The sequence below is a fragment of the Aristolochia californica genome, unplaced genomic scaffold (assembly GCF_029961685.1).
Source record: "Aristolochia californica isolate CCGP_79_NKW_82.1479 unplaced genomic scaffold, dmAriCali1.0.hap1 SCAF_7, whole genome shotgun sequence".
Lineage (NCBI taxonomy): Eukaryota > Viridiplantae > Streptophyta > Magnoliopsida > Piperales > Aristolochiaceae > Aristolochia > Aristolochia californica.
This window is the reverse complement of record NW_027182268.1, coordinates 37,799,031-38,078,947: the sequence shown is the minus strand read 5'-3', so window position 1 is coordinate 38,078,947 and position 279,917 is coordinate 37,799,031. Positions and strand designations below refer to the sequence as shown.

The window sequence follows — 279,917 nt, the reverse complement described above, 5'->3', positions numbered from 1 at the left end:
ATATCGATACTCAATTCTCTTAGACTTGGAACTGCATATCCTTATGATATTTCAGCAGTTCATTACTGGTGGTCATTTTTTCCTTTCTGTCATTCAACCGACACATGCAATGGAAGCTTGCTTTCCGCCGGGATGTCTTCTTGTCTTGGGGCCTGACAGGCAGATGAATTGACCGCCGGCTTAGAGGTCCGTTTGGAACTCTTGAAGCAAGTCATATCCTTTTGAACTTTCCCGATTTGGGGACTAGGACGGATCGTATACAGTTCCATGCACGTACTGAAGCTATTAATTAGGACCCAAGAGAGTCGTGGGACGTCTTGAGTAAGGGACTCCAGACGGTCTTTGCTACTTAATTGCCAAGTTCGTTCAACGGGTTTCTGCACCTGACGTGGGGATGATTGAGGGTCCGGACTGCGGACTGACAGGACCACCTGCGGAACGGAGAGGTTACGGCCAATCAGTCGCTGCCTTCTGTTGTAACTCGCAAGAATTTAAAACGCAATCGCAGACAATTATGCTTCACTATTTCTTTGAGTCTCGAGACTTAGGCGGAGGAAAATTGACGGACCAAATCTGAGAGAAGCAATCGGAACTTTTATAACAGAAGGAAATGTGCACGGCAAAGTGCGAGGAAAGGGACAAAGATTTGAGAGTAATGGAGCAAGGAATTATTGAAACTCATAGGATTAAATGTTTATATCAAAAATTTTAATTTATAGTTATGAACAGTAGAATTTTAGTGTGAGCTTAATTAAATGGATTTGTCTGAGAGTTGATATTATAAAATATAAGAATGATGAATAATATGGTCGTGATTATTATTAAACAAGTGTAAACTATTTATAGAATTATATAGAGAGATCGTAGGTGATCAGGACTTTACAATTTGGGTCTATCTCTAATTCTATCATTATCTTTATATCTATCACTATGTTTATCTCTATCTCTATCAGATATTAGTATTACTCAATCTAAGTGAGTGATAATTACATTAATGATTATATCATTTTTAATAAATTATATAATAAACCATAAAGATGCGTCTCTTTTTCGGTGTTTTGTGGTGGAAAAAACAGGACCACTTTCTTAGTATGATAAGAATGGGGATTTTTGTCCCGTAAGCGCTCATCTATTTTAAATTAATAAAAAAACATTTTTAAAAAAATTTAAAAGGAAAAGGAGGTGGGTCTGTCTTCTTCCCCGGTGCTCTTTTTTTTTTTTGGAAATACTCTTTTTCAATGTTGTTGTTGATATTTAATTACTTGTATATTTTTTAGTACCACTCATTTGTATCATTTTTCATATGCTTAATGATTTAATTGGAAAGATTGACTTCTAACAATAATTAGTTCAAATTAGATGTGAAGGACTTAATTGAGCCCATCCACTATCCCTATGTATGCTCATCGCATCCATGAGAAGGCCCAAACTCGAGACGTCCATTTAGAATCTGCACCCAAGGCTTTGTACTACTTTAGAGAATGCAAGGGCATTATTGGAACATAATTAAAAAATAACCGCCTCATTGGGTTCATAACCTTCGGTTGGCTCTCTCATCTCTTTAAGCATTTTTACTCGCCGACGAACAAGATTCAACTGCTGTCTGCAGCTGTTTGCAGAAGCAAAGCGGCACACTCTCTATCCGGATTTCACTTAATACCGTCCTCCGATCTCAGCATCCACTCACAGTCTTTTCGGATCTGCTACCATCATCTTCTTCAACCGCTGATTTTTGCTCCGACCTCTGCATTTTGGATCTCCGCAATAGGTAACACGTAGCCTTCTGTTCCGTTAGATTCGTTCTTTTCTTTTTTCTTTCCGGAGAAAGAAATGTATTTCTAATTTCTTGTCTTCGAAAACGGAAAGCCACTTCTTGAGATCCTTCTTTATAAACTATTTTTCATAGGGCTCGTGTTGCGTTCAGTGTCACTGGATGTGTGAAACGGAGAGAATCTCTCTCCTCAAAGTTTTTTAACTGGATAGGTTCTTATAAATTTAGTTTGATGAGAATTAGGACATCTTTTTTTTTTTTTTCATATGAAATATAGACCGATTGTTTTTAAGAGTAAGGTGGTTGTATCATAAACTACCTCTGCAATTTTATAACCTGCTCTTTTACTAATCGATAATGTCTGTACAAGTGCGCTTGCGTATGAAGCTCTTTTAGAATACAGCAAGATCGGCTTTGCTGCTTTTCATTTGAAAGTACAAGATTTGCATTATCTCTCTCTCAACTTCCACGTAATTGTTCAGCATACCATTCAGAAACCTGAACGTTTTTTATTTTCTGTCAAAAAACACATGCTCTGGCATTTTTGCAGTATGTTGTTGATTTGACAGAGAATTTTATTCTGGAGTATTCTTCTCAGGAGAGTGGAGACCTATTATTTTAAAGACAGGCGGAAGTAATTTCATTGTCAGAGTTTTAAAAATGACTGTGTCCAGTGTTCTTAAGAAATTTTCTTGGTCAAATTAGACTCTGCAGAAGGCATCAAGAAATATTCCTTAGTAATTGAAAGCATGAAACTTTCGCAGATCCGATTCTTAGGCGGTGGTAATTTCAGTCCTGATGCTACCCTTAAAAGTGCTGGTTGAGAAAGGAAGTAGCATACCACTTTTGTTTTATCTCTCTTTTTTGCTTATTCTCTTTCGAAGTTACATGATTCATTCAGTTCTTCGCGCCAAGTGATTATTTGGTTCCATAGACCTCTGTTGTTGTCAATCTTTGCAAAAACTGCATTAGTTTCTCTGTTGTATGGTCCTCATTTTTAAGTTTGGGATCGAAGTAACTGACACAAGACTCTGTATCTAGTTGATCGACGAAAATTTCAGGGCAGGTTTAGCTTAGCGATTGTTGTGATATAAACTACCAATTGACGTGGCTTCAGTTTCCCGCCGATTGAAGGTTTAGTATTTCGAAAATGGTTCACCGATCTGAGCCATATACAGCAACATGGCGGTGATCCTTAAGTTTTGTTTTTACTTTCTGAGATCTCCTGATCGTGCAGGGAAAAGCAGTTCGCAAAACGTTGTGGTTTTCTTTCTTTTTTAATCTTATGAGGTGCTGATTTTATATATTTCCTCCACCAGGGCACTTGGAGAGAATGATCTTTGGTCAGTACTCTAGCCGGAATCAACGAGCAAAAGGTTTGAAAGTTAAGCATGTCTTTAAGATTGCTTTGCTTTTGGCTTTTTGTGTCTGGCTGATCTACCAAATCAGGAACTCGCATGAAAAGAGGAAGACTGATGTTGAAGGAATCCAAAACACCCTCAACGGAGGTGATGGAAACTTGGATTTTGGTCGCAAAATGAAATTCGAATTTACTGATGGGATGAGAAACAATTCAGATGACAGAAATTCAGACCAAATTATAGGAAATGAGGGGGCTGAAGATGATGAATTGCATCAGAAAACTGAAGAAAAGACAGAAGAGGAAAACCTGAATAGGGAACATGAAGAATCGCAGGGAATTGGCGTACATCCTGGAAAGGGAACTCTCGGCAATGAACAATATACTCAAGAAGAATCACAGAACAATGAAGAAAAGAACATCGATGATGTTGGAAAAAAGGAGGACGATACTCCGCAGGAGGAAAGACAGAATGATGTGGAAGACAGTTCAAATAATCAAATGAAGGATACTGAAGAAGATGCGAAGGAATCGAGAACTCGAGAGCCAAATCTACACATTCCTGAAGGAGAAAAAGAATTTGAATCCCAAGAGGAAGGTAGCGAAGAGAGAAAAAGGGAGCAGGATTCTCCACAGAAGAAAGAATTGCAGAGCAACGAAAAATACAATTCTAAAGACGGTAGCGAGGAAGAAGCTCCACAGGAAAATGAACAGGATAGCAACGAAGAAGATATTTCTGATAATAAATTTGCAACCGCTGAAGAGGGTGAAAGGGAGCTAGAAAATCAACAAGCAGAAGTCACGAGTGACCAAGAAGAAGATTCTGATGTCAGGATACTAAACGAAGAGGGTAAAAACGAGCAAGAAACTATAAACGAAACGATTGTGAACTGGGAAGAAGAGAAACCTGAAAGTGACAAAACGAAGGATCTAAACAAAAATACAAGTGAAGCAAAAGACAGGAGAATGGAGGAAAACTGGTACGAGTCAACCGAAACGAAAAGTCAAACAAACTGCCCAATCCGAGACATCATTATCAATAATGGGGGTAACTTTTCTGTACTACTCAACGAGTCAAGAGGTGAAACACAAGTGAGTAATTCAAAGGTAGAGAATATTTCGCGTTCCGATAATCAAGCTGAACCTGATGAAAGCACGACGTTTCGAGAAGAGGAAATTTCTAATCGGTCTCTGGCCGATACATCAACTCACAATCAGGCACTCGATGAAGCTGTTGGGAACCAAGAAGTAAATGAAACGGCTATTGATGAAACAACTGCTGCAACCCACCTTGACTCGAATTCCGACCCAAGGGTTGATGGAGAAGTCACTCTCAAATCAGCAGTCCAGACCTCCGCTGAGAGCAACACGGACATTCTCGAAGGGCAGGTTTCAATAGGCAGGATGTTTCCGGTTATGAAACTCAATGAGAAGTCAGAGGTCGGCAACAACGAAGGCGGATCAAGGTACGACTCTGTTTTCCTGGCCTAGATGAGACATCAGCGAAAGAAGACAGATAGGTTCCTCGAAAAAAGAACAACACCAACATTTCAGCGCTGCAGACAGCTTCAGTACAGGCTTACAGCCGTGGATAGGAATTTGTTTAATGTTTTGAAAGCCTCCCGGCTCAACTGTATGTGTAATATCCATCTTGTTTTCCGATTTGAAGTCACACTTGTATTTGTTCGAAAGATTTGGGGCACTATGCTGGCACTTACTTGATGGTCCATTTGGAATAAAAGAAACCACAAAATCTTTGATATGAGACCCTCCACTCCAGCATCTCTTGTAAATCAGGTGTGGGTTCCGGTGTCTTTCTTTCTTTCGGTACATATTCCATTGTCATCACTTCCATGCAAAGCGATTTTGAACGGATAATCTTTGCAGTGTTAATTGGCATTGCACTCGTAAATTGCGATGATTATGACCGTCCCGTTTGTTAGTAGACTATATGCGGTAAATGATGCAAACAGTGAAAAGATTCACGGTCCGATTGATGTTATAAAAATCTATGCGGTAAAGTGAGTATGGTTCAATCCTGTTTCAGGGCCAGTTGAAGCAGAGATCATCATCATCTTTTGAATAAAAATTTAAATAAAAGAACGAATTGAGGAGGACGAAGCATATTCAACTCCCACACCCTTTTCGTTGCTGACAACAGAGGGGATCCCTCACTTTCGATACTATCTAGTAGCAGAGGGGGAGGAGCCCCCGGGCCCTTGTAAACAGTTGGTGAAAAGGAACTGTGCCGAATAATAGTCCTAATATAATGAATAGCGGAAGAAGAGTAAAGTAATGTTTTGAAGGGATTCAGTAACGAGGAGGTAGGAGTGCCTAACCTACCTAAGTAAATCCCCGTGTTGTGTTCTCTTACTTTTGATTCCTTGTTGTTTACAGTATTTTGAGCTATGCTGCTCCACTCTGATGCATACCTAATAATTTGGTTGAAAATCTGACATAAAACTTTTGCAACGTTGCATTACTGCCCTACTTTTAAATACGGAACCGAAGCTAAAAAAGCACACACACTTGAGCAACAAAACAACGTTCTCAACTGCATGCCTCATCTTCTTAATGCGAGGTGACCAGAAACTTCCCGTATACTCTCTCTCTCTTCTGATTCCATCAAGAAGAGAAAAACTGGTATACAGCCAATTGAGCCGTAAAAAGGATAACAAAAACTTGCAAACGATAACGATATTGCATGTTATAAATGTGCCAGTTCTACTGTAGCTATCACTAAATTCTTTCACGTCTGAGCACTGTCCGACTCATTGCCGGAATCTTTATTTGTAGGAGTATTCTTATAACCGGCCATCTCTTCCTTGTACCGCTTCTGATCATCCCGAGCTTTTTGCTCATGGGGCTCCTTCTCCTCCGCTGAAAGATCAACAAGTATCACAATGTATTACAAATAGACAACAACCAAACACCGAATATAAGAACATTGGAAATACCTGTCATCTTCTTCCACTTCTCTCCCAGAGCTCTACCCACGTCTGTAAATGACAGTCCGGGATTATCTTTCTTTAGAGGCTGCAAAACACAAACATGGTGGTGGGTCAAGACTAATCCAAGTTCACCAAATCAAAGAGATAAAACGGCCACAACTAAAGAACAGGAACATCTAGCCCTCAAAGATAAAATGTCAACATGAAAGCCATGATACTAGGCATTACTACGTAAGTCTGCATGGGTATTTATTCCACAAGAACCACAGAACTGTAGAAAAACTTACATCTCTCTCGGATTGAGAGAAAAACATAAAACCAGACATCGCCCTCTTTGGTGCATTAGGATCTTTTTTCCTCTTTTGTTTTCTCTTCTTAGAACTCTCCTCATCCCCATCCTTGGCTTTCCTCTTTGAGGCAGGCTTGGAGGTAGCGCCTTCTTTCTTGCCTTCCTTCTTTGCAGGTTTCTGAATCACAGAGACCGTGTGTCAAAGTTAATAAGACATTCTCAGCATAAATCATGTGTCTTTCAGCATGTGAAATGAAAAGAGTACAGATTTTTAAAAGTGAAGAGACTTGATACAGTGAGAACAGGTGAAGCCTGCTTACTTCTTTGTAGTCTTTGCTCTCACTAGCATCTGACTCTTCTTCTCCTGAATCATCTGTTGGAGAGCCTCCATCATCCTTGTCCAAAACAAAATCTTCATCCTGCAAACAACCATATATCACAACGTCAAGCATCCTAGTCCAATCAGCAAATCAATCATACAAGATCAAAGTAAAGTACCTCTTCATCACTTTCATCACCACCAGCTGCATTTCTAATACGCTCAAGATGTGGGTCAACAGCATCATCATCATCATTATTGAGAACAGCTGCAACACCATCTGTAGTTTGCATTTCTCCAAGGTTCATGATTTTCAGACCCTTCCCACTGGAAAACATAATATAAAAAATTATGGAAGCGTGTTGCAACTAACATAACAGAAATACCTTTTGGACTATCTTCTAACAAGGCAACAGAACCCACTGTATTCTAATGCAATCTCAGCCATGCAATACGACAAGATCCTCACAAAAAACAAAAAGGTCACATAAACCTACCTAATGAAGTCAAAAAGGTTATGATACTCATTCCTCTGGATGTTCCGGAACAAATGCTCTTGCTCATTCTTCAATTTTACAAGCAGATCGAAATAGTGATATTGCGAACTGGAGGCTCCAGTTCCATGTCTCTCAAACTCAACATATTCAATCTAGGCATGAAATATAATACATATAAAAAAAATTAATGCCATATTAGATTAGTCAAGTAACAAGACACCATAAGGAACCGATATAATTCAATGGTAAACAGAAAGGCATGCCAATTTTTCTCAATTGATTTGTTACCTCATCATGGAGAATGAGTGTAGGGGGTTTAGGCAAAAAGAAGAAGCCTTTTTCCAGGGGATAGAGGACTCCATCTTCAGCTTTTAATGAAGATTTTACAGCATATCCATGTTGGCAACTTCTGAATTTTCCAGGTCGAGTGACTTTAGCTCCAGACAGACCACGCAGTATTCCAGTAAAGACTTCATGAATTAACCCCTGAAGATGAAACCCACTTAGTTGGTTAAATAAATGTCCATCAATGAGTCCAAAAAAAAATAAAAAAGGTCCATCAAACTGCAACTAAAGCCTCACACAAGAGACCTTTCCCCACCCCCAATGCAGAGTGATTGAGGCAAAGGCCCAACAATCCACATAACCTTATTTCTAATCAATCAGTGCCTGAAGGAGCACCAAAGTAATGCAGGATACACTCATATTTACTGACTAACAAAATCACAGTGAAGAGATTGACATTGTGCCACTGATATTGCCTCCTCCTATCAAAATCTCTTAAACCTAATTAATAAGACTCATATGTGATAAATGTGCTTGATACACCTTCAATGAAAAGCTTTTCAAGAAGGAATATTGTGTAGAATATATAAAAGTACGGAAATACTTTTTATAGCTAGTTTAGAAGTTCTAAGTTAAAAATTAGATAGCTCAGCCATAGGAACTAAGTCGGTGATTGATGCAGGATACACTCATATCCACTGACTAACAGAACCACAGTGAAGTGATTGACATTGCGCCACACTGATACTGCCCTCCTCCTATCAAAATCTCTTAAGCCTAATTAATAAGACCCACAGGTGATAAACGTGCTTGACACAACTTCGATGAAAAACTTTTCAAGAATAGAATAAATAAAAGTATGGAAATTCTTTTTATAGCTAGTTTAAAAGTCCTAGTTGAAAATTAGAAAGTTCAGTCATAGGAACAGAGCCGGTAAGCTATTTGAATTAGCATGCTTATAGCTCAATTCATAACAGGGAACTCAGTTCTCAGAGCTGCCTGTAAGCATGAGGGCGAAGACGAACGTTGTAACTCATGGGGGTGAAGACAACCATTGTAGCTCAGACTTAATAAAAATTACTTTTTTGCAGAATTCATTCACAATATAACTCTAGAATTAAGACTGAAATATATCCGAAGTTTCAGTTCAAAAATGGAAATTATAAAAGTACAGTTGTTACAATTTGAAGTATAGTTTTTGAGAAGTCAATGCAATTTATCTCTGAATACTAAAAGTGAGTCAACTCTTTTTATTTTCTTATATCATGTCTCACTTGTAATTGTGAGGACATGTAGGGGATATTCCACTGGTCAATCAAAGATCAAACAAAGATACAAAATGATAGCTGACCCAATAAACCACAATGGAAACAATTAAATCATAGTACATGTGTACCTGGCACACGAAAAAATGCCTAAAACCACAAAAGTGTACAATTAAAACTGCTTACATAGTGCGGCTGGAACAGGTACTGAGAAAGATTCATATTGTTGAAGAGCAAATAAGAAAATTTTTTACATGACTCTCACAAAAAGAAGTCTCATAGAGAAGAATTAATGTGGTGGATTCTTACCAGAGTCTCACAGGATGAGGTCTCACAGAAGAATCTCAGTTAAAGGTGTTTTAGTTATGTTAGTCTTCAATTTATGTTCAATTGTTCTAGGGCTTATCTTTAAGCTTTTGATTTTGGGTGTAACTGGGACAAAGGTAGTTTAATTGTAATTGGATTCTACTTGTTACCTCTATTATAAATAAAGGCATATGTACTCAAATTACAAGTTAAGGAAGTTTTTCCCTTTTCTAGAAATTCAACAAAGTATCAGAACTGGTTATGTGAGTTGAGTCGGTCAACCCACAGAGATAATGTGAATTTTTTTCTGATTTATTATCTCTAGTTCGTATTTTACCTTTTTCTTTCTTTCCTATCCAAGTACCCGCTGTTTTCTTGACATTCACACCTCCATATTGAGTTTTTCATATTGCAAATTATATATTGACGAAAAAATCTTCTAGTCTACTTTTCAAAGCAAAAAGAAATTTGGCAATTAGAGTTTTCTACAAAGAGAAATTGATATTTGAAACAGCAAAGGTCAGACTGTAAGAGAGGTTTGAGCAGCAGCAGAAAGATTCACTTTTCGAGCCATTTTAAGCCATAGGAAGACTTTATATGTCAAAAGAAATATTTGTAAGTCTATTTTCTACCTTATCAAACCAATTCTCAATCTAAGTTTTCTAGAGGGAGATATTAATTTCGCAAGGGTCACCGATCATGTCGGTCAAAGAAGAAAGAGTACTCAGTTCAACCAGATTGCAGAGTCCGAAATCTATCAGATTCTTTCTCTCAAAAGAAGTATATTTTATGAAGAAAAATTATACTTGGATGAAAGGTATCGAAGTCTAGTTTTAGAAGGAGAAAATTTCATGTCAATCTGATTTATATTTAAGGAGATATTCGCATTGGAGTCGATAAGGGTCAAACTACATAACGAAGAAAAACAAAAGGTCATAAAAGATTCAAGAACGAATCTTTTTATGTCAAATTAGATATCAAATCAAAGCTCTTTGAGTCTAGTTTCTTTAGCAACAAACCGTTTGTGATTCTGAGCAATATTTTAGGTGGTATCGATATCAGAAGTGCCAAAGGTCAGTTCTACCGAAAATCTCTATGTTTTTCTTATTTTCTCTCTTATTATCTCTCCATGCATTGACATGAATTGAGTTTTTTTTGTCTTAAAATCCGATTTTTTAAGCCAAATTTCTCTTCTAATAAGAGAGTTTTGCTCAGACTTGATCACTCCATGATGTGCTTATTCAAGGTATGCAATATCTTACTTCCATGTTGTTTTCAAATTTTGCTTTTTTGTTACTTGGTTGTATATCTTCCGCATAGTTAACTCCGAAAAATTATGGTCACCTAGAAGTTCTGCTATTATAGTTTCCCCTAGTTTTTTTTAAAAAAAGGTAGCTTTGGAAGTATGAGTGTTGCATGGTCACCTCCTCCCGGTTTATTTTTCTCTAGTATTTCTTCAATTTATCTTCTTGTGTTTCATTACTTCAGAGCAATGCCTAGACCCACTACCTGAAAAGTATAGGAGTGTGCCCAACTTCCAACTTGAGTCAAGTCTTTTATTCTTTACCAAATAGGTGATTTGTGTTTGAGTTACCCTTAAAAAGTGAGTAGTCCTCTTTGTTAAGCCCTAAAGTTGGGTTGTTTTTCCGCCTTTAAAATTGAGCACAATGTGTTTCAGACTATGACCATTTTGACTGGTGTATGGGGCTTTGTTGTACGGCTAGAAGTGGTTTTCTTCTCCCACTTTGTGTTTTGTTGTATAGAGCTATTTATCCTTTTTTCTCCCTAACTTGAGGAGGGAAAGTAGAAAAAGAAGTACAAGAAAGATGTATTTTGTTCCACAAGTTGTCGTAATTTTTATGTGACCAAAATATTCAAGAAATGGGGAAAACAAATAACGAAGATTTAAAATTTATGAAAACGTTTTAGCCAATGAAGATTGAAAACCAAGATTAAAGACCAAGAATCATTTTCATTGCAAGCTGAAGTTATAAACTCCAACTTGAAGGGCAGTGTTGAAGAGCAAATATGAAAGAGTCTTACATAACTCTCACAGAGCCAAAATTAATATGGCGGAGTCTTACAAGAGTCTCACAGGAGAAGGTCTCATGGAAGATTCTCAGTTAAAAGTGTTTTAATTATGTTAGTCTTCTATTTATATTCAGTTATTCAATTGTTCTAGGACTTATCTTTAAGTATTTGACTTTGGGTGTAACTGAGACAAGAGTAGTTTAATTATAATTGAATTCCACTTGTTTCCTCTATTATAAATAGATGCTTGTGTACTCAAATTACAACAAATTAATTAAGTTCTTCTCTTTTCCAGAAATTCAACACATACGGACATTGCTGTTCAGCATTTGAACTGAATTTTACCCAATTACCTACTATCCAGCTCTTCCCATTAATGCAAAATTTTATTCATGTAAGATTTTGAAAAATGACAATCAATTACTGCTTTATCACTTATTATACAAAAAGGACATAGGTAAGACTAGTTTCTTACATAATACCTATACCCATTTAAGGATACAGATACAAGGGGTAAATATATAATCTGCGCATCATCAAATAAATACTTCGAGAAACCCTCTCATTACTTTCTAATCTAGCTGCTAAAATAAAGATCACTTTCTATGCAGCCCTTTTACTCTCCAATGAAGGCTTGTGCAGAAGCTCAAACTCTAACTTACAAAAGAAAGTTGTTCCATTCTAGAAGAAATTTGTCTTCAAAACGATAAGAACCATATTGAAGAACAGAACTCCAAACAATCTATCCTTATTTGATTAGCAGTAAAATTGATCCCAATACCCGGTTAATCCTCAAATCAAGGAATTTTTTTGTTTTCTTTATTCTGGATTCTATTTACTATATTATCAGTTATTTATCAGATTTTTTTTCTTTTTTGACGCAGGATGTAAAAACAATTATCAGTTATTTATCAGTTATCTAACACTTTTCAAAAAAATAATAAACAGGTAACAAACAAATGATTTGTCCATGGACACAAAACCATCAATTCCTTTTATTACAAATTTACATCCCTAATCAGAATGGCTTATGACTTTCAATGCAGTACCTTCACCAATATTGGTATCTGAGCCAACCATTCACTTACCAGTATTGCAGACCCATAATAGAATAATGGCCACTTTTAGGATCATAAACTGTAAGAACCACATAACACAAATGATGGTCATGGAGAGGTCACACACCAAATACATGAACCCAACTCATAAGCCTAACAGTAAAAGGCCTAATTTAATGCCTATTCATATGTCCAATGTGGAGCCCACATCCCATGCTCAAATAAGCATACACAACCTCACATGCTCCACAATAATTTAGAATACGTATGGGCCTATGTTGTCCAACTAGAAAATGAATAGGCCCATATTGAACTAGTAGGCACATACATCCACACACTCGTGTGCCTACCCTCCACCCCCCTCCCCTCAACCACACATTCAAATACTTTCAATCCAGCAGAAAATAGTCGACATTTGTAAGAAGAATGAATGCATATGCGTCAGGATAGGCATTTTACTCATATAGTTGCTCCAGCCATATCAAATAATGCAATCAACATATCAAATCCCTCAGAAAAACATGTTATAATTAATAAACTGTAAACAGATACTAACTACAGATCAAAAGGTGAGGAAATGATTTGCTTAGTACCTTGTATGATGCTTCTAACTTGTCTTTGTATTTGGTATTCAAGAGGTCCTCATTCATTGTCAGAGAAGTTTCAACGACAAAATCTGTTTCAAACTTCACGACCAAAAGAAAGGAAAATAAAGCACTATTAGTTCCGAAGTAAATTACCAAAAGAACAATTAGTGCAGTGAACTAGACCACAATACCTGCAAAACGATATGGGGGTACAAAGTTTGGCCCTTGCGAATAGGTGGGTCAAGAGTCACAACAACAAAAGTATGTGGTTGATTGGACTGTACAAATTGCAACAGAAATGAAACAAAATGATGTGACAACCCAACAAAAATAACATAACTATAGGAACAAAAACCAAATATCACAGAAAGTGAGATAGGTATGAAATAATACAGCAAAGTAAAACTAGTATAACTAGGTATCAGAGAATCCTGCCAAACTAGTATTCAATAAATGTTGATAAGCTCTTAAATCAGGACTAATGCAGTACCTTAGGAAGTACAAAAAGGCGAACAATGCTGGTATATTGAATTTTAAAATCATTAGCCTGTCCTTGAAGCCTCAAGAATGACGAATGGAGTTCAACAGTGTACCGCCCTCTGCAAAAGTAAAGGTCAACATTAGATATACAAACTATTAGCTAATTACAACCAAACTTGAGGGCACAGCAGGATTATCAGACAAACCTAGGAGTAAGAATTGCAATGCCCTCAAACAAAGCAACAGCATCTTCACCAGATGCACCAACATCAGCCATAGACATGATTTTGTCTCGGAACACCTGTCATAATGCAAAGGAGGTAAAAAATTTGGATCATGAATAAATAAATAAAAACTCCATAAGAAGATATTACAACAAACCAAACAAAGTCAGCACACTTTTCACCTGAGCAGGAGGGTGATTTTCATCACCAACAAACTGTGTATTTGAATTAGGTACATGGAAACTTATCTCCATCAATGAATCTTTCTGTTAACATGAAATAGAAACTGTTAGAACAACAAAAAATTCAGGAAGGTAAATTGTTTGAAAGTCATTTACTTCAGATGACCACTTGCTTCATTATACTCTTAAAGTGCAACAGAAAGCCACCAAGATCAATTAGTCCTACATGTTCTTAAAATGCCTAAGATACATGCTTATTTGCAAACATATCATGAGATCCCATTTGCCAATGAGTATACATATACAAACATGCACAATTGTGAATGTGTCCATGTCTGCATGCCTGTGCATGCGGACACATACATGCAAACACATTAATAGCACTTGTGCATATTATGTGATTTTTCAGGATTTTGATCATAAAAATCCCTTTCCACTTCTGTTTCACGTACAACTAAGTTCTATGACTTGCACAAATGGTTGCCCAAGAAACAAAGGGTTAAGATACCAACCTCATTAGCCCCCCTTGTGTCATCAACATGGAACTCCAGTGATACATCATTTTTTCCTTGAAGCTGAGTTTGGGCAACATCAGCTAATGACACTTCAAATGCGTGCTTTGAACCCACTAAAAAAGTCAGTAAATTGCCTGCAAAAAATGTTGCACAAGGTTTTGGAAGAGAAAAAACAAGTCAAGAATGGGAAATCAAGATTGCTGAAATGAATCTGCACTGAAATGGACGAAGATGCATATATTACAACATAAAAGTGGAAGAGAAGAAGTACAACTTTAATTTGCAAAGGAAGTACTAAACACAAGAGCAGTCCACAAGCATCCATTAGCAATTAAGAGGCACAATCCAAGTGGAAGGAAAATGATCATTTATAAGTTTGTGCAACATAAACCAAAAAAGTCCACCTAAAAATGGTTGGAAAATATTATAGAGTGGAGTTCTGATGCTATGCAACTGTCTATGATGATCTACGAGGAAAAAAAAAAGATAGCAAGGTACAGATAGTCACTGACCACTTAAATCAACTTCACCCCAACTCAGGCCACTGATAGAGAGTTGTTTCTCCTCTGGTGTTATTCCGATAGTGCTTTGAATAAAAGCTGTCAGATTACTGACATCCTGATAAAGAAGTTAGCATAGGGTCCTTACAAAGTATTAAAGGACAATAGCATATGATAGATAATAACATATTCCAACTAACATAGAAACTCAAGGTAAACGAAACCAGCAAGCAAGAATATGGAAAGTCACTATTGACTTATTTGAAGGTTCAATACAAGATTTTCAATAGTTAGGATACTCAGGAAGCCATCAGATAAATGAAGCTGCCAAACTCTTCCTTGCCATGATTCGTCCCATAATTGTCATGATGTAACATTCCTCAGCACTATTTTTTCCTTGATTGGCTTATGGTAGTTAACACTCGTTTCAAGCCTTAGTGAAAAAATTAAACAAAAATGAACTCTAAATCTTTGTACCCTTCTTCATTTTGTTTATGAAGTTCCCGCAACAAGAATAAAAAACTGAGAAGAAAGTCTTGCAATCAGTCGTTTAAAACACCATATGGCCCACACAGATATTTCTAGCTAATTACAAACACCCTTCAAAGCTGGAACTGTTCACATTTTTTTTGTCTAAAGTGACAGAGCAACTTAAAATAGCACTAGAATGACACTCACGTAATTTAAAGTTTAAAAACTTCCAGAAAAATTTAAAGACGATTTTCCCTGCAAGAAATAGAACTGCCCATCTCAAATAATACCCATATGCTCATTTCGGTCTGTTGCATCCAAACAGCTATCAATACATATATTTTTCCCGGTTCTCAGCATGAAAAGGAGTGAGAACATAACTTTCCCAAAAGAAGCAGCATACCTGTTCACGGAAACCAGTGAATTTGTAGTATAAGCCGTCCTTGCCCTTTACACTGACCTCAAAGGTTCTAGGTATCTTCATCCATGAAACAGCAAGGATGTTTGCCTTTTCAAGGTTCAGAACCCTTGCTTCTCCCTGACCTCCGATTTTCTTCCACCTGATCCCGGCCGAATGGACCGTAAGCTGTCCTGGGTTCTGCGTTTTGTGAAATGAACCATCAGAAATTTTTGTCATTCCCAAAATCTTCCTACGTCTTTAAATATGCTACCCTTATAAACAAAGTAGCAATAACTATACCACAAAATTCGAAACCCTAGGAAATTTCTCAATCCACACATTCAATCGCTTGGAAGGCCAATAAATGGACACCAGTAAACACGAAAAATAAAACACAAAACAGTAAGAAAAAACTACGGGAATTATAACTCACCGTACCACCCCGGCCTCCCAGGAGAATGTTGTTGAAGACAAGCCCATCCGCCATTTTCACGAGAACAGCCAATTCTCGAAGTGTTCTTAGCCCGGGAAGCGAACGGATTTTCTTTTTAAAGTGCGCACTGCGCATGTACACAGATTGGAAGATGGACGGGCCGGGGCGGGTTTTAGTATAAAACCCAACTCCGACCGCAATCATAATCAGAATAACACCAGTCCCGACCGGCCTGTTTAATCGGATTCAATCAAAAGCGGTCCCCATCTTCTTACCGCAATCATATTTGCCTCGATCTTGCATAGATTTGGCCCGGATAATTGAGATCTCCATCCTTACTTTTAAGTGGGTTGGATCCATTTAACCTATCATCTTTAGAGGGGAATGCCCCCTCACTCCCCTTATTAGACATAAAAACAAGGGAGGTCTAAGTGTAACATATTTATTGTATTCATATCTCTGTGTATTAACTGCAAAAAAGATAATGCGAACGAAGGAAGCACTGCCAGAGTGACAGATTCGGAAAATCACGATATCTATTATTTATAGGTCTCACTGCACCTCACCGTGTCTCACTCTTCTCACTCTGCTTACTCCTCTTCTTCACTTGCTACCTGTACCCCCTTTCAAGTTTCTAACCATGGCTTTGAAACTTGGCCAGTACATACCACATTTTGGCCGACATCTCGTATCACGGCTATCTAATCCACACTTTTCTGTTAGGTTTCTGTCAATGTTTCTTTATGGGGGAGTTAATACACAATTTGAAATAAAATGAATTGATTCAACTTCAACTCATGTTTGGGTGTTAGTATAGATGAGTTCAAGTGGCTAGAAAACAGATTCAAGTGTTAGTGCCCCCAAATGAAAAATATGATATAAAAAAAAAAATGAGTAACCTTTTTATAATATACTTAAATAGAACATATACCTAAATATATAATTAACAAAAATAAACGTGGTTACTACATTTATAAGTGATTTAACGTGTAGTATTATAATATATTAATATCCTAATTAACAAAAATTATATTATATTACTTAATGATTATAATTTATTTAAAATTAAAACAATAATTACGTGTGACTATAATAAATTATACAAAAGTAAGAAAAAAATTAAAAAATAACACAAGAGAATATAATAAATAAACCTAATGGTTTAATTAATTATAACAATTGGATAATTAAACCAATTAATGATTACAGTTTATTATAAATTAATATACTAATTACGCGTGACTAGAATAAATTATTTAAAATAAATACAAAAGTTAAAAATAACATAAGTGAATATAATAAATAAATAAATTATTTTTTAATAACATAAGATATAGTTTAACATTAAAACTCACTATTTTAATAAAAAATAAAAAATACATAATAAATTAATTAATTAATTAATTTATCAATAACATAATATATATTTTACATATTATTAAATAATAATATATTAGCAACAAAATAAAAAACTAATGGTTTAATTACTTGGATAATTAAACCAATTATGACGATGGTTTAATTTTTCTTAATGAAAAATTAAACATCGTCTTCATCTTCCTCGACAACGGGCCAGTGGGCAATGGTGACAGAGGCGACGCTCCGATGGTACGCCGAGAGGGAGAAAATAGGGAGGCCAAAGGGCTATGCGACAGAGGTTTGGCCCCCCGTGCTCTGCGACGGAGGTCGAGAGGGAGAGGAGAGGGAGGACGACCGACAGGGGTGGGGGAAGAGGGAGGAGAAAAAAAAACACTTTGCCGAACGATCGCGGAGGGAGCAGAGATCTCCGGGAGACAAAGGCCGAGGAGAGGGAGAGCAGAATAGCGGGGGGGGGGGGGGGGGGGGGGGCAAGAAGCAACGCACGTCGCACGTGGAAAGCTTATGATTTGTAAAATAGGTAGGAAACAGTTTTCCCTCGTGTTGACCTAAGCGAATAAAATGGTGTAATCTCACTTCAATTCAAGTCTCTCTACATTACTATTTAATTACAAAATTACCCCTCACTTAACAGCTTGAAAACAAATCAAAAACATATTTGAAAAAATAGTTAATATATGAGAAAAAGTCGAAAATTTGGTTGAGGGCGTTTTGGTAATCGGATATTCTCAATGTCCTTATAGAAGGAAAGGTTTGTCACCGCTCTCCCTGCCCTGCCCTGCTTCTGCAATTCACTCCCATCTCTCTCTCTACAATCCTCCCCTGAAATTCTCTGCCTCTCTGCTCACTAATGGCTGCTGAAGATACGTGGGAGGGAAAGGCTAGCGCCAAGGTAGAAGGCGTCTCTCCGGACAAAGTTTGGGCGGCCATAGACGATTACGCCCACTTTTACAAATACTTCCCAAGCCTCGACACCACGACCATCGAATCCGGAGAGCCGGGTAAACTCGGTTGCGTCAGGCTCTGCAGTGGGGATCCCCTCCCCGGCTCCCAGGAACGCGCCTTCACCAACGAGAAATTGGTGGCGTATAACCCGGTGGAACGCACTCTGAGCTACGAGGTCCTCGAGAACAATATCGGGTTCAAGGATTACGTGGCGACCCTGAAGGTGTTACCGGAGGAGGATGGAAGCACCATCGAGTGGTCCTTCACTAGTTCGCCCATGCCGCCCCCCGGATGGTCTGTGGAGAAGATCACCGGTTACATTTCCTTCTGTGCCAACTACATGGCAGGGAAGATCGTCGAAGAAGCTAAAGCTTAACATGTCTCGTTTCTTGCTTGTGTGTTTTCGTGTGAAAGTGCTTGCGGTTACGTTTGTCGAGGTTGCCTTAATGCTACTACGAGGGTCTGTTATGTTTTCTAGATCCCTGAAATAAGATATTTCTAGTATCAATAGTTCATTGTGTTCTTTCTCCATGGTCGATTGTCTCATGATCTCATCTATTAATTATTGAATTTCGTCCATCATATCCTTACATCTTCATCTACGGCTAGGTCGTAGAACTGAAATGGAAGTAATCAGAGAATAAATAGGATATAATCTGAGTATAAATTGTGAAAAGAACTGTATCAGATATACAGAGCATAACGGCCTCATAGATCAGATCGAGATATACAGGGCACAACAGGCTCATAGTATTACGCCAAATTTGCATTTTACAGTCCGGAGCAATCGTTACAGAGCAGCAAAAGTAGACTTTAACGACAGTATTGTCCTTTTATTCAGTAGCCGAAGGCCACAATTGCAGTTGGATAGCTTTCGTGGTGATAACGCAAATAATTATGGCGACTGCAACTTGCTCTGGTAATAGTTCTAGAAGTTATGACTGGGTACTCGCTAGTGGCTCCGATTCAAAGTCTGGAGACCCCAGGCGTGCCCTCGCGTAGGGGTGGAGGAGAGCTTGAACCTGTTTATGTTCGAGTCGAACTTGATTTAAATATTTTGAGTTGAGCTTTGAACCGAGCCTCGTCTCGAGCCTAAAATTGTTATCGAACTCGAACCCAATGAGTTCGAGCCGAGCTTCGAGTCTCAACATATATTTAAAATTTTTTAAAAAATATATTGAATAAAATGTATATAAAATTATGCATACATTTTACATAAAATTGGGCATAACTTATATATATAATATGTGTATAAGATTGGGCATAACCTCTACTTAAAATTGAGCATAATCTCTATATATAATATTTGTATAAAATTCGGCATGACCTCTACTTAAAATTGGACATAATCAATATACATAATACCTGCATAAACACTCCATAAAATTGTCTATATATTCTATAAACACTTCATGAAATTGTTTATACACTCCATAAAATAATCTAAACACTCCATACACTATATAACATTATAAATAAACTCCATACAATAATCAAACACAACAAAATTAAATAAAATATCACTATCAATTTACAATCACCCAAATAAAAATTATAAATCCTTTAAATAAAATCCTATTACTATTACAGACTTACTAGAAAATTACAAGAAATATTTTAAGTTTTTCTTAGGAAAGTTAAATGGACCTCTTATTGCCTTTTCTAAGGAAATAAATAAAAATTAATAATGAATCTAATATATTATTATACTTATTGATAAATTTTTAATCACATCAAATGTCAAACACAAAATTGCTATGAAAATTGCCTCATGCTCAAAGTATTATATCATCAACTGTCAAATACTTATTCAAAATTTTTCTATATGGTTTTCTAACCCATATTGGCAAGAAAATCTTACTTAGAAAATTATATGATTTTTTAAAAATAATTTATAATTAGAAAAATATTTTAAAAAATAAGGCACTAATGGTCCCTATATTTCTATTAAAAATGTTTTTTCAACATTTATTGAAAAAACCACTAATAGTCTCTAGAAACGTATTTCTACTAAAAGTTCTTTTCAATTTATTTAAGAGCCATGAGGAAGGGACAAAGAGTTTTTTTTTTCCTTATTTATGATCTCGCACGTAGGGGTGGCTTTGAATAAATTATATATAAAATTATGCATACATTTTTAAAAAATATAATGATAGGGGAGGTTCAGGATTGAATTTCAATAATGGATTAAAATGCACCAATATTAATATTTTTTACTCCAATTGTTGTCTAGCTTGTTTTGTAATTTTTGAATCTGGCCATAATTTATTATGGCCTCCTTAGTGCCCCTAGATAAAAATTTATATTCTAGGAAAAACTAAAAATATTTTTCCTATGATACATATTCCCAAAAAACTTTTAAATAAAATCTTATTACTATTAGTGACTTATTAGAAAATTACATGAAATATTTTAAAATTTTCTTAGGAAAGTTAAATGGACCTTTTATTGTCTCTTATAGGGAAATAAATAAAATTAATAATCAATCTAATATATTATTATACTTATCGATAAATTTTTAATTAAATAAAATATCAAACACAAAATTGCAATGAAAATTGCTTCATGCTAAAATTATTACAGCATCAACTGTTAAATACTTATTCAAAAATTTTCTATACAGTTTTCTACCCCATCTTGGTATGAAAAATCTTACATAGAAAACTATATGATTTTTAATAAAAAAATTTAATTAGAATTTTTTTTTTTAAAAATGAGACACTAATAGTTTATAGAAAATTATTTCTATAAAATTTATTTTTAATTTTTTCCACAAGAATTTTTTTTTTTTTTTTATGAGCTCGCATGTGCGAGTTCATCTTCTCGCGAGGGAGGGGGGAGATTATTTCTCCCCTGTTTTGGTTTTCCGCCGAGACGACGTGGAGGGAAGGGGGTTACGATGCCGGGGAGGACCTATCGTTGGGGATGACGGCCACGACGGAGGCGGCGAGCAGCTGCAACGGCGGTAGAGGCGGCGACAACAACCGATGGGAGGGGTCGACGGTGACGAAGGGGGAGGAAAATTTTTTTCCCCCCCTCGCTCTCGCTCCCGCTCCCCCGCTCGCTCGCGATCCCGTTACTGATCCATACCGATCCGACTCACTTCGAGCCGGCTCGCGAGCTAACGAACCAAACCTAGCTTCGGTCGAGCTCGGCTGGTTTACCTAAACGAGCCGATTTCTGTGCTCGAACTCGATCCAGCTCGGCTCGAACTCGATAAACGAAGAATCGAACCGAGCCGGCTCGGTTCAAAGCCACCCTTACCCTCGAGAAGCCAATCGACAATCATCGATGTCTTTCTGGAGAGTTCAGAGGAGTCGCACCGGGAGGACGACAGTGGAATCTACGTACCATCGGGGCGGGCCCTGTGCCGAACTCGAGTTTGCGGAATACCAGTGGACTCTGCCTGTGATCTCATGAGCTCCGAGGCGAGGCCTCAGTTTACTTTTTACTCACCGGCCGAAAAACCACTCGAAATATGATAGGTCTGAGCCTCTCTGAAGATTTCTGCTCTCCTCGTGAAGGATGATAGATCGTATCAATGGCAGATTCTTCTACTTGGAATACCTTAAAACCTAGGAGGCATGGGTTATTTGATTCTTTCCCTTTTTTTCTTTTTCTTGGGTTGTCTCCTTATTTGACTGGAGTCTGTCGCATTAGTTAATAGATTTGAACTACTTTGTGAAAGGCTCAACGGCCATTAATGGACATGTCTGAGCTTCAACTAACATTAACCAGATGCTTGAGATTGTTTAATTTATGAGAATCCGACTTAAAATACCATATCATATTATTTTAAGCTGGTCAACTCTGAACGCACAGGCCATTTGTTTGGTAATTTCATGTAAAGCCGAAAATCAGCTATATTTGATTGCTGGTGCGCCTTTTCTCCCCAGGAGAAACTTTGCTTGAAAATGGCGCAGACGGCAGAGGCACCCAAGTGGGTAGGCAAGGCCAGTGCAAAGGTTCCCGGCGTCTTAGCTGACACAGTTTGGGCACTCCTGCAAGACTTTGGGGCCTTATACAAATGGATCCCAAACCTGGATTCCAGCGATATTATAGAAGGAGAATTAGGGCAACTCGGCTGTGTCAGGCTTAACGCTGGTCCGCCCATCCCTGGCAGCGAGGTTGGCAGCCATTCCAAGGAAAAGTTGATAGCCATGGATCCTGTCCAACGCAGTTTAAGCTATCAGGTTCTTGATAACAACATCGGCTTCAACTATTATGTTGGAACGATCACGGTCTCGCCGGACGGTGATGATGCCTGCACAATCGACTGGTCTTTCGAGGCGGAGCCGATGCTGGCTTGGACCCATGAACAGATTGTGGAGTATGTGGGACTTGAGGTGGAAACCATGGCGAAGAGGATGGCGGAAGCACTCAAAGCCGAATAAGTGACTTTTTCTTTTCATCGTCTCTTCCCAATTCTCATGTGATCCTCTACTGTTGTTCTTAGTTCTTAATTCCAAATTCTGCTGCCTTTCTTCCATGTTTTTGCTTTGATGGGTGAAATCTTTCTTTCCATCTCTGTCTTGGACTCTTACCAATTCCGGATTGCAAGTATCGAAGGGAACGAAATGAATTATTCTCATAATCGAAATTCCTGAGAAAAAGAGGAACATCTTTTAGCGTTTTAAGGAAAGTTGCGTGAGTTTGTGCATCGTCTTTCCCGAATCATTCCAACCAAAGAGGCAGGGAATTTTTTCTTTTTTAAAAGTTCCTCATCAAAAGCTAATTACACGGACCCAGAAAATGCTAAAATTACTGTTATTTTTCAAAAATTGCAAATCACTCATTTTAAAATTTACTAATTTTATTTTTATTTTCCACATATATAAGAAATCTATATATCCAAATAAAAGAACAAAAACTTATTTTTTTATTCTTTTTTCTCTTTAACCTATTTTGGTTGCGGCACGATGATTCTGACAATGCCTCTTGGCTTGCGTAACGGATGGGCCCACTCGTCACTGCCTCCAAATGTGGTGTGGAAATTGGGAATTTTACATTACTGCTCTCTACTTTTCAAATCCATTTCTGCCTTTTGACTTTTAAGAGATTCCCTCCGGCCTCTCCAGATTGCTCCACTCTCACGTGAACCTGCCGAGAAAATTGTTTCACGTTGAAGAAAGTCAGCAGCCACTACGCTAAGTGGGAAGGTAGGACCGTTTTTATGATAAACGGTTTTCTCATTAATCGTGGTCTCAACTCCTGGCAGTTGCAACTTCTTTGGTAATACGAAGCCACGAACAACCTTGATAGGAGGTTTGCTTCACATTGTATTTTTGGTCCCCTGTCTCGTCACTCAAGCACCTTCAATTGAGTCATCGCCATGAGTGTTGAGAGATCGGAAGTGCCAAACAGAGAACAAAGAGAAGGAATTTGAAGCGTATGAAAGGAAGTATGATTTAACTTCCGTTTAAATTAAATGATAAATTTCATGTTCTAAAAAATTCGTGTTTAGGCTTACAGTTGGTATCAGAGCAGACCTCTGATCCAATGTTTCTATTCCGAGAGTCTCTGTGATTGTTTTTAGTGTCTGTTTTAAACAAATTATGCGCTCACTACTTGTGGCAATCGGGGTTCTCACATCGGAGAAAGACGTAGCATCGACGCCGGCGACCATTTCGCACGGTTTGCCAGCGTCGACATTGTATAAAAACAACTAGTGCTGACAGTCTCTTTCCGCTCTCAGAGTGGGACTGTCGACGGCTCTCTCGCGATGCCTTAGAACGCCAACGCCGGCGGAACTCTGACGAACCTTCTTTCCGCGCGTGGGTGGAGGTTGAGGTTGAAGACGACCTCCAGCGCGCAAAAACATGTTAATTAAATTCATAAGGTATTTTTGTAAATACCATCGAGTTGGCTCGGGATGAGTCTTCTGCAACTCACCGTCCCAGCTCGGCAACCGTGACTTAGGTCGGGTTGATTCGGTGAAAGAGAGAAAAAAAAAAAATCGGGTCGACTGGGACGTGTTGGCTCGCCGTTCTTGGACCGAGCCAACTCGGTACTTATAATTCATTTGCGCCAGCGGGATTCGAACCCGCGCACTCGCAAATTCATTTGCGCCAGTGACCATTAGGCCAGTGGCCGTCGACTGTTATGTTTATTGGAAGTTTTACATTTATTTCCTATTACAATTTTTATGTATTTTTTTGGTATATATTTAAATGCATGAAATTAAAGATGCATAATATTATCGTTTTTAATTCTGCATATGTTATGAGAATATTTTGTGCATAATGATAACAGGTTAGTGTAAGTTAAAATTATGCCATTCATGCTATTCTCATACATTTATGAGATTTAATGTCTAGTGATCTATATAATTTTTTATTAATTAGAGAGTAGCCAAAACATCTTTAATTTAATAAAAATTATATATTATGATTAGGATCACATAAAGAAATATTAGTCATTAATTGTAACTAATTTTACTTGATATAATAAATTTTATTCCACATGAATTTTATATATTTGAGTTTATTAGTTAGGATAAAATATCAAGTTATTCATAAATAATTTGATAGTTTTATTATATAGAAAAAGTAGAAATTAATTGTAATTAATTATACTTAATATAATAAAGTTTATCCCACAAGAATTTTTATTATATTTGAGTATATTAATTAGGATAAAATATCAAATTATTCATAATTTACCTACAAGAATTATGAATTAATAAATAATTTGATAGTTTTGTCATCAAGTTTACTCATAAAGAATATTGAATTTGCTTGAATTAAAAAATATTTAGCCCACAAGCAATGTTTTTATGTCAATTGATTTGATTTTTAAGCATGATTTACATTGGCAAAGCATAATATTTTATTCAGGCCTCAGTTTTAACATTAACATGTAATTTGTAATTTTATGTACTCTGATATTCGTTGTGATATCCTTGATCTTAAGGGAGATAACTATAAGGTCTGGAAAGAGAGAATACTTCATTTATGGTGGATGGATAGAGATTATGCTATTAGGAAAGACGAACCATCGGTAATTATTGATACCAGCACTGCAACTGAAATTACACTTTATGAACGATGGGAGCGATCTAATCGCCTCAGTGTAATTTTCATTAAGACTAAAATTGCGGCTAGTCTTCGTGGTTCTGTTGAGTAGTATGAAAATGTTAAAGACTTGCTGAAAGCCATTGATGCTCAATTTGTCACTACAGATAAGGCATTAACAAACACCTTAATCATGAAGTTCTCATCCCTAAAGCACACTAGTATGAGAGGTGTGTGTGAGCACATCATGCAAATGACGGATATTACGGCTCAATTAAAAAATCTAGAGGTTGATATGTCAGAATCTTTTGTGGTGCATTACATCCTGAATTCCTTTCCGCACCAATATGGACCCTTCAAAATCTCGTACAATACACATAAAGATAAATGGTCAGTTAATGAACTTTTGACCATGTGTGTTCAAGAGGAAGGGAGACTGGTGATGGAACAAGGAGAAAGTGTCATGCTGGCAACACATGGAAAGGGCAAGTATCAAGCCAAACAAAAAGGGAAGGGTAAAATACCCCCCCAAGTTGGTATTAAGAAAGATTCCAAGTGTCTCTTCTGTAAAAAGAAGGGACACAAGAAGAAGGAATGCACCAAGTTTCAGAAATGGCTTGTTGACAAAGGTATACCAACTTCATTTGTTTGTTATGAATTTAATATGGTCAATGTCAATAATTACACTTGGTGGATTGATTCTGGATTAACAATCCACATCTCGCATTCCTTGCAGGGTTTGTAAAACCTAAGGAAACTAGTGGACATTTTCTCAGGAGATCAGATGAGCTCACATGTGGAAGCTATAGGAACTTGCTATTTAACTTTAAGTAGTGGCTTTGTTTTAAAATTAGAAAAGAACTTTTATGTTCCAAGTTTCTCAAGAAACTTGATTTCAGTTTCAAGGCTTGTACCTTATGGATATTCTTTTAACTTTTCAGACTCATCTTTTAGTTTATATTATAAGTTTGATTGTGTTGGGAATGGTACATTGTCTGATGGTCTTTATTGCATTAATTTACAAAACAATGCCACTTACGGTTCAATGCATGTTCACACTGGTAATAAAAGAGGTGTTATTAATGAGGATTCCTCTATATTATGCTACCAGAGATTAGGTCATATCTCCATAAATAGAATTAAAATATTAGTGAATGAAGGAGTACTTAATACTCTGGATTTTACTGATTTTGAGACTTGTGTAGACTGCATTAAGGGAAAACAGACTAACAAGTCAAAGAAAGGTGCCAATAGGAGTTTAACCATATTAGAGATCATACATACTGATATATGTAGTCCAGACATGGACTCACATGGTCAGAAACACTTCATCTCTTTTATAGATGATTCCTCACGATACATGTATCTCTACATGCTTTATAACAAGAATAAAGCATTAGTTGCCTTTAAGATCTTTAAGGCTGAAGTACAGACACAATGCGGTGAGCAAATTAAAATCGTGAGACCAGATAGAGGTGGAGAATACTATGGTAGATACACAGAAAATGGACAAGCACCTGGCCCATTTGCAAAGTTTCTTTAAGAACATGAGATTGTTGCCCAATATACCATGCCTGGTTCTCCGGACCAAAATGGTGTATTAGAAAGAAGAAACAAAACATTATTAGGCATGGTGCGGAGTATGCTTAGCAACTCCAATCTTCCTAGATCTTTGTGACCTAAAGCACTTAAGATGGTAGTGTATATATTAAACCGAGTTCCAACCAAGGCTGTTCCAAAAGCGCCATTTGAATTATGGAAATATTGGAAACCGAGTTTGTGACATATGCGCGTTTGGGGATGCCCGTTTGAAGTGAGAATATATAATCCACAAGAGAAGAAGTTGGACCCAAGGACCATTAGTAGGTATTTCATTGGATATGCTGAAAGGTCCAAATGTTCCGGATTTTATTGTCCATCTCACAACACTAGGATTGTGGAATCAAGAAATGCAATATTTCTTGAAAGTGACTTGATTAGTGGGAGGAATCCAACTCGGAACATAGTTTTTGAGAAGGATCATTTAGAATATCAACCTTCCACCTCAAGTGATAGATTGGTTATTGTTTACTGCACCCCTCAAGTACAAACTGGAGTTGAACAACCAATCATTGAAGTTCTACAAAATGCTGACAACATTCTGGTTGATCAGGTACTTCAAGAGTTGCCAAACACTTTTGAACAACTAGTTGAACCACATACTTCTCAGGAAAATGATGGTTCAACATTAAGAAGATCTACTAGACTCAGGAGATCAACAATTCCCGATGATTATATTGTGTATCTGCAAGAATCTGACATTGGAACCGCAAATGATCCCATGTATTTTTCAGAAGCTATGAGTTGCAAAGAATCAGAATTATGGTACAATGCCATGAAGGAAGAGATAAATTCTATGAAGAGTAACGGAGTCTAGGATCTTGTTGAGTTACCTAGTGGATTTAAAGTCATTGGATGTAAATGGGTCTTTAAAACAAAGAAAGACTCATTAGGCAACATTGAGTGATATAAGGCAAAACTCGTTGCTAAGGGATTCACTTAGAAAGAAGGAATCGATTACAAGGAAACTTTTTTTCCTGTATCTAAGAAAGATTCCTTGCGCATTATTTTGGCATTAGTAGGACATTTTGACTTAGAGTTGCAACAAATGGATGTGAAAACGACATTTCTCAATGGAGATCTAGAGGAGGAGGTTTACATGAAACAACCTGAAGAATTCCCCTCTAGTGATGGTGACTAATTGGTTTGCAAGCTAAAAAAGTCAATATATGGATTAATACAAGCATCCCGCCAATGGTATTTGAAATTCCATAATGTAATTTATTCATTCGGGTTTGTAGAAAACATTATGGATCAAAGTATAAACCAAAAGGTCAGTCGGAGTAAAATTTGTGTTCGTGTTCTATATGTGGACGACATTTTGCTAGCAACCAATGATAAGGGTATTCTACATGAGGTGAAACAATTTCTCTCTAACAATTTTGATATGAAGGATATGGGTGAGGCATCTTATGTCATTAGCATTAAGATTCATAAAAACAGATTTTGAGGTATCTTAGGTCTGCCTCAGGAAACCTGCATTAATACAGTGTTAGAGAGATTTCATATGAAGAGTTGTTCACCAAGCATAGCTCCCATTGTGAAGGGTGATAGGTTCAGTTTGAACCAATGCCCGAAAAACGACCTTGAAAGGGAACAAATGAAGGACATTCCATATGCTTCTATTGTCGGAAGCCTAATGTATGTTCAAGTCTGCACAAGACCTGATATTGCATTTGCTGTTGGAATATTGGGGCGATATCAGAGTAATCCCGGGTTAGACCACTGGAGAACAGCAAAGAAAGTAATGAGGTACCTTCAAGGAACCAAAGACTATATGCTGATGTATAGGTAGACGGACAATCTAGAAGTCATTGGTTACTCAGATTCTAATTTTGCTGGCGGTATTGATTCCTGCAAATCAACATCAAGATACATTTTCTGGATGGCCAGTGGAGCAATATCATGGAGGAGTGCCAAACAGACTTTGATCGCCACGTCGACTATGGAAGCCAAATTAGTTTCCTGTTTTGAAGCTACTTCACATGGTGTATGGCTTAAAAGTTTAATTTCTGGGCTTAGAATTATGGATTCTATCTCTAGGCCATTAAGCATATATTGCGATAATTCAGCTGCTGTTTTTATAGCAAAAAACAACAAAAGTGGAAGTCGAAGTAAACACATCGACATAAAGTATTTAGCCATAAGAGAACGTGTTAATGAAAACAAAGTGGTCATTGAGCACGTCAGCACTGACTTAATGATCGCAGATCCTTTGACTAAGGGCATGCTACCGTTTAAATTCAAGGATCATGTTGTGAATATGGAACTTGGTTCCATTATGTAAATTTTTCATTGTATGAACAATGTTATTTCAGTGAAATTCTTAATTAATGTGATGTTTTTCTCATATTTATGTGCATTTTAATTTTGAGAAAATTCATCATTGTTGGACCACGAGTAAACATAGGGTTTATTCATAAAGTATAAATAATACATGAAAGATAATACTCGTCATTAGAGGACTTATCGCCATGATTAATGTATTTATTACTTAAATTCAGATTATCGATGGGTTTAAGATTATATTAGAAGTTTGAACCAAGTGGGAGAATGTTAACCATTTGGATGAGAAACGGTTTTCTCATTAATCGTGGTTTCAACTTCTGGCAATTGCACCTCCCTTGGTAACACGAAGCCATGAACAACCTTGATGGGAGATATAATTTAGCTTCCATTTAAATTAAATGATGAATTTTATGTTGTTAGAAATTCATGTTTAGACTTACATTGCCTAGCTGAGAAGCCGTTTATGCAGAAAAAAACGTCGTCGCTGCTCTGAGGATTTCATCACCTCTCACAAATGGATCTTCAACGTCAACACGTGCTACCTAGTCGAAGGCGAGCGGAGCAAACCCGGATGCGTGGGGTACTGTTCCGGGTCCGGCGTTTCCTTGGCCAATGGCTCCACCGTAGCCTGGGTCAAGGAGAAGCTGACAGCTATTGATCCCGTCCAACGTACTCTCAGCTACGAGATCGTCGATAATAACATCGGATTTGGAGAGTACGCGGCGACTTTGAAGGTTTTCCCGGATGTGAACGAGGGCTGTACTGTTGAGTGGTCCTATGTGTGTGATCCTGTTGGAGCTTTTTCAGATGAGCAGCTCAAGTCCTATATTGACTTGTGCGTTCACACCATGGGCGAGAGGATGGAAGCGGAGCTGCAAGCTACAGAGTAATTTCTTTGTTCAATCTCCCTCGTTTGTTTTCTCGGTTTCTATAAATAATGAAGTTTTAGTTCCTAAATCAGTCGATAATGGTTCAGGAAAATTCATTCAAGGATTTATACAAGCATATCAAAGAGATAAAACGGCCACAACTACAGAAACTTCAGGACCATCTAGCGGTCAAAGATAAATGTCAACATGAAAGCCCCGATACTAGGCATTACTTAAGTCTGCATGGGTATTTATTCCACAAGAACCACAGATCTGTAGAAAAACTTACATCTCTCTCGGATTGAGAGAAAAACATAAAACCAGACATCGCCCTCTTTGGTGCATTAGGATATTTTTTCCTCTTTTGTTTTCTCTTCTTAGAACTCTCCTCATCCCCGTCCTTGGCTTTCCTCTTTGAGGCAGGCTTGAAGGCAGCACCTTCTTTCTGGCCTTCCTTCTTTGCAGGTTTCTGAATCACAGAGACCATGTGTCAAAGTTAATAAGACATTCTCGAAATTGTGCAGTCTAGTGGATTTTGATGCACGATGCCTCCGCATGGTTGTTGATCATCGTTATCTTCATCCGAATTTTCACCTGCTAATCGGACCTCATCACCTCCTCCACCAACCTTATCATCCGAATCATCATCTTCCAATTCAAACATATCATTGTAATCCTTTTTACATATATAATTTTGTAATATGCAACAAGTTATTACAATTTTCATCTGGATCTTATAAGAAAACGGATGAGCGACTTTCAACATTTGGAATCAAGCTTTTAAAGCACCAAAACTTCATTCAATAGTATTCTTTAAATATGAGTGCCTTCGATTGAGTAGATCTTTATCATTTCTAGGAAGGTTGTCTCCAAATTCTTGTAGATGATAACGAGTTCCTCGATATAGACCAAAAAATCCTAGCATATTTGCATAACCAGCATCGACTAGATAATATTTACCTACAATACAAAATATTTTTCACATAAGATAATTGAAGATAAAATAGAACAAAATTACTACATAAAAATATATTATTTACCTTCAGGTACACAGATTCTATTTAGATGACTTGGAATAGAGTTCTAGTAATACGGAAAACATATAAAATATTTAACAGTAAATCATAATTTACTAACCTTGATATAGTCTTGCCATACAGAATGACATGCAGTAACTTGATGTGTGGTTGTATCCCAACCGAACCTATTAGTGTTGAGACAACTCGTTACTGTTTGGTAAGTTTTCTTCCATGATTTTGTTCGATTCTTGAGCTGCTCAACAGTTTTTTTATGGGTTGCATTTTCATAGAACCTATTGACACAATCCAAATACACTTCATGCTTCCAAACCCCATTGGGCATCTTGTTCCCCATATTGACTTGCTCAACTAAGAGATCGAGCATTTTGTTGTCATCATCGAAGTTCCAAATGTCATATGATCGAGGGGTTTGTGGTCTTCTTCCAGCCATTTAAAATCTAAATCCGAGATGGTCAACATGGAAATTTTTTTTATCAGACAACCATTACCCGTCGTAGTAACTAGGGACACACAGAAACACAACCAATAAATAACAAAATACCATGTGGTAGACATTTATAACTCCAAAATCTCATCACCACATGGCAAATGCATTCCATAGCACTTCAAACATATTCAACAACATTCTAAAACATTTCAAAATCAATCCAACTAATTTCATTGTAGATTACCAGAACAATGCAAACAGTAACTCATCGAGTCCAAATTCACCCAACACCCCTGGTAGAGCCCCATATGGCTTCGCAATCACTAAACCCAGACTAAACCCCCTAAACCCTAAACCCTAACCGAGTACCCTAACAAATTAAAATAAGCCCCAAACCTTAAAACCCCTAAAAGCCCCAAACATTAAACCTTAAGCACTTAAAACACTATCACCCCAAAAATCGATAACCCTATTTAAAGAAAAAAAACATAAACCCTAATTCCAGACCTAAAGACTATACCTTAAAACCCTAAAAGTCCTAAACCCCAACTCTAATACCGAAATTAAACCCTATCAACACGAATTTGAACCCTAAATCCCATAAACCCTAACCCTAGATCCCACAATTAGGCCACAATTAAGATAAATTACGCACAAAAATTAAAATTAACTCAAATACAACACTAAATTAGTTGAAAAAAAAATTAGGGCTTCGGCTTACCTTCTGAAATTTGGGGAAAACCACTGCCGAATGGGGAAATGTAAGCCCGATGGAAGAAATCGATGCCTAACTATCGAAAATCGAAGAAGATCGAAGGAAATCGAAGGATATTGAAACTGAAATAAGTTAAATCAAAGGAAATCGGGGGAAGAGGAAAGAGAAAAGCGAGAACGAGAAGGGAGAGGGAGGCCTAGAGGGAAAAGAGAAAGGGAGACGAGAGAGCGAGAAGGAAGAGAAAGGCCCAAAGAGAAAGAGACGAGAGAGAGAGATGGGGCGAAAATGAGAGATGACAAGAGAAAGTAGAGGGAGCAGAGAACGAAGACAAGAGCCAACAGAGGGATCAGAGAGAGCGAAAATGAGAGAAGAAGGTCGGGCAAAAAATTCAGGAGACGAAGGCCAAGCGAGAGAAGAGGAAATGAGAAGGATTTTCTGTTTCGGGAGGGAAAGAAGCGACACCGTCACGTGGTAAGTGAATGATTAGAAAAAAAGGACAATCAATTTTTGGTCATTTTTGCTAGACGAGATGAATCATGTTATATCGGTTCAATTCAAATAATTTTATACTAAAACCTTATTTGTGTTGACCTAAGTAATGCCGGGAGAGGAATTCATTCACTTCCTTGCTGACTTACCCTCTTAACCGCAAAAAACTGCCTGACAGATTGGGAAAATCACGATATCTATTATTTCTAGGTATCGCTGCCCTCAACGTGTCGCATTCTTCTCTCTCCGCGTCCTCCTCTTCTTCACTTGCTACCTGTACCTCCTTTCAAGTTTCAACCATGGCTCTGAAACTTGGCCGGTACGTACCACATCTTGGCCGACATCTCGTATCACGGCCATCTAATCCCCACGTTTCTGTCGGTTTCTGCCAATGTCTCTCTATAGTATCTTTCGATTCCTTTCGGATTCGCCAGCTACCCGTGAGGACGCCGAAACCCATTTTCAGAAACTAGTTACACCGTCCCATAGTCTCTCCAACTCTGCACAATCTTCGGTGGAGGATGATGCGAAGCAGCCGGCCAAGTGGGAAGGCAAGGCTGCCGGAAAGGTGAACGGAGTTTCTGCCGACAAAGTATGGTCGCTGATAGAAGACTACGGGCAACGTGCACAAATGGTTCCCAACTATCGTGGAAGGCGAGCCGGGTAAACTTGGTTGCGTCAGGCGCTGCTCTGGGCCCCCTGCCCCCGGTAGCGACACCCCCCACCTTCACCAACGAAAAGTTGGTAGAGTTTGATCCCGCTAAACGGACTTTGAGCTATCGGGTCCTTGATAACAATATCGGGGTTCGATGACTTTGTGGCGACATGGAAAGTTGTGCCGGATTCCGACGGTGGAAGTACCATCGACTGGTCTTTTGTGTCGGCTCCGATACCTTATTGGGATCCGGAAAAGATTAAGGGGTATATCGGTTACAGCGTGCAAGGCATGGCGAGAGCTATGGAAGAAGCTCTTAGCCCCAAAAATTAATTTCCTTTCTTTTTTCCCGGTCACTGTATCATTTCCCCCGTTTTGTTGTCTGCTTTAGCCTTTGAAGGCGTGCTTTTTCTTCCTTCCGAACTGTGTTACTTAATTCTGAAGATCGCTTGTAATCTGCTTGAGTTTAATGAAAGAATCCTGCCCCTCTTTGTCGAAAGACATTTTCCTCTAGTTTCTCAATTAACTTCCAAAAGCAAAAGGGAAAAAATGCATTTCAGTAATGGCGGACGGTGGAAAAGAGTGGTTGGACGTAAGAAAGATGAAAAATGGATAGGGACAAGAAGGGCACCAATGACAGAGGGTCGATGCGGATTTGGAGTAACGACGGTCTTCTGGGTTACAGAGTCGTTGACCCGGACCTGAGACGCTTTCCTCTCGCAATTTTGAATTCGGGATCTGAAATCCGGGGTCAAACACGGCTGCTTATGATTCGTCTAGAGTAAAAAAATGTAGAAAAGTCCGGAGGCCCAAGAGGGTTGTGCGCTCGACTCTTAATGGCGGGGCCGCCTTGTCCTGTCGTCTTCAATCGCAACTCTCTCGATTCTCGGGTAAATGGAACTCCGACCTGAAATGGTGGAAGAGGCTTTGTCAGTTCTCACATCAAGTCTCCTTTCTAGAAGCACAGTATAAACTATAAAGTGAACGAGCTGTTCGTAACTTCTCTTCGGCCGTCTGAAAGAGATTTGATTCGCACATCTTTGGGAGGCAGGATTGACCGTGACTCCACCGGAAATCTTCACATTTGCAGAGCGTATAGAAGTATCTTCGCCTCGTTGCCCGTGATAGAGAGTTGAGATAACTGACGAAAATTACCCCTCACAGCTTGAAAACAAGTCAAAGATATATTTGAAAAAATAGTTAATATATAAAAAGATATTCTGAATGTTCTTATATAAGGAAAGGTCTGTCACCGCTCTCCCTGCCCTGCCCTGCTTCTGCAATTCACTCCCATCTCTCTCTACAATCCTCCCCTGAAATTCTCTGCCTCTCTGCTCACTAATGGCTGCTGAAGATACGTGGGAGGGAAAGGCTAGCGCCAAGGTAGAAGGCGTCTCTCCGGACAAAGTTTGGGCGGCCATAGACGATTACGCCCACTTTTACAAATACTTCCCAAGCCTCGACACCACGACCATCGAATCCGGAGAGCCGGGTAAACTCGGTTGCGTCAGGCTCTGCAGTGGGGATCCCCTCCCCGGCTCCCAGGAACGCGCCTTCACCAACGAGAAATTGGTGGCGTATAACCCGGTGGAACGCACTCTGAGCTACGAGGTCCTCGAGAACAATATCGGGTTCAAGGATTACGTGGCGACCCTGAAGGTGTTACCGGAGGAGGATGGAAGCACAATCGAGTGGTCCTTCACTAGTTCGCCCATGCCGCCCCCCGGATGGTCTGTGGAGAAGATCACCGGTTACATTTCCTTCTGTGCCAACTACATGGCAGGGAAGATCGTCGAAGAAGCTAAAGCTTAACATGTCTCGTTTCTTGCTTGTGTGTTTTCGTGTGAAAGTGCTTGCGGTTACGTTTGTCGATTGCCTTAATGCGTCTGTTATGTTTTCTAGATCCTTGAAATAAGATATTTCTAGTATCAATAGTTCATTGTGTTCTTTCTCCATGGTCGATTGTCTCATGATCTCATCTATTAATTATTGAATTTCGTTCGTCATATCCTTACATCTTCATCTACGGCTAGGTCGTAGAACTGAAATGGAAGTAATCAGAGAATAAATAGGATATAATTTGAGTATAAATTGTGAAAAGAACTGTATCAGATATACAGAGCTTAACGGCCTCATAGAATTACCCTATCAGATCGAGATATACAGGGCACAACAGGCTCATAGTATTACGCCAAATTTGCATTTTACAGTCCGGAGCAATCGTTACAGAGCAGCAAAAGTAGATTTTAACGACAGTATTGACCTTTTATTCAGTAGCCGAAGCCATCCAGTTCTAAGGGCCACAATTGCAGTTGGATAGCTTTCGTGGTGATAAAGCAAATAATTATGGCGACTGCAACTTGGCTCTGATAATAGTTCTAGAAGTTATGACGGGGTACTCGCCAGTGGCTCCAATTCAAAGTCGGGAGACCCAAGGCGTGCCCCTCAAGAAGTCAATCGACAATCATCGATGTCTTGCTAGAGAAGTCAGATGAGTCGCACGAGGAGGACGACAATGGCCGTCCACATTTCAGTGGAATCTACGTACCATCGGGGCGGGACCTGTGCCGAACTCGAGTTTGCGGAATACCAGTGGACTCTGCCTGTGATCTCATGAGCTCCGAGGCGAGGCCTCGGTTTACTTTGTTACTCACCGACCGGACCACCACTCGAAATATGATAGATCAGAGCCTCTCTGAGATTTCTGCTCTCCTCGTGAAGGATGATAGATCGTATCAATGGCAGATTCTTCTACTTGGAATACCTTAAAACCTAGGAGGCATGGGTTATTTGATTCTTTCCCTTTTTTTCTTTTTCTTGGGTTGTCTCCTTATTTGACTGGAGTCTGTCCCATTAGTTAATAGATTTGAACTACTTTGTGAAAGGCTCAACGGCCATTAATGGACATGTCTGAGCTTCAACTAACATTAACCAGATGCTTGAGATTGTTTAATTTATGAGAATCCGACTTAAAATACCATATCATATTATTTTAAGTTGGTCAACTCTTAACGCACAGGCCATTTGTTTGGTAATTTCATGTACGGCCGAAAAGCAGCTATATTTGATTGCTGGTGCGCCTTTCTTCCCCGGGAGAAATTTTGCTTGAAAATGGCGCAGACGGCAGAGGCACCCAAGTGGGTAGGCAAGGCCAGTGCAAAGGTTCCCGGCGTCTTAGCTGACACAGTTTGGGCACTCCTGCAAGACTTTGGGGCCTTATACAAATGGATCCCAAACCTGGATTCCAGCGAGATTATAGAAGGAGAATTAGGGCAACTCGGCTGTGTCAGGCTTAACGCTGGTCCGCCCATCCCTGGCAGCGAGGTTGGCAGCCATTCCAAGGAAAAGTTGATAGCCATGGATCCTGTCCAACGCAGTTTAAGCTATCAGGTTCTTGATAACAACATCGGCTTCAACTATTATGTTGGAACGATCACGGTCTCGCCGGACGGTGATGATGCCTGCACAATCGACTGGTCTTTCGAGGCGGAGCCGATGCTGGCTTGGACCCATGAACAGATTGTGGAGTATGTGGGACTTGAGGTGGAAACCATGGCTAAGAGGATGGCGGAAGCACTCAAAGCCGAATAAGTGACTTTTTCTTTTCATCGTCTCTTCCCAATTCTCATGTGATCCTCTACTGTTGTTCTTAGTTCTTAATTCCAAATTCTGCTGCCTTTCTTCCATGTTTTTGCTTTGATGGGTGAAATCTTTCTTTCCATCTCTGTCTTGGACTCTTACCAATTCCGGATTGCAAATATCGAAGGGAACGAAATGAATTATTCTCATAATCGAAATTCCTGAGAAAAAGAGGAACATCTTTTAGCTTTTTAAGGAAAGTTGCGTGAGTTTGTGCATCGTCTTTCCCGAATCATTCCAACCAAAGAGGCAGGGAAATTTTTCTTTTTTAAAAGTTCCTCATCAAAAGCTAATTACACGGCCCCAGAAAATGCTAAAATTACTGTTATTTTTCAAAAATTGCAAATCACTCATTTTAAAATTTACTAATTTTTATTTTCCACATATATAAGAAAACTATATATCCAAATAAAAGAACAAAAACTTATTTTTTTATTCTTTTTTCTCTTTAACCTATTTTGGTTGCGACACGATGATTCTGACAATGCCTCGTGGCTTGCGTAACGGATGGGCCCACTCGTCACTGCCTCTAAATGTGGTTGGGAAATTGGGTATTTTACATTACTGCTCTCTACTTTTCAAATCTATTTCCGCCTTCTGAATTTTCAGAGATTCCTTCCAGCCTCTCCAGATTGCTCCACTCTCAGAGACGTGAACCTGCGGAGAAAATTGTTTCATGGAGAAGGGAGAGCAGCAGCCACAGCGCAAGTGGGAAGGCAGGACCATCGCCCAGCTGAGAAGCGTTTCTGCAGAAAAAGCGTGGTCGCTGCTCGAGGATTTCATCACCTCTCACAAATGGATCCTCAACGTCGACACGTGCTACCTAGTCGAAGGCGAGCGGAGCAAACCCGGATGCGTGAGGTACTGTGCCGGGTCCGGCGTTTCCTCGGCCGATGGCTCCACCGTAGCCTGGGCTAAGGAGAAGCTGACCGCAATTGATCCCGTCCAACGCACTCTCAGCTACGAGATCGTCGATAATAACATCGGATTTGGAGAGTACGCGGCGACTTTGAAGGTTTCCCCGGATGTCAACGAGGGCTGTACCGTTGAGTGGTCCTTCGTGTGTGATCCTGTTGGAGCTTTTTCAGAAGAGCAGTTCAAGTCCTATATTGACTTGTGCGTGCACACCATGGGCGAGAGGATGGAAGCGGAGTTGCTAGCTACAGAGTAATTTCTTTGTTCAATCTCCCTCGTTTGTTTTCTCGGTTTCTATCGAAATAATGAAGTTTTAGTTCCTAAATCAGTCGATAATGGTTCAGGAAAATTCATTCAACGATTAGGTTGGACGAATTTACTTGTTAATCCCATTAAATCAGCCATAACCGGATGTTAAAATGTAGCTGCGCTTTCAGAAACTTGAATTTTACTTTCGTTTTCAGCATTCATATTCACCCGTTGAAGTTAATTTAAAAAGGGGAATTGCAATCACCCGTAATCCTGTATATAAAAGCTGAAACATGTGAAAGAGTTGACAGGTGATGTGCACCCCGAGTTTCAATTAGAGGGGGTTAGTGGATTACAATGAACAACACTACATGTGGAAGAGTTGACAGGTGATGTACACCCCGAGTTTCGAGGGGGTTAGTGGATTACAATAAATAATAAGTGAGTGGAATGTAAAGTATTTATTTGTGTTAGTGTGTGCAATGGAAATTACAGTGTAAAGTACTTGTTTGTATTAGTGTGTGTAATGGAAAGTGTAGTATAAAGTACTTGTTTGTGTTACTGTGTGCAATAGAAAGTGTCGAGGGAAAGTATTTGTTGTTTGTATTAATGTACATAATGGAAAGTGTGGTGTAAAGTACATATAAATTATTTATTAAATAAAATATTTTGATATATTTTACTATTAGAAAATTAAATTAATATTAGTTAATAAATAAAATATATTAAATATAATAATTAAATATATGTTTACTTTTATATTATTAAAATTGTAATCAAATTTTAATTTTTTAATATTTAAATATAAAATAATTATACAAATATCGTAATAATAAAAATAAAAATAATACAAATATAACACACTCACCTTTTTAATATAAAAAATTATATATATTCGTATATAAGTACAAAAAAAAATATATAGTGGCATTAAAACATAATTTCTCAAATATTTATTTCAACAATATTTTTATTATGACTATTAAATCACTAATTTAATATAGTAATTATAAAATAAATATATTAAATAAATATACTCTTAAGCTAGGAAAAATTAAACCATCATCTTCTTCACAGCGTAGTCATTTTCCTTAGTTACGAGAGTTTATGGCAGTGGACCAGAGGGCAACGGCGGCGAGCCAACAGGAAATGACGACAGAGGCAGCATTCCAACGGTACGCCGAGAGGGAGAAGAGAGGGAGGTCGAGAGGCTCTGCAGCAGAGGCTCGACGACAGAGGTCAAAAGGGAGACGAGAGGGAGGCCGAGAGAGAAGATAAGTAGAAGACGCCGAGCGAGCGAGAGAAATTTTTTTTTCTCCGAAACCTCGTTTAGCTTCTTTCCCTACAACCCTAGCCCGAGATGTAATTGAGTGATGGTAAGTGAATTCAGAATTCAACACCTCTGAATTCGCTTACCATCACTTTATGCCTAAAATGGGAAGAAACAAAAAATGGGGAGAAACAAAATTATCTATATTTCACTTTCCCATGTCACTTGAGAAATGAACCAAAGAACACAATTTATTACTCTCCCTACACGCCTTTTATTTTATAATTCTCAAAAAGCAGCCGGGAAGGAGTTATTTTGGTTGCCAGTCCTCCATAGCAAGCATGCCCTGCCTCTTTCTTTGCAATCCTTCAGGCCTTCGTGTCGATTTTCTTCCTCGACTAGGCCCTTTGAGGTACCTAGGATCCACTTAAAGTATAACCTATTGTTCATTACTTGGGTTTTAGCTCCTGTAACGACTGAGTGCCCCTACCTGTATCGACTATTATATTCAAGACTTCTCGGGCATCAACTGATAAAACAACTTTACAGACATCAAACTTACAGTACTTGCATAAGCAGCAAACTTTAATATCAGTTCAACTGTGATAAAACAGCCATTTTAGGCCGAGATTACGCTAGCACTCTTGTATGACATGAGCTAATCACCAACTCTAGTGACTGTTTACAAGTTTTGGCTATGTAATAGTTTCTTCTCCATCCAGTTAATAATGTCCTCAGCGATCTCTTCACGTTCAGGTTCAAAAAGAAGATCATGCAGGAATCCCTCACAGAGTTTAATGTCTTTGAACTCGGATGCAGCTTCGTTGTACAGATCCTGGGAAGCCAATGGATCCGTCACCTTATCCGCGGTTCCATGGAGAACAAAGAACGGGATAGTAACAGAGTTCATGTTTCGCATCAGGTAGGAGGATATGCGAAGGATCTCATAGCCTGTTCTGGCTCTGATGGGACCCGTATAGACCAATGGATCAGTGTATTTTGCGATCAATGCTGCAGGATCCCTTGATACTGGAATACCTTTTTTATTGGCACCCTTCATTTGGACCTTTGGAGCTAGAATAGATACAAAGGGAGCCAATGCCTGAATGCGAAAAAGTAAAATTCTATCTCACTAGACTGAAGAATGATTCATCACATAAACAGGGGAAAACAAAAAGAAAATTACCCCAACTATCGGGTGTGCTGGCTTCACACGTAAAGCTGGAGATGTCAGGATAATTCCCTCAACCAGTTTCTCAATGTGATTGTATGAAGCTGCCTGTAAGATATACCATCACAACCACTATCACAACCTGGAACACAAATTTCATCGAAAATTGCAGTTTCCAGAAAATTACCTTCAAAACCACAGCCCCACCAGTTGAATGGCCAAAAAGAAAACATGGAACACCAGGGTTTTCAGATTTAGTTTTCTCTAAAAGAATACCCTGCAAGATTTTGTAAAAATATAAGAATGGGAGCAACAAATTATATAATTTTCGTTTTAGTTAAATCAGGAATAACCTACAGCGTCTGCAACGACTTGGTCGAGGGAAGGCACATATCCATGTAATCCATCACTTCCACCATGACCTAGAAAAGATGAAAAGATTTAGTTCATAAAAGAGTTTAGTTCATATTTTACCATAAAAATAAATTTAGTGATAACATGTCAGGTTTCTTGACTTGTTATAAAAGACTCGGCTCTGAAACAAATAGGTATGTTACTAACAAACAGCAGAGTCAATTACACAGGTTGAACTTTATCATGAGAGAAAGGCATAAAATGCTCTGCATGCAATCAAGATGACCACGAAAGGAAGAACTTTAGTGCATCAGAGGTCATGGTGCACCAATTCTAGCATCATGATTCACCTTTTGTACCAAGGACTGGTTGAAACTACAACAGGGCTTATTTTGACCTGCACATTCTACAAACTGAAACAACAGAGCTGTTGCTTCTGCTGGTGGGTCCACCATATAATCAATTTTGATTGTGACCTAAAATTATATGAACAATCAAAATCATGGCACTACTCGAAGTAAAATTGCTACTCCTCGATATTACTGGCACATGTAGTATATGTCTAATGTATTAACCCCAACAGAAATTCTGACTGAGTTGACATGAAGAAGGGGGCTCAACAGCACAGATAAGCAAACCAGATTTAAACAGCACTGGAAGTTAGCCACCATTAAGCACAAAGCTTACCTACCAATCCAATCCATCGCATATACTCCAAAGTTGCAAACAGTCAGTTGCTGGGCAAATTGAGTATATCTTCCACTGAAATATATAATAGAGAGATTCATCATAGCATGTCTAACAACTATAACAAGGCGAGGATATCTTACCTAGAATTTCGACGAAAGTTTCAACACTTTTAGTGCCAATTAAATTCCATGGTATCAACGAAGAGAAAGAAAAGGAAATGTATATACAGGAGTCAGTATAACCACAGCCGTAGTGCTACCTATGCTCGTTAAGCCCATGTATAATGATCAAAATACCCCTGAAAAAATAGCAAACTCTTTAGTCATCAGAACTTGACAATTAAATTAGAAAAGAAGTAACAACTCTCAACATGATAATGGTATGTTAACAATCAATCTTCTATTGTGATCAGCTTATATAGATAAAAGTTACATTTCCTCTTTCTCTCTAATAGTAAGGCATTGAATCAATTGGCATGATGAAAATCATGACTGTAACTTTCTCATACATGAAGTTCTTCAAAAAACAAGTTGATAATTACTATTTCTTTTTAAACTTTGAAACATCTTATATCTTATAAACATAAACAAGGATTTCAGAATGCATCCAACTTCATAATTGCAACGATGTAATTACTTTCTCATCACATGAGACTAGGGGTAGAAACACAGGCACCAAAATAAACCACTAAAACCTTTCTTTGTTCCTGCATGCACCCATTCCACAAAACATGACCAACCTTCAACTATCTATCTTGACATTCAATATTATGCTTCCAAGATTCTCTGCTAATCTCTTCATTTGTTAAGGAGTTTCTTTATTACTTGTTTACGATCTGGCTTGAACCCAATACCACAAATTAAAAACACCAAAATGCGAGCATTTGGCCTTAGTCATGGGCAGAACTAGCATCTTTTTTTTTCCTTTCCTTCCACTAACTTCACTTTCTGACTTTATTTGGTGCACATTCTCTATTTTATTTTCTTTTATTTTTGTGAATGCCTACAGTGAACATGCTTATTGAATTAATATCGGTGTCCTTGAGGTCTCTTCTCTCCAGCTTTCACAACAGAGTAATAGTGTGAATACCTAACAGTGAACATACAAATGCCTATCACTTTTGTCCCCAACTTCCTTAGATTCTCATATTTCTTTCTGAATGCCTAACAGTGAGAATATATAGAAAAAGTAATAGAGTTACTTCGCCATACTCATTTTTGATTGTCTTGGAGATTCTATCCAAAGGGAGAAGGTGGAATTCCACTTGAAGCCCCACAAGCCAGAACAGGGTATCGTCCAATTTTGTCTACTGATGACTGGCTTGAAAACAGTTTTCGGTTTTCACATTTGAAATAAATTACTTTTTATTTTGAATGAATCAGGACATTTCATGATTTGAGTGTTTAGATCCTAGTCAATATTTATATTTATGGTCGAAACACCACTTACATATAACAATTCAGAAACTTTTATTCGTTAATTTTGTGACACAGTTTTATTTTTGAGAAACTACGAACAGAATTCCCGTCCGGGAATGCTCACCTTGCTGTGAAAGAAACTATTAAAGAAAAACTCCGTGACATGCAAGGAAGTAAACTTCTCCTCTCCCAGTCAGAAAAGAGAGAGGAGGATGCAATAAATGGTTAAGGCAGTTCCTCATTTAGAACAGGACCTTAAAAAGTAAAACCTCCTAAAGATCACATAAACAAACACCAATTTGGATAAGAAAGAAACACAAATCAAAATGAAAATTCGAGACCTTACTTCATCTGATCGGAAACAGGAAGCCATGATCGAGAAAAGAGAGCATTCCTACGCGAGCCGTAGAAAAGCGATGTACTCCAGCGGCAGGCGATCCCAAAGTCTGCATCCGGTACCATGGTGAGGCCCTCGGCAAGAGCGCGGCGCCTCGTGGCATCATCCTCAGCTCTCCTGAAAACGGTTCTCCGCCTGGTAGCTGCAGCCTTTGACGGAGAGGAGAGAGCAGAGGGCGACGAAGAGGGAGAGGAAGACGCGTGACGGTTGCGGCGGAGGACGAGAAGGAACCAGAGGAAGAGGGAGTGGAGAAAGAGGAGAACACGGTGCACGAACTGGCGGGAGAGTAGGGACCTACGGATGTTGCGGAAGACAGGAATGATACGAGCGCTCGCCCCGGAGGTGAATTCGTCGACGGGAACGTTCTCCATGGCGGAGCGAGAACGACCAAATGGGTATTGGTGGGAAATGGGAGGGTATACTTATAGGATACAGGCGGAGTCCTCCTGGAAATACACGGGGAGCCAAATTGATCCGCGGGAACTTACGAGGCGGTTGCCTCAGCTCGGCTCTTCTTTTGTTTTTCTCTTCCATTTCCCATTCTTCTTTTTTTTTTTTTTTACCATTTATTCTTTTAAACAAACGCGTGATTCTGTTATTCTTTAAATAACAATTATTATTGAAACAAAGGTGGAGCCTCCACTTCATGAGAGAGCTGTCGGAGTTGGCTCAACCTCACCTAAATTTGCTCCGTTTCCTAAAGAGCACAAGCGGTTAGAGCATCGTCGTTCCGGGGAAGGTCGTCGCTCCCAGACAAAAAGAACTACTACTCACCCATAGAAGAAAAAGGGGTCTCATGCCCTCTGAATAATTCAAATTTCGCTTTGCTCATCTTCTTTCCCATAAACGTACCCTTTTTTCCCTCTGCCTTCATCAAATCAACTTGCTTTATCTGAATGTCGTCCAAAGAGAATAAAAAGGATTCCCGGTGTTACGTCAAACTGCCGGGTAGACCACGGCAAGGATCGTTTTGGGGTTCCGTCACGTCTTGGAAAATATATCATTTGTACTTTTCTACATAGTCGTGCATGGTAGATAGATCGAAGGCAGCCTGATAACGAAAGTGCACTAGAGCACTTGAAAGAAGCAGGAGACTCCATTATTGGCCTTCCCGGTGTTAATGGAAAAGTTTCCCTTGTTGGTCCATTTCTTTATTTCATCTTTTCGTCTCTTTTTCAGGATTAAGATGTCCCCTTCTCCTTAATTCCCTATTTTTTTAGTAGCATGGGTTTATGCTCTATAATACGGGAATCCTGGTTCCGGAATGGTGCATTTTGTACGTACTGACAATTAATAAGCTCTGGCTAAGGGCCGGAGTTTGGCTGGAGTCGATTCCTTGAGCCAATGATAATAAACCAGGCTTCGGCGACGAGGAGGTCGAAAAAGTCATGATCGTTCCTCTGCATCACCGTCTGGCACAAGCGACAAGCCACTCATCTCGATAGAATAGAATATAATTCCAGCCTCGCAGCTTTAGAACCCGAAGGCGACGCTTCTGCTCACTCTCGGTTTCCTCCCTTTATAATAAAATAAGTTCGCTATTGAAGATTTATTAATTGTGAATGATCGAGAGAGCCGGAAGTCTTCTCTGAGATCTCTACCTCCAAGTCGCAGAGAAAAATATTATCATTTACATGGAAAGTAAACAAGGTCTTCGTCTATACGTTATAAGAAGTACAAGATGGGTCAAACCGCCCAAATAATTGATTTGAAAATCGAGATGTATCCTGCGTCCATGACTGTTTCACAAATTTCTTCCGTTGGACGTTGGACGAGGAAAGACGTTGCAGAGACTATGGCTGCTATTTTTTTGTATAAGAAATCGAATAATAGAAAGCTGCGGTCGAATCTTGGTGTCCAAATTACGGAGAACCCTCCACTTTGCTGCAGTGGAAAATCTATTTGTATGATTGGATTAGCAGGTTTAAACTCAAGGTTAAACTCAAGGTTGCAAAGTGAGCTTCGTGTCTGTCTGGTTACCAATAGCCGCAACCAAAAACCTGAACAATTTACAGGCGGCTGGTTATGCTAAATGAAAGAGGTCTTTGAAGGGAACACAGCATCTCGCGCGTTATTCACTTATAATGTCGGATAACGTAGTTGCACAATTATTGGACAAAAAAAAAATTGAAGCCCAAGTGGGAAAAGTGCTGCCGTTTATGATTTTATTCCCAATTCTGATTTTGGTTCCTCTTTTAAGTTTTATACTTATAGTGTCGCTTTGACTTCTTTTAGAGTTGGGCCTAGGGGTGGCAGAATTGAGCCGGTTCGCGGGTAACTCAAGCCCAGTTTAGCATCAACTTGATTTGGTTCAATTTTAGATTCAAGATCGGTTGGGTTTTCAATTCGTTTAAGTAAACAAGGCAAACTCGAACTCACTCTGGTTCAGTTTACAAGTTCGCGAGCTGACTCATTTATTTAAATCAGTTGGAGTGCAGGAGCCAAGTTTGAGACTGCTCGTTTCTGAATCTCATTTCTTGCCCTTTGGTTCCAGCAGCACAGAGAAGCCAGGAAAAACATCGCGAAGAGGCATTTTTTACCATCTTTTGTTGGCAATTTTCTGCTCCATTTAAGTGTCATTTCTTGCGAATTCCCACCTCCTCCGTCACGGCTCTCTTCTTCTCCCTTTCGAGAACTACTTTTGCTCTTCTTCCCCATTTCGGTTATTTTTGTGTTGGATAATAGTCGCTTGGTCGAGATTCCATTGAATCTCACTTCCCTTCCCTGAGTTTGCTGTAACTGTTCCTTCTTCTTCGTTGGTGAAGTTTTTTTATCTTCTTTGAGTTAAACTTGTATTATTTGATTAAAAATAATAATATTTATTATTAAATTTATGACATTTATTAGTGTTAGTTGTTTGGTTATTCTTTTAATGCATAATTAATAATTATTAACTAGTAGTTAGTTGTTTAATATATATTTTGATTCTTTTGATGATGTTTGATAATGACAGGCTAGAGAAAATTATTAGTAATTAAGCTAGTACTTAATAATTAAATATCAATCAAGTAATAAATATAATAAATTACAAATTATTAAATAAGTTACTAAATTATTTCAAAAAATTAGAGACAACCAAAGAGAGACTTTTTTTTTTGGGAGAATCTCTTTAAAAGAATATCCAATTTTATGTAGGGTCAATGCCCAATTTTAAGTAAAATTTATGCATAATTTTATATATAATTTATTTGACATATATTTTATGCAAAATTTTAAATGTGGGTTGAGCTCTAACAGGCTCGAACTTGGTTAAAATTATTGGGTTTGAACTCGAACTCTGGTTAAAATTATTAAGCTCAAGTTCAAGTCTAATTTGTGGCTCAAACTCAAGTTTAAAGTATTTAAATCTAGTTCAGTTTAATCATATGCAAGTTTGAGCTCTATACCACCCCTAGTTGAGCCCATCAAATTTCATAGCTCGATAGCTTAGAGCGCTGAACTCTTGATCATATGCAAGTTTGACCTCGATACCACCCCTAGTTGAGCCCATCAAATTTCATAACTCGATAGCTTAGAGCGCTGAACTCTTGATCATATGCAAGTTCGAGCTCGATACCACCCCTGGTTTAGCCCATCTAATTTCATAGCTCGATAGCTTAGAGCACTGAGCTTTGGAGACTAAACTGTGGGCTGGTCAGCGATAATGATGGTGTATGGTATATGAATGGCTTATCGTTATATTGCTAAAGCTACACCACTGCCACGGTGAAGCTCCGAGCTCACCCTTCTACTCCCGAATGGTACGAGCAACGGGTTAGTCCCTTCCCTCAAAATAGTAGTTAATTCAATGTACTACTGTTTCTGAAAACACTAATTGGTCTCAGTAATTTCAAGTCCCTGATAAGTCCAGAGGCTGGCCTGCTCGGGTTTATCAATTAACACATTTGCTAATACAAACACTGTAGAACGGTGGAAGTGAAAGCTCCGTCGTGACGAATCTTGATCACAATTTGCCTCTAATATACATTGATCGGTTATAGTCCTTAACGCTTCACCTCAACGTAGCAGATCAAAACGGACCATTGACGGGGACTTTTCGATCTAATGTCCATGACATCTGTGACTGAAACGAAAGGGAAGTACCACTTAGCTCTCGTGATTTCTCCATCCGCTTCTTTTCCTCATTATCTTCGCTGCTACTTGATTCGGATGCTCGTGATGCTGATGTTCTTGCGGTATCCTTCCATGGAGACGAAACGAACATCTTTCTTCTTCATCCTTTGCTTTAGCATCTCCTCGAGCTGACAATCCATGGATGACAAACTACTGCCCGTGAGTCCTCGTCCTGCTGCATTACATTTTTACTATTTTAAGTCAGGTGGCTGCTTTATCATGGATGCTTCTCACTGGACACATTTTCTGTATCCGATCACTGTGACTGATAATATTTTCCTTCCTTTTCACTTTACGTGAAAAGTCTAGGGCTTTCATGAGATCTCTTTTCGAGGTTTCGATGGTAGACACGAGATTCACCGTGGTTCACAACAGTGAGCTCCTTTTGATTCTAAGAATCTGAAGTGAATTATATAAATTAGCCACAGGGTGCCAACCTTCGAAGGCATCCGTTTCAGCAGCTCTAAGTCCAACTCCCAGTATTTCAATCGACTTCGGTTTCAGAATCTTAATCTCCAGACTGTTTTAAGCGCTTTTCCAAGTCGATGACCATGGCCCCAAATGGAGAGACACTCGTCAGTTCCCATGCGAGGGACAGCTTCTGTAAGCCTCGAAAGCTTTCGATGGAAGGACTTCAGAGAACAATGTCCGATCTCTCTTTTGAGCTCAGCAAAGAAGCCATAGACGTCAAGCTGCCGCCTATTTCCGAGGTGGAGGAAGCCAAGTGCGAGTGCTGCGGCATGTCCGAGGAATGCACTCCTGAGTACATTCATCGCGTGCGCGACAAATTCTTCGGGAGATGGATATGTGGGCTCTGCTCAGAGGCCGTGAAAGAAGAGAACGAGAAGGGAGGGGCGAAGGAAGAAGCCTTGAAAGTGCATATGAGTGCGTGCGTGAGGTTTAATAGGATTGGCAGAGCATACCCTGTTCTCGACCAGGCAGATGCCATGAGGGAGATGCTAAAGAAGAGCAACAGAGGCAAGTCTATTAGTCCCAGGGACTTGGGGGGATCTAAGAAGTCCACTATAACCAGAAGCTCGAGCTGCATTCCTGCCATCACCAAGGAGATGGCTGATTATGCTAAACTTCGTTGAATTCAACATGGCAATTGCAAGAACACTTTGCTCGAGTGACTCTACCCTTTACTCTTTGCAATTACTCCATTAAATCTCTCTCTCTCCCTCTCTCCCTCTCTGTCACTCTGCTATTTATCACCTTTTTGTTGATTTGTCGATTTCATCCTCACTTTTATTGGATGGTTTCAGCACTCTTAACACCTAGGCATCTTTTCCTCGCACTTACTGTCTTCCTCAGGTTCTGCGTCATGAGCTTCAGCTTCTGTTCGCAGCTGTCAGGGTATTTTGGTTTCTTTGCTGACCAGCTTTTCACGACGAGCTCCTCTCTCTCACAAACTCCGTCCGCATATATTCGTCTTCCTTCCTGACTCAAGTTGCAGTGGTTGGTGGACGCTGGGAAGAATTTAACTTGCTGTGCGTTTATGAAGATCGGTTACGTAGGACATAATCCATAGTGTTTTTTCTTTAACTGGCCTAACCGTGGAACTCTTTCCATTAGTATCTGAGAGTTTTATAATTGCGCAAGAAGTGATTGGTTTGATGCCAGTGCAGTTTGTAAAGATTTCTTCTGTGAGTACGTGCATTAAGCGTTCTGTGGGAGCTTTTGGCAAGTGTAAATTACTCAAGGCATGTAAAATTTCTAGTGGATGAGTGTCATCTGGTGAAATATATATTGCCCGTTTTCTTTTCTTTTTCCCTTTCAAGCCCTAATACCAGACAATACTCAAGAACTCATCAACCTTCCGGGCGTCACAAGGTTAAAAAAAAGGGAATTTTATTAAATTACCTATTTTTAAATAAATATTAATAAAAATACCCAACTTTGAAAGTAATTGCACCCGTGAACAATCGAAGGTAACATGTCAGCTTTGATCGTTTATATGGCACCACGTCAACATATCATATCAGCATAAAAGGAATTAATACTGTTTCACTTAACACATCATCACATCATCAAACATGTGTACAACTTGTCATCGTGATACATCATCATGCACGCGTTAGCATACATTATTTCTCCCTTTTTCCTTTTATTATTGATTTAAATTCTTTTATAATTTTATAAATAAATAAAAATATTAATTTGTGGTTTTAAAAATTTTACGAGAAGTGCTAATGCGGCACATGATGACGTGTGATGACTTGTCATACACATGTATGATGATGTGATGACATGTCAGTTGACATGGTGATTCTTCTTTATGTTATTGATGTGGCATGATGACATGGTAATACATAAGCAATCAAAGGTGCCGTGTGGTCTTGGACTGTACACATGGACAATTAATTGGTCAAAGTTGGAAATAGTTTTCTCATAAAGTTATATATATATTGATTTATTTAAAAGGGAAAAAATAAACGTCAATGTTTACTCTATGAATTCTTAAATTCGCTGGTGCAAAACCCTTGGGCAGGAAAAATCCTGCCTAATCCAAAATCTGCACTAACGAGTTCAGAATTTGCTGGTGCTTGTCTTCCTGTTTCTTTTTACATGGAATATTTGCAACTCCGAATTATGAAATTCGCTGCTACATCCATTTAATATAAAAAAGGAATAATTTTAGTGGTAAAATTTGAAATTTGTTGATGTATTGATACTTTATACCAAGAAATTGGTAAATTCACTGGCACAGATGTTTCCCAAGAGCTAAAAATTTTCCGGAGAAAACATCCGATTACCGATTTTTAAAATTTGCTATGATAGGTAGAAATCTACCATCGAATTTGAAATCGCTGGTATGGTTATTATTTGTTCCAGTGAATTGTGAAATTCGTTGGGTATATACATATATATATATATAGAGTGAGAGAGAGAAAGAGAGAGAGAAAGAGAGAGTGAGAGAGAGAGAGATTTGACATTGAATTTAAATTAATTGGCAGAGATATTTGTTTGTAAAGCTATTTTTTAGTTTTTTTATGATAAATATTTTTAAAAATGTAAAAAATAAAAAAATATATAATATTTTTAACATAATATATATATTATAAAAGTTCCTATAATTGTACAAAATTGTATTATGTTATTTTGATACAATTCTATGTGCTACATAAAATAAAATTATATTTTTATAACATTATTTTAAAAAAATTATATTCATATTTAAATGTTTAAAAAAATTCTACCAAATTTTTTTCTTTAAAATAAGTTTATTTTTAAATAAAATATTATAATTTTATATATTTTAATACTATATTGTACTTTATATTATTTTTATATTATAATTATATCATATTATTCGCAAGATGGGGACATTTTATAAAATTCAATCAATCACAAATTCAAACAAGATTTATTGCCAAGGTTGACCATATTTGTTATCTTCCATTATGGAAATCTTGTATTAGAACTTATTTTATTGGACAATAACAAATCTTGTAACTCCAAGCAAAAGAAAGTCTAATCGATTCAAGCCGACTTTTTGCGTGTAGGATTTAACCGAGTTGATCAAATAATTTGTATTGCCTAAATTCAAGCCAATTCATTATATTCAAACACATAATTTTGTTATTATTATTCTTTTAGTTATTAGAAAAAAATATTTAAAATTCAAGATTTATGGGAAATCTTGTAACTTCTAGCCAAGGGCACTAACGTGTCCTTAGAGTTACATAATGTGACAAAGTGTATTTTGACGACTGAACCATCATCTAGTATAGGAAATAGTATTCATGAAGTATTTTGACTCTGGCTTAAAAGCTTCACACCATCACGAGGTGCTGAAACTCTTGCTAGTGGTTGAAAATTACGTTAGATAGAGTGGTTATCATAGAATGGTCCCTCTCTAGTTTTCCCACGGATAACAAGCCTTGTCTAGATCTTACCTTATCTATGAGTATTCTAATGCTAATCCACTCCCTCTCTTCCACTTGACTCTTTTTTCCTTTTACAGTTGAACTTAAGAATGATCTTTCCGCCCGCTTAAGAAAAATAAGAATTTGATCACTATCTCATTTTCAGTAACTAGAATAATAATGATCAAATTTTTATTTTCTTTTCTTTATAGGGGTTCCAACGAGGCCCTAAATGAGCCTAAGAGTCCCATGTATCCATTTCTGTGGAACCGTATTTGTATCGCTCGGGCCAATTCTTGTATAAGGACCTGTTGCACCCCTCACTAATACCTCGAGGTTTTAGCGTAACTGGTTCCAACATGGTATAAACCTTGATAAGGTTACTCGTGAACGGGCACAAGTGGCTTCTTTTACGACGCAACATTCTATACATCTATCTCACTTGTCTCGGCATGTCCCTTCATGGCTATGGCGCAATTTATACATTTATGGCGAAGTAAGCCTTTCCATCCACTTAGTAGGGGACCTATACTTATGTTAAGTCTCAACTGAAAGGCCCCTAAAAAAGGTATCTACAGTGCCTAGCTCACCCTTTCCTTCTACCTCTGGTTTTCCTTCTTCGTCTCAAAGCTATAAAAAGGAGACTCGCCGGTTTCTACTTCTGCAACCATGTCGCTTAGCGCAGTCACTCAAAGCCAGTCTCATAAGGTAAGGCCTTCCTTCTCTTTTCCTTCTTCTTCTTATTCTTTTTTATTTCTTTTCCACTTTTTGTCTTCCTGGCTTACTATTGAGTAACAGTTCGTCTGCCCTTTTTTTGTTTTTTGAATCGTTCGAACTCGCAGAAAGGCCAATCTTTGAGAAGGGTGGTTTCCGATGCCGCGCAAGAAATTGGTAAAAACAGCAGGGAGTTCAATCTCCTTCAAGTTGAAGAAAGTGAAAGTGTAGAATGCGAATGCTGTGGACTCCGTGAGGAATGCACTCCCGATTATGTCGGGCATGTGAAGGAATGCTACTGCGGGAAGTGGGTCTGCGGGCTTTGCTCTGAAGCCGTGAAAGAACAACTGAATAAAGACCCTGAGAAGGCACTGGAGGAAGCCATTAACACCCATATGGCCTTCTCCAAGAAGTTTAACGCAACTACCCGGCTCAATCCCACGCTTTCACTTGCCAAATCAATGATCCATGCTATTAAGATAAGCTTTCGTCACGGAGCCTCTGTGAAGTTGCCTGCACCGAAAATTGCTCGAAGCAGTAGCTGCATGCCTAGGATTGACACAGAAATCGAATCAGACAGGGAAAATAACAGAATATTACAGTGAAAGAACTCGCAAGTTTCGCCACAGACGACCAACCTGCACAACTGCCATAACACTGTTATTAGTGATATCTAATGAAATATTTGTTTCTGTTTTTGTTGATCTGCAACGATTATGATCTCCACATACAGATGTCATATACTTAAGAGGCGGATGTAAATATGGCTATTTAGTGAACAGGATCTCCTCTCGGGCAAGGATACTCATATTATTTTTCTGGAGATCGAATTAGAACCACCAGAACGGACAACCGAATGGCGAAAGGGAGAGTTTTGCGGACGAATCAGCAGCGGATAGGTAGGTTCTCGCTGCTTTCAATCGGCAAGAGGAACAAATTACGGGGGTTCTTGTCATTTTCCATGTCGATCAAACGTACTAATTTTTATCAACGATGGCGTCTCTATAGAAATTTTCGTCTTCACTGTCATTTCCCTTCACACTGAATATGAACATTACGCTGTAACCCAAATCTTTAAGAGCTCCTTGTCATAACGGAATCTATATAAGATGTATTAGAGTCCTAAACAAAGTAGAATTGCCAAAATTAGAGAAACTAAAGTTTACGTTTAATCTAATTAGGAGATTTATAGTTCTGTTCATATAAAACAATCTCAATTGGTGTGCTAGTATCTGTAAGGGAAACAAACTCTTCCTTAGAAGAACACAATCAAGGACTAGGCACCCCACATGAAGGAGAATTTTCTCCTTCTAAGCATTGTAGTTATCACCACTCATATAAGGGATTTTAGATTTTTTTTTAAAATTATTGAAGATGGAACAATTACGTGTAATAAATAAACAAAAAAATCATAAATTATCACACAAAAATTGAGACACATCAAATTATAAATATATGGTACACTTTACCATTGCAAGTTATATAAAAAAAACATGAATTAGCGTAGCATTAAAAATTTCCTGTAGCCAAAGATTTTAACACATAATTTGGTTCATAATCGAACTTTTATGATGAAACTAGAAAACAATCATATTTCTCGATACGTGTGGACTAATCTAGAAATAAAATAAATTTCCATTCCATTTTAGTTAAATATGAAAATACCAAGATATCCCTGTGAGGTGAGATAATTGCACCAACATATTTAATTACAATTTGATGTCATTTATTCTCTTATGAGATCTATATATTCAACAACAAAACTTATTGTATGCATTTTTCATGAATAAAGATGTTGTGTCTACTCAATTACATGTATACAAATAACATGATATCAAATTTATAATTTGTTGAAGAACATATATGGAGGAGTCTTACATGACTCTAATAGTAAGAAGTTTCATAAAGTTAGAATTAATATGGTGGAGTTCTACATGAATCTCATAGGAAGAGGTCTCATAGAAGTGTCTCAGTTAAAAGTGTTTTAGTTATGTTAGTATTATATTTATGTTCAATTAATCAATTGTTCAATAATTTATCTTTTAGTGTTTAAATTTGGGTGTAAATGAGATAAGTATACTTTAATTGTAATTGGATTCTACTTGTTTCATCTGTTATAAATAGATGTTCATTGTACTCAAATTATAACAAGTTAGTCAAGTATTTCTCTTCTTCATAAATTCAACACAGTATCAGAGCGGGTTCAGTGAGTTGACTCGACCAATCCACAAAGATAATGTGATTATTTTCTGATCTATCATCTCTAGTAGTTTAGGATCGTATTTTATCATTTTTCTTCCTTTTTGTCCTAATACCTTTTTTTTATTAGTATTTTTACGTCCGTACTTAAAATTTTATATTAAAACTTATATATTTATGGAAAAATATTCAATTCTACTTTTTAACACAAAAAAGAATTTTGGCAATCCGAGTTTTCTACAAAGAGAAATCTGTATTTGAAGCACCAAAGGTTAGACTTCAAGAGAGGTTTATGCAGCAGTAGAAAGCTTAAACTTTTGAGGTGCTTTATACCATCAACAACGGGACTTTATGTGGATAATTAAAAGTCAAAAGATATATACGTAAGTCTATTTTATTACCTATTAAACCAATTTTCAATATGAGTTTTCTAGAGGGAGATATTAATATCGTAAAAGTTAATGGTCATGCTAGCTAAAGAAGAAAAAACACTCGGTTGGCCATATTAAAAAGTCCGAAATCTATAAGATTCTTTCTCTAAAAAGAATTAAATTTTATAAATTAAAAATATACTTAAATGAAAGGTATTAAATTCTAGTTTTAGAAGGAGAAAATTTCATGTCAATTTGATCTATATGTAAGAAGAAATTCACATTGGAGTTGGCAACCATCAAACTACATAAAGAAGAAAATAAATAGGTCGTAATAAATTCAAGAACAAAGCATTTTATGTCAAATTAGGTATCGAGTTAAAGATATTTGAGTCTAGTTTCTTAAGAAATAAACGGTTTGTGATTCTAATCTATATTGTTGGATATTTTGATATCAAAAGTACTAAAAGGTCAGTTATGCTGAAAATCAATTTTTTTCTATATTTTATCCTATTATCTCTCCATGCATTGGCGTGAACTGAGTTTACTTTTCTCTTAGACTTCTACTTTTTAGCCAAAATTTTCAGCATATATTTCTCATTCATAAATATATGTGTCACATATAGTTCTCATTCAAACGAGAATGTTGCATTGTGTTACAAGAAAGGTAATACTTATTCTAAATGACACACCGTCATGATTCATGCAAATTAAATTCTTTTGTTTGGATATAAAAATATTATATCCAAGGAAATATTTTTAAGGATGTATCAATATTGAATCATACATATTAAGTATTGAATAAGTCAAATAGAAGAATGTTAAATACGTTCATTTTTTACAAGGACAATGGACAATTATAGCTATTCATCAACTATTATCACCTTTTTTTATGGGAAAGAGTCATAGAGAAGTTGTAAGTGAATTTTTCATGGTGAAGAAAAAGAGAATCTATGGTCTAGACTAGACAAGCGTTTTGGAAGTTATTGGAATCTGACTGCCATGGCTGGAAATTACTCATATCTTGGGTTTCCATTTTCAATTTTCTGAAATTCATGACATGTCCAGATTTTCTGCTTTCAGAAATACCATTAGAAAACAAGAACCCATAGTTTCTCAAACAGGTACTTCCTCCCATCAAAGGAGTAACTGCTAGACAGTTAACCATATGTTCCATGATAATTGAACCTAGAGAGGACTACTTCAAAGATTTTAATATTTAACTTCTAAATTTAAAATCTAACACCCAGGACTATTTTCTCTAAAGAAATTTCTCCTCAAAGCCAGCAACTGGTATTCCAATAACATTACCACAACGCCAAAACATGCTAAAAGGCGACAGAATTGCACAGAGAATGTTGCTACTGTTTCAACTCGAATGTTTGCCACCATGTGGAACTGTGGAGAGAGCCATAGTGACGGTGGGGTTTGGGGGAGCATTCAACCGATAGAATATTATGCCAGGTGACGAAAGGCCAAAAACTGTAAATGAGGTCCAGGAATGAAGATCGGAAGCTGTGGCCACATTGCATCATTTCCATCTGTCCTTAGCGTCATCCTGACCTCAGTAAATCAAGTACGCCCAACAAGCTTGAAAGATGGAAAAGTGTGAAAGGTACCGACACTCAAGTTCAGATAGAGGAAGGTAAGAAGCACTTAGTTTTGGGTGCTCGATGACCAATAACTCCAGAAAACAGTAGTTGAACTTGAATAATCAGCTTATAGGTAAGATGCATGAGGCCTTATGACGATAATGTTGCACAACGGGATACAAGATGTCTATAGAGGAAGGAAAAAGAATAAAAAAGGCCTTAAACTTGGTGAACAATGAGGAATTCGTTGGCATGGTAAGAAGTATGTTATACTGTTGGCTTTAGTAGGGGTTATGAACACTTCACATACAGCCACAACAACTCACATTGATTGAACTAATCCAATTTCTCAACCAAAAACTGTCCAGCTATGGGCAAGTTGTGGAGAGTGGAAGGGGCTTTCTAATGCTAGGAGAAGAAACACCAGCAAGTCGTTCTTGAGTCTAGCCAATTGGAAGAAGTACAGGGGTTGAAAGTAAACATTAGTAGGAAAGGGAGCTTTCGGAGTTGAAGAGGGGGTTGTCCAAAGCTAATTGGATTGTGCTTGAGTTAGATGGCATAAATTTGATTGAGCAATTTGAGGTCTGAGTAAGAGAAATCATTGACAAGGGATGAGCGAGATCATACAGAGGGAGAGAAAATTCTTAGTTTGAAGGAGAGAAAACACAAACAAGGGAGAAAGAGAGAAAAAGAGACATACCAGCAAGACCGATGAAAAATTGTTTGGCAAAAGAAGCTGATGAAGGGAGGAAGTAAAGTTTGACAGTGAATTAGGGCATGGTTGTTGAGAGCAAGAGGGTACCAGATAAAATTTCTCTCCTCATTCTCTTTCTTTTCTTTTCTCTCCGGATTCCACCATTCAATTAGATAAAACATATAGTTAAGACATAAGAAGGTACCAAGAGAGTGGAATAATCAGATCACACAAGAGGAATTAGAATAGGGAAGGTGGATTAATAAAGGGCAAAAGCGAATGTAGAGGAGAGTTTATCCAGGACCAAAAGGGTGGTTGAAAAGCCCTAGAAAATGGGGGATGATGCGCAGAAGCATGCTCGGTGCGATAAAAGACTCGACACACTGTATATTGCTTCGAGAAAGAGAGAGTGGACCCCAAAAAAGGGCGCACGAGCAGTAACGTAAAGACATACTACTTTTCTTTTCCTTTTCTTCATTCCTCTTTGCCGGACCTGCGCCCTCGTTTCTGCTTTCAACCTTTAATAAGAAAATAACAATGATAAGCCTCCGCAGCCCCAAGTAACGCGCCCTCTCTTCTTCAGACTCTCTTCCTGCTCTTTGTTTCCCTCTCCGAATGCCCTCCACCTGTTTCTCATTTTAACCCAGAAGACCGACTCTCTGCGTTGAAAACTTGGAACTTCAACTCACTCCCACGACTGCAGCGCACAAACAGGATTACTTTAATAAATTCCCGAACGAGTGGACTCTGACTCATTACTCAATTGAAGAGAAGAAACCCAGATCCCTCTCCAGTTGCGGCATTTTTTTGAGATGGAAACGAGTGTACCATGAGAGTGCTGCTGGATTCAATTCGGTCCACCAACGCTTCTGGGGCACTTCCGTAAATTCAACCGTTTCAGGAACTGAGCTTTTCAAAGCCAGTCAAAAAAGAATTTTTTTTCTGGTGAAAAACCGACCAAACCAGTAGCTCTTCAGCATTTGTTGCCTTTCCCTTTTAGCCGTTTCCTGACCCTCGGTCCCGTTCAAACTTCGAAACGAGTCGATGGTGCAATTTCGTAAATTTGTCTCAAATTACGGTCAATTACTGTATGGAAGGCAGGACGGCAGGCGCTTCTCCGTCCTCCCACCTCTTACTGGCGCACTACTACTTAAGACTAAGGTCCTTAGACCTCGCCTTCACTTCTCCTTCTTCCTGACCTCTCTCAGAGTGGTTTTTCTCCAATCAAAGGTTTTTTGATTGTTGGGTATGTTTTCTGGAGTGGAGGTGATGCGGTTTCCCTCTGAAATCATAGAGCTTTTACCTAAAGTTTTAACTTCAATCTGGTAAGGAAGATTGAAAGACCAGCTTCTACTCTCCGGCTGCTTGTGGCTGGTTTAACAGAGAAGAGATCGAGGAACAAGCAAGTCGGAGGAATTTTTTCTTCAGGTAGGAAGTCTGAGTTATTGTTTCATTCTTTTATTTTGTTGTCTTTTTCTCTTCTCTTATAATTCTTAGTGATTTTTTTTTGTCCTTTCAAGTTTTTGTAGAAGCGCTTCGATTTGTTTATTCCAATTCTGTTTTGTTCAGAGTGAAGATTTGCATCAACAAGACGGTGTCCAAAGTGAATCCCGGGGAAAACGACGTCCTGTTCATTGCAGTGTTTGATCGCTTTCCTGAACGTACGTTAGCTTACTGCAAGTCCTTGCTAATGGCGAAAAGAGAAGCTTGGTGGTGTTTTCTTCTTTCGGTTATCTTTCTTTTCCAGTCTTCAGCAGCCAGAGCAGCAGAACTCGAGATACTGATATCATTCAAAGCTGCTATACATGATCCACTTCACCAGCTCTCCAGCTGGAACGCATCTGCCTCTTTCTGTGATTGGAACGGTGTCACTTGCAACAGTAATTCTCAAGTCACCGTAATAGAACTCTCCGGCAGAAACCTCTCTGGCGGCCTCTCTCCCGACCTTTTTCATCTTCCATTTGTAAGAACCATCAATCTCTCGAGCAACTCTCTCTCTGGAGAAATTCCGGTACAAATTTTTTCTTCTTCGCTGCAGCACCTCAATCTTAGCAATAATAACTTTTCCGGTCCTGTATCTCTGCCTCGAAGGCCCTTGTCGAACATCGAGACTCTAGATGTCTCCAATAACATTCTCTCCGGCGAAATCCCAACCGAAATCAGATTTTTCTCCGGCTTGAAATCTCTTGATTTTGGAGGAAACGGCTTGTCGGGAAAAATTCCGAAGTCGATCAGCGAGCTTAGAAACCTCCAGGAATTAACTTTGGCTTCAAACGAGCTCGTGGGTGAAATTCCGCCCGAAATAGGTCAAATGACTAGCCTAAGGTGGATATATTTGGGCTATAACAATCTTTCAGGGGAGATTCCGACGGAAATAGGAAACTTGTCATCTCTCCATCATCTTGATCTTGTCTACAATAACCTCACTGGAGAAATTCCTTCCTCTTTTGGAAATCTCACGGAGCTCCGTTACCTGTTTCTCTATCAAAATAGGCTGTCTGGCTGGATCCCTCCTTCAATTTTTAATCTCCGTAATCTCGTTTCTCTTGATTTAAGTGACAATTTGCTCTCCGGAGGAATCCCTGAAAGCTTAATAAACCTCCGAAGCCTCGAGATACTTCACCTCTTCTCCAACAATCTCACCGGCAGAATCCCGGAGTCTGTATCTCACCTACCTCATCTCAAAGTTCTCCAGCTCTGGTCCAACAGATTGTCTGGCCAGATCCCTAGCACTCTCGGCGAAAAGAATAACCTCACTGCTCTCGATCTTTCGACGAACAATCTCTCTGGGGAAATTCCGGACAGTTTGTGCAACTCCAGCCAACTTTTTAAGCTCATTCTCTTCTCCAACTCCCTATCAGGAAAATTACCAGAGAGCTTGAGTCGTTGTAAAAGTCTGGCACGAGTGCGTCTCCAGAATAACCACCTCTCGGGCCAATTACCTTCTGAGCTCACGAAACTTCCACTTGTTTATTATCTGGATATCTCGGGAAACGAACTCTCCGGTGTCATAGATGACAGAAAATGGGCGATGCCTTCTCTTCAGATGCTGAATTTGGCAAGAAACAACTTCGTCGGGAGTTTGCCACCCAGTTTCGGAAGTGAAGAGCTTGAGAGCCTGGGCCTATCAGGAAACCAGTTTTCAGGGGGTATCCCGGCGAGCTTTGGAGGTTTTTCTAAGCTGGTGCAATTAAATTTGGCCAAGAACCAGCTCTCGGGTTCCATTCCGCGAGAGATATCATCCTGCGAGAAGCTCGTGAGTTTGGACGTGAGCAATAACCAACTCTCAGGGCATCTTCCCGCATCTCTATCCCTAATGCCTGTCCTCAGCGAGTTGGATTTATCGCATAACCGATTCTCTGGAGAACTACCACAAGATTTGGGAAAAATCGATTCGCTGGTTTCAGTTAATATCTCATATAACAATCTGCATGGTCCTTTGCCTCTGACCCCTGCCTTTCTCGCCGTTAATTCGAGCGCCGTAGTTGGCAACGACGGCCTGTGCGGTGGAGGTACTTCCAGCGGTTTATCGACATGCAAAACTACAAAGAGGCACGTTGAGTGGTTTTTCGTTTCCATATTGGTGGTGCTTCTGCTGCTTTTCGCATTATCTGTCTTCTTCTTCTTCTTCGTTCGACAAGGAAAGGATTTTCAGACTAAGAAAGTCGACAACGAGGAAGGAGTGTGGGATTTGCAGCTTTTTGACAGAAAGATTTTCAACGTAGTCACCGTGGAAGACATTCTGCTGTCGTTGAGAGAAGAAAACGTTGTCGACAAAGACCTCCACGGCGTTTCATATAGAGGAACTTCGGCCGTTGAGGGTAAACCGTTTGCAGTGAAGAAATTATTCGAGATTCCGTCCCCTTCCACGACTTTCTGGACGGAAACGATAGGCTTGGCAAAGATTCGTCATCCCAACGTCGTGAAAACGCTCGGAATCTGCCATTCTGAGACAGATGGATTTGTCCTGTATGAATTCATCGAAGGGAGGCGTTTCGAAGATGTGGTAACGGAACTGAGCTGGGAGAGGCGTAGAAAAATAGCCACGGGGATTGCAAGGGCACTTTCCTTTCTGCACCATCGTTGCTGCCCAGCCATTATACGGGGAAACCTTTCCGCAGAAAATGTGGTAATCGACGGAAAGGGCGAAGCCCGCCTGAAACTGAACCTTCCGGGCAATCTCGCAGGTGATTACAAGGCTTTCCTCTCCTCCGGCTACGGCTCCCCAGGTACAAAATACCCACTCTAGAATTGATCAAATTTACCGTGATAACCTCGACTATTATCAGTAAATAAGTAGGAATTGCAGACCAAAGAGCTCTCTAGTTTATTGGTTTTTAACTTTTAACTGATTGCGACCATGTGAAATTTTCTTTATAATTATAAGTTCTAAAAGGGGGTTCCGGAAAATTATGTCTGTTTTGTACTTGGACCGTAATCTGACTCAAGACTCTGACAACCTTCATATATTATTATCTGTCAAATGACTAAAACGACCCTGACGTCAGATTTTGGGCTTGCAGAAATACAGGAGGGCCAAGAATTCACAGAGAAGAGCGACGTCTACGCCCTGGGAGTGCTGATGATCGAACTGGTGACGGGGAAACACCCGAGGGACCCGGAGGGTGGCCCACAATCCACCATCGTGGAGTGGTCCCGCTACTGCTACTCCGACTGTCACCTCGAGACTTGGGTGGATCCTTCCCTAAGAAGCCATGTATCTGAAGCAGAGAAGGAGATCGTCCAGACCATGAATCTCGCCGTCCAGTGCACTGCCCTCGATCCCATCGCCAGACCAACCGCCTCCGACGTTCTCAAAGTCCTACAATCCTCCCGGAAGCCCAACTCCGTCTTCTCCCGGCTTAAGAACCTGTATCTCTATTATTAAATTCTCTCTTATCTGTGGGTTTTCTCATAATCACAAGCCGCCGTGTTTATTACTAGGTCCTTTCTGTTACCCCGATTATCTTCCAAAGTTTTGTTTGATATATACTTTACAAGGGAGTGTAAAATGTAGATAAACTAAAATGTCATATGTGCATGAGTTCAATGTTGTTTTTATTCAGATCTGGGTATTCGATCATTTCTCCTTGGACACGACCTAAAATTTCATCGTCTTCATCATTTGGTTGGCCCAAGTTGGGCGGCGAATCTCATCTTCGGACAATAATGCTGCTCAGAAGAATAATGAATGGTTGAATCATGCACAAATTAAGACCAATCTGTACGCATGCTCGTAGACAATATCACCGATGATCGCAGCTTACAACGATAGTACAAGCTATGACAGTTTGATTCAACAGTCATGTCACCACCCATCTCAGAAAACGTTCGTGTCTTTCAGTTTTTGTCGCAATGCCGTAGAACTGTTAAAAGGGCATCTTGCAATACCGAAAGAGACGATTCCTTTCAACGGAGACCTGAGAAAATACCTTCCGTTGAGGCGCCATCATTTCATCCTAGTTGGTTGCAGGTTTTTCTTTTTGTTGTTTCAGACTGCCAGCTTTTACCTTGAATGACATGACCGATAAGGGTCCCAAATCTGCCGCCTATTGAGGACAGTCTGCGTAACTACACTACACTAAGAGACAGATTCAAAATGAAAGTGAATCAGGGTCGAGTTCTGAGGCATGATTTGGTAGCTGAAGCCCCGAGACTATTTTTTCGTAGATATCGTGGAAGCAGCCCTCGTATCTTCGAGCAGGACTGGATCAGCTCGAGTCTTCAAAATGGTTCTCTCTGTACATTATCTCTCCCTCCCCCACTGAGCTCTTTGAAATGAGCAGTAGGAAAAGGGATAGACGGATATAGTAGAGAGACGCAGAGATGCTTGAAGAAACGCGCATCTCTTTCTTGCCACTGTGCATGCTTAGTGCAGTCGATGAGGGTCAAAAAGAAGAGAATTTCTACAAATCGACTATTTCCAACCAAGTAAAGACACAAGCTTTCTCGTGACCCACCTCTCCTTCTAAGCCGATATAATGATGTCTGCTCCCTTTTCATCTATTCGTTCATCGCAATGATGCCAGTGACAAGAAGCCACTCTTTTTCTCTCACCCGCAACCCTTCTCTCTTTTGCATGCATAGGAAGATTCCATTCCCCAATGAGGCAGAGCAAATCGCTGGTTGACCCCTCAAAAGAGAGGCTGAACCAGCTAAGTTTTGCTGGCAAAGGCGGTTTCCCCTCGGAAACCTCACTCTGGGCTTCAATCATGGTTCTCGGAGACCATGCAGGAGGAGCCATTATTCATTTTTAAACCCTGCCTTCCTTTCTACCAAAAGATCCTCCTCTTTTCCGTTGGTGAGGATTTGCTTCCAACAGGTTAAAAGTTGCGAGATCTCTCTTTACTGACCCTTTCCCCTTCGTTGACACCCCCCCTACAGCCCCCCCTACAGTGTATGCTTCTCTCGCCTGAGACCAGACCCGTTTTCTCGCCTGGTTTGATAAACTAAAAATGGTCACACACTCGTGCGCCCCACGACATTCGACACCAACCCACTCGCACACAATCCGAGGGAGTGCATAAATATGTCTTTTGTGTGATTGACCGTGGCGTCTGCTCGTTTTATGAAGTCAAGGATGCCCTCCCGACGGCCTTGATCCTTCCTTCCTATCGGTTTTTAAGGATGATTTGCTGCTTATGTAACTCTAACATCAGCAAGAAGTTGCCAACGAGTTCTAGTGCTTCAGGCTTAATATCTGTCTTTTACAAAACAGAACTCTGATCTGGTGAATTGCTGCATTATATACTCTGGATTGTCTGGTTCTTAAGGTGTTCGACAAAATTCCGCAACGAGTGGTCCAGGATGCTTTTGAAAAAGAGGCCTCGACAGGCGACATGCTTTTAACTGTAGAATCGACCCAACTGTATCTTATAGTGATCGAGTGGTGCACGTTCGACAGACAAGAAAGAGATCCCTGGCGCATTATGAGATATCTATAGTTGCAGGAAGCAACCAAACACAAAATTGAAGATACATAAGGTTGAAGGGAGGACGAATTGGACTGACCACTCTGGCTGCAAAGGTAATACTAACGGAAAAAAGAAATCTGGTCTATCCTTATTTCATGGAAGCTTTTATAACTTTTTTGTAGTTAGGTCCCTTTCTTCTTCTCCAGTTCTTCTTTATGACCGTAAGATTGTCATCATTCTTTAGTATCTTCTCGCCTTTGAGAACCGCAATGATTCAAGTCGGACCAACTCAGACTAAGATAACTCCGCAGCGTAACGTCCAAGTTACTTTCAGACTAAGAGCATCGCAGACAAAGCTCAACTCTTGATGTATGATTTAGAGACAAGATAACATGGCGTATGGGCAGTATATCCTCAGACATAAGAGGAACAGTGGTGGAGCCTACCGGGCTCTATAATGACTGCCATTGCTCATTTAAAGAGTGATTAGACACTATCCCAGTGAACATCAACAGTTAGTTCCTTATTGGAGAGCTGAGATTTGCCATCCACTCTCAGAATTTCAATCTTTTCGAAGGCAATGTCAGCCTTTTAATAGGATGAATCCAGCTAATGTTATAGTGGTTTTTTTTTTTTTTATCTACTTTCCCTGCTTCACCTTCTAAAGACAGAACAAGACAGCACTTAGCATCGTGACAAATTTTGCTAGCTTCAACTCCTTTATTCTTACTTTCTTGGGTCAACAGTTTGTGGTGTATCTCTTGTCATCTTTCCATTCAAATTCCTGAACAGAGGATGAATAGGATAAACAAACTGATAGAAATTCATGCAAATTTTTATGAGAGTGGTTAATTGGGGAGTTTTAGTTTCTAGGGATGTATGAATAACTGTAGGGAGCCATGGGTCTTGTATTAGCTAATAAGACATATTTTTTCAGCTGTGATTTCAGATTAGTAGGAATTAATTCTAATAGTATTTCTCATTTTTTTTTTTTTTTCAACATTATAGTATCAAAGCGGGTTTGATAAAAATTAGGCGATAAGGAGATTGATTGTACTCATCTTCTTTACATCATCTTCAAAGAATCTTATTTGCATTTTTTGTATTGAAGTTATAATTCGCATTGCCCATCACCTGTTTGTTGAAAATTCTCAGTCATCTTTGAAATGCTACCCAGGTATTGATTTTTGTATTTAGTAGTGAATGTTATAAACTTTGGAGTATTAAATTAGAAACTTTTTTTGTTTTAATCTTATAAGATTTATGAGACTTGGTTGAAAATGGTTATGTTGAACCTATTGAAAATAATAGATTGATAGATACACAAAATGAATTAAAAGAGAAGAGAAAGAAGGATGCAAAGGCATTGGTTGTCCTCCAACGAGCTAGGTAAAACGAAGCTTGGAGTATTTTCGAGGAGTATCTAGGTATAAAGAAGGTAATTTTTATTAAACTTCAAACTCTTAGAAGAGATTTTGAGACCTTTGTTGAATTTAGGAACCCAAGGTTAGAACCTCGAGCAAAATAAGAGTGGGAGAAAGAACGAAGGGAGAACAAAAGAAAAGGGAAGACTAAAGAGAAAAGTTGGGTAGATAAGAGAGAAGGGGAAAAAGATAAAGAAAACTTTTAGGCTAAAGGAAAGAGTCTTCCACTAATTGTGAGAAAAACTTGATACTTTGCCACTAGCTGACTTGGGTTTATAGTTTTTTAGAGGAATTTACAATGCTTACAAACCCTTGGAGCTACAAGCTTTACATGAAAAAAGACATAAGTAGACATGTTCACCTTGACTAATTACCCCCTTGTATCATCTTTATGGGATGACACTTATTTAAAATCACGTCACCCCTCTTGGACATGGGGGTCTTTCTCTATATATGTGTGGGCTTGGGCCCATCTTTTAATACTCCACCTCAAGTTGGGGGTGAGAAAACATCATAGATGCCCAACTTACCGTATATGGTGGACATGATTTTGTGAGTGACTGGAACTAGTGGTGGCATAGAACTGAGCCGGTTCGCGAGTTGCTCGAGTTCGGCTCGGTTCAATTCGGTTTATCTGGATCTCGACTACTCGACTCTAAACACAAACAAAAAATCCTTGCGACGGTCCCATCATATAAAAAATGAGAGAAACTAAAAAACACTCAATAGAACTTCAATATATCAACATAAAACAAATAATATACACAAGCAAAAGTAAAAGAAGTATAAAAAACCCATGTGGTGGATATTACCCCTCCAATAATGACACATTAATCCCTATATCATATAAAAATCCATGTGATGGATATTTATAACACCCAAATTTTCTCACCACATGGCAATAAAATTACTGTAGCACTTTAATAATTATCATGATAATAAAAAATTTAATCTTAAAATTTCGATATACAAATCCAAATAAATAATGAGTACCTTGAGCTAAAGCAATTCAATTGCGTGAAAGTTCAAGCATTTCAACTCTTCTGCCTTCAAAGTTGAAAAAACATAGACAAAACAAATCATTATTACTTACACATGTGAGAAACTAAATATTAGAACACAACCACTTTTTTATCACTCAAGTCTCCCTACCATCCTTCCCCAGACACACACACCACATCTCCAATGACATGTAATGAAGCAGACAAGGGGGAAAACTCGTACCACGACAATGTGCGACATTAGAGAGAGGAAGGAAAAGAAAAGAACTGGGAAAGAAGGAAAAGAAGAAAGGGCAAGAGGGACAAGAGAAGGGAGGAGAACTTCTCAAGCATGTGGCTCGAGGTAGGGCGGGAGGGAAGAGGGGATAGAATGAGAAGAAGGGGAAAAGGGAAAAAAAAAGAAGAAGAAACGGAAAAAAAAAAGATCATAATGAAAAACTGAAAAGTAAAAGTGTAATATTAAGTTTTAATTTTTTCAAAGAAATAAATAAATATAATAAATTAAAAAAATAGGAAGAGAAAAAAAGGAAGATAATAACAAAATTAGAAATTAAAATAACTTTTTAGTTAGTTACTTTATTGGTAAATAAGTCAATAATTTTTTTAAAATAAAAATTATGTCTCTAAATTTATATTTATTTCAAATTATTATTTTTACTCCTATTTTAACTTTTTATTTTAAATTTTTTTATTTAATTTTTGATATTTTCTAAAATTTAATTTAATTTATTTTTCACACTATTTACCTTTTTTATAATTTTTTATATTTTTAAAATTCAAATTCAATTGAAATCATATATTTTACTAAATTATAAATCTTAAGTTAAGAAACATATCTAGTGTTTTGACTAATTATTTTTGCTTAATCAATAACTTAACTACTATTACAGGTTTATTATTGTTCAATTATAATCAATTAATTTATTTAATTTTTATTTTTCTAATCGTATTTAAGCGTAGAAAAGATAAATCATATATGTAAAGCATTATAAATAAATATCAACATATAAAATTTATTTTTGTTTAACTTTAACATATTTTTTAAGATTTCTAAGTTATTTTCTTATTGATCTTAATGTTTTTAACACTATGGAGAAAAGATAATATTATACTTTTAAAATTTGAAGTTCAATCATCTTAGTGTTTGCTTAATATTGAGATTCTTACTCAATGATCATTTGCTTAAGAGTGCAAAATGTTTCTCTTATAGGGGAAAAACCGGTTGTAAATGGACAAACACAAAAATAAACCCACAAATTACATCTATTCATTTGTTTAATTTAACCAATTATCTCGACCTTGGTTTCATTGTAGTGATGCAATTAATAATTGGGTTAAGTTCAAGTTAAATTATCAAACTTGACTTCTTGTTCAACCTTATTGTGCCTTTTCATAAATGAAAAAATAACTAATAAAACTACTAATTAACCAATTAATGGAAGAATCAAGTAATTAGTTAATATTTAATTAAATAATTAATTATTAATCATTAAATAACAAATTTAATGTAAGTAATTATATTATTAATTTAATAACTAATTTAATAGTTGAAGCACTTAAGGATCCCTTGTGGACAGGTCGCATGGAAGAGTAGATGTAGCTATGCATGACCATAAAAGCTAGACTTGAAACCTTTGCCAAGTGGAAAAAAACTACTAGAATGCATATGATGTTTCTTTGTCAAACACAATCCAAATGATAGTGTTGCTCACCTCAAAGTCAGGTTGGTAACCAAAGGATACACTTGGCCGAACAAAACTACCTTATCTCTGGTAGCTAAATTGAATTCAGTAGGAGTTTGTATATCTATTGCTACAAATTTCCATTGGGTCATTCATTAATTAAATGTAAAATTTTTTTTCTTAATGATGATCTTCATAAACAAGTCTATCAACCACCTGGATTTGTGCTTGAGGGGGAGAAGCTATGTTGACTTAAGAAATTTATTTATGCGCTGAATTAATCTCACAAGCATGGTTTAAATTTTTTTTAGGAAGGTTACCCTTAGTTTGGCTTCAAAAGAACTGAGGTGGATCACTCAATATTTGTTAAACATATTGCTTGTGGTGTAGTTCTCTGTCTGAGACCTAAAAGTTGACCCTAAGGAAGAAGACAAGAAGCAAAGAAAAGAAGAAATAAGAAAAATAAAAAGTGGTACCACCCAAAAAATTAGAAATTGGCACCACCTCGTAAAAAAGAGAAGCGCAATGGCATAAAGGTAAAAATGGATTGGTCAAAGGAGTCAAACTTGCCACTTTTGAAGAAGATGGAATCTTGCTAGAATAAAAAGAATATTCTATGATTGATGTAACTTTTAAATTCCTAAAAACTCTCCAAGATTAATGTTGTTGAAGAACATAAATAAAAGTCTTACATGACTCTCATAGCAAGAAGTCTTATGGAGCCTGAATTAATGTGGTGGAGTCTTAATGGAGGAGGTCTCACAGGAAAGTCTTTATTTAAAGGTGTTTTAGTTATATTGCTCTTCTATTTATATTTAATTGTTTAAATGTGTTATGACTTATCTTTTTGTGTTTAATTGGAACAAGGATAGTTTAACTATAATTTGATTCTACTTGTTTTCTCTATTATAAATAATAACTTGTTGTATTCAGGTAAGAATCAAGTCAATGAATTGTTTCACTTTTCCAAATATTCAACAGATGTAATCTCTCATTCTCTTTGGAGTTTTCCAAAGAATGTGTTGGAAAAATAATAAATAAGGTGTTGGCTAAAGGAAAAATCAATCAATTTTTTTATTTTTCTTTTAAATCTCTCTTGTCTTTGTTTCCCCTCTCAATTTGTGCCCTAGCACTTCTTCTCTATTTTCCCCACTCTTCTTCTCTCTTTTTCATCTGGCACTCTCTCTATCTCCCTCTCTGCCTCTACTTTACTCCTCTCTTCTTCCATCCTCTCCTATTCCAACCCTCTTAACTTCTCTCTTGCAACTCCTCCTTGAACTTTTAAGAAAAGATAAGGACCCTCCGCAAGTGGGGTTCTTATTATTCTAATGGTTGTTTATATTGATAATATTAGAGACGACTAGTGACAAGAATGATATGCAACAAGTATAGGGACTGCACAAGGTGTTTTAGGGAAAAACTTGTGCTAACTTACATCCTAGGGATTGAGGTGTTAAAATCTCAACATAGCATTGCTTTATACCAAAACAAGTATGATTGGGTGAATACTCCAATGGATCAAAATGTGAAGTTGTGAGCTGAATCAAATAACGATATAAATGTAAAAAAAATTCAGTGGTTGGTTGATACGAATAATTTATCTCATTGTGCTAAGGCATGATACTTCCTTTGTTGTTATTGTCATAAATCAGTTTATGCATCAATCTCAACTCACATATTGGCAAGCTTTGGAGATAATTCTATGGTATCTCAAGAACAACCCCAAGTTAATGATTGTTACCCGATACTCCCTTTGTTCGGAGTGTTGTAAGTCAATTTATTCATCAATCTCAACTCACATATTGGCAATCTTTGGAGATAATTCTATTGTGTCTCAAGAACTCGAATCAATGACTGTTATATGAGTCCCATGAACATGACAATATTGAAAGAAAGTTTAAAATTTTCTCTACTTCTCTAAATTTCAAAACATCTATTGAGAAAGAAAGCGGCATGCATTGATAATGGAGGAGAATTTACTTATCATGAATTTAAATCCTTTTATCCTATTAACAGGATTTACAAACAATTAATAGCTACATCCCTCATCAAAAGGTAGTAGAAAAGAAAAACCCAAAAAACTATTGAAGTGGCAAGGTGTATGTTAAAGGCCAAACAACTTCCAATTTTTTATGGGTAGAAGCGATTGCAACTTCAACTTTTCTTTTAGATGGATCTTTTAAAAGCAATTCAAAATAAAACACCATACAAAGCTGTGTGGTAGAATACCAAAAGTCATTATAAATTTTTTGGTTATTTCGCATGTGAGTGTTGAAAATTGTCCAAAGCATGATGAAAAAGAGTATGAAATGCACTTTGGTTAGTTATAATAAATAAACCTAAGGTTCTCAGTTGTATAATCCTATCACCAAGAAGCCGATAGTGAGTAAGGTTGTTACTTTTATGAAAATGGGTAATTGAATTGACTTAAGAAAGAACAAGTGTCCTTAAAACTTGAAGATATGGTGAAGAAATCCAATTCCTCTTTTGTAATGCCAGCCTCAAGTTGTGGCTCTTTGTAATCTAGTTGAGGACATTTGGATAATCCACTTTGAAAGTTAAGAGCTCTTATAGAAACTTATACTTCGTGCGATTATGTTCTCTTGATTTCAAAACTTATATGCATTGAAGAAGCAAATACAAAAGAAGAAGGGCAACACTCAATGAAAGAAGAAATTGTAGCTCTTGAATAAAACCAAATAATCAGTGCACCAAATGGGAAGAAAGTAAGTTTGAAGTAGATCTTCAATACCAAGTACCATGAGACCATACAAAAGCACAATGCTAGGCTTGTCACTAAAGGGTATGTGCAAGAGGCAAGTATTGATTTTTATAAAACCAATTCACTAGTTGCAGCATTATAAATAGTTAGAATTGTTCTTGCTATTTGTTGAGTAAATGAATTGGTTTTGCACCAATTTGAAGTCAAGTCTGCATTTCCAAATGGATAATTGAGAGAAAATATGTTTATGGAACAACCACAAGGTTTTTTGGTGTATGGAAAGGAAGTGAAAGTTTATAAAGAAAAGAAAGAAATCTTTGTCTATTTTTTTTTTTTAAAAAAAAAAAACCTAGAGCTTGGTATAGCAGAATTGATGCCTACTTTCTCAAGGAAGGATTTCAACAATTTATAAGTAAATCAATTCTCTTAAAAAGGTTAAAAAAAAACTCAGAGCTTCTTATTGTGGGCTTATAAGTAGTTATTATATTTAATTAATTTTTGGCCTTTAAACTAAACATACAAAGTTTGTTTTTGTCTTCTTAGGAAGTTTAACATGGAGAGTTGTCAGGTGACAAGCATAGTAATGAATGCAAAAAAAAAAAAAAAAAAAACTCGATAATGGGACTGAGGAGGTTAATTTGAAACATTTTAGAAGTATGGTTAGAGTGTTTATGTATTTGACTCACACTCATCCTAATATAATGTTTGTTGTGAACTTCATATCTAGATTCATGCTTAAACCAAGAAAGCATCATACGAGAGCAATAACATTACCATGACATCAGTTGCATGTCAAATGATTTGGATTTAGAGGGTACTGACTAATTTACAACAAAAATAATCACAATCTACTATAGATTTTTGTGACAACATTTCTAGTTTCTACTATGTTACTGACAAGGAATCCAATTTTTCATGGGCGAATAAAATATATGAAAACCAGACACCTCTTCATTAGAGAATTTTTTTTAAGGACTTACCAACAACTTGTAGATGGTTTTATACTATCATGTAAAATGTTTTCTTTGTTAGACTACTACTTGGAGTAGATAAGTTTGCCTCAATGGGGTGTTAAAAATTGATGCAATGTTTTTAGGAGAGTAGGTTAGTTGATTGTTAGTGGTTTATCACTTATAGGGGTATTTATCATGTTTTGGAAAAAAAATTAGTGGTTCATGTAATTTTGTTGCCAACTTAACTTTATGTTTTAATTATTGAAGATGTTTGAGTAATTTTAAGGAGTAATGGGTCTCGTAATATCCTAAAAATAAGACATATATTTCAATTATAATTCCAACAATATTTCCTTCTAGACTAATGCCCAATTTAAAATGCATGGTTTTTTGTGTTTGTCTTTTAGGGCCTATTTGGAGCACAGAAAGTGGAGAGAAAAGAAAGGGAAACGAAGATAATGAGAAAGAAAATTGAAAAGAAAAGAAATTTATGTTCTCTTGTTTGGATGCCCATGAAAAATGAAAGAGAAAATGCATGAGAAATGCAGTTTCTCTTGTTTTTTTATACAAGAGGAAAATGAAAAGGAAAAGAAAATTAATAATATTTTTAAATTTTTTATAATTAAAATTTTCTCTCAAGTTTCTATTTCTTTTCTTTTCTCCCCAAATTTCATCATTTTGTGATTTTCTCTCTTATTTTCTTTTTTCTCAATAATTTTGAGTTGCCAAACAACAAAAAATACATTTATCTCATTTTCTTCTCTGTAGGTTCAAAACAGACCCTTAAAAGATTGATTACAAGAAGATGAAATAACCCCCAAGAATTGAAAGTCTTTGGATTTTGACTAAATCACTGCGCTTGGTGATCTGGTCAGAACTTATCCTTGTACTGCGCAGTCTCAGAACTCTCCCACCCTTAATCCCATTCCACGCATGGACAAGCATGGCCTTTTCTTACTGTGATCTACTCATCTTTTCCTGAAGCACAAGTTCCATTATTAAGATCCTTTCATCCATTTGATAGGATTTCGCTGAAAGTTTCAAGGCACGGAAAGAAAAACGTTACATCCAAATCCAACAAGTGTTCATAGAATTCACAGGGTTTTTCCCATTATCACTTCTCAGGACATTTTCAGAGGTGATACTGTTTGAACTTTAGATGAAACCCGAGGCTTATTACTGATTCTTGAACTCGCTTATCAGACTTGAGAAAGACAGAACCAAACGAAATACATATAGTACAGGCATTATTACACTAGCCATAGAAACCAAACCCCTTCCCTACTGATTGATAAAGATAAACGTTCTTCTTTTTGCTTTTGGAGCTGCTACAGCCTTTTGTGAAATTCTACAACATGAAGACCATTTGCGACTGGAAAATCTTTCAGTTCAGCAAACCCAGCTGCTTTTCCGAGGTACTGGAACTCTTCGATGGTTCTCTCCATTCCGCGAGGGCAACAGGCCATCATGATGAGATCTAGACCCAACACATGCAGGGATACCAAATCATTACGTATGTTAGTTGGAACAATAAGATCCACATTAATCACTCTGCCTTCATCCGGAAGGGCCTTCCAGCAGTTCTTCAGTATCTCCACGCATCGATCATCGTCCCAATTGTGAAGGATAGACTGCAATGTGAAAGTCACAGATTATGAGAGAGTGACTTTTGGTTTTTACCCTTTTCTTGTTCATGGATGCATAAAAAGAAAATTAATTAGAAAGCGGATCGATGCAATGTGCTTTTTTGGTTTCTTCAAAGGATTTTTTTACCAAAATAACTAATTTCAAAAAAAATATTTTGAGAAACCACGATGCCATGAACTTATTTTGAAAAATACCAAATTTTGACCAATCAACTATACATGTATACAATTAAAGGTGACACGTAAGCTTTGATTGCTTACGTGTCACACGTCATCTGCATTGCGTGAGTAGATGAACACATTGACTGCCACGTTATTAAATGATAAAAATTTGAATATTTTTTTTTTGCTTTTAATAATCAAATTTATGAATACACTTTTTATTACCTTATATCTAAAATAATAAAATAATAAATAATTAAAAAAATTAACTCTTACTTATTTAACAGCATTTATTACCAATTAAAATATTTATTAATTAAAAATAAATTTTATCGTTACTCTTTTTATTACTTTATATTTTAAAAAATAAAAAATAAAAATGTTTTCTAATTAATTAAAAAATTTACTAACATATTATCGATTTAAAATATTTAGAAATTTAAAGTATTTAGAAATAGAAAAAATCTTACTTTTACCCATGTATTATGGATTTAAAGTATTTATAAATTGAAAAAATCTTACTCTTAAGTCTTACCCATTTATTATCGATTTAAAATATTTATAAATTAAAAAAATTATACAAAAAAGTTACTTTAGAGTTTAAAAATATAATTTATTTGTATACTTTTTATCACCTTATATAAAAAATAATAAATTATTAAAAAATATATTAGTTAATTAAAAATCTTACAACACCTTTTATTATCGATTTAAAATATTTATTAACTGAAAAAATAAGAAAATTTTATTTGAGTTTAAAAAATAAATGTATCGGTATACTTTTTATTACGTTATATTTAAAATAATAAGTTATAAAAAAATCTTACTCTTACCTATTTTACACTTTTTTATTATCAATTTAAAAAATATTTTAATTAAAATTTTGAAAATTTTAGTTTTGAGTTTAAAAATCAAATTTATCCATATTTTTTTTCAAATTTATCGTTAGACTTTTTACCTTATATTTAAAATAATTAAAAATCAAATAAATATACTAATTAATCAAAAAATCTTACACTTACGTATTTAACACATTTTATTATTGATTTAAAATATTTTTTAATTCACTGGAGGGCGTCGAGGGCGTGGGCAAGGCCGAGTGGTGGGGAGTGATGGCAGCCAGCACTACGAGAGGGCGAGAGGAGAGGAGAGGAGGCCAAGGCCGAGCGACGGTGAGAGGGCGAGAGGAGAGGAGGCCAAGGCTGAGCGGCGACAAGAGGGCGAGAGGAGAAGACAGGAAAAAGATAAGCGGAGAGAGAGAGAGAGAGAGAGAACGAAAAAAATAAAAAGTGAGGGCTTACGTGGCACGAGATGACAGGGCAGATGATATAGCATCTTACCTGGAAGATGATGTGTCGGACTCACATTGTATTGATGACGTAGCAACTCGTAAGCAATCAAAGCTTATGTGTCACTTTTGATTGTACACATGTACAGTGGCCCAGTCAAAGTTCGAGTATTTTTCAAAATAAGTTAGCTTTATGCTTCGAAAGCAGCTGGATCTAACGGCAACAAATCGGTAAATCATAAGCCCAGGGAGTCTGGTACAGTGCCAAATCTGACAAACCCGTTGTGATCAACGCGTTGAGATTTGATAAGAACCTCAAAACTCGATATCATTTATAAGATGTGTGAGTATATTGACGAAGAAAAGACATGGGTGGAAACTAAACCTTCATAAAGATGGTTTCCGAGGTAGGTATACTCTCAAACATATTTCCTGCAACATTTTCCACACCTGAACAAAAACCCATGACACAAAAACTAGCCCGTGAGTGATGAGACAGGGAAAGTGATCCAGAAATTGATGAACAAGAGATGAACAACTTACCTGGGAATTGAGGCGCATTAGCAATCACATATGGCAGATCGAAGTTCCGGCTACGGATGTGTGGATACTTAGAAACAATTTCTGCAACAGCCGTCCCAGAACCCCCACCCACATCAACAATCTCTTTGACATCTTCGAATCCTTTATATTTATCAAAGATAACGTTGGCGGCCATGATGGAACCTTCTCTCATAACCTCATGGAACACCTTCTTGTACCTGGGATCCTTTCCCAAATACTCGAAGAGGCTCAAGCCGTGTGCCTTAACAAACGGCTCGCAGCTGGGATCCAGAACGGCATCTTCCAAATGGTAGAAGCAGTCTACATTCACCTTGTCCACCGACAGCAGTTGCGTGAGCGCCGTGGAAGTTCCCGGAGGTCCGGGTACCAGGTATTCTCCCAACTTTCCGAGACCATACATCATCTGAGGCTTCTGGCCTTCCCCGTCTCCAGCTCTGTGAGAGGTCCTGAGAATAGAGTTGGCGACAAGCATCCGGAGTACCCGCTCGAGTAATTTTGCCGTGCCGGGACTGCTATTGGGTATTTTGGAAGCGATGTCTGCCGGGGAGAGGTAGGCATCCGGGCCGGCCGCGGCGATTATCTCGAACACACCTAGGTTAATGGCAGCTCTGATTGCGAAAGGAACGCAAATTAAGCTGGACAGTGTCAAGGCGGCGTATCGCTCCTGATGTTCATCGCTCTCGCCCGTCTCCACGAGGTTGCTGATGTCGATCACTGACATTTTGTAGGGATAATCTCTGTGTCCCTTACTCAACAAGCAGTGAGTCCGTCTCAAGAGGAAGGAGAAAAAGCCAGTAGCATGTATGAGTCATGACCGTTGAAGGGTAAGAGAATGAAATATATATAGAGATCTGCGCCGGTTTCATTCTGTCTTACTCGATTTTTAATGTTTTTTTGCGGGGGTTTCTTAATTGGCTGAAGGAGACTCGTGTATGAATCATGATCGTTGAAGGGTAAGAGAATGAAATATATATCTAGGAGATCTGCGCCGGATTCATTCTGTCTTACTCGATTTGTAATGTTTTTTTGCGAGGGTTTCTTAATTGGCTGAAGGAGACTAGAACGGGTCTTGGTGCCAAGGGATGGGGCTGGGGAGGGCGATCGGTGCGTTAAGAGCTAAATAAATAATAATGTGATGCACTCATCACAGATCAGATCGCGTTGGCAAGTCGTTGGCACGAGACTGCTATGGTGTCTTACACGAGTGCAACACACAAGTGGATATTAGAAAATATTTAATCAGTACTGTTTATTTCTTTGCCCACGTACATTTTTCAACAACCTCGAAAAAATAAAAAATAAAAAAATATTTGTCAATTGCAACAGGTCGTTACCGCCTCACCGGTAAAGGTTCATGTTCACCAAGAACCTTCCAAAGGTTCATGGTCAGCTCACCTTCACTCACCTTTGTCAGCACATTAGCACGAATGCCATTATCCTCACCTACTCTGGATCAGAGTCCAACTAAAGTGCAAACCACCGCACCCATGGTGCCATCAACCAAAGGCACACTTACGGGACCCACAGGTACACACCCATTCTTCTCTCTAATATCAACCTTAAGGATAGAAAACTAATCTTTCCTTCCACCCTATTTCCCTTTCCCTTAACTCTGGACCTAACTCTTAGAAAAAAAAAAAAAAAAAACCGGAGGTAGGAAACCAACCCTGACCTTCTCTATTCTCTTTCCCTTGACCCTATTCTCACCCAAAAATGCTAATTCAAGGACCTCTAAAAAACCCGGAAAAAAAAAAAAAACACTAACCTTGACCATGCTTCATTTCCCTTCTTTTGACCTCATTCTTGCCTCTTAAGTTGGGGTCAAATTTTAAAAAACCCAACTCTCACACCTCAATCTTTGAACCTGAACCACAAAAATCTAAAATTGAAAAGATAACCCCGATTCGTTTTAACTTTTCCCTGACCCACCCATTTCCCTTTCCCTCTACTCCATTCTCACCCTATCTAATCGAGGTATGGTTTTCGAAAGGCTGACCCAAATAATGAACCTTGAACTTTGACCCGTAAACTTAGGTCCTATTAGTGCACCTCTCCTTTAAGTGAAAGTGAATTAGATTATACTATCACTTAACCCAGATGTATTAGTGTATGCACCAAGCGCCAAAAGTAAAGTTCATAAACGGGTTCATCCACTTGAATTCACCCATGAGTAAAGTAGGTGAATCAAGATTCCCTCCAAATGTCTGGTTCATATGCTTGAACTTGCACCTTGACTCGAGAAAGTGGATCTTGCTCTCCCATCTCCCACTCCCTCTCAATCATTATTAATTCGATTCATTATCAAACATTTTTGTTTAATTATATTTTTTTTATAATTAAATAAACTAATGATTTTTAATTTTGTGAAAATATATTATTTATTTATACTACATACAAATCTATATTATGTTATTAATAAAATATTATATTATATTTATTTATTTATTTACTATATTCATTCTTTTATTAATATTGATCTTAATGTTTTTAACACTATTGAGAAAAGATAATGTTATAATTTTCAAATTTTAATTAAAATTTGAAGTTCAATTACCTTAGTGTTTGCTTAATATTGATTGTTACTCAAAGATCACTTGCTTACGAATGCAAAGTGCTGTAAATGGACAAACACAAAAATAAACCCACAAATTACATCTATTCATTTGTTTAATTTAACTAATTAACTTGACCTTGATTTCATTGTAGTGATAAAATTAATAATTGGGTTAAGTTCCAAGTAAATTATCAAACTTGACTTCTTGTTCAACCTTATTGTGTCTTTTCATAAATGTAAAAATAACTAATTAAACTATAAATTAGCCAATTAATGGAAGAATCATTTAATTAGTTAATATCTAATTACACAATTAATTATTATTTGTTAAATAACAAATTTAATGTAATAATTAATTATATTATTAATTTAATAACTAATTGAATAGTTGAAGCACTTAAGGATCCCTTGTGGAGAGTTGGCATGGAAGAGTAGATGTAGCTATTCATGACCATAAAAGCTAGACTTGAAACCTTTGCAAGTGGAAAAAAACTACTAGAATGCATAAGATGTTTCTTTGTCAAACACAATCCAAATGATAGTGTTGCTCACCTCAAAGTCAGGTTGGTTACCAAAGGATAGACTTAATCGAACAAAACTACCTTATCTCTGGTAGCTAAATTGAATTCAGTAGGAGTTCGTATATCTATTAAATGTAAAATTTTTCCTTGATGACGATCTTCATAAACAAGTCTATCAACCACCTAGATTTGTGCTTGAGGGGGAGAGGGTATGTTGACTTAAGAAATTTATCTATGGGCAGAATTAATCTCCACAAGCATGGTTTATTTATTTTTAGCAAGGTTACCCTTAGTTTTGGCTTCAAAAGAACTGAGGTCGATCACTCAATATTTGTTAAACATATTGCTAGTGGTGTAGTTCTCTGACCGAGACCCAAAAGTTCACCCTAAGGAAGAAGACAAGAAGCAAAGAAATGCAGAAAAAAGAAAAATAAAAAGTGGCACCACCCAAAAAATTAGAAATTGGCGCCACATCGTAGAAAAGAGAAGCTCAATGGCATAAAGGTAAAAATGAACTGGTCAAAAGAGTCAAACTTGCCATTTTTGAAAAAGATGGAATCTTGCTAGAATAGAAAGAATTCCCTATGATTGATGTAACTTTTAAATTCCTAAAAACTTTCCTAGATTAATGTTGTTGAAGAACATGAATAAAAGTTTTACATGACTCTCATAACAAGAAGTCTTATAGAGTCTGAATTAATGTGGTGGAATCTTACAAGAGTCTCACAAGAGGAGGTCTCACAGAAAAGTCTTTATTTACAAGTGTTTTATTTATATTAGTCTTCTATTTATATTTAATTGTTTAAATATGTTATGACTTTATCTTTTTGTGAGGTATAATTGGAACAAGGATAGTTTGACTATAATCCGATTCTACGTGTTTTCTTTATTATAAATAAAAGCTTATTGTACTCAGGTAAATCAAGTCAATGAATTGTTTCTCTTTTCCAAATATTCAACAAATGTAATCTCTCAATCTCTTAGAAGTTTTCCAAAGAATGTTTTGGAAAAATAATAAATAGGTGCTAGCAGAAGGAAAAATCAGTCAAACCTTTTTTTTAAATCTCTCTTGTCTTTGTTTCCCTTCTCAATTTGTGACCTAGCACCTCTTCTCTATTTTCCCCACTCTTCTTCTCTCTTTTTCATCTGGCACTCTCTCTATCTCCTTCTCAGCTTCTACTTTACTCCTATCTTCTTCCATCCTCTCCTATTCCAACCCTCTTAACTTCTCTCTTTCAACTCCTCCTTGCACTTTTAAGAAAAGATAAGGACCCTCCACAAGTGGGGTTCTTATCATTCGAATGGTTGTTTATATTGATAATATTAGCGACGACTAATGACAAGAATGATATGCAACAAGTAGAGGGATTGCGCAAGGTGTTTTAGGGAAAAAACTTGGGCTTACTTAAAATACATCCTAGGGATTGAGGTGTTAAAATCTTAACATAGGATTGCTCTATACCAAAACAAGTATGTTTTGGATTTACTACACGAAACAAGTATGATTGGGTGAAGACACAGTACTCCAATGGATCAAAATGTGAAGTTGTGTGCTGAATCTGATAATGATATAAATGTAAAAAAAAATCAGTGGTTGGTTGATACAAATAATTTATCTCATTGTGATAAGGCATGATACTTCTTTTGTTGTTAGTGTCATAAATCAGTTTATGCATCAATTTCAACTCACATATTGGCAACCATTGGAGATAGTTCTATGGTATCTCAAGAAGAACCCAAGTTAATGACTATTACCCGATACTCCCTTTGTTAGTAGCATTGTAAGTCAATTTATTCATCAATCTCAACTCACATATTGGCAATCTTTGGAGATAATTCTTTTGTGTCTCAAGAAGAACTCAAATCAATGACGATTATATGAGTCCCTTGAACATGACAATATTGAAAGATTTGTATATACATAATGGCCAAAATCTTTAAGTAATAGGAAATCTACTTCAGGACATAGTACCATGGTGGGTTGCAATCTAGTGACTTAGTAGAACAAGAAATAGAGTGTGGTAGAAAAATCAAGTGCAAAGGCAAAATATTTGATTATGATCCAAGCAGCGAGTAAAATGCTATGACTAAAATAATTCTTAATGAAACTTATCTTTCCCATGACCACTCCTATGTAACTTAATTGTGATGACATGACAACTATAACAACTAATCCAATCTTTTATATAAAAACCCAACATATACAGATGTCAAGTCATTTTGTCTAAGAGAAATTGCAAGTAGGGATCATCAGCATGCATTACATCCTTTTTAAGAATCAATTGGCAAACATGCTTACTTAAACAATTGCAATTGGTCATCTATAAAATTCAATTTCCAAGCCAAGTATATTTGATGTTTATACCCTAGCTTGAGGGGGAGTATTAAGGTATAAGAAGAGTTATATGTAATCTTATTATTTCTAACTTTATGTAGCCTAAGTAGAGCAAAGACATTTTTGTTAATATTTTTAAGCCAATAAATATAAGGGATAGGAGGAGCTCATCCTCATCCTTGAGGGAGCTTCTTTCCTCTCATTCACTTTCAAGACTCGTCCCCTCTTACACTAGCTTTCTTCTTATTTCTCTTGCTTCTCTTCTACTTCTCTTCTTTTCTTCTCTACTCGGTCAACCAAGAAACTACATGGATTAAGGCCCTATAATTTTTTATATATATGAAGCAACTTTGATATTGTTTTCTAGTGAAAAAATCATTGAAAACTAGAGTACCTCTTGAGTTGGTTCATGCAGATCTTCGTGCTAATAATAAGTGTTTTCTACTATTTGTTGATGATTTTTGTAGAAAGACTTGGGGTGAATTTTGAAGCACAAGTCTAAAATTTTCTCCACTTTTCTAAATTTCAAAACATCTATTGAGAAAGAAAACGGCATGCATTGATAAAGGAGGAGAATTTACTTATCATGAATTTAAATCCTTTTATCCTATTAACAGGTTTTACAAGCAATTAATAGCTATATCCCTCATCAAAAGGTAGTAGAAGCGATCGCAAGGAGTATATTAAAGACCAAACAACTTCCAATTTTTGATGGGTAGAAGCGATCGCAACTTCAACTTTTCTTTTAGATGGATCTTTTACAAGCAGTTCAAAATAAAACACCATACAAAGTTGTGTGGTAGAATACCAAAAGTCATTATAAATTTTTTGGTTATTTCGCATGTGAGTGTTGAAAATTGTCCAAAGCATGATGAAAAAGAGTATGAAATGCACTTTGGTTAGTTATAATAAATAAATCTAAGGTTCTCAGTTGTATAATCCTATCTCCAAGAAGCCGATAATGAGTAAGGTTGTTACTTTGATGAAAATGGGTAATTGAATTGACTACGAAAGAACAAGTGTCCTTAAAACTTGAAGATATGGTGAAGAAATCCAATTCCTCTTTCGTAATGTCAGCCTCAAGTTGTGGCTCTTTGTAATCTAGTTCAAAACATTTGGATAGTCCACCTAGAAAGTTAAGAGCTCTTACAGAAACTTATACTTCATGCGATTATGCTCTTTTGATTTCAAAACCTACATGCATTGAAGAAGCAAATAAAAAAGAAGAATGGCAACACTCAATGAAAGAATAAAACCAAAGAATCAGTGTATGCACCAAATGGGAAGAAAGTAAGTTTGAAGTAGATCTTTAATACCAAATACCATGAGAGCATACAAAAGCACAATGCTAGGCTTGTCACTAAAGGGTATGTGCAAGAGGCAAGTATTGATTTTTATAAAACTAATTCACTAGTTGTAGCATTATCAGTAGATAGAATTGTTCTTGCTATTTGTTGAGCAAATGAATTGGTTTTGCATCAATTTGAAGTCAAGTCTGTATTTCCAAACTTACTTTATGTAAGTTTGGGTTGCCAAACAACAGAAAATACATTTTTCTCTCCTTTTCTTTTCTGTAGGTTCAAAACAGGCCCTTAGAGATTTGATTACACGAAGATGAAATAACCCCCAAAAGGACACCCATTAATGAATACGAGATAAGTTGACTGAAGGATTAGTGTTCGTGGAATCACCAGTAGTTCCCTCCGGTCTAATTTGACGACAAGAATTGAAAGTCTGGATTTTGACTAAATTACGCGCTTGGATATCTGGTCAGAACTTATCCTTGTACTGCGCAGTCTCAGAACTCATCCACCCTTTATCCCATTCCACGCATGGACTCTTAAGCATGGCCTTTTCTTACTGTGATCTACTCATCTTATCCTGAAGCACAAGTTCCAATATTAAGATCCTTTCATCCATTTGATAGGATTTCGCTGAAAGTTTCAAGGCAAAGGAAAGAAAACGTTACAATAAAATCCAAAAAGTGTTCATGAATTCACAGGGATTTTCCCATTATCACTTCTCAGGACATTTGAACTTTTAGATGAAACCCGAGGCCTATTACTGATTCTTGAATTCGCTTATCAGACTTGAGAAAGAACCAAACGACATACATAGTACAGGCAATTATTACACAAGCCATAGAAACCAAACCCCTCCCTACTGATGTCGTTCTTTTTTTTGCTTTTGGAGCTGCTACAACCTTTTGTGAAATTCTACAACATGAAGACCATTTGCGACTGGAAAATCTTTCAGTTCAGCAAATCCGGCTGCTTTTCCGAGGTGCTGGAACTCTTCGATGGTTCTCTCCATTCCGCGAGGGCAACAGGCCATCATGGTGAGATCTAGACCCAACACACGCAGGGATACCAAATCATTACCTATGTTAGTTGGAACAATAAGATCCACATTAATCACTCTGCCTCCATCCGGAAGGGCCTTCCAGCAGTTCTTCAGTATCTCCACGCATTGATCATCGTCCCAATCGTGAAGGATAGACTGCAATGTCATAGTCACAGATTATGAAAGAATGACTATTGGTTGTTACCCTTTTCATGGCGTTGGTAAAAATGAGTTGTTTTCTGTTCATGGATGCATAAAAAGAAAAATAATTAGAAAGCGGATTGATGCAATGTGCTTTTTTGGTTTCTTCAAATCAATGATTTCAAAAGATTTCTTTCCCCTCCCACACCTCAGAGCTCTTAGAGACATGAGCTCGCAGCTATCACAGGCCAAAATCAATTACTCTGGCTGAGGTAGCCCGAATTAGTTGCTTTTCATTCAAAATGAAGCTTTATGCTTCGAAAGCAGCTGGATTTAACGGCAACAAATCGGCAAATCATAAGCCCAGGGAGTCTGGTACAGTGCCAAATCTGACAAACCCGTTATAATCAACGCGTTGAGATTTGATAAGAACCTCAAAACTCGATATCATTTATAAGATGTTTCAGTCTATTGACGAAGAAAAGAGATGGGTGGAAACTAAACCTTCATAACGATGGTTTCCGAAGTAGGTATATTCTCAAACATATTTCCTGCGACATGTTCCACACCTGAACAAAAACCCATGACACAAAAACTAGCCTGTGAGTGATGAGACAGGGAAAGTGATCCAGAAATTGATGAACAAGAGATGAACAAGTTACCTGGGAATTGAGGCGCATTAGCAATCACATATGGCAGATCGAAGTTCCGGCCACGGATGTGTGGATACTTAGCAACAATTTCTGCAACAGCCGCCCCTGAACTCCCACCCACATCAACAATCTCTTTGACATCTTCGAATCCTTTATATTTATCAAAGATAACGTTGGCGGCCATGATGGAACCTCCTCTCATAGCCTCATGGAACACCTTCTTGTACCTGGGATCCTTTCCCAAATACTCGAAGAGGCTCAAGCCGTGTGCCTTAACAAACGGCTCGCAGGTGGGATCCAGAACGGCATCTTCCAAATGGTAGAAGCAGTCTACCATCACCTTGTCCACCGACAGCAGATGCGTGAGCGCCGTGGAAGTTCCCGGAGGTCCGGGCACCAGGTATTCTCCCAACTTTCCTAGACCATACAACATCTGAGGCTTCTGGCCTTCCCCGTCTCCAGCTCTGTGAGACGTCCTGAGAATAGAGTTGGCGACAAGCATCCGGAGTACCCGCTCGAGTAATTTAGCCGTGCTGGGACTGCTATTGGGTATTTTGGAAGCGATGTCTGCCGGGGAGAGGTAGGCATCCGGGCCGGCCGCGGCGATTATCTCGAACACACCTAGCTTAATGGCAGCTCTGATTGCGAAAGGAACACAAATTAAGCTCGACAGTGTCAAGGCGGCGTAGCGCTCCTGATGTTCATCGCCCTCGCCCATCTCCACGAGGTTGCTGATGTCGATGACTGACATTTTGTAGGGATGATCTCTTTACCTTACACAACAAGCAGGGTGTCCGTCTCAAAGGGAAGGAGAAAAAGCCAGTCGCATGTATGAGTCATGACCACTTGAAGGGTAAGAGAATGAAATATATAGGAGGACCTGCGCCGGATTCATTCTGTCTTAATTTTTTTTCGAGGGTTTCTCAATGGGCTGATGGACATAGTGATTAGATTCTAGAAAGGATCTGGTGCAAAGGGATGGTCTAACGGGCGATCGATGTAGTATGGCTAGTAAATAAGACTACGTGGGTCAACGGGCGATCGGTGCGTTAAGAGCTAGTAAGTAATACTGTGATGATGGGGGGTTGGTGAGATGAGTGGATCACATATCAGATCGCGTTAGTCAAGTCGTGGGCGCGAGACTGCTATGGTGTCTTACACGAGTGTAATACACAAGTGGATATTAGAAAATATAATCAGAACTGTTTATTTCTTTGCCCACGTTCGGAGCGCTATGAAATGAGGTTCAAACCCACGTGCATTTTCAACAAAAAGAGCTGCCTCGATGCCTCGAAAAAAGAAAAAATAAAAAAACATTTGTCGTGTGCAGCGGCACGTTACCGCCTCAGCGGTAAAGGTTCATGGTCAGCTCAAAGATGACCACTTCACATTGGATGACTCGGGGATTTTTTCCTACACAGGGGACATTCATCCTTCACCCACCTTTATCAGCTCATTAGCACGAATGCCATTCTCTTCACATACTCTGGAGCAGTGTCCAACTGAAGTGCAAATCACGGCACCCATTCTTCTCTCTAATATCGACCTCAGAAAAAACTCAAGGATAGAAAACTAATCTCTCCGTCCACCCTATTTCCCTTACCATGCCTCGTATCCATCACTCATAAGGTACAGTTCGTAGTGACTGTGAAGTCATATGGGGCTTTACCAGGGGTGTTCGGTGAATTTGGACATAATGTGTGTGTTTTTGCATTGTTTAGTGCATCTACAGTAGTGAAAATAGTTTGATTAATTTTGAAATATTTTAGAATGTTGTTTAAAATTTTTGAAGTGCTATAAAATTTTTTTCCATGTGGTGGGGAGATTCGGTTATTATACATATCCATGCTCTAGAGCTGGATATTGACAAAAAAATTGTGGATTGGGCCTTTGGCACAATGGCTTTCTAGTGTGAGGTTTTGGGCTCAAGTTTCACCTGGGATATTGGCAACACCGCTTGCAGTTTGGCATGTAGAAGAGTGAAGGATGGCAGAACTTCGTTGTTAAGAAATTACATCCATTGTACTTCGTTTTTTCGAGTACATCCATAGGGGAGGCCCCTTTGTCTAGAGCTTCTATTCGATTTATGAACTCATTGCTTAAGTTGTATCTTTTTTGGTCATTGGTATAAGTCCAATTATGATACAGATCATCCGGGGAACCTTTTTCTGTCGTGCATAAAGACATCTTTCTTTTTATTATTTTGCCAAAAGTGGATAAGCTAGGTGGATATGTAAAAGAAATTATTTGTTTTCTATCACCTGCACATGTGTGAAAAAAATATTGCGACATTTCATTTCTTACAGCATTTTCAAATCGATCGTTTTTTATATATCGTAATGGACGATTCCATCGTTTATAGTCGAAAAGGAGAGTTACAAGAGGTTTTTCAAACCAAAGGAGGTCTTGATCTTCCTCATCTTTAAGTATTTCTTTTTCATTCAATTGGATCCCTTTCGTTTCATCTAGTTTGTCTGAATCCTCCTTTTCTCCCGAATAAGGGGGGAAGTCTTCTTGGGCGGATCCCTCTTGTTCCCTTCTCTTCGGAAGTTGGTTCCATTTCTATATCTCTTTCTTCCTTACCTTCCTCCCCTTCCTCCCTTTCTAATGGTAAGGGTTCTTTCAGTTTTTTAGTGACAATAGGCGAGGGCATTTTGCCTAAATAGTAGACGGAGGTAATAAGTAAGAGAATACTAAAGGTTCGGGCCATAGAATTTGTTAATTCTGACACAAGATACTTATTAGATCTAATGTACTTATTGGATCTAATAACACTTTTTTGCCGTATCCATAATAATAGCAATCCAATCCATTTCATGAATAAAATGTGACCAATTAACCAACCAACAAAACTACTTGTTAAAAATAACATCTTGCTATTACATCGAAACAAATAAATGTTAACTAATCTGGCTAAAGTTGAACTTGGTAAAATAAAATGGTTAAATAATTGAAAAATGAGGTTATTCAAGAATAACCATTGAATCCAGAGATTGCGCATTGAATTTCTGGTCGTGAATCTATAATCGAAAAAGTGTTCGTGATTCTTACAGAAGAAATGAAACAAAAGGTACGGTACAACTAGGACGGTTATTATATGAGATCTACCCAAAGCTAGATGAAGGGGTGTATAATAGATTGATATGAACATCATAAGTTGCCCTATAATAAAACCAGTTATTGCTGATACCTTCTTCTCGGTTCCTTCTTCAATAAACTTCATTTTCAGAAGGAAGAGATAAGAGGGCTTTATAGAAAAATTGATCTGAAACCCATAAAGGAGTCCGACCGAAACGACCGAATTGATTATCTTCATGCATAAGGAAGATGGATTACCTAGCAGAAAAGATTTAAAAATCATCACAAACCTCCTTTCTTTTTTCTTTTCTATTGCAATTTCTCGATTATTATATGATGATTTCTTAACTTTCCGGTAGATAGACTAGAAATTACATCTCTTATGTCTATGTCAATAATACAATCTTCCTCGATTGAATGACAAAAATTTCTTGTTGGTTGATGGGGGCATGCTTTACAAGATGGCCACTTGGATTTATGATATTAAATGATACATGAAGTATGGGAACTCATGTGGGTTTAGAGCTAGTCATGACTAGGGGTGGCTTCAAACCGAGCATGCTCACGAGCGGCTCAAGCTCGGGTCGATTTTAGCACGGTTTGATTTGGTATACCTGGATCTTGAGCCGAGTTCGAGATCCGGGATCGGCTCGTTTAAATTAACGAGCAAAGCTCAACCGAATCAAGGTTCCACTCGAAAGCTCGCGAGCCGACTCGTTCCTCGTCTTCGTCCGGGCAGACCGCGCATTCAACCTCCTCCATTCTTGTCCCCTCAACCACCGGCAGTTGCAGCTGCACCAGCTCCGTCGGTGGCAACGGCGGTGACGCCGCCCTGCTCACTGTGTACCACAACGAACACAAGTACACAAAAAACACCACTCCGATGCCGGGTAAAAGCAGCAAGGTCGTTACGAATATCCGCAACAACATTTCTCCAATCTCCAGATCTAACTCTTCCCTCTCACATAGCCTCTCCAGCAGCCAAACTGCCAAAATTCGAGATCAAGATTCACGAGTCACAAGCAAGGCACTAGAACCTCCAACCGGTTGCCTTTTAAGCAGAGCCCGTAACCGCTCGGTATGGAGTGAAGCGGCTTCCGTAACGATGAACGTCGATTCGTTTTCTTGCCAGAGAAGGAAAAGATCATGTAAGACGCCATCATCGCTCTTTGGATCATACAAATAGTGTGAGTCACTTCATTCGTTTTTTGTAGCTCACTGACTCCACTCACCCCGACGAGATGCGGGTAAGTTCTGTTCCAGGTGGTTTTCAAGTGGGCCCAACCCTATTAATCTACGTGGCAAAGCACAAGTAACTCATTTCACTTTGAAGTCATATCATTTCATTTTCCCGCTCTTAACGAAGGTACAACTTGAACTCGGTTAAAATTATTAGGCTCGAGCTCTATTACAATTTTAGGCTCGAGATCGAGTTTGAAATATTTAAATCAAGTTCGGCTCAAACATAGGAAGGTTCGGGGTTAGCTCAATTCGATGTCACCCTTACGCCCAATTTTTAAGTAGAGGTTATGCCCAATTTTATGTAGAGGTCATGCCCAATTTTATGTAAATTGTATACATAATTTTATATATAATTTATTTAACATGTATTTTGTGAAAAATTTTAAATGTATGTTGGAGCTCGAACTCAAGACATTTATTTTTTGAAAAGTTTTAAATGAATGTTGAAGCTCGAGCTCGGCTCGATCTCGGTTAAAATTATTAGGCTCGAGCTCGATAAGAATTTTAGGCTCGAGGCTGGGTTGGGCTCAAACTCGAGTTCAAAATATTTAAATCAAGTTCGGCTCGAACATAGGCAAGTTCAGGTTAGGCTCGGCTCGATGCCGGTTCGTGACTCAAGAAATATCTTGGCAAGCACATTCTAGGTTTCTTATTTTGCTATTGAGAAAAGGAAATCTTCAAAGTATCTTATCACTGTGTAACTTTCCGGAACTGCCAGATCTTCCAGGAAATCTCCATATTTCAAAGACTTGTAGCATATGCAACTTATGTTAGAGCTAAGCTCACTTTTTGTATAATATTGTAGAGGCAAGTATTCTAAAATGGAAATTTCCTTCATCATTGTACATTCACGGATTGTAGCTGCCTTGTGAGTTTTTAATAGACTTAAATAAATCAATTATAAAGTTGGATGATATGCATGATACAAATCTTGAATATGCAAACAGATTATCAGTGCAAACGTTACGGGGAGGATGAACTATCTGAGGTGTCAAGGAAAAACTCAGATCACGAATCGAGGAGAACTTCTGATCAAGAAACTCTTCCTGTAAGAGCAGTGAACCTTATTTCTCGAGAATGTTTAACCTTTGTCATTAAAAACAAATGGAAGTTTATATCCCGGCTTTATGTTTTATTTGGCAACACAGGAGAAGAATCCACGTTTCCGTGAGTGGAGACACTGATGACGAAGATGATGATGATAGGAAGAGAGGCCACTAGCCAAATTTCAGGGTTTTTTGTACGTTTTTCCTTTTCTGTAACGCTTGTTGTTGCCTGTGACATTGATTCCTCTTTTGAACAAGCTGGATAGTCCCAAAGTAAGAAGATAAAAGTTGTTTCTGCATATGTATTTTGTGGGCATTCTATCTTCTGATTGACATTCAACCTCCTCTATCACCAACTCAGTTTCTGGAAATAACTCGCACGATTAAACAGATCCACCATCTCCCACGGAACGATAATAGTGATGACATAGAAAAACTGGTACCAGGATAGCCATGTCAAGTATCTTCTCCCCTCGCATGCAGCCTTCACGATCTCCCTTGCGCACCCTTCTACCCTTGCTATAGGTAACAGAACCACCGCTGCCTTCTCATCATTCAACACTTTAATTAGAGGCGATCGCTCGTAATGACAACCCATTAGTAATAATACATACTTTACCTAATTTGGGGTTTAATGATTATATTTTTCTCGTTGGGACACTAACATTGAAATTCAAGGTCAGGACAAAAAACCGTTAGTTAAAGAGGGACTGCGACTACCCCTTCCGTTGGAACCTCTCCCCGTCTCTTTCTCTCGCTGATCCTCTCTTTCTCTATCAGTCCCCAGATGGAATCTTGCCACAGACAACCTTCCTTCCGTGATCAGCACTACGTGTTTTTTTCTCGCACGATTCGACAGATATCAGGGTAAACCCTTCTTCCTAGGAATCGAAGGTATGAGGCTGAAATCGTTCTTCTTGGTTCCGAATTTCTTTCCCTTATAGTTTTATCTTTTTGTTTTCATGCTTATTTCCTTCCGCTGCAAATCTACTTCTCCGATTCCATAAGTATTCCATTCCTAATCGGTTTATCCTTCAAAATCACAGTAACAGGGGCGTCTCTTCGATCCCTTCGTTTCTCTGAAATTTTTACCATCTTTGTTCTTCTCATACTCAATGAGCTCATTTCTAGGTTTCGTGACTTCCGTTCGAATATAGAAGGTGAACTAAGAAGAACTCAAGCAGAGAAGAAGAGCAGCACTGACTTTTTGAAGTGCTTCCATATTTACAGCACATAATTTATATCTCGGTTCCATTGCAGACTTTGGTATGCTCTCAACCTGCCTATCCACAACCTATTCACCAAAACAGCCAATACTTCAGGAATCGGTTTGGACTTTCTGTTTGTATTATGTGGTCCAAAACAACCATTTGACACATATTATCATTGTTGCTTACTCCTTTGTCATTCTCAAAATTTGAAGGTGTTTTTTGTCTCTGTAAAGAAGGCATCAAACTGAGTGTTTGTTTTAAACACCCTTTTGCTTTGTAAACTATGGTGACACAATATACTATTGTTTGGGATCTTTGAGGCGGCTTTTAGATGCCAACCTTGACACTGATATCGTAATGGGTGGCCTCCTTAGAGAGAAAAAAGTCCAAAGCTATCTCTATGGCAGGCTATGGTATGGATATAGGTCTCTATCATCCTGCAAGTTACCTCGGCACTGATCAAGCTAAGATTGAAGACTGCTATGGGACTATGCCTGTTTTTTAGTTCCATGAGATAATGTGTTTCACATACAACTGTACATATGTGAAAGTGAAATTTTCCTTGCATGCTGATTTTTGTTTATGGGTGTCACCATCTCTAGGTTGTAGTGTTTTGATCAATTTGCAGTTGGTGCCCAAATTTGTTTAATTATTATATTTAATATATTTAATTATTCTATGGTTGTCACCTCTTGTTTTTTTTTCGGTGTTTTTGTTTCCTTACTTTCTTGAATACCGGTAATGCCTGTTTTTATTCTGACATACATTTTTGCAACAATAGCATAAAGAGGCAATTTTTTTATTACTATCTTTTTATTACATACAGTTCATTCTAGACTCCTATACAGATCCTCCCATCAGTTGTGTGATTTCAAACAAATTGTGAATTAAAGTTTTACTTTTTTTTATGTAGAACCAGTTTCTTATAAAAGTTCATGGTTGAAATGTTTAATTGTGAATTAGGGACGGAAAACTACCACCTAGCCAATACTACCCAATAGACCGATTTGTTAGGTGCGGAAAGCTACCGCCTACAAGAGTGGACGGAACCACTCTGACACCCACCCCCACCCATTCTTGACCGCTTCTCACGGGATTCGAACGCGGGACATGGCGTGCCCAGCTCTGATATCATGATAACGGCTAGCCAATACAACCCAACAAACCGATATGTTAGGTGCGGAAAGCTACCGCCTACAAGAGTGAACGGAACCACTCTGACAATTCCCCCTCCCTTTTTTTCTTCTCTCCCTCCCTTCTCCTTTCCTTTTTTCTCAAAAACAAATTATTCTTGATTCATTGTCTACTATTTATGAGTTTTAGATGGCTAGAAGGAGGAAAGGTAAAACATAAAGTTTTCAACCACTGTGTGAATATGTTTAATATGGACACAATGAACCCAAAGACGAATGAACAATTGAAAAAACGTATCAAATCGTGACAACGTGCCTCAACACTAGTAGCTTTGGGTGGGATCCAACAACGCAGAAAGTCATCGCAAGTAAGATAGTGCGGCAAGATTACATAAAGGTTTGTAAATGTAACAAAGAATATTATGTTTCTTGCATTATTAATCAGGATTTTAAGTTTTTTAAGCGATAACTTTTCATGTAGGAGCACAAAGAAGCCGATAAGTATAGGTGGGAAGGTTGTCTACTATATGAAAAATTGGATGTAATTTTTGGAAATTCTATTGCCATGAGGACAACAAGTCAAACAAGCGTTGAGTCAGAAGAAAATCTTCCTAAAACTGCACAAGGGTCAATGATTGAGGACATAGATGAAGATTATGTAATTAGGGAGATCCCAATACCTAACGGTATAGAGTCTCCAAGTGAGGCTCCTCCACGAAGCAAAGCACCAATAAATACTGGGGATAAAATTTATGTTACTCGTCATAGGAAGAGATCCGAACCATTTACGGACAATGCTAACATGGTCATTTATGTTATTAACAATATATTATCAACCCTTTCGAGGATCTTTAGTCTCATACATGCCGATGCATAACTTCCATGGTTTAAAGTTGTCGAGGCAATACCTAACTTGCCCAGAGAAGCCATATTTTGTGCCCCAAAGTTTATTGACACCAAATATAAGAAGGATATGTTTGTCAAGATGACACAAGAAAATCAGTATGACTGGCTAATGTGTAACTTCAATGCAATGTAATAAAATTTACACATAGATGTTGACAATTTTAACCTATATTTACGAGAAACGATTTGTATGAATGACGTTGATTTATGAGTATTTGTGGTAAACAATAAATGAGTATGTGGTTAACATGCGGAGTTGTAAAGTGTTGACGTGAATGTGTATGTGGTTAATATGTGGAGTGGTTAAGCGTTGACGTGAATGTGGGGTGTGTTTTTTGTATGACAAAATAGTTAAAATTATTTCTTGATATGATTTAATATTTGTGTTCAAGACGTAGAAGTTGAGATTTCTTTAATGGTACATGTTGTGTTAGCACGTTCAGACATAGATAATTGAATGTGTTTGAACCATGTTTTTATTATTGAACGTCTAGTGTAGCAGGTACCTATGGATAATCTACCAGATAGGGAAAACTATGTATTTGTATTGTAGCTTACACAGTTGTACTTTCCCTTGTCTGTTTATACTTAAATGATCATAATAGGCGAGTACAACGTTCTTTTTTACATGGGTGGTCCATGATATTTAAAGAAAGCATTAGAAAGATCGCCTATTAAATTTTGAAAAAGTGTATAAGATGAATGAAACTATTTTTCTAAAGTTGGTTGGAATCTTGAAAAATAGATGACTCTTACTTGATACAATGACAATATATATGGAAGAACAACTTGCATATTTTTGTGTTGGTTAGCAACAATCATACAGTGTTACCTCAGAGATGTTTAAAAGATCAAATTGGACCATTTGTATGTATTTTAATAAGGTGTTAGATGTTATTGTCAAACTACAATTTGATTACATCAAGCGAGTTTAAAGACATACCCATTCAAAGATTTTGAACAGTGATATCTATTATCGTTGCTTTAAGGCAAATATAAAATCGTTTGATGAATAATTTTCAGTTAATATCCAATATATGTTTGTATTAATGATTTTTTATTAGGATTGTATTGGTGTCATCGTTAGTACTCATATTAAAACACATATCTCGTTTGATCAACAAACAAGATCGTGTATTGAAGTCAACATTAACCAAACGAGAAAAACTTTGTGTTTCTGAAAGTGAATATCACTTCTCTCTCTAGTATATGTGTGTGTATATATATATATCTTATTATTTGGTAGATGTTGGATATGCAAATCTTCCAAGGTTTTTGGCTCTCTATCGATTAACTCGTTATCACTTGTAAGAATTTGGAGATAATACTCCAAAGATGAAAGAGAATTATTTAATCGAAGACACTCATCTTTATAGAATACTATCAAGCGTACATTGAGGCTTTAAAATATCATTTCAAGATATTAAAAGATGCTCCTCCTTTTGATTTTGTTGTCTAGGTAAAAATTATGAATACTTGTTGTACATTGCATAATTATATACGCATGGAGGTTGACATTGATTTATTGGAAGATGAAGAACATGATTCAAGTGATGATCCTGGAGGAGAACATTATAAAGATAACAATGCAAGTGAAAATGAAGACAATGATAGTGGTGATGATTTTGAAGATGATGTGGACACTCAAAGAACTACTCAGAGGGAGTCTGCAGTACAATGTGCAAGAGCATCGTATTTTCGAGATGTATTAGCAATTCAAACGTGGCAAAATTATTGATTATTATGCTTTAATGGCATTAAATATTTTTTTGGTTGTAATTTGTATGAATAAGTTTTTTATACTAAATAGATGATTGATTTATATTTGTGTTATTTTTATTTTTATTATTACGTTGTTCTACGTTGGATAATGAATAGTTTAAGAGTGAGAATTTAAACTCTTTTAATATAATAATTATATTAAATTTTTTAATATTATAAAAGTAAGTATTTGTGTAAATATTTTACTTTTATATAGTAAGTTAATAAATTAATATTATTTTGATATTACTAATAGACTAACTTTATATAATACAATATCTTTTTATATAACTATTTCATGTTTAGATATTACAAAATTACAACTTGATTACAATTTTAATAGTATAAAAGTAAGCCTTTTTTAGTTATTATAGTTAATATATATTTATTAATTAAATAATATTAATTTAATTTTCTAAAAATCAAATATATCAATATATTTTATTAATAAATAATATTTCTACACTTTCTATTGCACATACTAATGCAAACAAGTACTTTATATAATATACACTAACACAAACAAGTACTTTTCATTGCACTTTTTATTACGCACACTAACACAAAAAAATAATTCACTTTCCCCCGCACTTACAAAGTGCACTAACCCCCCCTTATTATTTATAAATTCGTCTTGTTTTTCTATCAAACTCTCTTATTGTCAATAATATTACACTATTTCAGTAACTACATAAAAGAACTATAGAAACCAACCCCTCCAGACGCCACTGGATACACCCCGAAAGATAGTCCAGAAGAAAAGTCTTTTTATTTTTCCGGCTGAAGTCGTTTATGGAATTCTATAACATGAAGAGCATTGGCGACAGGAAAACCTTTTACTTGAGCAAATCCAGCCGCTTTTCCAAGGTACTGGAACTCTTCAATGGTTCTCTCCCTTCCGTGAGGGCTACAGGCCATCATCAGGAGATCTACAGCCAGCACATGCAGGGACTTGGCACCATTTTCTATCTTGGTATTAACAACATAATCCACGTCGATGACCTTGCCTCCATCCGGAAGTGCCTTCCAGCAGTTCTTTAGTATCTCCACGCATTGGTCATCGTCCCAGTCGTGGAGGATAGTCTGCATAGTCAAAAATATTATAGATTATTAGTGTCTTTGGTGTTTCCCCTTCTCAGGGTGCAGGTATGAATGAGCCGTTTTCTCTTACTGATTGACAGAAGAAAAAAAAAAAATTAAAAACCATTTCAACGCAATCTGCTCTTTTGTTTTGTTCCACTTGACTAATTTCAAAGATTCCTTAAGCAGTTCATGCAACGCACCAAACCTGACATGCCTATCATCCTCATCCATGCATTCACTAGGAGCGAACACCAAGTCTCGAGAATGAAACCGAAAACCCAAGATTCGAAGCAATTAAGAATTAAGAAATCAAACCTTCATAAAGATGGTCTCAGAGCAGGGAACACTCTCGAACATGTTTCCTGCTACGTGCTCCACACCTGAACGGAAACGCATAAAAACGAAATCAATTTATTGAGGGAGTGATGAGGCCGCAGAAAGTGGTCCATAAATGATATATATTAGAAATGAATAAGTTACCGGGGATTTGAAGTGCATTAGCAATCACATAAGGCAGATCGAAATTCCGGCCGCGGATGTATGGGTACTTGCCTACAATTTCTGCGACGGCCGCCCCTGTACTCCCACCCACATCAAGTATCTCTTTGGCATCTTCAAATCCTTTATAGTTATCAAAGATGACGTTGGTGTCGATGACGGAACAGCTTCGCATAGACTCATGAAACACCTTATTGAAACGGAGATCCTCTCCCAAATACTCGAAGAGGCTCTTGCCGTGTGCCTTAACAAACGGCTCGCAGGTGGGATCCAGGACGGCGTCTTCCAAATGGTAGAAGCTGTCTACCATCACCTTGTCCACCGACGCCAGAAACGTGGGCACCACGGAAGTTCCCGGAGGTCCGGGCACCAGGTATTCTCCCAACTTTCCGAGGCCATACATCATCTGAGGCTTCTGGCCTTCCCCGTCTCCAGTTCTGTGAGACGTCCTGAGAATAGAGTTGGTGACAAGCATCCGGAGTACCCGCTCGAGTAATATTGCCGTGTCGGGATTGCTATTGGGTATATGGGAAGCGATGTCTGCCGGGGAAAGGTAGGCATCCGGGCCGGCCGCGGCTATTATCTCGAAGACACGTAGCTTAATAGCAGCTCTGATTGCGAAAGGAACGCAAATTAAGCTCGACAGAGTCAAGGCGGCGTAGCACTGCTGATGTTCGGCGCCCTCGCCCATCTCCACGAGGTTGGTGATGTCGATCACTGGCATTTTGTAGGGATAATCTCTTTCCCTTGCTCAAAAAGCTGTGAGTCGTCTCAAAGGGAAAGGAGGGAAAGCCAGTAGCATGTATTACCAGTAGAAGGGTAGAGTATGAAATATATAGGGAATTTTACCAAAATACCGATTAAAAATAACTTATTTATAATAATAACGAAAACCACAAAATATTTACAAAACTACCGAACTTTGACCGGTCCACTGTATATGTGGACAGTCAAAGGTGACACGTAAGCTTTGACTGCTTACGTGTCGCTTCCTCATCGGAGCGAAACTGTGGATGAACAGATAGGCTGCCACGTCATTAATTTTGGCACGTCATCTGCCACGTAATTTACCACATCAATATAAATTACTTTGTTTTTTCCCTGTCATCTGGCCACGTAAGCACCCGCCACGTCAGCCCTCACTTATGTTGTTAATTCTAATATCTTCCCCGATTTTCTCCTCTCCTCTCGTCTCGGCTCCACTCGTCGCTCCCCTGCCGCTCGCCTCTCCTACTGCCGCTCGCCTCCCCTGCTACCGCCGCCGCTCGGCCTCGCCCCTGCTTCCGCCGCTCGCCTGCTGCCGCTGCTCTGCCTCGGCCTCGCCCCTGCCGCCGCTCGCCTCCTGCCGTTGCTCTTCCTCTGCCTCGCCCCTGCCTCTGCCTCGGCCTCGCCCCTTCCGCCGCTCGCCTCCTACCGCTGCTCTTCCTCTGCCTCGCCCCTGCCTCTGCCTCGGCCTCGCCCCTGCCGCCGCTCGCCTCCCCGTCTCAGCCTTTTATCTCTCCTCTGTTCATCCTCTCGCCGCCGACGTTCTTCCCCTCTGTTCCCCTCCTCTCGCCGCCCATTCCCTCGAAAATCAGGGGGTGATTTTTTAGGGTTTTTGTTAATTGAATCGAATTATTGTATTTAATTATAATGTTGATTTGAATTTAGGTGTTTAATTACTGTATTGATTTTTTTGTGATTTACTGTTTAATTTCTGATTTTATGTTAATAAAAATTTTGCTAAATTAAAATTATTGTAAAATTTTGTAAGATTTTTTAATAAATAATATATATTTTTAATAATTTATTATTTTATAAATAAGGTAATAAAAAGTATACAAATAAAATATATTTTTAAACACTAAAACAACTTTTTTTATATATTTTTTAATTTATAAATATTTTAAATGGATAATATATGGTTAAGACTTAAGAGTAAATTTTTTTCTATTTATAAATATTTTAAATAGATAATATATGGGTAAGACTTAAAAAAATTATTTATAAATATTTTAAATCCATAGTAAATGGGTAAGAGTTAGATTATTTTTATTTATAAATATTTTAAATTTCTAAATATTATTATTTTGTAAATAAGGTGATAAAAATATACAAATAAATTATATTTTTAAACTCTAAAATAGTTTTTGTAAACTTTTTTAAATTTTTAAATATTTTAAATCGATAATATATGGGTAAGACTTAAGAGTAAGTTTTTTTAAATTTATAAATATTTTAAATTCATAATAAAAGGGAAAGAGTTAGATTTTTTCTATTTATAAATATTTAAAATTTTTAAATATTATTATTTTCTAAATAAGGTGATAAAAATATACAAATAAATTATATTTTTAAACTCTAAAATAGTTTTTTTGTATATTTTTTTAAATTTTTAAATATTTTAAATCGATAATATATGGGTAAGACTTAAGAGTAAGATTTTTTAAATTTATAAATATTTTAAATTCATAATAAAAGGGTAAGAGTTAGATTTTTTCTATTTATAAATATTTAAAATTTTTAAATATTATTATTTTCTAAATAAGGTGATAAAAATATACAAATAAATTATATTTTTAAACTCTAAAATAGTTTTTTTGTATATTTTTTTAAATTTTTAAATATTTTAAATCGATAATATATGGGTAAGACTTAAGAGTAAGATTTTTTAAATTTATAAATATTTTAAATTCATAATAAATGGGTAAGAGTTAGATTTTTTTTATTTATAAATATTTAAAATTTTTAAATATTATTATTTCGTAAATAAGGTGATAAAAATATACAAATAAATTGTATTTTTAAACTCTAAAATAATGTTTTTGTATTTTTTTAAATTTTTAAATATTTTAAATCTAATTAATTTACTTATTTTATTTTATTTTTTAAAATATGAAGAAATAAAAAGTGTAACGATACTTCTTTTAATTAATTAATATTTTAATTGTTATTAAATGGTGTTAAATAAGTAAGAGTTAATTTTTTAATTTTTTTTAAATTTTTTTAAATAAGTTTTAATTTAGATATAAGGTAATAAAAAGTGTATTTGATTTTTTAATTTTTTTTAAATTTATTCTAAATTTTATCATGTAATGATATGGTAGCTGACGTGTCAAAATTAATGACATGGCAGCCTATGTGTTCATCTACAGCATCACTCCGATGATGGAGCGACATGTAAGCAGTCAAAGCTTACGTGTCACCTTTGACTGTCCACATATATAGTGGACTGGTCAAAGTTCGGTAGTTTTGTAAATATTTTGTGGTCTTCGTTATTATTATAAATAAGTTATTTTTAATCGGTATTTTGGTAAAATTCCCAAATATATATAGGAGACCTCTGCCGGATTCATTCTGTCTAAAATCGATTTTAATTTTTTCGAGGGTTTCTAGAATGGGTGAATGGGAACCGGTCTTGGACTCGAATGGTTCTTCACACCCCCCCCCCCCCCCCCCCCCCCCCCCCCCCTTGGGCTGCAAAGTTAGAATGAAAATTTCAGCAGTTAGAAGGTGAGATTACAAATATTTTATATGAAGTTCTTGAAGGAAACGATAAACTAATTCAACATATTTGACTTTTTTATAAAAATTTAGATTAAAGTTCAGAAAATCGCACAGTTGTTATCACACGAGAGAAGACTTCGTTGTAAATAGTAACACATAGATAGACACACAGAAATCGTCATTGGCGACTGGCGAGACTGATATGGTCTAGCGCGAGTGCAATACAAAGTCCATACGAGAAGATAATATTTAATCACTACTGCTTCACCACACTGTTTATTATTTTGCATTTGCTTGTCTAAGTTCGGAGCAGTATGAAATGAGCTTCATCCCAAACCTGACTCTTGACCTAACTCTGGGAAAAAAATAAACGGGAGGTAGAAAACCAACCCTGACCCTCTCTATTTCTCTTTCCCATAACCCTATTCTCACCCAAAAATGCTAACTCAAAGACCTCTAAAAACCCAACTCTCACACCTCAACCTCTGAACCTGAACCACAAAAATCTGAAGTTGAAAATATAACCCCGACTCGTTTAACTTTTCCCTGACCCACCCATTTCCCTTTCCCTCTACTCCATTCTCACCCTATCTAATCGAGGTAGGCATCCGGGCCGGCCACGGCTATTATCTCGAACACACCTAGCTTAATAGCAGCTCTGATTGCGAAAGGAACGCAAATTACGCTCGACAGAGTCAAGGCGGCGTAGCACTGCTGATGTTCAGCGCCCTCGCCCATCTCCACGAGGTTGGTGATGTCGATCACTGGCATTTTGTAGGGATAATCTCTTTGCCTTGCTCAAAAAGGTGTGAGTGGTCTAAAAGGGAAAGGAGGGAAAGCCAGTAGCATGGATTACCAGTAGAAGGGTAAGAGTATGAAATATATATATATATATATATATAGGAGAGATCTCTGTCGGATTCATTCTGTCTAAAAACGATTTTTAATGTTTTTCGAGGGTTTCTTGAAGGATGAGAACTTTAAATGAACTTCTGTTTCACCACGAATTCAATGGTGAGCATTTGCATTCCTTTGTACTGATTTATAACAACAGTATTTACAAAGAATTCGGCCATCTGGTATTTCGCTGGGTGGTTCCGGTAATGGGAACCGGTCTTGGATTGGAATGGTTCTTTGGCCGCAGTTACGGGTGATCCCCCTGAGCTTTCGAATAGGAGTGAAGTTTAGAGCGAAAAAACATTCAATGGTGCTCATTTGCATTTATTTGTATTGATTTATTACAACAGCTGTTACAACGAATTCAGGTGGTTCCTGTAATGGAAACCGGTCTTGGACTCGAATGTTTCTTTGACCGCGAGTTGTTGACGCCAGATATGAATTCTTGACGTGATTGTTTTGATGAAGAAATAGGGTGGCGGCTAAAGGGCCCGTCGAGGAAATAAAGTTTTCTTTGGGTCGGCCCACAGACGAGTGAAGGAAGGGCGGGGTAGTCAATACTATTGGGATGATAAGTCGCATGAGTGAAGTCGTGGACGGATTTTCATCATTGGCGACTGGCCATATTAGAAGACAATATTTAATCAGTTCTGCTTCACCTCTCTGTTATTATTTTGCATTTGCTTGTCCACGTTCGGAACAGTATGAAATGGGTTTCAAACCCACGTGAAAGCTCGACCTCAAGGCATAAATATTAGCCCATGGCTCGATCTGTGTTGTTAAATAAGCAAGAAATGATCCGTGGAAGGTTGTGTGACCCAGAGGCACCCTATTCTTACATCTCCACCCTTGCCTTTTGGAAAGCATGTTACAACATGTTATAATAAATAATTTAATGTAATATTATAATTTTTTAATATCATAATTAATTAAATAAGATATTTCATTAATAAATTAAGTGAATGCGGTTTAGTCTAAATTAATGTAATAATTATGTGTTAAAATTAACTTTTACAATATTTAATTATAAAAAATAAATAACTTTAACAAAATGTATACTTTTGTAATGTCAGAAGTACTCGATCAAATGCTTACTTTAATAATTTTTTAATTATCACTCGTAAATCACTAATTTAATATGGTAATATTAGTAGTGGATATAATAAATAAATAAATTATTTTCATTAATGACATGAGATATATTTTAATATAGTATAAATTATTAATATAATTACGTAAAAATAAAATTAATAGTTTTATTACATATAAAAATAAAATTTTCTTTGAAAAATATTATTATTAGTTTAATTAACTATAAAGTCATAATAAAATAATTTACTGGAAATTATTAAACACAAAGTTTGAAAATGAAGTTCATGTAGATGAATAAAATGAATTTGAATCAAGGGGTCACATGACTCAGGACATGATCTTTATCTGCAAACTTCATCTTCAATTTCAATTTTGAATCAAGATAAAGATGAACTATAATTTTGAATCAAGATTTCCTCCAAAATCCTGGTTCATGTACTTGAACTTGCGCTTCAACTCGGGAAAGTGGATCTTGCCCTCCCATCTCCCTCTCCCTCTGAATCATTATTAATTCGGTTCATTATCAAACATTTTTTTAATTATTCTTTTTTACAATTAATTAAATTAATAATTTTTAATTTTTTGAAAATATATTATTTATTTATACTACATAAAAATCTATCTTATGTTATTAATAAAAAAATATATTATATTCATTATTTTTATTAATATATTAAATTAAATATTTAACAGTGGTAATTAAAATATTGTTAACATAAGCAATTGAACAGGTATTTGTGTTTAATTATTCAATTTTTATCATTAATTAAACTAATAATTTTAATTTTTGTGGAAATATATTATTAATTTATACTGCTAAAAATCTATCTTATGTTATTTATAAATATTATATTTATTTATTTATTATTTTTATTACTACATTAAATTAGTGATTTAAAAGTGGTAATTAAAATATTATTAAAGTAAGTAATTGATCAAGTATTTCTATTTAATGGTTCTATTTTATCATTAATTAACTAATAATTTTAAATTTTGAGGGAATAAATTATTATTTTATATCACATAAAAATCTATCTTTAAGTTAATAATAAAATATTTTATTTATTTATTTATTATATAAATTATTTTTATTACTATTTTAAATTAGTGATTTAAGAGTGGTAATTAACATATTTTTAAAGTAAGCAATTGTTATAGTATTTTTGTTTAATTATTCTATTTTTTATCATTAATAAAATTTATGATTTTTAATTTTATAGAAATGCATTATTAATTTATACTACTTAAAATACATCCTATGTTATTAATAAAATATTTTATTTATTTATTTATTATATTTATTATAGTTTTTTAACTTTTTATTTATCTATTTTTATAATTAATTAGTGTACCAGTTAATTCTCACAAGTAATTATTGTATTAATTTATACTAAACAGCAATCTATCTTAATTTATTAATAAAATATATTATTTAATTAATTAATATATTAATATATTTTAATACTACATTAAAACCATCCCATACTTGCTTTGTTTCCCTAATTAAAAATAAAAAAGTTGGTTTCATATTTGCAATTAACACAATTAATTAAAAATATAATAAACAAATTACGGGCATAAAAGAAATATTACAAAAGATATTAGTTTCCACAAGTAAAGTTAAAAGACTTTTTCCTGTTACTGTCAGTGAGATATATTTCACTTTACCTGGTAAAAGTGCACAAAAAACCGTTAGTGCACTCTTTTCAGTTAGGAGGCTGGAACCTACGCCTTTCTGCGACTACCCCTTCCGTTGGAAGCTGATCCTCTCTTTCTTTAGCAGTTCCCAGCTGGAATCTTGCCACAGACAACCTTCCTTCCGCAAGCAGCACTGTGTTTTTTTTCTCGCACGATTCGACATATATCAGGGTAAATCCTTCTTCCTCTGAATCGAAGGTATGAGGCTGAAATCGTTCATCTTGGTTCCAATTTCTTTCCCTTCAAATTTTATCTTTTTGTTTTCATGCTTATTTCCTTCTGCTGCAAATCTACTTCTCCCATTCCATAAGTATTCCATTCCTAATCGGTTTATCCTTCAAAATCACAGTAACAGGGGCGTCTCTTCGATCCTTTCGTTTCTCTGAAATTTTTACCATCGTTGTTCTTCTCATAATCAATGAGCTCATTTCTAGGTTTCGTGACTTCCGTTCGAATATAGAAGGTTTCTATGTTTCGTGACTTCCGTTCGAATATAGAAGGTGAACTAAGAAGAACTCAAGCAGAGAAGAAGAGCAGCACCGAGTTTTTGAAGTGATTCCATATTTACAGCACATAAATTATATCTCGGTTCCATTGCAGACTTTGGTATGCTCACTACCTGCATATCCACAACCTATTCACCAAAACCGCCATTACTTCAGGAATCGGTTTGGACTTTCTGTTTGTATTATGTGGTCCACAACAACCATTTGACACATCTTATCATTGTTGCTTATTCCTTTGTCATCCTCAACATTTGAAGGTGTTTTTTGTCTCTGTAAAGAAGGCATCAAACTGAGTGTTTTTAACACCCTTTTGCTTTGTAAACTTTGGTGTTCTCTTGTTTGGGATCTTTGAGGCGGCTTTTAAATGCCAACCTTGACACTGATATCGTAATGGGTGGCCTCCTGGGAGAGAAAAAAGTCCAAAGCTATCTCTGTGGCAGGCTATGGTATCGATATAGGTCTCTATCGTCCTGCAAGTTACCTCGGCACTGATCAAGCTAAAATTGAAGACGGCTATGGGACTAGGGGTGGCTTCGAACCGAGCCAGCTCGGTTCGATTCGTCGTTTATCGAACTCGAGCACCGAAATCGGCTCGTTTACCTTAACGAGCCGAGCTCGACCGAAGCTAGGTTCGGTTCGTCAGCTCGCGAGCCGGCTCGAAGTGAGTCAGATCGGTATGAATCGGTAACGGGATCGCGAGCGAGCGGGGGAGCGGGAGCGGGAGCGAGAGCGAGGGGGGGGAAATTTTTTCCTCCCCTCTCGTCACCGCCAACCCCTCCCATCGGTTGTTGTTGCCACCTCTACCGCCGTCGTCGCAGCTGCTCGCCGACCGCCTTTGTGACCGTCCGTTCGATTTCTTCCTCTCCTCGCCATCGCCTCTGTTTCCGTCGCCGCCGACTCCGTCGTGGCCGTCATCCTCGACGATAGGTCCTCCACGGTGCTGTAACCCCCTTCTCTCCGCGTCGTCTCGGCGGAAAACCAGAACAGGGGAGAAATAATTTCCTCCCTCCCTCGTGAGAAGATGATATCGCACATGCGATTTCGCATGTGCGAGATCATAAAATAAAAAAAATAAAAAATATCCTCTTGAAAAAATTAAAAATAAATTTTATAGAAATAATTTTCTATAAACTATTAGTGTCTCATGTTTTTTTAAACATTTTTTAATTGAAATTTTTTATTAAAAATCATATAATTTTCTAAGTAAGATTTTTCGTACCAAGATGGGGTACAAAACTGTATAGAAATTTTTTGAATAAGTATTTAACAGTTGATGCTGTAATACTTTTAGCATGAAGCAATTTTCATTGCAATTTTGTGTTTGATATTTTATTTAATTAACAATTTATCGATAAGTATAATAATATATTAGATTGATTATTAATTTTTATTTATCTCCCTAGAAGAGACAATAAAAGGTCCATTTAACTTTCCTAAGAAAATTTTAAAATATTTCCTATAATTATCTAATAAGTCACTAATAGTAATAAGATTTTATTTAAAGGTTTTTTTGGGAATATGTATCATAGGAAAAATATTTTTAGTTTTTCCTAGAATATAAATTTTTATCTAGGGGTACTAAGGAGGCCATAATAAATTATGGCCAGATTCAAAATTTACAAAACAAGCTAGACAACAATTAGAGTAAAAAATATTAATATTGGTGCATTGTAATCCATTATTGAAATTCAATCCTGAACCTCCCCTATCATTATATTTTTTAAAAATGTATGCATAATTTTATACATAATTTATTCAAAGCCACCCCTACGTGCGGGATCATAAACAAATAAAAAAAAACTCTTTGTCCCTTCCTCATGGCTCTTAAATAAATTGAAAATATATTTTAGTAGAAATACGTTTCTAGAGACTATTAGTGGTTTTTTCAATAAATGTTGAAAAGACATTTTTAATAGAAATATAGGGACCATTAGTGCCTCATGTTTTTCAAAATATTTTTCTAATTATAAATTCTTTTTAAAAAATCATATAATTTTCTAAGTAAGATTTTCTTGCCAAGATGGGTTAGAAAACCATATTGAAAAAATTTGAATAAGTATTTGACAGTCGATGATATAATACTTTGAGCATGAGGTAATTTTCATAGCAATTTTGTGTTTGACATTTTATGTGATTAAAAATTTATCGATAAGTATAATAATATATTAGATTAATTATTAATTATTATTTATTTCCTTAGAAAAGGCAGTAAGAGGTCCATTTAACTTTCCTAAGAAAAATTTAAAATATTTCTTGTAATTTTCTAGTAAGTCTGTAATAGTAATAGGATTTTATTTAAAGGATTTATAGTTTTTATTTGGGTGACTGTAAATTGATAGTGATATTTTATTTAATTTTGTTGTGTTTGATTATTGTATGGAGTTTATTTATAATGTTATGCAGTGTATGGAGTGTTTAGATTATTTTATGGAGTGTATAAACAATTTCATGAAGTGTTTATGGAATGTATAGACAATTTTATGGAGTGTTTATGGAGTGTTTATGCAAGTATTATGTATATTGATTATGCCCAATTTTAAGTAGAGGTCATGTCGAATTTTATACAAGTATTATATATATAGATTATGCTCAATTTTAAGTAGAGGTTATGCCCAATCTTATACACATATTATATATATAAGTTATGCCCAATTTTATGTAGAGGTCATGCCCAATTTTATGTAAAATGTATGCATAATTTTATATACATTTTATTCGATATATATTTTTTGAAAAGTTTTAAATGTATGTTGAGGCTCGAGCTCGGATCGAAGCTCGGCTCGAACTCATTGGGCTCAAGCTCGATAACAATTTTAGGCTCGAGACGAGGCTCGGCTCGAAGCTCGACTCGAAATATTTAAATCAAGCTCGACTCGAACATAAGCAGGTTCGGGCTCGGCTCGGCTCGATGCCACCCCTATATGGGACTATGCCTGCTTTTTAGTTCCATGAGATAATGTGTTTCACATACAGCTGTACATATGTGAAAGTGGAATTTTCCTTGCATGCTGATATTTTTTTATGGGTGTCACCTCTTTGATTTTCAGCATTAGAGGCCACACTGCCATCTCTAGGTTGTAGTGTTTTGATCAATTTGCAATTGGTGCCCAAATTTGTTAAATTATTATATTTAATATATTTAATTATTCTATGGGTGTCACCTCTTGTTTTCTTTTCGGTGTTTTTGTTTTCTTAACTTCTTGAATACTAGTAATGCATGTTTTTATTCTGTTGTGTGATTTCAAACAAATTGTGAATTAAAGTTTTACTTTTTTTATGTAGAACCAGTTTCTTGTAAAAGTTCATGGTTGAAATGTTTAATTGTGAATTAGGGGCGGAAAGCTACTGCCTAGCCAATACTATCCAAACCGATTTGTTAGGTGCGGAAAGCTACTCCCTACAAGAGTGAACGAAACCACTCTAACACCCACTCCGCCCATTCTTGACTGCTTCCCACGGGATTCGAACACGGGACGTGGCGTGCACAGCTCTGATACCATGACAACGGCTAGCCAATACAACCCAACAAACTGATCTGTTAGGTGCGAAAAGCTACCGCTTACAAGAGTGGACAGAACAACTCTGACAATTTCTCTTCCCTTCTCCTTTCCTTTTTTTCTCAAAAACAAATATTCTTGATTTATTGTCTACTTTTTATGAGCTTTAGATGGCTAGAAGGAGGAAAGGTAAAACATGAAGTTTTCAACCACTGTGTGAATATGTTTAATATGGACACAATGAACCAAAAAACGAATGAACATTGAAAAAACGTATCAAATCGTGACAACGTGCCTCAACACTAGTAACTTTGGGTGGAATCCAACAACGCAGAAAGTCATCGCAAGTAAGACAGTGTGGCAAGATCACATAAAGGTTTGTAAATGTAACATAAAATGTTATGTTTCTTGCATTATTAAACAGGATTTTAAGTTTTTTAAGCGATAATTTTTCATGTTGGAGCACAAAGAAGCCGATAAATATAGGTGGGAAGGTTGTCTACTATATGAAAAATTGGATGTAATTTTTGGAAATTCTATTGCTATGGGGACAACAAGTAAAACAAGCGTTGAGTCAGAAGAAAACCTTCCTAATACTGCAAAAGGGTCAATGGTTGAGGACATAGATGAAGATGATGTAATTAGGGAGATTCCAATACCTAACGGTATAGAATCTCCAAGTGAGGCTCCTCCGCGAAGTGAAGCACCAAGAAATACTGGGGATAAAATTTCCAATACTCGGCATAGGAAGAGATCCGAACCATTTGTAGACAATGCTAACATGGTCATTTATGCTATTAACAATATATTATCAACCCGTTCAAGGATCTTTAGTCTCATACACGCTGATGCACAACTTCCATGGTTTTAAGTTGTCGAGGCAATACCTAACTTGCCCAAAGAAGCCAAATTTTGTGCCCCAAAGTTTCTTGACACCAAATATAAGAATGGTATGTTTGTCAAGATGACACAACAAAATCAGTATGACTAGCTGATGTGTAACTTCAATGCAATTAATAGACTTTACACATAGATATTGACAATTTTAACCTATATTTACGATACCCGATTTTGTATGAATGACGTTGATTTATGAGTATTTGTGGTAAACAGTAAATGTGTATGTGGTTAACATGTGGAGTTGTAAAGTGTTGACGTGAATGTGTATGTGGTTAATATGTGGAGTGGTTAAGCGTTGTCGTGAATGTGGGGTGTGTTTTTTGTATGACAAAATGGTTAAAAATTATTTCTTGATACCATTTTAATATTTGTGTTCAAGACGTAGAAGTTGAGACTTCTTTAATGGTACATGTTGTGTTAACACGTTCAAACATAGATAATTGAATGTGTTTGACCCATGTTTTTATTATTGAATGTCTAGTATAGCAGGTACCCATGGATAATCTACCAGATAGGGAAAAATATGTATTTGTATTGTAGCTTACACAGTTGTACTCTCCCTTGTCTATTTATAATTAAATGGTCATAATAGGCGAGTACAACATTTTTTTTTTATATGGGTGGTCCATGATATTTAAAGAAGCAATAGGAAAATCGCCTATTAAATTTAAAAAGTGTATAAGATGAATCGAAATGTTTTTCTAAAGTTGGTTGGAATCTTGAAAAATAGATGACTCTTATTTGATACAATGACAATATATGTGGAAGAACAACTTGCATATTTTTGTGTTGGTTAGCAACAATCATACAGTGCTACCTCAGAGATGTTTAATAAATCAAATTGGACCATTTGTATGTATTTTAATAAGGTGTTAGATGCTATTGTCAAACTACAATTTGATTACATCAAACGACCTTAAAGACGTACACATTCAAAGATTTTGAACAATGATATCTATTATCGTTACTTTAAGGTAAATATAAAATTGTTTGATGAATAATTTTCAGTTAATATCCCATATATGTTTGTATTAATGATTTTTTATTAGGATTGTATTGGTGTCATCGTTAGTACTCATATTAAATCACATATCTCGTTTGATCAACGAGAAAAATTGTGTATTGAAGCCAACATTAACTAGAAGAGAAAAACTGTGTTCCTGAAAGTGAATGTCATTTCTCTTTCTAGTATATATATATATATATATATATATATATATATCTTATTATTTGGTAGATGTTGGATATGCAAATCTTTCAAGGTTTTTGGCTCTCTATTGAGGAACTCGTTATCACTTGTATGCATTTGGAGATAATACTCCGAAGATGAAAGTGAATTATTTAATCGAAGATACTCATCTTTATAGAATATTATCAAGCGTACATTGAGGCTTTAAAAACTTATTTCAAGATATTAAAAGATGCTCCTCCTTTTGATTTTGATGTCTAGGTAAAAGTTATGATTACTTGTTGTATATTGCATAATTATATACGCATAGAGGATTACATTGATTTACTGGAAGATGAAGAACATGATTCAAGTGATGATTCTGGTGGAGAACATTGTGAAGATAACAATGCAAGTGAAAATGAAGACAATGATAGTGGTGATGATTTTGAAGATGATGTTGACACTCAAAGAACTACTTAGAGGGAGTCTGCAGTACAATGTGCAAGAGCATCGTATTTTCGAGATGTATTAGCAATTCAAACGTGGCAAAATTATTGATTATTATGTATAGGTTTTTTATATTAAATAGATGATTGATTTATATTTGTGTTATTTTTATTTTTATTATTACGTTGTTGCATAATGAATAGTTTAAGAGTGAGAATTTAAACTCTTTTAATATAATAATTACATTAAATTTTTTAATATTATAAAAGTAAGTATTTGTGTAAATATTTTACTTTTATATATTAAGTTAATAAATTAATATTATTTTGATATTACTAATAGACTAACTTTATATAATACAATATATTTTTATATAACTATTTAATATTTAGATATTACAAAATTACAACTTGATTATAATTTTAATCGTATAAAAGTAAGCCTCTTTTAGTTATTATATTTAATATATATTTATTTATTAACTAATATTAATTTAATTTTCTAAAAATCAGATATATCAATATATTTTATTAATAAATAATCTTTCTACACTTTCCATTACACATACTAACACACACAAGTACTTTATATAATGCACACTAACACAAACACTGTCACTTTCCCCACCACTTACAAATAGTACAACCACCCAACAACCCCCCCCCCCCCCCCCCCCCCCAAGTCAAACTCTCTTATTCTCTATAATATTACACTATTTCAGTCAAGCTCTCTTCTTCTCAATAATATTACACTATTTCAGTAGCTACATAACAGAACTATAGAAACCAACCCCTCCTTCCGCCACTGGATACACTCCGAAAGATACTCCAGAAGAAAAGTCTTCTTTTTATTTTTCCGGCTGAAGTCGTTTATGGAATTCTATAACATGAAGCGCATTAGCAACAGGAAAACCTTTTACTTGAGCAAATCCAGCCGCTTTTCCAAGGTACTGGAACTCTTCAATGGTTCTCTCCCTTCCGTGAGGGCTACAGGCCATCATCAGGAGATCTACAGCCAGCACATGCAGGGACTTGGCACCATTTTCTATCTTGGTATTAACAACATAATCCACGTCGATGACCTTGCCTCCATCTGGAAGTGCCTTCCAGCAGTTCTTTAGTATCTCCACGCATCGGTCATCGTCCCAGTCGTGGAGGATAGTCTGCATAGTAAAAAATATTATAGATTATTAGTGTCTTTGGTGTCTTCTCAGGGTGCAGGTATGAATGAGCCGTTTTCTCTTACTGATTGACAGAAGAAGAAAAAAAGAAGAACCAGATCCACGCAATCTGCTCTTTTGTTTTGTTCCACTTGACTAATTTGAAAGATTCCTTACGCAGTTCATGCAACGCACCAAACCTGACATGCCCATCATCCTCATCCATGCATTCATTAGGAGCGAACACCAAGTCTCGAGAGTGAAACCGAAAACCCAAGATTCGAAGCAATTAAGAATTAAAAAATCGAACCTTCATAAAGATGGTCTCAGAGCAGGGAACACTCTCGAACATGTTTCCTGCTACGTGCTCCACACCTGAACGGAAACGCATAAAAACGAAATCAATTTAGTGAGGGAGTGATGAGGCCGCAGAAAGTGGTCCATAAATGATCTATATTAGAAATGAATAAGTTACCGGGGATTTGAAGTGCATTAGCAATCACATAAGGCAGATCGAAATTCCGGCCGCGGATGTATGGGTACTTGCCTACAATTTCTGCGACGGCCGCCCCTGTACTCCCACCCACATCAAGTATCTCTTTGGCATCTTCAAATCCTTTATAGTTATCAAAGATGACGTTGGTGTCGATGACGGAACAGCTTCGCATAGACTCATGAAACACCTTCTTGAAACGGAGATCCTCTCCCAAATACTCGAAGAGGCTCTTGCCGTGTGCCTTAACAAACGGCTCGCAGGTGGGATCCAGGAGGGCGTCTTCCAAATGGTAGAAGCTGTCTACCATCACCTTGTCCACCGACGCCAGAAACGTGGGCACCACGGAAGTTCCCGGAGGTCCGGGCACCAGGTATTCTCCCAACTTTCCGAGGCCATACATCATCTGAGGCTTCTGGCCTTCCCCGTCTCCAGTTCTGTGAGACGTCCTGAGAATAGAGTTGGTGACAAGCATCCGGAGTACCCGCTCGAGTAATATTGCCGTGCCGGGATTGCTATTGGGTATTTGGGAAGCGATGTCTGCCGGGGAAAGGTAGGCATCCGGGCCGGCCGCGGCTATTATCTCGAACACACGTAGCTTAATAGCAGCTCGGATTGCGAAAGGAACGCAAATTAAGCTCAACAGAGTCAAGGCGGCGTAGCACTGCTGATGTTCAGCGACCTCGCCCATCTCCACGAGGTTGATGATGTCGATCACTGGCATTTTGTAGGGATAATCTCTTTCCCTTGCCCAAAAAGGTGTGAGTCGTCTCAAAGGGAAAGGAGGGAAAGCCAGTAGCATGTATTACCAGTAGAAGGGTAGAGTATGAAATATATAAAGGAGACCTCTGCCGGATTCATTCTGTCTAAAATCGATTTTTAATGTTTTTCGAGGGTTTCTTGAATGGGTGAATGGGAACCGGTCTTGGACTCGAATGGTTCTTCCCCCCCCCCCGGGCTGCAAAGTTAGAATGAAAATTTCAGCAGTTAGAAGGTGAGATTACAAATATTTTATACGAAGTTCTCGAAGGAAAATGATAAACTAATTCAACATATTTGATTTTTTTATAAAAATTTAGATTAAAATTCAGAAAATCGCACAGTTGTTATCACATGTTTGACTTTTTTATAAAAAATTAGATTAAAGTTCAGAAAATCGCACAGTTGTTATCACATGAGAGAAGACTTCGTTGTAAATAGTAACACAAAGATAGACACGATATTCAAATTCACTGAACATGGTAACCTCAGGCTATTTTGACTGCGGTATCCCAATGTTCGGACGGGTTGCGATATCGATGACGATCTGATTATAGTAAAGGACACCTGCGATTTGTTGCTGCCAGATGTGCCTTCTTGACGTGATTTGTGAATAAAATAGGGTGGCGGCTAACCTGACTCTTGACCCAACTCTGGGAAAAAAAATAAACGGGAGGTAGAAAACCAACCTGACCCTCTCTATTTCTCTTTCCCTCGACCCTATTCTCACCCAAAAATGCTAACTCAAAGACCTCTAAAAACCCGGAAAAAAATAAACGGAAATCTAAAAGCTAACCTCGACCATGCTTCATTTCCCTTCTTTTGATCCCATTCTTGCCTCTTAAGTTGGAGTCAAATTATAAAAAACCCAACTCTCACACCTCAACCTCTGAACCTGAACCATAAAAATCAGAACTTGAAAATATAACCCCGACTCGTTTAACTTTTCCCTGACCCATCCATTTCCCTTTCCCTCTACTCCATTCTCACCCTATCTAATCGCGGTATGGTTTTCGAAAGGCTGACCCAAATAATGAACCTTGAACTTTGATCCCCAAACTTAGAGCCTGTTAGTGCGCCTCTCCGTAAGTGAAAGTGAATTAGATTGTACTGTCACTTAACCCGGATGTGTTAATGCATGCACCAAGTGCCAATTCAAGTAGATAAACGGGTTCATCTACTTGAACTCACCTATGAGTAAAGATCGTGTATTGAAGTCAGCATTAACCAAACGAGAAAAACTTTGTATTCTTGAAAGTAAATGTCACTTCTCTCTCTAGTCTATTTCAATTTATTATTATTATTATTATTACTTTATGATTTTTCTTATTATTTGGTAGATGTTGCATATGCAAATGTTCCAAGGTTTTTGGCTTCCTATCGAGGGACTCGTTATCACTTGCAAGAATTTGGAGATAATACTCCGAAGATGAAAGAGAATCATTTAATTGAAGATACTCATATTTACAGAATGCTATCGAGCGTACATCGGGGCATTAAAAGCTCATTTGAAGATATTAAAAGATTCTCCTCCTTTTGATTTTGATGCCTAGGTAAAAATTGTGATTGCTTGTTGTATATTGTATAATTATATAAGCATGGAGGATTACATGGATTTATTTGAAGATGAAGAACATTATTCAAGTGATGATTCAGGTGGAGAACATTGTGAAGATAATAATGTAAGTGAAAATGAAGACAATAATAGTGATGATGATTTTGAGGATGATGTGTATACTCAAAGAAGCACTCAGAGGGAGTTTGCAGTACAATGTGCAATAACATCGTATTTTTTAGATGTATTAGCAATTCAAACGTGGCAAAATTATTGACTATTATGATTTAATGGCATTAAATATATTTTTTGTTGTAATTTTTATGTACATTTGTAGGTTTTTTATATTAAATAGGTGATTGAGTTATATTTGTGTTATTTTTATTTTTATTTTTATTTTTACTTTGTTTACTTAGTATGCTGGATAATGAATAGTTTAAGAGTGAAAATTTAAACACTTTTAATATAATAATTGCATTAAGTTTTGTATAAATATTTTACTTTTATACATTAAGTTAATAAATTAATATTATTTTGATATTACTAATAGATTAACTTTATATAATACAATATCCTTTTAATATAATTATTTCATATTTAGGTATTACAAAATTACAACTTGATTACAATTTTAATAGTATAAAAGTAAATATTTTTTAATTATTATATTTAATATATATTTATTAATTAACTAATATTAATTTAATTTTCTAAAAGTTAGATATATCAATATATTTGATTAATAAATAATCTCTCCACACTTTCCATTGCACACATTAAAACAAACAAGTATTTTAAATTGCACTTTACATAGTACACACTAACACAAACAAGTACTTTTCATTGTACTTTTTATTACGCACACTGACACAAAAAAAATAATTCACTTTCACTTTCCCCGGCACTTACAAAGTGCACTAACCCCCCCTTATTATTTATAAATTCGTCTTATTTTTCTATCAAACTCTCTTCTTCTCAATAATATTACACTATTTCAGTAGCTACATAACAGAACTATAGAAACCAACCCCTCCTTCCGCCACTGGATACACTCCGAAAGATACTCCAGAAGAAAAGTCTTCTTTTTATTTTTCCGGCTGAAGTCGTTTATGGAATTCTATAACATGAAGCGCATTAGCAACAGGAAAACCTTTTACTTGAGCAAATCCAGCCGCTTTTCCAAGGTACTGGAACTCTTCAATGGTTCTCTCCCTTCCGTGAGGGCTACAGGCCATCATCAGGAGATCTACAGCCAGCACATGCAGGGACTTGGCACCATTTTCTATCTTGGTATTAACAACATAATCCACGTCGATGACCTTGCCTCCATCTGGAAGTGCCTTCCAGCAGTTCTTTAGTATCTCCACGCATCGGTCATCGTCCCAGTCGTGGAGGATAGTCTGCATAGTAAAAAATATTATAGATTATTAGTTTCTTTGGTGTCTTCTCAGGGTGCAGGTATGAATGAGCCGTTTTCTCTTACTTACTGACAGAAGAAAAAAAAAAGAAAGAACCAGATCCACGCAATCTGCTCTTTTGTTTTGTTCCACTTGACTACGCAGTTCATGCAACGCACCAAACCTGACATGCCTATCATCCTCATCCATGCATTCACTAGGAGCGAACACCAAGTCTCGAGAGTGAAACCGAAAACCCAAGATTCGAAGCAATTAAGAATTAAGAAATCAAACCTTCATAAAGATGGTCTCAGAGCAGGGAACACTCTTGAACATGTTTCCTGCTACATGCTCCACACCTGAACGGAAACGCATAAAAACGAAATCAATTTATTGAGGGAGTGATGAGGCCGCAGAAAGTGATCCATAAATGATATATATTAGAAATGAATAAGTTACCGGGGTATTGATGTGCATTAGCAATGACATAAGGCAGATCGAAATTCCGGCCGCGGATGTATGGGTACATGCCTACAATTTCCGCGACGGCCGCCCCTGTACTCCCACCCACATCAAGTATCTCTTTGGCATCTTCAAATCCTTTATAGTTATCAAAGATGACGTTGGTGTCGATGACGGAGCAGCTTCGCATAGACTCATGAAACACCTTCTTGAAACGGAGATCCTCTCCCAAATACTCGAAGAGGCTCTTGCCGTGTGCCTTAACAAACGGCTCGCAGGTGGGATCCAGGACGGCGTCTTCCAAATGGTAGAAGCTGTCTACCATCACCTTGTCCACCGACGCCAGAAACGTGGGCACCACGGAAGTTCCTGGAGGTCCGGGCACCAGGTATTCTCCCAACTTTCCGAGGCCATACATCATCTGAGGCTTCTGGCCTTCCCCGTCTCCAGTTCTGTGAGACGTCCTGAGAATAGAGTTGGTGACAAGTATCCGGAGTACACGCTCGAGTAATATTGCCGTGCCGGGATTGCTATTGGGTATTTGGGAAGCGATGTCTGCCGGGTAGAGGTAGGCATCCGGGCCGGCCGCGGCTATTATCTCGAACACACGTAGCTTAATAGCAGCTCTGATTGCGAAAGGAACGCAAATTAAGCTCGACAGAGTCAAGGCGGCGTAGCACTGCTGATGTTCAGCGCCCTCGCCCATCTCCACGAGGTTGGTGATGTCGATCATTGGCATTTTGTAGGGATAATCTCTTTGCCTTGCTCAAAAAGGTGTGAGTGGTCTAAAAGGGAAAGGAGGGAAAGCCAGTAGCATGTATTACCAGTAGAAGGGTAAGAGTATGAAATATATATAGGAGATCTCTGTCGGATTTATTCTGTCTAAAAACGATTTTTAATGTTTTTCGAGGGTTTCTTGAATGGGTAAAGGATGAGAACTTTAAATGAACTTCTTTTTCACCACGAATTCAATGGTGAGCATTTGCATTCCTTTGTATTGATTTATAACAACAGTTATTACAACGAATTCGGCCATCTGGTATTTCGCTGGGTGGTTCCGGTAATGGGAACCCGTCTTTGGCTGCAGTAACGGGTGATCCTTCGTGCCAGTTGAGCTTTCGAATAGGCGCGAAGTTAAGAGCGAAAAACACATTCAATGGTGCTCATTTGCATATATTTGTATTGATTTATTACAACAGTTGTTACAACGAATTCAGGTGGTTCCTGTAATGGAAACCGGTCTTGGACTCGAATGTTTCTTTGACCGCGAGTTGTTGACGCCAGATATGAGTTCTTGACGTGATTGATTTGATGACGAAATATGGTGGCGGCTAAAGGGCCCGTCGAGGAAGGGCGGGGTAGTCAATACTATTGGGATGATAAGTCGCATGAGTGAAGTCGTGGACGGATTTACCTGATTTTCATCATTGGCGGCTGGCCATATTATTGGAAAGTCATGATAAAATAATTTATTGGAAAAAAATGTTTCAAGATTAACCAAGTTACTTGTAAGATTCCACAACTCAAAATATAAAAGCAAACGTTTTGACAATGACATTTCGTGCATTTAGTACAAAAAAATCAAGTTAGTACATGTGAAAGACAATATACATATTTAAATTCAGTTAGATACAAAAATCAATGTGAGCTACTACGACATCTCAGTAATATGATGCTCTTGCTGATTCTAATGAATGCTCCCTCTAAGTACTTATTAGTTGGCTATCATCATCCACAAGATCATCATTATCATTGCTATCTTGATTATCACTTACAACAACGGCCTCATCACATGAATCCTCCTCTTCTATTTCAAATATATCTTTGTAATCCTTTGTACGTATATAATTATGTAAAATACAACAAGCAATTACAATTTGTATTGGGATCTCAAAAGTAAATGGAGGAGCGTCTTTCAATATTTGAAATTGAGTTTTTAAAGCCCCAAAAGTATGCTCAATAGTATTCTTCAAAGATGAGTGTCATCAGTTAAACAATTTATTTTTATCATTTCTAGGAGATTATCTCCAAATTATTGCAAACGATAACGAGTACCTCGATATGGAGCCCAAAAACCAAAAAGATTTACATTACCAACATCGACTAAATAATATTTACCTATAATAGAAGATATATTCGACACCAATTAATTGAAGATAATAATATATAACAAAATACTAAATAATATTTATCTTGTCGATTCAAAACTTAACTCATTTCCTTTTTCATTAATCTCGTTCTCTTAAAAAACCCAACCCTACCCCCAAACTCTCAACCTTGAAATCCCATCCAATAAAACCAACCATACCCCCCACCCCCTTTCCCTTTCCCTCAACCATAACTTTGCCCTGTTCGATTTGGGTAACTTATTCTAAAACCCAACTTTGACCCCAATCCCCAACCTCTGAATCCAATCCTAAAATAGCTTAGGTCAAAAAACCATCCTATCCCTGCTTTGTTTCCCTAATAAAAAAAACTAAAAAAGTTGGTTTCATTTTTTCTCCTGATTGCTCCATCATCTCCCCCAGCTTTCAAATATGTAGCAGATTTTTTATCCTCTCCCCATTTTTCTCTTCTAATGCTTCTTTCATGACTTTTTTCTCCTATCCTCAACTTTCAGTCTGAGAATTAGTCATAAGCATATGAAGTGTTATCTTGTTGTAACCCTCAAGGTCCAACCACTGCTACGGGAATCGCCCTTGCTTTCTTTTCCTTTGGCTACTAAGATGTTTCTGTTCGCCAGGTTATCTCTTGCATGCCCAAGGATTTATAAAATTCTTAAATATACAACTGTAACTAAAAGTATTATTTCAATTTTATCACTCTTCACTTTTCTCTCCCAAGTCTTTGTTCTTTCTCACAAGCTCTCTTCTTCTCTTTTATTACACGTTTTCAGTAGCTACATAACAAAGCTATAGACACCAACCCCCAGAAGAAAAGTCTTCTGTTTTTATTTTTCCGGCTGAAGTCGTTTATGGAATTCTATAACATGAAGATCATTAGCAACAGGAAAACCTTTTACTTGAGCAAATCCTGCCGCTTTTCCAAGGTACTGGTACTCTTCAATGGTTCTCTCCCTTCCGCGAGGGCAACAGGCCATCACGTGGAGATCTAGAGCCAGCACACGCAGGGATTTCACGCCATTTTCTATCTTGGTTGGAACAACAAGATCCACGTCAATGACCTTTCCTCCAACTGGAAGTGCCTTCCAGCAATTCTTTAGTATCTCTACGCATTGGTCATCGTCCCAGTCGTGGAGGATATACTGCGTTGTCACAAATATTATCGATTATTAGTGTCTTTGGTGTCTCACCCTTCTCTGTGACAGAAAAAAAGAAAAAACAGAAAGGTAGAACAGATTAAAAAGCAGATCAAGGCAGTCTGCTCTTTTGTTTTGTTCCACCCACTCATTTCAAAGATTCCTTCCGCAGCAAAAGATCCCTGCATGTGCTTTGAAATAAAAAATGGTCTCTAAATACTGCCATGAATAATACCTTTCTGACCCATTGGTGAATGAGTTGAAGATTTTTTCTGACCCAAAATCTGAGTCCAGTCAGTCAAGTCAGGTGATTCAGGAACGGATCAAAGGCGATTCACCCAAAACAAGAGGGATAAGTCTGACCCTTCTTCCGATCCAATCCCACGAAGTCCAAGTCCACCCGAAGGAAAACCTTAATTCTACTCAGAAGAACGATCACGATCCCTTGCCTCTCTCTATAACAGTAACGAAAAGGGGGAAGGAAAGGAAACCGCTGGGTTGATTTTAATAAATTTGCCACATATATTTTAATAATCTTCCTGGCTGTTACCAGAGGGCCAAGATCATTTTATTCTGCGGCCAGCCACCCCTTCTGTGTCAAAGGCTCTTTAGGGTGATTTTAAAGAGACATAAACCATGGAGTCCGAATGTGTGCAACGCACCGAACCTGGCATGTTTATCGTCCTGCTGCATGCATTCAATGATAGCGAACACCAACTCTCAAGAGTAGGGGTGGCATCGAGCCGAGCAAAGCTCGAACTTGCATATGTTCGAATATAGTTTGATCTGAATACTTTGAACTTGAACTTGAGCTCGAACTCAAAAAATTTAACTGAGTTTGAGTTCAAGCTCGAGTCGGGTTCGAACTCTAATCTATATTTAAGATTATAAAAATAAAAATAAATATAAAAATAAATAAAAAGAATATTATGATAAACTGAAAGCTATCAAAGAGGGATTCAAGACTTTACAATGGAGCATACTAATATATAATAACCAGTTTAATAAACCTAAAGAAAGAATAAATATGTCCATTAATAGTCATGGCAAAGAATAATATTAGATGTTGATGGACCCAAAAAGGTCGAATTATCCATCTGTCTTTGACGTTTGATATAAATAAGAACAACTATCAACCAATTAAAGAGGTAATTAACTAGAGTAATTAGCGTAAAGGGTATTTTTGTATAAAAAAAATACCCTCACGAACTAACAAGGCGAGCTTGAAAAAACTCAGTTTGGTTTGCCTTATTTCAAGTTTGAGTTCGACTCGAGCTTAAGTAAAAACTGAATCAAGACGAGCATGAATGGTTTGCAAGCGTTTGGCTTGGTACCACCATTACTGAAAACTGAAAAGGCAATTAAGAATTAAGAAATCAAACCTTCATAAAGATGGTTTCAGAGTAAGGCACACTCTCGAACATGTTTCCTGCTACATGCTCCACACCTGAAAGGCATAAAAACGAAATCAATTTATTGAGGGAGTGATGAGGCCGCAGAAAGTGATCCATTATTAGAAATGAATAAATTACCGGGGAATTTAAGTGCATTAGCAATCACATAAGGCAGATCGAAATTCCGGCCGCGGATGTATGGGTACTTGCCTACAATTTCCGCCACCGCCGCCCCTGTACCCCCACCCACATCAACGATCTCTTTGGCATCTTCAAATCCTTTATACTTATCAAAGATGACGTTGGTGGCGATGACGGAACCGCTTCTCATAGCCTCATGAAACACCTTGTTGAAACGGAGATCCTCTCCCAAATACTCGAAGAGGCTCTTTCCGTGTGCCTTAACAAACGGCTCGCAGTCGGGGTCCAGGATAGCATCTTCCAAATGGTAGAGGCAGTTTATTATCACCTTGTCCACCGCCAGCTGTTGCAATGGCGCTATGGAAGTCCCCGGAGGTCCAGCCACCAGGTATTCTCCCAGCTTTCCCAGGCCATACGTTACCTGAGGCTTCTGGCCCTCCCCATCTCCAGCTCTTCGTGTCGTCTTGAGAATAGAGTTGGTGACAAGCATCCGGAGTATCCGCTCAAGTGCCCTCGCCTTATTGGCATTGTTTGTGGGGATTTTGTCAGCGATCTCTGCCGGAGAAAGGTAGGCATCCGGGCCGGCCTCGGCAATGATCTCGAACACACCGAGCTTAATAGCAGCTCTGATTGCGAAGGGAACGCAAATTAAGCTCGACAATGCCAAGGCCGAGTAGCGCTGCAGATGATGTTCATCGCTCGCGTCCAACTCCTGGTGGCTGGTGATATCGATCACTGGTTGCATTTTCTTGGGTGAGATCTTTCAGTCTGCTGCTCTGAGTCGTCTCAGGCGATGTCGATCACTGGTTGAATGAGCTCCATCACTCTAAATTATGCCAAATATATAATCATTTGACTAAAGATGATAAAATGACGTTGTGTGGACTTTGGGTTCAACACTTCTTTATGAGCAAGAAACCGGACGGATGGGGTTGACTTTGGCGGCTACTTCATGAATGTTTCAATCTTCAAGGTTGGCGAGCGGCGAATCCGACAACGATTCTCAATAGTCACCTGGATGTAAAGTTAGTTGGAGATATTTGTTTGCAGTAGTTTGTCCTTCGTGCTGCTTTCACACCGGATTTTGTGATTTGGGATAGGGACCAACTCGGCATGCATCGAGGTGTTTCCGAGTTGACCCTAACATTTGAACTTGTTAACTCCGTTAAAAATAAATTTAAAAATAAATAAATAAATAAATCCAAAAAATGAAATATATTTATTATGATATATAATTAGATAAAAATTTACTCGCTCATATAACTTTCAACAAGGTTAGCATAATTCAAAAAAATATAAAATAACTAAAACAGATTAAAAATATTTTTTATTGTGATATATAATATTATCTACAATTAGCTAAAAATTGTAATAACTTGGAGGGTAACTCCGAGTAGAGTCAACTCACCCAAGTTGCTAGCTTGACCTGGCAAGTGGCAAGCCAATCGGGTGATGTTAAATGGGTCCATGACTCGTTTAAAAATAATCTGAAAAATTATTAATTAAAATATATAATAATATAAATAGTCACATACACTATCATTTCACAAGTAAATACATCATTGACGAAAATATCTAATGCAAATAGTTAATTACTAACCACATAAATAAATAAATTTAATTAATGAATAAATTATTAATTAAGTTTCGGGCTTAGGGTTTAGTTTTCAAAATATATTTTTTTAATTTAAAAATATTAAACCACATAAGGACATTAATAGTAGCCTTTATTCTCTATTAAGCACATTTTTCAAAACCATCTTAACCCTTGCATTCAAACTTAAAAGGATTAAATTAAGCTTGACCCTTCAAGCTTGAGCTCCATTAATAGTAGCCAAGTTTGACTCGATGCCACTCCTATTCACGGATGACGTGATGACATCTGCCATATCCAATTTTTTTTAGCCTTAAAGGATTACTTCATTAGAATCAACATATCCCTCTAGTAACACCGTAGAATAACTTTTAAGCAGTATTTCTCCCACCTCCCACCTAATTGTGTAAGTGGCTTTGCTACTCTAATGTTGTAGGTAAGCATATTTATGACATATTTATGACGATTAAGAAAGACCCACATATCTAAGAGTATTGGAATATGAGCCCAAACTAATAAGATATGGATCCATAGAAGATGGGCTCAAGCCCACACGACCAAGGAAGGCCCACATACCTAATAATGTTGATAGATGGGCCCAAACCCATAAGATATGGACCCACATAAGAGTTTCAGTTTAAAGGTGTTTTAGTCATATTAATATTCTATTTATTTTGGGTTATTTAATTAATGATAAGACTTCTCTTTTAAGTGTTAGAGTTTAGGTGTAATCGGGACAAAGATAATTTTATTATAATTGGATTCTATTACCTTCTTCTATTATAAATAGAGTTTCATATATTCTGATTATTATAACAAATCAATAAAATATTTTTCTTTTCCATAAATTTAACATATTATGCAAGTTCTAAAATTGATAAAATATTTGCATTAGGTTTTTATACATTGTGAACTTGTTTGCGTTACTATTCATTGAATTTAGGTTTCAAGTGGCTTTACTATGGTGATGGCAACCACTTTACACGAGACTTAAGTTATGAGTGGAAAAAATTGCAATCCATATATAAATACCGAGGATTAAATAGTTAATCTTTTTACTAAATCTATACATTGGGTATAATAAAAGAAATTATTTTTCGAGGTAGGTTTATTGAATGCCTATTCACCAAGATTAAGGGGGGTGAGGGGGAGGAGAAAATTGGCCCGGTCTGGGGTAGGGGAGGGGTTTGCCTCGCAATTCCCTCTTCTCTGCAACATGGACAGGGAGGCCCACAGAAGGCTGTCTTGCCTATTCAAAGGCCCGTAGCCTCTCACTAGACTAATTGGTGTAAATTTACCAGCCTAATTTAAAAATAAAAAAAATACTGTCCCGATTACTAACAGAAAAATATAACATTTTAATGAATATGATCCAGATATGCATTTTCAAATAAAATCATATATTTAAGATCCAATGAATCTTTAATCATCCCGTAACTATAATATGACAACAATTATCACCATACGTCTACTCCCTTCTTAACTTTTTAATATTTTTTTTAAAAGCAAACAAATATATACAGCAGCTTATCATGGAACGAGAAAACCCATAACTCAGTAGTCTACACCGCAGGAGCGAAAAATGAAATTTGCATGACCACCATGTGAAAAAAAACTGACCGCGAAGTAAAAACCACATAATAAGTACCTATTGAAAGTATGTTTTACACTGAAAATAGAAAATGTAAGCAGTATCAATTCCACGGTTCCCATTCCAAAAAAAAAAAAATATACTACTGCATGCTTCAGGTCCTAACTAACATGTAGTAATTACCCCGAAAATTTTCACAGAAACGACCAATTGATAAACGTGAAGGCAACACAGTGAGGGTTATCTTCCTCGTTCATCACCTTCCATGCCACAGCTCTCTCATACGAGATAGGCCTGCTCATGCTTGAAAGGCAGATTCCGCCTTGAAGACATGCGAAACCCTGTAAAGGATTCAAAACTGGATAAGTTAAAAAAATTGTATACAAGAGAAAAAAAAAAAAAGTTCAAAATAAATCCATCCCTTAAATTAGGGCACAGACATGTATATGTGCATTGCAAGTTCTGAGAGGAATTAAAATGGAAATTCAATAAAATGGAAAGAGTCCACAACAGCAAACCATGGGAAACAATCATGAAGCGCCGTTCTACATTTAACTCCTAAGAGGAAGAATCAAATGGACTAAAAAAACGAAACAAGAGGTAGAAGAGGGCTCTAAACCAAAACAACACCCTGGAAGTCTGATGAATTTCTATTCATTCACTCTAGGTGATCTCACGTGATTCCCAGAGAACCAAGCGATTTGGTTACAATGGAGTCCAAGTTGATCTCAGGTCCCTTCAGAACTATGACAACCACTTGAATCAAATATTGACGCCAAAAAATCAGCTACAATACAAGGCTTACCGGTGCTTCAATTAACAGTAGAAAAGCAGTTGTAGCCACAGCATTCGTTCCATTTCATCATGCTACTAACATAGTTTGGTCCAAGATCAGATACTGATATTAAATTCCAGCTGGTTGAAAAAACTTCAGCAGTACCTCTTAAGGAGTTATTCTCGAGAACAACTGAGAGTAGTTTATATTAACCATATTTCTCCTTTGCAAACACCTTTTTCACCTTCATCACCTTTCTAATCCGAACAATGACACTAAAATTCGGCTTCAGTGGCCAACAGACGACCTTAGGAAATTTAGACTAAATGTTCCACTTCACAACTAGTATGTCCACAATATCCTTGATAATTCAAGATCAAACTCTCTATCATGAATTACGTTACACCTTCCAAACTAGAGGTCAACTTCGTTGGGTTTCTGGTGGGTCACCCCATGAAGACAAAGACCCAGCCCTCTTTAAATTAAGAGAGGTAAAATAGGAACATGTTTTAACAGATAGGTTAAAGTGAAAGTAGAAAAAACTGAGAAAGTAAGCTTTCCCAGAGAAAAGAGGGTAGCAACATTAGAGAAGAGAAGAAAAGAAAATAAGTAAGAAAAGAGGATAAGTGAAGAAGAAAGTAGAAAAAAGGGGTTCCTACACTAGATTTCTTCAAGAAGAAGGTATTTTACACCATTTTTTACCATTTCAATGTAGGTTTCTCAATTTCAGTCAGTCAAGTTATATTTCGGGGTAGGATTAGTGTTCTATCTCTGGTTGCCTTTTCTCTCAGCCATTACGATAAGTTTTTTTGTAAGGTTTGAAGTGGGCATTTGAAGTAGCTTTGCATCAAGGGTGTGTGTATTTTCCCATTTCCATTTTAAATTCACATTTTCTCCTAAAAATTGTGAACCTCTAATTTGAAGTAAAAACTTAAAAAAGCCACTTTGTAATCTCTCTAATTTATAAAGTAGATTACTCCTAGATTTGCCCTGCAGTTTTTCCCTTACATTGAGGGGGATTTCATATAAAATTTGGTGTTTTTTATTGTTTCTAGGGGTGATTGTTATGGTCTGGCTTCATTAACTTCTTTACACTCGTTTAGAATTGCTCATTGGGTGTGGATCGTATTTGTAAGTTTGTGAGTTACTATTTATTAGTATCAATTCATACAGAGACAGAAACTTGCTTAGTTTTTCCCATCAAACTTGAAAAATATTTCATCCGGCTCACCAACATTCAAGGACTCATATTCTTACCTGTTGCATTATCTGCGGGAACTCTGTATAGAGAGCTTTGCGTCCATGATCATCAAATATTTTCTCAACAGTGATGTCTTGTAGGGCAACTAATGTAGTCTCAAGCATGTCTAGCCCTGCCTGATTTGCAAAGGTGAAGACTGGCAATGTCTACAAAAATAAAACCAAACTAAGATTAATGTCATTACAATATCAAACAAAGAAAGTTTGCATAGAATTGACAGAAGCATATCTTGTTAGCAATTGTCCATAACTGCATATTTAGATCACTAAATACATAAGAAAATGCCCCAATAAGTCTTGAGGTTCAATAAATTAAAAAATGGGATATAATTTTGGACTGTTTCCTAGAAAACAGTATCTTAAAATGTTACAATTTCCCTAAACTCTAAACAAACTGCACTACTTGACCAGATGAAAGTTTTGAATTCTTGCAAATATGCATTATTTTAGAATTGAGATCCCATGGGAGGGTACTATCATCATTTCTACCTAAAAGTTATTACTCTGTTAACAAAATCTTTGAAGGTGACCATAATTCAATAATGAAACTTTTAAAGTTCTAATCCCCTTCTGGAAAATGCCTAACTTGTGCTCGTTTGAAATTAATTGAAAATTGAAGCCCCTATTTGGGGGAAAATTTTTATTTATTACATTGCTGAGAAGGAGAAAAACATTATCAGCATGTATCACAACTCCATATGATAGATGGTATCTCCTATTTCCAGTTCTAAATTCACTTATAATAACAGTTAAGAGAAGTGCATAAAAACCTTCAAAGAGCAGCACATAATGGCGTCTGAATGATGCCAGAGTGTCTTGAGTACTGATTCACTGCCTTCACTGCTAGATTTGAGAAGCTCTGCACCCAAATAGCACCTGTGTAGAAATCAAAAGAACACAATTAAGAACCAAGGTGGACTTTTGAGAAACAAAAAAAAAAAAAAAAAATAGCATAATATCACTTAGCTGTGCAACTTATACAGACTTAAGAGTTTATTGGCAATATCTGCAACGAAAAATATGACTATGACAAAGAGAACAGATGATAACACAGAAAAAATCGGATAGGCTACACCCATTCCAGTCTCCAGCAAAAATCTACAGATCGAGGATCAATGCCTTACCTATCGTGTCAATACTGATCCCACATTAATTGGGAACATTTGAAGTCTTTCCTTCAAACATGACAAAATAAGCATTTTGTTAAGAGAAGCAAAAATTTCCATGATCTCAATGCAAACTTCAGCCTCATATAATGACACTAGAATCATCCTTGGCAGCAGTTGAAAACAGAGTAAACAAACATATACAGCAAATTCAGCTTTTTTTCCTTCTTTTTTTGTTTCTGAATATACAACATCATTATATCACAATTCAAAAGCACTCTATGTAATTTAACAATGTAATGAATTCTTTGGTTGATATTTGGCACCATGTGTGTCATAAGAGTCCCCAAAAACTAACCAATTCTACCAAGGGAAGTACATTTCAATCATTTGAAAGGAGATGAAGCATACCTATAGCTATTACAGATCCAACGAGCAAGTGTGAGTGCTTCAGGGGTGCCTGGTGGAGGCCTCAAACCACAATCAGAACTGAGGCGAGAAGGTGATAGAGCCAATGCAACCCTCTGGACTGATGATATGATACTACGTACATATTGCCGAGCCATCGAGGCCACATTTTCTTGCAAATGGCTCTCAAAAGCAAACTGAAAGGCTATGGTCATCACAGATCTCATGCTACCACCCCTGCTAGAATACTCACCAGAGACTCTGTTACCAGCTGGTCCCACCTCCAGAGTAGAAGCAAGATCCAAAGTGCGATTTGGACTGGAAGAGTCCTACATTAAGTTCAATCTCACATAATTAGAAAAATTAAGCATCTCCAAGAACAAAAAAATTGAATCACAGACATCTTTATTTCTATGAAACATCATTTCTACATGAGTTCAGAAATTACAACATGTTTCCATCCGAATATCCAAAGAAAGTACTAGGTTACATTGGCTAAAGCATACTAACCACCCCAGAGTCCAGAGGAATAATACGAAAACCAGATGGCAGCAATGGTGCATCATCAGCAAAAGATGCATCTATCGGGGCAAAAATAAGTTCAGCACAAGTGCCAACAGCATTCTCATCCACTCCGTTGCAAAGCTGTAAAGCCACATAAGAGTACAATGAATCAATCTGAAGAATAGTCATAAAGTACAATTCAAAAGTCCTCGTAACTTTCAGTCTTTGTCAGACTTTTATATCTTATTATGGTTTCAGGTGCATATGAATCAAGCAAATACAGTAGCATTACTTGTAAAAGAAACATGTCTCTCGTCATGATACTGTCTTCCTGACTATGTCCAATGTTCTCCAACTTGATCACCTCCAAGAACTACACAAAAATAAAAAATTAACAAAGTCAGCACAAAATTTAAATAATAAACAGAAAAACAACACAATTTCCACTACCCACAGAATCATCAATGATTACAGACAGTCACTATTTAGCAACCTCAGATTTAGCACAGTTAAATACCTCTTCATGCTCAACAGTATGAGCCAGTGGAAGAATGACCTGTCCGCCAAAGCCTCCCATACGTGAGCCAGGTAAACTGCATGGTCCAGCTTTTACAGCTGCAGCTGAGTATGCATCAATATTGCTGTCAGCCCATTCTGACCTATGCTCTCGCAGGAATCTCAGTAGGACTGCAGGAGGTACATTCTGCCAATATGAAAGCAGAACATGAGATTCACATCAGATGATAACAGGAAAAGCCAGAAAGAAATACGTCCACAAGTATAACAATACAATAGCTCAAAAATGATATCTACTTTATTGGCGTTATGAAAGGAAACCTTAAACAGAACCATAGAACCAGTTGTTTGACACGAATAACAATTTGACAAAAAGTAAAAGCCATCTTGCAACAAATAGATGCAATGCTGAAGCAGAAAAGCAATCAACAAGTTAATTGATAGTGCATATCAATATAATGCAAAACAAGCTGCCTGCAAGGTGTTACATAGTTTACACTGTCATGCAGAATTAAAGAATGGTACTCCCTGTCAAGGCTAATTAACTAACTTGTTAAGCATTGGGATAGTTGGCATTACCCATCACATCATACAATAAATGTACCAAAAAACCCACATCCACCATCTCAACACAGCTGACAAAACCAATAAGCAATTGCACTTTCTATTATCTTTAAGACATAACGTCAACTTTTGGACAAAAGTCAGATAATATTTTTTATTATGTTAAATTGAAAAAACGAAGGTATCCTCTGTTTTAAACTTTTCACCACATGAGTCCCACACAGCAACCTCCCCCCCCCCCAAAAAAAAAATGATTTTATCACCATATGACTACCCTAAATTGGAGAAATGTAAAGTACATGAACTGGCACACAATGACACTTCATAGGCATAGGAATTTGAAGCATCACATTGTGTAGAACTATAGGTATCTCAAGAAAATGACATGAATAAATTATAAGCTTGCAGTAGTCAAAGCTGAAAGCTTCATCTTCCTCACTTCTTCTCTTTCCTTATTGTTTATCTCGTATAAATACTTTCAATAGGATTTTACACCATATCAACATCTTACCTGTAAAAGCATGGACGCCTTTGCACATAGAACAGCATTTGTCATAGCAGGAAAGCCATTGGTGAAGGCAGCATTCATACCCATTGATTTGCCAGGAGATGAGTTTACCAGTATGCTCACATCATCCATCCCATCACTTCCCATAACAGACCAGCCTTCATCTATAAGCCCATTTACTGCTTCATTGAAACCTCTGTTTGCATTTGTTCATAAGCATCTTGACAACTCAAAAGGAAAACACCAATTGAACAACTTCGACAGTCAAAAACCAGAAAAGGCTCACCTGCTCATCCTCAAGCTAAGTGCACGTAGAGCAGCAGGTCGTCTACCCCAACCAGTGATAGTTGATGTAGAAACTTCTTGAGCAATTTGTCTCAACTGGCGTAAAGCCTGATGAAAAAAACAACAAACAACAGAATCACCTTAGTTTTACACTGGAATGGTTGCACAAAGTGTCTTAATTTTTTACTCTTAAACATTTCACATTAATTTCAGGATGCTAGTCTTATTAGTCTTGTCTACTAGCTAATATTCTTCACACCTACTTAACATCTTTGAGACATACAAGACATTGTCAAAGGCCTTATAATGACTAGGTCTTGTTCTCCTCAATCAGTGAACTGTTCAGTATGTCAACTGAATGATGGCAAGTCAATCTCATGCAGTGATTTAGTCCTTCCAATAACATTTCCTTCTAGTTTTAGCTTTTGACCCTTGGAATTTTTCTTTTGTCTTGTTTGTATTGTTTCCCATTTTCTTTCAATCAAATCACACATCATAAAAACAAATATACACATAGATAGATAATTGTTTTTCAGTGAGGAAGAAGTACCTTTAGAAAACTTAAATATTTTTTTACCTTTCTAATTTAGTGATGAGTGAAAATTTTCAGTGGCATCACACAGAATAGAATGTTACAATTAACTTCTCCAGAAAAATGGATTTAACATACCGCCATTGTTGTTTTCTGCGCAAGCACAGTTGATGATTCATAGAGTGGCCTCAGCACTTCTGGCACACTCCAAGGCTAATCCACAGTATGAAGAAAAACGAAATTCACAAGATAATTTAGATTCAATTTGAGCTGACTAAAATTCTAAAGAAGACAACCGATAGAAAATATTTACCTCCAAATCCATATGATCAACTATGTGTATGATAGATCCACCCCCTTCACAAGGTCTTATGAGGTATCCACTAGGTAGCACTTCAGCTCTCACAAAATGTTGTGTAGGGGGCATGGCTGGACCACCCTGAGTGCTGCTGAGGGATCTTTCACAGACCTATGATTTAAGATACAGCAGTCAGAAGTAGCACACTTGCATCCAGAGTAAAATAAACCAAAAAATAAAAGTTGTGCTGGACAAAAAGTATACATGAAAATAATTAGAAGGTGAAAAATCCATTTCCAATTTCCATGCTAAGAACATACCACAAGACTGCCATCTTCCAGAACTGAAGTGTACCGCAGTAACCAGAAGTCACGTGCTGGAGCCAGAGTGGTTGGAGCATAGAGCTAAAAATGAGCCAAAAACAGTTAGAATTGCAATCAAGCTAGCTCTTCCACAAGTTCTAGTAAACATAATTATACACAGCAACCAGTACCAACCTGCATATAGAGCAGCTCGATGGTTCCACCATTGCCAGTGGGAAGCACGTTTACAACATCCACTGACCGGCAATCACGGAACCATGATGGCCGATCTTTGAGGATCTCTGCAACCTGAAGAAAACCATTTACCAGAACTTTATTACAAATTGAGAAGCAAACAACATAATCAGGGACAAACCAAATAACTGACAGGAAGACTAACCTTTGTAGGTTCGAGACCAACAAGGCCACAAGCTCGTGCTGCCACTCCAGTGCAACCATGAGAAATAGCAACGATTCCAATGGAATCCGGACCAGGCTGAGAAAATAGTGGTTGAATAAGATTTAGGCTTGTCAGGAAAGCATGAAACAGTGAGACATGTTACATAGTAAAAAACGTTAACGGAAAAACACAAACTAAAGAAGACCGGATTAAAAAACATATCCATCAGAACTTGTGCTACATGTGGGTCACACAGGTAACTAGGTGGACTCAGACAAAGAAATAGTTCTGAGATTATGTTCTCTCATGGCACACGGTCAATGCATGACTTATAATAGAGCAAGGCAAGAAAATAAACATCAAACTGAAACACAGTACTCAGCTAGATCAAGAGAAAACTCGGTTACAAAGGCAAAAAAAATAAAATAAAAAAAAACAGTTGCTTATCACGAAGATGCAACTACATGTAAGGGATCCCAAGCGTCAGACCCAAAATAAGTCCAGTAAGTCCAGTTAAAGAACCCATCAATAAGAAATCATATTTTCCTGTCAGACAGCAGACCATTGGAATATAACCAGACATGATCAAAGAAAGTAGCAGTACATGAGAACTGAATTAGGCTATTACAATAAATTTAAAAGAAAGACTAGATAGAATGATAGTTTGAATTGTCTTTCTGCATAATAACTTCCTATTAATTACTTGTCAGAGAGATGTCAGACTGACCTTCATCCCAGGCATTTGGACCCACTCCACAGCAGTTCCAGTCGCCTTTGAAAGAAACTCTGTTAAAGTCTCCTCTGCAATGGACAAAAGTCTACAAAAGTAGAAACAGAATTGCCGAAGTTACTAAAAGAAAAGTACGAGATTTACACGTGCTAAAAAACACGAGAAATTGGAAAATAATAAATAAAAATACGTTTAAACAAAAATCGAGGTTCTTCCGACTTACCCAGCAGGGCTAGCATCCCTTGGTGGATGCTGAGGCGTCAAATGGTGTTGACCACTTGTCACCACCGACTCACAGCTTGTATCAGTTGTTGCAAGTGCTGTCTGCAAGCCATAGAAGAAAACCAAATCAATTACCGCAAACAAGAAATTCAGAAGAAAATGAGCACGGTTTAGACAACCGGAAAAATGAACGGCCGAGTTCCTTTACATTCTGTGTCTGCTGGCGAAAAAAGCCGTTCTCGTACACCAGCTGAGACACCTGCTTCTGCAACCTGTCATTCTCCTCCATTAGAAGCTTATTCATCGCCGTCAGCTTCCGATTAACAGCCTGAAGGCGGGAAGCCTCCTTCCTCTGCTTTTCTCTGCATCTGAAAAATTAATGAAAAGAGAAGCACTTCAGTATGAGGTAAATGAGAACATAATGCGTTTTTTATTTGGAAATACCTGCGGTTTTGAAACCAAACTTTTATCTGCCTGGGCTCGATATTGGAGAGAATAGGGCATTCCCTAATAAGCTGCTGCCGTCGAATAGAGCTGGGCTTGGGGCATTCGTGATAGAGCCTCTCCAAGGCTTCAACCTGTTCCGGCGTGTAACGAACATACTTTCCAGGGTCCAATCCTGATTTGACATCCTTGCATGAAGTTACAGCCATCATCCCTTGAAAATGGAAAGTAAGCTCAAATGCACCACAAGACTTTACGGTAGGAGAGGACCAACTTCCTTACACTGCTAACGGAAGCAGCTCCTGAGTATTTTAAGATTCAAAACTTCGCCTGGAACAGCTAAAATCTGTCTTCCTCCAACCAACAGCATCGACGTCAATAAGAGGATAACGGCTATCAGATGGCATCGACGTTTCTTTTATTAAACCTCCAAAAGCAACTGAAAGGAAGAAAACCGGCCGGTATCCTCAATTTTGACCCAGCTTTCCCTATTATTTCGAAAAAGGCGACAGCAGCAGACACAAGAACAATCAGCCCTTCGAGATCGGAGATGCAAGCACCCCAAGCAAATAAACTCTGTTTGCAGAAATGAATTTCTAATCTCCTCTTACTGAAACCGCAGAACCGCACTACTGAAACAGCTCAATCAAAAGAGTCGATTCCCTCTGTAATCCAAAAAAACGCAGAAAAGTGGCAGCTGTTGTTTCCCAGTTTTCAAGGCTACACCGAAGCAAAACAACAGGAAAAGCAAACAAAAGGAAGGATATATGAAAGCAGCGATATTTATCGAGATTTGAATCTATTCGTTTTTTCTTCTTTATCTTCTCCGACAAGGACAGCTCGGCGATCCTCCGCCTCCAGTTCCTTGACACCGTGAAAATGCCTGTCAGTTCACGGCCCGCCGGTAGAAATTTCTGAAGAGAGAAAACAGACCCGAACCGGCACGAAGAACAAGGAACGAAAATCACCAAAGACGAATAAAAGAACGACAATTCAACTAAAATCTTCGGTTGCCAGCCTCAAGATCAAGAAGAAGCCAGCACACAATCAACATTCATCCCTCCAAAGACTTCATCGTCGAAGTATCACGTTCCTAGCTCTGAGAAAATATTTTAGGTGTTTCGGTAAGAAAAAACGAGGTTTCTGTGATGGTGAGAACAAGAGCGGAAGAATCGATGAGAAAAACACATGGATTCGGTACCAAAGCAGAAAATGCCTGATTCAAGACGAGATTTGGCTCATGGCTATTTTCCACAACTAGAACACTCCATAATTTTTTTTCGCAGAACAAAACCGCCAAATTCTCCCGCAGATTCCCCGATCCAGACAAGAAACAACGACAATCACCAGTTTTTCTCTACCTCCTTTGTTTCAAGACACCCATAAACCCTCCCTCCCTCTGCTTCGCTCAGCTCAACTCACTGGATACTGATCGAAATTGCAGCAAAATTACTTCAATGTATATCCGAGCCCCACAAGACAAAAATACCCCTTGTCCGTCTCGGTATTACAGAGTTTTCACTGAAGAATTGTGGCCACTCCGCCTTCCACGCCGCCCTCGAAAGTTTCAACACAGAGGACCGATCCTTGACTGACATAATTAACCCTGGACCATTTGATAAAGCCCAGGGAGGTATATTTGTTGTGGACAGTATATCCGGATGGCATTTAATGGTAGCTCAAAGATGTGAAAGGTCTCGACCTCGAGCAATGAGACTGACAGTTTTCGTCCTTTTGAGGAATAATTGCCTCCTATGACGTGAAGTTTCTTTGGCATCAATCGTCAGAATCAAGGTTCAGTGAGATGGGCATTTAAGTCCAGGAGGATTAATCCGAAGGCATCGGCCAGCCGTCGACATTAGGGGCCTGTAAGTAATTTAAAAAAAAGTGGTGACTTTTTTGTAACTAAAAATAATTTCGGGGAGAATTAAGAAACAGAAAAGATGGCGTGGAGAGTTGCGTGGGTCAGAGGACAGAATCATGAAGGCATGGCATGCGCCTCGGTTTGTTGGTTTTCCTTTGGCATCACAGCTTCGTCACATCATCATCATCATCTCCGTCCGTCATGTAACATGCATTACGATTTACGATCACATACAGGATTAGGCATTTACGACAATTAAACAGCACGTAATTGTGAGATAAGAATCCCATAATTGGCTTAATTATTTGGTGGTATCGCTAAATACAAGGGGGCCCACGGGAGATACCTCAGATTAGAGACGGTTCAAGTACCGGAGGAACCGGAATGTCTTGGTATTCATTGTGTCTCTAGTCTGATTTTGGTATTCTTACGTCATCCTACTGTTCCTTTTATGAAAATGTTTATTTTTATAACTTTGCTGAAAAATATTCGGAATTACTTTGAATTTTCTTATAATAGCCGAAAAACAACAATTTCCTCGTATTTAGGATGAGAATATATAAGGAGAATGCTTCAGACGGCGTGCGGCGTCGGGGGGAGTCGGTCGCTCGGGGAAAGACTTCTCGCACCTTGGGCCACCGGCTGCGGCCATAAAGGCGTGGCGGCGGTCGCCACCACCCGCCCAATTTTCAAAACCGAGGAGAAAAGAGGAGTGATTCGATATTAATTAAAAACTTAAAAATAAAATAAAGCAAAAGAAGAGGAAGAAAAAGTAAAGGCGATAGGAGGCCCTGAAAAGTCGAAACGACATGCCACTCTTCTTACCTCGTCGCTGTCAGAAGTGTCCGAGAGCCAGAATAAAATTCTCCTCGTAAGTCGGGATCTCGTCGTCAACGCCCGTCGCCACCCACTACCCCTCTCGTTCCCTTCCGCGTGACACGAACCCATTTAAGCGTCCCGATGCTCGAGACCAAAATAACTACCCAAATTTCAAAAAACGCCCAACGTATCCCTGACTACCTCTTCTTCGATTGTAACGGACCAGCCAAAATTAAGAAGAAACGCTGTGTTTTTTCTCTGTAAATGACGTTTCAACAGCAAATGTCTAATTGTGCTTGTCGCGGTCAGATCTCACAGGACAAGTCGTTAAACGAGTCGGACCGCCCACATTTTACTTTTCTTTTTCTTTATATTAAAGTTACGGGTGCGAAAGTTGACTGGGGTTATTTTTTAAAGTTCAAACTTTAAGCAACCACACCCACTACCCCGGTAAATTTAAATAAATTTACCAGGTCGTGTTGTGGGACCTACCACTAAGATTCGGTCCAGTTACGGTCACCCCTCCCTCGACGATAAGACTGATGGTGTTTGGTAAAGGGCTGCTAAGACGGTCGAGAGAAACAAACTAGGCGGGTCCCACAATGGAGAATTACCCCTGACCTTTTCAACGTCATTCGGTACATAAAGTCCAGGCTGGGGCATTGCTCGTCGCGACGAACATAACAGCTATTTGGGATGTGATCGAAGAAGGGTAGTTTCGACATTTCAAACCGTCCACTCGGATAGGCGCCGCGTGTCGTGGAAATTTTCTCTGGTAACTCGTGTGAATTGGATACCATGTCATGTGATCGTGAGAGCCGGGGTAGACCATGCCATCGTACATGAGACATCTGCCATACGGTTCCGCAACGGGTACCGTATTCGTTACATACGATGTGGAAGAAGGCACACGCGAGACATGAGGAAATTAGTGGAGAGGTGTCAGTGGGGACAGGGGGTATTGTGATCGGACAGCAGGCGAAAAGTGGGCCCACACAAGCGGTGGGAAAGCGGAGGTTTCGCTGAGCTGGAGAATTAATCGGGTGGGCCCGTCGAAACGCAAAAAACGCTTTAAGAAAAATTTCCTATGGGCGGAATATTAGTGCGGCGGCACGGCTTTAACGTGCAGCCTCGCAATGAAAAGGTCAGACGTGGTCCGCCGCGTGCCCCGGGGTGGGGTGTGCAGGTTTGTGGAAGTTCACGCTGGCTTCACGGGGACCGTCCGCTTTGGATGTGATCGCAACCATCAGCTGTGCGATGCGATTTAAAGGTGGTTAGTCGCACCACACCGGCATATTCAATTCACGGGGAGGCAATGGAGCCGACGCGGACTTGTCCTTGTTTCTCATGGGAAAAGGATGAGGGTAAATGGGTAAGTGGGAACATGCGCGGGTTTTCTTACTTTTCGGCTAACGGATATATTTGTCTCCCTGAATAGGGGGAGCATTAAATTGAAATCAGTTCGAATTCAAAAAATTTAAATAAATTTGAGCTCGACCTCCCCCTAGTTTGAGTTTAATATATATTATAAATTAAAATATTTAAAATATAAATTAAATAATTATATTCTAATAATAAGCTTAATACCATTAAATATTCAAATTATCTTTAAAGTTAGATGTAAATAAGAGCAATCAGAAAACTAAACAAGAGCAATTAGGATAAATTATTTTTTTTTTTAAAATATATATTAACGAGACGGCCCACGAACTTATTCCGAGATTAAACTCGACTCGAATTCAAATAAAATCTAAACGATTTAGTTACAATTGATTGATAATATGTTATATAAAAATTAAAATAATTTTTAAAAAAGATTAAATACATTAATATTTAACTATATGAATACCATGTATGAAGCACTTAGACCAACAAGAGTAATATGAAAGCTGTTTAGTGACTCTCTAATTCATGGTAACTCTTCCAATTTCCAAAGTAGAAGACATGGCCATTAGGTCGGTGACACATGTGGCTGTTTGACTTTCGATCTTCTTTTTGGAATAATTCAATAAATTTTCCAAGCATTGCAAATTAGAGAAGACATGATCAATTGGGGGCCCACACATAATTAGCCCATACCAAAAGTGAGTGGCTAGCAGGAACGAACAGCATGAGTTGACAACTGACATGAAAACATTTGGAAGGATTAGGAAGCCATAGGTAGATAGAACGGCACTCGATGAATAAAAGGATTCCTTACTCTTTCCGCTATTTTAAACATGTCTAACGAGAAAATTGTTCAATCCTCTCCAAATTCGTTTTCGTCCTGTTAGATTTGGGACCAAATTTACTTCTTATTATCGTCTCCTTAATCAGGAAATAAGGGAAAAAATATATTTCTTACCTCCAATCAATGCGATCAAATTCCGAAAAAAGATAACCAAGGATGCCCTGGAACTGGAACTGTACATGCATGCTAGTTGGTAGGAATCTCTCTAAGTTGGAGATCAATCTCATGTAATTGTATGATGCATGAAGAAAAACAATTTATCCTATTTGAGTCTACTTCTTGTTTTTATGTTTTGGAATGTTTAATAAATTTATAAGAGCCAGACACCCGTAAAATGGCAATAGGTGACCTTATCGATATGTTCTATGAGTTTGACTCTGTCAACCCATTGAGATAATATATTCTTTTTCTTATTTGTCATCTCCATTAGTTTAATTTAGTTTTCTTCTTTCCCAATACCCATTTGTTTCTTTAGATTTTGAACTATCATATCATATTTTTCATTTTGAAAATTATATGCTAATAGAAAGGTATATGAGTCTAGTTTCCAACACAAAAATAATTTTAGCAATGGAAGTATTTTACAATGAGATATTGACATTCAAAGTAGCAAAGGTCACATAGCAAAAAAGATTTCAGCAATAGTAGAAAGTTTTGTTTTTTTAGACATTTTGTACAATAAAGATCGATAATTGATATCTCAAAATAAATACTTGTGAGTCTACTTTCTAACCCAATAAATCGTTTTTTCAATCTGATGTTTCCAAAGAGAGATCAAAGACAAAAAAGTTAATGGGTCATGCTAGCATGCGGAAGCCTGAATTTTAAGCTGATTTTCCTTTTCTTTTTGAATTGTTATTCTTATTTTGCCCAAGTTTCCTATTTGCTTTCAAACTCTAGTGCAAGTCTCTACCAACATAAATCTTTTTTACTAAAAATTCTTTTTTTCAAGGTTTCCTAATTAAATTTGGAGTCTATGCAATTTTTTGTTTCAGAAAACTTTCCATGCTTACAAACTGTTATATTTTGTTTGTTACACGTCACAGTCCTTTCATGTACTGTGATTTATTCCTAGTATATGTTAATGATTCTTGTGTAACTCTTTTGTCTCACGATAAATTTTTTAATGTTTGATTATATGTTTTGTCTCTCTCCCAGTTGACTCTCTTTTATTTTCTGTGGAACTCCTTTTCATGTTTGACTGACCTAGTATTCATCTACAATTCGAACTTTGTCTTGAGAAACTGTCTCATGTTTTGGGAGTTAAGTGTGTCAATCCTCTTTATTTGAATTCCTTAAGTTAATATTCTCAATTTATATGTGTTACTTCATTATGTCCTTAGTGACTTGTTTGCTACCCTTTGATGATGTGAGTAAACTTTTTTAACTTGAAAAGTGCATAAGAGGTTGCAAGTGACACCTTGTCTTTAACCTGGCTCTTCTTTTGTGAAATCCATTCAGCCTATTAGTTGATTTAAAAATAAATTTTGAGTTAGATCAAATGAATTTTAAGTTTGGTACAATTATGTTATAAATTATTAGTTATTTAATTGTTTATTTTTTATTTGAAAATATAAGTATGAGTTTTATTTAAATTATTGAGAATAAATTAAAATTAAAATATAATGTTTAAAATTAATTATAATTTTATATAATGTATTTTAAGTTAGATAACATGAATTTTAATTTTGATATAATTATTAATTTAAACATCCAATTAATTTATTTACTTAGTATAACTGAACAATGATAAGTAATTCTTATTTTTCAAATAATTTACTTAAAATTATAAAAAAATACAAGTTTGATTTTATAATTAATCATAAACTACATATAAATCATTATAATTAAATTTATATGATAAATAACAATGTGTGGATACATTAAATAAATTAATAAAATAACTTAAGTCACTAATTTATAATTAGTATTATTAACTAATTAGTAAAAAATAATTCACAATTGAAATAATAATCAATTGATTAATAAGTAGTTTAATAAAATAAACAACAATAATTATAGTAAACATTATTAAAACAAGATTGAAGGTCCCCTCCCTCTCTCCATTGGAGACCTTTCTTCATCAATCAAAGGAAAACACAAGAGGGGAGGTCATTCTCTTCTTGCCATAACCTTTTTGTTGTCGACACAAGACGGTGACCTCAAAAAGGAGACCACCTCTACAAGTTGTAGAGGACACTAGGAAGAAGAAGGGGGCAAGGATGGTTGTCCTTCTCCCATCATCACCTTCCCGACGACGACTTCCCCTGCCCCTTTCTGTTCACCATTGCAATTTGCAAAAGCCAGGAAGAAGAAGCCAAGAAGAAGAAGGGAGCAGGGGCAATTGTCTCTCTCTAGTAATCACCTTAGGGAAGGTGAAGCAAGCGAAGGACAACTTCCTTTGAATCCTTCCCTTCTTGTCAACTTCTAATGAACAAAAAAGGAGAAGAAGAAGAAGAAGAAGAAGAAGAAGGAAGAATACAAATAAACTATAATTAACTAAAACAACAGAAAGTTATGTTCCACCATGAAGGGTGAAATTTCGCATTTCATGGTTTGGTTAAAAAATGAGGTGGGATAGTTTATCAAGAAACAACAACCAAGGGAAGATTGGATGTTAAAGGAAGGTTATGAATAAAATTAATATGGATATGCAAGAGGACTTGCATGTGTGTGCTGAAAAGACATCACTTAGACAACTAGAGTAAATTTAATTAACTAAAAAAATCAACAATGAGAAGGAAGCAGGAAGGAAAGGTTAGTGGACTCATGTTGCATGCTTTTTAGTGGGAAATTGATGACGGGGTAGAAATTCCTTTGGCCTTCATAAGGTAATAAAACTTGTACTAACAAATAAGATTTTCAAAATCTAAAGTAAAATATTTTTTTTAAAAAAAATTAATTACAAAAAAACTTAAATCAATAATAAAAAAATAAGGTTGACGTGGCATGTCGCTAACTTGGCAACCTACATGGATAATGATGTGGCAATTGGATGATGTGGTAGATGTTCCCTGTGGTTGGTGATGTAGCGGCTAACATCGCACCAAGTGGCGGTCAATGCGAACATATCGCCTTGGACTTCACAATTGGGTTGTTGATCGGTCAAAGTATTTTGATAAATATTTTATTAAAATCTGTCATTGTAATAAAATTCCCTACGAACAATGCATGAACATAGTGAGTATACGAGAGTTGATGGCATGAACAACAATGTTTTCCAAATGACGTTAACGGGCTGCTTCAACTTACATAGAGAAGAGAAGAGTGCAGGAATTAGCACTACACGAGCCGCAAGACAAATTAGGTTGGCTTGCAACTACGACTACACTAGCTTGGCTTCTTCTGTCATTGTAGCATTGAAATTATATGGTATATTCTTCAGGATTTGGTTATGTGTTCATTAATTTGAAAATTTATTAAATTAATTATTTTTAACAAAATATTTATCAAAATAACCAACTCAAAAACTTAATTTTAAAAATACTTAACTTTGACCTATTAATAGCGAACTAAAAAGTCCAATGCCACACATCAATATTGATAGCCACGTTGCCATGTCAATTGCTAGCCAACCAAAGGTAACTAACATCATCTGCTCAGTGATGTGCTTCATTCTTCCTTTTCTCCTCTTTTTTCTTTTATTATTAATTTATAATTTTTTATTTGAAAAATATTTTAGGTTTTAATTTTTTTAAATTTATTTTTAAAATCTACAATAATTTTTTATACAATTTTTTTAAATTACAAAAAAACTTAAATCTGTAATAAAAATAAGCGATGATGATGTGGCATTTTGCTAATGTGGTAACCTATGTGGTGAATGACAAAGCGTTCTAGTGACATGGTAGATGATGTGGCAAATGAAAAAGCGATCAATATTGACATGTCCTGTTGGATTTTCCTGTTGATCAATCAAAATTGGGTATTTTTAAAATTAAGTTTTTGAGTTGATTATTTTAAAAAATATGTTATTAAAAATATTAAATTTAATAAAAATTTCCAAAGCATTGGTTAGGCAAAGAAAATGGATATGCAAGTCTACGAGATGATGGGTAGTAGCAACTAGCAAGAGTCTCTGCCCAAGTGGGTGGGAGGTGGCCAGCCCGAGAGTTGTAGAAGCCATCTACGTCAGTTGTGTTCCTCATAATCTCCCAAAACTATATTCTTTCAATCAAGGATGTTTTGGATTGGAACAAGTTCTCGGTGCAGGTGCCGATGGACAAAATTTTGGACATTTAAGGTTATTTCTTGGAAGAGAGACGAATGAATGAATATGTGAAGTTGCAAAGGTAACTAGCTCCTTGTTAATTGGATTCATCAGCGGTACCATGTAATAACCAAAGTTGCTATGACGGAGAATCTTAGAGCCTCAGTTGTGGATGTGAATTGCCAAGATATTATCTATATCCTCAACTAGAACATTGTTGGGGTAAATGATAAAGATAGAGATAAACATAGTGATAGATATAAAGAGATTAATGGAAATAAAGATAACTAGTGTTTAAATTAGATATAGACTCAGATTGTAGAGTCCTAATCACCTATAATCTCTATGTGTAATTTTATAAACAGTTAACACCTGATCAATAATAATCACGACAATATTATTCATCACTCATATATTCTATAGTAAACTCATTTGCTTGGATTTTCTTAACAATGTTGACATTTTAGTTACACCCAAAGTCTAACACTTAAAATTAAGTTCTAACATAATTAATCAATTTAAAATAAATAGAATACTAACAAACTAAAACACTTCTATTAAAAATCTTATATGCGAACTCCTCCAATTAGACTTATCTTATATTACATCATATTGATTCTAACTCTGTGAGAATTATGTAAGACTCTTTCATACTTGTTCTATCACATGTCCAAAAATATCCCTTCTTGCAGTAGGTTGAAGGACTTGTTGATGTCTTGACAAGGCAGGTTGTGTTTGGAGTTCATGTTGTATTGGTTCTCAATCCTTGTAGGCTCGGCCATTTCTGCCCTCCTTCCTTGCTGATTTCTCCCTCTTGTCAACTCAAGAATTCGATGTTTGCCAAGATGCAGTATGCTCCTTCCTATTTAAAAAAGAAAAGAAAATCATGAACAAAACTTAACCAGATCATAGTATCAGATTTAAATAAATAAAGAACACAAAATTAGACAAGCTTCTATTTGTGTCGTATGTCTTATTCAGTAGATACTTTAGACCATCCATATAGTCTCTCTTTATGAAGAGATTGAAACCAATTAATTTCTAACCAGTTTTCGTTTCGGTTAGTCTAACTGTAAAAACTTCTAAATTTATGAAAAGGAAAACAAAAAGGGAGATATGGGCGATGGGGGAGGTACATGAACCCATATAAAAGGGTATATCGACCAAGACAATTAATAGATACTAGCTTTTTAGGATACCGATACGTCGACCCCTTCATGCATTATCTGATTCATCCTTCTTCGTGTTGGGAGAAATATTAACAGTGAATTGGAATAACCAAATCAATTATCAAACAATGGAAATAATATTCTCCCACTTGGTGTGAATCTGTTGAGAAGTAATTTAATAAATAAAAACCACAAACACAAAGAGCCAAAAAAATTTAAGTGAAAAACCCTTCAAAGCAAAGGGAAAAACCACGGGACCTAATCCAGTTAAAACTTCCACTATCAACAATGATGTGTACACAAATATTCTCTCACTAGATAATACTAGAGGCATACAATCAACAATAATTTCAAGAAAAACATTTTTTTGGCAACCAAACAATGTGATAGAAAAAACTTCACCTAAGAGGACGAGATACAGTTCGCGGCTACAAATACTAGAAAACCTACTCTAAATCCAATCTCCAATGTTCAGATTGTAGAGCCTTGATTTGTAAGCATGTTTTGCAAAATTTTAGCTCAATTGAACCACATACAACACATACAACGCCAAATAGAACGTTTGTTGGAAACTGTACAACCTGCTTTGTTTTGACGGCCTCTTTTTCTTTTCCTTCTCTCACACGCTCTCTTCTTTTCTTATGACAGCAACACTTAGGTTTTAGTAAACCTAAAATAAGTTGGGCCTAAACCCTCTCTCCATGTGGGCTTAATGGACCCACATGGGTCATCCTCTGTCTAGGAGGGACCCCCCACACAACACTTCGTCTCCGATGTGCATTTAGGGGGGGGTTAGTGCACAATGTAAGGTGTAGTGAGAAATAAAATACAATGAAAAGTATTTTCCCTGGGGAAAGTGAGAGGGAATGTAAAGTACTTGTTTGTGTTAGTGTGCGCAATAGAAAGTGCAGTATAAAGTAATTGTTTGTGTTAGTGTGCGCAATAGAAAGTGCAGTGTAAAGTACATATAGATTATTTATTAAATAAAATATTTTGATATATCTGTCTATCAAAAAATTAAATTAATATTATTATATAAATAAAATATATTAAATATAATAATTAAACAAATGCTTACTTTTATATTATTAAAATTGTAATCAAATTTTAATTTTGTAATATCTAAATATAAAATAATTATACAAATATCGTACTATATAGCGTACTACACAAATATTGTAATAATAAAAAATAAAAATAATACAAATATAACTCAATCACCTTTTAATATAAAAAATTATATCTGTTCATACAAAAGTACAACATACAAAATATTTAGTGGCATTAAAACATAATAGTCAATAATTTTGCCACATCTGAATTACTAAAATATCTCGATAATATGATGCTCTTGAAGATTGTACTGCAGACTCCCTCAGAGAACGTGTGACTAAAATAAATTATTAAAAATATATAAAAAATAACATATGTAAATATAATAAATAAATAAATTATTTTTTAATAACATGAGATATTTTTTAACATTAAAAACCATTAATTTAATATAATAAATAAATATATATTTATCAATAACATAATATATTTTTATGTATTATTAATTAATAATATATTGTCACAAAATTTAAAACCATTGGTTTAAGTAATTATAGCAATGGGATAATTAAAGCAAAATAATTTATCAAATATTTATTTTAACAATATTTTAATTATGATTATTAAATCACTAATTTAATATAGTAATTATAAATAAATATATTAAATAATAAAAATAATTATTTTATAAATAAAAATAAAAATAATTATTTTATAAATAAAAATAAAAATTATTATTTTTACTACGGTTTAATTCTTCCTAAATTAATTTTTTCTAACTTAGGAAAAATTAAACCATCGTCTTCCTGCGTGCGTCGTCTTCCTCAGCGGCAGGAGACTACGATGACAGACCAACGGGTCGAAGGGCAACGGCGAGCCAACGGTACGTCGAGAGAGAGAAGAGAGGAGGTCGAGAGGCTCTACGGCAGAGGCTAGGCCTCCCATGCTCTATGACGGAGGTCGAGAGGGAGAGGAGAGGGAGGCCGAGAGAGAAGAGAAGCCGAAGGTCGCGAGAGATAATTTTTTTTTCTCCGAAACCTAGTTCGACAGAGGTTCCTCCCTGACAGCGAGATGTATGTGAACGATGGTAAGTGAAATCCGAGCTCGACCCCTCAGATTTCACTTACCATCGTTTTATGCCTGAAACGGGGAAAATCAAAATATAATTGTATTTCACCTTCTCCCGCACACTAACGGGTTTCGGCCCACTTTCCCCAATGTAAGTGAAATACACTTCACATACACTGCATACTAACAAGCCCTTAAGCTTTGAGAATCTCGTTCAAACATGACCGTTTAAATTGAAAAAAGAATCTTGTCTTTGATAGACATCCTATTCATCTTTCTTCTTCTATAGTTATGTGAACTGTGAAGGACGTATAAACTTTTTTTGTTATTTTCTTAAATAACTCAGAAAAATGAGTAGAATCATCTCTTGTTAGTCTTCATTCTATTCAATCTCTTGTGATATGTTCTATACTACAAAAATCTCAACAAGCTTCTACTGTACCAATTTGGTTTCTTCGTTCAGGTTCGGGCTTGCTGAAACCGCCTTTCCTTTCGACCCCAGAAACCGTTTCGATTCTCTCTAGGAACCAATCGATTGACTGAAGAGTTAACATCTCTTGAGAGTAACACTTGTACGCGCAGACATTTGAAACTTTGGACTCGTAAGATCAAAGAAAAAATTTGAGTTGGCGGACATCGGATTAATACTCGAATATCGATTTTTTTTTCTTCTTAACTCTCGTCACTCAAGCAAAAAGGTTCTCTGACCTCTAAACAATGATATCACGATTTTTCATCCCCTTAAAGCTATTCTTATTTCACAAACGTTTGAGATTCTCAAAGGTCTTGACCATCTCCGGCAGCGAAACAACCGCAATTCAGCCATTGCCGACCCAGCTCAAACTCTTCACTTTTAAATAGTTATAGAGCTCCTTCATTTAAACTTTGGCACGGAAAATCGTCCCTTCTGAGCCATCAAAAGTGGGACTAAGATTGCTTCATTAACCATTTCAATTGCAGATTACCAACCACTTTCTTAATTACGGTTCTGCGTGGTGAATCTTCCTTATCCGTTCCACTGGTGGCCATTGATCTTGCTCGCGCCATTAAATATCTTAAATCATTTCAGGGTAGATGATTCAGTGGGAATAGAATATAGGAGTTTTAAGCGCAGTATCAATCCTCTCTGGGTCGACCATGAAAGAGAAAATGCAGCAGTCAAACACCACCAAAAACGATGATTTGGATGGGATGTAGTCCTAATACCGACCAAAGTGGCACCCACCAGGGAAGGATCACTTGCAAGTTGCAGCTCAGTCAAACCTTTCATTGATCGTCCTCAGACCCCTCACCATTCACCCAACCCAACCACTTCAACTCGGTAACATGAAAAGAAAGATCAGCGTCAAACCCGACTAAACTGGGTATTTTAATCCAGTAGAAAATTAAAATTACCGAGTCAGAATTAGCTGAAACAACAAATCATAATGCTGTTACGGCTGCTTATTAACTTAATAGCCTCATAAATCGTATATATCGCATTATATAACGTATTTTCTTAGGTATTTTAAAATGCCAACTGTTACAAATTGCTTATAATATCAACGCTTTAAAAAACCGAAATATATCGGATTACATATGTGACGTTCGCCGATTGAACCCACTGGTCTCGGTCAGAGGTCAAATTACCGATTATTTCCGGTCAAATTTGCCGGATAGAGGACGCGATCACCTGGCTTGTATAATAATCGTTCCTCAAGGAAGCAGAAGCAGAGAAGAAAGTGTTGGGGCTGGAGATCGGAGATCGGACATGGCTCGGCTTCTCATAAGCGGCAGCTCGAGCGGTCAGCAGGCCGTGCCGATGGGTGTTGGCTTATTCGTGGCAGTGGTGGTTCTGGTTGCTCTATGCGCCAAAAAAGTGAGAAGGGTGTCACCGAAGTTGGTGACCCGCGAGCGCTCGTCCACGCCGGGTGGCACCAGAATCTCCCCGAAACTGCTTCTAACGACTCTCAGCAACAAGGCCATCCCGTTCCTGCAGATGAAGAAGAACGGGGGAGAGTTGGAAGCCGATGACGGCTTCGGCGAGGGGGGGTTGTGGCAGAGGGATATCTTGATGGGGGAGAAGTGTCAACCCTTGGATTTCTCGGGAGTTATCTTGTACGACAGTGACGGGAAGCAAGTGCCGGAGTTGCCACCCAGGTCACCGCGCACCACTCCTCTGCAGAGCAGCTTTTCTTTTCCGGTAGTCGTGGCGGATAAGGTCGGGAGTTAGAGCTTGCTAACTCCTCAACGTGTAAAGTAATCGTTTGCTTCTTCACTTTTAGTGTTGGATTACATTCTATATCAAGCTTTCCCCTGCCTGTATCTGTAAAACTAGATTACGAGGAGAAACTTCGTAGTTTCTTGTTTTCTGATAATTATTTGGATCGTAAGGAATTGCAAATTAAGTAGGAGAGCTGTTTCCACTTTTTGTCTATCTTCGGTCTTCGATTCTTCATCCTGTCATTCTGATACCAGAAGGGACGGAAGAACTTAAATAATTTATAGTTGGGATTAAATCATCGTGAGTAGACTGAATATGAACAACGACGCGAGTCAATTCTGATTTCAGACTTGTGAAGGCTGAAACGAATCTGTCCAGCCAGGTCGAATAAGGCAATGACGGGGCAGCCTTGTAGTGGAAGAGCTGATTCCCGAATCTGGGAAGCACGCGAGGAGCTTCATGCTGGCCAACAACGTAAACGTGTAGACGACTAAGCGATTGGCAACTGGGTGCGTAAATAAGGCGTTACGACCAAAATTCGTCACTAGTGTGACATGGGACAACTTGAGAGCAAAGTACTACCAAATGGAAGTATCACTTGCGGTAATTAATCTGCCGCTAAGAATTAAGCCTTCGTAGTGATAATAATTCATTAGATATTAGTGGAAGGAGACCGCGCAGGGGGTAGTGGAAACAGTTCCAGCCCAAGTACAAAATAGCCTGACCCATTAAAATCGTAAATAGGTTTATAGGTATCACACCGCCCAAGCTCGAAAGCATATCTGGTGAGTTGGAAAGTTGAGTCACATTTGACGCACTTCGAAACTGGTGACTTTGGACTTGGAAGTGCGGATCGTTAGGCTGACGACCGGTCGACAGGAAAATGGCTCTTCTTTGTCCACTCTGTTCTTACCCCTTTCCAGTTCTGAGACGAGACCGGAATCTTTTCCGTAGGACCCCTGATTTTGTGCAGAACGAGGGTGGAAGCTGGGGAAGAAATCAAGCCGCATTCATCTGTGCGGCATCGGATCGTCCGGAAAAGCCAACTAAGCTGATTACGTTTTTGGGCAAAGGAGGCTCTGGGAAGACCACTGCTGCGGTTCTCGCTTCTCAGGTCCTTTCTTATCCATTCTGGCTCTCCTTTATGTTGAATTGTTGATACTAATTTATCTGGAGGTAAGGTTCTCTAGCATGGAGGCTGTGATGTAGACTACTGTGGTTAATGTTCTATTTTAGTTCAGTAGAGCATCGATCCGATATTTACAAGCTGTTAATTAAGATTTGATTCATCCTGTTGCAAATTTCAAGATTCACTCAGAGTTAGTGCACCGAGAAAGTGGGAAAATAGAATAGGAGAAGAAAGTCAGAAAATCGCTAGAACGGAACGGATCTAAAAATGAACTTAAATTAACATTCCCATGACTGCAAATGCATTTAGCCAATATAAACTATTAAAGAATGTAGTTTGTACACATGTCTATGGCAATCGAAATGTGAATGTCATTAGGTACCATACTGACTCTCACGTGGTGCTAAATTTTGGTGGAATAAAATCTTGGCGATTGCGCAAATGGGACCATATAAGTGTTTTCTCAATTACTATGAGTTTGCATGTTGTTGCTTGCTCATTGCATATATCGGCTTCAATGTTTTTTCAGACACCTTGTTTCACTCTTTCTATATTTCTGTGATTTCTTTAATAGATGCTATAGTTCAGTGATTTCTTAATAGACGCTTCTACATGTAATTCATGGACTTGAAGTATATTATATATTAATGGTTACAGTTATAATTTTTTTTAAATTGTGCGAGTTTGATTTGGTATGAAGATGACAAGTTATAGCAGCTTTAACTTGCAATTTGGTCATTAACTGTTTTTAGTTTCTGGTACTCAGAATTTCTTGAGTACTGCTCAATCTTATCGATGATTGCTGCTACCAGCATGGTTGCTGCATATATCTACCATGCAAGGAGAACAGTTCCTGTTGTTAGTTTGATTACAATATTCAGTGGATTCATTCTTTTGTTTCTCAGTATTATGCAAAAGCAGGCCTGAACACATGCTTTGTATTGCATTCTCAAGACCTCACTGCTGAATACCTAATGGGTTGCAAAATTGGGACTTCTCCTACTGTATGTTCTAACAACCTTTCTGCTGTTAGATTGGAAACCTCTAAGGTGTCTCTTAATCCATATCTTTTAGTACATTAAACTTTGAGTTAACTTTTTCGTTGAACTTTAAATTGATGTGGAAAAGATTTTGGAAACTGCAGATGATTCTTGAACCTCTTGATCGGTTAAAAAGAGCAGATAACCATCTCAATTTGATTCAAGGGGTTTTACAAGGGGTAGGTATGTGATAGACCTTTCTGAAAATTTTCTTCTTTATGGAGCTGGAAAAAGTCAATATTATATCTTTCCTTTCTTCTAAGTTCTAAGGGAGCTATTTATGCATATTATCCCATATGATAGGTGGTGGGGGAGGAGCTCGGGGTGTTACCAGGGATGGATTCTATTTTTTCAGTAATGGAAATTGAGAAGCTCGTAGGATACATTGGAGGATCATATAAATCAAGTAACTACTCCCACAAGCACTTTGATGTAATTGTATATGATGGTATTAGTAATGAAGATACATTGCGGATGATGGGAGTATGTGGAGGAGCCAGGTAGTGCATTTATCTGCATTAGCTTGCCTATTTTTCAAGTGGATTCTTTCTTGATTGACAATTTGAAATGTAAATGTGAATAGGTTGTACTTGAAGTACCTTCGAAACATGGCTGAAAAGACAGATATTGGGCGCTTAACTGCTCCTTCAGTTATTAAACTAATAGATGAATCTTTACGATTGAATGGCGGATCTATTGCAAGTTATAAGTCAAGTACAGAACTATTGAGTGCTGCTGAACAGGCACTAGAGGTTTGCCTTCTTTAGAATTACTTATTTTTTCTTCTTCTGCAGTCAATGGTTTCATCAGTATCATACACTGAATTACTATTAATTTTCTGTGTAAACAAAGAAAGCATCAGCTGCATTTTCTGAACCTTCAAGGTTCAGCTGCTATCTTGTGATGGACCTGAAAAGTAGAATATCAGTCAACTCCTCATTACGTTATTGGGGTTGTGTAATCCAAGCTGGAGCACAAGTTTCTGGTGCATTTGGGTTCAGACCACAATCTTGTGCTGTTCCAGAGGAAGCAGCTAAAGAAATGTTTTCTCCTTTGCCGTTTGCTGTTGTCCCATATCTTCCAACAGAGTGCTCTATAGATTGGGAGGCAACCCTCAATGTTCTGAACAGAGACGCACAGGATCTCCTTTGTGGTGGAAACGGCAGTATTCAGTCATCTATTAAGTTTGATCATGCCAACAAAACAGTTACACTTTTCATGCCAGGCTTCGACAAGACTGACATCAAGCTATACCAAGTATGTCCACTATGCCCTCACTGTTACGTTCTTTCTCTTGGCTCTTGATTAATCTGATCTTTTCTAGGGATTTGAGAAAAACAAGAATGCATAAAAAGTGATGTTAACATGAAATAAATTTGTCTAATACAGCTAACCAGCCACTTTGGCCATTTTCCCAGAAAAACAGTCAATGTAAGAGCACATCAACACAAAGGGGACAACTTTGGTTGGATAAAAAAATCAGTTGTGCAATTTTAAAAATTATTACAATAACAAATAGTTTGCAATTGCAACCTCCTGGACTCAATGAGTTACTCACACCAGATGCTTCTTGCTGTCTACCTCGTTGGCTATTTTTCATTGTTCATAGCAGACTTACTACAAGTTACACAAACACTCCAGGCTACCTTGGCATGAACAAGACCATGCCTAGAAGTAGTTGCATGGCTTAGTATCCAGTCCTCAAGCCAACCAGTTACAGATCATGAATATGGTTACCACTATTACTAAGGAAATGTTACAATAAAGAAAGGTAGATCTTTTATTCGTTTCATTTTACCCTTTTTTCTCTTTTTTTTTCTTTCTCTAAGTTTATTTGATTGATGCTCAGACACACATGAGACTTGAACCAAAACTTACCATTTTGAAACCCCTCAAGTGACAATCGAGCCAAAGGCTAATCGACGTGAGATTTTATATCATTCTAGTAGCTGTCATTGACCATCTCTTTAGTGCATAAACAGTTACCAATCTGCTTTTATGAGTAGCAGATGCAAAACTGCCCATAACGGAATAAAAACTAACTGTTGTATCTTCTAAGTTTAGGCTATATAAGATGCACTCAAAAAGCATTTCTTGTCAATTTTATGATTCATCTCCTGCTTATGTCTTTTGTTGGCCTCTTTTCTGTTTTTCCACTCTCTTGAGATTAATTTGATTTGTTCCTCCTGCAGTATAGGGGAGGAGCTGAGTTGCTAGTGGAAGCTGGCGACCAGAGGCGTGTAATTCCTTTGCCTTTGGGAGTTCAAGGGAAGGTTGGAGGTGCCAAATTCATTGACAGGAATCTTGTAATTACACTACGGTAGGCCTAAGGTTATTCCCGCTAATACCCTGGTGAAATAATGAGAATTAGCGGGTGTTTCCCATTTGGATTTCGGTTACTGTCAGTAACAAAGACCAAGGTTAGCTACGCTTTTACCCCCCTGAAAAATAACTAAATTTTTGTCATTAACTTAGTTCCAATTTTTTTCTGTTTTTCTATATTTTTTAGTTTTAAAAACAAAAATACCATTATGAAGTTAATTATTTTAATTCATAATTATTGGACCCATTCTGTGCTCCACATATATGGAGCCTACTTCACTTCTTCAGAAACCGAACACTCAGTAATAGGAGCAAATAACAAGAAACGTTGAGCAGGTAAACGGCTTGGTACATTTTCCAGGTATTCCTGGGGCTCCAGACTAGGTAGAAGACCTTCGGTAACATTATACTTTCTTTAAGACCTTCTGTAACAATATACTTTCTTTAAGCTGATGAGTATTACAAATTTGAAATCAAAGATATATGTGATCTTCCTCATTTTACACAATATACCACGGATGAATTAAGCCAAAGGAGCAGGAGGAAAGAACTCAGCTTTGAGCTTTACTTTCCTCCCCTGTTTGATATGTTTGTACCCGACTCCTCAATTCTTCAAAGGCCTGCATGCTCTCTGCATCGAAACCTCCTGCAAACTGAAACAATTCCAAAGTGAATGGTTATATAACCTGCTTAATAGAATGATCATCATGTCTCTCTTCATGTCCACTAACAGGGCTTGCCATTTTGGCAGATAATTCAATCTTTAAGTAGATAAAATGCGGTAAAATCCAGTTTCTGCAAGGTCAACTGAGCAGCTTCCAAAGTAAAAAACCTTCCATCACTAATCTCATTCAGTAAGTAGAAACCAGATAATGGAATATGCTCCAGCAGGCTAGCAGCCTGACATTTCAATCATTCGAACTAAGAAGGCATAAGAAAGGGAACAGTGAAGACTGTTGCTTTACCTGATGAACACGGAAGGCAAAACGCACTCCTTGGAGGGCTAAAAACTCCCTATTTGGTTCTTTCTCAGGTCCACTTAGATTATCAAGTTCTGATGCCACCCTCTTCATGTATTTCCTCGCCAACTGGACTGATGAAAGCTTAATCTGCAGATTCAAGAGTGCTGTTTTAGTCCTAACAGTTGTTTGTGCACTAATCAATGGACAGAGCAGATACCCGAGTTCCACATAAATTATGGGAAATGCTAGATTAGTAATGGCACAGAAGTTTCGGTTGTTCCAGCCAAAAAACATCAAATGAAATATGTGGAAGACACGATTTTAATTCTTACTCTGTATATACCTCACACACATCACTATTTTTGCTGATTGCATGTGAACATCATTTCCAATGTCCAACTAAACTCAATTAACTGGTTTCGCTGTGGGCTCTCACTGAGTATTCCATACCCAGAGAATCCCTGACAAACCTTTTACAAAATCAAACTTCACACATTATTAAACTATATAGATCCTAGACATTTTAAAACTGCATACCTTGCCCACGACACCTGAGTCTGATAACCAGTCTACTGGAATTCCAAACTCCCTGTAACGCGATATAGCCATATCTCGAGTTCGTAAGAGAGCAAAAACACTTTGCTCCACCCTGTCAAATTGAAACACACACTCAATTTTGAATGAAAAGGCAGAAGAGAATCTGATTCTTCTTGAAATAAAATGACCAGTTGCATTGATGGGGACTCTGTCATTACTTAATACCCCAAGAGACTTCCACGAGTCCACTTACTTTTCAAGCAAAGAATACATCTTCTTCAAAGCAGCATCACAGGGAAGTTTGGGATCATCAACAAAAGATGAAACCCGTCTTTCCAACTTCATTAGATCCTGGTACTCAAAAGCAGCCTCCCTTAATGCATCAGCTTTCCCTTCAGGCCAGTCAAAGTGTTTAAGGACTGCTCGCTCATCAACCTGAACAAAATATAATGCACTCTCAAAGATGGTCAATAAGCTTAAGATCACTTTCGTACTTCGAACCCTCACAGCTTGTATCCCCCAATGACCAGAAGGATGATAGTTTCAAGCAGTTAAATAACTCCAATATGTTAGCAAATGTTTCCTACTTTAATAACTCGTTTTTTTTTTTCAAGTTTTGTTTACACTGATGGGGATCTTCAAATTTTCTTAAGAACTTAATTACAGAGCTTGATGCATGACAATACATGTTATATATCAGGACATCAGAAACTTGGAAATGCACAAGGTAGTAGCCTAATCTGAGAGGATCAAATTCGTAAGAGGATATGGCTTTAATATAACGTCCACTTAAATTAACAACCGAATGGATTTGAGACGAGTTTACAGCCGCTAGCATCAAAATTTATAGCATGGCAGGAATCATGGAATCATTAGTCCTTGCAAACTTGAAAAGAACTATAGCATACCAAGAAAGAGAGTTCCTCATCGAGCCAGTTCACAAATGACACTAGATCCTCTATATTGGTAAAAGAAGCTGCCCTAACTTCGGTGGCCAAAGACTGAACAAAATCTCCTTGTGTCTCCACATCAGCTTTAACCTGAATCAAAATTACTCAGGTCCACAGCTTCCTTCAAAAGAAAATGAGAAAATACAAGTAAATTGTAAGATTATATTCACTTACAGCAAGCAAGAAAGCTGATCGGTTTTCAATCTCCCCTATCATATTGCTCCTGGCTTCTACTGCACTAAAAGCAGAAGAAGCAACTGACATTGTTTCTTTCTTAGCTTCTCGCTTCATCAAACTTTGATAGAACTCAACCAGCTCAGGGGCTCGATGAACTTTGTCACCAGTGGTCGGGCCTTTTGGCAGACTTCCTGGTGGGGGTGGTGGACGAGGTGGGCCACCAGGTGGCGGCGGCGGCGGCGGTGGTGGTGCACCTGGTGGACGTGGAGACGGAACAGGTGGGACCCCACTTGGGGAATTGGTAAGTGCAGCAACAGGAGTGGGACCAGAACCACCTGTTGGCTTAGGAGGAGGCCTTGGAACTCTTGGAGCTCTTTTCTCGATGTCCACAAGTTTCATCTTGCTCACTACATGTGTTGTATCACCCTTGTCATCAGTAGTTTGGTCACTCGATTCACTGGCAACTGCACTAGAACGACCAACCTTCTCCTGTATTTGAGCGAGTTTGGGTGGTAAAGTAATTCCTCTTTCAGCTCTGGCCCTACTTCCTGAAAATGAACCAAAATTTGGGATTGAATTTGAACCATCACCAAACTTTTTAGCTCTTGCTTGCTCTGCTTTCTCTTTGATTGCCTTCTCTCTCTCCAAAGCCAATTTTTGACGATCCTTGTATGCTGGATATTTGTCATCTAGCACACCTTCAACCGACCTAGACATGACATGGAAAGATGTGGCAACAGAGTAAAGAGAGGCATCTGAACCACCGTGTGTTCTTATTTGTGAAAGATTTGGAGAATCTGGATCTTCAAGGTCTGTTTCCTTCTTACCAAATGTAGTGATAGCCACACCATCACCTGCATTTCTCAGCATCAAAGCCTCCAATGGTCCCCTCGACATGGATGCTCTACTGGCTCTATTTGGTGAACTTCCTCCAAAAGACCTCACTGGTGACAAAAGATTGCTAGAATCATCTTTCCCTTTCCCCCATCTTTTCAGTTTCTGTATAAGACTTGGTTTCTTACTGAAACTACTGTACCTGCTAGAGGAGCTATCCACGGAAGTATTGTCGAAGTCTTCACTCCCTGGTGAAGATGGGTGAGATGAAACACATTCAAGATCAGTGTCTCCTTGCCCTCTTTCAGAACCAGCATATTCTAACAACAGGTGTTTGGCCTTTTCTTGAGATCTTGGACTCAAACTCTTGCTCAGTTCTCGAGCTGAGATCTTGCCATGAGGGGCCTGATAATTCCGTAATTCATACCTCAAACACGCATTAACCCAGCGTAGGTATACCAATTCTTCCACTTCACTGAATCTGTTCATTTGTAATCCTTCAACTTGCTTGTATAGGTCTTCATTTGCATGTCTCAAGCTATTAAGTTCTTCCCTCACTTTGGCGACCCTTTCAGTCTGCAGCACAAAGAATCCATCAAATTGCAAAAAAACAGTTTTATCTTTGGGCCCATGACTTTGACTTAAAGAACATGATTACAATGAATGCAAAGTATATACAGATAATTCAAGTGGGTAAATGTGAGAATCATACTACTGACCATGAGACAAGTAAAAATAGCTCTGGTGAGTTTTGACAGATTTGCTAAATCAGGGTTCTGAGATGTAAGCTACAGATTTGACTATCCTAGAACAATGACTGAAACAATGAGGACGGAAAGAAATTTAATTAAATAAATCTTCTTAATGTTCAGAATCAACACATAGATGACTGTCACAGACAGAGACCATAGTTTTTATGGAAGAATACAAGAAAAAAGAAAAGTGTTTAATCCCTCAGGAAAGAAAAACCACATTGATCTGCATGGCAAAATCTAATAATAAATATCATTGAAGAAATAAACCCATAACATGGGAACTCTTACAGAACATTGTGATATACTGTCGTCCAAGAACTCAAAAAAAGAAGAAGCAAACAGTCAAAATCGTATCAATAAATCAAAGAACTCTCCTTGTTTGGTTGTTTAAAGGCTTGGAGTGTCTTAAAACAGCAGTATAAGAAGCTTAGGTTCTTCCAAGGGCACTTAAGCCAAAGTCTGATGGTTCAAGGTTTATGTCATTTCTTTGTACAGGAATTTTGATAATCAACATCAAAATGGCCAGCACTTAGAAGATTCATGACCCAAAAATTAAAGGATAGTTAGTACATATAACTTAGCATCATACATCAAATCCTTGTTCCAACTACTTCATATATGCTTAGTATGCATATATCTACATAGTATATAAACATATAATGACCAGAAAAAAACATGTTGGCCTTTACAGAAAACATGTGTATTAAAAAAAAAAAAACTATTAGAGGAAGGATCACCATAATAGCAACAATCAACACCATATAACCAAAGCAGTAACTTATAATATACAAAGTAAAATCGGCAAGAGCTTCTATTCGCTAGACAACATACGAAATTAAACATTGATTTATGCATATTTTTTCAGTAACTGATGATGATTGATGAGCCCACACATGTAGTTGTTTAGTATATAACTTTTTTCACCTCTGTCATATTGGAGAGGGCTGTTATTCTAGTCTCAGCTGCATCCAACTTCACAGTCAACTCCCGCTTCTCATGCTGCAGCTCCTTGTTCCTTCTCCTCAGCTCCACCACCTCCACCTCCAAGTCTTTAACAGCTTTCAGCTTCTTCTCAAGCTCAGTGTCTCTTTTTGAAGCTTCTACCTCTTTTGCCTGTAGACTAATCACTTGGTGTTTAAGCATCAATAACTGGCCTTTTGTCTGGTTCGCATCAAGTTGAATTTGCCTTTGTAGCTCTTTAATCTTGTTTTTTGCTACCTCAAGCTCCTTCCTAGAAGAAATCCCTTGTGCAATTTCCTCTTGCAACTTTTTTCTCTCCGCTTGTAAAGAGTTAATGGTGATCTTCAACATATCTATCTCGACCGTTTTAATCTTAAGCTGCCTCTGTAATTCCATTATGTCCGATTCCTGCTCTTTTAGACCATAGTATTCAAGTAATTCACCTTCATGCTTAACTTCTCTGTCTTCCAATTCTTTTACAAGATTCCGCAACCGTTCTAATTCACTTGAGTTGCCTTCCACCTCAACTTCATAAACTAAATTCTCCTTTTCAGATTGTGAATTGGTTTCGGAAACAAATGTTTCATCAGGTAATTGAATCTCCACCTCTCCTGATAGTAGTTTCTCAAATTCTGGTAAAATTGCATCCTCATCATCCAAAAGAGTGGAATTGTTCAAATTTGGATTTATAATGCCACTGATTCTTTTAACCTCTTCCTCTTCTTCTTCCTTCGCCTGCAAAGGATTAAATTCAGTTTCTGATTGAGATACTGGGAAAGGATAAAGGAAACATTCCTAAAGAGTATCTGCTTGCTTGCAATTTTTTAGAAATAAAACTAGAAGGCAGTGCGTACCTCTTCCTCCACTGGAACGTCTCTAGAATCTCCACACAGCTCCTCTTTGTCTCCCCCAACCAGACGTTGTGCAAAATCTTCTTCTCCATTTTCTGATAACACATGAATATCAACTGAGACTAAAGAGAGATGACAGATTTCAACATGAAAAAGAAAACGTTATAGAAGTTTAAATTAAGTTATATATTGCACTAAATAAGTCTAACAAAGGTGTAATAATTTAGCAAAAAAATGTCATAGCCAACAAATTCAAAATACATGAAATATTCTGAAATAAGTTTTTGCTCAAAGTTTAGAAGTTTGTACCTGTCGGCTTTTTGGAGTTGGGCCTGGGGCAGTTTACCTGCTTAACTGCATACGCTGCAATTGAAGCAGCAACTAGGAATCCCAATCTGACTAGCATGTAGATGTTAGAGAAAAGCCCTGTCCTTCATTAAATCTGAATCCTATTTCCGAAATGTCAAGTCATCATCCCTAGGTACAAGTGTTTGACGAGACACTTCCCTGCGATGAGCTACACTGAAGCTTCACAAATATACAAATCACTTATCAGAAAGAACCTCGACGAACCTGAACAAAACCCTTCACCCCATCATGAAGCCAACCGCATCTCTAAATTTATAAAACCCAAATACAACCAATGAAAAATCTCCTATATCTCCAACATAACGATAAGTATACGTCCAAGGCTTCCCCATGCTAGAACTCCAGCCCACCACCAAAACTAGTGGCTGACCCTCTTCTGCGAAATTTACTGTACCCTATCACAACCTCAAAGAAAAGCTCCAACAAACAGAACTTACACAGAGACAAAATACCCATGTAGCAAATCGGTAATAGACCCAGAAGTAATTTCGTTAGGCAGTCTCCGCTTCCGTCCCGTAGTTACTAGCATATTGCTACAGACCCTCTTGCAGTAGTTGTAACCAGAAAGCACGAAAGGGGAAGGTTCGAAAAGCGCAACCTGTCATTTAATTTGTAGCCATTTGTCGACTGGCTGGTATAAGCCAAAGCAAGTAATTAGGTGTTTCTATGTGCTTTTTTCCTTGACGCTTTTTTTCGTTTGGCATCTATTGCAATTCTCCTGTGACTGGACTAGAGAGGGTTTCATCTTTGGCAGCATCTACACAGCAGAGCTAAAGATAGCATTTGTTTTCTCCATTATAAGAAAACAAAAACCAATAGTTACTTAACACCCGATAAAACAAGGATATATCAGCACAGCGGAATCACTGGCTGAGGAATCTTTGGCATTCTCCGTAAAAGCCGCCTCGGGCTCCAGCGAAACATTCACGATTTCACGTCCTTACGTTTTGCCGCAGTAGCAGACAAAATTTTATCTGCAGCTTCGTGGTCTTTACATGTCGGGACAACAGACGTCATTCGGGTTTGCTGACTCCGTTGCTCTCCGTCTCCGAGGCACCTATCGTAGGTGCAAAGCGAAATCAACAGCTCGACCTTGCGTTACCTCACCGTCCAATGCTTATCAGAATATCGTCACCGTTCTGCGTTACCTCACCGTCCAATGCTTATCAGAATATCGTCACCGTTCTCTTGACAAATACTCTGTTTGGAAACAAAAATAATTACATCAGATTGTGTTTGGAAAGAAAGAAAAAAAAAAGAAAATACTCTGTTTGGAAACAAAAGTAATTATATCAGATTGTATTTGGAAAAAAAAAATTCTTATTCGGATATCTACGAAAAAAGAGAGAGAAAATGGTAAAAAAAATATAATTTTTCTTGTTTGGATACATATAGAAAATAAAAAGGAAAAAAATACTAATATTTTAAAATTTTGTTGATTAAGATTTTCTCTCGAAGTTTCTATTTTTTTTATTTTCTCCCTATGTTTTTCATTTTGTGAGAAATATTCATTAACTAAATATTTTCTTTTTTTCAAAGATTTCTTGTTGTCAAACAAAAGAAAATAACTTTCTCCTGTTCAAAGTTGACAACTTTATCATACCACTTATTCTTTTACTTGTAGTATAAAATAAATTTTCTTATCTATACTTGCTTATTCCTTTTAAGTAATGTCACGATTTTGTTATATTCACGATGATTTTGTTACGTAAATGAAAAAAATGAATTATTTTTATTGATAGTTTGTTAAATATTTAGTTGTTCTAATTATTATGCATTTGCTTGATAGTTTGTATTTACTTTGTTTGTCATATTGATTTGAGAACTATTTATCTTTATTTGAATATTTTATTTACTTAATTAATTTTATCATGCATTTGCTTGATAGTTTACATTTACTCAGTTTGCCATATTTGATTTGTGAATTTTCATCTTTTTTTTTTTTATCTTCTATTTATAATTGAGAAAGAGAAAGAATCTAAAACCAAAAACTAGATTTGAATTAACGTTCCTTTTTTATACTTTGTTTTTTATGGTGCGTTTAATTGAGTATTTAATACAATCATTAATTAATATAATATAGTTTTTTATTAATTAAGATATTAATATATTTTAATACTACATGTTAAATTACTATCAAGTGTAGTAACCATGTTTATTTTGGTTAATTATCTGTTTAGGTATATGTTCTATTTAAGTATATTATAAAAGGTTACTCATTTTCTTGTTTATATCATAATTTTCATTCAGGGGCACCAACACTGGAATCTGTTTTCCAGTGCATTTGAACTCGTCTACACTAACACCCAATGATGAGTTAAAGTTGAATCAATTCATTTAAGATGAATTGAATTCTTCACTTCATTTCAAGTTCATTGTGGACTAACCCCCCTCAGTGGTCTTGTCTAAGGAGTTTTTTATTAAGGTATGAGGTTTGAGAATTAGAGTTTAGGGTTTAGGGTTTTGGTAAACTTTAAATGAAACTCTCACTTTATCTTCTTAACTATCAAACTTAACTATCAAATGACACAAGACCATATCTTCCCTACTACTAGATACTTTGCTAAGGGTATGTACAAGCCAAGAAATCAATTATATCACAATCTATACAAAAAAAATTATACTTGCAATAATATCATCTTACAATTTATAGACAAACTGTAACACCAAGGCTTGGTGTTGAAGTGGTCTTGTTTTTTTAAAAGTGGATAAAAGTCTAAAATCCAAGACATTATATAAACTTGGGTTAATATAATATAATTACTCAAATAATACTAACATATTTATGTAATTGTCACATTCTTTTCCATGAGCTCAATTAAGTTTGTTTCACTTTGTATGGATCCACAAGAGTGTTTATATATTTTTAAATTTATCGATAGCATTTAATGAGTGGGGTGTAAGTAATTTTAGTGATACCATATAGGTACAAATGTATTATTTTTAAACCTATGAGAATACATTATTGTTAAGCACTTAGCCAATACTATCAAAAAAACTGGCCTGGTAGCATAGGTACTTAACCCAGGACCATAACAACACACCCTACCTTCGCGAGTCGACGACCACAACGGCTTAACACTTAGCGACGAGTCCCGAGTCAGGGTCCCATAATCCCTTATGGCCTAGCGTCCGGGGTTCGCGATCACCCAAGTCGGGACTCTCCTCGGGGATTTGAACTCGCGACGTGAGAGCCCACTCTAATACCAAATGTTAAGCACCTAGCTAATACTACCCAAAAGACCGACCTGTTAGGAGTGGAAGACATAGGTATTAACCCAGGACCATAACAATTATACTTAGGGGTACATAGGTAATTATTTTCTTATTTAAATTTTGATCGGTAAGTTCTAAATATGATCATATATGATATTTCCAAATACAAAGTTTTTCCATATAAAATCATATAATAAAGATCTAATAGACCTTTACCCTCTCTCTCCTCTCCCTAGATTTTTGTATATAACAGATTTTTCAATCATTTGTTCGTTTTTTCTCCTGAATTATGATAAATTTTATTAGAGTTTAGACAACTGGGTGAGAATTGGGGTAGCCCTAACGCTATAATATATACATAGATGAGATTTTAAGTTACTTATATTAAATTATTATTTTACCCCTTGGTTTAACTTATTGTATTTAAACTTAGGTCATACTTAAAAATGCGAGATATACAGGGTCACATCTAGAATTGGACCAACTTGGCCTTAACTAGTACGGTCCGCTAAATGGACAACCGGTCCAAATTTTAATTTCCGTGGCAAATCATGAATCGCTAATCGCGACTCCGCTGCATCCGTTGCTTGGCCATAAAGCTCTCTGCGGGCACCGATACTACGCAAGGTCCAGACCGACAAAAAGCCTAGTTAGTATTCCTCGTACTGCTCTTGGTGAAGGAGATGGAGGCCGCAAAATCGATTCATCACAGTGTTTCTGAGATTCAAAACGATGCTCTTCGGTTCGGATTACAAGGCGTAAAAAGCGAAATTGTCGCCTCTCACCCTCTTCGGTCTCTCCGTGAATTGGTAGCTTTCGACGATTAATTGTGTTTTTAAGATTTTTCCCGCTCCTTGTCGTCGGAGGTCTTTTATACATATGTTCTTTAATCTTTTTTTAGTACAATTTTTTTCCTTTTTCCTAGTATTACTTTTCCCACCACTTAATCCTAGTCTCTGTTTCTTTTATTCGTCTCTATTTTATTCTTTTCCATTTTTTAGCAAAGGAAGAGCGACGCAGTAACGGAGCGGAGGTTTCTTGAAGCCACTTATGGATCAGCTATGGCTTTAAGAATTGATCTGGACACGCAAATACTTTCAAGGTTTGTCTATCAATTGGATCTGATGATTTTGAAACATTATTGTTACATTACCTGAGTTGTTCAACTTCATAGATTTTATCTGTGTAGAAGATAAATGAGTAATTGTATTTGAAATGAATTTAGACGGCGTGAAAACAGTTATACGAACAAATTCGTCGAGTAGCACATTTTAGGTGGCAGACTCTATAATGGTTATCTAGGGATGAGTACAAATTTTCCTATTTGACAGTCTACTGGAGACTGCTTATGATACATGTCCTAAAACCGTTTGTCTTGACCTCTAACTAGTAGATCCTTTTTAAAATAAACGGCTTCTATTGTTTGCTTGCTAAGGAGTCACCCATCTCATAAATATCGGTGATCACATCTTAATGCATATTTGTGTCAGATAATGTGGGTAACTGCTTCAGGCATGTAACTCGGGGTCAAGTGATGGGATTACTATCTTACCCGTTTAGCATTGTCTTTCTTACTAACTGCTATATAAATGTGATTGTACTGGTGGTGTAGAGTGAAATAAATTAAGTAAAAAAAAAATATTTTACTTAGAAAGCAATTAGCACTTAATGATTTTTAAGAAATAAAAAACAGTTATCTTGTTTGATCCTGTGAATGTATCAACCACTGTTGCCGGTAAATTTATGATATTCAGAGTTGTGGCTCCTTCTCATGATCAGTAAGAGAATGTACAGGAAATACATGTATACCTTTGATTTAGGAGCTCTTACCACCGTTAGCTGATGTCTTCCAAAGTCATCAAGTGGAAGGGAGATTAGATTTTGGCTCCAGTTGGCTGATATTTCTATTTTACTGCCAACAAGGTATATCTATTGGTGTGTTAATACCTCTCTCGCTCTCTCTCATTCTCATTTTGACCAGAATGGTTTACTATATTGGGTAAGAAGAGATTCCAAAAGCATTATCTCTTGGGTTTCCAAGAAATCAGCCCCTCACTGGAGTTTAGGATCCCTATTTGCCACAATAATAGATATTACTGCTTTGAGAGTAATGGAGTGAAAGCAAGCTCTCCATGAAGAAAACTCTCTTCCGTATCATTTATCGAAAGGAGAGTTTTCTGAGGGAAAATTGCTGTTCGGAATTTCTCCCATTGTAAACTTAGGGGATTTTCACCCTTTTTTTTTAAACTACCCTTGTTTCTTATACTTCATCTCTTTGCCATTAATGAAAGCTTCTCACCATTTTCAAACAATAAAAAAAACGTAAGAAGCTTTGAGTAATGGAATTGTTGCAATTTCTTTATTGTGGGCACCAAGCCCTTGTTTGACTTGTGAGTGCTGCTTTATTACTCCTCCAAGCAGCGATTTCTGTCTTCTGCTGCTCCGAGTGCAAATTGCATACCAAATTTAGTTCTTATATGAATTTAGTTTTGTCTGCCTTCTACATTAGTAGGTTTCAGCATATGACCTGAATGTATCCCTCCTGTAGAAGTCAGGGTAAAGGTCCATTTTTGGTTCACCTTTTTTCAAAACTGCAATTGTTTATGTTGAATGATCTCTTTCCCCTACCTTGGGCTTGCCATATAAAATTAAGGGAGATTAATGAGGACGTAATATATGGGACAAATGTTGGATGCTTGGAATGCTATATGATCTGCATTGGCAAAAAGCTTGTGACAAGAATCTAAATATAGGTATTAGGATAGTGATACTTTATGGAACAGACAATTGGGAAATTAAGAAAAACCATGTGTGAAAGAAGAGAGGGATAGAGATGAAAATCCTGAGGAAGATGGATGATGGAAAATTAGATGACGAAAATTAGGAAAAAGAGTATGTAAGAAAACAGCTGAGACTAGCATTAAGGACAAGAAAATGAAGGATTCCCATTACAGATGGTTTAGGTGTTTTATGAAGACACAGCAGTAGTGCACATGTCAAAAAGAATGTATCAAATTTGGTTGATGCACGTGCAGGCAATAAAGAGAAGACTTTGAAGAAGACAACTTGGCAAAATACATAGCTGGTCAATAGTCTTTTTGATAACGATGATGATCTGTGTCATGGGGAAAAAACTAACATGTAATCCAGAGCAGAGAGGATTGAATTTAGTTAAAAAAAATCTCCTTTTATGGAAATAAATATTTTAGTATAGATCTATCTATTGAGTATTGTTCCCCTTGACTACGTCGCTAAATCTGATGTATGCAGACCCCTCTTTTAAAAAAAAATAAAAAATGAAAAGATCCCTCCTTCCTTATTATCCTCTAGTTGTATGCTCTTCTGTTGTGTCTCATATTCATCACTCTCTTTCTTGTTACTGGTTTTAGTCACATAGAGCTGAAGTATTGTTGGTAAAAAAAGACACACTGAAGATTATAGATGGATTTTTCTTCTTCTTCTCTGCCAAAAGAAAAACAAAGGATGAAACTCCAGTTCCAGGATCTTGTGTGAGACAGCAAGCTAGCTGAAAAAATTGCTGTGTTTGTGGAATTGAAAAGCAGGAAGGAAAGACAAAGATTGTTGAGTTTGAGTAAATATTGATGATCATTCATAGGGATTATTACACATAATATGATTTCTGTGATTTAATTTTTAGTAGGATTGTAAATGGAGTGAATTCAGATCGGAAGTAGCATAATCCAAATCCACTCTGTTACAAGTATTAGGTATTTGAAATTTCGGAAGCACCATCAAGAGAAGTGTGAAATGTTCAAAACCAAAGTGTGAGAAAGATAAGAGTTTAGAGACGTCTCTTCACTATTTATTTGCACTAATGTCCCTGCTCCCCTTGGACCATAGGGAACTACCTTTTGGGGAAAGCACTAAATGAACTCAAAAATATAACTTCTAACACTCCCCCCTCAAGGTGGAGCACATAGTGCTGACATTGAGATATACCAATTTGGTCTTCAAAATTTGCAACTTGTCATTGTCTTTTGGGTTTATATGTGCCTTCATCTCTTGAGCTTGCACTTATAGGACAGTTGTTGGACTTATGTTTGTCAGCATCAACACACTTATAGTCTCTCCCCCCTCAAGCTAGGGAGTGCATGCTAATGATCGCCAACTTGAACATAATAGAAAATACTTAATTTGTTCATCTTCCCCCTCAATAATAGCACACCAACTCAAGCTGTCGAATTGGACAAAAAATATGAAGTAGAACAAATATTGAAGAGAATATTATGGTCCTGGATCTGACACAAGGATTCTTTGGGAGGATCTGCAATCTGCCACGGGTTACGGGTCTTCCAAGCATTACCGTAGGGGTAGTAGGAAGACATGGGGAAGACGAAGATCAATGGAGGATGAAAGAATAAGTGGGTTTTTGAGGAAAACCCTAACCTTGGATCTCACCTCTTTACACTAGATTAACCTAATGCTTAATACTTCAATGCTTTTGTTTCTCATTACTCTTACCCCTTAAATAGGGTTCACTCGGATAGGGTTTACAATAAAATATTCTAAAAATACCCCTATGACCTAAAACTGAAATAAAATAAAATAAATTAAATAAAACAACTAAAATAATAATGTATTGCATGCATAACATTTAATGTTATTGCGTGCATAACAGAGAAGGACTCTCACAACCTTGACTAAAGGGTACATAAGAAAAAAGGTAAACTTATATGGGTGGCACAATTAGGAAAATTTGGAATCAACAAAAAACATAATACAATTTCGAACAGAAAATCATGATAACAATCACTAAATGGGATGTACTTGAATTAGATTGTGTGGAAACAATTTCAACTACATAGTTTTTCAAGTAAAGACAACCCCCATATGAGTCAATTAGATCTCAAATAGAGCTACCACCACCTAGTGGTAGCAGAAAGCCAAACTCTCAAGGACTACAGTAGAAAATCTATTGAAGAACAACAAAGTGTGGGAAACAATATGCAAAAGCAAATAGTATAGTGACCTTTGAAGCAGGATGGAATTTTGATGTGTGGGCAACAATGCCGCAGTCGGCAGTGGTGCCTAGGATGGAATTTCTCGTCACACTTGAAGTAGAGGCCCTGTGTGCGTCTGTCTTGCGCTTCTGCTTCTGATAGCTAGCGTACTGGGAATTTTGCCATGACGGGAGGGTCGGGGAGGCTGCTAGATTGGCCGCAGTGGCACTGCTGCAATCGCCGCCAATTGCTGCGTTTGGTTCAGCTCACCAAAAGGGCTGATCCAGGACGACGCAATGTCAATCGTCCCGATCCTGTGCCCTGGGCCCATCCCACTTAATAATCTTCACCCGAGCCAAAGCCGAGTTACGCATATCGATCGGTTGAGCCAGCTCCATGAGTTTGACGAGTGATGTCAACGGGTTGACTCGTAACTCGGGTCAATTTTTTGTTTTTAATCCTTTGACGAAGGCTCCCATCAAACCCTCATTGGAGACTTTGACCAGCGCTACCGAGAGTGACTCAAACCACTCCCAAAATTCTGCCACCAATCCTTCTTGCGAGAGCTCTAGTAGGATTTCGTGCAATGTCCCCATTTGCGACGACTTGAAACGGTGGATGAGGGCTGCCCTAAACTGCGCCCAGCTTGACATTGACGCTCTACATTCAGCCTTCCAAACAGATGACTGTTGCCTAAATCTGATCGTCCTCCTGAATGCCGTTGATGGAAAAGTATCTCTCTGCCTGGTTTACCCAGCCGTAGGGGTCTTCTCCTGTAAATACTGGTAAGTCTTGCTTTCTTCCCCTTCATTTTGTAACTTCCAAACCCAAAATATCTTTTTCTGGTGTTACTGAAGGCTCGCACCGACGTTTCTTCCACCGGCGATTTCCCTTTTGCTGCACCCAACATTCTCCCTCGGAGCTCCATGAGTAGCTCGTGAATTGCTCCCATATCAGTTCTCAATTCTTCCATTCCTTTTTTCAGTCCTGAAACCTCCTTCTCGGCAGACTCCATCCTTCCGTCCATCTTCGATTTCACTATGCCCAATTTTGCCCCTGTTCTAATACCAGTTGATCGAAAACCAAAGAAGAAAGAGTGATTACCTAAGACTTCAAGGGTCCCGACCTCCCAAATTCTAAATTCTTCTTTGTTGCCCTCCTCTCCTCCAAATCCTCTATTCCCTTATTCTCCCACGGTTGTCCGACCTCAACTAACAGTCCTAGGAAGGACAGTTGGCCTGTGTTGTTGCCTCCCCTTCTGTCTTTCCTCCAATCCTCACTTTTTCTCCTCAAATTTCTTTTTTGTGCCTGCCCCTTCTCTCATATATTCGGTAACTTAAGGTTCTATGACCCTCTTCCTATTTTATACCTCAATCAATAGTAAAAAAATTACAATAATGTCTTTGCTCCCCTTAAGCTCTAGGAATTTAGTTTTTACAGGAAAACATTTTCATAAAAAATTAAAAAATTAAAAAATAACTTCTAACAAGAAGAAAATCAGATATATGTTTCCGAGTCCAATAACCTAACTTGCATAACCTTTTTGTACTTTATATAGTTTTAAAACCTTTTTAATTAAAAAAAGAAAAAGTAACATGCAGGGTTGGGTCTATGCCTTAGTAGCCACTTGGAGGAGTTTCTAGTGTGAGGTCTAGTGTTTAAGTCTCACCTGGGTAAGGGGTTTGAACATTCAAACAAAAGGTAAAATGTCCTCTCTTTTGTTTGAAGAAAGGTAGTGCCATTTTTTCAAAAATAAAAAAATTGTTAACTTTGTGACCAATATGCATCATTGGATATACATCTAATGGCTTAAGTTTTAGATCGGATATTAAACCCTAGTCGTGTGTTTCCAGTTCCACTTGGTAGTGTCGATATATTATTGGTGATTAAGGTTTGTGGGAACTCCATTTCGGATAATTATCCAACTTTTGAGCTCATATTTGAATAGGATTCTAATATTTGGATCTGTTGTCGGGGCCCCCTTTTTCATCTTTCTCTGAGGCTTTAAATAGTTCTCCCCCTTGTGGACTTTAATTGTTCAAACTAAATGGATGTAAAGGACTATCATGCCTCGTAATTGAGATTTATTTATGTAGACTCTGGAGGATTACAATGCTTATATATATGGATGTAACTAAATATTTATGACAACCACTCGATCAATTCAGTTGGTTTTTTTTTAAATGTATTGAACCGATATTGGGTGGTTTTTTTAAAAGCATAACTGCCTGTTCTTCTGCTCTCTCTCTCTCTCTCTCTCTCTCTCTCTCTCATTATTAATCAATTATTTCATTAACTTTGCTTAAATATAATTTTTTGCATTACCGCTATCAGATTTCAGAGACCTCCTGGTGCTCTCCCATCCTCCAGGTTAGGTTTGGAGGCCCTTGACAGCAGTCTGGACTACTTTGGGTTTGAAGATTACTTAAATGGTATTTTTGATCTCTGTCAAATGTTCTTTGGTTGCATGAACTATAAATGTTACAAGAATTTTATGGCATGGACTACTTTGGGTTTGAAGATTACTTAAATGGTATTTTTGACCTCTGTCAAATGTTCTTTGGTTGCATGAACTATAAATGTTACAAGAATTTTATGGCATAGAGGGAGAACAGGTGAATCGGACATGCATATAGAGCAAGCATTCATGTTTAGTTTACCCTAATACTACAATATCCATTATTTAATCTGCCAACGAGAGCATTTACATAATGACCCATTGCCTGTCCTTTATCCTCCTTTTCTGAAATCCATACCACCATCTGCTAATGCTTTTATTATCTGCAGACCCACGGGATTCAGAGACTTTCAGACCGGTGGACATGCATCATGGAATGGAAGTTCGACTTGGTATCTCAAAGGGACCGGTTTGCCCTAGTTTCCTCTGAGCTAATTCTCTAGGACTCCCTGGTTAGAATATGCAACAATGAGAATTGCTATTATGTTTTCTTGAGCTTGGAATACTGTATGCATGATCTTTCTTGCGAATTTCTTTCAGTGCATTGATGATGCTTAATACCCTTTCCAGTTAGTCCTCCAAAAATGTGGTTTTAGTCCTGACATGAAGATACAATGCGCGGTTAAACTCCATAATTTGGATGCACTACTGGCTCTAGTATTTTCTTATTGAATCAATATTTTAGTTTAATGGGGATTTTTTTTTTTAATGTGTATGACAGTTTCATACTCATATGAGGTGACATCACATCTTATAACTATCACCATAGATGGATTGTTAATACAAGCACAAACCCATCCAAAAAGGAGGTCGAGAATAAGTAATGATTCTTCAGGTTCAACTGGCAACATTTTTGTGAAATAGCAGTTATACACATTTGAACGGATGATAGGGCCCGGATGACACAGCTTTGATTCCAACAATGGGTCTAGAGTCTGGTTGAATGAGCACGAATGGTCCAAAGTTTGGTGGGACCATGAACTTTCTGCAGTTGGAAATACATGGGAGGAGCCTCTAAGCTCCAATTTCGTTTCTGAAGTATGAAGAGCATTTCATAGATATCGCTTTCTTTTGTTTGTCCCACGAGGATAATGCAATTTGGAAAACACTCCAAGCGAGAACCACGTTAATTACCTGATTAAAAAAAGAAGATATCCAAAGATATCATCATTCGTGAACTCTACAATTGGTTGGATTTCCAAACAAATGCAGCCTTCCGGTATCCAATTCTGTAAGACAAGAAAACGCATCCTACAGGAATACTGAAGAACTTAATGGCACTTCCATCCACTTAAATGGCTCCCATAAAAGCTTCCCATTTCTTCTGTTGCACAAGAAAGACTGGCTTCTTGCAAGACGTATGATAAAAGCTATCCTCCCCACTTCCACCTCTGTGCAGCATTCTCAAAAATCTTTGCACGTGCTCGAATTTCCTTTGCTTCATCCTCTATCCATTCTCTGAAAAATCATTGTTTTAAGTACGTTCTACTTGTGAGATGAAGATGAAAGATCTATCGATAGCTGTGTATGTCTTAATGGCATCAAGATCCACTCCCTGATTTTAGGAATCTATAAAACTAAAATTCTATGGAACTTTTTGGAAGGAAATTGTGATAAGCAAATGTAAGTCCGCAGATTGCAAGGAAAAATTAAGAGAGCACTCACCTTAGAATTCGGAGAGCTTCTTTCTCAGCTCCCAATACAGCTTTGGCATCATCAAGGCCATCCTGTCTGGTCCGTAAGTCCTTTAGCAACTCTACCACACTTCGTTGCTCAGATTCCAGGTTAGCTTTCTCACACTTTAACCTTTCATACATCTCCTGTACCTCCTCTTTTGTTCTGACTAGAAGCTGCTGTCGACAGTGTAGAGCTGCCTGCTCACACAAAAAATCAGGTTGGCTCTTATCTTGATCAAGTTTCTCCTTTTCCAAATCATGAGCAGCTACTAGGTACTCTCTCTCCACCTTCAACTCGTGATCTTTCTCTTCGTTCAACTTTTCCTCCCAAAAACTTTGAATTTCACCTCTTTGGAGTATCTCAGATTTTATTAATTCTGTTTCAACCTGCTTTGCTAAGCTTTCAGCTTCAAGTCTAGATATTGCAGTTTGGATTAGATCCATCATCCTGCCACATGACAGAGCTACTGCTGTCTGAGCTTTGGTCACAGGTTTATATGGTTGAAGCCGCCTGGTGCGACCTGTAAATAGTGAACAATGAGGCCAGGCATGACAGTAAGTAGATGATCACCAGCATTTTTGTTATATAACATTAGTGAATGCATAATGTTTATAGAGAATCAGGAAGAATTTAAATTAAGAAATAGCTTTAGAAAACGAAGTAAAACTAATTAAGTAGTTTCTCCTTCACCTTTTGGTTTCTGTCCTTTTGATCATCTAGTTCTCATAAAAGAATCACAATTCTCAAGCAAATAAACAACCATTAAAGGATTTCTTCCCCAATTTTAGTTAGTTGCAAGTCAAGTTCGAAACTCCAAAATTTTAATTAGATAAAATACACTTATTCAGTTTCTAGAAAATGCAGAGTCAAGCAGAGTTTACCAAAGACTTTGTTGATTATACTCCTATCAGCAGTAAGCATGTCGACAAAGAGCTCGACAGGTACATCCATATTAAGTGCCCCCACATCAATAAACTCCACTTTCTTCGTTAACATCTGGACTGTAAACAAGTCAGGTCTTAAGAGCTATGAGAAACACAGAAGTTGGCACAAGTTCATGCACTTACTGTGTAAGTCTTAAAAAAAAAAAAACAAATGTCAAGCAATCTGTTTAATTTATTGCATACCTTTTGGCTCATTTCTGGTGAGCGTGGGTACTCTAACTGGACTTTCCAGTTTAGCAGATCCAACCGAGATATAAAACTAAAGATGATGTAATCAAGATCACATCAGAAAGGTTTTGGGATGTAAAACTAAAACACCAAATATGAGCAAAATCACCATAAAGACATATAGATAGAGGTAAGGTTAACGAAAGACAAGAGTGAGAGATATTACTTTTTTCATACCTTTCTGGGAAAAAATTAACCTTCTGTTGGTGGTCTAAGCAAGGACTGTTGGTTGTTAGCTTGCTAGTCAGAATGCCAGCTTCTGCAAGAGCTATTAAACCAATTTCTTGTACCATTAATTCAAACCTATTATTTTAAAGGACAAGTAATATTATGAAGCTGCTTTCAAAAGAAGCAGATCATACCTTGGATGCACCAGAAGTCTGGGTCTGTGACACTCACATCATCAAATGCCATAATAATGGAACCAGTAAGTAACATAGATGGTGCTAGATGGTGTTTTGAACTCCTAGATACACAACATGCAATCAAATTATAATGCTATTATAAAGATAAGTATTTAAAATCAAAATGCACCAAATACCTTTCCAGGAAGGAATTTGTTTTGACGAGCCATCTTGCATATTCCCTCCTTGTGCACAATTCATCCGGTTTGACATCATCCTCAATGACCTAGATAACATGATAAAAAAACACAAAAAAATAGTCATATTACTAAATCATATCGAAGGACAGGAAAATATTCTTTCTGCCAAAAAATGCATAAAAATAAACCTTACTTTTTAAGCAGGCACATATAGGAATTAGCAACAAACCTTCAATTTCTTGAGAACACAAAGAGCTTCTTGTTGATTGGTATCAGTAACAGCTGGAATAACCACACGAGCAGTCTTTGCTACAGGTTTTGCTGAACATGAGAGAAACATATCGAATGTTGTCAGGAATTCAAAATTGATTTGGAAGTGTATAACAAAATACACATATAGCTGACTCTTTAGCTAAGGAAGGGGTTACCTTCAATCTCTCATTATTAGGAGGCCCCCTCTTATCTAGGTAATGAAGATAAAATGCAAGCTTGTTTTATAGCGATAGTAATTAATCTTTGTTGTATCAAAGTCAATCTGTTCACTTTTCTAGATAATATTTTTCCTTGTTCACTAATAAATTGAGTAATTAAGCTCATGTTTCTATAATCAATTCGATCACCTGATCCAATTGGGGTCCAACGCCTACGAAAAGATTGTTTGGATTACGAAGGGCCGCTTGGATTTATCTATAGTTTATTTCTTATATCTAAAATCCTAGTTTATTTCTTCATTCATCTCGGATCCGACCAAAAGAGGATTTGATTTGTTTATTTTATAACAATATATGTTTATTTTTATAATTATAAATATTTATTAAAGCTTAAATATTAATTATAATTAAATTATTTAATTAAAATTTATTTATTTATTATTTATATTTTTTAGCTTCTTTCTGTTACTTGGAAAAGGGGCACTGATGTTCTGCTCAATCTATTTATTTATCTCCCCATGAATCTATATGCTTGTAACAATAAGGACAGAATTTTCTCAATTCCAATCGACTAGGTGTAGGGGGTAGGGGTGTCAATGAATCCGGATCTGGATCTGAAAGTTCGGATGATCAAAATTTAATTTTAATAGAATTGAATTAAGGCCCTGTTAGTGCCCTTTGTAAGTGAAATGTATTTCACTTACGCTGGGGAAAGTGGGCCGAAACGCGTTAGTGCGCACCGTAAGTGACGGGGGAAAGTGAAATACAACTGTATTTCGCTTCCCCCCGTTTCTGGCATAAAACGATGGTAAGTGAATTCAGAGGGGTCGAGCTCTGAATTCACTTACCATCGCTCAAATACATCTCAGGCTCGGGCTGTCGGGAAGGAACCTCTGTCGAACGAGGGTTTTGGAGAAAAAAAAATTTCTCCCTCGCTCGCTCGCGACCTTCGGCGATTTCAATTGCCCTGCGACCTTGTCTCCAACGCTCCTCTCATCGTCCCCAGCATCGACGACCTTCGACGACATCTCTCCCCTCTCTCTGCAACCTCTTCGACTCCTTCCTCGCTCGCGACCGTCGGCGATTTCAATCGCCCCCTCTGCAACCTCTCCCCGGTGCTTGATTCTCTTCCTCTCGCCGTCCCTAGCACCGACGACAGTCGCCGAACCAATCTCCCCTCTCTGCAACCTCTCCGGCTCGATTCGAGGTATTTATGAAATTATTTGCATCCGTTTTTTCTTTTTTTTTCTTATTTTTTTGTTTATCTTGAAGTGTTGGAGTTTTCTTTGAGACATCTCGCATCAGAAATATTTTGTGTTGGTTAACAATGTCATGCCCTGCATTCAGAAATATTTCGTGTTTGAGTGTCAGAGGAAGATCATCAAGCTTTTATGTATTTTAATTTATACCTATAGAATTGGTATTGAAGGTTCCGCTCAGCTTCTGGGTCTTTTTTTATTAAGGCGGGAAGGTTGTCCGCTCTATGAAAAATTGGCTATTGTGGTTGGAAACACTATGGTCGCGGGGAAAGCGAGTAACACAAGCATAGAGTCAGATGATAACCTATCAATTTTTGTAGAAGGGACAATGATTGAGGACATTGATGAAGATGATGCAATCAGGGAGATCCCAGCACCCAACATTACAAAGTCTCCAAGTGATGCTCCTCCGAAAAGCAAAGCACCAAGCAATGATGGGATAGAACTTCTTCTACTCGGCGTAGGAAGAGATCTGAACCATTAGTTGAAAATGCTAACAGGATCGTTGAGGCTATTAATAATATGTCATCAACCCTTCCGCAAATCTTTACTTTCGTATAACCTCCATGGCTCGAAGCACTCGAGGCATTACCTAACTTGCCCAGAGAAGTCAAATTTTTTGCCATGGAGTTGCTCGACACCAAAGCTAAGAAGGATATGTTTATGAAGATGAAACAGGAAGATCAGTATGACTGGTTGATGGCTAAATTCAAAACAATGTAATAGACTTATACAGATGTTGACAGTTTTAACCTATATTTAAGAGACACATTTGATTTTGTATGAATGACATTGATTATTGAGTATTTCTGGTCAATAGTGAATGTGTATTATTGAATGTGTTTGAACCATGTTTTTATTATTGAATGTTTAGTATTGCAGGTACCCATGGATAATCTACTAGATAGGGAGAAAATATGTATTTGTATTGCAGCTTATACAGTTGTACTTGTCCTTGTCCATTCATACTTAAGTGATTGTAATAGGCAAGTACAACGTTCTTATCATATGGGTGGTCCACGATATTTAAAGAAAGCATAGATCGCCTATTAAATTTCGAAAAGTGTATAGGATGAATCAAACTATTTTTCTCAAGTTGGCTGGAATCTTGAAAAGTAGATGACTTTTATTTGATACAAGGACAATATCTATGGAAGAACAGTTTGCATATTTTTGTATCATTGTTGGTCAACAACAATCTTACAGTGTCACCTCAGAAATGTTTGAAATATCAAATTGGACAATTAGTAAGTATTTTAACAAAGTGTTAAATGTTATTATCAGACTACAATCTGATTACATCAAGCGACCTTCAAGACGTACTCATTCAAAAATTTTGAACAATGATATCCATTATCCATATTTTTTGTGTTGTACTTTTGTATGAACAAATATATTTTTTTATATTAAAAAGGTGATTGAGTTATATTTGTATTATTGTTATTTTTATTATTACGATATTTGTGTAGTGCGATATTTGTATAATTATTTCATATTTAGATATTAAAAAATTAAAATTTGATTACAATTGTAATAATATAAAAGTAAGTATTTGTTTAATTATTATTTTTAATATATTTTATTTATTAACTAATATTAATTTAATTTTCTGATAGTCAGATATATCAAAATATTTTATTTAATAAATAATCTATATTCACTTTACACTACACTTTCCATTGTGCACACTAACACAAACAAGTACTTTACACTGCACTTTCCATTGCGCACACTAACACAAACAAGTACTTTACATTCCCTCTCACTTTCCCCAGGGAAAGTACTTTTCATTGTAATTCACTTTCCCTCCACACTTACATTGTGCACTAACCCCCCTAAGATATCACATTGATATTCAATTTAGTTTCAAATTGGAATGGAAAATCAAGGATCCGGGTCCAAAAAGGTTATGCATCCATACAGATTTCCCCTCCCCAAGGTTTAAATTTTGAATTTTAACCTTTTTTTTAAAATAATTTTAACCTTAACTTTTAATTAAACAGTATCTTAATATCTTTGTTAGTATAGCAGAGAATCTTCTGCCTACCGCCAGCTGTTACCCATTGTCCCTGGTTGTCCTTTCATCTTCTTTGGAAGCATGCAATTTCGCTCTGGACCTCTAGTAAGTCCTAGTTCCACTCTCTTCCTCTCTCTGGACTAGCTCTCTCAATGTCTCTCTCTCACAAATCCTCTATCTGACCCCTCTTTTTCTATCTTTCATCTTCTCTCGTTCCCATTCCATTTTCTCTCTTTCTCAGCCTCCTGGCCCCTTTTTCAGCCACTCTCTCTATCTTTCTTCTTTCCTTATTCTGTTTCCTCCCTCTCAACCCCTACGCTCTGTTAGAGACCGACGTTATAGAAGGCTTATCTGCTGTAACTAAGCCAATGAAGATGATCTTGTCCTGACTTTGAGGATCTGGAAGCCTCCGTTCTCTCTGCCAAATTCTTCACTCCCGCTTCCTGCCAACTCCCTCCCCTTTATTCAGTTATTCCCGTAACTAACTGTCCTTAGGACAATCCTGTTGCAGCTGCTGCTAGGTGAATCTGCCACACTGGGTGCTGAGCTGTATTTCCCCACTTCTACCTGATTTGCCCTTCTTTTTCTATTGTATACCCATAAAACTGGGGGCCTATCATCACCCCCCTGATTGACAGGCACCTTGTCCTCATGGTGGAAGGAAGGGAACTGGGTCAGAATGGTGGTGTAAGGTTCCCACGTGGCCTCAAATTCAGGGAGTCCTTTCCACTTGACAAGTACCTCATAGATGCCATATTGGAGTTGCTGGGTACTAAGGATATGAGCAGGTTGGACAAAGAGTACCATGTCATCTGTGAGGCATTAAGGCAAGGGGTGGCTCGAATGGGAGGATGAGCCGGCTTTTTGAGTTGGCTGACGAGGAAGACAGGGTGGATGCGAGCATATGATAGGAGATCAAGGCGGTAGGCCACTTCACCAATTTTGGCTAGAATTTAGAAGGGTCCATAGAAACGAAGGCTGAGTTTCGCCTTGGGTTTGCAGGCCAAGAAACAGAAGCAGTAGGGCTGCAATTTCAGATAGACAAGATCTCCTACTTGGAAGTGTATGTCCCTTGGTTTAGTGTCAGCTTGCATCTTCATTCTAGCCTGAGTCTTGTGTAAATTGGAGTTCCTCTAGGATGGCATCACGGTCCTGATGTTGTTAGTCAACTTCGTCTATCGGTGATGTGCCGAGGGAGTACCAAAGTAGTGTTGGTGGGTCCCGACCACATCAAGCTTGAAAATGTGTCATGCTCGTGGCGCAGTGGAAGGTGTTGTACCAGAATTCCACCCAAGCTTCCATTTAGGCCAATGTCGAGGGTGGCTGCTCACAAAACAGCAGAGGTATGTGGATAGACATCGGTTGACCACCTTGGTCTAGCCATCTGTCTGGGGGTGGTAAGTGGAGCTCAAGCATTGCTAGGTGCATGACTGCTTAAAGAGTTCTTTCGAAAAGGTGCTAATGAATATTCTGTCTCGATCTGAGATAATGGACCATGGAAACCCATGCAGACGTATGACTTCTAGGACAAGCAATGAAGCAACCTGGACAGCAGTATAGGGGTGACTGAGGAGGAGAAAATAGTTGTTCTTGGTCAACTGCTTCATGACTACAGGGCAGTGGGGAATACAAGCAGCGAACGATGGCTAGCACCATCGGGGAATACAAGCAGCGGACGATGGCAGCACCAGCGAGGAATACAAGTAGCGGACAATGGCAGCACCAAGCAGTTCTTATACATCAAGCACCCCATGACGATATGATAAGTCTGCTGGCTGTTGCTGTCAAGTAACAGCTCTTCCTAAATTTTGGGAAGCCCATCATCCTAATGGATCTCTTGTTCCAATTCTTCTAGTCCAGAGAAACAAACTAAAGACACGGCTGATACCTCCAAAGTTTCCTCCCTTTGTGAGAGTGCATCAACAACCTTGTTGTCGGTACCGAGTTTGTATATGATCTCGAAATCAAACACCATGAGTCGCTGGTCTATCAGGAAAAGTAAGCTCTTTTGGTAGGTGTGAATGATGAAGTGCCGACCAAGAAGGTAGAGCCTCCATTTTTGGACTGCGAAAATGACTGCCATCAGTTCCGGCTAGTAGACTGATTTGAGACGGGGTCTAGGTGAAAGGGCCTGACTCAAGAATGCCAAGGGGCACACCCTTCTTGCATGAGGACAACCCCAATACCCTTGCCCAAGGCGTTGGTCTCCAAGATAAATGGCTTGGAGAAGTCGGGTAGCGCAAGCATCGACATTGTGGTCACGGCCTGCTTCAACTCATCGAAAGCTATTTGGGCGGTATCGGTCCATTGGAAGGCATCTTTTTTTAGCAATTGAGTGAGAGGTTCAGCTATCTTGCATAGCCTTTAACGAACCGTCGATAGTATCTGGTGAGGCCTAAGAAGCCGCAGATGCCCTTCACGTCAAAAGGAGGTTGCTATTGGAGCATGTGATTTTGGAAGGATCAATCGAGACAACATCTGTCGAGATTAGATGCCCTAAGTAATTCAGTTGACGCTGGCCAAATGAGCACTTTTTGGAATTCACCACCAAGTGAATATCTCCCAATAATTGCAGCGTGATCTGCAAATGAGACAAGTGAGTGGTATGACCTAAATAAACTTACAGAGGTGGACTTGGCAGATCCGATTCATCAATGCTTGAAAGGTGGATGGAGCATTAGTGAGTCCAAATGGCATCACCAAAAACTCGTAATGTCCTTCATGTGTGCGGAATGACGTTTTGTGGGTGTCCTCCTTTACCCAAATCTGGTGGTAGCCTGACTTCAGGTCTAATTTGGTGAAAAATGCGGCTCCCCCCAACTCGTCCAAAAGTTCTTCAATGGTAGGAATAGGGAACTTGTCTGGAATGGTAATTTTGTTGAGGGCCCTATAGTCCACGCAGAATCGCCACCCCCCATCTTTTTTTTGCAACAACAACACCATGCTGGAGAAAGGACTACTGCTAGGTCAGATGATTCAGTCGACCAGCATGTCCCGTACAATCTTCTGGATTTCAATTTTCTGGTAGAAGGAGGAATTGAGTGGTCTACTGCCCGAGGTGGTGGTTCGCCTTCTTCAAAGGAATTGAGTGGTCTACTGCCCGAGGTGGTGGATCTAACACCTGTAGGAATTCTGTGAGGAGGGAACCTATATCGGGAGCAATCTCCTCAGCCTGGCTCTCTACTTCACTAGATAACCTGTAGAATTTCAGAAGAAAGCCTTGCCTTTGCCTAGTCAGAACCTTGGTCATGGCCTTCGTTGACAATTCAATTTTGGCAAGGGCGGGATCACCCTGAAATTGAATATTCTGCCCGTTTATCTCAAAAGTCATGGAAAGGTTCCTCCAATTCAGACAAACGTCGTCCAACAGGCTCAGTCAGGCTACCCTAAGAATCACATCTGCTGCTTCCATGGCAAAGAGGTGGAAATGTTGTTGAATAGTGATGCCTTGAATGACCAGATCAAGGTTGGGGCACATTCCTTTGCCCCTAATACAATATCAGTCAACGACGTGACTCCAGAGGGACAACTCCGCACGACCAAAAGTTGTAGGTCTCTGACAAGGGTGGTGCTGATAAAATTATGGGAAGCGCCACTGTCTATCAGAACCACGATGTTGTGTGACCCAATGGAGCCCTTCAATTTCAGGGTGCGGCTTGCCGTGACACCTCCGCGAAGCGCATTCAATGACAGTGACGAAATCGTGTGATAGGCTCTAATTCCTTAGCAGAGGTGTCTTCGTGGCCAGCCAGAGACTCCTCTTCATCATAGACAATCATGACATGCATTTGTCACATCCTGTAGCGATGTCCCAGCAAAAATTTCTCATCACACTGAAAACACATGTCCTTTTCCCGTTTTGCATGTGCTTCCACGTCTGAGAGTCGCTGGTAGGCGAAGTCCCTTCTTGTTGTTGCTGTTGATGGCCGTTCCGTCGGTGGTGGGGGACGCAACAGCGCAGCGGTCGGAGCAACAGGGAGACTCCTCCTTGGTTCGAAGCCAGGGATGATCCGAGACGAAGGCCCTTCGATCGAGCCCGAGATCCGCCCCATCCCCACCCATCCGGGCTCATGCCACTTAAGATCGCACGCAACCCTAGACCAAATTGCACTCGTCAATTTGGTGGGCGGCTTCCATCTGGGCGAGCAACAACTCGGGCGGGTTGACTCGGAGTTCAGCTCCAACATCGTCTCGAAGTTCATTGATAAAAGCTCCCATCAGTAGCTTGTCCATCGCATCCATGAGCAGAGTCAAGAGGAGCTCGAACTGCTCCCTATAGGCGGCAATGGAGTCGACCTGCCAAAATGCGAGGAGGAATTGATACAAGCCCCCTGCCTTCAACGGGTTGAAGTGACGGAGGAGCGCCGCCCAATATTGCACCTAGGTAAGCATCGGAGCTCGATTTTCAACCATTTGTGTTGGAAGACAAGGCCCAAGCCCACACGACCAAGGAAGACCCATGCAACCAAGAGATATAGAAGACGAGCTCAAGGCCCATAGGCCCACATACAAGATGGCAGGATGGTAAATAAAGGGTCGTCTCATAAAGATAGCATTGATGTAATTAAGTTAAAGTTCTAGGGTTAAAACCCTAAACCTTAAACCCTAAGTTCAGGGGTATTATTGTAATAAAGTAGTTGCATAAATCTATAAATAGAGCTTCAGGGGGAGGGTTAGAAAAAAGTTTATAACCCTTCTTCCTCTTGTTTTCTCCCAATGGGTTTCTATCCCTTTTTTCTCCATGAGCTAAATTCATGGAGTCCTGAAAATCAACATGGTATCAGGGCTTTGATTTTCAGTACTCCAACTAAGGGTTTTCAAAGTTCATTCTCGTCCGTTGTTAGAATTTTTTTTTCTTTATCTCTCTAATACTCGTACATTGTTTTTTTTGCTTCCTTTGATTAAATCGTATTGCCTTCCTTGCTCATATTACTACTTTTATTCCTTTGGTTGATTATTCTTTGTTATATGGATTATTCTATCTTCCTCTGATAACTCGTGATCCAAACAACTCTTGTTGCTTTGATCCAATTCATCATATCCTCCTCCTTCACGCTAGCAATCTACAAATTTCTTCCCATTGCTATTGATTGGTAGAGTGTCTGCCTTTGGGATTAGTCGTTGTCATCCCTTTGCTTCAGAATGAGAAAGCTGCTAGTGCTTCCATAAGTATAATGAGAAGATAGCAATTACAAGGAGCATAAGGGCGACAATAAATCTTGTTCCGCGTAAGCCTTGTTTGTGAAGGTGATGAGAGCGGCGAGATAGAGAGACGATGTGAAGGTTGTCAAAAGCGTCTGGTTGCCGACAGGAGAAGTCGGATGCAGGGAGACTGACAACCGCTCGTCGAAGGGGACGGGAGAGGCGAACCCTGGTGGTTTGGGCCGCGCGCAAAGAACCTTTCTTAACTTCACCAATTGTTTCTGCACCACCCGCCACAACCACTCTGTTGGAAGCTTGCACCAGAATTATTTCCGTTTTGGAGGAACTCTTTTGGGCCTTGCATTGCTGTTGGAAAGTTTCCTCCTGAAGAGCCGAGCTCTGTTTCAGCCGAGATATCCGCTGCTATTCCCTCCATTTCAGAAACTTGTTGTGTGGAAAGATGTCGTCTGAAGACGCTCTCTTGGTTTATAAAGTTCTGTATCTTTCTTCTCTAACTGGAAGCTGAAACTTTCTCGACTGCATCTCTAGTTTTCCGTCTCTTCGCGCAGGGAAGAAGGTATTGTTGCCTTAATCAAGTTTCCTAAGTTAAGAAACTTGAATTAAATCAGTGCCCTAGCTCGCTCCTATTCTGCCAACCCGGACCGGCCAAGTTATCAGCGCCGGTTCAGCGCTTGAGCTCTGTTTTGATCCAAACTGAGTCAACTCGGACCAACTCAGTCCGGATCAACCTGACTCGGGGCACATATTCTCTGCCTCGGTATACGTGCCCAAGTTTATACATATTTCGGCGCGACTCAGTAATTTTTTTCTAGCTGGATTATTATTTTTGAAGCATTGATAGATTATTCCTTGGTCAGTATATTATTTAAAACATATATGTGCATTGGATTATTTCATGAGTCAATTTTACAAAGATTATTTTGGGTCGTGTTAAATGGGCCCAAGCCCATTTCAGCTACTACTATTGTGTCTCTTTTGATAAGACATTATTATTGAAGAAAAGGTAGCCTCATATCATTATTTATTTGTTCCCGTAAAAAATATCAAAATTATTTGTGGTTGGGAGTCCCTGACGAAGGAACTTCATCCCCGTCAAAAATATCAAAATTATTTGTGGTTGGGAGTCCATGACGGAGGAACTTCATCCTCGTCAAAAAATATCAAAATTATTTGTGGTTGGAAGTCCATGACGGAGGAACTTCATCCCCGTCAAAAATATCAAAAATATTTGTGGTTGGGAGTCCATGACAGAGGAACTTCATCCCCGTAAAAAATATCAAAATTATTTGTGGTTGGGAGTCCATGACGGGGGAACTTCATTCCCGTCAAAAATATTTGTGGTTGGAAGTCCATGACGGAAGAACTTCATCCCCGTCAAAAATATAAAAAATATTTGTAGTTGGAAATCCATGACGGAGGAACTTATTATTACATTTATGTTACTTCCCCCCCCATTAATGTCATATATTACTCTACCACTTAAGAGTCGTTGTCCTATGGAGGAACACGGTGGTAGAAGTGGACACTTCAGAGCAATGCCGATAAACACACTACCTACAAAAGACGGAGTGTGCCCTACATCCAGAATGAGTTAAGACCGGAGTATGGAGCAATGTCTTAGCGGCGAGGAGTGATTTACTCTCACTGATATTATGCCAGTTGAGCCTCATGAACGAGAGCACCAACGTGATGGGGAGTGTTGGAAAATGAAGGCATATTGGAAGATGTGCCATTTTATACATCATTTGCAACAAGCTGGGAGTTCATGTTGTTCTCTCACCCCCAGCTTGAGGGGGAGTGTTGGAAGATAGAGCCCAAGCCCATAGATCAAGGAAGACCCATACGACCAAGAGATATAGAAGACGGGCTCAAGGCCCACATATCAAGGAGAAGGCCCATAGGCCCACATACAAGATGGCAAGATGGTAAATAAAGGGTCATCTCATAGAGATGCCATTGATGTAATTAAGTTAAAGTTCCAGGGTTAAAACCCTAAACCCTAAGTTCAGGTGTATTATTGTAATATAGTAGTTTCATAAATCTATAAATAGAGCTTCAGGGGGAGGGTTAGAAAAAAGTTCATAACCCTTCTTCCTCCTGTTTTCTCCCAATGGGTTTCTCACCCTTTTTCTATATGAGCTAAATTCATGGAGTCCTGAAAATCAACAATTTTGGAACCTGTTTAAGGCCTATCCTTCCAGGCAGATGATGGCTGAGGGTATTTTATCCTCCTCTTCGACAACATTGACGACAAAGCATTGATCATCCTCTTCAATCAGCCCGTAGGGGTTTTCACTGGAAAAAATCAGTAAGTCCAACCTCCTCCTCAGCTTCGTGCCGGTTTCTCCTCTCGGCTCTCCACCATACCAACATCCGCCCTAAGCCGCAGACGTTTCTCCAACCGGTGATTTTTCTTTGGTGCACATCCCTTCTCGGAGCTCCATCAGGAGCTCTCGTATCAACTTCATGTCGATTTTGAGTTCCTCCACTCCCACCTTCAATTTCGAAACCTCCTTTTCCCCTAAGTCTATTCAGCCTTCCATCTTCAATCTCACCATACCCTGGCCAACTTCGCTCTGATACCAGAATGTTAGAGACTGACGTTACATAAGGCTTACCTGTTGTAACCGAGCCGATGAAGATGATCCTATCCAGACTTCGAGGGTCGGGAAGCCTCTCTTCTCTCTGCCAATTTCTTCTCTCCTGCTTCCTGCCAGCTCCTTCCCCTTTATTCCCTTATTCCCGTAACTAAGGGACAGTCCTGTTGCTGCTGCTGTAGGTGGATCTGCCATGCTGGGTGCTGATCTGTCTTTCCCCACTTCCAACTGATTTGCCCTTTTTTTTTGGTTGTATACCTGTAAGACTGGGGGCCTATCACACTCACTTTCTCTGCCTCTCTTCTTCTCTTGACCGTCTTTCTTTCTTTTTTCTCGCACCTCTTTCTCAACCCCTCCAGCTACTTTCTCTTTCTCTTCTTCTCTCAGTAGTCTATCTCTCTTCTTTTTCCTATCGCCCTCTGCATTTTTTTCTCAACCTCTCTTCTTCTCTTGGTCATATTCATTCTTCTTTTTTTCCTTCTTTGAGGTTCTTTCCTTCTTCTTTTTTAATTTCAGCCATTTTCACTATATGATTTCAGATTCAGATGCTATCTGAATTTTAAAATTATACGACAAAAATGAATTTGGAATTATAACTTCTGATAGTTTTTTGGATATCCAAATATTTACAAACGGGTCTGATTTGGAAATTCAATATCTGGACCGATTCTGATCCATTTACAACCTTAGAAGGGGGAGGGTCAGCGGCCCCCTCCCTCTTCCTCCTCTGTCTATCGAGAAGAGAGGGAGGGAGCAATGGCCACCCATTGCCACTGTGACACAAGGGAAACTCGCCCTCTCTGCCGTTGGACAATGGCCATCAGTTGAGACGGCAGTGGCTCCTTCCCCATTTGGCCAGTCTCTGTCGAGACTCCTCTTGCTGCAGCACGACCCGACTGTCCAACCAGGTCGCCTGGTTTGGTGATTCAACCGGGAAACCCAGTCAGGTCAAGCGGGTTTCTTCCCCTATCTGGTTTTTAGGCATATAAGACCTAAACAAGGGACCAGGTCCAGTTGAACCTGTTTCAACCAGCTACTCTGAGTTTGTAACACCGGTGAAAATTTTCTTTTGCATTGAATAAAACAAGTGCTGAAAGACATCCACTGAAAAATTAAAATTGAAAATTGATCTCTTAACGGTTTGTTTGCAACAAAGTAAGATTCTACATATTCCATCAAGGCACTGTACAATTACTTCATGCAAAGTCAAAACATGATCATGAGCAGCAAGCCAGTAGAAAGGTTTATTACCATTTCAAAGGGAAACAATAGGACACATTTTTAAAACTGTGATACATAATCAAAACAACAGGGAACTAGCAAAACCTAGTAATTACTCGAGTGAATTTCCAGAGCCTCTGAGGTATCTGTCCAAAGTAGACAAACCATAGGACCATCTCCCATAGAGAATATCAATCATATTGGGGTTTCTATTCTTGAAACTTTGAGGTAATCATCCAAGCAAAATCATTATTTTGTTTGGAACTATATTTTTTCTTGTATCCTCAAACTCACCTGCATTTTTCCTAAAGAACTAGACTAAAGCACCAGGGACCTTGGTGAGGGAGGAGGAAGAGAGAATCTAAATAGTCACTACACTATTATAAGAAGAAGTGCAACTCCTGTGATGCCTAAGTGGAAAAATGTTCCATATCGCCAACAGGAGAGGTCTTGAAGCTGAATTCCAACAAGACAAACACCCAATCGGTTCACCAATCAAATGTTAAGAGAAATCCCACTTCTGCAGAATCCTCTCCAGAACTTCAGAACTATGTACTGCACAAGCAAATATTGGGAGTGACTATGGAGCTGATCTGTTGAAGATAAAATGTCCGGTTCAATTTTCAGCTGAATGACTAAAGAGCAATCAAAGGTACCCAGCTTCAATAGGCTTTGACTACTTGAATCTTTGCAATTCATGACCAGTCCCTGGTCTAAAAATTTGGAAATTCAACCCAGGAATCAGATATTTCACCAGACTCCTCAGTATGATTCTTTTTTGAATGTTATCACACACACACACGCACATTATACCTTGTTTCCCCAGCAAGATTTGAACCCAAGACCTCACTATTTTCCTCCCCACAATACTTGGCATGATTATGGTGATCAACATGCCAAAAGAACAAATTAAGCACATAATATCCACAGGGGAATGTGTGCAGAGCAAATACCTGGTACATGATCCAAGAATTCTTTTTCAGTTCTATCCTGCACAATATCAGGCTTACAGTCCAGGTTGGCGTCTGACGTGTCTGAAACTATGCTATGTTCAGCATCCGATACTGACCAAATGAAAAACCCTTTCAAATCATGTAGTGGAGCTAGGAATCGATACCTGAAACCTGCAAAACCCCAGACGTGTGGATTGTATTCTATGACTTCATAAAGGAGCAGCATTACACTTTACAAAATGCGGTTCTATGATCAGCAGAAACAAAGGAAACAGGAAAAATTAAAAGGACATCCAAAACATTTTTTAATATTCTTAAGATGGCTATGTTATTATGCTATACATGAAGATATTGGGCATGTCTGTCCATTAGAAATGGCTCGAAACTTGACCCTGTAAAAAAATATGTGAAAATCACAAAGATTAAGAAAATGAGTCCACGCAGCAATAAGGTGGCAACTAAGCACATTCCCAGTCGTTCCAACAAAGAAAATCTTTCCTTTTTTTATGTTATAGATGCATGCATAAAGTATGAAAAAATTAATTAATTAGAATCCAAGGCAAATAACATTACAATACTAGAAGTTTTCTTCGACCAATTCACCTGAAAGATTATACCCAGCTAACGCAGCAAGTAAAATCGCAACTGAAGCTCCTATTCCCACAAATAGAATTTTTGGCAAACCTATAAATAAAAAAGAAAAGGAAGAACAAGTAAATTTCTCTTAACAACTTACAACCTGAGCTTCAGATATTTCACAAAGTTGGCGTTTAATAAAATAATAACCTTTGTTTCTCTCAATTCCGGCTTCTTCAACCCCCGACCATCCCCCGTAAATATCATCGGAATTTCTATCAGAGGGTATCCAAGAGGCTCCAAGCTTTCTCTCTGCAATGGAACACCAAAGACCGAATCGCTTCCGACAGTTCGAGCGTTGAATACTAAATGCCGGATTGGGACATTTAATAGAAAAAATATCATAACAACGAAAACCACAATGATTGTCAGAAGAGAGAAGCGGAGAGAAATGTGACCGAGAAAACGCCATTCCTCTCAGTTTTAAACACCTCGGCAGCTAGAAATCATCTTCTGCATCAGTGGCTTTGAGCGAATTACGATTTTGAGAGAGTGAAACATCAAAGGAATGAAATGGGAATTTCATGTGAGAGTGAGGGAACCCCGCGAGTAGGCGAGCGAACAATTATGAAACGTTAGGAAGAAAAGGGAACTGCGAGAGGGGAGACGGGACGGAAAATTGTGTCTCACTCCGTCGCACGACAAAGAAAATTTGAGATTTCTGATTCTGAAAAAGAAAAATAAATTGGGATAATTCATAAACATTCATATTTATTTCTAGCAATTTTCTAATAAGGCTCTAAAGTCTAAAGTCTAAACATTTTGACTTCACTGCGAGCACAGCAAGAAAGATGCTTTTTTTTTAACAGCAAGATGCTAATCACCTAGAATCATTAGGTAAGATTAACTGAGACATCATTCACCAGGGACAAACAAGTTTCATCCACACCGTGTAGATCCAACTTGGGCAGTGACTACAGGGATGGACACTTTGTGTAAAACTTTTATCGATAGAGTGAGATAGTTGGAATTTTCACAGCTAGATGTTTGCTCGTTAGATCGGTACTCCATCTAGATTCAGATTTTTATATGCTTTGTTGTCTTTCAAATTTGGAGGATTAGGCAGCGATTCTCTACTCTGTACTAGTCTGTGCTGGGCTGCTGACAAATGATTTTCATCAACCACAGCTCCGTTTGATGCTGTTCTTTAACTCTGCCCTTTCCAAGTAGGAAATCTTCCCTCCTCCCACCCCCAAAACAAATTTATACCCAGATGTTTCCTCCTCAACTTACACTACTTAGCAAACTATCCTCGTCATTACTGCAAGGAGCAAAATATTTGCAGCCACTCTCAAAAGACCAAACTGAGAAAAAAATTCAGTTAAAAGAAAAAACTGGAGACAGATTTTTCTTTTTGAATCGAGTCATTGTTACATAACGAGCTTGGAAGATACTCAACTCAATGAGGCACTCATACCCCACTACCCTGCCACCTAAAAATACCAAAGGAAATGCACTTCTGTATGGGTTTTGTCTGCATAACTAGAGCAGGTTGATCATACAAAATAGTAAGACTATGGATGTCAGATAAGGGATGAAACTTTCATTCAGGATCCGGAGAACCACCAGGCACTAGCTGCAAAATGACAGAAAATAGACTGTAAGGACAGATTACAAATAGATAATACTCTTTTAGTATACTTGGATTTCTATAGCGAAAGCACTTTAGGTTAGGTTCCCTTCACAGCATTATGGATGTTTAATGGGAGCAATCCACTGACAGGTAACAAGGTGAAAGCAACTCAATAGTTGGATAAATAGCAACCCTTGATGAGAAAATAATAGATCTAAGACTACTTGGCCGCAGTGTCACGTACAAGTATCATAAAAGCTTAGTATAAACATGACCAAAAATAATAGAAAATGGATGAACATATGATAAATTTTAATCCCAAAACCCAGGCAGATCCCTGAACTATTTAAAGCAGAACATGAGAAGATAACCCGATTACTTACAATAGCAATGTTGTTTCCATTTAGTAAAATCTGGTCAAGCTTGGTAACACGACGCCCTTCAGCAGTGATTTCACTGAAATAGGAAAAAACACATACGATTTAAGCATTGCATACCATACTTAATCAGTTAGCAACAATAGCAAGACAGACGGTAGTGGAAGCTGCACAATTGGGGTTATATGGAAAGTGTATGTAGCTTTTGCTTTTTGAATAGAAAAACAATTCATAAAACATAAAAAAAAATTAAAAGAATAGATTTTGGCAATCAATCTTCAGTAAAACTGTATGGCCAATAGTAAAATTTCAACTTTTTTATTTTTGTATTTTTTCTAGTTTTGGTGGGTAAAACCAAAAGCTTAAACCTACAATCTCATTGTATGGAGCAAAGCCTTTAAAACATTGATCTGCATGCCGAAAGCCTGAATTTGGCCTTAAGATTTGGTGATGCAGTTGATAATAGCATGCAGTAAAGTTTGACTCTATATCAAAGGCTTGCGTAGATTACATTTGAACTACTAAGTATTATCCACCATAATTAATAAACTTAGTGAAGATCGCCTTGTTAAATTTCAAGAACAGAACAGGTTCCTGTGGAATTTTTTCAGTTAGTAGAAATCAAACAATATCTTAGAGGACAAGAAGGATCAGAAACACGAGGAACATCAGACGTTATGCACTAAAATATAGCCAATAACGGGATTCAGCCTTGCTAATCCATGCAATAATCATGCAACAGCTCAAAACTTTACTCAAACAGCCAAAATTATGGCTTCCACTCACTAGTCATTCTTACTTTAAAAAAAAAAAAAATGGAAATATCTTTTTTCATGAAGATTTAACCTCATATATGCAATTTGTTATTGAGTAGAACCCAAGCAAGATCCTACCCAACTCCACCTCCTTCCTTAAGAAGGTAAGCTGGGAATCAAACCTAAAAACTCAAGGTACGGAACAAGATTCTTACAATCGCCCTACAGGACCTAGAGGCTTCAGATTTTTTTTTCTCCAACTTAAATACTCTATTCTCCCAAAATTTTCTACCTCATTTAGTTCCAACACCTTTTAAGGAGGACAGTAAGAAAGTACAAATTGGAGTGGAATAATTTTCAGAAAGAAGATGAAAACACTTCCAAAACCATAATCATGCTCAAAATTAGTTGAACTAGAATAAGAGGAGAGAAGGAGAGAAAGCATTACTATTCAGTAACATCTTCAAGAACCATATTGACATAAACATCAAAACCTCTGAGCGTCCCGACGAGTTCTTTGTCTCCTTTCATTATAACCCATATTTTCGATCCTATGCATCGATCTATCAGCTCTGTGTAGGCGAGGAAAAGAAAAAACTTCATTGAGACAGAGAGAGGCAACATATAACAGTGAGTGAAAATAAAAGACAGAGAACAAGAGAGGACAAACCTGATGGAAGGAGTTGCGATGGGTTGTGAGACATTTTCTCTCCGGCTCACTAGTTTGTTCCCTCAGTAATCCACTAGGATAGGGTTTGTCCTTTTCTGCTAACTCTATATAGTTTCTACCTGCACGCTTCAAGTCCAAAGTGATCATTGGTTAAGGGCAGTGCAGAAAACAATACTCCTTTTTCACACAAAACGAAACCCAGTTATCTACTCAACCCCAAACCAAATGCCTTTTTGAGATGGAAAAAAAAACACACGCACAGCACACAGATAATGGACCTTATGTAAAGATACAGAGATGCCGCATAAATAATTCTAATATCGAAAAAATTTTAAGCTCTCTTGGAATACATGGATTATCGGACTTCAGAAGAAGCCGGGAAGGGGTTAAGAGAGAATGAAAATCGTTCGACGGAATGAAGGGTTTTAGAGAAAACACATCTCAAACAACACAAACAAAATGTGACAACGGAAAATAAAAATAAAGCTCGGCCGGTTAGAATCATTCACCTCCGACGTTAGGTCGCCGTCGAGCGAGTCGAGTACCTGCTCTGTGCTCAAAAACGTACCGCCTGTACTTGAAAGCCTAGGACCTGAGGAAGGGCAATTAAAACAAGCCGGACAGTGGCCCCGTCCCCAGCCACATCCATGCCGGGGTGAACCGAGATATTTAACGGTCCAAAAACCAGAATTATTTCACTAAGTTAGGTTCTATATGAAATTATGAATTATATAATGACACTAAAAGATATTTTTTATTTGTGAGTAATTTATAATAAATCATTTTTATATACCATTCTTGATGAAATAAAGGCATTTATATACCATATTTTAAAATGTGGCTTCATAATTGAAATCTCATTAATAATTAACACTTTATTCTTAATTCAACTTGACAAAAAATAAATTTACTAATGATAATAGTAATATAATTTTAAAAAATTTATATTTCCCTATTAAATGAGAGATGAATGGGGCTTAAGTCCAATTTAATATTTCTTTTATTAAAAAATATTTAATAATTTAAATATTATTATATTATATATAATAAATACAATATTGTCATTTTAAATATAATAAAGTAATTATATACTTCTAAATAATAATAAAAATATAGACAAATGTAGAAAAAAAAAAAAACTTTGGTCTTACCAGTTTTTTAGTGCAATTGAATCGAACATTTTTCCCTAAATAAATATATACTGCGGGAAAAGGGGAAGGAAGAGAAATCTACTACATATTAGTTAAAGAAGTTGTTCTCCCTGTATTATCTTGTAGACAAGGGAGGGGGAGGTACCCAATAATAAGGAAGGTGATAGAGGAAATTAATGGCATGTTAATATATTTGGAAAGCTATAATGGAATACTCTTAAGTGATCAAATTGCATTAGCAAGCATAAAATGTTAGGGTAGAATTCACTTTAGCCTAAGATAGTGAATCGCCTCGTCTATTCTTTAAATACTAAAATCTAAATTCCACCAATACCTCTCACAAGTGGAATCCACTTCCCATTAAATGATTTCCATATTTCGCTTCCTTTTCCCTCATTTTTCTTATCTCACATTTTTCCTTCATGACACTTTTTTCGTTTATATAGTGATCTACTTTCTAAATGCACTAACCCTCCAAGAGAGAAAAGTTCCTCTTCCTTCCCTCCATGCCAAAAAAGGGGACATTAGCATTTGCTTTTTATTTTTTATTAATCATTGCCCTTTGATTTAACACTTAGATAGCCTAGTTTATAATTAAAACATCTTGGAGTGATATTATCCCAAATAAGGCTTATAGTTTATTTTTAAAATAATAAAATAGTTTATAAATATGACTTTCTTAGGTGGCATTATCCCAAATAAGACCATCCTTGTGTTATAGTTTTCATTGTGACCAAATTTCAACTATATATCGCTAAATTTGGGAGTAATATTGGTACTTAAGATGTTTAACACAAAATATTAAATAAAATAGTAATTTTCAAATAGTGACCTCATATTTGCCATATGTTAAATAGGAATTCTCAGAGTTAAAATATTCCCATTATAATTATTTTTCCTCAATATAAATTATTAAGGGTATGTTTGGAATCCCTATAAAAGAAAAAAAAGTGATTTTTTTAAAACAACATGGAAAATCATTTTATCTCGTAGTTAAAAAAAATCTCTCAATTAATCAAAGAATTAAGAGAGAAAAGAAAAGAAATGAAAAACAAGGAAAAAAAATTATAGGGGTGATTTGGGATCTTGGACATTTCATCCGTTCCCCTTCTTATCCTCCTTAGTCGAGGTCCTTCCCTCTGACGACAAAAACCTTCCCTTCGACAAGCAAGAGAACGCTATTTCCTTCCCTTCGCTATGTTAATACACCAGGCGATCTACAAGTATCTACCTCTCTTTCTCTCCCTTTCTTTGGCCTCTCTCCTTTCTCGGTGGAACTTGGTGTTGGAGGGAATTGTAGCAGGTGTCTCATTTCTGGCCTAGTCAATGGGGGTCGATCAGTTCATGAACTTGTTATGGTCATATATTAAGTACTTATGTCTTCTGCTCCTAACAGGCCGGTATTTTGGGTAGTATTGGCTAGGTGCTTAACATTTGGTATCAGAGCAGGCGCTACGTCGCGAGTTTGAATCCCTGCGGCGTGAGTCCTGAGCAGAGGGGGCAACCTAGCAAAAACTAGAGTAGGCCATCGCTAGAGTGCGGCCACTGCTAGAGTGTGGTCATCATGGTTGTTGACTCGTGAAGGTGGGTGTGATGTTATGGTCCTGGATTAAGTACTTATGCCTTCCGCTCCTAACAAGTCGGTCTTTTGGATAGTATTGGCTAGGTGCCCAACATTTGGTATCAAAGCAGGTGCTACGTCGCGAGCTCGAATCCCTGCAGCGTGAGTCCTAAGCGGCGAGAATCCTAAGCGAAGGGGGCGACCTAGCAGAAACTAGAGTGGGTCGTCGCTAGAGTGGGCCGTCGCTAGAGTGTGGTCGCCAACCTAGCAAATACTATCCAAAAGACCGATTGTTAGGAGCGGAAGGCATAAGTACTTAACCCAGGACCATAATAAAACTCAACTCTGCTGGAAGAGTCATGGATGGCGGTGCGGGCGTGCGAAGGTGCAGAGACCATTCCTGATCCAGCAGGGCTAGCTAGTAAGGTGGTTGAGTCGGTGGGTGTAGAGTGGCCACAGAAGGGCCGTGCGAAGGAGTTGAGTGCAGCGATGTTGGGTGCCGTGGCTAGCAAAGGGAGTTCCATCAAGGAGTTGGGGATGGGTTGCTTAAGAATTGATTGGAACCAATCACTGATGCAAGGGTTGATTCTATCGTCGAATAAGAAACAAATTCACACCGATAAACTTGCGGAGTGATGACAGAATAAGAGCAAAAGCGTGTTTTTTTTTCTACAATCTTTGAATGTTTGTCAAAGTGTAGTTAGATCCTAATTCACATCTTAGGTTGGAAAGCGCAATAAACCTATTTTCTTTGTTGGAACTTGTACAATTGATAGCCATTGTATAGTTGACACCCATTTATCAATTATAAGTAATTTAGAAATTAACTTTATGAAGAAGTGACTTAATTAAATAATTGATGTTTAAGATAGATTTTATTGAGTAAATATTTCTTATTACATATGTTATTCCAATGAATGTGTTGATGGGTTTATTGAACAGATCTCTTCTTGTTACAAATGTTATTTTTATGAATGTGTTGATGATATTCTTATTACATGTTTATTATTTTCTTCTTATTACGGATACGTGTTAATGGGTTAGGTTTACAAGGACAGTCTAAGGATAGGTTAAGTTTAAGTTGGGTTTACAAGAGTATGGGGGACAAGGTTGCGAGGATAGCGATCGGGTTGGGATCAAGTTTGATGTTTCGAGTTTATTTGGATTTGGGTTTCGGGATCAAGGATTGAGGTCGTGTTCGGGTTTTGAGAAACCTAGCCTATGTCAAGTAGACTTGAGCTTTCAACTTGTAACATTTTTATGTTCAGTAATTACTTTTTTAGGTTTGATTGATGTATTTTATAATTAGAATCTCTAAATATTATTTAAGAATAATAAAAAATATTTATATTATAATAAAATATAAAATAACATTTTATAGATAATATTGATCTTAATTGATAAATAAGAGTTTATTAATAATATTTTAATAATAGGATTTCTATTTAGAAATATCAAACATGCCATATAATCTATAAACCAGTTAACTACATAAGAAAGTCATATTTAAAAATACAAAAAATAAAACCTGTCAGTACTCAGTAGTATGTAACAAAAAGTATTCTATGAGCTCGAATATCTACCGTTAATCTCGATCATTTGCATATTAGCCGTTTGTTTATGTGAGGCCCACGGATCAGAGTACCAAGTGGCCTTCTGACAGTGTTTTCTCTTTCCACTGTGCAGGCTCCCGCTGGCCAATGACGTTATCGATTTTCCTGTTTTCTTTCCGAATGAAAATTCAGACTCCACGTTAAGTTCCTTTGTAAAGCCGATTAAAAACCAGAAAGTGACAAAGGTTCCCCACCCGTCTTCTCTCCTCGGCGACGATCAGTCATCTCTGGCTCTCTGCAACCTCTGAAAACCCTAACTGTTTTCTTCTATGGCACTCAAATCCTTAGACCCTCCAAGTTATGGGCATTTCTGCAACTTCTCAAAGCCCTAATTATTTCTTTGAGGTTTGAGCTTCCAATGGATAACCATCGTCGTCCTCGGTTAAATTGCTCGGGGCTCTGACGTTTTGTTCACTTATGGACGCCCGTCGACCTTCTCGTGCTGTGATCGATCCCAAGGTCCGCCAGGTTGGCTTCTTCACGCCTAACGACCCACCGGAGCGTACCCAATCTGTGCCTGTCATAGGCTCCTCTCCACCTATATCCGACCATTCCCCTGCTGGAACTCTGTCACCTGTGATGATCCCTCCTCCTCGTCATGCTTCCGAGATTCTGTCTTCCTCCGTCGGGTTACTCACCGTCCATCCGATTCCAGTTCCTTCAGCTCGAAGGTCTATTATGGATAATATGGCGCTCGGCAGCTATAATCCAACCGACTCTGTCCTTCGGACTTCGCCGACGTTATCCTCTCCGTCTAGTAAAAACGGTGTGGATGGGGAGTTTTCGGAGGATTTGGCATCGCCTGGGCGGGCGCGAGGCAATCTAGGGAAGGTGGCAGCCTCTTCCTTTCCCAGTGCAGGAGTGGAAATCGCAGCGGCAATGAAAGGAACTAATTTTCCACCAGTGGCGCGTAATTTGACGACAGTTTCAGTTGTAAATATGCAGCCGGGAGTTTCAGGTAAGCGAGAGACTGTCAATTGTTTGTCTTTTCCGGTTGGATAAGAAAGATTTGCGTAGAAACTGAATAATATGGTATACTTTATCAGTTTGAAAGTGAATTAATTCTCTGGTTTTTGCTCCTATCTCTTAGCAAACCGAGATTCTTCATATCATGTCCCTCTGGTTGGCTTTAGTTGTTCCTAAATAGTTAAAAAGAAAATCATCAACTTATTTCTGGGGCGGAGTTTACTGGGCGGGATCGTGCTCAAGTCTAGTCTCTCTTGAAGTGTTTGACTATTTGGGTGGCCAATTTTTAGGTAGTGATAAGATAGTGAGTGGTGTTCTAGGACTCATATCACTAGTATTTTATCGGGCTCCGATAGTCTTCTCTTTTATCGATGTAAAAGCTTTCTAACTCTGTCTCATCTCTATTGACATAGAATGTTTTGTGTCAATCAAATTTGTTCCAGAAAAAGGTGGCGGAGCATGTCAAAATGACCTTGCTGCAGTGTCAAAGCCATTGAAAGAGAGGACCTCAAAAGCTGAGAGGCGTGCCCTTCAAGAGACTCAAAGGGCTCAGAAAGCTGCTGCAAAAGAGTCAGGTAAATTTTAATAACATTTTTTTCCTGAAAAAGCCTGAATCTTTTATAACATTTTTTCATTTTATTTTTTACATTATCAAAATGCCTCTCGTAGTTCTATATAGAATTCAGCATGATGTATGTGGACCTCTTAGATTGTAAGTGTGTGGCAGTAAGTTTGTATCCTTGTGTTATGTGGACCAAATAATTTACCTTTATACCATTCAAAAAAACAAAAAGACTTTCTCAAGTGACTGAGTGAAGATGTCTCATTTGCAAAGCATTTTTTGGTTTTGATTTTATTGAGAATTCATCAATAGAGATTTACTGTACCAAGATTTTTCTTCATTTTGGAGCTGCTCTCCTGAAGATTAGCCTATTATTGACTGTAATGATATTCTGTGGTAGTGCTTGATTAACGTAGATTGCATGAACTGCTATTGTATCGATCAAAGTGTTATGTCGTGCAAAAGTAGGGAAGGTCTGTCTGAACTATTCCTTATAAAGAAAATTTGATGAAAATGACTGATAATTTGGTTGATTAAATGAATGGCATTGATGGGTGTTCATTTTTCTTGACTTGCACTACAACTATGGTTTGACATCTAGATGATTAGCATGGGGAAGGATGGTGTTGAGAATGTGTGGCCAAACTAGGACAGGGAGTTAGAGCGAATATGACTGGGAATACTTGGGAGTAGTACCATTATATAAGCAAATAAGAAAGAGTCACTTTGGAGGATTGAAGCTTTGGGTACAGGCAACACATACCTTATAGTGCTTTAAGGAGGTCTTATTCTATGTAAAATTGATGGACGACCCAATTAAAGACCGACATGGACATTGATGGAATCGGTGAGCAATGACTGAAAGAAAAAGCTTGCCTGAAAATTGCATTTTGGAAAATCTTTAGGTATTAATATGCCTTCAATCAGATCACTTTTTTGATAATTATGAGATTGTTAGCTTCTTATCAATCAGCATTATGTTCAGGTGCTTATTTCTCTCTTTCAATAGAGGATATAACAATTTCACTTGGATTTATCAATTTAAGCAGGAAAACTATTCCTTAACATTATTAATTATTCTTTGATTCAGAGTTCATCCCATCCCATTTGAAAAAACAAATACTGTTTCAGGACAAAATCAAGTTATGTCTCCTTGCTTTCTAAGATTAGGCATCCCATCTTCTGAGACTTAAAATAAATGATAGAGTAAAGTGGAAGGGATTCATGTAGCTGTTTGCTAAAAAAGGGTTCATGTAGCTGAACTAAAAATAGTTGTAATAAGGACCTGAAGACATTGGAAAGGTATTATGAGGGTATTTTTGGCCACCATGTATATGCAGCCTGAACCAACTGCTTATGTCTGCTGTATTTTAAAGTCTTTTTCAGCTTTTTTTTGGTCTTTCTAAGTTTTCTTAATAGAGAATTTACTTATTTCAGCTTATTTAGCTGAAGAAATTTTTGTTGCTCTTGTTCAATTTGAATAGCTTTTATGTAGTGCTTCTATTCTTTCTTCTTCTTAATGTTCATTTTGTTTTTTCTAAACTTATCGATCTTCTAATCAAAGTTTAACCTAAGAGTGGATAAGGAAATTTAAACATAATTATCTAATTTTTTTTATAGAGAGAGGATGAATATACTTATTTTCATTTATTTGATTAATTTGTTCCTCGATTGATCAAAACGGGCTCTAAGGCCCGATATTGATCTGTTTAAATGGTCAATATGTTACTTTAAAAAACATTTTACTTTAGAAAAAAAGGTTGTTACGGAATTTTGCAGTTATTAATCTTAATCTAATATTGTGTTTTCTAGATTACTGCTCAGATAAGTTCTTTTAAGAAGGTCATGATTTGTGGTGGGGACACCAGTGTGCCACCTGTCACACGAGTCTACACTTGGAGATGTTGGGTCCCACCAAGACCCACCACCCCATATTTCGGATTAGTGGGCAGATTCTCGATGAATAAAGATTATTCTCCATTCTCCTCTTTCTCTACTCCCCTCTCTACTCTTCTCAATTCCTCTTATCTTTCTTCCCAAATTTCACCGTTTTAATCCTTAAAATCATGTCGTTCTGCATCAAATTGGTATCAAAGCCGAAAGATCCTATCAGCGAACAAATTCTCTGCATCAACACCTCAGAGCATCATTTCTTCAATTGAGGGACAGCACCGACTCAACCCTCGACACTTAAAACTCGCAACCCAACTTCCCTGCCTCCTCAATTTCCTCTATTTACTTCCCTGTCACCATCAAAAGAAGCAGAAAAAAAAAGAAGAGGGAAGAATTTTCGATCAAGCCCCTCACCTTCGTTGAGAATCCAGGTACACTCTCCAAACCCATCTCCTCTTTTCCTTTTCTCTTCCCGTTGCCGACGTCAACAGATCCCACCGGCAACCGCTCCACCACCCAGCTACCATCCGCGACGCCTAGGAGCCGCTGATGACACCTAGACTCGTTCCGAAGCTCGTCGCGCAAAGAAAACTCCTGCAGCAGCCGCTGAAGGGCTTTGCCACCACCGTCGCTAGCCAGCCGTAACCAAGCCTTTGAGGGCCATCCGTCGCCTTTGGCCATTGCTAGAGCTGATTTCCCCATCGGTCTTCCTTCCCTTCGACTATAACATTGAGCTTTTAATTAAACAAAAGCTTTGGGAAGAGAGAGAGAGTTATTATTTTGCAAGCTCCTCTTGCATACACATGCATTTAATCTATATATGGTAGATTATGTCAAACTTATTTGTAGATGATGGGCATCACAGTATTTTCCGTCGCACTTAATCTATGTATGGTACATAATGTCAAACTTATGTGAGCATGACGAGTGTCACTATATTTTTTCTCATTTCTTGACGAATGACCAGCCATTGTTCATCCATGTAGGTAGACTTTTGTCTGAGTGGTTAAAAATCTTGACAATGATTCATATTATGGCTTTACGTTACCTCTCTCCATAATGCATAGAACTACTGAGACATTTTTTAACTTGCGACCTTAATTTGCATTGTTGAAAGATAATTTCTGACTTTCTATTGTCATTGTTAAATAACTATAAGTAATAGCTTAATAAATAGGATAATTTATTGAAATGTTTGTCTCAGGCTGGTCTTGCTAGCTTGTTTATTAACCTGTAGTCTCTATGTGGTTCTGTCCTTTCTGGTAAAAGGAAATGAAAAGAAAATAATTGATAAATAAGCTAGAAAACAAATAAATAAAAATGGACTTATCTCACTCTATAGGTTACTGCATATTGGTGAATTATAAATGACCTCCTCTGACCTCTAGGCACTCTTACTATCTGCAGGTGAAAGTAAGAAGGGTGTGTCTGCCACAGTAAACAAGCAACAAAAGGCTGGAAAACCACCACCACAAAAGAAAGAGGGTGCTGCAGGTTCAGCTTCTGTTGCTGCATCTGAGAAGAAAGTGGTTGATAGGCTTCCAGAAAAGGACAGGAAGAAGGATGTTCCTCCCCCACGGATGCAGTTTGATGATATGCAACGAGTTGAGAAATCAAAAAGGCGTGCAGTAGTTAAGCAAACCGAAGCTAGAAACAGGGTTGAATTGTTTAGGCACCTACCTCAGTATGTGCATGGGACCCAGCTTCCGGAATTGGAATCAAAGTTTTTCCAACTTGATCAAATGCATCCTGCTGTTTATAAGGTATCTTTTTTCTTCTCCTATTTACTTTATGAGGTATCTTTTTGCTTGTCCTAGTTTACTTCCCTAATAATGTTGTAAGCAGAAGTCTATGGCATGCTTTTGAGTTTTGGTGGTTAGCAATTTTTGGGCCTGGGTGCTTGTTGACAATTTTTAACTCTTAATAATAATTAAGTACAGTATAACTGAAATTCTTCTTTGGTTGGCTGATGAAATGACTTTTGAAAAACTTTGGGGAATGTTAAAAGATCCCCTGTTTATTTTCATCTTAATCTGTTTGGACAGCTATGAAAATAATGAGAGGATTGTTTCATTGATTTGTGCAGCCCTAATCTACTGGCTTGATTTTGATCTGGATAGTTTTTTTCAGAAACTATGGAATTTTAAGAGTGATCAAATTCAGTTGGTGAAAATAGTCCCTCTTTTCTGTAAGTAGTTGACAGATGTTACCTGGTGGCTGTGTAACTTTGTTATAATGATTTCAGGTTGGACTACAGTACCTTGCTGGGGATATTTCTGGTGGTAATTCGCGTTGTATTGCAATGCTTCACGCATTTCAGGATGCCATCAAAGACTATTCAACTCCACCAGAGAAAGCTCTTATTCGAGATTTGACTGCTAAAATCGGCAGTTATATTTCATTTTTGATAGAGTGTCGACCCCTCTCAATCAGCATGGGAAATGCAATTAGATTTTTGAAGAACAGAATTGCCAAGTTACCTCTGACACTTACCGAATCAGAGGCAAAGGTCACTCTTCAATTAGACATTGATAGATTCATAAATGAGAAGATCATACTTGCGGACAAGGTTATAGTGAGGCATGCTGTCACTAAGATCCGTGATGGGGATGTACTCCTTACATATGGTTCTTCTTCTGTTGTCGAAATGATATTGGTTTATGCTCATGAGCTTGGAAATCAGTTTCGAGTAGTGGTTGTTGATTCTCGTCCGAAGCTTGAAGGACAGTCTTTGCTTCGGAGATTGGTGGCCAAGGGTGTAAGGTGTACTTATACCCATATAAATGCTGTTTCCTATGTCATGCATGAAGTAACCAGGGTCTTTTTGGGAGCTTCATCCGTGCTATCAAATGGAACAGTTTATTCAAGAGTAGGGACTGCGAGTGTGGCTATGGTTGCTCATGAATTTCGTGTACCTGTTTTAATTTGTTGTGAAGCATATAAGTTTCATGAAAGGGTACAGATTGATTCCATCTGCTCCAATGAACTCGGTATGTTCCATTGGCACAGCAGTTGTTTTCAGTATGTTGTTTCTAATAAATGTCTTTAACCTCTTTTGCCATTGTTTTGCAGGTGATTCAGATGCAATTTCGAAGGTTCATGGAAGGAGGGACTTGAACCATCTGAGTAATTGGGCTGAGCTTGAAAATTTGCAGCTTTTGAATCTTCTGTGAGTTGCCGGATTAATAGTTGGAAAGTCCAATTTGATTTTCTTCCATATATTCTTCAATGTTCCTTACATTTTCTTCTGACAATGTAAACAGCTACGATGCAACTCCATCAGATTATGTGTCAATGATTGTGACAGATTATGGAATGGTATGTCCTTCAGAGATTAAAAAATTTCACCGTGGTTCATACTTTTTTTTTTTTTCTGTGAGAATTGATCTGTTACATTTTGCCTTTGCAACAGGTCCCGCCAACAAGTGTTCCAGCGATAGTGCGGGAATACCGACGAGAGCACTTGTGGATATAAGTAAACCTAAAATATAGTTCTTCCATTTTCTTGCTCGGAGTGCAGAAGCTTTGTAGTGCATTCTCGATCTTAGTTGCCCTTGTACAAGAATCCAACGATCTGGCGGTTGAATACTGAGTTTCATCTTCTTCTTTTTTTCTTAATGCTTCACAAAGTAATGTTTTATTACTTATTTTGAATTTGCTACTGGTGCGGATTTTGATGTTATTACTCTGTGAAGAGTGCGATTGGTTCGCCTCTCCGGGCAGTTTTGTGGATTTCTTTTGTACTATTCTAGCTTGAATTTTTCTCTTACCTTTTACAAGTATTTAGATAGAAAAGTTCTGAAAAACTTCTTTTCTTCTCATGTGTTAAATTTTCTTTCACTCTGTTACTTGGGTTAATTAATTTTCTCCTTCAACAGGAAGGATTAGTATGGCCAGGTATAGGAAACTAGGGGAATTATATTATCTTCTTTAATAGGAAGAATTAGTATGGCCGTGTTTGTAAATTGTAATGTGAACGATTCTGCTGTGCCTGTTTTTGACAGCCCAAGCGGAACGGAACGGAAAGCAATCTGTCTTGTCAACGACAGATTGTGTCACCGTCTTCACTCGAGAAATTCATAGCGATTAGGAAGCTTAGCAACTAGTAAGACTGCGAGAGGCCGCCTTTTCTTCTATGTTTTCCTCGCAACTCGAACTACAGCTTGCAGGCTCTCGTTCGTCTTCCTTGCAATTCTGGGCTTCCTTTGCCACATTTATGTTTCTCCTTGCTTCTTGTCTGCAGGTTGCGGGCGCTCCGTCTCTCTTGCTTTGAATTCTATTATTCATTTACAACTCTTTCTCTTCTTCTTTTTCTCCTTATCTTGTTTCCGTTTTTCTTTTGTCCCTGCTTTGGCTCTTGGATTTCGAGTGGGTTTTATAATCGATGTTGTGACTACAGTCCATCGGGAGTCTGTATTAAGGTTCGAATTTCGACGTTTGCACAGTAGTTTCGAACTTTTTTTCCTACAGTAGATTCTGTTCATACATCATCCAAGCTTTGTTCCAGGTCCAGGATCTACAGTGATTGTCCGCCTCCAAACAAGCTTAATCAACTACATGCTTTCATCAGGTTCGATAGAGCTGGCTTAAAGAAGGGGAATTTCCTATAATTTGCAGCCTGAAACAATTTGATTCGCTTGCATCCAGCGGTTCCAAGATTCTTTTAAATGACAATCTGCTCTGTAGCAATCCTAAATTCTAATCTCTTCCAAAATGCTAGGACTCCCGCTACCCTCAACGTTTCTGGTGAATTTTGCGCTGCACCCACTCGGATTTTTCCGTTTCCTCGTCTCTCATCACTTTATCATCATAGAACTTCTGTCACTTTTCCTAGCTCGAACACGAAAATCCCCTGCATTTCTTGCTCAAGTGAGAAGTCGACTCAAACCCAGATAAGAAAGAAACCCGCCGGTCAAAATAAGGTATTCAGTGAAGGAAGAGACGAGGATGAGAGTCGCCTCATCTGCCCTGGTTGTGGCGTTTTCATGCAAGACGCGGACCCAAACTTGCCAGGGTATTACAAAAAAAGAGTTGTAGTAGAAGAAAATGAACTAATTTTCGGGGACTCTGACTCAGAACATCACGAGCTTGGTGAAATTGAGAAAGAAACAGATGATTCTGACTTTGATTATGGTAGTTTTGCCGACGAAGATGGGGAATTTTTTGGTGATTTGGTGGATGAATTCGAGAACAATATTTCAGATAGAGTTGATCGGGCAAAGGAAAACAGCTCACAAAATAGCGAGGAAATTGATTGGGATTCCGAATGGGAAATTGATGATGAAGATGACAAAAGGCAGAAAGAACTTGATGGTTTTGCCCCAGCCGGAGTTGGGTATGGTAATATCACTGATGGTTTACTAGAGAAGCGAAAGAAGGAGAAGATTTCAAAAAGTGAAAAGAAAAGAAAAGCTCGGGAGGCTCAAAGGGAGAAAGATGAGGTAACTGTTTGTGCCCGTTGCCATTCTTTGAGGAACTATGGCCAAGTCAAGAACCAAAATGTTGAAAACTTGATTCCAGACTTTGATTTTGATAGGCTAATAGCAACTCGAATAATGAAACCTAGTGGCAATACTAGCAATGTGGTAGTGATGGTTGTGGATTGTGTTGACTTTGACGGCTCCTTCCCTAAACGAGCAGCCAAGTCTTTATTTAAAGCATTGGAAGCCAATAAAAAGGGCACTAAATCTAAAGAAATGCCAAAGCTTGTTTTGGTTGCGACCAAAGTAGACCTTCTTCCTTCAGAGATATCCCCAGCAAGATTGGATAAATGGGTACGTGGCCGGGCTAAAGCTGGGGGAGCACCAAGACTAAGTGGTGTTTATTTGGTGAGTGCTCATAAAGATCTAGGTGTGAGAAATCTCCTGTCATTTATAAAGGGACTCGCTGGTCCACGAGGAAACGTATGGGTGGTCGGGGCTCAAAATGCAGGAAAGTCTACTTTGATAAATGCTTTTGCAAAAAGAGAAGGGGCTAAAGTAACAAAGCTTACAGAAGCAGCTGTACCTGGAACAACTTTGGGAATATTAAGAATTAGGGGGATTTTACCGGCCAATGCAAAAATGTATGATACTCCTGGTCTGCTTCATCCTTATCTTTTGTCTATGAGATTAGACAGAGATGAGCAGAAGATGGTGGAAATTCGAAAGGAACTTCAGCCTAGGACTTACAGGATCAAGGCAAGCTTCTCATCTCTTGTATTTTTTTTGTTTTAGGTTATGTGTATTTTGCCATTGAATAACCAAACGGAAACTTTAGGTGGGATTGATTTATCTTTACATGCGTTTTCGTCTTGGAACAATGAGATTCTGAAATAGGGAAAAGAACCAAATAGGTGCACTATGCATGTATTTGTCTGATTTCCTTTTCACAATTTTAGTTACTTGAATTTTATGAGTTCTAAACACAAGCTTATTATTCCTAACGAAATTTGATTTGTCTGCAAGGTTTTGCTAATTTATAGTGAACGTGAACGTTAGCCTTTTTTTTACCCTCATTATATATGCCTTCACATTTGGCTCTAGAATGGTTATTGAACTTGTTTTTAGCATGTATTTCGCTGAACAAGGCAGAATAGATACCCCTTGTTTACTGGTTTCTTCTAGTAAATTCTATCTGCAGATTGATTGCAGAAGGGATTAAAAAAATAAGATGCTCTTTCATTTCATATCATTGTGTTTTTGCAAATAATGCAAAGTCTTTATGTGTATATTTCAGGCTGGACAGTTTATACACCTTGGTGCTCTAGTTAGATTAGACTTGATTCAAGCTTCAGTTGAAACAATTTATGTCTCAGTTTGGACATCCCCAAACATATCTCTTCATTTGGGGAAGATAGAGAATGCTGATGAGATCTTGAGAAAGCATGCTGGTATTAGGCTGCAGGTATATACTTTTCCAACAAATTAAAATAGCTTATTTAACTACAGAAGAAATGTTTCTCCAATGTTACACCTGTTGTCTACGATGATCAATATCAGTAAATGCGAAAAGTAGATTGGTAATATATACTTAAACGTGGAATTGTTGAAGAGCCCAGTTTTCTGCTTGAAATGTTGTTTTTCTAATGTGGTTTTTCTAACTTCAGGATCATAATTGCCAGTTTAATTGTTCAAATGTATCTTTGTCTTTCTCCTAGGCATTTTCTCCTCTCTTGCCAAGGAGCTGAAATCTGTCAAACCTGAAAATCAGTCCAGCTCTTGATCTACTCGCTTGAAAACAAGGATTTTTGTCATCTGCTTAATAAAACCTGTGACATAAAATTTATATACAATTTCATCAACAAGAAAGCCCTTTTTACAATGCTTTTCTAGATATCTCTGTGTTTGTCTTAACATTGGCATACATAAAAAGCCAATCGCATACACGATTTTTTCAGTGAAGAAAGATAGATAGATAGCTACTTTTCTTAACATTTGAAAATTTCTTTATTGCTGTGGAAACCTTGATGCCTAAAATACAGTTTTAAGGATTCTCTGGGGCGTAAGAGTGAGATAGAACCCAACTGCAAAAAGGATACAGATTCAGTTATTCAAGAAGAATAGTAGGAAAGATAGTCATTAACTATAAAGAGCTTTTTCATTTGTTAACAGTTTGGCTGTAGACATAATGTGTCATGAAAAAAACTGTTGGCTGTGGATATAATGTGTCAATTTAAATTAGTCTTCCTCCCTGTCATTTGAGAATCCAATCCCTGTGATATTGTTACTTCTAATTATGTTTGTAATTTCTGGTATGCAGCCTCCTGTTGGGGAAGATAGAGTATCTGTATTGGGCGAATGGAAACAGAAAGAATTTGACGTGTCTGGAATCAGCTGGGATGTGAACAGCACAGATATTGCAGTTGCTGGACTTGGTTGGTTTTCGTTTGGTCTGAAAGGAGAGGCAAAGATAACACTTTGGACCTACGATGGAGTACAAGTAACAGTTCGTGAACCATTGGCTCTTGACAGAGCAGGCTTCCTTGAAAGACCTGGATTTTTACTTCCAAAGGCTATATCAGATTATATTGGAAATCAAAGTGCGCTTGAAACAAAAAAGAACAAACTGAAATTTGAGGAAACCGATGCACTTTCAGAAGTTAGTGTTTGAATCAAAACAGTGGCTGACAGATTTCAAGGGTAGTATCATTCCTTCCATCACTGTGAGGCTGAATGACCGCAGACTAAGAACCAATTTGTAGTGAATCGTGATATTTGAATTACATGAAAAAGATGAATGATTTTCTATTCCTGGGATGACAAAAAGGCTGGAACAGGGAGCTCCATGTGCTTCATCTGCAGTTCTTTTGGACTTATGCTTTCCCTTTTCCCTTTATCTACTTCTAATACATTAGCATGAATCCATGATATAAGAGCCAAATAATAGAACGGATATTTCAGAAAGAAAATAGAGAAAAGAAGGAGAAGAGGGAATGGAAAGAAAAAACTCTTAAGAGGAGGAAGAGCTACTGAATTGGAGTGACGGTCTAAAAGGCTGATTACTCGTCTTGTGAGTTGGGATCCCAACATTTCTTCAGTTTCCTGTCAGTATGTATCATATCTTGGTTGTAGGAATCTGAAGCTTTCTCTCTTGCATAAAGAGATGCTCTTAGAGGGAATAGGGAAAGGTACCTACCTACTTGCTTTTCAAGTACTTCACAGATTTCTCAGACTACATTGTTCGAGTGGTTATTGTAAGAAAGTTGTCCAAATGGTTATTGTAAGAAAATAAGGAAGAGGAGAGATTGAAGAGAAACAAGGAGAAGAGGAAGAACAATGAAGAGAAGTGCTCAAGAGAGTGCCTCCTTGATGGAGGGAGAAATCAACCCCATCTCTCTTTTATTATTTCACTTAAGGTAGGTTACAAAAGATTAATTTGCCCCTCATGCGGGGACATGTTCATAAGTGATAGAAACTGTCTTCTAAACAAACTAAAAAAATGCATAAATATTACCCCAACACCACTACCAATCTGGGATTTTCTAGATACATTATTACAGATTTACCACACCTATTAAATGACTAAGATACCCCTGACTTCTAACACCTATGCATTATAATTATAGATTTACCACACCTCTAACTGTATACTCAAATATGATAATGGTGCTAAATATACTATTAGAAAAAAGTAAGAAGAAAGAAGGTTGAAGAGAGAGAATGAGAAAGAGAGAAAGTGGAGAAGTACAAATTGAGAAAAAAAACTAAGATGGGGGAGCTGGACGTCCTCCGGCTTCTATTTATAACTTAAGGTTGAGTACAACTAATAATATTGCTCCTATTTTAAGTGAAAACCCTATTTCTTTATATCTATTATTCTATGTGTCCCATTTACATGAAATTTGATCCATAGACATAGTTTGACATGTTAAATAAAATTTATCAAGAAATATAAATAACGATAAGGTGAAATAACCAAAATGCCCCTTATTCTTGTTTTTCAATACTTGGAGAGTATATGTTAGAACAATCCCAGCTTGTTACAAAAGTTCTGGAATTCACGTTTTCCCAGTGCTTTAGTTAGGATATTGTCGCTGATCACCAGACCGAATATATGGAGTAGTTACTTATTTTTCCATTACTGCATCTCATATGAAGTGACAATCCACCTCTATTTGTTTTATTCTTTCATGAAAGACTAAATTGTTTGCAATGAAGATTGCTGTTTGGTTATCATAATACATAGTCATAAGATCCTTCTGATCGAGGCCAAATTCTTAAACAACAGATTTTATCCACATTAGCTCATTGACAATGTGGGTCATATTCTATATTTAACTTCTGCACTGAATTGAGTAACAACATTCTGCTTTTTATTTTTCCAGCTGACTAGAGTTATTGCCAAAAATACACAGTATCTAATGGTTGATTTTCTGTTAAACTTGGAACCTACATAGTCAAAGTCAAAGAAAACTTCAATCCTCAAGTGATTATTAGGTTTGAAAATGAGACCTTTTCTTGGTAATCCTTTTAGATATCTCAAGATTCTTTGTGCAACTTCTAGGTGAATTTTACGTGGATGCTTCATGAATTGGCTCTCTACACTCACTATGGATGCTCCATAAACTGGCTTTCTACACTCCTTGTAAATGAAATATATGGTTTAGTAACGTAACATAGATGAGTTTACTTACTAGCCTTCGATACATTGTTCTATCTTACAGTTTTGGACTATGATCATCATGAAGATCGAGTCCTACCACCATAGGTGTATCCGCTAGTTTAGCCTCAAGAAGACCATATTTTTTAAGCATATCAGTAACATTTTGCCTCTGAGTTAGTGTTGTTCTTTCCTTACTTATCGCTACCTCAACACCTAAAAAATATTTCAATTGACCCAAATTCTTAGTCTGAAAGTGATTCGCCAAATGGGATATAATTGTTTCAATACTTGATCTATCATTCTCATATAGGATGATACCAACTACATATACCAGTAAGATAATAATTCCAGATAGTCGTTTAAGAATAAATAATGAGTGATTACAATAATTTCTATGAAATTCCATGGATATAACTACTTGACTAAAATTTTCAAACCAAACTCACGGACTCTGTTTTAAGCCATAAAGAACTTTCTTTAGTCAACATACCTCATGTGTCTCCCATTGAGCAACATACCCTGGAGGTTGTTCCATATAGACTTCTTCCTCAATGTTACCATATAAGAAGATATTTTTAATATCTACCTGGAATAGATACCAACTTTGTTGAACTGCAAAAAAAATAAGTATACGAACAAAGGACAAGCGACCAACCGGAGAAAAAGTCATAAAATTTTTTACCCCAAATGTTTGAGTATACCCTTTGCCAACAAGACGAACCTTATATAGTTTAATTGATCTATCCGAGTTTTATTTAATAGTATAGACTCATCGACACCCAACTATAGCAGCACCTGAAGGTAAGTCACATAACTCCCAAGTTACTCTATCAATTAATGCTTCTATCTCAACATCAATGACATTCTTCCAATGAGGTTGCAACAAGGTCTCCTTCACTAAAGAAGAAATAGTGTAAGTGGAGATGGACAAAACAAACTTATAATAGTTATCAAACAAGGAATAAAATGAGATAAAAGATGGTGGGTATATTTACAAACACCTTTTCAAAGGGCAATAGGAAAGTATAAATCACTTACCTCAGGATGAGGAGACGACGAAGAATCATGGTTTTAATGTTTATTCTTACACAAGGTTTTTTCAATTTACCCAAAGGAGAGTTCATGGTTTTGCTGGACCGCACGGCCTAGGCAAGTCGTTTGCATTTTGTAGGCTTCTCGAGTAACGGGCTATCCGTAATTCGGTCCTTTTAGCCAGTGGCATTCGCGTCATTATAAAATATCTCGAAAAGGCGCCAAACCGTGAATCATTGTTTTTCAATTTTTTGCTTTCTCGCGCTTCGTGCAGGGGCGGCATTGAGCGCCTCACACAATAAAGTTGAAATAACCGGGAACATGTCCGTAGTCGCACTGTGAGGGAGAATCGATGAAGAGAAAAAACCTCTCCCGGAGTCAGATGCAAGTAACAAAGACGATGCCTATCTCTCCGACAGGGCATCTTACCGAGCAGATTGGGCAAGTCACTTTGCTCTCCTTCCACGAGAGTTCCAGCCTTCCTCGCTTCCAGAAGCTTATGGAAGACCATGATCTGCCTTCATCATTAACAAGCGACATCAACATCGCTGCTGACGAGGAGAAAGACTGCATTCTCAGCCAGGATTTCTTCTGGTAATTTCTCTGATTTCATCTCCGTTCGTCGCATAAATGTAGAATTCGGTACATGATTCGGGATTACAGGTGGTAGCCTTCGGTTTCGTGTGCCATCAGGTCTACGTTTTTGAATATAGGTATTAACTTTCTAGCACTGATAGAATAAACGAGGCCAGCTGCTGGTATTCTATTGAATATGCTTATGGTTTACCGTAGTCAGAAAGTTCACATGCTTAGTCGTTTTTCCCTTGATTCTGTCTTTTTTATGCTCTTGTTTGAGCTTCATCATTTTTACTTAAGCTCTTGTTCCGTGTTCTTGTTCCACAGCACTCCAGACTATATTACTCCGGATGGCCAACCTATATCAGACAGCTTTGATTTCAGAATGGTAAAAATTTATTACACTTACCTGACCATTCATTTAAACTTGGCTCACTTGTACATTAAAAATACCAGCGTACTACATGATCCTTGTGTCTGATCTGCACACTTCTCTCAGGAAAATGTTCCATGTCCTAAATCTCCCGAAAAATCTAAAGTTTCGAGAAGCAAAAGATATAGACAAGGTAACATTCTTTGCCATTCGGAATGTCCATACTTCTTTTTTCCTATTGCAATAATAACAAATTTATGAAAAGATGCAAAAGGAACTCTGCCTACATGGAACACATAATGAAGAGAAAGAAAAAAGAATAGCTTATTGATTCATCTGCACTCCATAGGTAGAGAGGGGCAAAATTTCTTGATGCAGTCATCATTATGTTAGTGAGTTTCCAACCTGAAACTGCTTAGTGGTCTGGACCGTCTTGTAGGCATGGGATGCATCCTTAGAGGAATCTCAGCCAAGAAGGGGAAGAAAACCACTTAACTTCCCTTGTGAAACCCTTAAACAAAATAACCACAACATGGAAAAAATTAATAAATAATCATAAAAATCTGGTCATAATTCCCTGGTTTTTTTTTTTTTTGGGGGGGGGGGGGGGGGGGGGGGGACCCTGCTTTTAATGCTCTTAAATATTTTACAAGAAACAAATTTATCAGTTTTTTTTTTACAAGTTCCATGTGACTCTATCTGCAATCAGAAAAATGTTTTTTTCTGGTGAATTAGAAAAAGAATCTTGGAAAAGCAGGTAAAAGTGATTTTTTTTGTCGATTGGTCCTTTTAGTTTAATGGTCTCATGGGGGTGTTTGTAGTGTGAGGTCTTGGGTTCAAGTCTTTCCCGAGTATGTATTTCAACTAAAAAAAGTGCACCTGCTTGGAAGTCCTCTGGGCTATAGAACACATGATTGATTATCTTTGAGGAAGTTGCTATTAGTAAAGAAGCCCGTCATATCTCTCACTAGAGGATATATCTCTCACTAGAGGATAGCTAATATAGGCATTGGAATGCCATCTTGCTGCCATAGCATTTTTTCTGGATGTGTTTGTTTTGGTGATGATGGCGGAAGCCAGAGAACTACAAACATTTTGGGAGGGGTGATCAGTATCAACTAGGAGTACTAGAAGTCATAAAATACAATCTTTGCTCTGACAGTGATTCTTTTATGCTCATTCTCTTTTCTTTTCTCGACAACTGATACCTTTTCTTGTTTCTTTTACCTAGAGGAAGTATCACTCGATATTCTCGACACTGTGTTACCCTGCCATCAACAGATACAGGAGCATGCAACTGATTCATTGGAATATGAGGATGAAAACATGGGAAAGACTTGTATTAGTGAGCCAACCAAAAAAAAGAATTATGTTTCACAGTCTGCTGTAGCTTTGCGTTGTCGGGTCATGCCTCCTCCTTGCATAAAAAATCCTTATCTAAATGAAGCTGTAATGGCTGATCTTGATTTCTTTGACAATCAAAGGTCAAAATGTACAGGTAGACTTGTACCTCATTCTGTTTTTGACATTGATGTTGAATAACATAACACTATCTTTTCCATTCGAACTTCTGTCTCGGAAAAGAAAAAAAAATTATTTTGGACTGCTTGTACATTTTTTGTTTGTTTTTCTTTTAGTGGAATGACACTTTGGACTGCGGTGTTTATCTTATGTGGCAATGTGGAGATACGTTAAATGAGTGTGTACAAAGATTTTCATATGAAGCAAATGCATTGGAATATATGTTTGCCAAACATATAAATTTCTTTCAGCCTTACTTTTTAGTAGAAGGAGTTGGCTACTTAGAGAAAATTTTAGCTTTCTAAATAAAGACTGAGTTGGCTATAATATAAACATCTTTTACATGTGACATTGATCTAAAATGCTTCAGTTTATCAGATTGTGAATGATAGTGAAATAATGACTCTGAAAAAACAAAAGAAAAACTCCAAACATGTGAGAAATGAATAACATATTTATTTGGAGAAACTTGCGTTTTCTCTATGTCCTGTGTTGTGCTCAGCAGTGTGACCAAGGTCATATCTTTTCTTCAATTTCTCATGATTTGTTTTTGCATGGAAGTGGTGTGCAGGTTTTTTCTCTTCAGTCACTGTCGGGGATGGAGGCTCGCGGTACCGCACTGATTTTCATGTGATAGAGGTTTTTAAGATTGTTCTAAGCTCTTCAAGCAGAGTGCCTGCATTTTTTTGTTTGTTTTTTAACTATTATGGTTCTATCAGTTACTTTCGTCAGCATTGTTTCTCTGACATGTGTGACAGTTTCTCTTTAATAATAAGTTGTTTGTCATTGCTCTAATATGATCCCACCTGTTTCTGTTTCCAGCAAATTGGTTTTGGAAACTTTAGTCGTGTATTCAAGGTTCTGAAGAGAATTGATGGTTGTTTATATGCTGTCAAATATAGCATAAGACAGTTGCATCAAAATACAGAGAGGTAGTTTCATGTATCTTCTACTATGAAAGTTCAAATCATGTCATATACTAATATATCAACCTCTGGCTGTTGGTTAAAGGGAGAGTGAACCCTTCTATCTCTTGTTGTAAGAGGTCCTCCCTCCTAGTCTTGTTGTTTGTTTACTTTTTGGCACAATAAGGCTTCCTCTAAAAAAATCAATGCAGTCAATAGGCCATACCACTTATTAGTTGTTTCCTTTCATTAAAAGCAATTATTTGTTCCATTATTAACTTGTGCAGAAGGAGGGCATTAATGGAAGTTCAAGCTCTTGCGGCTTTAGGTATGTTGAATTCTTGAAAATTCTTCAATAGGAGCTTCCCTTCAAGTTTCTGTCATTGCTTCATATTACGAAAATTAAGAAAGTGAAGAAGTTCATACTATTGAAGTTGACAATCCTTCTTTTTAGGATCTCATGAAAACATTGTGGGCTATTACACTTCTTGGTTTGAAAATGAGCAACTCTATATACAGATGGAGCTTTGTGAGCGCAGTTTATCTCTGTGCACAAACCCTCCAATGCCAACAGAAAAAGTACTTGCTGCTATGTACCAGGTTCGTTGGATCAGTACTTTAGCCTTCATCACTTATCTTTTCTGTTAAGCAAGCATAGACTTATTAATTTGGTTAGATAGTTGGCATTTTGGCTTTGAGTGGTACTTTATATCACTTGGTGTGTGACGTGTTTGGATTTGTGGGGTCATATCAGTGGCTTACCAGTTACTGTTATCAAAGAATGTAACCACAATGTTAAGTTCTCAATCATGGGTGGATCATAGTTAATGAGATATTTGCTTGGAGGCCTAGAAGCAGGTGCAATTAACTTGCGCTTCAACTGTTATACCCAAGAAATCAGAAAATTTCTAAGGTGTTGGTTGCTAATTCTGTTGAAAATCTGGATAGTGGATTCAAGAGTATGCATGCCATTCATAAGAAATGAGATCTACTCTTCGTCTGCATCACTTCCTGTAAGGAAGCTAACTAGTGGATTTCTTTTTCTAATGACCATGTGTGGAATCCCTCACCCATGTGAACTTTTAATAACTTATGTATGGGCCCTGGTCATAGGCTCTGCACTTGATCTGTTGCAGAATAATCCTGATTTGAATTTCATGCACGACCATATTATTCAAGTCTACCATAGTGACAATGGTGGAGACAGATATTAGTGGGTGATCATTTTAATGCCTCTTGCATACATATTAACTGTCATTTCTAATCCTTTGGATAATCTTACAGATTGCTAAAGCATTGCAGTTCATGCATGAGCGTGGAATTGCTCACTTAGATGTAAAGCCTGATAATATTTATATGAAAAATGGAGTTTTTAAGCTTGGGGACTTTGGCTTTGCCACCCTACTTGATAGGACACTGCCGGTCGAGGAAGGCGATGCACGATACATGCCTCCTGAAATTCTTAACGAAAATTTTGAGCATCTTGACAAAGTTGATATCTTCTCCTTGGGTGTTGCTGTCTATGAGCTTCTTAAAGGGTCCCCACTTCCAGACTCTGGAACCCAGCTTCTAAATTTGAGAGAGGGCAAGATACTGTTGCTTCCAGGGCATTCTATGCAACTTCAGAACTTACTAAAGGTATGGGCTTGGCTATATCCTCAGTCTGACTTGATACTCCTAGAGACTACGTTCATGGTTGAAGAAATTTCCCACGTTTGTCTTCTTTCTTTTCTGATAACTAATGTGAGGATGAGGCAAGAATTCTTCCCTGGTCTATTACTTTGTCAACAAACTGATGATGCTGGCTGCTTTTGAACTCTTAATCAGACGATGCTGGATCCAGAACCAGCAAGGCGACCCTCTGCTACAGAATTGCTTGGAAATCCCATCTTTGAACGGGTTCGTTGATCTAATGTAGTCAGGTAGAGATAACTTCAGTGGCCGAATTGAAGCAATTAATCTGGGTTTGCGTCTGAGTGTTTTGTGTTACCTCCAATTTCACTTAAGCTGTGATGCAGATTAGTAGTATTTTGACCATTAGCTGCAGCTGGAGGAAATAATGCCTGTCTTTGTAATTTTAATCAACCACTTAATAATAGTGGTTCTGGTCGTCCATTTTGCACCTTTTGGGAGATCTGTGGTGCTAAAATTTTGTACAAAAGAGACTGTTGCCATGAGCAAGTATAAATTGCAGAGACTTTCTTTTCAGGTGGTTGGACTTGCATGAACTATGATTCATTTAAAACTTTATGGTTTTTAATACCGTTATATAACTTGAAGCAAAGTTCCACCCACAAGAAAGGTCACTCAAACCTACTAGCATGTTTCAAATTTCTTTGATGTGATCACCATGAACAATTAATGGAATATCAAGAAAACAATATTATTTCAAGATTTTGACCAATCAGTCCCAAGTACATGTTATTTGTAATTGAACTTGATAGAGAAGTGAATGTTGGTCAATGTCCTCGTTCATTCATTGGCTACGAGTGATAGACCAACCAGAAGGCGAATGAATGCAAAATTCTCGGTGAGGTGGCTAGTAAAATATGTATTGAATGATTTAATCCTTCTGTAATAAAGGCAGTTCACAATTCTGTTACTCGTTTGAGATGGATACAAATACAGAGGATAAGAGACTTGTTGTAAATGGTAAAAAGTATTTTAAAAATTCAGATAAATTAAGAATACTACTTTTATTATTGACTTGGCTGATAATTTTAATCTCAGAAAATCTTTTCTATTGACTGCAGATTGCCAGTTGTTCCCGAGGGATGGAGCTAAAAGCCGATACGAATATTTTTCTGGAGGTGTGTTTATGGTGTACAGAGTGTTTGTTTTCAACTTATTCTTAGTGTTTTATTGTAGGATTTTCTTCCTTCTGGAGAGAAGGAGTTGGCAACCATTGAAAAGTGTAATAGGGTAGGTAAAAGAGTTTCTTGTACCAGGTCGTAATGCCTACCGCGGGGGACCCAAATGCCAACAGATTAGCACATCATCAAGCTTACGATGGGCTCGAATGCAGCACAAGCGAAAACATTTCAGTCACTGTCAACAGTCATCTTTGTACTCTTCAACGTATCCCACTGCTTCCACTGATGTGTAATCTTCGTCCCTGAAGCACGCCAAAAACTGGGCGAGCCGGTACACATCTTCAAACGTCGACATAGGCCCCAGCGACAGGCGAACTGCAGTTTTCGATATCACCTTTCCGTCTAATTTCTTGTTGGAAGGGAGAGCCCAGCTGGAGCTGTTTAATCTGCCGAAACCCAGACTGATGTTGCTTCTTTCTGCCAATCGCCGAACCAGTCCTGCTGATAATGCGTTGCCCGTTGAGTCCAAGACATCGAATACCAGGATCGATCCTCTGTGTTTAGCATCCGGAGGTCCATAGATCTGTCATGTAAGAAAACTTATTAACTAGTTTCAGCTTGAACGATCTTAAATTGGGATTTTTTTGGTGGTCTTACGAGCTTACCTTGAGTAATGGCTTCTGTTCGAGCTTGTGCCGAAGTGATGTCAGAGTCTCAATCAACCAAGACATCAAGCTGTACACTCTCGTCTGAATATGTGCAGTACCGAGACTTTCCAGATTCTCTAAACCAAAACTTAAAGCTGCAAATGTTTGAGTTGCTAAACCTTCAACTTCTCCTACTGTTCGAACAGCTGGCCCATGCTCAGGAACTTCAGCTATTTTCAACTGATTCGTGTCCCTCTCCCGACAAACCGAATGTGAACTCCTCTTCACAAGCAAAAATCCGACGCCTGATGGGAACCCTAGAATGTGGAACAGCGAACCAGTGACGAACTCTGGTTGATACAAGGAAAGATCAATTTCGATGCTGGGTACGCAATTTGAAACATCCAAACATGCTTTCCATCCGTTTTGCTGTGCCTCTATGATCCAGTTCAGTGAGTGTCGGACGCCGGAGGAGTGCGACTGGGCAGGGTATACCAGAAGCCCACGTCCGAGACCCGTCCACCCTCGCCTTACAAGTAGCCTATGCATCTCACTGGCTTGGATACAGAAATCTCTGTTTCGGATGGGTGATGATAGGATCTTCGAACCGGAGCGTTGCGCAGCGCGTAATATATGGTGAATGTATTCGTGGTTATCTTCATTTATGAGAAGAACTGTACCCTTGTGAAATGGATGCATTTCGGCGAACAGGCGGTAAGTTGATGAAAGATCTGGACTGAAGATTAAGCTGTAGTCTTTCTCTGTAGTGTTGAAAAGATTGAGAAGGCGATTGGAAGTAGTGTTGATGAAGTCTATGTCCTGTGATAACGAGTTGTTTGTAGTGTAAATCGGCCCAGCCCAAGGATCGGCATCTTGCAGAAGGAATTTCATGTGCTTTTCCACCTGAAAGAAATCCCAGAAAATCGAAGTAGAGAATATGGACGGACTTTAATGGGTATCAGTAAGCTAAGCTGTTGTATCTCTTACATGTAATGGTCCAGAAATGAGCTAATTACCTGATAGTGTGAATATAATGGAGCAGTTGCATAATCCAAGTAGACAAGTCTGTGCAAATCAAGTTTAGGGTATTGATCTTTTCTCACTTGGTCGATCCACAAGTGAGCAAAATAACCTTCATGTTCCTCCAGAAATTGTTCTTCAGCGTCTTGGTAAGGAAGAAGTTCATGGTTACCAGCATCAATCTCGTCGCCCCGAGCTGACGAAGACCGATAAGCATCATAAGTGCGAAATGTTGCAGAAGATTGGACGCTTGAATCTCTTGAAGAGGTTTGAGATGCTGCAGGTGAGGAGCCATAAGCGAGTTGATCAGAGAATGGTGACTTCGATGGGAAGAAGGATTGTTTGGATGTCATTCCACGCTCATCTTCGTCACCTGGAGGGTGAGACCCAATTTGGCTGCAGGAATTGTGTTTTTGTTTCTGGAAGTGCATCGACATAAATTTCAAATTCAATTATACATTCAACTCCAATATAAGTTTCTCAAACTGAACAACCTTGTTCTGTTTTTGGTAGCAAGTAAATGGATCTAAACTTGTCAGCTTCGTTCATAGGTTAATTATGTTTCCATCCTTAATTAAAGCAGGAAGGAGTTAGACATATATCCAATCCAAGTGGATTCTTCATTTTTCCACCTTTTCATTAAAGAAACAACCAAATAAGAATTAAGCTTTTGCGGAGAAAAAGGTCTGGTGATTTTGCGGTTTTGCCTGTTCTACTGCAGAAACTACTACACAGAGAGGCTAGGATTGAAACGCTGTTCGAGTTCATATAGCAGGTCAACACACTAAAAACATCTAAATCACGGTTATGCTAATAAAAAACAGTATGGATTTCAGAGAGTCAAATGGATTCATTAAAGTTTCTTCTCTATATGGCAAATTTATGAATGATTCGTTTGAATACCGAAAGCTATACTCAGCAGAAAAGAAGCAAACAGCAAGGAACGAAAGTCAAACCTGAAATCGATTCCGGAAGTTAGAGATCTTTGACAACATGGCAAAAAATTTCTGAAATTCATAACACGCAGGTGGAAATCTGAGCACAGCAGAAAGCTTCGAAGCTTTTAAACTCTTGAAGGAGATCAGGTGAAGAGCGGAATTGTAAATCTCTTACGTAATGTCACATCCAATGGAGACGGAGTTTGGTGGAGAGTTGTTCAACTGCGGAAGAGCTTTCTTCATACTTTCCCGTCGCATGGCTTCTGCTGGATGCTCTGACTTCTTCCTCGGAAGAAAACTGGAAGCGAGCAGTATTCTGTCACCGTCGAGGACTGATTTGACGGATTCAGCACACCATCCCGGTTGGATTTGGTACCGGTACTACTCGTTATTCTCTAAAAATAAATTAACTTAAGATGACATAATATAAGGACAAGATATTTATTATTAATTCGGATTTCTGAGATATTAATGAAATGTTAGGGGTGTTAAAAGTAATTTGAAAAAAACCTTTCCGGCGTTTATCGTAAAAGGAACAGTTAGGGATTTTTTTAATCAAATTGTTAACCTTCTTCGTCTCCAAATATTATTAACTGCGTGTCCTCGGGAATGGGGAGATCGACGGGGAGGGGTGTCTGGGGCTACGCTACATCGTCCATTATAGTTATGCCACGTAGCCATCTTCCACAAAATATTCCCACGAAGACCCCAGGTCGAGAAGACATTGTGACTTTTTTCTGCTGTGTCGTCGCCGCGATCGCTGCGGAGTCGGACCTTGAAAAGAGGTGGGGAGGGAGAGATGTCGGGGCGAGCGCGAAGGTAGGGGGCCAGCGGGCAATGCTGCTGCGATCGTCTGGCTCTGCCTGCTGCTTCATATGGGTGGAGGCGCTCTCGTGGATGGCGTTCGTCGCTGGTTTCAACGCCGGCCCAATAAGCCCTCGCATTCGTTCCTAACGGATAGCCGAAAACAGCTTGCCGATCCCAGTGGAGCCGAGTACTCCCTCGAGGACCAAAACCAAAACGATCTCCAGATCGTTGAGGACTTTCAGATCTCTGGTTTGAAGTTCATTAGAGTCCCCAAAAGAATCAGGATGGCTGGTGCCGAGTCGCACAAGAAGGTAATGTTCTAATTTTTCTTCCGTTTAGGGGAGTTTCGTCGTTTCTTCGGTCTTTTATGTACGACATTGAAAAAGATCGGGATCTTGATCTCGGTTGCTCTCTTTGTGTTTCACTGCATTCTGTTTAGTTAGGGTTGAAAATTTCATTATGTTGTGCATTTGTTTGATTGTGGTTCTCTTTACTCGTAGCTTTTGATCAAGTGCTGATTTTTCTCGAAGTTTTCTGTTTTCGGGGTTGATGAGGTAGTTTTCGAAGTCTGACTTTCCGTCCTCCTTCATTGCTACTGGATTATTTTGGCACAAAAGATAACTTTCCTCTTTGTATTATTCTTCAGTTCACCTTTTCCGTAGTCACTTTTTTTTTTTTTGCTTTATACTATCTTCATAGTAGATTTACAGAATTTTATTTTTTATTTTTTATTTTGGGTTCAAAGCTTTTGGCGTCTGGTATTTCTCACTCACAATATCGGCCGATCAATTTTTGCGTATAGAACTGTAATTTTTATGCTTTACTTTGTTATGGACTTTTGAATTTTGTCGATTTGGGAAAGCTCATTATACTTGATGTATGCCTTGGCTCTCTCGTTCAAACCACCGTCTATTTCAAGCACTAGCAATTTGTGGGTTTGCTACGTGTTGGGTTGGGGTCATCACTAATACAGCTCCTTGATTTCGTCCTTTTGTGACTCAGCTTATAGATGACGTCTCACCTACCGTCTATGATCAACTCGTCGAAATTCTTCTGACTGATTATACTAAAGATAGTATAGTCTACATTTCACAATTGATTCCAAGGGTTTTCTAACTTGAATTGCAAAGAGATATCGCTCAGCTTTATGTGGCGTGGCCAACTGATGGTGGAGCACACCAATAAGTAGTTTGTTTATTTTTGGGGCTCGCCTTTATGTTTTCCACCCTTAGCTATAGTGGCATATTGCTGGTGCTTTCTCTTCCAAGAGAGTTCCACTAACAAAATCTGATCTTGTGAATCATATTCTATGTTTATCTTTTACCTGTGCCTTCTTCTGTTTCAATCTCTCTGATTAATTATGCACTACATACCCATACCTTAATTGCTAGACTATGGAAAATTTCAATTTATTCACGAGACTGGTCCATCCATCCCCATTTTTGAACCATCAATGTCTAGATTTAGAGCCGGAAACAAGTCTAGGTACAGAGGAAGGGGAAACCATTTGCAAAGGTAAGTATCTGTTACTTAGGAAATCTCCTCAAGCCCCAAGTGGGGCTTTCTTTTTCAGTTTCTTCTAGATTTTGTCTCAAAATAGTTTATATCTGTGTTGCTTTAGGGAATCTCCTAATCTGCTACTCTTGCTGTGACTTTTTACCATTTAGCATGTATGTACCAAAACTACCGTTGCTTTGCCTAGTATATTTTCTAAAGTCTCTCATTTTGCCTAGGATGGTTCTAGGAGGCTAAAGGTTGATCAAATAAGAAATTTTCTATTTTTTTAATAATCCCTCCTGTGTAAGAAACTGGGTTTTGGGATCATTACTTGACATTAAAGGGAAAAATATCCAACGTCCAAATATAACCTTATTGATCGATCCTATGTTTTGGGTCACAAGAGGTTTGCAAATGACGACAAACCCAATATGCTTGCTGGTTTAGCACTTTTAAAAGCTAACCAATTTGCGTGAATTATAGTCTTCAGTTTTTTCCCCCTGGAAATTTTAATAGATGCATTGGAGCAATATCAGCATCTGAAAAGAAGAAAAGAAAATTACTGATTGAAGAAGCAAGATTTTCTTGTATCATCTGGTAAATGTTTAAAAGGTTACACATTTTTGTGAATCATGAAGATAGCTGTGAGGAGTCAAATTCTGTATTTCATAACCCCTGGAGTAGGTGTCTTGGTATTGCACGATGTATCATTATTTATCTTGTATTGTACTGTAATGTCCTGTCTTGGGCTAAAAACATGAAAATATTACAAACCGATATGTAATTTTTGTGTATCATAACACTACCTCCAAAATCTGTAATATATTTGCAAGATGAATTGCCGATACAGCAACCCCACCCTTGCCTGCATTAGTTGCTTGTGAGTATAGATAAAAACGAAAAAAGTATCTGAATTTTGATGTGCATCTGATGCCATTTGGTGTTCAATTTAGGTCCTTGACAGTATGTATGTATAGAGGGGGCTTTGCCTTGGAGATTCCCCTTCCCCTTTGAGGCTTCACCTCATCTTTGTTGATATTATCGGCATTAGTTCCTTGTTAGATGGCAAGTGGCAACACACTCTTACATCTGCCAATGGATTTCTGATAGTCCAGCTACAGAAGGTGTCTCAAAGAGTCATGTACTTGTTGGAAACTATTATCCCCTCTCTCCTTGAGGGTTGAGGATCTTCCTCTCCCTTCCCTTTGTATTGTTCTCATCTTTGGCAAGGGAAGTTATGGTGTTGACAAAAAAAAAAAAAAGAAAAAAAAAGAGGGCTTGGATTTTTCTACACGTACATGTTGACAGAGAGGGAAGATTTGAAAGAGTTTTAGGTGGTGCTTCTCAACTGGTAGAATATATTCCTCAGTTGAAGTCCTGCAATTAGTTTGTATGCATGTCATATACTTAGTTTAATTCTTGATAAATTTGCTTGTTCATGTTCCAAAGGCATTGGGAGTGTTTACTGCTGCATTTTCATCATTCATACTTTTGATTCTTGAAATCACCAACATTCCTCTCTGTTATTCTCAGAACATGCTTGACAAAGACTTCTTCACTGAGTATGGTGAGGCAAGTCAATACGAAATACAAGAGGTTATTGGCAAGGGAAGTTATGGTGTTGTTGGTGCTGCAATTGATACCCACAGTGGAGAAAGGGTAGCAATTAAGAAGATAAATGATGTTTTTGAGCATGTTTCTGATGCTACTCGTATTTTAAGAGAGATCAAGCTACTCCGGCTGCTTCGTCATCCAGATGTTGTAGAAATAAAACATATAATGCTGCCTCCATCTCGGAGAGAATTCAAAGATATCTATGTTGTATTTGAGTTGATGGAATCTGACCTTCACCAAGTAATTAAGGCAAATGATGATCTGACTCCTGAACATTATCAGTTTTTCTTATATCAGCTTCTTCGAGCTCTGAAGTACATTCATACAGGTTGGTAAATTCTGTTTATTTTTAACCTAAACATTTTGCTTATATGTTTTAAATGAAAGTTGAGGGGTGTTCTATTGTTTGTATTTTCCCAGCAAATGTTTTTCACCGGGACTTGAAACCTAAAAATATACTTGCTAATGCTGACTGCAAGCTGAAGATCTGCGATTTTGGGCTTGCCCGTGTTTCATTCAATGATGCCCCATCCGCCATTTTCTGGACCGTATGTTCTCTCTTCTATGTATTCTTTTGAAGCTGTGTTCACTGTAACTTTGTCTATGATCCTAGTATCTAAAATAAGATTGATACTAGAGCTTTAAGTATGCGATGCTCATTTTATTTTTGTCGTATTTCACTGGCCAATGTTTATTTTTCTTTTTCTTTTTAAAGGATTATGTGGCAACCAGGTGGTATCGTGCTCCTGAACTCTGTGGCTCTTTTTTTTCCAAGGTAAGTAATTGATACTTTTCTGAGGTCAGTTGTATGACAAGGTTGTTTATTATCTGGGTTTAGTTTTAGCTACTAACCGGATTTATGAATAGTAACATATCTACAATAACATATCTATTGTATTATTAAAATTTAGTAGTTATGTGCCCTGTGATATAAATATTTTATTTTGTAAAGACCTTGCTTTAATTTTAAATTAATCCTATGTTCTTCTTCTTTTCATAAGCTTAGCTGAATGATACAAATTTTACTCCTTGTATATGATGACATGTAACTTCATGCTTTCATTTAATTTGCATAAATTTTGTTTTCTCACGACAGAGTCAGGACTGATACTTTTTTCTCACATATAATCTACATGGGGTGCTTTAACATATCTATTTTATTGTTAAAATTTATTAGTTATGTGCTCTGTGGTGCTCTGTGATATAAATATTATTCGGTAAAGACCTTACTTTAATTTTAAATTAACCCTATGTTCTTCTTCTTTTCATAAGCTTAGCTGAATAATACAAATTTACCCCTTGTATATGATGGCATGTTACTATGTTTTCATTTAACTTGCATAAATTTTGGTACTTCTCTCAATAGAGTGAGAACTGGTACTTTTTTTCTCACATATAATCTGCATGGAGTGCTTTAACATATCTATTTTATTGGTAAAATTTGTTAGTTATGTGCTCTGTGGTGCTCTGCGATATAAATATTTTATTAGGTAAAGGCCGTGCTTTCATTTTAAATTAATCCTATGTTCTTCTTCTTTTCATAAGCTTAGCTGAAAATTTAAATTTACCCCTTGTATATGAGTGCATCTAAGTTGCATAAATTATGGTATTTCTAGCAACAGAATGAGACCTGAATACTTTTTCTCACACATAGTCTACATGGAGTGCTTTCTTCTCTCGTTTTGCTATTGAATGGGTGTGTTTTAGGTGCCTGTGAATACTGGACTATCCTAAAACCTTGTATGATGTTTGTTTATATTATATCTTTGCAAAGTTAGCTCTCTTGTCTGGAGTTGTTCCTTTCAAACTAAGCCATTTATAACATAATCAAAACATCCATAAAAAATTGGGTTTTGATTCTCTATGTCACTTGCTGTCTCAGCTGATCCTCCCTTTGTGAACTTTGTTTGCGATTTCAGTAGAAAAGGATAGTGAGACTGGTCAGTACCTTAGATTCTGTTGTCCTCAACAAACTGATACTATGCCCATGCTTGTCATTTTGACACGATTTCTTTCTCCAAGTGATGCAGTGGAGAAATTTGACATGGATTTCTTTTCTGTTTGCTTCATTACTAAACAAAGGACTCTTACCTCCCTGCAAAATGTGAAAATTACTCACCCTCTTAATCCCCTTGGGTTTTTAAAAATCATTAGTGTCACCCATTGGTTTGATTTTATGACAAAAATGACATATGCACCCATTTAGTTATTATTTGAAAAATATAAAAACAGATAGGGGTAATTTTTCCCCTCCGTCCCTCCTGTTGTGGGAGGAAGAGAAGTGGCTAGGCGCCTCTCACATCTGGGAGTGAATGTGGATTTGTGTGGCCTTTCCCCCTCTCTGTGGCAGGTGGTGGGTGGCAGCTTTGCAGCCATGGGTGGGAGGGGGGAGGCCCCATCCTCCCCCTTGGTCTTCTCTGTAAACAGAGCAGCAAAACAGTCAATTTACAGTGGAAGGGCGGGACTGTTCCTCCTCTTCAATCCCAGTCCTATCCTCCTTCCTTTCTCCAAGAGGAAAAAAAAAAAAGAGAAGAGGCAGGAGAGAGGGTGGTTTGAGAGCTGTTTTACGATTGACTTTCTTAAAATTAAACCAAGGGGGCGAGAGCAGTCAGGGGGGTTGAGAATGATTTTCACGTATTTCAGGGAATAGTTTACCTAATTAAATTTGAAGTGACTTAAACCAAGTTATCCTGGTATTTGAAAGTTATAGTGTAAGTTCTTATTTAAGTGAACAAGTTTGACACAGGACGATGCTGGTGTGCTGCTGCCGTGAGGGAGAAGAGAGAAAGTAGAAGGAGAAGAGGAAGAAAGGAGGAAGAGAGGAAGAAGAAGAAGGGTAGTAGGGAGGGAAGAAAGAAGAGAAGATTCAAGGAGGAATATTTCAACTTCATTCAATAATCCTAATCTCCAAACATCATGTGTTTAAATAGAGACCCAAAACCAAACGACCAAAACATCCTTGAAGAGTCAGTTTTTTGGTAGCCTTTTTTTTCTTCTTTTGCCTTTGTTTTTGTTTTTGTTTTTGTTTTTTTAACCCCTTTTTTATTCGCATGTGCATCACTTGTTCACATGTGTGAAATTTGTATGTGTGGGCACCTTCTCCTTTATGAGCTTCTAATTAAGCAGAAGCTCAATGGCGAGGTCGAAGGGGAAGGGTGTGTTGGGGTTTCGACGACGGATAGCTTCTGAAGGCTTGGCTCCAGCAATGGCAGCTAGTGACGACTGCGGTGTGCTTCTCAGTGGCTTCTGTGGGTGTTTTCTATGGCGCGACGAAGCCTCGATGGCTCCGGGTGTCCACGATGATGGGTTGGACAGTGGAGGACTGCTTGCCAGCGATGGTTGTGGATATTAGCGACAGAAAGAAGAGGGAGGCTTGGCAAGGCTTGTCTTGCGTACCTGGACTGTCGGCGACGCTATCCGAGAGGCTCGGTTGTAGACGGTTGCTACCCTCGTCCCTCGGCTCCTCTGTTGTTGAACGAAGGTTGTCCTCGATAGGCAATAGTGAGCTTCTATGATTGCCGATGAACGACCAGGCGATGGGATCTTTGCTTTGATACCAGTCTTGACACGGGACGATGGTGATGTGCTGTTGCCGTGAGGGAGAAGAGAGAAAGTAGAAGGAGAAGAGAAAGAAAGGAGGAAGCAAGGAAGAAGAAGAAGGGAAGTAGGGAGTCGAGAGCAGGGAGGGAAGAAAGAAGAGAAGAGTCAGGGAGGAAAATTTCAACTTCATTCAATAATCCTGATCTCCAAACATCATGTGTCTAAATAGACACCCAAAAACACTTGTGACATTTCAAAATGACCAAAATACCCCTGATATCGAAAATGCCCCTGAAAAAATAAAACATTTACTCTTAAAGACAACACTAAATGTAAATAAATGAAATAACAACTAATCTGTCCTAAATACCTCCCCTACTGCGACGTAGTGGGTCTTGTCGTAGTCCGGTGTCTTCGAGTATAGACTCGTGTAATCGCGGTACATGAGGGGTGTCCTCACCAAAGTCATTGTTATATGATTGCATATTAACTAATACTAAGTATTTTTGTAGTGTTTGTGTATTTTGAAGAGTGTGATTAAAAGGAAATTAGATGAACCATCTTGGTGATTGTCTTGAGCTATAAAGATTAGTTGCACGTGCTGTTATATCCTGGAAGACTTTGTAACCACTAATCTTTTTTGTACTCTTTTCTCCTTTAGAGTCTCCTTTTAATGATATCTTTCTCTCAAGGTAAAAAAACTTATAAAAAACAATCTGCTGTATAGGTTCTCAACTCTATATTGAATCAGGCCATACTGTCTATTTGGGAAAGTAACGGTTTTATAAATGCTTACTGTACCACTGATCATGAATTTTAATAGCTGCATGCCTGACATATTGTAAGACATTGTGTTTTTTCAGTACACTCCTGCAATCGATGTTTGGAGCATAGGATGTATATTTGCTGAAATGCTCACAGGCAAGCCTTTGTTCCCTGGGAAGAATGTGGTGCACCAATTGGACCTCATGACTGACTTGCTGGGAACTCCTCCACCTGAGTCTATTGCTAGGGTTTGTGATTTCTACTTTGAACATGGCATTATCATTGGCAAAGTCTTACCTTCCAAGTTTCAACTGCATCTATTTAGATTTACCTAGCCAAGTTTATATCTGTACAGTCGGTTGGTAATTGTTCTCTTAAATGTCCTTATCTATTATCATGGTTGAACATCCTTGTCATCATCAGAGATAAGAGTATGAATAACCAGAAAATGTTAAAATATTTATTGATATATAACGATGATGGAAACTACTCATGAATGAAGATGGTACTTTTGACTTCTATGATCAGATTTTTCCGGTGGTTGTTTGCTTTTCTCTCTTTAGATTCGTAATGAGAAGGCTAGGAGATATTTGAGTAGTATGCGGAAAAAGCCTCCAGTTCCCTTCTCACAAAAGTTTCCAGATGTGGATCCTTTGGCTCTTCGTTTACTTGAACGATTGCTGGCATTTGATCCTAAAGATCGCCCAACTGCTGAGGAGGTTAGATTTTTCAATTAAGACAGTTTGTTCAAACTTCATATAGATTTTGATAACTCATTTGCCCTTGATTACATGCTTCTTCTTCTGTGCTTACAGGCACTGACTGATTCATACTTCCATGGCTTGTCAAATGTGGATCGTGAACCATCAACTATACCTATTCCAAAGCTTGAGTTTGAGTTTGAGAGGAGGAAATTAACAAAAGATGATGTGAGAGAGTTAATATATCGAGAGGTAATATTCACTGTTTTATACTTGTTTTAAAATGTTATTTTAGAGGCCTTCCAGTAGCATCACTTTTTATTTATGATGGAATTTCTCTATAAAGTAAACAGATCTTGGAGTACCATCCCCAGATGCTGCAGGAGTATCTTCGTGGAGCTGATCAAACTAGTTTCATGTACCCAAGGTCAGATGCTTAGCACTGTCTCTATTAAATAAAAGAATGGTGTTTCACCTTTGGTCAAATATTCTTCTTATGTCTGTTTCAGCTCTGATAAACCCAACTGCACAGTTCTTCAGTAACCCTAGCGATTTGCTTAATAATGCGGTAGCTTTTTTATGATACTTTAATAGTTTCTTCTACCATATAGCTGGAAGCCTATCAAATTGATAAAATCCACGCAATTTTAAATTGGTGCTTGAAACCTTTGTTCAGTAAAATTTCTTATTGTGACACATCTAATTTGTATCAGAAGGACATTTGTCAGGTATGATCATAAAAAAATTGATCCGGGAGAAATTTTAACTTCAAAAGTTTGCAATGGTGATTGAATAGGTGAATTGAGGATGCCAAAAATTGTTACTTTTATATGGATAATAGTTGAAAGAGATATAGCTTAATAGGAATTTTAGCAGAGATGCTGTGGCAGCTCATGAAAGAAGTGCCAAAGTTTAGCATTGTATTACAAATCTGAGTGCTCTTCTAATATACCACATGCTATTTGAGCATGCAGACCCAGACGCATTACCTCAATGCATACTCTTGATGATTTGGCTGCTTGGAAGCATGTTTTGTGTTTTTTTCTCTTTGGGGATTGTGGTGGGGGTGGGGGTGGGGGGTTTCTCTGTCACGTCCTAGTTTTGAAAAGCTGTGCAAGATCTTGGTGATTAATTTGCTTTTACATCTATATCAACAGCGGAGTTGATCGGTTCAAAAGACAATTTGCTCATCTCGAGGAGCACTACGGTAAGGGTGAAAAGAGCAGTCCTCTCCAACGACAACATGCATCATTACCTAGGTAAAGTTTTTGTTTGAATAGCCATCATGAACCAAAATTTGGAAAAGCAAAAACTCACCAGTGTTTGTCCTGTTTGATTCATTGTCCTATACATCCTTATTTTGTTTTCAGGGAGCGTGTCTGTGCACCTAAGGAGAATGATAATAATCAGAGCAGCGACAATGAAAAGCGATCAACAGAATCTGTTGCTCGAACAACTATGGAAAGCCCTACAAAGCAGCGGGGAGAGGTATCTGAACAGGCTTCTTATGTACAAAATGGTGTTAATATGCCAAACTATAGTGCCCGTGGCTTGTTAAAAAGTGCAAGCATCAGTGCGTCCAAGTGTTTAGGAGTCGATGGAAGAACAGATTCTGAGGTTAGTTGCTATTTTGCCCTTAAAGTATTCAGATACTCGAGTGATAGGTAAGTGTAGTGAAATTTTGAACCCACTTGTTTTAGGCTTAAAATTAATTTTTCTGGGAAAGAAGGCCTCTACCAGTAAACAAGTACTCTTAAAGCTTTCTCTGTTGAAGTTGATAACCATAGGTTTTGGTTAATTTGATCAGCCGTTTTCTACTTGCTAATTGTGCAGGAGGAAGCAGTTCCCGATCACACTGACGAAGGTGTTGATGGGTTGACACATAAGTTAGCTACCTTGTACGCCTGAGAGTTATAAAGATGAGAGCAGACAGCAAGAGAGTCCTGGTTCATCTGGTCGATGACTAGGCCATTACAAAGATTTCGTCTCCTAGGTTCAGGTAGATTTCCCCGGGAAGTTCCTTGGTGTTGTTCTATTATTGTAATTTTTTTGCATTTCATTTATATGTAAAAATGGTTTGAAAAAATATTGAAATAGGTCCTATTTATCACTGCAGCTTCGGTATCCATACCCAACTCTTTGTTCAATGTGCTAAAAAGGAATTTGAGGGGGGGGGGGGGGTTTAGTGCCCCAAATCGATACATGAAGATCAAGTTCATGTCTAACATGAAGATTAAGTTCATGTCCAACATGAAGATTATGTCAGTTATGTACATTAAGATCATCTTGGCACTTGGTGTTAGGGGGGTTAGTCCATAATGAAGTGGAAATAAAGTGGAAAATTGAATTGAAATGAGATGAATTGTTTTCACTTCAACTCATGTTTGGGTGTTAGTCCAGGCCAGTTGAAATGGCTGGAAAACAGATTCAAGTGTCCTTTTCTAAATAAAGAAGAGAATAAGTACATAATTAACCAATTAATGATTACAATTCGTTATAAATTAATATATTAATTACGTGTGACTAGAATAAATTATATAAAATTAATAAAAATTAAAAAATAACAGAAGGGAATATAATAAATAAATATAATGGTTTAATTAATTATAGCAATTGGATAATTAACCAATTAATGATTACAATTCATTATAAATTAATATATTAATTACGTGTGACTAGACTAAATTATATAAAATTAATAAAAATTAAAAATAATATAAGGGAATATAATAAATAAAATTAATGGTTTAATTAATTATAACAATTGGATAATTAACCAATTAATGATTACAATTCATTATAAATTAATATACTAATTACTTGTGACTAGAATAAATTATATAAAATTAATAAAAATTAAAAAATAACATCAGGGAATATAATAAATAAGCATAATGGTTTAATTAATTATAGCAATTGAATAATTAACCAATTAATGATTACAATTCATTATAAATTAATATACTAATTACGTGTGACTATAATAAATTATATAAAATTAATAAAAATTAAAAAATAATATAAGGGAATATAATAAATAAATTTAATTGTTTAATTAATTATAGCAATTGCATAATTAAACCAATTAATGATTACAATTTATTATAACTTAATATACTAATTACGTGTGACTAGAATAAATTATTTAAATTACATAAAACAGTTAAAAATAACATAAATGAATATAATTAATAAATAAATTATTTTGTAATAACATAATATATAGTATAAAAATACTTAATAAATAAAAATAAAACACGTGACAAAAAGGTATAAAATGACAAAAAATTTCCTTGCATCCTCAATATAATGACATTTGCCATATGCATCGATAAGACTATTTGTGACATAAACATCAGACTCCAACCCCAATTTCATAGCATATGAGTGGATCTCTTTGCTCCCATCAATTCACTGCAAGCTAGCAATTGATTTCAGAATAGTGGACAATGTTGTCTGGTTACAGTTAAACCCTTCTTTTTGCATCTCATAGAAAAGTGATATGGCTTCTTCATCATTCAAATTTTGTACGTAGGCTGAGATTATAGAATTCCAAGAAATTAAATCCTGCATAGGCATCAAATTGTAAACCCTTCTTGCATCCTCCATAAAACCACATTTTGAGTACATATCAACAAGTCCCACACAGACAAATACATCAGTATCAAAACCCACTTTGATCAAATGTGAATTAATTTGCCTGCCCAAATCGATCATTCCCATGCCTGCACAAGCTTTAAGAATACTAGATAGAGTGAACATGTTTGGAGTTGTGCCTAACACTTTCATCTCTTGCAACATTTCCAGTGTTAGATCATGGAAACCATGAAGAGCACAACCTGCAATAAGAGTGTTCCATGAAACAATATCAGGTAGCAAAATTTTCTCAAAAACCATCATAGCAGCTTCAATATCAACAAGTGCATTGGCTGAAAAGGAATCAGCATCATATCCAAGTCGTATCAAAGATCCGTGAATCCTTCTACCCTGAGATAGGTCCTCTGAACCTGTGCAAGCATTCAAGCCGCTTGAAATACTAAACTCATCAGGCATCACTCCAAAACTAAACCCTAAACAAAAGCTACTCTTCATAACTAAACCCTAGACCTTAAAACCCTAAAAGTCCCAAACCCCAACTCTAATCCCGAAATTAAACCCTATCAACACGAATTTGAACCCTAAATCCCATATACCCTAACCCTACATCCCAAAATTTGGCCACAATCAAGATAAATTACGCATGAAAATTCAAATTAACTCAAACACAACACTAAATTAGTTGAAAAAAAATTAGGGTTTCTGATTACCTTCTGAAATTTGGGGGAAATCACGGCCGAATGGGGAAATGTAAGCCCAATGGAAGAAATCAACGCCTAACTGTCGAAAATCGAAGAAGATTGAAGGAAATCGAAGGATATCGAAACCGGAATAGGTTAGATCAAAGGAAATCGGGGGAGGAGGAAAGAGAAGAGCGAGAACGAGAAAGAAGAGGGAGGCTGAGAGTGAAAAGAGATGGAGGCCTAGAGGGAAAAGAGAGAGGGAGACGAGAGAGGGAGAAGGAAGAGAAAGGCCGAGAGAGAAAGAGACGAGAAAGGGAGATGGGGCGAAAACGAGAGATAAAGGCGAGAGAGTAGAGGGAGCAGAGACAGCAGAGGAGCAGAGAACGAAGACGAGAGCCGAGGGAGCAGAGAGCGAAAACGAGAGAAGAAGGTCGGGCGAAAAAATTCGTCGAGAGACAAAGGCCAAGTAGAGGAGAGGAGAAAGAGGAAATGAGAAAAGGGGGGGGGAGAAGAAGCGACGCCGTCGCTCGTGGTAAGTCAATGATTTGAAAAAACGGGCGGAATCAGGTTTCCGTCGTTTTTGCCTGAGGAGATGAAACGGTGTTATCTGGCTTCAATTCAATTTATTTTGCACTAACACCTTATTTATGATGACCTAGGTAATGCGGGGGGAATTCATTCCACTTCATTGTGGACTAACCCCCCCCCCTTAGTATTGACGACTTCATGTGCACTGGAAAACAGTTTCCAGTGTTAGTGCCCCAACATGAGAAAAACATAAAAAACAAGAGAATCTTTAAACCTTTATGGTACACTTAATTACAACATAATCTTTAAACCCTAAATTAGGTAAAACAACCATTATTACTACACGAATAAATTATTTAATGTATAATTATATATATTAATATATTTATTAATTGAATTAGATATTTTATTATGCATTAATATGGTAATTACATGAGCCAATGAAATACGCACATAGTTAATTACAAATAATAAATAAATAACGTTATAAATAAAAAAAATGAAAGTAATACGTGGAGTTATTATTAACATATGATATACTTTAACCTAAAAATGAATAATTTAAGAGAAAAATTGATCTAATCATAAATTTAACACACTATATATTTGTACATAATATATTTTATGTATTATTAATTAATAATATATTATCACAAAATTTAAAACCATTGGTTTAATTAACTATAGCAATCGGATAATTATGCCAAAATAATTTATCAAATATTTATTTTAAAAATATTTTAATTATGACTATTAAATCACTATTTTTAATATAGTAATTATAAAATAAATATAATAAATAAATAAAAATAATTATTCTATAAATAAAATTTATATATTAATGATTTTGATGACGATAGTTTTAAACTATCGTCGTCTTCCTCAGGGGCGAGCCAGCAGGCAACGACGACTGTGATGGGCCAGTGGGCAACGGCAACGGCAACGGTGGCGGGCAACACCGATAGAGGCGGCACTCCAACGGTATGCAGAGAGGGAGAAGAGAGGGAGGCCGAGAAGCCCAAATGTCAAAATCGAAGAAAACAGAAACTGAAATAGGGGAAATCGCAAGAAATTGGAAGGTCTTTTGGGGAAAAAAATAATAGCGTGAGGGAGAAGGGAGTGAGATGCCGAAAGGAAGAAAAGAGGGAGAAGAGACAGAGAAATAAGAGAGAGGGAGAAGCGAGCGGGAGGTTCAGAGGGAGAGCGAGTCCGAGAAGGAGAAGGACGTCGGGAGGATGTTCGCAGCGAGAGATGGAGGCAGTAGAGAGGGAGACCAGAAAGGGACGACGGAGACGAGAGAAGGAGCAGAGAGCTCGGGCTTCAGGGAGACAACAGAGGGGTTGCGGGAACGAGAGCGAGGTACAGGAACGAAATGAGGAGAAATGAGCGAGACGGTCTGAGCCAGAGAGAGCCCGCGCGAGAGTCATGTAGATAATTCTCAAAATCAGGCGAAAAGTACTTTCCGCTCTTTACTCTTGAGACATGAACTCTAGAGTTATGTATGTTCATGTACATGATATGAATTTCGGAGCTCCCTAACGACATCAAGACATGAACTGCATAATGTGCATGAAGATCGTGTCCAAAGTCACGTGCACTTACCCCCCTTAAACATGAGGATAGTGATAGGAGTTGTTGTCGGCTTTGTGGATGGTAAGGTTGAGCTGGCACAAAGAAAAGTGAAAATCATCATAAGCTTGTCCATGATGTTCCATAAGAAATCGTTTTAACGTATGGAAAGGGCACCTGGCACATAAAATAGAGGAGAGAGATGATTTCAAGTCATTTCACCTGGACATTGCATTCATAAGGGAGAAAGTGCAATCGTTTTCCACCTTTACTTTCAAATTACAGAACTTTTCTGACGACTCCCACTGTTTAGGATCGAGATTACCTCTTGATGTACCCTTTTGACATTAAATCCTTAGCGTTTGTTCTAATATGTGCTTAGATGTCACAACATTTAGTTATATCATGTCTCGTTAACATTCCATTTCGTAGTAAAGTTTTTTTAGGCTAATTGCTGAATATAACCAACATCAGTGTATTACTGAACCGTCTAATTCTTGACAGTTTTTGCTCTTGTCTACCATGCAGCGCAGTTTAGCTCGACCACTATTTGTCTCCAACGTAAGGAACCTGGGGAGAGATAAGTGGTGCCTCCTGAAACTTGCTCCCATGGGCGTATATCTCACACAAGTCTCGTTTGGTCGCTAGGGTTACATTTTCCTTTTCGAGAGTCGCTGGATCTGCGCAACAATGGAGCCCCCAGCTTTACCTCCACCGTCCAAACCGAGTAAGCTTTCTTTTCTTTTCGACTTAACTAGTGTAGATGTTTTCGTTTTTGTCGTTTTTGGTGATTTCAGATTGTGAATGAGATCGAGTCTTTGTGTCTACTCGACTTCGGTATAGCGACTTCTTTCGTTTTCTTTTTAATGATTTTAGATCCGGATATGAGGCATGAATTGTGAAGTTCTACTCAGTTTTGAAAATGGTCACCCTTGATTGTTAGTTTTTTCATGTAGTTTCTTTTTTCATCTAGCAGTTCCTATTTCTCTTCTGCTTCTTTATTTCCCATTCTCTATGTCATTTTCTATCTGCAAATTGTCTTGAGCGTCCGTTTTCTCATTGAGCTTCCTCTTTTTTATTTTTTTATTTTTTATTTTGCAGTTTCTATTTCTCCTTTGCTTCTGTTTTCCCCATTTTGTGTGTCATTGCCATCTGCAACAAAATACGGTCGGTTGGTTAAGTTGCAGCTTGCTGTTCGTTGCCTATTTCATTGGAGGTGCAGAGGAACATATTTGTTTTGCTTCTCTAGATAAGTTACACAATTGACGGCATTGGCGTCTCTTGTTCTGCATGTACTGAGTTATGAAATGATGATGTGTGGGTGAGAGAACTACCGTAAGTGTCCTTTCCAACATAAAGTGGAAAGGACTTGATCAGGGTTTCAAGAGGAGGGACTAATTACGCTTGATTAGGGTATCAAAAGGAGGGACTTATTACTGAGAGAAGGAGAGAAGGGAAGGTTACTTTTGGAAGTGGAGAACTGTAAATTCTGTAGACTAATAGGAAATTGGAAGGGATTTCAGTTCCAAGATGTTGTTCATGGACCGCATGGAAGACTGGTGTCCTTTTTTCTCTAAGTTGGGGTATATTTGTTTGATCGACTTCTTTTCTGCTTGAGTGAAACTTTAGTCAGGGTCTTGTTAGTAAGAAAAGTGATTCCTCATGTGTTTGGCTAACCCTTTCGCTTTCTGCATGTGCAATGGTCATATAGTTTGGATGTATTCACAACCTGTAATTTGCTTTGGCTCTGTACGTTTGATGTACTTGTTAAAAAAAAAGGGCCTTTTTGGTTTAGTTAATTTTCATATAACATGTTATTTGTGTACGACTGCTTCATTCTTTTTCTCTTGAGTTTTTAAGCTGTGAACATGACACTACTCTTTCCCCTTTTCTCATTTTCAAGTCGTGAGTACAAATCTCCTCTTAAAAATGTGGTCTGGTGGGAAGAATGACTTCGACTCTTCCTGTGTTATATCGTTCAGTGATGATTTCAAGTGGTGGAGTCCACTCATTTTTGCTTCAAAGTAAATTTTTTAGTTGTAATGCAATTATGTTATTGTCCATTTGTTTCTGTTGCATTTGTTTAATGTTTTTTGTATGCTAAGATAATGATAAACTTTTTCCATGTGTAGGTGTACCTGAACATCTAATGCATAAAAACCGGTTGCAAGAATATGCACAAAGGTCGGCTCTACCTCTTCCAGTTTATCAGACTGTCAATGGAGGTCTTCCACATGATCCGAAATTTGGATCAACTGTGATTGTTGATGGAGCCACATACAAGTCATCTCAAAGATTCCAAAATCGAAAAGCAGCAGAGCAAGATGTTGCAAAACTTGCACTGGATTCCATAATGAAAAAGATAAAGGATGAAGGACTACCACAGATTTCTCATGTTTGTAATCTATCTCTTGTTTTTGCTTAAACTTATGTATATCAAAGTTATCTTAAATTTTTTGTTTTCTGTTCTCTGTTCTCTGTCTCCAAATGAGAACCCTGAGCCCTGAGTCTCATAGTACTACCAGAAAGGAGTCAATTTTCATATTTGGTAATAAAATAAGATTCTTTAAAAATAAAAATTAGTTCTTTACACCAAAAAGATTGGTGAACGTTTGAAATAGAATGATGACAGTTTTCTGTATCTGGGGAGTATTCTCAATACAGAACGAGATTCTTTTAAAATAAACATATTCCTTTTATTCACAAAAAGAGAATCTTACTTGATTAGTGAAGGATTTGAAATAGAGTTGATGCTATTTATCTGTATATAAAGGAATATTCTCATTGTTTGCACCTTCTAAACCACCTCATTGGAACTCCTTTAGGGCAGCTGTGAAGAGAGCATATCTAACCAAGAAACATAAAATCTTAAACTCTTAGAAATAGCCCATTTCTAAGTCCCTCCATTGAAATTCTTGTGAAGTGGAACTCTCACATGGTAAAAATTCAATTTTTATCATGGAAGTGTGTTTTATGCATCTTGTATGTTATTCAATTGGTGCACTTTGACCAAATTTTAAAATATGTTAAGTTTAAATGTTTAATATTGCATAATGAGTTGTTGAACAGGAAAATAGCAGAAAAGGATTAATTGTTTCTTTATCATTTTTTCATAACGTGGATTTCCAATCTCACACAAAAAATTAGGGTTTTCTTGAAATAAGTGTTCCAGCTCTGAAGGACTTAAAAACTGCACATAAAGTTGAGATTTCAGAAGGAGATTAAATTAGGGTTTTATGATGGTTTCCCTTATAATAGCATGGTAGTTATAAGTATGCTAAGATAATTAAATTTGAACTATAAAGTACATTTGGAAAATATAGAATGTACCATAATTTCAAAGACTTCTAACTCAACTGAGCTGAAGACTCTTAAATAAAATAATACGATCTTTTCATAATTTTTAGACTTTAGATTTTTAACCAAGGGAGTTCTTGTCATTTTTTTTATTCCCTTTAACATTCCTTGTAAAAAAATTCCCTGGTTTACTTCAAATGGAATTTCATGCATGTTTACCAAAGCATCTTGATTTATGAAGTTGATTGGAATGGTTGAAAAGACAAATTATTACCAATAGCTTGAGGGAGCTTTTTGACTAAAATTTTTAGAGGATTTGAGCTCCTTCGTAGTTTTCTCTTTTAAGCTTCTAAGGTGTTAGGCTTTGGATTGTCATCCTAATGTCTAACTGTACACTTTGAGTAAAATTTAATTTTATAACGAAGCAAAAATGGGATGATGGTTTCAGATGAATGTGCTAATTCGATGATTGGATTTGACAATTAGCTGAATTTACAAAGTAGATCAGGTTAGGGACACATCTGATGTAGTGTGAGTATCGATGTTAATCGTGTGCATTTGTTTGTTTCATATTTACTTAAACAGCTGAAGAATGGATCTTTATTCTTTTTTCATGTTTACATGCTACCTGAGTTTGTTTTTCATTGTCAGGACACTGTATTTTGCAAGTCTATTTTAAATGAATATGCAGTTAAGATGAATTTGCCAAAGCCATCATATTCAACTTCTCAGTCAGGGAACCTACTTCCAATCTTCACATCTTCCTTGGTGTTTGATGGGAAAACATATGTGGGAAACCCAGGAAAAAACAAGAAGGAGGCAGAACAAAAAGCAGCCCGCACAGTCATTCAATACATTTTAGGTTTATGGACTATTGCCTATATGAAGTTGTTTCAGATTTTTTATTGGAACTACCTTTTGGTTTGTCATTTCAAATGCTTCTCGTCAAGGAACTGATATTGTTGTAGGTACTTCATCATCGAGAACTGTCTTAACAGAAATCATAAAATCCAAGTCTAGGCTTTTTGCTGCTATTTATAAAGGTAATGCTTGGAGTTCGAGCTGTAGCACTGGTATGTATGGGTCTTTTGTGCTAATAAATCTCTTGCCAGCCATTCAAATGTCTCACCTTCTGCACATCTCTCTTTGGTCCCAGTAACATCTGACTTGAAACCAAAAGAAGAATTGGTTCATCATTCTTTGACGGGTTTAGCTGGAAATGAGATGGTGCCATTGAATTACCTATCAAGTGGACCATCACAACCGATTTGTAAACCTGAAACTACAACATCCACAACTCAGGCTGATCATTACTTTCTACTAAACGGAGGCAATGCAATAACTGTTTGCAGCTCTCGACAGTCTGCTGATTCTACTCATTTGTCAAAACGAAGAAGGAAGCGATACAACCAGGAGATGGCTAAGAGGGTTAGAACCGAGCAACAATAAGTCTTTCTTCCCATTTTGCACTGGTGGGTTTTGTTGTGTTCTAATGAATTGTAAGTCTAGTATGATAGGGTTTTCTTGTTTTTAGTTTCGTCCTGGTAAAATATGAGGATATGCTGATTATTTCTTTTCTTTGATGCAGATCATCATGTTTTGCTTTGAAAGAAAACAAACAGTTAAAAAGTCCTAGGTCCATGTAGTGTGTATATATTTTGATTCTTGTTCCATCAAATACATCTTAAAGCTAACGAATCTCATATTGGCCCTCGTTTCTCGTTCTTATGTTACGTATACAGAATATTTGCCCATTTTTGGCTTAGTTATTAACAGCGAATTTGATTTCTGAGATCTACCCGTGCCTTCAGGCAAGTAAAAATTTCCCCTGAGAATGTAAAACTTTGGACTGCTGGATCACTGGGAGAGAATGTTACCAGCTGCTTACTGGCCTATTTAGTCGAATTTTGGATTGTCAAGAAGGACCTTAGGCTGCACGAAGATGATCTTTTATTAGCGTGAACTGTTTCTTGTTATAGATATTGGTTCTTTTAGGTGCACGAAAGCGTGAAGATGGATCCAACGCCGTCGTTGTATCACTGACGGGGAAATGTTCGATTTTGCTTGGGTTGCGCGAGTAGCTCCTCCCTGAAAATTTCATAGGCCCGTCGTGTTATTGAACTGCACAGCGGCATGGCCACTGTTTTTCTTGTCTTTTTTTTTCTTTTCTTTTCGTTTCTTAAATGTATCAGTGCGGTTCCACGGAATCACGGGGCAAATAGGGGCTAAATTTTTATGTTAGATATGTTATATACTTATACCAAATCTAAATTCATTAAAAATTAATTAGAACTATAACTAGACGAAGTTTTGGTTCCATTTACTGATCAATTTTTTAGCTTTTCAATAAGTAAAATATGCCAACTTTTAGGTTGAAAAATACTAAAATGTTGCTTATGGATCTTTTGATTATCTCGTAGGAGGTAAGTTTAATTCTGCCTGATATTTAGACAATTTTTAGAGAGTGGTCGATTGATAACCTTCTAGTATATAAGCCTAAGAAGAAAATATTTGCTTATATTAGACTTGCGCAAAAATCTTTGAGCAACTTATAATTAATTAGAAAACTGCACTAAACATCAATTTACGGCCAGTCCGTTCCGAGTTTTAATCACCGAAGCATAATGCTTAATATGAATGATATCTTAAATATAAACTAATTATATTTTAGTCAAGATTGTAGTATTCAGGATCAAAGTTAGACCACCTGGCTTCTCTTACCCTGGATCACGCGACTGAAAATCTAAATTATCCACGAGTAGTAGTTTAAAGCCTTCTGGAATCTGGATTTCGCTGTTCATTCACCGTGTCTGTTTCTTTACGACTGAACTCATCGAATTCTTTTATGAAAACATGATTTACGAAATCAACTTTCCCAGTGAAGATAAATATATCAAATTACTTTTCACGTCCACGTAATTAAAAAAAATTAAGTTTCTCAATTGCCCGTGTAATCAGACTCGCGTAAACTAATATTATCTCCAAAAATCTAATATTGCTGGAAAAGAAAAATTAAATAATTACAACAAGAATATATGAAGATGTAAGTCGGACGGATATCATTATTTAAGAGAACAATTTATAGGACGAGACCAATTAAACGTCAGTTAACCTGAAATAAACTGAGATATAAAGCACCTGCTCAAACTATGGGTTCTGCAGGTAAAGAGTGGCTTGTCATTATGTAAAAGGTCAAAACAATTACGTGATTAACCGCGGAAAGCATACTGGTTCCACTATGTAATGTGGCTCTTGCATCGTATCCGTTCATATTTTTTCACTTCAGTACATGGGTTCCATCCCTCCGCAAACCCTCAAAGTTTACTTGGTAATATGTACCAACAGGATGCCCTTGTACTGTGGCACCACGGGTCTGCTATTAATGTCCACTACCCACTGCCATCAAGTTGACCGTAAGAAAGAAGGTGAGCCATGTATTGCTGCAACAATGAGAAACCAAGGGTATCAACATTCTTTCCAATCCTATGGATGTTTCAGCTACAAGCAATTGAAGAACTGAACCACTTCATTAGAAAACCAAGCAGACATCAAGTACACTAACAAAAAGCATTGGCTGACAGAATAAAAAATAATGATCAGCAGTTCTGAGGTATTTCCAGTTCAGACAATTTTGTTGCTAGATCAGCTGCAGTTCAAGAATACATTACTGCTTATGCCAGCAACTAACAGTGACAGGAAGACGCGATGCCCCTAGAAATGCTTCTATGGAACCTAAGTTATACAGCACTCTTTGTGCATATAATTACAGAAATAAGTGACACGAATTTCATCATCACTGTAGCAGAGGTTCTAATAACTTTTCTTTTTCTGCTGAAAATGGGATGTTCTCTAACTTATTGAAAAGAGAATCCTTTAATTTACTCGATATGAAGCTATCATGAGCTATACTTAGTGAATTCTACTTTTTTTTTAATAGGTAATTAAACTTTCACGTAACCAATGTCCAGAAAAAAGATGCTCAACTTGAAAGCCTCTCCTCTCTTAAGGCTTGTAGGCATCCGAGAGAATGGCAGTAAGGGCATGGAGAGTTGAAGTGGGGCTCAATAGTTTCCCTTGCAGGAGGGAACAAGACCTCCAATTTTTTCTGCTTGGAATTAGTACGTTAGATTACACCTTTCTCACCACATTCCAAGAGTAGCTGCTTAAGAAAGGAAAGTAACTGTAGCACATGTTTGACCCCAGTCTGAGGCTTTCAATTCAGTCGTTCAATAGGTTTTAGACCAGGATTTTGAATCTCTGTCAGAAACTGTTTTCAGTACTCAAATCAGAAAGCAACAGAGGAAACAGACAGCTACAAAGAGAGCTACAAATTCAAATTTCCTAATGCTTCAATACAAGATATGGCATAAGCTTAGGACTTCAAATGTCGTATGATGTCACAGGAAACCTATATATCAACCAACTAACAAGGGACACATCTCCACTCAAATATACCTCATGTGATTATAGGAGGCAGATCTCCCCCATCCCCTTTCACTCTACCATGGCGGGACCTGCAGCCTATCCAGAAAGAGAAAGAGAGAAAGAGAGTGATCGACGACCCTTTTCATGAAGGAGAGACAATGGCCATTTCCATCCACATTTGCAATCACAAAATGGACACATGATGCAGATATGTCCATTGCTAATTGGGTTGGCATATGGATTTCCTATGACACTAGTCATAGAAATCCAGAGCTCAAGCTTACAGGGCTTTCACAAGTAAGCTATATGACCAAAGTTATAAGATGAGCTCCAAACATATTCAATTAGGAAACAGGTATAAATCAAGAAGTCGCTACTCATTTTTCATTATATGGAGGCTATAATATTTAGATTTCAAACATCAGCCATGAGAGACATTCAATGTTCTTTAAGCTCCTAAGATGTGAAAGATACCACCGTATTCGCTTCTAATAAGTTGAGAATTGTTTCATTTAATTCTAAGTTCAGTAAAACAAAGATCAGAAGCACCACACTTACAGAATGATAAGCATATGGTGGCTTTCCTTGACGCTCAAAGTGTTTTGCCATAATTGAGAACTCAATAGGTCCCCAGTCCTCTTCCTCAAAGCAATTGGCAAGGGCAGATTTATATAACTACAGAAAGAAAATTGGAAATTTAACATCAGTTCTGAATAAAATCAAATCAGCAGAAGGTAACATTATTGAAGTAAAGAATAACAAAGTTCAAGCTCTTCAAACCTTCGCTGTGTCAGTGAGCAGCTCAATGCCAGCAGGGTAGGATGCATAAAACTGATCAGCTCGAGACATCCCAGCTCTAGTCCTGAAAGAACCAAAAATTAGAAGGGAACCAGACATATTAGAAGAATAGTAGATGCAGATTTGTGCTTCAACAAAAAAAACAATTGGCATTCATCGCAGGAAAAATCCACCTAGTAAAATGTTGATCAAATATAATTCCCAACAATAAGACCAGAGTAAACAGAAGAAGAGAAAAGGGGCACTTACGTATTGTTTGTGTATACAAAAGTCAAAGCAGAAACGAAACAGTAGAAGCCAGTGTAGGACACAATTCTTCTGAACTTCTGAATCTTTAAAATAGCTTTCCATTGATCGTTAAGAGTCATCTTTTTAACTCACGTCCATTCCTGAAGAATCAATAATTTTAAATAATTGAGAAGCAAGAATTTTTTTTACAAAAAAAAGTCATCAGCTCAACACAGAATTCCTTAAAGACTGCAAAGGAATTAGAAATGAATATTTTCAATTATGCGGTAAAAAGGCCATTCACAAGCAGGAAATTAGACAATGTGAATAAATAATTTAAAATCACCAACGACTGAATGTATGAAGAGAAGATAAGCAAATACAAATCAACATGAATGAATGTATAATAATGCTTCTATGTAGCCATCTTAGACCAATTCAATCTAATCAATCATTTATATGAAAGGATATGTAGTAACAAAAGGCAAAATAAAAAAAAAAAGATCCACAGAACAGCGCATGAACAACTAAAATTACAGAGTATAACAGCAATTTTCCAATACACAGAATTAGAAATAGATCAACGACTGTAAATAAACCCTACTCAAATTAAGAATAGAGAAAAAAAAAATGCAACTAGCTTTGAACCTAGTGTGATGCAATAGAAGCAATAAAAATGTTTAGCAAAGAAAAGTCTTCCAAGGAACTCTTAGCATTTTTTTAATGGTAAAAACGAACAACTACTTCTTGCCCATTGAGACACGAAGATGGCTGCCAAAATCAGAAAATTCAAGCACCGAAAGAAGAGGAATGAGAGCATACCTTAAAGGACTACTGGCCACATTGATTAACAATGATGTAAATTGCTAGTTGGAACTTCGCTCACATAAGGGAGAGAAGATGGATCACCCGCCCGCTTTCGTAAAGGACACTGGAGGGAAGTGTCCTGCAGGATGGAAGGGGTACCCTGGAAGAGAAGTCGAGATACTTTTCTACAACTGATAAATTTACAGAAAAGTACTCGACTCACTGAGCAGGATTTTGCTCATGATGCCTACAATTCTGCATTCAGCAAAGGGCCCGATACCCGACTACGATAGGTTTGATATTTTATTACATTTTCCCAAGTTGAGAAGAGTCAGCTCAACTATCTTCTATTAGGCTAATTATATACAAAACCAAAAACTCAATTTCTGGTGGCAGGCCTCGAAGAGCTAACTTAACCTCAGCAAAACTAACCAGAAAGCCAAGCTACAACTATTGCATATGTTTAGCATTATAAAAAATACATAGCACTCTATTTTGGTTTAACCACACACACAGCCTGACCTAATTGGGTTAAAGAGAAACAAGCCATATCTTCGATCTGTCATATCTCTTTTTTAATCTCATTGGATGTTAGTAGGACTGAATTGAAAAAAAAAAAAAAAAAAATTGGTGCAAGAATGATATAAACAAATTGAGTGGGTGACATAGGTTGTTGTGATCATTTATAAGTAAATTCCTATCTTACAACATTCAAGACAGGCCCCATCGCCATTTGTTGGCTATGTGAAGATAGAAGAATTAATACTTTGACAAAAGATGTATGGTTGCACCAGTAAATTCCTTTAGATGAAAAAACCTGCCTACAGCAGAAGGCATCGCTTCAAATAAAATAAATGATAAGACTGACAATATAAACAGAATCCCCTAATTAGCTGCAAAAGAGGAAGACTGGAACAAATGTGACCAGTTTGACAAAAAATTTCTTCCCGCAAATTGTGTGGCTACCCTCTCATAGACGCAAATATGACAGAACTACAAGCAAGTCCTCCGCAACTAAACGCAAATTGTGAGTCTCAAACCAGGTCCGTCAACTAGGTAAAAGCTGAGTTTTGGAATGTTAACTAGCTGTCTTACTGCTTGTGAATAAATTGAAAGAGAAGTTTAAGTTATAGGCTCTCCATAATACTATAAGACCATTCAACACACGTTGATATACTTATGAAACAAGTTGATTCTCGTCAGCCAATTTTACGAACACAGAAGAATTAAGTTCTTCATGTCATAGAAGTAAATTACCTATGTTCAAGTTTTACCCTAAATTCAAGTTGCTTCTAAAGCGAACAGAAAACAAAATCACTGTGGCAAAAAAGAGAAGTTATGCAGATCTTACGCAGAATATACAACTTACAAGTGAAATTTCAGCTTTTTCTCGGTAATCCGGGGGGAAAGACTTGTGTGCCAGCAAAAGAGATCTCTGGAGGGCTCTCTATGTCTGCTGTGAAAAAAATGACGGGAAGACTAAAGAGCTTCGAAGATATCTCGCAAGGGCGGGGAGACTTCTATTTCGACCTTCCGTTTCTTCTACGAAAGCTAGAGGCTCTCTTTTTTCCCGTTTGTAGTGGAAAATGTAATGAGACTACATATTCTAGGGAGGGGCTGAACAAATGTGAGATGATTAGATGTGAAAAGCGGGAGGAACGTCAGTTTTTTTCTGCTTCCAAAATATAAATTAGGGAAAGAAATGCGTGGGCAAGTAGAGACCTTAGAACTTACGGAGGGACCCGTTGGGAAGGTCTGTTTCTCAGCGAGCAGAAGAGAAACAACTGGACCACTGAGGAAGTTTGATCTTCTCTGCAAGGGAGAAAAACAGACGCGGATCCTTCAGACGGAGGATGGATTTTTTCCTTCGGGCTAGAGGAAAGTCTGGTTATATATATCTCCAGTTTCTTCTCCGCAAGGGCCAAAGGTCGATTTTTTTGTAAAGACCAAAAACGAGGTGGCGAACGGAGAACGTACCGTCCGTTTCCCCACCTCCCTTCTCCAGTGTTTACTGAACCCTTGGTTGGTACTAGATGATCCGTGATCCGAACTCGGGTACCCTGAGTCGCCTAGGATTTAGCTCGTGACGCCTACGAAGTCTGCATTCGGAAAAGGGCCGAGTCCAGACTTTGGTATTTTGTTACAGCGTTGTTTCCAAGCTGAGACGAGTCAGCTCAACAAAAATTACGCTTCAGGCGTCTGTTCACTGAAAAATGTTTTTGCAACGTATTCCGCAGTATCCATAGTGATAACAGTGGGTGAGTACGTGTCCAACATTTTTGAGTTTACCCGTGATTACTAGTGTATAGCTTAATTTCTTTTCTATTTTAACATTGTATTTCGTTCCATAATGCCATAACTGCAGTATCTTATCAAACATGAAGTTCTAATTAAGACAATATTATAAGATGGGAGAGGGCAAATTTTTTATTTTATATAATTTTTATCTTTTTTGCTATTGTCTAATTTTATGTCGCCTTTATTTTATTAATAACCTTCATGATTATACTTAATTAACATAACAATTTTTATTTTTGTCTTATATTTTAATAACTTGGAGTAGTACATTTGATTTTTTAAATACAAAATTTGTTTTTAAAATAAGCCTATTTCAAAGGTTCAGTCCGTCCAGCCACATAAAACCGACGAGTTAATGCCCAAATCGTCTCCAGCAACTGGGATCAAAGCTCAGCGTAATCCAAATCCAAAGTCACCTGGTTAAAGAAAATGGTGGACGGGTTCACTCGCTGCTGTACCGAGATCAAGAAGATGAAACATTAATTTTTTGGCGCGATCATTTCATTCAAAAACCAAAAGGTGTTTATAGTATCTATTTAGAAGAGAAAATGTAATGGTTTTTGGAGGCGGAAATGCTGAGAAAGTGGGAAAATGGATCAAACTGGAAAGATTAAAAAATCTCCCGATTCGCTCCGAAACCCTAATCGCAAATCCGTACTATGAAACCATTTTTTCCGTTTACTTTGGGGCTAAATAGACCGGGCGCCCTGCAGAAAACCTGCAAGTTCTTCAGAGCTAATATGCTTATACGCAGCTCTCCCCATTGCAATCAACTCAGCCCCTTCCATCAAAGCGAAAAGACGTTTCGAGTACCAAAGGTAACACGTGGTCGACGGAACCAAATCGAACTGAGACAACAAGAAACCTAAGCTTGTAGAAATGTCATCGACACTGTTACATCACTTGGAAAACAGAAAAAGGACGGAGGAAGAAGAAGACTAACCGGACGACGCCGCTCAAGCTCAACTACTCGAGATCCTCGATCCCGAAGCACCATTAAACCCTAAGACGAATAGGAGCGTCTAGCCACACATATATATAGTCTGACGACACAATATGAAATGACATAAATGACCTTACAGTTGAAACCAAATATCTTAAAATTTAAAATAAATTAACTAAATTTGTTAATTTTATTTTTTAACCAGAGAAATGCGTCTAGAGCCATGAAACGACATCGAAATAGCGCACAGGGGGTTAGTGCCCCAAATGGATTCTTGAAGATCAAGTTCATGTCCAATATGAAGATCATGTCAGTCATGTATATGAAGATCATCTTCGCATTTGGGGGGTTAGTGTTGACGACTTCATGTGTACTGGAAAACAGTTTCCAGTGTTAGTGCCCCAACATGAGAAAAACATAAAAAACAAGAAAATCTCTAAACCTTTACAATACACTTAATTACAATATAATCTTTAAACCCCAAATTAGGTAAAACAACCATTATTACTACATGAATAAATTATTTAATGTATAATTAAATATATTAATATATTTATTAATTGAATTAGATATATTATTATGCATTAATATGGTAATTACATGAGCCAATGAAATATGCACATGATTAATTACAAATAATAAACAAATAACATGGAGTTATTAATAACGTTATAAATAAAAAAATGAAAGTAATACGTGGAGTTATTAATAACATATGATATACTTTAACCTAAAAATGAATAATTTAAGAGAAAAAATTGATCTAATCATAAATTTAATACACTATATATTTGTACATAATATATTTTATGTATTATTAATTAATAATATATTATCACAAAATTTAAAACCATTGGTTTAATTTAACTATAGCAATTGGATAATTATGCCAAGATAATTTATCAAATATTTATTTTAAAAATATTTTAATTATGACTATTAAATCACTATTTTTAATATAGTAATTATAAAATAAATGTATTAAATAAATAAAAATAATTATTTTATAAATTAATGATGATAGTTTTAAACTATCGTCGTCTTCCTCAGGGTCGTCGTTTTTGTTAGGGGCGAGCTAGCGGGCGACGGCGACTGTGGCGCTCCGATGATACGCAGAGAGGGAGAAGAGAGGGAGGCCGAGAAGTCCAAATGTCAAAATCGAAGAAAAACAAAACTGAAACAGGGAAAATTGTAAGAAATTGGAAGGTCTTTTGGGAGAAAAAATGATAGCGTGAGGGAGAAGGGAGTGAGATGTCGAAAGGGAGAAGAGAGGGAGAAGAGACAGAGAGATAAGAGAGAGAGGGAGAAGCGAGTGGGAGGTTCAGAGGGAGAGCGAGTCCAAGAAAGAGAAGGACGCCGGAAGAACGTTTGCAGCGAGAGATGGAAGCAGTAGAGAGGGAGACCGGAGAGGGACGGCGGAGACGAGAGAGGGAGCAGAGAGCTCAGGCTTCAGGGAGACGACAGCGGGGTTGCGGGAACAAGAGCGAGGTGCGGGAACGGTCTGAGCCAGAGAGACCCCGCGCAAGAGTCATGTAAATGATTCTCAAAATCGGGCGAAAAAGCACTTTCCGCCCTTTACTCTTGAGACATGAACTCTTGAATCATGTATGTTCATGTACATGACATGAATTTCGGCGCTCCCTAACGACATCAGGACATGAACTGTATAATACGTATGAAGATCATGTCCTAAGTCATGTGCACTAACCCCCCCACAGTGAGACTTATAAAAGGTCTTCTGTTTTTAAAAGAATCCGCAAAAGAATTCTTTTTCGCTCAAACAAACACTTTTCTCCGAGGGGGGGTTAGTGCCCCAAAGTGGATTCTTGAAGATTAAGTCATGTCCAACATGAAGATCATGTCATATCATGTACATGAAGATCAGGTAAGAATTTGTGTTAGTGTTGACGACTTCATGTGCACTGGAAAACAGTTTCCAGTGTTAGTGCCCCAACATGAGAAAAACATAAAAAACAAGAGAATTTCTAAACCTTTACAGTGCACTTAATTACAACATAATCTTTAAACCCCAAATTAGGTAAAACAACCATTATTACTACACGAATAAGTTATTGAATGTATAATTAAATATACTAATATATATTATTAATTGAATTAGATATTTTATTGTACATTAATATGGTAATTACATGAGCCAATGAAATACGTATATGATTAATTACAAATAATAAATAAATAACATTATAAATAAAAAAGAAGTAATACATTAAGTTATTAATTTATTAATAACATATGATATATTTTAACCTAAAAATGAATAATTTAAGAGAAAAAATTGATCTAATCATAACTTTAACACACTATATATTTGTACATAATATATTTTATGTATTATTAATTAATAATATATTATCACAAAATTTAAAACCATTGGTTTAATTAACTATAACAATCGGATAATTATGCCAAAATAATTTATCAAATATTTATTTTAACAATATTTTAATTATAACTATTAAATCACTATTTTAATATAGTAATTGTAAAATAAAAATAATTATTTTATAAATAAAAATTATAAATTAATAATTTTTATGAAGATAGTTTAATTTTTCCTAACTTAGGAAAAATTAAACATCTTCGTCTTCCTCAGCAGCGAGCCAGCGGGGCAATGGCGACGGGGACGGCTAGGCAAAGGCAACGACCGGCGACAGCGACAGGCAATGCCGACAGAGGAGGCGCTCCGACGGTACGCCGAGAGGGAGAAGAGAGGGAGGCCGAGAAGCTCTGTAAATGCTCGACCTCCCGTGCTCTGCGGGAATGAGAGAGGATTGCTGAAATGAGAGAGGGAGCAGAGAATGAGAGAGGGTTGCGGGAACGGAGACGAGAGAGGGTTGCGGGAACGGAGACGAGAGAGGGCTGCAGGAACGGAGACGAGAGAGGGCTACGGGAGAGGGCTGCGGGCAAGGAGACGAGAGAGGGAGCAGAGAAAGAGAGAGGGTTGCGGGAATGCAATGGCAGAGAGGGTGTGCGGCAGAGAGAGCCCCGAGAGATAGCCCCGCGCGAGAGTCATATAGATGATTCTCAAAATCGGGCGGAACTTCCGCCCGTTACTTTTGAGACATGAACTTTTGATTCATGTATATTCATGTACATGACATAAATTTGGGCGCTCCCTAACGACAACATGACCGCGTAATGCGCATGAAGATCATATCCTGAGTCATGTGCACTAACCCCCCCCCCCCCCCCATTGCAAATCTACCCGGCTTAGATCTACGCTCAAGCTGCACTTCCTCGGAGTTTACGATCCCAAAAGCCCGACCACCAATCTTTACAAAAGCCTAAGAATCTTGAGTTTTTTTATGGTATATTTTCTTTAATTCAGTCGTGTTCTAAACTATCGTCGGACGCCTCTCCCGTTCCACTTTTCCGTGCCGTTTCACAGAGACGCTTCTGTAGATTTGGTAATGGAGGTCTACCCCCATGGGGAACTTCAGTTTTAAATAAACAATATATGATAGATTCTTGAGTCCAATACCAAGGGGTAGTCTCAAGTAAGGGTTCATGAAACCCTTCTTCGTCTATGAGACGTCTCTTCAATACAAAAATATGAAAATTAAATAAGCTGACAGCGCCTGCAAAAAGATGGAGACAATTGAGGAATTATATTTTGCTACGGTTTTTTTGCTTTTATTTTCAGCCGTTTCGCCATATACAGCGCCATCAGATGAATTCTCTGGGGAACAAAAGTTTGATCAGCTAGGAAACGTCGACTTCGTCTCCAGGCAGACGGATTTAAGAAGGAGCGCCAGTAGAATTATTCGTTTCATGGGAAGGAGCAGGCCAGCAGCAGACAATAAATCGGACAGAAACGAATCCGTGACTTTAGACTATTATACTGAAGAGTCGTACCAAATCAATAAAAATTATAGAGAAATATATGAATAAAAAGTTTATATTTACTTGTTCTACGTGAAACTGTAAACGTAAGCGCTTCGATTCAATCATTCCCTCATCGTATATGTAGAAAATCTGGAATTTTAAGCCATTCCCTCCCATCTCTTTGTCTCTCTTTTTCTTTCTCTAAGCTCTCGTCTTCTGAATCGCTCTTTATTTTGCCCACTTTCCTCGATCTTCTCCCCCATCCTTTACTAAAAACGTAATAGCCAAGTAGTGCTTCGCACACCTTCGAGCGCAGGCGAAGAAACAAGAAGAAACCCTCCTCGCAAGCAAGGTAAAAGAAAATGCTCAGTTTCCCTCTCTTCCTCCGCCGTTTCTTCTTCTTTGCTCTTTCTCTCCGCCCCATCTTGATCCTCGCTCTGCCGGAAGACCTCCCGGATCCAGCATTCATCCAGCCCTTTTTCCCTTCCTCGCCACCCTCCACAATCCCGGCCTTCCCCGAACAATCTGATGTCTCCTCCTGTCCGCTCGACCTGCCCGACTCTCTATTCTCCTCCGTCACTCGCGCCTGCGGCGTTCATCGCCCCCTCTCCCGCCCCCGCTGCTGCCCCACTCTAGCTGCCTGGCTCTACGCCGCCTACGCACGCACGGCCCTCCATCCCCGTTCCGGCACCGGTCACCCGTACGACGCGCTGCCGGCGCTGCCCGATGACTCGGAGACGTGCGTCGACCAGTTGGGGAAGGCGATGCGGGCCAAGGGCGTCAATTTGGCCAGACCTAACGGCACGTGCGATCTCGTTTACTGCTACTGCGGGATCAGATTGCAAGTGTTGAGCTGCCCGGAGGCGTTCGCTGTCTCAGGGGACGGGAAACTGGCCGGCGACGTACGGGTGAAGAAGCTGGAGAAGGATTGCAATGCAGGGTCCAGCCGGGCCGCCTGTAGTAAGTGCTTGATCAGCCTCCGTCAGGTTAGTCTACTTGGTTCTCTCATCCAGCAACGTCTCTTCCTATCCTTCCCGCCCTTTGTTCGTTTCTGTGTAGTACTGAGGGCATAATTGTGGCCAAGCTTTATCACTACCTTCTGTTTCTTGTAATAATTCCTCAAAATGAATTTTACTAAACTAGCCTCCAATTTCGGCGTTGAGAATACCGGGAGGCGATTTGGCATTTTGTTCGTGACTGGTGGCGAAACTGTCATTTGTCCTGGCAGCTGTCCCGCTTTGTACCAAATTTGAGTTTTCAGTAACCAAATGACTGTTTTGCCCTCGATTATTCCCGTCAACGCGATTAGCTTTATGCCTTTTTTAGTCACGATGAGGTTCTAATGCTCTTCTCCGCTACGTCATTAGTCACGGATTGACATATTTCCCAATCTTTTTGGCAGCTGAACGAGCAGAAGGGAGCGAATAGCAGCCGCTTGGCGTCGGAGAGGAAGAGCAAAATCAGAAACAAAGATTGCCAACTGATGGGCCTAACGTGGCTGCTCGCCAAGAACAGGACCGCCTACATGCATCCGGTGACTGCGATCTTGAGAGCTTTTATGGTGATCGGCGGCGATGCTTCGTCGTGCAGCCTAATTGGAGACGAAATGCCGCTGCCCGTCGATTCTGCTGTGTTGGGCAGTTCATCTTCCACTCCTCTCGATAGATTTACGTGCCGTGTTTTCCTACTATTGACGTGGATTGTTTTACTCTTCTACTCGAACCACTTTTGATTGGAGGAAGAAAAAGGACAATCCGTCTCCTGTAATTCTTTTATGTTTTTTCTAGGTTGTGTGGATCTTTTCATGAGTTGCAGAACGCAGAGAGTTTTTTTTGTTGTTAAATATTCTTGTCTACTTTGGGGTGCAGAGAGCTTCTTAGACTGGACGACGACGATAACTGACACCGAAACTCTGGCATATTTTAGCCTAAACTTGGTTTGCTAAACCAATGTTTGATTGTTTTCTTCTGGGTAATTTCACGTGGGTCTAATATGATGTGAACATATCGTGTTACAAGAAATGATCTAAACGATGGATTGCCTCTCTTTCCTGTTTTATCTTCCATGGCCGGAAGTGCGAAGTCCTTGTAGGATAGGAACGGACGCAGGTAAGCAGGGAGAGTTATTTGTTAATATTATTTTCCTTGCAACAGCGAGGACACAGGGAAGGCAACCTTTATTAGCGCTGAAAGAGAAGAAAGGGGACTTTATTAGCGCTGAAAAAGAAGAAAGGGGACTGACCACCTCCCTCCCATGTTTTGCTTTAAATCTTTTCCTGTGGAAATGATGATTCAACTGGTTCATCAATTGAATCAGTTAAATCAACTCAATCAATCTCATTTTCTTGTCTTGGTCGTGATGATCCGATTCAACGAATTGATCCGTACCTCATAATATTAGTATCAACTCTCTAGTTCTGTTTAATAAAAGACAAATGATTTTCCAATGTCACTATGGAGGTTAGTCTACAATGAAGTGGAATGAATTCTCCCCCATAAAAAATTGCGTTATAATGTAGAAAGACTTGAATTGAAGTGAGATTACACCATTTCATTTGATCAGGCAACAACGGAGGAAAGTTGATTCCTACCTTTTTCGCGATTCCACGCACGAGCGTTGCTTCTTCCCCCCCCCCCCATTCGTCTCCCGACGATTTTTTTTGCCCCATCTTCTTCCTCTTGTCTTCACTCTCTCTGCTCCTTCTGCTTTCTCTCGTCATCTCTCGTTTTCGCTCTTAGTTTTCTTTCGTCATCACTTGATTTTTTTTCCGCCCCATCTTCTTCTTATCTTCTACGCATCTCCTCTCCGTTTCTCTCTCGGCCTCCCTCTCTCTTCTCACTCTCGGCCTCTCTCTCCCTTCTCGTTCTCGTTCTTCTCTTTCCTCCTCCCTTGATTTCCTTCGGTTTCCTTTTATTTTCGACAGTTAGGCATCGATTTCTTCGATTGGGCTTAGATTTCCCCATTAGGCGGTGGTTTTTCCCAAATTTAAAAGGTAAGCCGAAACCCTAATTTTTTTTCATCTAATTTAGTGTTGTATTTGATTTAATTTTAATTGTTGTGCGTAATTTATCTTGATTGTGGCCTAATTGTGGGATTTAGGGTTAGGGTTTATGGGATTTAGGGTTCAATTTTGTCTTGATAGGATTTAATTTCGGGATTAGGGTTGGGGTTTGGGACTTTTAGGGTTTTAATGTCTAGGGTTTAGTCTTTAAGTTTGGAATTAGGGTTTATGTTTTTTTTTTTTTTAAATAGGATTCTCGGTTTTTGGGGTGATAGTGTTTGGGGCTTTTAGGGGTTTTAAGGTCTAGGGTTTGTGACTTTTAGGGGTTTTAAGTAGCGTTTAGGGTTTGGGACTAGAGTTTGTTTTTGCATTGTTCTAGTAATTTACATGAAATTAGTTCGATTAATTTTAAAATATTTAAGAATGTTGTTGAATATGTTTGAAGTGTTGTGGAATGTTTTTGCCATGTGGTAAGGAGATTTTGGAGTTATAAATATCCACCACATGGTCCAGTTCAAACAAAGCTGAGTCGCCTACATGGGCGTCCATTAGCCAACGAAACCTGACCTCCATCAATGACGATGTACGGTTCGTAATGACTGCGAAGTCATATGGGGCTCTACGAGGGGTGTTCGGTGAATTTGGATTTCATGAGTTTGTTTTTGCATTGTTCTAGTCATTTGCAATGAAATTAGTTCGATTAATTTTGAAATATTTTAGAATATTGTTGAATATGTTTGAAGTGCTATGAAATGCTCTTGCCTTGTGGTGAGAAGATTTTAGTGTTATAAATATCCACCACATGGTATTTTGTTATTTGTTGGTTGTGTTTTTGTGTGTCCCTATTTACTACGACGGGTAACGGTTGTTTGGTAAATTATTTAAATTAAATTATTAAGACTAAAATAAACATAACACGTACTATTTTTATCATTAATTGTTATATTTAGATGATAAACCCTAATGAATTCTCTTAATTTTTATATTAAATGATAAATAAAAATTACCTAGACTTTAACAAATTGCTGAAAATTTCTGGTCAGGGAAAATTGTGTACACATCATAGTCAAATTCAGTGTTTTGGCCTTTTCACTGTTAATTGTTTTCGGCTATCGGCCTATGGGCCAGACTCGCCGGATCGAGTGACGACTCACCGTAGACTCTCTTGTGGCTCTGTCTACCAAATGCTAACTATAAAAATCACATCGGTTTCCCTCCACTTTCTCCCGTTCGGTCTTCCTAGCGTTTCCCGGCAAAACATTTGGTCGGTTTAGATGCTCGAATTTCTCCTTCCTTAACAGGTCAGTGGAACCTACAATCGAAGCTGCTTAGTCGATTTTCTCTTATTTATTTCACTCTACTGTCCCTGCCTGGCTGCCTCTCCCTCAGGAGAGATACTTTATATTTTTCAGAGATAGGAGGATTGTCGCTTGTCATTTAAGTTTTTCATCGCCATGGGAGCTGGAGATTGGCGAGGCGCTTTTCTGTTTCACTTGTTTATTATGATTTCGTGCGGGTCTTTAGGGCGATGTTCGGATTTCACATTCAGGGAAAGAGTGATGTGTTTGCGTTCCTTTCAAACAGGAGTCGGAGATTGAATTAGGAAAATTTATACATTAGTTCGAGCGCATTTTTTTTGCACAAATTCATATAAAAGGTCTTGCTGAATAGCCAAGAGTTTTATTTTGTTGGCGACATTTAAGTACACATTAGTTCTAGAGGCCATCCCGAGTGTTTAGCACAGCAGATTTTTATGATAATGCAGTTGATGGCACTGGCAAATTTGTCCTTCATATTTTTTAACTTGTTCTGCTTGTTATATATTATTTTTCCTTGTTTCTAGTTATGCAGTTGCTACATGTTGACTTATTATGTCTCATACCATCCTAGAATTCTATCCATCTCCGAGTTCTATTTAAGTGCTGAACTGTAAAATAGACATAAGCAATGTAACCTTTTCGGTGGGCTAATTGTTGACAGCTGGTAGTTATAGTTTTCAATCTTTTAATCGCAAGTTGTTTTTATCGAAGAGGTGGAGATTGTTAAGCATTTTACTGTAACTACTTCTTCTATCTACCAAGGTTGCTCTGGTTTGGTTATTAAAGAGGAACTTTGTTGAATTTCTAGAAAAGAGCAATAACTAAGTGACTTGATTATAAGTGAGTACAATGAACCTCTATTTTCAGTAGAGTAAACAAGTAGAACTAAATTACAATTAAACTACCCCGATCCCAGTTTACACCTAAAGTTAAATACTAAAAGATAAGTCCTAAAATAATTCAATATAAAAAAAATTAACATAATTAAAATACCTTTAAAATAAGATTCTTATGTGAGACTCTTGTAAGATTCCACTATATTAATTTTGGTTCTATGAGACTTTTTATTGTACAAGTCATGTAAGATTCTTTCATCCATTTAAAAAAATACTCTCCCTCAAGCTGGAGTTCATAACTTTAGCTTGTGATGAAAAAAATTGTTGGTCTTTAAGAAAAAATTCTTCATGTTGTACTCCCCCTGACTCTCATATTCTGGTCATATAAAATTTGATTACCACAACATGTAGAACTCTTCATGGAAAATTATACTTCTTCTTCTCAAATGATAGCAACACCTATACTTCAAATCTAGAAGGAGGGGCTATAATTGTCACACTCAATTTTCAAACAAATTTCTTACACACAAAGAAAATAAATTAGAAGGAGGCTCAACCATCGTAACACTCAACTTCCAAATTAAATTTTTATAAGTAAAGAAAATCAAATCAATAGAGTAATGAAAGTGACCACGTTTGATTTAGCTTGTAGAATCCTTCACACTTCACATTCTATTCTCCCCCTCAAGCTAGGAGGTAATGGTAGTGATCCCAACTTGAAACAAAAATATAACTGTACTAATTATCTCCTCTATTAAGGCGTCCCAAGGATAAGTACTCAACCAGACACAAACTCTAAAAAAGTAAAAAAAAATATGAGTGATAAAAAAGAATCGAAATAGTGATAATAATCTCTAAAAGGGGTAATGTTTGTCATTCAAATGATAGCGATAAAAACCTACTTAAGGATACCAATAAAAAAGTCTCAATGGACTTAAAAACAAAAGGGTAAATGAGAGTAAAAAAAGAAAGGATGGTAGGAAAAAGGTAACCGAGTAAAAGGGATATGGGGGGGATGAAATGAAGAGAAAATAATCACCACGATAATAAGAAGAGGACTGTAAAGGTAGAACTGAAATAATTTAACAAACTAGTTGGACCAAGTATCACCTTAAAGGAATTTCTAGGGAGTGACAAAAATCTTTTAGAGTTGACAATGTGTAAGATATGAAACTGATGTATACAAGCAAACCAACACTAGAGAAGAGTCCCCAAACCAAATTGCCTCGTGCGATCTCCCTCATGCTAAAATATAATTTTATTAATAATAACATAACATACTAGAGAAGGAGCCTATATCGAGGCCATACTCAGAGCCCACCATGTATTGAAGTCTCAGACTCAACTCTAGGACTTTTGAATTAAAAACGATAAGACACTTGTAGCAGTCGGGATTGCTCCATCTCAGCACAATACTATCTTTACAAGTTAGTCACTCTTCTTTGTGTCCAATATTGAATGCTTTTATATCAGGTAGGGCCCATGTATGCAAGTCTCCATCTTCCATGTACTTCAGGACGATCATCAAACCTTTTGCCTCATCTAGATTGACCAGCTCCTTAACCTCCTATGTCTTGCTTCCACAACTTCACTCGAAAAGTAATTGAACATAGCTCAAACACCATTTTTCTCCGTGTCAATGTGCAGGATAAGATTCTTCAGGTTGCTCCTTGGCAAGAACCTTTGCTAATGTAGACTTACAATAATAAAAAAACCTTGATGTGATTAATCTGCTGAGAAAGCTGAAGTACAAATCTTTTTCGGTCCGACAAAGTCTAGAAGATAGCACCTTTGAATACAACATCATTATCTAGAACAATAAAAACAAGTGCTTGTTGTCATATCTTATACCCATCTTTCTTTGTAGCATGAGGTGGGTGACAAAGGTTATCTTGTTGGTAGCATCAACGTGTGGTGATCCCTAGCAATATTAGGAACGTCACAAAGGAGCTGGAGATGATTGCAGTAAGCCAGGTCTTACCATTGGGAACCACAATAGCTGAGATTGGGGCATGAGATGGTTTAGGCCTGAACCACAAGGTTCGTTGGAGCTGTTTTACTTGTTGTTCTCATAGTTGGATCCTTCTCTTGTTACATAGGTGTCGATTTGCAGCCGCAACTGGAAAATATCATAGTGGGTTTCAGTGAGAGGAAGGAGTGGGTTGATCATGGAGAGTTGTTCTGAGTTCCTGAAGATACACACAAGCCGCACACGGGGTCTTCTCGTGCTGTATAAAGCAGATCTTGATTAGGTAATGGAATGCCAATGCAGTGCCTTGGATTTACATTCTGGAAGTCGATCTTGATAGGGCAGACAAATCTCGACCCTAGGGAGGTTAGAACTTTCATGGAGAAGCACCAGGAATCGGACTCCTATTAGGATTAGGAGTTAGACCGACACCAAGGATCACACTTATACTCCTGATACAATCTAGAAACATTGCTCGAACCAGAAATACTTAGATTCGGAAACTGATAATAAGACTCCATGGAAGGCAAGGAAATTGATACGGGTCAGATGGAATTTAATGGAGCTATGATCGTGGACATAGACTTGGCTGGCTCTGTAAGTCACCTGATTGAAGATGACGACACAAATTTCTTCATTGAGATCTATGCCAAGCCAAAAGGAGAGGACAAAGAATCAAGACAGAATTCCGAACCGTTTAAAGTTGACGATGATCCCGAAGAAGTGATGTTGATTGGAGATGATGAGATTGCATGTGGATTCAATGAATGTAGTGGAACGGAAGAAGGTGGTAATCATAATGAGAAAGATAATCTAAATAGCCAGAAGACTTCAAAACCTGATTTTGACTACCATGACATCTTTGGTTATCTCACTGACAATCTTCAATGCTAGATTTGGGAGGAAAGAGCTATGAAGAGGGAAAACTAGGAGACCTTCATAAAGGCTTCTCTCACAGAGGAGTAGTGTCTAATCTTTGCTGATAAGCAACTTGAAGATGGTCATACATTGGCCGACTAAAATGAGGATAAAAAATAAACGGACACAAAAAAACTGAAAACTTTAACTGATCAAATATTAAAGAATGAAAGTTAAAAACTTGAAATCAAACCTAATAACACTCCATTGTCTCTGTGGGTTGATCGAGTCAACTCATATAACCTGCTTTCATATCATGTTAAATTTATGGAAAAGAAGAATAATTCATTGACTTGATTATAACTAAGTACATTGAGTTTCTATTTATAATAGAAGAAATAAGTAGAATCAGATTACAATTAAACTACCAATGTCCCCCTTACACCCAAAGTTAAAGACCAAAAAATAAATACTAGAACAATTGAACAATAGAAAACTAACATAACTAAAACACCTTTAAATTGAAACCCTTATGTGAGACTCCTTTTGTGAGGCTCCTGTTGGACTCTACCATATTAATTTTGGCTCTGTGAGACTTCTTGTTTTGAGAGTCAGGTAAAACTCTTCCATTCCTGTTCTTCAACATAGCTTTTTGAGCATTTGCTGATTCTGAGTTGCTAGAAGTTAATTGTTGACCATTTGAGAGCATTTCATGAAATTATTGATATTATTAAATCCTTTGATTTGCTTGGACTCATGTTCTGAGATCAGCTAATTCCCTAGCTGACTCTTTGGTAGAGTAAGGAGTCTCCCTCCTATCCCTCGTTGTTACAGGATATCTCTTTCCCTAGGCTACCTTTTTTTGTTTTGTTCTGGCTTTTACTTGAATAAAATTCACTTTAGAAAAGAAGAAGTAAATTGCTGACGATTATTTGTGAAAGAGCCTGCCAATAGCTTCCTGCAAGTGCTATGTTGAAAAGCACAAAATTCACCTATAGTGAAACAGTGGATGTCTCCTTTTGGTTCAAACTTACTTTCTAAGATGCTTCTTGTTGCACTTGAAATGGTTCGTACACTTCTTAACTCCAAGATTGAGTTAATTCTTAACGTTTTAGTCTTTTTTGTTCTTTGGATCATTCAATTGCTAAATGTAATGGTAACTAGATTTGACAAGTAGTAGCAACTCTCCAAGATTTACCAGTATTCACCAGAGCTTGTCTCGAAGTACAATGCTTAAAGTGTATTTGAATGGAAACATCCTCATGTTATATATTCTGTCTAAGCATGGCTATTAACAAAAAAGACCAAAACATGTGTTACCAAAACATGGAGGATCTAAGAAGTTGGAATTTTGTTTGCATAATATGTCAGCATGTTACTGTCACACATAAGAGCAGAGACACGGAAAGAAATACTTGAAAAAAAACGAAGTTAGCGAGAAATAAATCCAATTAGATGGTTATCTGGTGAACAAATTTACTTCAGTACTTGTGTAGTTAGCAGTTTCCTTTTTAAGTGAAGATTCGTTGTATAATTGCCTCCTGCTTTTGTAGAAGGTAACTTCCTTTCTTTATCATGTAGTTCAGTGAAAACGTCATGAGTATCATGGCCTCCAAACTTGCTTCATTCAGAAGCTTTGGTTCCTTGAGTAGTTTGCCTGAATAATTACTCAATATAGTTTTGCAGGTTTTATGCCACAGGAACTTCAGTCCATCCTATGCAACCAACGGACTTTTTTATCCAAGCACATGCATGGCGCGATCTGCTCCTGTTTTGACTTTTTGCCTGGTATAAAATGAGTATCTTTTTTTGTGCTGCAGATTTTTAAGCTTTTTTTGTTTTCTATTTCTTTTCTGTGTGTTTATTTTTTTGGCTTGCTATGGAAAATGAAGACTGCTGATAACATATGTCTTTTGATGTGTAAAGATTTTGGAATTGAATGTCATGTAATGTAATTGCTGCACTTTTTAGAATGCAAATTTAGTTCTCTCTAAGGCTACACATAATCTTCTGTTGCACTGGAGTTTTTTCCTTCCCTCGTATGACTACAGATGTGTCGATATCAGTGGTAGAACTATATGTCATTACTGGTAAATGGGAAGATTGGAGCATCTGCAAAAAGGGCTGTGAAATTTTTTGAATGCTTCATTAAAATCCAAGGGGTAAATTATTAGATCCTATTCTTAGCATAAAAAAGGAAATGAGTTCAGACAGAAAAATTGAAAGTAAGATAAGAGACTGACAATTTCCCAAAAAATTGAAAAAAAAGATAAGAGAATGAATGGATCAATGCTTAGTAAGCTAGGTAACAGTTCATTCTTTCTTGAATGGCAAGCTTGTAGAGAAGCTGTAAAGTGGCCTCGAGAGATCCCATAACAACTGAAAGGATGCTTTGCTGTTCTTGTTACGAAGTGTATGAGCAACCTTGTGACCCACCAGTGTATGAGTTGAAAAAAAAAAATCAATTTGGGCCTTTGTTAAGAGTTTTTTTGCAAGTTTTCAGGTTTGATGATGGATGAACAATGGAAAACTATCCTAACACAGTAAACATGTACAGTTTGACTTTGAAGTTTATCTTTCAGTAGGATATTTAAATGGAATCCAAATTTCTGCATAAGTAGCTCCATCTACTCAAAATGATAATTTTAGCTTCTTCACTTTGGAGGAACAGGCCAAAACATCACAACCTCAATTGTTTTAAAAGGAACATGACAATCAAAGAGTCTTAAGATTTGCTGCCAACAAGATTTTGGAATTTCATGCTAAACCAATGCTAAGAAGTTTCCATGGTTTTGGCATGAAAAATATAGGTTTCTCATTGTAGTTGGAATGTCAGTTGGTCACGGAAATAGCTAGAAACTTTTGAGCTTACATTTTAAGCCATTTTGTTTAATATTTGAAAAAGACTTTCAGATTTATCAAATGAGGCTATGAGTCATATGATTCAATCCAGATCACATTAACCAAAGGGTTAAATCCTGCAAGTTTTGTTTATTTCGTTTTGGCAAAGAGAGAGAAAAGCAAAGATAGAACAGAAGGGAAAAGAGTTCATGAAACTGTCACCAAAACCTAGACATAAGTCTAATCAGGTGATAATGATGATAGAAACTTTAGACATTACTTGAAAAAAATTAAAAAGAGAGATAAAGAATGACAAGATAGACAAAATACAATAGAGTTTTTTAATACATTAATACAACACTACAAGTTTACCCCTACTGGTAACCTTGCTTCTGTCAACGTATCAACTCTGGGTTTATTTGCGTAGTGCTTATTTAGAATATCGAGAACTAAACGTAATTGTTTCTATTTTGAATATTGGATCCTATACCTAAGTTGGCTCGGAAGCAAAGGCTCAATCACCTGAGAACTCAACCATAAGTTACTCTTCTGACTCATAACATGCTTTCAAGGCTGGGCTCACTCCCCTTAAGAGCTCAAATCTTGGTAAAATTTCGGCCTCATTAATAATTCAATGATCTAAATATATATTTTATTGAAGAGTTCCTTTGATCTAAAATATTAATAAGACTTGCTAGAGCAATAAATGAGAAAACCGAATTTTGTAAGTGAATAGTATTATGTTACTTCTTCAGGGTTTCAACAAGCCCAACTTGACTAGCGCAATTTCTTTTGAAGCTGAGAGAGGATATATGAATGCCTTTGGGAGAAATATGAGGTAAAATGACTTTTTTTAATCTCCATCCTCTGTTTAATATAGTATTAGCTATGAGAAAACCAAAACCCTATTAAATCATATCTTTTGCCACAGGTTTAGTAGCTTTCTTCATTCCAACCTTCGGAAGTTGTGCTATCGCTCAAGTCACAATTCTGCTAAAAAGCTGTTGGATGAAGTTATAAGCTATGGCATTGCAAGCATGTCAGATCGCTCAGAGATGCTTAATAAGGTGCAGTGCTATTTTATTGTTTAATGCCTTTTTATAGTCTTCTCTTTTATTGGATTTTTTATTATAGTGTGTGGCTTTCCCATATTTTCTTTTCAGAAGAAATGTGTAACTGACCTATCTGACTTTCAGGTCTCTCTTCTGATGGGATACAGCAGTTTGGAAGACTTAATTGAGCAAGAAAGAGTTCGTAGAAAAGCCGGTACAGATCTTAAAGAAATGTTTGATGAATTTGATATTTCATTGGAGTGTAGAAGATTCCCATCAATCATTTTAGGTAATTCATCACTTATCCAATTGTACGATGAACAATCAGAACAAGTGGATCTTTTACTTGGTAGCAGTTGTAAAGGGTATCTGCCTGGTACTATGGATAAGATTTGGACAGAACCAGATAAAGTAAGTGAATCGTGGTCCTTGTTGGACCTGTCTCCTCAAAATGCAAATTTGTCCTCATCTAAGGAAGAAAAGTTGTATGTCTTGCCAATTGATTCTCTGTCAAAGGGCTTGAAAGCTGGAGGAAAATCTGATGCCACACCCAGTAGAAAGGAATCTGATATTGAAACAGTGTCTAAATCACCGCAAGTTGCAGAATCTCATGAGTTCAATTTTTATTCACCAATCAATTCTGTGTCTGGAATAAGCAGCCGGCACCGACAACAGCTTGATAAAAGTGGCTTTCATACAGTAAGAAAGAAAAACAATAACAATTACTAAAATAGTTACTTTATTCCTATCTGGTACAAATTAAAGCCATACAATTTTAATAATCTGATGAAGGTTTGTGATCTCATTCTTTTGCTTGGTTCTAGCTATGGAAATTGCTGCACCATTTTCCTCGAACATATGCTGATCTCAGAAATGCTCAGGGTCCAATTGAGGATGGACATTATTTGATCTTCATGGGGAAAGTTTTATCTTCCAGGTTAGGGAGATTCACTAGTATGAAATGTTTGTTTTTAGAGACTTGCTGGGTTTGCATCACTTGACCTGGAGCTTAATATTCTCAATATTTTCTCATTCACCTAATTCAATATTTTTTATTCTTATGTTTATCTGAAGAGATTAGACATGTGTTAACGTAGGGCCATGAAGGTTTTCTTGGTAGTGGATGTGTCGTGAATTTTTTATTAGCGTCATTGTTAGAATATGCCAAAAATGGACATATACTTGTAAAAATTAACTATTTGCGAGTATAGAAGATGAATGAGATAATGAGGGTGGTTTGAAGGGGGGGGGGGGGGGGGGGGGGGGTCCATAATTGGGGCACTGGAAACTTGGTGGCAATAGAAATAGTGGGGATATCATTGGTAATTTTTGTTGCTATAGAAATATATTTGCAACATATGTGAATTGACTAAGTAAATGCCCATTTCTTGGTTTTCTGTGATAAAGATCTGTATTTGGTTCTCTGTTGTTTCCCTAGGGGGATTAAAGCTGGCTCTTCTTTCTCATTCTTGGAAGTGGTTGTTGGATGTGGGATTGCAAGTGATGAACAAGCTCCTGATATTGAGAGGACTATATATTTACATTTGAAGAAATACTTCCGTGGTACACGCTTTACATGCTTACCATTTCTACGGAGTCTTGAGTCAAAACATAAGGAAGGGGATCTTGTGTATGTTAGTGGTAAGGTAGGTCCACGATTATCTCTATTTTGTTAGCTGAAGATATTTTATTTTATTGAGCCTATTACATTCTTTTATAAGAGGCAGGGAAAATCTTTGCAATGTAAGTTGAAGACAGGACATCTTAAAATTGACAAAAGTTGTAGTTAAGATTTGATGAGATTGGGACATTAAAATGTTGAATAAGAGGAGCTGCCTCCAAGATCTAAGGGATCTGTCATATTTTTTATTTTTACTATGAGCAAGTTGTTCTGTGACTTGTTATATATGATAGTGCTAAAAACTTCCCTTGCATTTGATTATCATGTTGAAGTGTGAAGGGGTTCCAAAACTCTCTCAGAAATAAGCACTGACTTTATATTTGTTAAAAATAATGTATATGACTGAGATTATAGATGTTTAGAGCCCATCTTAACCTCATTTTGTTGGTCTTATTTTTTTAAATGGTGAATATTTAATTAAAAGTTACAAGAATACTGGAAGAGGGGGAGGAGAAACCTGAGCTTCAAGGGTTTGGTCTTATTATCTAGATAGTTTCGAAATTATGGCTGCTGAGGTGGTTGGTTCGTATTATTGACACTGTTTTACTTGTTCCGTGGGAGGTATTCTTTTCTGTAATATGATACTTTCTCATGACTTTCTATTCATAATTACTTGTTCCGTGGAACGATATGATATGTTGTTTATGCTGGTTAAGGTAAAAGCTATGCGGATGGAGGATCACTATGAAATGAATGAATACACTATTGACATGCTTGATGAGGAGGCAGAATCAAATTTGCAGGGACAGGGCAGGCCATATCCAGTATACCCTTACAAAGGGAGCTTGACTCCAAGCTTTTTCAGGGACATCATATTGAGGTGAACTTGCATGACATTCTTTGCTGGTCATTCTGCACATATTCTTGTCAAGTCTTTTTGGCTTAGAAAAGCATACATCCTCCTGGTTCATTGGAATGAGTTTCCTTTAAAGGCCTATGGTTTTAGACAATAGTTACCTTTTTTTAAAATGAAAAATAACATTATTACATTTCTAATAAGCAGCATGATAGCGCAGAAATTCATATAATGATGCCTCGCAAAGTTAGATAGAACTTTGACAATGCAAAATTTGATGCAAGTTTAGAATTTTCTTTTTTGACATCTAGTGTCAATACAAATATTGAATAGATACATGATGCTTGTCCTCCATCCAATCCCTTGCTATCTGTACATCAATTAATGACAGATAAATCTTTTTTATCATTGTACCTCAATAAGTGGCATGCTTAGATAGAAAGTCACTTGGTTGATAGACTGACAAGGTTGTTGTTGCATCTCTTATCATCAATACGGACCAGATCATACTAACCCATAGAAATAGCGAATAAGAATTACAGATAGGTGGGTCATCATTGTCACAGTTAATATCTTAACTGGTGTGGACAGATACATGCATAATATACAGCCATTTTTCATGTAATTGTTCTACCACTGCTTGTCAATGTATATCTCAGATTATGTCAATTTAGTGTCGCCACTCTGCTCATCAATGTATATCAAGATTATTCCAACTTTATATCTGCCACTGTTGCATGCCATATAATTGATATAGGTGTCTGTCATATACTGTGAAGATAGATCTATGTTTTTATGTGTATGGTTCCAAGAGAAATTGCTAATCCTCTATCTGTTGCATGCTGTGAGGCTTACAAGGGGCTGTGGCCCTTCTTTGCTGGGAAGTGGATGTCAGCTTCCTGATGAAACTGATACTGATACTCAAAGAAATAAATGTGTACAATCTACTTTTGTCCTATTCTACATCATTATCATCATCACCGTTATCATCACCTTGTTTCCTATCTATTTTGAGTTGTCAACATGAATCCTCTCAAATTCTGCTCTATATGAGCTATATGCTGCTCATGTTTACATATCTTTGGTTATATACAGAGCCCTAAAAGTGTTGCCTGCTAATGTTGACCCCATTCCTGATGATATTCGTGCAGAATTTGGTTTAGCAAATCTGTATGATGTAAGTGAAACTCTGTTTGATGATTCTAGATTTCTACATGCTGCTTACTTCTTTGCTTTGGTATTTTCCTATGCTCCTAAGTAATTTGTGCAGTCTCTTCTTCAGATATTATGCAACTTCTGGCTAGTGGCATTTGGGCCATGCACTTTTTCTTTCTTTAAGTAAAAAATTTACCTGTTCTTTTCAATAATAGATTTGCATTGGTGATGAAAACTTTTGTTGAAATGTGGGTTTTCCCCCCTCATATTTCTTTTACTTATGGGAATGCTATGTATCATGAACTATTATAACATCTGTTTTCTTCATACTCATACATTCCCTTTGGTTTGAGAAAGTAGTACATTTGGGATGAATTGGTTTTAAATGGGATTATGATCAGATACATTTCAGTTCTGTGACTCTGGATTTTCAAAGTTTTTAAAATCCTTTCTAGATTCCTTACTCATATAATCATTTATTGCTGAAAGTCATTGCATTTATTAGAAAAACCTTACCATATGTTACCAATTGCCTCATTCATACCTGCATTAAGCTTTTAAGATTACATTTTTTTGAGAAAGGTGATATTTTATTGCAGCTGTTAAGGAATAGTCCCACATGGATTAGTGAGTACAAAGATCTTGAGTTTATTAGGTGGGAAAGAAGTTTCCTAAGTTGGCTAGTCATTTTGGGATGAGCGTTGGACCTAACTTCACATGGTATCAGAGTAGGTACTCATATGTGGGCCTACACCTAAACTATCCACTTGTAGAGCCACAAAAGAGGACTTACACCTAAAATTATCTACTTGTAGCACAAAAGGAGGGCCTACACGTAAATTATCCACTTGTAGAGCCACAAAAGAGGGCCTACACGTGAGGGGGAGTGTTAAGGAATAGTTCCTCATGGATTGGTGAGTACAAAGATCTTGAATTTATTAACTAGGAAAGAGGTTTCCTAAGTTGGCTAGTCATTTTGGGATGGGCCTTGGACCCAACTTCACAACAATAAGTACACAAAACAGATAAGCATACAAATTAGGGGAACAATCCTTTGCAACAAGGGATTACAGGGAGGTTCCCTGTTTAACAAGCAAATCAACAAAAAGAATTTGTTGATCTAGGAATGTGAGATAAATTACAAACTATGAGAGGAATGATATCCATAATTTCATAAAACAAATCCCAATTGCGCCAAGGTGGAAAAGAATGCGAAGCGCACCACCACCACCACCACCTTGGAGTCACCCGGCTGCTAAGGTGGTCTCGGAAGATGATGAGGCCTTGTAGAAGAGTGTAGAGTTCGGTTGGAGTGGAGTCAACAATACCCAAGGTTTGGAGTAAGTGATGAGGGGAGTACCCTTTGAGTTGCGGATCCAAACTAGTTTTTCTTGGGTTTCTAAGAGAACTTTTATCAAAATTGAGCTGAAGAAGACCCAACCGAGTGTCAATCAATTTCTTCGAACGAAGGTAATATCAAGAGATCGTTTTTTTTGTTTTCGATTCCCCCGATTTCCTCCCGTTATACATATATAGACTTTTAAGTTATAATCTACAAGAAATTACAATAATGCCCTCTCCTTATCATAATTCATAAATACAAATCAACTTGAATACGATAACACCGAGGCGGTTGCTATTCATGTAGAGTAGCAGTCTTGGAGGGGATGGACATCTAAGCAATGGCGTGCCAGTTGTTGCGGAGAGAGGAGCCCTTTAAGGATTCAAATTCCTTTCTTATATGGAGCCAAAAAGAAACAACTCAATAATGCTGCAAGTAACCTCCTCAACAATCCCAAATTTGCTGTTAAATCTCCTTGTATTCATCTCTTTCTAGAGGCACCAAGGAGTAAACGTAACATTTGCTGAAAGCAACATCTTACCCTATTTAGGGATAGCGGTTCCTAACAACATCCAACGGATGGTAGTAAAATTTGTAGGGGTGCACATCTTAAGCCCAATATGACTGAGTAGAGAGGTCCAAACCTGCCAAGCAAAGGAGCAATGGAGAAGGAGATGACTAATCGATTCCTCCTCGATACCACACAACGGGCAAAGGAAGCTTAGGTTGGAGTTTCTGTGTCTTCAGAGATTATCAACAATGAGGATTTTTTTGAGATAGGCACACCACAAGAAGAATTTGGCTTTACAGGGGGTGGTAAGTCACCATGCGATGGCAGTCTCATGCTCCATAGAACTGGAAGTCCAACCATTGATATGGTTATAGGCTGTGGAGACCGAGAACATACCACTCTTATCAAGCTTCCAAATCATCTTGTCCTTCAAATTGCTTTGAATTTTAGTCACTTCAATGCCATCAATTAAGTAGGAAGCATTAAGGGATTCCACATCATTTAAACCCAAATGGAAATGAAGCTTCCACACGTTTGCACCTCAAGCCTCAACAATAAATATCTCATGATGGCTGGTAATTTGCAGAAGAGTGATAAATGAATCCTTTAGAGGCCCATCTCCGCTCCATCATTCATTCCAGAAATTAATTTTCAAGCTCTTTCCAACATAATAGCAGATTGTTGATCCGAAAGTTGGGAGGAGAAGATAGAGAGATCTCTCGGTCGGAGATAAGCAATGACTCCTCCCATCCGAGGTCCACCAACGGTTTCCCAGCCGAAGCTTTGTAGCAACCATTGCTCTCCACAAATTTGTGGAGTTAAATTTCCTTATCCACTTTAAGCATCGCCTAGTTCATGTCTCTAGTGAGGCGAATTTCTAAGCCTCCCCGAGATTTAGGAAGATAAACTTCACTCCACCCCACAAGATGGTACTTGAAATTAGATCTGGCACCCCTCCACCAAAATCGCTTCTTGATGCGTTCAATACACTGGCGTATAGAGGCAAGGCATGTCATGAATGATAGGAAATAATTGGGAATCGTAACAATACAAGAGTTTAGTATAAGTCTACATGCTTTAGAGAGCAACCTTCTCCGCCAAGTAATGAGTCTTCTTAGAAACCATAAGTTTTTTTGGAATGACAATCAAACAAGGAGAGGTCTCGAGATAAGTGGTGGGAGGGGAGGTTAATGAGCATCCCTAGTAATCTGCCATAGACCGAGGCTCTTCTGAATTGATATTGTATTCCATCAGAGTAGTTTTCTGCCAATTAATCTTTTGGCTGAAAGTAATCTCAAACAGACCCAAGGAGAATTTTAATCTTCTTATGCTCAAGAGTCCCTTCTCCAAAGAAGATGGTGTCATCAGCAAATTGGAGAAGAGGGACATCAAAAGCCTCTTGGTTGCTAACTGGGTAGAGCCATCCCGCATCTCTCACCGTGTAGATCAAAGAAGATAAGAATTCAACAACTATGTTGAAAAACAACAATGATAGATAATCACCTTGCCTGATTTCTCTAGTACCTTTGAGAAAACCACACGTAGTGCCATTTAGGAGGAGGGAGTAGGAAGCGGAGGAGATACAACACTTGAACCAGAACCACCAACATCTGAATCCCATTTTGTCATCTAACAACAACCAATTCACTCTATCAAAAGTCTTTTTAAGATCCAGCTTGAGAGCAATCTGAGGAGCATTAGATTTCTTGAAGTGGTCAAGAAGCTCATGGGCAGCCATGACAGAGTCCAGAACGTTTCTTCCTTTTAAAAAAGCGCCTTGTCCATGATGAATAACCAAAGGAAGAATGACGTTGAGTTTGTCAGCAAGCAATCTGGCAATGATCTTGTAGGAGTTGGAAATAAGATTAATAGGTCGGAAGTCCCTAGGGTGCTCCACGTTTACTTTTTTTGGGACAAGTGCAAGAAAAGAAGCACCCGTGCTTCAGAAAGTTCTGCCTTTGTGGTAGAAGCTCTAAACCATAGCAATCACATCATTTTTAATTATCGACCATCCTCTCTTGTAGAATTCCCCGTTGCAGCCGTTGGGGCCAGGAGCACGGTCGTTTGCCAAACCCATAACTGCATTCTCAATCTCTTTAACAAAGAATGACAGCTCAAGAAGTGAGGCAATAGTGGGGGAGATGATTGCAAATCGAAGGCATTAAAGTTTAGGTCTGTCAAGGCATTCCTCTGAGTACAAGTCTGCTTAGAAACTAAGCAAAACATTAGTAATGGAGGCTTAATCTGCCTTTACTTCATTATTGATGCATAATGAAGTAATTTGGTCAGTCCTCCACCTCGCCAAAGCGATGGCATGAAAAATTTGGTATTAGCATCCCCCTCAGCCAACCACCTAAACTATGCCTGCTGCTTCCATTGAACTCTCTTACAATAAATAATAGATTGAAGTTTATTTTGAAGAGAAATACGGCTGGAGAACTCAGTAGGAGAGAGGCACCTTTACTCTTCGGTATCATCCAATTCAGCAATCTGTGATAGGAGGGAGGTCTTTTCTGCATTAACTGAGTGATGATCCTAGGACCAAAGTTTCAGCTTACTCTCTAGAAGCTTGAGTTTCTGAGGGAGGAACCAACGAACAATACCAACAATACAAAAGTTTGACCACCAATCAACAAGAAGGTTATCGAAGTCCTTTTCCGTCAACCACAAGTTTCAGAACGGAATGGAGCCAGCCCCCATCTCCCGAAAAAGGTAGTCAAATCCAACACGATTCAATATTCTATTGGTCACATTCTCATAGAGTCTCAGCCAATCATTATTTGCTAGGAAGTGATCCAACTTGGATAAGATAGGCTGTTGCTGGCCGTTTGACCAGGTGAAAGTTTTGCCTGATAAGGAGATTTTTTCCAGCTCACAACTCCCAATAAAATCTGCAAATCCTCGCATTGAGGAGAACATTCTGGTTGCTGGAGGGAATTTTTTCGTTCCCACCAATAGCTAGGGGTACCTCCAACACTGAATGAGGTCCAACAGCTCCTCCCAGAAAAGTTCTCTCCCGGTAGTGCGTGGGGCCATAAATCCCAGCAAGGCACCATTTACATCCCGTAACCCAATGGAAAATACTCCAGCACTATCATCCAGAATGTCAATGCAATCGGAGTCCTAAAGAATTAGAAGTCCTCCTGAGTGCCCAATTGCATTAATTGCACATTATTCAAGCATGGTGCACTGCCATAAATCCCGAGCGATCACATCAGTCATGCATTGACACTTGATTTCTTGAAGAATCACAATGAACGACTTGGAATGATAAAGAAGATGACAAATTTGTGGCACGTTTTCTCTGAGTGCCAATCCCGTGCATGTTCCATGCGATAATAATCATTTCTGATTGGATTTTGGAATTCTTGAAACTTTGTCATCTCCCGGTAATTGACCTCCATAAACAACGCCCATAAGCCTCGCTGAATCCATCATCTGCTGCCAAGTTTCTTTATCATATCTGTGTCTTTCAGATTGCAATTCGCTAACAGACCTGTGCGATCTTTCATTAGTGGAGGGAATATAACTCATCCTATGGCTGGATCAGTTTGGAATTGAGAAGGGTTATCGGTTTCCCCTTGAGTTAATCTTCTGGGTTGTCCTCTCCTTCTTTGATACGTATCCAACAGAGGGGGGAAGAGTAGGCTGGGGGGGCATCAGCAATTCTTCGGCTGGCAGCAGCAATAGTTGCAGACTTGGAGTCTGAATGGTAGTTTGTGTGTTGGCCAGACTTGGAGTCTGAATGGTAGTTTGTGTGTTGGCCAGGATGACGGGTCATGGCAGGGGTGTGTCATCTCTGGGGTTTGATTTGGGATGCTGGCAGTTAAACATGGGTGGGTATTTTTGAGGGAGGTGTGGGTGGTTTGATATGGGACGAGGCTGATTTGTCTTGGTGGGAAAAAAGTTTGTTGCCACATGCTGAGTGAGACCACGTCAAGCTGCTGGGCATGGTCCAGTGAGCACTGGCTTGCTTGACACAAATCCTGGGGTGGTTGAGGGGTTGGTGGGGAATGATTATGAGGGTTTGATGAGGTATAATTTCTGTCGGTCTGGCAGAGGAAAGGTGTGGGCCCATCGGGGGTGGTTACAGCATTGGGAAGGTTGTGAGGCAGGTCAAAAGGTTCTGATGGAAGATGAAGGCTGAAGTTGGGAGACAAGGTTGTCAGACTTTTTTTATTTCTGTCAGCTTTGTCAAGTTGAAAGGGGGTAGGTGAATGGTTTAGAAGGTCAAAAGTTTAAATTTGAAACAGATGGAGGGAGGGACATGGAAGAGTCAGAGGCTTCGAGAGTGGTGCTGGGTTGTGGGTTGGGATTCGGGCGAGTGATGACTCAGTTTTGATAGTGAGACATTGGTGAGAGGCTGAGTAGAGTGTTGTCTTCCCATCTACCGCTGGAGCACAGACTGATCTCCTGCAATGCATAGTTCATCTTAAGACAATTTTAATCCAGAAGAACTCTTTTCCCACCATGATCATGAGGAAGGTGTGCCCCGTCCAGTGCTTTGTTGGATATTTTGGCAAAGTCAAGTCTGGATATTTGCTTTTTAAGATTACTCATCTTATGTAATCTATTTACTCAAGTTTACTTCTTGCTGGGCTCTTTTTCATTTATCGAATATCACGCTATTTCAAAGAAAGTTTACTTTTGTTGCACTGACTGCTCTATTTCAGGTAGAGGCCAACAGTTAATTGTTGTCTTCTGACCTCATAACTTTGAGTTTGTTACTGCACTGTATGATATGAAATGGAATCTTGACCATGCTGTGAATACTTTGTTATTTTAGTTGTGAACTCTATTATAGTTGGGTTTAGGTCCATCCCGAAATGACTAGCCGAAGCCAAGAGGCCTTTTCCGACTAATAACCATATGACTTTTCTTAACACTAAATTATGTGTGATTCTTCCCACTAATATTCTCCCTCATGTCCAGACTTGCACAAATGGATAATGGGCTTGAGACGTAGAAAATAAAAATGGGGTACATACTAAACAGAACACAAACTAAGCCCAACAATGTAGACATCCTACTTTGGTACCATGTTAAGGTTGGGTACATGTACATAAAAAATGACCAGCTGAAGTTAGGAGGCCTTTTCCCAACTATCCTACCAACATACTCATTAACTTTTTATATTAGCTTGTCTTGTTATGTTTTTATCTTTCTCTGCAACATGAAAATGTGTCTGATGCATTCACATTTTTTTTTAAAATTTATTTACAGAAGAAGTTTACATGTACAATCTTTATCCTGCATTCTAGCTTTAGTTAATTTTTTTCACTTAAGTTTCTTGGTGTTCAATTCCATAGCATGAAGTATTGTACTGATTTTTGAGTTTCCTTACATTTCAATGTAGGCCTATTGGGGAATCCATAAGCCATTGACTCTACATGAAGCTGATTTGGCTCGAAAACGTTTCATATTTGATGAATTTTTCTACCTTCAGGTATTTGGTTGAGAAGGCTTTGATAGTCTTTAAATAGTTTTTGTTCATTTAATTCTGTACTTGTTTAGCTTTGCAGTATATGTTTTACCAATATCTGATGAGAAAAAAATGATTGAATGCATAACATCTCTTTGTTAGCCACTATAGAAGGAAACATAAATGAGAGAGTTCTTCATGGTGTTTTGAATATATTCAACTGATTCTAACTGTGCATCTTTAAGTAGTGTTTCTGTCAATATTGCTTAAAGCACCAGCAGAAAGAAGCGTGTTGAAGTTGGGTCAGACAAATTCAAAATGACAGGCCATAGTTGCGTGGCCTTTTCCCAACAACTAAGTCTGGGATTGTCCAAGCTCATAGCCACCTGATCTGGCACATAGACTACTATCTTCAGATATGGAGCACACCTATAGTCACAAATGATGGGGCTTTTACCACTAAGAAAGTGGAAGTCCAAAACAACACGGATGGTGCTATATCAATAAGGATGACTTAATAATTGAGTCAATTTTATTCTGAACTTTTTCTCAGTGTTCCGAAAATGGGTGGCAAATGATGGATGAAAATGGGGGAAAAATGGTTGATTAAACAGAGGAAAAGCATTCATGGCCGCTATATTAAAGGACTTGGGATAAAGTTATGATGGTGGCAAATGTGCCTTTAGAGTAGGAAACCTGCCTCAGGCCTATCTGTGTAGGGGATGGCATCCAACTTTGTGACCTTGATCAAGCCTCTTGACGACAAAGGTAGTCATAGTGACACAGGACCTGAGTGAAGAATTAGTGTTCAATAGGAATGCTTGAGAATAAAAAATTTATGCCAATGGTGGGATAGGTTATAAACTTTTTTTGAGAATGATGAAGAATGAATCAGAAGGTGGCATCCATGGAGCACTTGCCTCCAGATTCTTTTTCCTTCAACAGAAAAGAAATTCTCGAGTTCTTATTTGTCTGCTTTCTGCTTTTGTTTTTTGCAGCTGGCACGATTGTTTCAAATGCTTGATGCTTGTGGGACACGGATTGAGAAGGATTCCTTACTGGAGAGATATAGGAAACATGAGCTAAATTCTGTTCCTGTGGATGAATGGTCCAGTCTCACAACGAAGCTGCTGAAGTCTCTCCCATTTTCTCTTACTTCTAGCCAGTTAAATGCTACTTCTGAAATTATATGGGATCTAAAGAGGCCAATACCAATGAATAGACTCTTACAGGTATATTATCATTTGTTAATTATGATTCCTCATTTGTTAAGTACAAAAGCAAAAGCTGACATTTCACTTCAGTAGATAGAATAACCTGCAATTTGTCATTGTGTTCTAAGAAGTGATTCTAGTTTCTTAGGGTTATGGTAGACCTGTAGGCTTGTACTTGCCTATATTATCATTTTTTTTGAAAATGATAATGTAAAATTTTTCTCAAGTTACATTTCTATGTTTGTCTGGGAGGATAATCCATGGTGTTTTGGTCCCTCTACAGTGACACCATGGATCCAAGTCAAACTTTTCCAGGTTAGTTTTTGGATAGTCTCCCAAAAATAAAGCAAAATGAAAAAATATAAAAAAATATAGATGAAGCAAAAAGGTATTTTAGGAGTCTAGACTCTCTGGGTAAAAAAGAACAGAACACTTTCTCCATGCACACTCATAAGTCACGAGTCTCTGTATCTGCCTCTGAGTTGATCGTTTATGGACTGTGAGACAAGCATATGTGAAGGCTTGCTGAGAGGTCCATAATCTTCCCAAAGACAGCTGCTCCATGCCCAGAGTTTATAAAAAAATCGGATTGAAAGAGTCACTTCTGTCAGAAGTAGAGTGCTATAAATGTTTGCATATGACTTTTAGCTTAGTTAATAATGTTATGGCTTTACCCTATGCTCAAACCAAGGTGCTGGATAATTTGAGGATGATGAGCCCCCTTGGGTGTTTCTTGAAAACTCCATCACACCGAGAAGCATTTAGGTTTCTATGGGGGCTCTTGTAGAAATTGAATTTTACGAAACCAATGGAAGGGGCAACCAAGTTAATACTTTTCAGGGATGAAACAACTTGCTTTCACAAATAAGTAGCCAGTCTTCTCTCGGTAAAAGTCTATTCCAGGTTCAATCTTCTCTGCTTCTCAAATTGATATTAGTCATATATCTTGGAAGTGATCTGGGTACTACAAATTTCTTTGAGCTAAACCTTTGCTGCTGCTTCCTTCTGGCCAAATGCTCCTCAAATAACAGCAACTGTAAATCAGAGCATCTTAACGCTATTAGAGGAAGGATATTGAAGTACTATGTTTTTGAGTGTAGAAATAGTAATTTTCACAACATGCTTTCTATATTAGCTTATATGTTGCGATAATTAGAGGGTTGTGTCCCTGTTTCTTCCAATTATGGTCTCAGCCGATATAATCCTTTAATTCATATGCTACTGATCTTCAATTTTGAGATTGTCTTAGTCAATTCTACTATATAATGTGTAATCCTAGTGTTTTTTAGGGAACTAGATCCATCTTCTCTATAAGTAAAGATAATAGATCTGGATTGCCTTCTAGTTTTTCTTACATTATAATGGTTGGTACATTTCTCTTTAGGGAGATGTTGGATGTGGAAAGACTGTGGTTGCTTTCTTGGCATGTATGGAGGTTATTGATGCGGGTTTTCAGGTAGTTCACAAAGTCTCTTTTCTATATAATTTTGACATGCAGATTCCTTTCTAGCAAACATAGATATATAACATCTCAAAAAAAATATATAACCTTTCTCAATAAAAAGAAAAAATATATATAACTCCATTTTCCTTTCTTTCTTCTTTTCTTTTAACTTTTCTTTTTATTTGGTCCCTCCTGTAGGCTGCTTTTATGGTTCCTACTGAACTACTTGCTATCCAGCATTATGAGCTAATCCTTTCCTTGCTGGAGAATTTTGGGGAAGACCATTTGAAACCATCTATTGCTTTGCTAACTGGGTCAACCTCTTCAAAGCAATCACGGCTAATCCGTGAGGCATGCTTTATCTGTGTTCCCTCTGCTTTTGGTTACATGCCCATTCACATACATGTCAAAATGCTGAATACAATATTGCTATTGTAGGGCCTTCAATGTGGGGATATAGTTATGGTCATTGGGACCCAAAGTCTTATAGCTGAGAGAGTGGAGTTTGCAGCTTTACGCATTGCTGTAGTAGATGAGCAGCATCGATTTGGTGTGATCGAGAGAGGAAGGTTTAACAGTAAGGTTGATAACTTGCAGTGGTAACTTTTTGGCTTTCTTCAGATTGCCGTTTTTATTTTGACTGGTTTGACTCCCAAGAAAAAAATGTTTGAATATAGTGATGTAACTTTCATCTTGTTTCTATTCAAAGAAAAAGAAAAAGAAAAAAGAAGAAGATAGATTAACTACACTAACGAAGTGAATGGGGCCTCTTGTTTTGCAGCTGTATTCTATTCCATCAAACATAAGAATGTCTGATTCCAATTTGAATCGCTCAACAGATGATAAGACCTGTATGGCCCCTCATGTTCTTGCAATGTCCGCAACTCCTATTCCTAGGACACTTGCATTGGCTTTATATGGAGATATGTCCTTAACTCAGGTACAAGGACATTCTAGGTGCTTTTTTATTTATCAAATTTATATAGTATTTATCAATCTATTACATTTAATGCTTACCATCTCATGCGGTCCCTGCTGCTTGGGTCCTTGTAGAGTTTTAAATTTAAATAGTGTGCTATTATTAGTCAATCAGCTCCTAGTCAGTTTCTTTATTTTTGTGAATTGTTTGACTTCGTAGATAACAGATTTGCCTCCTGGAAGAGTGGCAGTGGAAACGTTTACCTTAGTAGGAAACGAGGTTGGCTTGGAAAAGGTGTATGAGGTGAAGATGTTTGTTTCTTTTCACTCCTCTTTAGTACTCAAAAGCTTTTTGTTGGAAACTTGGTTTGGTGTCATGCTTTTCATATGTCTCCATGATCCTTTTTTTGATGACTGCATATTTCTGTTCTCCTTTACATTTTTAAACCTGGAAGAAGATGGTTTAAATATTTTAAGCTCTTGGTGCCCATTCTATTTAGAACAATATCAAATGCTCAAACCTTTATTTACTCTCTAAGATTGAAAGACATGTGGATGATTTTGGGTCAATCGTTCAATTTTCTCTTATCATCAGAATATGTACAAAAACATCTTCGTCTCTTACTTATTTTGAAGAGAGAAGCTCATATAGAATGTGTTTCTGTCATTGTAGTGAGTGTTATGTTGTACTAGTTTTAATCCAATCCTCTTTGTTGTGTTTCACCTTTCTTCTTTTCATGGATTCTTGGATTTGAGCTTCTCTCTCTGGCCTTTATCCATGAATTTCTTTTGAATTGGGATGAAGATATGTCATATAGGTTACCACATGAATTTGCATCTGGTTATGATACAACTCTTACTGATGTGGCATAGTTGCTGTTGGGCTTCACTGAGTTTGAAGTCCAAACCTGTCTCCCAAAGGTTGGGCTCTTCTATTCTTCTTCAATGCATTTATGCATGATGGTAATTCTTAGCCATTTGAGATTGTATATGATGGGCTGAACTAAAGAGTTTCAAACTCCTATGCAGGCCTTCTTACCTGAAAAAAAAACACTTATTTCTTTGGAAATGTAATTAACATTGTCATGTTTTGAATGTTACCCCTTACTTGTCATGTGAGGCCTTAGATGTGCATATCAGAATTGTCATGTCTGGCAATGGGATCAGGGTGCTCACACATGTGAAAATGTGATACAAATAATTATTTGATTAGGTAATATCACTTTTGTGCTTGCAACATTTAGGAATTTCTTGTCTGCAGATGATGCATAATGAATTGCAAACAGGAGGAAAGGTTTTTCTTGTGTACCCCATAATAGAAGAATCTGAGCAGTTGCCCCAGCTTCATGCAGCCACAACAGATTTTTCATCAATATCAGCTAAATTTGAGGGATACCAATGTGGACTCCTCCATGGCCGTATGAAGAGTGATGAGAAGGAAGAAGCCTTGCGAAAATTTCGGTGTGGAGATACCAATATACTACTCTCAACACAGGTGATTGAGATAGGAGTGGATGTTCCAGACGCTTCAATGATGGTTGTCATGAATGCTGAGAGGTTGGGGATAGCTCAACTGCATCAGCTTAGAGGACGAGTTGGACGGGGAACAAGGAAATCCATATGCATCTTTGTAGCAGCTACTGCAGGGGCTCTAGACCGGTTGAAGGTTCTTGAAAATTCATCTGATGGTTTTTTCCTGGCAAACTTTGACCTTCTTCACCGTGGACCAGGCAACTTGCTTGGTAAGAAGCAGTCTGGACACCTTCCAGAATTTCCTATTGCTAGATTGGAGATTGATGGCAATATTCTGCAAGAAGCTCATCTGGCTGCCTTGGTAACGATCTAATCTCTTTGATGTTTCTTATACTAAGCATCGATGATTTCATCTGGTAGACTTGATGAATTACCATTCTTAACCATTTGAAATATTAAAGTTGCATTTTACTGTGCTGTAGAAATCCATTAAGGTCAAATTGCTATAGTGAAACATTGACAAAATAGAAAACGATAATGAACTTATGGTTTGGTCTCTTTGGTTAGATGTTTTAGAAAATTCAGGAGGATCAAAGTATCGTCATATGCCACCCATTAGAAACCCATTAAGGTCAAATTACTATAGTGAAACATTGACAAAATAGAAAACGATAATGAACTTATGGTTTGGTCTCTTTGGTTAGATGTTTTAGAAAATTCAGGAGGATCAAAGTATCGTCATATGCCACCCATTAAGGAATAATAAAATTGCAGACTATAAGCATGATATGGTCTGAAAACTCAAGAGTTATGTGGATCTGGCTGATATGGGTGGGTGGGGGGGGCGGGGTGTGGGGTGGCAGCATGCGAGGGATCTAGAGAACAGGCTCTAAAGTGCGATGACCATGAGATGGTTCAAGACATACATTTTCTCTGTTCTTCGTATTCAAGTGTTCATGGAATTTAACTATGACAAGTGACCCCACGTTTTATGTTCTCTGTGAAGTTGAATTTGGAATCAAGAGAGATTTATATGGCTTATTATGCACTTGCAATCCTGTTTGAACCACATGTTTAATATAATTTTGAGGTGTAACAACTGCAGAAAATTTTGAGCGCTTCGAGCGATCTGGAGAGCTTCCCAAAACTGAAAGCAGAGCTCAGCATGCGACAACCTCTCTGTCTACTTGGTGATTGAGTCACATCTTACATTGTTACATTGATATAGAAAGTGATGGTCAGAAGCTTTAGATAAATTCTATTTCCTTGACGGAGGCAATTCAGCTTTTGCAATGTTTATAACTGTAACTTGTGTAGATAAAAACGCCTTGGAAGAACTCAGTCTCATGTTGTAGTTGATGCATAAAGTTAGCCAAACATATTTATGTTCTGTATCTATAGCTATATATAGACCTACTATTCCTGAGCAATATTGAATCTTAGAGTGCAGAGACCCATCTGCTGTATGGCACATAAGATCAGGTTTTTTGAGAGATTGGATTTGGCTGTTCCTGTTTGATCAAGGAGCGTGAAGGGGACTCTCCCCCTGAATAGGTCCTTTTATTCTTTGTTTAGGGATATGATTTGCTTGGTCCATAGACTAGAATTTTTTTTAGGTTTATTGAACCCAATATCATAGTGAGATGTGAACCCAAGACTTAGTTTTAGAAACCTCTCATGTGGTAGTTGGCCAAAGGTCCAATCCAACTACATAGAGAAGATTAATGGTCCAAGGTGATTAGACCAATGCTAGTATTTGTTTTTCTCATTCAAACTTGCAACTGATTGGTGGGTACGGCCAGCAACAGATCTGAACTCGTTTTTGTACTAATAGAATAAATTGGTCATTCATTTAGGCCATGTCTTTGTTTCATAATTACAACATGACCTTTGGGCGATAACTCTCACGTAAGGTCTGTTTGGAACACTCGGGAAAGAAAAAGGAAAAAAAATAAGAATTTGACCATTCTTGTATTTTCGCGGTGCATTATTTTAATCAAAAAATAACCGAATCCTCCCTTCTTCCTCCTTCCCTCGGGGTTTTTGAGGTCTTTTTCACTCGCTATAGTTGGGGAAGGAGATAGGCGATGTGATCGCCAATGGCTCCATCTTCTTGCCTTCTATCACCAATGGCTACGACATGAAGCTTTCTTCCACCGTTTATCCTCCCACCGTACAAATCTCCGGCAAATCCTCCGATCAGTATACTCTGGTCAGTCACCACTGGTTACGGCGCCTGTTGATCTTCTTCATCTTCTCCACAAATTGAAAAAAGACTGCGTAGCATAATCTTGCATGTTGTTGTAGTATTACTATTATTTAATACGTTTCCAAATGCGTAGGTGATAACTGATTCGGAAGCTCGGAGTCCTTGTGAACCGACTCTGTGGGAATGAGTCCATTGGTACTCTCTTAATTTCTTCAACATTCACGCTCCTCTGTTCACTTTTGATTCTAATCAGAAGAAGCGAAGAACGCAGCAAAGGCCGTAACTATAGGTTTTGCTGGAGCAGTGAGTTATCTCCCTGTTGTGACGATGATTTCAGGGCTTAGAACTTACTGGTTAGAACACCCTACGGTTACTAATATTAGCAAAATCTTTCCGCGAGGAGGATGAAGGCATGCGAGAAGCTAGATTTGCTTCTGCTTCGTGTCCCTGGGACAGATGATAAGGAACAAATAAGACTACTTTTTTTTTTATTTTCTCTCGGTTACTGTCTGTAGATCCAGTTCATTTGGTGTTTCATTGTGCAGGATCGTCACGGACATTCCCGGGGGATCAGATCCTTCCCAAGGTACATTAACTCCTCAAAATCGTTTGTAGAGTTTTTTTTTTTTTTAAATGAATTCTAGAAGTTTCTAAAGAATTTTTAAGCAGGGTAGCCTAGTGAAAATGAATTACTTCGGGAGTACGAGTGTAGTAGATGTAAAGTGTACTAGAAAATATTTTTATGTGTTAGTGGCTAAAATGAAAAATATAGTGTAAACAAGAGAATGAGTTAATTTTTATAATATACCTAAATAGATAATATATTTAAACAAATAATTAACCCAAACAAACATGGTTACTATTTAATAATAAGTAATTTTAATATA

The 279,917-nt window shown here is 37.7% G+C and overlaps 35 protein-coding genes across 48 annotated transcripts; 20 read left to right on the top strand and 15 right to left on the bottom strand.

Annotated features, from left to right (window-relative positions):
- Positions 1-1,592: 1,592 nt before the first annotated feature.
- Positions 1,593-4,870, top strand: LOC137937618 (chromatin modification-related protein EAF7-like). The gene is made up of 2 exons (XM_068782719.1): positions 1,593-1,768; positions 3,091-4,870. The coding sequence occupies exon 2, from the start codon at positions 3,105-3,107 to the stop codon at positions 4,620-4,622; it is 1,518 nt and encodes a 505-aa protein (XP_068638820.1). The 5' UTR covers positions 1,593-1,768; positions 3,091-3,104; the 3' UTR covers positions 4,623-4,870.
- An 808-nt stretch (positions 4,871-5,678) lies between these two features.
- LOC137936156 (FACT complex subunit SSRP1-like) lies at positions 5,679-16,013 on the bottom strand. The gene is made up of 16 exons (XM_068780714.1): positions 15,925-16,013; positions 15,495-15,689; positions 14,633-14,738; positions 14,118-14,254; positions 13,606-13,689; positions 13,406-13,500; positions 13,210-13,318; positions 12,911-12,997; positions 12,726-12,818; positions 7,476-7,673; positions 7,188-7,339; positions 6,870-7,017; positions 6,692-6,790; positions 6,370-6,549; positions 6,089-6,167; positions 5,679-6,011 (listed from the first exon to the last, which is right to left on the bottom strand). Exons 1-16 carry the CDS (start codon positions 15,976-15,978, stop codon positions 5,881-5,883), a joined length of 1,947 nt encoding a protein of 648 aa, XP_068636815.1. The 5' UTR covers positions 15,979-16,013; the 3' UTR covers positions 5,679-5,880.
- Positions 16,014-18,151: 2,138 nt separating this feature from the next.
- Positions 18,152-18,622, top strand: LOC137937423 (lachrymatory-factor synthase-like). Its single transcript, XM_068782485.1, has one exon. It carries the CDS (start codon positions 18,152-18,154, stop codon positions 18,620-18,622), a length of 471 nt encoding a protein of 156 aa, XP_068638586.1.
- A 3,538-nt stretch (positions 18,623-22,160) lies between these two features.
- Positions 22,161-22,640, top strand: LOC137937422 (lachrymatory-factor synthase-like). Its single transcript, XM_068782484.1, has one exon. The coding sequence runs from the start codon at positions 22,161-22,163 to the stop codon at positions 22,638-22,640; it is 480 nt and encodes a 159-aa protein (XP_068638585.1).
- A 5,857-nt stretch (positions 22,641-28,497) lies between these two features.
- Positions 28,498-30,037, top strand: LOC137937421 (lachrymatory-factor synthase-like). The gene is made up of 2 exons (XM_068782482.1): positions 28,498-28,610; positions 29,617-30,037. The coding sequence occupies exons 1-2, from the start codon at positions 28,498-28,500 to the stop codon at positions 30,035-30,037; spliced, it is 534 nt and encodes a 177-aa protein (XP_068638583.1).
- Positions 30,038-34,683: 4,646 nt separating this feature from the next.
- Positions 34,684-35,154, top strand: LOC137937420 (lachrymatory-factor synthase-like). Its single transcript, XM_068782481.1, has one exon. The coding sequence runs from the start codon at positions 34,684-34,686 to the stop codon at positions 35,152-35,154; it is 471 nt and encodes a 156-aa protein (XP_068638582.1).
- A 1,299-nt stretch (positions 35,155-36,453) lies between these two features.
- LOC137937419 (lachrymatory-factor synthase-like) lies at positions 36,454-36,933 on the top strand. Its single transcript, XM_068782480.1, has one exon. The coding sequence runs from the start codon at positions 36,454-36,456 to the stop codon at positions 36,931-36,933; it is 480 nt and encodes a 159-aa protein (XP_068638581.1).
- A 625-nt stretch (positions 36,934-37,558) lies between these two features.
- LOC137937143 (lachrymatory-factor synthase-like) lies at positions 37,559-38,750 on the top strand. The gene is made up of 2 exons (XM_068782221.1): positions 37,559-38,148; positions 38,457-38,750. The coding sequence occupies exons 1-2, from the start codon at positions 37,658-37,660 to the stop codon at positions 38,458-38,460; spliced, it is 495 nt and encodes a 164-aa protein (XP_068638322.1). The 5' UTR covers positions 37,559-37,657; the 3' UTR covers positions 38,461-38,750.
- A 1,188-nt stretch (positions 38,751-39,938) lies between these two features.
- On the bottom strand, positions 39,939-43,822 carry LOC137936754 (uncharacterized). Its single transcript, XM_068781619.1, has 7 exons — positions 43,395-43,822; positions 41,890-41,928; positions 41,632-41,702; positions 40,944-41,008; positions 40,774-40,863; positions 40,602-40,694; positions 39,939-40,517 (listed from the first exon to the last, which is right to left on the bottom strand). Exons 1-7 carry the CDS (start codon positions 43,814-43,816, stop codon positions 40,098-40,100), a joined length of 1,200 nt encoding a protein of 399 aa, XP_068637720.1. The 5' UTR covers positions 43,817-43,822; the 3' UTR covers positions 39,939-40,097.
- Positions 43,823-48,094: 4,272 nt separating this feature from the next.
- LOC137936755 (uncharacterized) lies at positions 48,095-48,723 on the top strand. Its single transcript, XM_068781621.1, has one exon. The coding sequence runs from the start codon at positions 48,104-48,106 to the stop codon at positions 48,650-48,652; it is 549 nt and encodes a 182-aa protein (XP_068637722.1). The 5' UTR covers positions 48,095-48,103; the 3' UTR covers positions 48,653-48,723.
- A 3,373-nt stretch (positions 48,724-52,096) lies between these two features.
- Positions 52,097-52,746, top strand: LOC137937418 (uncharacterized). Its single transcript, XM_068782478.1, has 2 exons — positions 52,097-52,135; positions 52,270-52,746. Exons 1-2 carry the CDS (start codon positions 52,097-52,099, stop codon positions 52,744-52,746), a joined length of 516 nt encoding a protein of 171 aa, XP_068638579.1.
- Positions 52,747-58,197: 5,451 nt separating this feature from the next.
- Positions 58,198-62,062, top strand: LOC137936837 (leucine-rich repeat receptor-like serine/threonine-protein kinase SKM1). 2 transcript variants are annotated; one of them, XM_068781744.1, is made up of 3 exons: positions 58,198-58,425; positions 58,567-61,226; positions 61,521-62,062. In XM_068781744.1, exons 2-3 carry the CDS (start codon positions 58,688-58,690, stop codon positions 61,883-61,885), a joined length of 2,904 nt encoding a protein of 967 aa, XP_068637845.1. In that variant the 5' UTR covers positions 58,198-58,425; positions 58,567-58,687; the 3' UTR covers positions 61,886-62,062. The 2 variants fall into 2 exon arrangements, with proteins under 2 accessions (XP_068637845.1, XP_068637846.1); XM_068781745.1 differs by having other exon boundaries at positions 58,518-61,226.
- A 10,959-nt stretch (positions 62,063-73,021) lies between these two features.
- LOC137937417 ((S)-scoulerine 9-O-methyltransferase-like) lies at positions 73,022-76,084 on the bottom strand. Its single transcript, XM_068782477.1, has 3 exons — positions 75,333-76,084; positions 75,175-75,239; positions 73,022-73,324 (listed from the first exon to the last, which is right to left on the bottom strand). The coding sequence occupies exons 1-3, from the start codon at positions 76,072-76,074 to the stop codon at positions 73,022-73,024; spliced, it is 1,110 nt and encodes a 369-aa protein (XP_068638578.1). The 5' UTR covers positions 76,075-76,084.
- Positions 76,085-82,853: 6,769 nt separating this feature from the next.
- LOC137937030 ((S)-scoulerine 9-O-methyltransferase-like) lies at positions 82,854-84,819 on the bottom strand. The gene is made up of 3 exons (XM_068782052.1): positions 83,910-84,819; positions 83,752-83,816; positions 82,854-83,262 (listed from the first exon to the last, which is right to left on the bottom strand). Exons 1-3 carry the CDS (start codon positions 84,649-84,651, stop codon positions 82,960-82,962), a joined length of 1,110 nt encoding a protein of 369 aa, XP_068638153.1. The 5' UTR covers positions 84,652-84,819; the 3' UTR covers positions 82,854-82,959.
- A 10,226-nt stretch (positions 84,820-95,045) lies between these two features.
- On the bottom strand, positions 95,046-96,582 carry LOC137937416 ((S)-scoulerine 9-O-methyltransferase-like). The gene is made up of 3 exons (XM_068782476.1): positions 95,841-96,582; positions 95,676-95,740; positions 95,046-95,360 (listed from the first exon to the last, which is right to left on the bottom strand). Exons 1-3 carry the CDS (start codon positions 96,580-96,582, stop codon positions 95,046-95,048), a joined length of 1,122 nt encoding a protein of 373 aa, XP_068638577.1.
- A 13,817-nt stretch (positions 96,583-110,399) lies between these two features.
- LOC137937415 ((S)-scoulerine 9-O-methyltransferase-like) lies at positions 110,400-111,928 on the bottom strand. The gene is made up of 3 exons (XM_068782475.1): positions 111,187-111,928; positions 111,022-111,086; positions 110,400-110,714 (listed from the first exon to the last, which is right to left on the bottom strand). Exons 1-3 carry the CDS (start codon positions 111,926-111,928, stop codon positions 110,400-110,402), a joined length of 1,122 nt encoding a protein of 373 aa, XP_068638576.1.
- A 2,675-nt stretch (positions 111,929-114,603) lies between these two features.
- Positions 114,604-116,116, bottom strand: LOC137937414 ((S)-scoulerine 9-O-methyltransferase-like). Its single transcript, XM_068782474.1, has 3 exons — positions 115,375-116,116; positions 115,210-115,274; positions 114,604-114,918 (listed from the first exon to the last, which is right to left on the bottom strand). Exons 1-3 carry the CDS (start codon positions 116,114-116,116, stop codon positions 114,604-114,606), a joined length of 1,122 nt encoding a protein of 373 aa, XP_068638575.1.
- Positions 116,117-118,327: 2,211 nt separating this feature from the next.
- Positions 118,328-120,916, bottom strand: LOC137937413 ((S)-scoulerine 9-O-methyltransferase-like). The gene is made up of 3 exons (XM_068782473.1): positions 120,169-120,916; positions 120,019-120,083; positions 118,328-118,642 (listed from the first exon to the last, which is right to left on the bottom strand). Exons 1-3 carry the CDS (start codon positions 120,914-120,916, stop codon positions 118,328-118,330), a joined length of 1,128 nt encoding a protein of 375 aa, XP_068638574.1.
- A 2,465-nt stretch (positions 120,917-123,381) lies between these two features.
- On the bottom strand, positions 123,382-133,618 carry LOC137937863 (homeobox-leucine zipper protein ATHB-15-like). Its single transcript, XM_068783048.1, has 18 exons — positions 132,211-133,618; positions 131,975-132,134; positions 131,768-131,868; positions 131,542-131,632; positions 130,815-130,910; positions 130,610-130,723; positions 130,433-130,516; positions 130,128-130,283; positions 129,953-130,027; positions 129,284-129,390; positions 129,001-129,193; positions 127,927-128,112; positions 127,702-127,782; positions 127,416-127,550; positions 126,909-127,234; positions 126,162-126,267; positions 125,389-125,538; positions 123,382-123,697 (listed from the first exon to the last, which is right to left on the bottom strand). Exons 1-18 carry the CDS (start codon positions 132,420-132,422, stop codon positions 123,551-123,553), a joined length of 2,520 nt encoding a protein of 839 aa, XP_068639149.1. The 5' UTR covers positions 132,423-133,618; the 3' UTR covers positions 123,382-123,550.
- Positions 133,619-146,373: 12,755 nt separating this feature from the next.
- Positions 146,374-146,835, top strand: LOC137937412 (uncharacterized). The gene has a single exon (XM_068782472.1). The coding sequence runs from the start codon at positions 146,374-146,376 to the stop codon at positions 146,833-146,835; it is 462 nt and encodes a 153-aa protein (XP_068638573.1).
- Positions 146,836-147,629: 794 nt separating this feature from the next.
- LOC137937542 (uncharacterized protein At1g26090, chloroplastic) lies at positions 147,630-151,460 on the top strand. Its single transcript, XM_068782610.1, has 7 exons — positions 147,630-147,940; positions 148,861-149,004; positions 149,100-149,174; positions 149,299-149,495; positions 149,579-149,747; positions 149,848-150,252; positions 151,188-151,460. The coding sequence occupies exons 1-7, from the start codon at positions 147,710-147,712 to the stop codon at positions 151,317-151,319; spliced, it is 1,353 nt and encodes a 450-aa protein (XP_068638711.1). The 5' UTR covers positions 147,630-147,709; the 3' UTR covers positions 151,320-151,460.
- A 155-nt stretch (positions 151,461-151,615) lies between these two features.
- On the bottom strand, positions 151,616-158,702 carry LOC137936692 (protein CHUP1, chloroplastic). The gene is made up of 9 exons (XM_068781519.1): positions 157,653-158,702; positions 157,347-157,438; positions 156,457-157,227; positions 153,941-155,353; positions 153,725-153,856; positions 153,070-153,251; positions 152,817-152,928; positions 152,283-152,426; positions 151,616-151,970 (listed from the first exon to the last, which is right to left on the bottom strand). Exons 1-9 carry the CDS (start codon positions 157,747-157,749, stop codon positions 151,869-151,871), a joined length of 3,045 nt encoding a protein of 1,014 aa, XP_068637620.1. The 5' UTR covers positions 157,750-158,702; the 3' UTR covers positions 151,616-151,868.
- Positions 158,703-161,512: 2,810 nt separating this feature from the next.
- On the top strand, positions 161,513-169,037 carry LOC137937040 (cyclin-B1-2-like). Of its 2 annotated transcripts, none has more exons than XM_068782069.1 (4): positions 161,513-161,737; positions 161,930-162,030; positions 168,260-168,321; positions 168,677-169,037. In XM_068782069.1, the coding sequence occupies exons 1-4, from the start codon at positions 161,612-161,614 to the stop codon at positions 168,775-168,777; spliced, it is 390 nt and encodes a 129-aa protein (XP_068638170.1). In that variant the 5' UTR covers positions 161,513-161,611; the 3' UTR covers positions 168,778-169,037. The 2 variants fall into 2 exon arrangements, with proteins under 2 accessions (XP_068638170.1, XP_068638168.1); XM_068782067.1 differs by having other exon boundaries at positions 161,517-161,737; positions 168,224-168,321.
- A 167-nt stretch (positions 169,038-169,204) lies between these two features.
- On the bottom strand, positions 169,205-186,670 carry LOC137936903 (uncharacterized). Of its 3 annotated transcripts, none has more exons than XM_068781866.1 (11): positions 186,168-186,670; positions 185,985-186,065; positions 185,382-185,552; positions 171,970-172,061; positions 171,738-171,826; positions 171,559-171,662; positions 171,374-171,464; positions 171,152-171,227; positions 170,906-171,020; positions 170,013-170,544; positions 169,205-169,481 (listed from the first exon to the last, which is right to left on the bottom strand). In XM_068781866.1, the coding sequence occupies exons 1-11, from the start codon at positions 186,427-186,429 to the stop codon at positions 169,478-169,480; spliced, it is 1,617 nt and encodes a 538-aa protein (XP_068637967.1). In that variant the 5' UTR covers positions 186,430-186,670; the 3' UTR covers positions 169,205-169,477. The 3 variants fall into 3 exon arrangements, with proteins under 3 accessions (XP_068637967.1, XP_068637965.1, XP_068637966.1); XM_068781864.1 differs by lacking the exon at positions 169,205-169,481 and adding an exon at positions 169,488-169,805; XM_068781865.1 differs by lacking the exon at positions 169,205-169,481 and adding an exon at positions 169,488-169,805 and having other exon boundaries at positions 170,906-171,008.
- A 652-nt stretch (positions 186,671-187,322) lies between these two features.
- Positions 187,323-190,006, bottom strand: LOC137937625 (sm-like protein LSM5). 3 transcript variants are annotated; one of them, XM_068782725.1, is made up of 5 exons: positions 189,902-190,006; positions 189,393-189,511; positions 189,171-189,294; positions 187,974-188,046; positions 187,323-187,593 (listed from the first exon to the last, which is right to left on the bottom strand). In XM_068782725.1, exons 2-5 carry the CDS (start codon positions 189,424-189,426, stop codon positions 187,561-187,563), a joined length of 264 nt encoding a protein of 87 aa, XP_068638826.1. In that variant the 5' UTR covers positions 189,427-189,511; positions 189,902-190,006; the 3' UTR covers positions 187,323-187,560. The 3 variants fall into 3 exon arrangements, with proteins under 3 accessions (XP_068638826.1, XP_068638827.1, XP_068638829.1); XM_068782726.1 differs by having other exon boundaries at positions 189,393-189,518; positions 189,902-190,000; XM_068782728.1 differs by lacking the exon at positions 189,902-190,006 and adding an exon at positions 189,671-189,807.
- A 3,881-nt stretch (positions 190,007-193,887) lies between these two features.
- On the top strand, positions 193,888-200,907 carry LOC137936353 (uncharacterized). Its single transcript, XM_068780957.1, has 7 exons — positions 193,888-194,675; positions 195,127-195,258; positions 198,546-198,901; positions 199,384-200,128; positions 200,211-200,307; positions 200,402-200,456; positions 200,551-200,907. The coding sequence occupies exons 1-7, from the start codon at positions 194,135-194,137 to the stop codon at positions 200,611-200,613; spliced, it is 1,989 nt and encodes a 662-aa protein (XP_068637058.1). The 5' UTR covers positions 193,888-194,134; the 3' UTR covers positions 200,614-200,907.
- A 282-nt stretch (positions 200,908-201,189) lies between these two features.
- Positions 201,190-205,486, top strand: LOC137936452 (GTP-binding protein BRASSINAZOLE INSENSITIVE PALE GREEN 2, chloroplastic). Its single transcript, XM_068781133.1, has 4 exons — positions 201,190-201,559; positions 201,646-203,317; positions 203,856-204,023; positions 204,879-205,486. The coding sequence occupies exons 2-4, from the start codon at positions 201,806-201,808 to the stop codon at positions 205,227-205,229; spliced, it is 2,031 nt and encodes a 676-aa protein (XP_068637234.1). The 5' UTR covers positions 201,190-201,559; positions 201,646-201,805; the 3' UTR covers positions 205,230-205,486.
- A 3,087-nt stretch (positions 205,487-208,573) lies between these two features.
- Positions 208,574-213,836, top strand: LOC137936873 (wee1-like protein kinase). The gene is made up of 10 exons (XM_068781814.1): positions 208,574-208,847; positions 209,157-209,217; positions 209,329-209,395; positions 210,434-210,700; positions 211,295-211,362; positions 211,546-211,655; positions 211,916-211,956; positions 212,083-212,228; positions 212,913-213,266; positions 213,456-213,836. Exons 1-10 carry the CDS (start codon positions 208,606-208,608, stop codon positions 213,534-213,536), a joined length of 1,437 nt encoding a protein of 478 aa, XP_068637915.1. The 5' UTR covers positions 208,574-208,605; the 3' UTR covers positions 213,537-213,836.
- A 554-nt stretch (positions 213,837-214,390) lies between these two features.
- Positions 214,391-217,341, bottom strand: LOC137937045 (uncharacterized). Its single transcript, XM_068782076.1, has 4 exons — positions 217,065-217,341; positions 216,105-216,527; positions 215,107-215,991; positions 214,391-215,024 (listed from the first exon to the last, which is right to left on the bottom strand). Exons 1-4 carry the CDS (start codon positions 217,101-217,103, stop codon positions 214,680-214,682), a joined length of 1,692 nt encoding a protein of 563 aa, XP_068638177.1. The 5' UTR covers positions 217,104-217,341; the 3' UTR covers positions 214,391-214,679.
- A 443-nt stretch (positions 217,342-217,784) lies between these two features.
- LOC137935887 (mitogen-activated protein kinase 9-like) lies at positions 217,785-228,085 on the top strand. The gene is made up of 11 exons (XM_068780281.1): positions 217,785-218,164; positions 220,884-221,292; positions 221,385-221,512; positions 221,680-221,739; positions 225,368-225,517; positions 225,833-225,988; positions 226,085-226,222; positions 226,324-226,397; positions 227,128-227,229; positions 227,341-227,587; positions 227,804-228,085. The coding sequence occupies exons 1-11, from the start codon at positions 217,922-217,924 to the stop codon at positions 227,876-227,878; spliced, it is 1,782 nt and encodes a 593-aa protein (XP_068636382.1). The 5' UTR covers positions 217,785-217,921; the 3' UTR covers positions 227,879-228,085.
- A 1,296-nt stretch (positions 228,086-229,381) lies between these two features.
- Positions 229,382-230,023, bottom strand: LOC137937411 (pentatricopeptide repeat-containing protein At2g03880, mitochondrial-like). The gene has a single exon (XM_068782470.1). It carries the CDS (start codon positions 230,021-230,023, stop codon positions 229,382-229,384), a length of 642 nt encoding a protein of 213 aa, XP_068638571.1.
- A 2,868-nt stretch (positions 230,024-232,891) lies between these two features.
- Positions 232,892-237,443, top strand: LOC137937098 (double-stranded RNA-binding protein 4-like). Of its 3 annotated transcripts, none has more exons than XR_011109605.1 (6): positions 232,892-233,074; positions 234,480-234,742; positions 236,296-236,506; positions 236,613-236,717; positions 236,801-237,143; positions 237,233-237,443. XR_011109605.1 is itself a non-coding variant. In XM_068782160.1 (6 exons), the coding sequence occupies exons 1-5, from the start codon at positions 233,038-233,040 to the stop codon at positions 237,091-237,093; spliced, it is 879 nt and encodes a 292-aa protein (XP_068638261.1). In that variant the 5' UTR covers positions 232,892-233,037; the 3' UTR covers positions 237,094-237,116; positions 237,233-237,442. The 3 variants fall into 3 exon arrangements, 2 of the variants coding, with proteins under 2 accessions (XP_068638261.1, XP_068638260.1); XM_068782160.1 differs by having other exon boundaries at positions 236,613-236,687; positions 236,801-237,116; positions 237,233-237,442; XM_068782159.1 differs by having other exon boundaries at positions 236,801-237,116; positions 237,233-237,442.
- Positions 237,444-238,740: 1,297 nt separating this feature from the next.
- LOC137937808 (uncharacterized) lies at positions 238,741-245,196 on the bottom strand. Of its 4 annotated transcripts, XM_068782982.1 has the most exons (6): positions 243,625-244,142; positions 243,272-243,519; positions 241,117-241,256; positions 240,850-240,931; positions 240,628-240,744; positions 238,741-239,084 (listed from the first exon to the last, which is right to left on the bottom strand). In XM_068782982.1, the coding sequence occupies exons 3-6, from the start codon at positions 241,233-241,235 to the stop codon at positions 239,034-239,036; spliced, it is 369 nt and encodes a 122-aa protein (XP_068639083.1). In that variant the 5' UTR covers positions 241,236-241,256; positions 243,272-243,519; positions 243,625-244,142; the 3' UTR covers positions 238,741-239,033. The 4 variants fall into 4 exon arrangements, with proteins under 4 accessions (XP_068639083.1, XP_068639085.1, XP_068639084.1 ...); XM_068782984.1 differs by lacking the exons at positions 243,272-243,519; positions 243,625-244,142 and adding an exon at positions 245,144-245,196; XM_068782983.1 differs by lacking the exon at positions 243,272-243,519 and having other exon boundaries at positions 243,625-244,145.
- A 3,922-nt stretch (positions 245,197-249,118) lies between these two features.
- LOC137936807 (uncharacterized GPI-anchored protein At4g28100-like) lies at positions 249,119-251,022 on the top strand. The gene is made up of 2 exons (XM_068781702.1): positions 249,119-249,975; positions 250,392-251,022. The coding sequence occupies exons 1-2, from the start codon at positions 249,352-249,354 to the stop codon at positions 250,719-250,721; spliced, it is 954 nt and encodes a 317-aa protein (XP_068637803.1). The 5' UTR covers positions 249,119-249,351; the 3' UTR covers positions 250,722-251,022.
- Positions 251,023-253,210: 2,188 nt separating this feature from the next.
- Positions 253,211-278,391, top strand: LOC137936246 (ATP-dependent DNA helicase homolog RECG, chloroplastic). 3 transcript variants are annotated; one of them, XM_068780817.1, is made up of 18 exons: positions 253,211-253,291; positions 258,651-258,760; positions 260,612-260,651; positions 260,745-260,880; positions 261,010-261,564; positions 261,690-261,802; positions 262,304-262,511; positions 263,203-263,366; positions 264,438-264,519; positions 271,707-271,796; positions 272,771-273,004; positions 274,371-274,442; positions 274,629-274,781; positions 274,869-275,012; positions 275,212-275,370; positions 275,569-275,652; positions 276,610-277,182; positions 277,927-278,391. In XM_068780817.1, exons 2-18 carry the CDS (start codon positions 258,664-258,666, stop codon positions 278,017-278,019), a joined length of 2,997 nt encoding a protein of 998 aa, XP_068636918.1. In that variant the 5' UTR covers positions 253,211-253,291; positions 258,651-258,663; the 3' UTR covers positions 278,020-278,391. The 3 variants fall into 3 exon arrangements, with proteins under 3 accessions (XP_068636918.1, XP_068636920.1, XP_068636919.1); XM_068780819.1 differs by having other exon boundaries at positions 253,224-253,291; positions 258,659-258,760; positions 260,569-260,651; XM_068780818.1 differs by lacking the exon at positions 253,211-253,291 and adding an exon at positions 260,309-260,419 and having other exon boundaries at positions 258,679-258,760; positions 260,569-260,651.
- Positions 278,392-279,917: the final 1,526 nt, after the last annotated feature.

Coding starts and splice junctions, on each gene's coding strand:
- LOC137937418 (XM_068782478.1), top strand. CDS start 52,097: ATGTCGCTTAGCGCAGTCACTCAAAGCCAGTCTCATAAG. Junction 52,136..52,269: donor CTCAAAGCCAGTCTCATAAG/GTAAGGCCTTCC, acceptor TCGAACTCGCAG/AAAGGCCAATCTTTGAGAAG.
- LOC137937412 (XM_068782472.1), top strand. CDS start 146,374: ATGGCTCGGCTTCTCATAAGCGGCAGCTCGAGCGGTCAGCAGGCCGTG.
- LOC137937420 (XM_068782481.1), top strand. CDS start 34,684: ATGGCTGCTGAAGATACGTGGGAGGGAAAGGCTAGCGCCAAGGTAGAA.
- LOC137936873 (XM_068781814.1), top strand. CDS start 208,606: ATGAAGAGAAAAAACCTCTCCCGGAGTCAGATGCAAGTAACAAAGACG. Junction 208,848..209,156: donor CTCAGCCAGGATTTCTTCTG/GTAATTTCTCTG, acceptor CTTGTTCCACAG/CACTCCAGACTATATTACTC. Junction 209,396..210,433: donor AAGCAAAAGATATAGACAAG/GTAACATTCTTT, acceptor TCTTTTACCTAG/AGGAAGTATCACTCGATATT.
- LOC137936156 (XM_068780714.1), bottom strand. CDS start 15,978: ATGGCGGATGGGCTTGTCTTCAACAACATTCTCCTGGGAGGCCGGGGT. Junction 7,674..12,725: donor AGTTAGAAGCATCATACAAG/GTACTAAGCAAA, acceptor TTTCATCTTCAG/GGGTTAATTCATGAAGTCTT. Junction 6,550..6,691: donor AGAGCAAAGACTACAAAGAA/GTAAGCAGGCTT, acceptor TCTGTGATTCAG/AAACCTGCAAAGAAGGAAGG.
- LOC137936452 (XM_068781133.1), top strand. CDS start 201,806: ATGACAATCTGCTCTGTAGCAATCCTAAATTCTAATCTCTTCCAAAAT. Junction 203,318..203,855: donor CTAGGACTTACAGGATCAAG/GCAAGCTTCTCA, acceptor TGTATATTTCAG/GCTGGACAGTTTATACACCT. Junction 204,024..204,878: donor ATGCTGGTATTAGGCTGCAG/GTATATACTTTT, acceptor TCTGGTATGCAG/CCTCCTGTTGGGGAAGATAG.
- LOC137937423 (XM_068782485.1), top strand. CDS start 18,152: ATGGCTGCTGAAGATACGTGGGAGGGAAAGGCTAGCGCCAAGGTAGAA.
- LOC137936246 (XM_068780817.1), top strand. CDS start 258,664: ATGCCACAGGAACTTCAGTCCATCCTATGCAACCAACGGACTTTTTTA. Junction 264,520..271,706: donor GTTTAGCAAATCTGTATGAT/GTAAGTGAAACT, acceptor ATTTCAATGTAG/GCCTATTGGGGAATCCATAA. Junction 275,371..275,568: donor GAGATATGTCCTTAACTCAG/GTACAAGGACAT, acceptor TTGACTTCGTAG/ATAACAGATTTGCCTCCTGG.
- LOC137937417 (XM_068782477.1), bottom strand. CDS start 76,074: ATGTCAGTGATCGACATCAGCAACCTCGTGGAGACGGGCGAGAGCGAT. Junction 75,240..75,332: donor TAATGCGCCTCAATTCCCAG/GTAAGTTGTTCA, acceptor GTTTTTGTTCAG/GTGTGGAAAATGTTGCAGGA. Junction 73,325..75,174: donor CGGAAACCATCTTTATGAAG/GTTTAGTTTCCA, acceptor TTCACATTGCAG/TCTATCCTTCACAATTGGGA.
- LOC137937411 (XM_068782470.1), bottom strand. CDS start 230,023: ATGCCTGATGAGTTTAGTATTTCAAGCGGCTTGAATGCTTGCACAGGT.
- LOC137937421 (XM_068782482.1), top strand. CDS start 28,498: ATGTATGTTCAAGTCTGCACAAGACCTGATATTGCATTTGCTGTTGGA. Junction 28,611..29,616: donor ACAGCAAAGAAAGTAATGAG/GTACCTTCAAGG, acceptor CCGTTTATGCAG/AAAAAAACGTCGTCGCTGCT.
- LOC137937098 (XM_068782159.1), top strand. CDS start 233,038: ATGGAGCCCCCAGCTTTACCTCCACCGTCCAAACCGA. Junction 236,507..236,612: donor AGTCATTCAATACATTTTAG/GTTTATGGACTA, acceptor ATATTGTTGTAG/GTACTTCATCATCGAGAACT. Junction 236,718..236,800: donor GAGTTCGAGCTGTAGCACTG/GTATGTATGGGT, acceptor CTTTGGTCCCAG/TAACATCTGACTTGAAACCA.
- LOC137937618 (XM_068782719.1), top strand. CDS start 3,105: ATGATCTTTGGTCAGTACTCTAGCCGGAATCAACGAGCAAAAGGTTTG.
- LOC137937542 (XM_068782610.1), top strand. CDS start 147,710: ATGGCTCTTCTTTGTCCACTCTGTTCTTACCCCTTTCCAGTTCTGAGA. Junction 147,941..148,860: donor CTGCGGTTCTCGCTTCTCAG/GTCCTTTCTTAT, acceptor TTTGTTTCTCAG/TATTATGCAAAAGCAGGCCT. Junction 149,005..149,099: donor TTAGATTGGAAACCTCTAAG/GTGTCTCTTAAT, acceptor TGGAAACTGCAG/ATGATTCTTGAACCTCTTGA.
- LOC137935887 (XM_068780281.1), top strand. CDS start 217,922: ATGGGTGGAGGCGCTCTCGTGGATGGCGTTCGTCGCTGGTTTCAACGC. Junction 218,165..220,883: donor GTGCCGAGTCGCACAAGAAG/GTAATGTTCTAA, acceptor TGTTATTCTCAG/AACATGCTTGACAAAGACTT. Junction 225,518..225,832: donor CACCTGAGTCTATTGCTAGG/GTTTGTGATTTC, acceptor TTCTCTCTTTAG/ATTCGTAATGAGAAGGCTAG.
- LOC137936807 (XM_068781702.1), top strand. CDS start 249,352: ATGCTCAGTTTCCCTCTCTTCCTCCGCCGTTTCTTCTTCTTTGCTCTT. Junction 249,976..250,391: donor GCTTGATCAGCCTCCGTCAG/GTTAGTCTACTT, acceptor TCTTTTTGGCAG/CTGAACGAGCAGAAGGGAGC.
- LOC137937040 (XM_068782067.1), top strand. CDS start 161,612: ATGGAGGCCGCAAAATCGATTCATCACAGTGTTTCTGAGATTCAAAAC. Junction 162,031..168,223: donor GACACGCAAATACTTTCAAG/GTTTGTCTATCA, acceptor TACCGCTATCAG/ATTTCAGAGACCTCCTGGTG. Junction 168,322..168,676: donor GTTTGAAGATTACTTAAATG/GTATTTTTGATC, acceptor TATTATCTGCAG/ACCCACGGGATTCAGAGACT.
- LOC137937030 (XM_068782052.1), bottom strand. CDS start 84,651: ATGTCAGTCATCGACATCAGCAACCTCGTGGAGATGGGCGAGGGCGAT. Junction 83,817..83,909: donor TAATGCGCCTCAATTCCCAG/GTAACTTGTTCA, acceptor GTTTTTGTTCAG/GTGTGGAACATGTCGCAGGA. Junction 83,263..83,751: donor CGGAAACCATCGTTATGAAG/GTTTAGTTTCCA, acceptor ATGACATTGCAG/TCTATCCTTCACGATTGGGA.
- LOC137937863 (XM_068783048.1), bottom strand. CDS start 132,422: ATGATGGCTGTAACTTCATGCAAGGATGTCAAATCAGGATTGGACCCT. Junction 129,194..129,283: donor CTTAGCTTGAGGATGAGCAG/GTGAGCCTTTTC, acceptor AAATGCAAACAG/AGGTTTCAATGAAGCAGTAA. Junction 127,783..127,926: donor ATACTGTTGAGCATGAAGAG/GTATTTAACTGT, acceptor ATTTTTGTGTAG/TTCTTGGAGGTGATCAAGTT.
- LOC137936692 (XM_068781519.1), bottom strand. CDS start 157,749: ATGCTAGTCAGATTGGGATTCCTAGTTGCTGCTTCAATTGCAGCGTAT. Junction 152,427..152,816: donor ACTCAGGTGTCGTGGGCAAG/GTATGCAGTTTT, acceptor TTGAATCTGCAG/ATTAAGCTTTCATCAGTCCA. Junction 151,971..152,282: donor TTGCCTTCCGTGTTCATCAG/GTAAAGCAACAG, acceptor GAATTGTTTCAG/TTTGCAGGAGGTTTCGATGC.
- LOC137937808 (XM_068782984.1), bottom strand. CDS start 241,235: ATGACTCTTAACGATCAATGGAAAGCTATTTTAAAGATTCAGAAGTTC. Junction 240,932..241,116: donor TTTGTATACACAAACAATAC/GTAAGTGCCCCT, acceptor TGGTTCTTTCAG/GACTAGAGCTGGGATGTCTC. Junction 240,745..240,849: donor TGCTCACTGACACAGCGAAG/GTTTGAAGAGCT, acceptor TTCTTTCTGTAG/TTATATAAATCTGCCCTTGC.
- LOC137937414 (XM_068782474.1), bottom strand. CDS start 116,116: ATGCCAATGATCGACATCACCAACCTCGTGGAGATGGGCGAGGGCGCT. Junction 115,275..115,374: donor TAATGCACATCAATACCCCG/GTAACTTATTCA, acceptor GTTTCCGTTCAG/GTGTGGAGCATGTAGCAGGA. Junction 114,919..115,209: donor CTGAGACCATCTTTATGAAG/GTTTGATTTCTT, acceptor TTTACTATGCAG/ACTATCCTCCACGACTGGGA.
- LOC137936837 (XM_068781744.1), top strand. CDS start 58,688: ATGGCGAAAAGAGAAGCTTGGTGGTGTTTTCTTCTTTCGGTTATCTTT. Junction 61,227..61,520: donor CTCCGGCTACGGCTCCCCAG/GTACAAAATACC, acceptor TTGGGCTTGCAG/AAATACAGGAGGGCCAAGAA.
- LOC137937419 (XM_068782480.1), top strand. CDS start 36,454: ATGGCGCAGACGGCAGAGGCACCCAAGTGGGTAGGCAAGGCCAGTGCA.
- LOC137937415 (XM_068782475.1), bottom strand. CDS start 111,928: ATGCCAGTGATCGACATCATCAACCTCGTGGAGATGGGCGAGGTCGCT. Junction 111,087..111,186: donor TAATGCACTTCAAATCCCCG/GTAACTTATTCA, acceptor GTTTCCGTTCAG/GTGTGGAGCACGTAGCAGGA. Junction 110,715..111,021: donor CTGAGACCATCTTTATGAAG/GTTCGATTTTTT, acceptor TTTACTATGCAG/ACTATCCTCCACGACTGGGA.
- LOC137937045 (XM_068782076.1), bottom strand. CDS start 217,103: ATGTTGTCAAAGATCTCTAACTTCCGGAATCGATTTCAG. Junction 215,992..216,104: donor CATTATATTCACACTATCAG/GTAATTAGCTCA, acceptor GATTTCTTTCAG/GTGGAAAAGCACATGAAATT. Junction 215,025..215,106: donor AACAGAAGCCATTACTCAAG/GTAAGCTCGTAA, acceptor CTTACATGACAG/ATCTATGGACCTCCGGATGC.
- LOC137937422 (XM_068782484.1), top strand. CDS start 22,161: ATGGCGCAGACGGCAGAGGCACCCAAGTGGGTAGGCAAGGCCAGTGCA.
- LOC137937143 (XM_068782221.1), top strand. CDS start 37,658: ATGGAGAAGGGAGAGCAGCAGCCACAGCGCAAGTGGGAAGGCAGGACC.
- LOC137937625 (XM_068782725.1), bottom strand. CDS start 189,426: ATGTCTCACAACCCATCGCAACTCCTTCCATCAG. Junction 189,295..189,392: donor ATCGCAACTCCTTCCATCAG/GTTTGTCCTCTC, acceptor TCGCCTACACAG/AGCTGATAGATCGATGCATA. Junction 187,594..187,973: donor ATGGAAACAACATTGCTATT/GTAAGTAATCGG, acceptor GTCATTTTGCAG/CTAGTGCCTGGTGGTTCTCC.
- LOC137937416 (XM_068782476.1), bottom strand. CDS start 96,582: ATGCCAGTGATCGACATCACCAACCTCGTGGAGATGGGCGAGGGCGCC. Junction 95,741..95,840: donor TAATGCACTTCAAATCCCCG/GTAACTTATTCA, acceptor GTTTCCGTTCAG/GTGTGGAGCACGTAGCAGGA. Junction 95,361..95,675: donor CTGAGACCATCTTTATGAAG/GTTTGATTTCTT, acceptor TTGACTATGCAG/ACTATCCTCCACGACTGGGA.
- LOC137936903 (XM_068781864.1), bottom strand. CDS start 186,429: ATGGCGTTTTCTCGGTCACATTTCTCTCCGCTTCTCTCTTCTGACAAT. Junction 171,827..171,969: donor GTGTTCTCAAGAAATTGAAG/GTTTGTTGCTAA, acceptor CATGTTATCTAG/GTCATTGAGGATGATGTCAA. Junction 171,663..171,737: donor ACAAATTCCTTCCTGGAAAG/GTATTTGGTGCA, acceptor TTGTGTATCTAG/GAGTTCAAAACACCATCTAG.
- LOC137936353 (XM_068780957.1), top strand. CDS start 194,135: ATGGACGCCCGTCGACCTTCTCGTGCTGTGATCGATCCCAAGGTCCGC. Junction 194,676..195,126: donor TATGCAGCCGGGAGTTTCAG/GTAAGCGAGAGA, acceptor AATTTGTTCCAG/AAAAAGGTGGCGGAGCATGT. Junction 200,308..200,401: donor TTGCAGCTTTTGAATCTTCT/GTGAGTTGCCGG, acceptor CAATGTAAACAG/CTACGATGCAACTCCATCAG.
- LOC137936754 (XM_068781619.1), bottom strand. CDS start 43,816: ATGGAGAACGTTCCCGTCGACGAATTCACCTCCGGGGCGAGCGCTCGT. Junction 41,929..43,394: donor CCTGTTTCCGATCAGATGAA/GTAAGGTCTCGA, acceptor CTATTTTTTCAG/GGGTATTTTGATCATTATAC. Junction 40,518..40,601: donor CAGCACACCCGATAGTTGGG/GTAATTTTCTTT, acceptor TTTCGCATTCAG/GCATTGGCTCCCTTTGTATC.
- LOC137937413 (XM_068782473.1), bottom strand. CDS start 120,916: ATGCAACCAGTGATCGATATCACCAGCCACCAGGAGTTGGACGCGAGC. Junction 120,084..120,168: donor TAATGCACTTAAATTCCCCG/GTAATTTATTCA, acceptor TATGCCTTTCAG/GTGTGGAGCATGTAGCAGGA. Junction 118,643..120,018: donor CTGAAACCATCTTTATGAAG/GTTTGATTTCTT, acceptor GTGACAACGCAG/TATATCCTCCACGACTGGGA.
- LOC137936755 (XM_068781621.1), top strand. CDS start 48,104: ATGACCATGGCCCCAAATGGAGAGACACTCGTCAGTTCCCATGCGAGG.